Genomic DNA, 261,552 nt, shown 5'->3' with positions numbered 1-261,552 from the left:
GCTCCTTCACCTTTTGTGCTAACGTGTGCTGAGGGAAGGCTATGCTCTTAAGATGGGTGCAAATGTGATCCAGTAGTGACCGTAATAGTCTAAAATAAAGGGAATGGCCAATCAAGGCTCTATAAAATATTTATACTTACTATCTGCAATAGAACAAAATAAAGACGATGAACAGGAGTGATGGACAAGTACAAACCACAAAAGGATAAGTTTTGGGTGAAGGAAGGTGCTGATGTGTAACGCTTCAGCGATTTAAGTTGGTGGGTGATGGTCATTGCAGTGGTGATGTTGGGTGTCGATGTGCCAGTCGGTGCGGTGGCCGTTCGAGGGCTAGCCGGGTTGAGCTGTGGTTGTATCCCCCCCTGCCCTCCCCTGGTCAAAGTCAGCATGTGACTCACCAGTGAATCTGATCGGGTTCCGATTCAGGCCTAACAGGTCACTGACTCAATTAGGGCACGATGCAGCATCAAGCTGGTTCAAAGTACAAGCAATAGTTTGGTTCGGTGGAGGAGTGCAAAAGTCAGTGCCTGCGTATTCGCTCACCTTCACTGTCCTACCGGTTTGGTGAGGCCGAACAGGGTGCTACTGCTGGTCTGGCCCTACGGCTGCTGTCAGGACCACTTGCGGGGGTGTGGGGAGGGAGGGCATAGAGAACAGGATGGTTCCATTCAGGGTCTGCTCTCCTAGCTTTAGGAGGTTCTGGTGCAGGGTAGCAGGTCCTGGCCCACAGCAAAGTTCACTCCCAATGTACCCTGGGAGTTGATGCAGATCTCTCCACTCCCTTGGACCGCTCCTTTACTGCTTGCTTTGGAAAGTGCAATGTTCCAAATTAAGACCAGTGTGTTCTCGGATGCTTCAGAGTGAATCTTCGTGTCTTGTGAGGGTCTGAAGAAGGGTTGGGAGACCCCTTCTTTTAAAAACCCGAGTCCCAAAGTGACTGACTTAATGAGCCCAACCCTGCTTTTGAACGGAGTGGACTTTGCCCTTCTGATGTCCCACCCAAAAGTGCTTCGCTCCAGAGGAAGTGGAGGGGACATGAAAAAGAAAAGTGAGACAGAGAAACAAAATGGTGGAGGTCTCCTTTCACTGACCAGAGCACTCCTGCCTGCTTTCTTCGTGTATCTTCTCACTAAGAACCAAGGCAGATGCAGCACCCTGGTGCGTGGCTACACCTTTGGAGTGGGTGTGCTCCTTTGATGCCTGGGCCCAGGCCAGCTGCCTGCTGTGTGGCTGTTTCTGCAGAGGGTGTTACCTGCCTTCAAAAAAAGATCAAGGAAAGGGCCCAGTCTTCCAGGTTCCTGACCTGCAATTTGGCAGTTTGCACCCTGCTGCCCAGAACACACGTCACTTTTTACAGCAGAGCTGACACCTAGGAGTAGACAAATGTGTGATAATGATTGGGATGGCAATGATCATTAGTACCATGCCTAAATTCGGGTGTAGCTTTATTTGAGAGTTTACCCTGCCACCATCATGGGTTAATTATGAGCATCGTAATTGTCGTACAGGGATATATTAAATGCTGCCTGTGCACTGTAGAGACTTGATGGTTGCCTATGGCTGCTGAGTGGGCATCTTGTGACCTTTGAACCTTCTTTATGCCAGGAGTAGAGCAAGTGATGTGAATCAGTCTACTGATGCAGCAGGGAACAAGTACATGCTTTTGTTATGAAATGGACACCAAGGGGAATCGGTTAGCAGATTACCCTTTTGGAGATGGAATTACCTGCATAATGTTATGGTTCTATGTGAAAATGTCCCCACGAAAAGGTGGTCGGCAAAAAGCAGTTTTTCAATGCAAGCAATCAAGTGTGAAAATGTTGCAAATAAGTAATAAGGTTGCCAAAAAAAGCTATTTTTAAATGCACAAAACTACAAGGCTGTAACCCTAAATATGACCAACACCTCCCCAATCGCCCTCCTTCCATTCCTAAACCTTCCCTTAACTCTAAATACAACCCTTATTCTACCCTGAACACTTACACACCGCTAACCCTTCAGTGTGTTAAAGCATTTTACTCAATCCAAAATATTTTCACTATTTATTTTCTATCTTCAACCCAATCACCAGCTCACCACCCTCTCCAACCTCCCTATTCCTTCCTTTAACACGTGCCCAAACCATTACTCACATAGATGTTTGGCTTGCTTGTCGTATCTAGACCAGTATCTACAACCACTAGTGGTCAACATGAAATCTTATGTGCGCAATTCCAAACATGCTCAATGCATTAAAGAACGAAAAGATTGAATCTAAAATGCCAAATGCATGCTTAGAGTGCATTGCCGAATGCACGTTTAGAGTGCATTCAGCATAGTAGATCAGATATTTTTCCCATAATACTGAACAGGGGAGCAGTGGTTGGGAGGTGGGGGAGGGGGTGACCCTGCTCCCCCAGTTCGGCATTATAGGCTGCAAGCATGTCCCTCACTTAAGTTAAAGGCAGTGCAGGGGACAAACGGGCAAAATCCCAAAAGACCAAATTATAAAATATGGGCAAGTGGGCTTCGTGGTTTTGTAATTTGATCTTTTGGGATACTTTTTTTTTTTAAATATACATCCGCTCAACACTATAGAATGGAAACCAACCTATTATCTAGCGAGTTTTGATATTAAAGCTCTTTATACTTCTATTGACCAAACTTTCAACATTAGAGCTGTTGAAGCTTTTTTACAATGAATAACATGTTCACGTTTGATGGAGAAAACTCATCAAACTAAAGGAGTGGCGTTGGGGGGGGCGCATGCTATGCACCTGCTTTGGCTAATGTGTTTATGGTACAATTTGAGCTAACGCATGTCTTTATCTGAGAACCAATTTGTACGGTACATTGTGGATTGGATGTTATAGAGATAATATTCTGTTTGAGATGGCCGAGACACTGAATTCACACAAACCATTCATGACCATACATTTGGACTAGAAACGAATGAACATGGGATGACAATTTTGGATGTGAGCATGTATTTTAAGGATAATCAAATCCTCAATAGTACATTCTGTAAGACCATGGAAGTGAATTCAACTCTGTAATCTGTCGGGGGTCAGAAATCGGAGCCAGACACCAGGTTGTCACGTTTTCCCAAAGAAAATGGAATGGAAAAGGAGTTTCCCAGCCTACAAACCAAAAACCAAGGATCTGTCTGTCAGGATGTCAACAAGTGAAAAACTCCTTTTAGCCAAAACATGCAATCCTGACCATCCCACTATAAACACAGAATGTGCAAAGGAAAATATCTTAAACTGGCCAAAAATGTTTAACAACTTAAGTAATGATCATTCCAACAATTTTTCTCCAAGGTGGAAGCCCTTGGTTCCAGAGGGTGGATCCCTTGCCCTGGATTCTTGATTCGAAGAATAGTCCCTTTTACAAACTGTTCCCTGGTGTCTTGTTTGGATTCACAATATTCATGTTTAGGCGACCAAGTCTTTAACATCAATTTTTCCTTTAACATTTCTTGGGGGTTGCAAATTTCCTGGTTTTCTCTCCTGCCAGCTTCCTGTATGCGATGCCAACTGCCTGGTGTACTCGCCTTCCCGGTCTTCACTTGGGAGTTTCACTTGCCTGCTATAATCCTCTGTCAGGACTTTAATAAATATTTCACTTGCCTGGCGTTTTGCTTGCCAGGATTTATCATGTGCTTTTCAATATTCCAGGATCCAGGAATGGCTCTTGAGGTTATCTATGAGGTTGGGGTTTGGGGTTTCCCCTTTTGCTTTTTGATATTCCCCCTTTTGCTTTTTGATATTCGAATAGTCCTTTTGTTGTATTCGTATTGTATGTTGGTTCGGTCGCCGGAATGCCCCGGGGTCCACACAGGCTTTGGGTAGACTTGCTGGCTTTCTCTGGTTGGGTTTGTGCTTCCGCTTTCCTCTCTGGAGGGTATAGACTTTATTCTGCACTCCCTGCAGCTCTGCAATTGCACATCTGTTGCAGCATCTGGAATGGAGAACGCCAACTTCTTGACTTGCAGAGCGCCCAGGACCTTCCTCGCAGCTCCCAACGTCTCCATGGCACCACTGTCTCTGCATCTCTTCTGTGGCGGCCTCCTTTGCTTTTCCACACTGGGATGTGATGTTCGTGAGCCCTTGTATAGAAGCCAACATCCTTGCCTGCATTACCTCTGCAATTAGTGCGCTCGCTGTGTTTAAATGTCCTGTGCACCGGTGCTTAGGGAAAACTAGACCACACATTAGATTTCAGGGAAAACTAGACCACACATTAGATTTCAGGCTCTTGGTACACTGTTCAAACTCCTGCATCCTCCTAGTCTCGGTACTTGGGGAATTCTGGTAGTTGAAGTTCATAGATGTTGAACACATAGAATTTAGATAGTTATTTTCACTGATGTTACAGAAAGCAACTTTAGAGGACAGAGCTCTTATATTGGAGCAGTGTGCTTTAATGTCATGGTTGGGCATTTGGTCTTAAAAATATGAAGATGAGGGATATTTACTTCTCCTATTGTTACTTGGTGGGAGTCTTTTGCATCCTGACCACTTGACTTTGTGTGTTCCTGCTCCCCCTGACAGCAGCACTGCGAGCGTGCTGCTCTTGCTGCGAGTCCCGTTCCCTGGAGGGGGCGGAGCCTAGTGTGCACACGTGACGGATCACGTGACTGGAAGCAAGCACAAATTGCCGGCAGAACCGCCCTTGCGGCGCTGTTATTGTTACTTGGTGGGAGTCTTTTGCATCCTGACCACTTGACTTTGTGTGTTCCTGCTCCCCCTGACAGCAGCACTGCGAGAGTGCTGCTCTTGCTGCGAGTCCCGTTCCCTGGAGGGGGCGGAGCCTAGTGTGCACACGTGATGGATCACGTGACTGGAAGCAAGCACAAATTGCCGGCAGAACCGCCCGTGCGGCGCTGTTATTGTTACTTGGTGGGAATCTTTTGCATCCTGACCACTTGACTTTGTGTGTTCCTGCTCCCCCTGACAGCAGCACTGCGAGCGTGCTGCTCTTGCTGCGAGTCCTGTTCCCTGGAGGGGGCGGAGCCTAGTGTGCACACGTGACGGATCACGTGACTGGAAGCAAGCACAAATTGCCGGCAGAACCGCCCGTGCGGCGCTGTTATTGTTACTTGGTGGGAATCTTTTGCATCCTGACCACTTGACTTTGTGTGTTCCTGCTCCCCCTGACAGCAGCACTGCGAGCGTGCTGCTCTTGCTGCGAGTCCTGTTCCCTGGAGGGGGCGGAGCCTAGTGTGCACACGTGACGGATCACGTGACTGGAAGCAAGCACAAATTGCCGGCAGAACCGCCCTTGCGGCGTTAAGCCCTGGAGGCAGCAAGGGCTGGTGCTGTTTGGCTGTTCGGCGTGGTCGGCTGTTGGCCGTGATATTTTACCGTCAGTGGACAAGTATTTGCCACCTGTTGTCCCCATTCGGATCATCCACGCTTTAACTTCCTTTAAGAGCATTAAATTCATCTATCAATTTAGCCGGTCTTTGGGGAGGAGAGACGGACTAAGGCTGCTCCTTAAGCCATCGGGCGTTCCCTAGACGGCGAAGAATCTTATATGTAAATTCTGACCAAGCAAATAATTAAGGTTCTGTTTGGCGTATTTGCAAGAATCCAACTCCACTCTCCATTTTTAAACTGTTTATCCTACTCTTGGCCTATCTCTTTTAAGCAGCACTTATTTACCCTGTTTTAACATCTACCTGTTTAATCATAATTCTTATGTAACTGTATTTTTATTCTGTGATAGTATTACTATAAGGTGACATGCGTACCTTAAGAAGTACAATGTCGAATGGCCCAATTTTGGTTCAGGAAAATGCCGAAACCCACAAGCGAAAACAAATGGGCAGTACGCCCCAGAGGCATCACCCTGCGAGTGCCTCGAACCTCAATAGGCATACATCTCCAGCTGATATAAAACGTTTCTTCTTTGAGTCTAAACCCTTATCCTGTGACTTCACTGGTAAACCGATTGACCCTTGTTTTAAGTTCACTACGAACGCCCAAGGCTCGAATGTAAAAAACTCTTTGTGAGTTTCTGATAACACTCTTATTAAAGAGGGTGTAATCCCTCTTTTAAAAGAGCTTCACCCTATGCCTGTAATATGTGAAGCATCTGGATCCCCAGGGTCCAACACCAATTTCCAGAGAAACCAATAGCCTCAAACACTATGTCAGAACTCCTTAGGTCCCGCCGGGGGGGAGTCCATTATCACATGATTGCCATGTTCCCCCGCCACTCCCCCTGATGAAAAGCTGCGCTGGTTCATCGGATCCTCAGCCTGCAGTAATTGAGTTAAGCTCGAACTCTTCCTTTTTGGAAGGGGATGATTGTCGGAATTCATTAGAGCTACCTGAAGTCTCTTTCATATATTCAGACATAGCACATAGTTTGGTCGCTTCATTTGCTGCTCCCACTCCCAGACGTATTCCTGACATTTTGGTCAGACCATCTGATGACCCTATTTTGCCTTCAGTCATTTCCCCGTCCATTTTGATTGAGACCACGTTGCATGCCATGAATTTGGCCATTTCTTCTCTTTTTTAGGTGTTTGAAACGCTCGACCGAAAACTGCAGGCACACGATAAACAGATTGAGAAATTATTACATTGGCAAGCAACGCTTAAACATAGTATTGAACAGAATATCCGGAAAAAAACAAAATCGAACCCGGACAAATCACTGATTTTTGATAAATCGCCTACCGATCCTATTACACAATCACAAGCTATAAAGTTTAAGACTTTACCTGCCTTCCCGAATGTAATTCACGACGATTTTTCACTGCCCCAAAACATTGAAAAACCAAAAGACAAAACTTTGCCGGACACTATAGTTCCTGGAGACAAACAAGTGTTTAACATATTCTCACTTAATGGATCTAAGCCACCCGAAATAATACCTAAACCAAAAAAGAACTTGGTTTGTAAAAAAACAAAAAATGGTAAAGACATAACAAAAACGACAACCTCAGCAACTAAAGCCTTCATTAAAGCCCTATCCTTGCCTAGGAAGCACACCACCATGGCTGCGGAAGCAGTACAAAAAAAATATAGCGCCTTGGCTAATGCTAAGAAAGCTAGTAACCAGCTTACGACATGCCTGGCCCAGATAGTAGCTTATGATCCATTAGACGCGCTGGTTGAGGCTGCTGAATATGATAGGGCGGTGAATACACAAGCTTCATCTCCCTTAGTACCCCAATGTGCGGCGGTACAAGTAAAAGAGGGTGCTACCCTTGCAGCTTTATCACCTTGTTCTCCCGAGAGGATCTCAGATAAGAATGTTGAAGCCAGACGGAACGAAATCAGAAAGGAGATCGACTACTATATGACTAAACAAAGACCCTTGAATGCCCAAGTAGAGCTGCTGAAGGATCCTAATATTCGAGAGATACCCCATATAACAGTCCATACAGAAAAGAATCACGTGGCACAGTCACTCATTACGCCCTCGATCCCTGAGCTTTCTTCTTTAAAGAAAATGTCTGCTCCCCTTAAAATTCCTATTAATTTTGCTAATACATCCACCACCAAACAACCCACATTTGGTGTATCTGAAATGCCAATACAACAAGTAATTAAAACCGCAGTGGAAGAATATATGACCAACTTGAACAAAAATGCTACATTACATACGAAGTTAGAGGCTGACCAGCACATTACGCATTCACAATTAACTGATTTGAGCCGTTATCCGGCTGGCCCTGTTGCAAGGTTTGATATACATCCTCAACAACAAAACCACTCACTTGGTACAAGCTGGCTGCACTCTAATAGGTTTCCGTCTTTACCATCAAAAAACTCGAAAATATCACCCAAACAATCGCTATATCCATTGATTATTCGATGCAGAGATATACCTTATGCGAAGTATGATTTAAATCGCACTAGTATACTTGCAATACTAGCTGAAATTCCTGCGTTAGACGATCTGCAATCCTCCGATATTGATTTGGTGGAATTTATCTTCGATAACGATCTCTCTGTTGCACGGTTCTGGGTGTCTTCACGAGTTGTGTTAAACACTTTGTGGCTTGCTAAACGAGAAATATATGAATTAGGGTTCGAGCTTCTCACTGCTGTGACAAATCAAGTTCCTATTTCTGCGGTGCAAAACCCATCAACGCAGACATGTTTCTAATCAGAGACAGGGCTTATGTGCTCAGTCGATTAATCAAAATTATCATCCAAGGCCTCAATCTGTATCAAAGCAGTCGTAACTTACTTTGCAAAATCCTCTACCATTTCTGTCTATGATAAGCTGGAACACTGGAGGCCACGGGCACTTATTGAGGAATGGTTCCAATGAGTTATCGCAGCATGATATTATTTTATTTCAAGAAACTTGGCTCACGGAGCGGCCGGTGTGGGATAACTTTGAAATAGTTTTTAACGCTGCAATACCATCTGTGAAAGGCCGGCCCATGTCCGGTCTCCTTGTGGCCTTAAACAAGTCCTCAGAAGTTGTTCTAGAACACCAGTCTGCGCCAAATCGATATACTCAATTGATAATTATCACAATAAAAGAACAAAAATATGCGATAGTAAATATATATTGGAATCCAGCTGCAATGTCCACCAAAACATTTCTTAAAGATCTGGAAGAGTTATGGTTAGAGATTATTAAACTCCCTATATACCCGCATGTTATCCTGGCGGGTGACTTCAATTTGCACTGTCTGGATGCTCCCCATAATCGCATGGATAGCAGACTAGTCTCCTGGAACACCTTTATTGAATCAAAAAACTTGGTTATGTTAAATGGTTCATTCCCGGCCGATAGCCCTCCACAGCACACATGGAAAAGAGGTCACTCTAGTGCCATTATTGATTTCATTTATGTTAATTGTGAATTATTCTCTGATATTAAGTTGTTTTGTGTGATCTCTACTGAGGACAGTGACCATAACATATTGAATGTGAAATGGCACTGTATGGCTTTACAGGGAAAAGAGGAGATATATAATACATACCACCCCTTATTAGTAAACAAAGGTATGAATAGATTACACTGGACTGAATACAATTTGGCGAAATTCGCCAGGGTATTTGAACAAACAATTGTGTATGAGAAGACATTAGGTACCAACAAGTCATTAGAGTATAGTGACTTATTACACACATTTGGTACAACAAACAAGGTGAAGACAAAGTACTCTCCCTTGCATTCTTTTGACAGGGAAGTACAGCGACAAAAGTCCTGGTTTAGAAGGGAAAAAAAGGTAGTTTTGTCTTTGCCTACCCAAGTGAAATGGCAAGCCCTTAAATCATTGAAAACAAAACATAAAAATTGGATGAAGGCCCATCGATCTATTCTTTACCAAACTGATGGAGAACGTATGCTCCAAAAGATGGGATCAAAAAACTCTGCGCAAATATGGGCTCTAATTAATAAGACTAACCCTAATACGCAGATTTCATTACAAATCAATGATGTAGCAGAGGCTCAATGGGTCGAACATTACACAAATCTGTATGCCTGTCCTGAGAATACAATTTCACCACTTAGTCAGTGTGATCCAGGAGTTTTTACTTTGCAATTCTCAGTAGCAGACATCTTATTCTATATTACTAAATCTAGTAGATCGCGTGCCCCTGGTCCAGATGGGATATCTAATTACATGATGAAGCAAGATCCGAACCTATGGGCAAAGATTTTATATCAACTCTACACCACAATCATGCATACTCAACAATTGCCTAAATCATGGTCTCTCTCTATTATTGTCCCAGTGTTCAAGAAGGGTAATAGACAAGACCCCTCAAATTATAGACCGATTGCCCTTCTTGATACACCGGGCAAGATCTTTGCCCGGTTGATTCTCAGAGACTTGCGGGCATGGATAGAAACCTCTGGTTATGCCGATGTATTCCAAACCGGATTTGTTGCAGGAAAAGGCACGGCAATAAATATTACAGCAATCAATGCGATTAAAGCTAAGTGTGAATGCCTTAATCAGCCCTTGTTTTTAGCTTTCGCAGATTTTAAAGAGGCCTTTGATTCAATCGATAGATATCTGCTAATTAGTAAATTGATTAAAATGGGCTGCCCCGGTTCACTAATTAAACTGATTGCGCTTCTCCATACAAATACTGCAATTCAGATAAAAACTGCTTTAGCTGGGCATCTAACTACTAAAATTCCGACAGCAAGAGGTCTGAAACAGGGCTGTATTCTGGCGGCCACTATTTTTAACCTGTTTATACTGGACATGGGCAAGAATTTTATTGATATCAACTCAGATGCTCCAAAACTTGGGTTTCATCAAATTGCATGGTTATTATATGTGGATGATCTTATTTTAATCTCTAAAATGCCGTCTGGTCTACAGCGGCTGATACAAGGTCTTTCACTGTATGTTCAAAGAAATCATATGGCTATTAATTTAAGCAAAACACAGATCATGCAATGTCATAATAAAAAATGTCGCCCCCTAAAATCGTCCATCTGGACTTTCCAGGAAGAGCTCATTTCTATCACCCCACAATACAAATATTTAGGAGTGATTATTAACAATCTGAAGTGTGATATTCCCTATGTGCAGGATATAAAACAAAAACTGCAAATATTAACATGCCAAGCTAAAGTCCTTTTGCATAAATTTGGTAAATTTACATGTTTTCAGATACTTTTATACTATGCCCAAAAAGTTCTACCAATAATAACATACGGCTCTGAAACTAAATTACCAAGGGACCGTGTGTTTTGGGATCGATTCGAGGGAAAATTTTGGCGAGCAGTGCTTAAGTTACCGAATTCAACTCCAGGTCCTTTGATACGATATGAGTTAGGAGCTCTTTCAATGTTTGTGTTTTACGCATGGAAATTGTGTTCGTTAATGAGGAAATTTTTGCTGTGTATAAATTGTTCAGATCTATCTTATATATTGGCTATATACATGCTGAAATCCACACATTTTTTTCCCAATAAGTGGAGAAATTTTGTTACCAATCTTTTAGTAGAAGCCGACATTACTATTGAACTGCTTTTAACCAATCCCAATCGTGCCCAGAGAAAACTATATCAGCATGACTGGATTTGCACTTTAGAGTTTTGCTCGCAGTATAAAGATTACAGTGGTCTGCCTTTCGGTACGAAAAGAATGAGAGCTGCAGCCTCTTATTTACTCAAATTTCCCTTGCCCCATTTTAGAAACAACTATCTCCGATTTAGACTCTTTATGGCCCACTAGAGAAATTTTATCTCGAAGAGGACAAATAACAAAACAAGAAAATATTTGTCGGTTTTGTCAATTACCAGAGTGCGAGGAAACTTTAAAACACTTGATAGTAGGTTGCTTCTCATTAAAGGATTTACGCTGTACATTTTTTTAAAAAACTGTATGAAAATTATAACTGCTTAACTAAAGATGTACTTTGGTTTAGAATATTCTCCTCACCCCTCCAAGCTGTTTGTATAGCTACTGTCCAATTTTTGTTAGCACTAAATCTTGAGAACTGAATGTATAGCCTAAACTTCCCCTAAATAGATGATATGTGTTATGTAACTAATGTCCCCTTCATAGGTAGATTACTTGGGGTTTTAACGATGTGGTAATTTGAACCTATTTTGGATTGATTTTTTTAGATAACTCAGATGTATATATATGAATTGTGATTTTATCACCTTTTGCTGTTGTTGTGAAATAATGAAATGCTGAAGTAGTGGGTTTGTAGGTTTTTGCTCAGTACTGATTTTGAGCTTGATGTTGTTTTAAAATTTCATTTTGATGTCCAATGTGATTAATTTTGTTATATATTAAATTGAAAGGTTGATTATCAACCAATTAATTAATAAATAAAAATACTTCTCCTACCAGTGGGAACACATATTCCTCATGGAAAAGGGTCTTGGGTATCAGAGGTTATTACTCATGGGAAAGTGGGAGATACAGCGTCTCATCCAGTGAAGCCATCACATCTCCTCGTTAGCGGTCTCCTCCCATGAGATCCTCCTTCATGACTGCTCTCAGCGTCTGGATCAGATGGTGCCAGCACTTCCCCAGGCATGGGGAATCAGTGGATTCATCACACATTTCCTTTGGGGGCGATAAGGGCCAGACTTAACTACACAGATGATGTTGTTTTTTAACAGGAGTTGGATGTGATTAAAAACAAATTTAAAGTGAGGGGCTATGATGACACGTGTCAACAGGCTGTACAGAAATTACATAACAAATCAAGAGATGAGTTATTACTGAATAAGAAGAACAGGAAATCTCAAAATTAGTCCCCCTCTAATTTGTGAGATTCATTACACAATATAGTAATGGTAGTCCACTCCATAAAATGTTGTATAAGCATTTGCATCTTTTATTTATGGATGATACTTTGAAAGTCTTAAGGAGAAAACCACACACCTTGTTTATAACTAGGCACCAACCATAAGGAACCGTTATTTGCAGCGCCTTAAACCACCGGACAACTGGCTGACTGTTGCATGTAAAATTAATGGGTTCCATAAATGTGGATTTGCTTGATGTGCACATTTGCTTATGATACTGGTTAGATATCTATATCCACACTTTCTTGAATTGTTGCAGGTAATAGGTTGTATACATCATTGTGTGCTTATGTCAAAAATGGTATGTTGGTAGTACAGTCTGTGAATTAAGGGAGCATATGAAGTCCATTAGAGAGCTCCATTTGCACAACACTGGATCAAGATGCATAGGTTGGACGAAAAGGAGCAACTGACGTTTTTAGCGATTGATAAAGTTAAACCGCCAGTCAGAGGTGGTGACAGAATGATTTGCAGGGACGGGAAGACGAGCAGATTTGCAAGTTAAGAGTAACTGTTCATGGACTCAACACTGATATGGGATTGGCAATGTTTCTATAAAGACCTTGTGCATACAATCTCTTACATAGATATGTCATTGATATGAAAACATTGCATGGGCACACAGGGGAACAAAAAAACATAATTCACCTAAGATTGGTAGTATTAATTAACAAACATTCTTGTCGTCTATCTGAGCATTGCACACCTTGATTAAAGCAGCTATGGTGGACAGAAGAATTACGGGCATTATCAACAGGCAATTCTGAGATGTACCTAGCATGTGATGCAGGCCTTTATTTGATGAATACACTACAAACTAATTTTAAGTCTTTAACATTGAGAATAGCAATCATGTTGAGGTCATGTTAATAGGTGCAGAGGATCGGCCTTTATCATTTATTCAAATCGAATAGATGTACTTTTTATGTAAATCATAAGACCTGTTGAATGGCAGTGCCATTATTGGTAGTTAATCCAGTGGGGAGCAATGGGACCATGGAAGCTGTGTAATATTCCTGCTTTGTATTAAAACCAAGGGTTAGTTATTTTTTACAGTTCGTCATGAGCATTCCTTAATTTCTTTTCGCATTGGTTAGGTTCGATCATTACGAGCTCAGGTTTATGGGATGGGCTCCGTAGAGAGTTTTTACTCCAGAGGTCCTTCATGAGATGTGTTATGGTGTGATGACATCATTGGGGGACCTATATAATGTGGAACTATATGGCATCACCACAGGGACACCAACATTTGTACTGAATTTGGTGCAAAGATTTATCCTGAATGTAGTGTTTTTTTTCTCTAAATTTCTGACTTGTTAATGAAACCGTTTACCCAGCCATTGCAACACTACTGAGGGAATGGAGTGGCAACAATTATTATCTGTCTGCTCATTTTAGGTTGGTTAATGGAAGCAATGGGCTATTGAAGCATCTACTCTTTCTACAGGGACGCTCCGTGTCATGTTGCACTGATCAATCATTGGAGGTGCTTAATACATATTCTAGGGTGTTGGACAGCTATCGATTAGTCATAGCCTGGTATTGTACTTAAGATGGTTCCCTAAGAGAAATCTTTTGTTACAGGTTTCATTTGGCATGGATGAATAGATGTATTTTATATAATTTAGAAACAGATATTGGATGATTTCTTCAGAGGAAAGCTCCACTTCACCAGAGTATCTTTGGTCTACCTATCCAGTTATTTAACATTTCCGTATTATGTTCTGAAGTGATTGTCCGTCCAAATTTGTTTACAGGGTACTAATGATTTAAAAAAATAAATATTTTTGTTCTTTGCATTACATCTTTTATTTAATCTGATATGATTTATCGTATACCACTGTATTTTCTCCAAATGTTCTCTTGACTTACATTCTCTCTACTCTTCTGATTTACTGTCAGGGGTGATTGTATTTAATGAGAGCACAGTCATTTGAAAGAGAATAACTACATATTTGCCTTGATAAAGCCCAAGTTAGTGTGAAACTGATGGCAATACAGCCTGTTTTTTACTAACACACTTGGAGTGATTATTATGTACATTGTAGTATGAGCCTTACAAACTTGTAAGGAATTATTTGTGTATAGAAGATAATTGATTAAACAAAATGAGCGAGAGCACACTTTTTGACCTGTATGGAGTTATTCAGAATAGATGTGTATTAATTTGGGAGAAATCTTTTTTTTGTGTTTCAACATTACTCTATTAGATCTAGCCTTACCCCTACCAGTAACACCGTCACTTAATCTACCCTAATGACTAACCAAACCCCAACTTCTTTACTCTAACCCCTATCCTTACATCTTCTTTAATAAAGAAAACGTCATGCTTTAAACAAAATCAAACCATACAACTATGTCTACATTCAACCAGGGGTGCCGCGTACTGAGCCACCCCCCAGGCCCCGGACCCGAGAGAGGAGACTCAGTATGGATGGCCCTTTGTTCCATCCATACCGTGTCTCTCTCTAGTGGCCTCGGTAAAAAACGATGTTTAAAAATTGAGGGACGGATGCAAAGCAAGAGGCTCTTGTTTTGCACCTGTCCCTCCAATTTCAAAAAATCGTTTTGGTTTGGGTATACTTCTGTCTGTGCACCCGGGTGCACGGGTGTAGCGGTACTCCCAACCCAAAAACGATTTTTAGAAATGGAGGCACAGATGCAAAGCAAGTCTGTCCCTCAATTTCTAAAAATCATTTTGGGTTGGATGTATTTGTACAACTCTGCGCCCCTCTTGGCAAGAGGGGTGCACAGATGTAGAAGTACACCCAACCCAAAACGATTTTTGGAAATGGAGGCACAGATGCAAAGTAAGTCTGTCCCTCCATTTCTAAAAATCTTTTTGAGTTCGATGTATTTGTACATCTGTGTGCCCCTCTTGTATTGCATCTGTGGAGGGAGGTGGCAGTGAGAGGGCAAATGAGACTGTTTGCATGTCTCTGAGTGTGTACGTGATGAGGATGAATGCTATGCTATGGGCGGGGAACGGAGGCGTTGAGGAAGGTAGCTCTCCTGAATTCTAAGGAAGGTAACAGCGTGGGAGAGGGTGAGAGTGTGGGGTGAGGTGGGATCACCTTCTTGGTGGGGTTTAGTGGGGTGAGAGGACAGTAGAATGTGATAATTCGGCATTTTGAAGACCACACATCGGCTGAAATAAAACGGTCTTTTTTGTATTTGTTGTTCAAAATGCAGAATTATCACGTAGAACCCAGTATGGACCTTGCCATGCTGTTGACCTTGTTCAGTGTAATAGCATTCAATGGGACAGTACTTGCAGGGCCTAATGGTGCAGAGCTAATGGGCTTCTATATTTTTAAAGAGACAGTGACAGCATTTCTCAGCAGGGCTGTGTAATCTATTTTCTACTAGAGCTGCCATATTTGAAATGGGGGCAATGCTGGTGCACCTCAGTTAGCTCGCTAAACATTGCTTCTATAATTGTAATACTATGCTTGTGTTGAGGCAATGCTAGTTCATCTTAGTGGGGCTGCTATACTTTTGATGGGACAACATGAACACTTTTCAGTTGAGCTGCTTCACTCTTATTAACAAGGCCCCAGCACTTTTCAGCAGATGTATTTATTTTTATTGGTTATTTATATTACGCGTAAGAACACCCAGAGGTTTATAAGCGCCGACCGAGGGATCGAACCTGTGTTGCGCGGACCGAGGGATCGAACCTGTGTTGCGCGGACCGAGGGATCGAACCTGTGTTGCTCCATGTCTTCTTGCTTCCAAGGTGAGCATGTTGCCCCTGAGCTATCCTCCCGAGACTCTGAAGTACATTTAATGATACGTAGCCAGAACTATTGAGCAAGTCTAACATCATCTTCATCGTCAGAATAACTCAACAGTGTTGTGGGTGTTCAAGAGCTAATATATTTAAAGGGATGGAATGCAGCAGTACTAATTAATAACCCAAAGTGCTTAAGCATAGTTAATGTGAAAATGCTACACTTCTCACTGTTGGGACAGTACTGCCACTTCTCACAGAGATTTCTACAACTTTTATGGGGCAGCACCGAACTAGCCTACTGGACAGCTTCACTTCTAATGGCACTTCTCAATAGGACTGCTATACTTCAATGACCAACACTATCCTACAGGGAATTGCATACGCTTGATGCCACCGAACCAGCACTTCCACCCACCAAAGCTGCTTTATTTTTAATGGCACAGTGCGTGCACGTCTCAGCCACTCTGCTTTACATTTAAACAAACTGAATTGTCATTTCTCAGCAGGACTGCAACACTATACCATTGTGTTCTGTATGTTGATTGCTTCTTCACCACCAGTGTGGGTTCATGGCGCTCTCCCAGTGTCTTAAATAGTAGATCTGGCTGCATTCAATTGGCAACAGGTATGTCCCGAGCTGCCTGCTGTCCATAAGCTGCCGCTCAGGATGTTGGAAGCCATGATGGTGCAAGGGATAGAAGGCTCGAGCCTGTAGGATAGCGGAATCAGCAGGGCCTTAAAACCTGCTCACTCATTCTTCAGTGAGGGGCTGTGGGGCAAAATGAGCCTGACAGGGGGTTGTTACCCCTTTATCTCTCCTGAATCTCAGGCACAAGTTATCACACAAACACACAATGAATGAATATGGTATGGATCTATAGATCGAGAAAACTGGAGTGAGAATTCAGAGTTTTAACAGAAATATAATTGTCTTGCCAGGTGGGAGACTAACTCCATTAATATACATGGGGTCACTGAGATGACCAAGAGTGAAACTGTATGTTCAGTTGTGAGATTACCTGTAACAGGTATACTATGCTCCAAGGAGTGAGGTGCCCACTCAATATATCACACTGTTAAAGGTGTGAGACCCATCCTGAATGCTTGCCCAAAGAGCATTGGCAAGAGTTTCACACTGAAGAAGTGAGCATGTGATCCGGGGTATGCAGCCCACTCACACGCATGGGATTCCCATGCACCCACTTGCGAGATTTGCAGCAAATTAGTGAGATTGTGCTCCAAGGTAGGAGGCACACGCACAGTCTTTTCTCTGAGGTTTGACACACTCACAGGCTGGGATGGCATTTCGTTCTCCCATCCCAGTTGTGTTGCTCTGCCTTTTGAGGGCTACTACAACCTGCATGATTATAGAGGGGTGGAGTAGGGGCAGTGTTGGCCTACTGGAATGCAACTGGAAGGCTTAAATCTCCTTCTTACTTGACTTTAGTATATGCAGTACATGCTAGCCAATGTTTCCACTGTACTGCGCCCCCCACACCCTCCTCGCACCAAGTTGGCGACTATGTGCAAATGCGGTCATATAACTGCTGGCAATGTCATTTCCTATATTTGGGCACCCCTGGAAAATTCTTAAGTCGTCTCCCCTGCATTCAGATTAAAAAAACAGGAAAACGTTTTTGGCATTGCTCACCAGGGGGCAGCCCCACCCCCCTGCCTAATGGCCATATGAACTACACAGAATACAAAAATAAAATCTTCTTTCACCCTTTAAGATACAAGCACCTTTTCAAACATACAAAATACTTCCTTCAAATATGCAAGCAAAGCAAGTGTCATGGAGACTCGTTCTCCTGTAAGCAGAAGAACCCACCAGTCCGCTATAGAAAGCGTAGTGAATTGTGACGGGAACCTTCCCATTCACCTACTTTGTTCGCCAGACAAATTAGAGTTAGGTGGTACAGAGTTTCTTTGGGAGCGTGGCAAAGTCTGCATTCAAAGTTTCTCAATTGCTTATTTTTTTTTCCTTCCTTCCGTTGTTTCTCTTGTTGGCAAGAGATTCATGCAGAATCTCATGAACTGGCATCTGATTGGTCGGCTAGGAACTCTTTTGAGATATTTAGGCAGTGTCCCTCTTAAACTGCACTCGAAGTTAGGATGACCGTAAAGATTCTTTGTAGTCTTATTTTTACAAGTATCTATCCAGTATTGATTGTAAACCTTGCGCTTCACCTTTCTTGGCGAGTATTTCAGGTATTCCTCCAATGAGCCCAAATGATGGGAGTATTGCCACGCAAATTAGTTTCCAGTCGTATAGAGCAGATTCCATCGTCCATCAAAGTGCATTATTCAAAACATGAAAGCCCCCTTCTTGTTTGCCCAGTAAGCATTTACAAAAGAAGGCCAGGGTTTTCCACATCGTGATGGCATGTAAGGACACGAGTCCCAGTTCTCGTCTTATTATTTGAATAGGTAGACCCTGAGGCAGGAAGAGTAACCCTCTCCAGAAAATGCCCTCCAATTTGGGCCAGACGAAAGTGGGTAGTGTAAATGAGGCCTCTGCTCAATATGTGAGATATAGGGCAACTTTTAGACGGTAAACCTCAATCTGCTTCAATGAGAAATTACAATATTTGACTGATGGAAGACGAGCATGTGCGGCCAAATTGCGGGTTTTACCTCTGAGGATGACCTCCCTTTGGGCATCAGCTGCACTATTGTTGATGTTCATTACCAGGTACGAAATAGATGAAACTTCACTTCATTTTTCTCCCTTCAGAAACCAAACGGGACAATGCGTGGTTTTATTGTAGGCCTGTTTTCCCTCCCAGGGTCCATATTCTTGATTTTGACTCATTAATCTTCAGCCCGTTTTCCTCGACGTATGCCTCCAGTGCATTCAATTGTCTTTGGAGACCGACCTTTGTTTGATCTAGCAGTATAAGGTTGTATGCATATAGCAGGCGACTAGATGGTACACCTGCTATCTGCAGAGGAAAACATCCGATAGCCTGAAAGGCATTTTCCATGTCTGAGATGGATAGGTTGAACGTTGCAGGCGCTAAGGGGCAGCACTGCCTTAGCCCTTTTGAAATGTTACTAGGCATAGACAGGGAGCCTCTTCTGTCAAGTCTGACCTGCAAAGTGGTGTTTGAATGGTGGGCCATCAATGCTCCCCCTATGTCCTCAGGACAACCCCATCTTTTTAATTTATCCCAAAATTGGTGTTGTTCAATGATGTCAAATGCCTGGGCCAAGTCTATTAACGCAAGATAAATCTTGCCTGTCGATTTCCATTTTATTGTTGATTTAAGGAGATTAATCGGAAAGAGGTTAAGGGTGGTCCCTATTCCCTTAACAAAGCCCACCTGCCACTTATCATACCGGCCCGTCTTCCTGCTCCACAATGTAATGGCCTTCAGTAGTAGGGCTCCAAATATCTTGCCAGACACATACAATAGGCCTGTAATTTGCAGGATCTGACCTATCGGCCTTCTTCAATATGGGTAATACAATGGAGGAGCACCAAGAGAACTGAATCGCCCCTGTCCTCTTAATCTCATCAAAGTGGGTGTGCAAGATATAAGACCATTTTTCAGCATCTTTCTTCAGTTTGATGTTAGTTATTCCGTCCGGGCCTGCCACCTTGGAATTAAGTATTCTATTGCCTCCCTGTCCGTTGGGAATAGCCAGCCTCCTTTCAACTTTCCTTGATTAAAAGTTCTGTCTTTGTCTGATATAAAGGGATCGCTGAAGTGTTTTATCCAAACGCCCTCTGGGACAGCATTAGTAATAACCGAGGCCTGCGGAACAGTTAGATTATTGAACAGTCTCCACATTTCTGATGTATTCTTTGCTGAGACTATGTTCAGCATTAGCTCCGCATCCTGTTGGTACATTAGCCACTTATGTCCTTTCAGCCCATTTTTGTGCTGCTGGGTTAACTTTTTTGCAGCCAATGTATTACTAGTATCTTTGGTTAAGCACTCTTATTTGCTTTTTCAATTATTTCTCCTTAAGGAGCACTGCCATGTCAAAGGTGTGTAGCTTTGTAAAAGTGGGGTAAGGACCGTTCGTCTTCCCTTCTAAAAATGTTAACTGAGATTTTGACTGCCCATTGTTTCAGGGCTCTTGTTGACTGGTTCTGGGCATGGGCTTAGATATTTGGTGCCTGTTGCGCCCTGGATTCACAGTGAGGTTAGGTTGTGTCTTTGTTGGCTCTGTCCTCCTCCATCCTTTAAAAGTGACACATGCTATGCCATGATCACTAGCTGTTTACATCCTCACTCGCATAGAGGTCATGCTAAACGGCATGTTCTCGGAGGCAATGATGTAATGCAGGTGTGTTTTCTTTCTTTTTTTTTTTTTTTGGTCCTTCCCTCTCCTCCAAGTACAGGACACGGGAATATCCCCCTTCGTCTGGCCAGTGGCCATGTAAATGTTCCTGTCCTCCAGGTCGCCCCTCCAGGTCATGGCCCTGATTTCTTGGGGCGTAGAAGAATTGAAACAATCTGATCTGAGCTTAGCTTTGGCATTGAAACACTGTATATTTAAGTCGCCGCATATTAAAATATCCAAACTTGTATAGGTCCCCATTGCCTCTTCATTTAAATTAAAGACCGAGCTTGAAAATCCCTCCGCTGCCAGAGAAACAATATTCCAGTATAGATTTAATATAAGAAGGGGTCGCTCGAGCCTTCCTTCAATTGCCCCTGTAATAAGTAAGAAGGCTTGAATCGGGGGGATGGGCACTTTTCCATGATGACTCTTGTTGCTAAGGTATTGTTCAATGCCATAAGAAGACCCACCGTGGTGCGACCAGAGGATCCCTTTGTGGCTGGGTTTATGTGAACAGTAATATCCTCTATTAGTGGTTTGTCTATATGCCATGCCTCCTGCCGACACACAATGTCATGATTTTCAAAATTCAGTTCACACACATTGAATCGGTGGGTAAAGCATCTTGTGTCCCAGGAGACTACTGAGATATCGTTAACAGGTTCTTCCCATGAAATGTCACTAGTTCCAAGTGGTGGCTATGCTGATCGATCTTCATCTGCCAATGCTCCTGCAAGCCAGGCCCAGGCGAGGTCTTAAGTGCCTCTCCTTGAGTTGTCCCTGCCATGTAGTGTATGCCTTGCAAGCCGAGTGTTATCCACTGTAATTTGAAAGTTGCCTTTCTGGGCCCACTGGGCGTGGTTCCTCTGAACTCCATGGATCGGGAATTTATGGGCAACCAACGTCAAATGAGCAGAGTTGTGCTTGTTCACTCTTTTCCCATCCATGATCTTCATGGCTGTTTGTTGGATTTAGGTGAATCGTCCAACACATCATAATTTGACTGGGCAAATCCCAGAGGCAATAATGTCCTTCCCTCTTGCATTAAGAGTTTTTCGTTCTGTAGTGTAGATCCAGGATGACTGTGTCGAGTCTTTCCTCCAATCAAGTGGAAATCTGAGGCTTTTAGGCCCTTTAAAGAGTGTACGCAGTGCAACAGGTGTAATGTATCTGCCCTATTTAGGATTAGTTCATCATACTCGGATGCTGCTTATATTTTTTTTAAAAGCAGTCATCAATGCAAAAAAGTCATTTTACGAGGCATGCATTCATGATGGCCAATATGATACAAAGGACATTTTCACAATCTTGAAAGCTGGAAAACCCAGCATCTACATACCAAGCTAAAATAGACAAAAATCAAGCCTGATGTGCATCTATCCAACATGCCATGATAGACAAGACTACTAAAGTAAAAGAAGAAATCGAAAAAAGAAAACAGAAACTGACACCATGAAAGTCATAGAGTGGGCCAGAACCACCAACTACAAACGTCCTGGACTTCAAATTTAAGAATATATCAGAGGATGAACTCAGGATCGTGCTTGCTAAACTAAAACCATCATCTTGTGAAGGAGAGTAATTTCCAGCTGTTTCATATAAAGCGTGCTCGGAGTTGCTCATTGGCTCCCTTACAAAAATTAATACCTCATTTAGAGAGGGAGTATTTCCCAGTAGGATTAAAGGATCATGTATCACCGCTCTCCTAAAGAGAGCTATGCTTTGTTTAGTACATGCTCGCATCAGTTCTATACATATAGTAGCATACATGAATTATACATTTTCTACATTTACAAGTATATTTTGTATGGAAGCTGTACATTGACTCCGAGTGTTTGTTTTAAGAGCATGTTGCATAACAGCATGTGGCAGAAGTGTGTGTGTGGACTGAATGTTGTGTGTGTTGTAAGGCATCAGAATGTTTGGTATAATGTCATAAAATACACATGTGCTATGTGCTTCCTACATGTATGAAAACTTATATTGAAGTCGAAGTCTGGTTTGACTTTGTGAGTTTTTAATATGTGCAAGAGGTGATTACAATTTGTGCATGTATACAATTTGCATCTCCTGCAAACTGACGTCAGTCCTGACTTTCATGTGAGTTTTCAGATGTATCCTAGTGTAAATGCACCTGTAGCATGTATATAAAATGTGCATTAATTCTGCTCATGTTTAGCTCCTATACATGTGAAAGCTCACTATAAAGTGAGCTTTAACTTTGTGAGGTTTCAATGCTTACAAGGAGCATATCAGTTTTACAGTTCCTACTTGTAGACTGTCTACATCTCCTGAAAACTCATCAGTCATTCCTGACTTTTCATATGTATGGGAGTGTACATGCATGTAATGTACATGTCCTATATGCCTCCTATACATATGGAAAAGTCATGTTTGACCTTGCAAGTTTACAATATTTATAGGAGGCGTATGAGTTTTGCAGTTAGTGCATGTATGCAATTTACATCTCCTGAAAACTGACATCAATGTCAACCCTGACTAATGAACGTATACAGTAAGATGCATATTCATTCTGTGCATGCTTCATGTATAGATGAATCCTAGATTGATAATATCTCGAAATTGAACAATCTTTTTTTTCTTAAGTGCATCAATTTCTGATGAAATCTAGGTGCATAGCAACAATTATGAGAATCCAATCTGCCAATATTGAGAGTTGAGCTGAACAAAAAAAATTGCATGCCAAGAATTCTGGCATTTTCCATGCAGAGGTGGTTTACTCTTATTACTGTAGAATTCGCCATTCAAGCCTTCAAAAGATATTTTCAGGAACCCAATAGATAATTTGTCTTAACTATGCCAAGTGTTAGTGCAATGGCATAACATGAATATGCTCTGTACTCTGAGTTACAGTGGAGTCTGAGCCAAAAGCTTCATGTCCCTTAGAGTTTTGAAGGTGACCATTTTGCTTTTGGCTTGATAAATACTGGTGCGCCATTCAGACTATACACGAGATTCTGAGGCTTCAAACATTGTGGCCGTTACTTTGTTGCCTCTGTTGCTACCTTTTGCTAGTGGTATTTTAATTTAGATTTAATGGTGTTGCATTGGTGTGTGAAAGACTGAGACTAAGAGATCCCCCACTCCATTTGTTTTTAAGGAGATGTGTATTTTCCACACACCTTCTTGCTGCGCAACACTTATGTATGAAGAAAGTTCGAAAATCACATGTGTTTGTAATCCAATTAGTTTTGTTTATTGGCCCTTTCTGATTACACGTGTTTTGGCGTTTTGCGTATATGCATGTTTGTAGAGATGCTGAGATAGTACTGGGGTAAATCCCATCTGCTGAAAATGTTTGTTTCTTGCAGCTCACCTCGTGTATAATGGACCGTTTGGTCCATTACACACATTGGATGGCCAAGCACATACCTCGAAACCGCCAAAGTGACAGCTGTTCTAACTACAATGTAGACACAACACCTAAGGACTATCCCATTTTATCATGGCATAATGTGTAAACCTGTTCATGAGACTCTGTCCAAGAAATGAGACCATCATTCTTAGTCAGTTCAACGTTAGTTATAAAACAAACTCTGCTGCATTCTAATCGAGACTACAATGCACCAGACAAACAGCTTGCCCAGTGTGCAAAATAGCAGAAGATGGCATACTGCCATGGATTCACTCTGGATGCCCCCTTGACAAAGCATCTCATTAGACTTATGCCCTGGAACATACAGTAATTGTCATGGACATTTGCAATCTCTGATGTCCAGCACCACCCGTATGATACTATGTGAGCCAATTGCTGCAGATCAATCAAAATACCTTTTTTATTTGACAAATGTGTCATTAGGCACACAATTCTAAAACATATATTTAATTATTACAGCATACAATCCAGCTAAAACTGCCATGCAAAAAAATCATAGTAAAACATTTGAGCCCAAAATTCATCTGTGTAATTGGTAAAAATATGCCATATAATGACTGTAATTTAGTAACATATGGGTATGTTCTCAAATCAGTTGCTAGCTTCAACATATCTTTCTCCTAAGCCATGATGAAAACACGTATTCGGCAACAGCAAATCAGTTTTTCTCCTACATAAAGTCACAGTGTCTGCTGTAGACCTTATGTCATTGTGGAGGACTCTGACCCTTAAATACATATTACGATGGTGCATATACATGGTTCAACTACTGGCCGATTGATTGAATAGTAAGGGCCTCATTACGAGTCCGGCGGTAACCGAGCTGGAAAAACCGGCAGGTTACCGCCGGACTCGTATTACCATTCCGCCTCTGTGATTCCCGGAATCACTGGGGCATTACAACCCCGGTGACCCGGTAATTCCGGAGGTGGAATTCTGTTAATCCCCATTCCCATGGAGTCCAATAGGTCTCCATGGGAATGTGGAAGTGGAAACACCCGCACCATGCTGTAATGGTGCCAGTGTTTCCATGTCCGCCTGCAGGCGGGTGGTGTTAAACATGCCAGGTCAGACCTGGCGGGAATGACACCTCCCGCCTGCAGGACTGTTAATCACCTGCTCTGGAAAGAACGGTGGTGGCGGATTTACCACCACTGTTGTTTCCGGACCGGCTGACTTGTAATGAGGCCCTAAATCTTAATTTGGTATAATGGGAACGCAGTTCTCTTTGCTTCATATTATCTAGATAAGATTTGAGCTTGTTAGACGAATGCAAGTTCAATATTTTAGGCTCTTCCATTTTAATCACCACTTCCACAGCACGGTTGTTCTAATATTTTGGTTTGAGTGTTCCCAAAGAGCCCGAGTTGATTTGTCTGGGAAATCCCAGAATTCCCGTCATTCAGTTAATGTGAAAGTTCTTTTAACACAATGAAACCATGGAAGTGCTGGGCTTCCCTTCTGGTTAATCACATCAAGAGCTGAATACCTGAATATAGTCAGATCTGGTATACACCATAATCTCAGCCAAAAAGCTGAAGGTTTAGAAGCCACCAATTAGCTGAGATATTGGAGCCCCAGATTTTCATGTACCAGTAAGGTAAAGGTAGTACGAGGAAGACTCAATATTAACTTTAGAAACTTGTTTCCAATCGTGCACAACATTTTACAATTGCTATATCCCCAAGTCTCCGCCCCATGCAAAAAAGCCTGTCTGGTGTGTAACTTGCAAGCGTCTAATGCCGGGCGTATGGTACATTTCCATGATTGTGTGCAAAATGTTCAATGGCTCCTGATTGTCTTGCCAAAACTAGGCTTCATTTCTCTATCTGCAATTCCCGTTAACCTGCATACCCCACCAATAGTAAATGTAGCTGTCTTCAAACTAAATGCAAAATGATGATGTTCTGTGTGTGGCAAGTGGAATGAATTCCCTCATAGGCATATTTACAACAAGACCAACTAGGCCTAGGCCCAGGGCGGCAGATTGGCAGATGAGCAGCATTTTATTGTAGTTTATTTTCAATTTACTGGTTGTCATTTTTTAAATCTAAGGCCAATTCCATTTCTCCTAGACTGGCTGATCCACAACACTGTGAATCATTTTCCTCTGACAGCTAAAGTCTTTGATGGCCAAACCTGTATATATGCTTGATATTTACAAAAGCTTTTGTTAGGGTGAGTTTTGTTTATATAAAAAAAATGTAAAAAAAGAACTGCGTACCAAACTCGGTGTGCTTTAGGTACTTTGTGATTCAGCCAAAACCTCATTGGTTTTATTGGTGCCACTTCACATTGGGCCTCATTCCGAGTACGGCGCTAACCAATGGCGCTATTAACGCCTTGGTTGACGCCCTACCCGGACCGGCAGCGCCTTGGTGGATGACGGAATTACCGCCCCATTCCAAGGTGGGCGGTAATTCCCCAAGGCTCTTCCCCATTCCCAAATGAGCCCCCATAGGGCTCAATCGGAATGGGGAAGATGCAAATAACGGTGACCGTTCATTACGGTCACCGTTATTGGCTTGGAGGCCCCTTTGCGCCCTCGACTTTAACACCTGCTCAAAGCAGGCGTTAAGGGCGAGGGCGCAAAGGGAACTCGGAGTATGGCGGTAAGGGATTACCGCCACCGGTCTCGTTACCGGTGGCCGCTATCCCTTACCGCCATACTCGGAATGAGGCCCATTGTCTTTGGAGTTATTTCTAATCAATACACACATACACTGTGTTAAGTAATCCCTTTTATATTCAAAAAGACAACATGCATTTTTTAAACTGAAGGTTTTCTTTGGAAACCTAAAAATTAAAAATGATGCATCATTTTACAATATTCAACGCGTGCCTATGCTTAAGTGAAGCATGGAGTTCCCACAGGTGGCACTAAAGTGATGTTCAGAAGCAATAACTCATTTCCCTCACAAGCACCTTTCAGACGTCAGTGGCCGCCCAAAATATGCAAGCATAGAGAAGCTAAAATGGTGAATAGTAAAACTGGATGCGCAAGCGCATCAGGATAACTGTGAAAGGATACGCTGAAGCCATGGAAGGGGAGAACGAAAAATGTGTGCCAAAGGTACACACTGTTTCACAGCTGTGAAGGTGTCCCGTAAAGATACCCGTTCAGCCATCTTTACAGTTGATGCTCCGCGCTAAGCAGGCAAATGCCATCCAAGCAGGGTTTATCATGTGTCTTTGAGATCCTACTGCACACTCAGTACTACCAGGAGAACACGTATGTCACACAATGCATAACTGTGACGTTTATAAGTAATCTTTACATTAATTATATTTTAAATACAAGGTAGGACTTTTATTGTGAAACAGTGCTTCAAACAACAGCAGGACATCTACATCTATACCCACAAATCTCAAAATCTTCTTATCTATTGCACAGTCCAACAAACTCTACACAGTTAAACATTTTAAATTACCATAAATGCAAGCTGACAAGACCAATAACCTAAACCATACCCACAAAGGTAACATTGTGCTGGAATGCCCGATCAATTGCTCCATTTTACTTCTGAAGTGTTGGGTATTTTGAACAACTACACAAACAGCAATGATGGGAACTGTATATACCACTTCATTTGTTAGAAAAGGTGCCTGTGTTGTGCAGCTACGAGGAATGCTGTTTCTTCCCACACATGAATGTTCAGGTTCGCCCTTATCCATTACTCCACTGAGAATGCACAGCCAAAGATTCCAAGAACCTGGTCCAACTGTCTTTATTCTACTGGGGCGTTCATGCTCAGGCACTTCACTTGTGATTTTGCTGTATGGTAATGACTTTCCAGCCCAAGGGATTGGAGGTACATCGGCTGCAGCAGGTAACTTGCCTTATTTCCATGTTGCCCACTGCTAACTCCAGAGATGTAACCATGAGAAGGGGGTTGTTATTTTTATAAGATGTACCTGTACCATTTGCATATATTTCATAAGTAAACTTTACTATTTGACAAGACCCGATGTAGAAATGTAGTTATGTTGCATTAATATCAGTCTAGGTGCTGCTCATACAGTGACAGCAGGCAATTTGTGAGAGAAACCAGATATAAGCATTGAAACTGAAATATCTCTTTCTAACCTTCTCTCACTTGTACCCAGTTGGCAGACAGCTTATGTTCTCATCACTTCCTCTAAAAGATTGTTTTCGGACTTAACAGAAAGTAGACAATTAGCTGTAAAAATGAACTCTAGTGCCCTCAACTGTAGGACACACTGCATTCTCCAAATCTTGGGCAGCAGAGATCTGAAAACACTCTTTCAACTACCATAACATAGACTATGACAAGCTAGAATTAGTAGAGAGGAAGCAGTCATTTTCTAATCCATGCAACCTTAAAAACATCCTTATAAAGTTATGGAGCCAAAATGGGGGTGAAAGGTGTAGTTTGGACAACGCAGTTTGTTGAAGGGTGGTATCTCGTGAGTCTGGCAGAGTTGGAGGTGCAGAGTCTGGCAGAGTTGGGGTAAAGTTGGGGAGGGGCGCATGCCCTTATTTGGGCCTTGGGCAGCAGAAAGCCTAAATACGCCACTGTTGTCTATCCACAGACAATGTAACAGAGATGCTTTCTTCATATAGTAAAGTGATGGACAAATTCAGACAAATTAATTACTAAACTGATTAACTTGTCTGTCCAGCGCATCAGCAATATCTTTTATAAGTGGTCACTCTGTGCAGACACCTATCCTTGGCTTTTGACTTTCCTATGGTGCTCTCGGTGCAGGATGCTCCTATGCCCCACTAATGGCAATGGTGACTACAGCACTGATGGCAGCCATGTACGAGTCTGCGTTTACTTGAGTGTTGGTGATCTGGCATGCCCCTGAGTGTTGGTGCACCCCATGCTGGCCGCATACCAGAAGAAAAAGGGGAAGTGCCCACCTTATCAAGGCCCTGCATATGTTTTCTGAGCTCTCCACCTGTGAAAACGCAGCAAAGCCTGCATCATACTGGTACACATACAGCTGGAACTGTGGCTGCCTGCAGAACACATCCAAGACGCTACCATGCGCCATCAGTGTTACCCGTTATTACAATAGTAGGTCAATTTCAGCAATGTGAAGGCCTGACTAGTGCAAGCATGCAGAGCTATGACCTCATTGTCCTACCTGAATCTGGATAATTCTCACAGAAGCGGCGGCATAGCTCAAACTGTTTGTAACAAAATAAAGATACCAAAACACCACATCCTAATTATAGAGAGTCTGGCAGAATAAGTGCTAGTGCTCAGAAGTACGTCCCAGGGCTCAGCCCTGGCAAACACCCCCAGAAATTAAGCACTCCCCCTTGTCGTGCATAGGTTTGAAAGAAAAATAAGAGCACAACGCCACTCTCTCCACAGTGAGAACATAAATCTAAATTGCACGACCCATGTAGGGAGGTTTAGTCATACCAACCATGCGACCCTTGCCATGTATTTTACCACCTTATGCCATTGACCCTGATTAAAACTAGCAAGGCAAGGGGAGACCGGTGGACAGGTGAGCCAGAAGTTTATTTCTTAGTTTTGCATTTTAGGGATAAAGACCAGCAAACCACTTTTTACATTTCATACAAAAGGAGCTTTGTCAAGGCACATTATCTGTTGTCTTGCAGTTTATTCACTGACTGTCCTTTCCAAGATGGTGAGTAGACATACACTCGTAGAGGGAGGCCAGGCGGATCGGGTTTTTGTGTTTTCCCTCCAAAATGTATTTTGAACTTTTCTTTGTGCCACAGAACAAGAATGGTAGTAGCAATGCCCAAAACCGAGATCGAATCTTCTGCATGCCCAGCTGTCTTCTAATTTGGCTATTGTGAGTGCTATTCAAAATAAAGGTTGATCTCTTAATTACCACAAAAAACAACCATAATTAGAAGCAAGACTCTTCCATGTGACCAACAGTCAAAGCTGCCTCCCTCACCTCTTCATTCCTCAGTTGACTCTTCTCCAATAGACTACATACTTGTTCACAAAAGTTATAGTTCTTCTGCCACCCTTTGTCCTTAATTTCCTGGTAACTAAAGGAAAGTTTAAACCTGATGCACCAGCTCCCTATCTAGCTGAAGCCCTGTCCTCTGTTGATTAGCCGTACAGTTATCTAAATATCACCTCCCTGTAATCACTGCAAGACTTCACCTTAACATCTAAAAATATGCTACTACCTTCCTACCTACTCAACAAAAACTCTTCTGTCCATCTTTGTACTCCTTCTTGACTTTTGCTCAATTTGTTTCTAAATCGGCATGTTAACAAAATGTGTAACTTTGTTACATGCACGCTGCACAATTTCCCCCTTTCCTCTAATTTCTATGCAATGATATAATTGATTCTTGTCTTTAAATCTATTCATTGTTGTAGTCGCCCCTTACTCTATCTTGGTCACTTGCAACTACCCTGACCTTACCGTTCATGCCTGTGCTTTACAGAGTCTGCTTTCCACCACTATGCCCCATCCTGCTTGTTTACTCAGCCTCGTCAGCTGGAGCTTGCTTTCCCATGAGACAAATATTGCCACTTGTAATGCATTCAAATGATCTCTTCTACGCCATTGCCTCTCCCTTGAGGAGTCACTAACCTTCCTCAGCAAATAGTCCCACTCCATTGATCTCCACTTTTCCCTGTTGTGCTTCCTGTGATTTCAGCTGCTTTTTAAATATCGGATTACCTTTATGTACTGTGAAAAGTTGACGGTCTGCGCTGTTCCCCAGTCTGTGTTGCAACCATGATCCTCCTTCCACCAGGAGGACCAGTACCAGCTCATATCACGAAGTCCATAGAGCAAGCATCCTGCGAAGGAATTGCTACCATCCCTGTTTTATTTTTGTGTAGAGCAATTCTGTGTGGAGGTCTAAATGTTTGTTATTAAATATTCACGTTAAATGACTGGCCTTAAAAAAATAACAAACTTGTTGAGGTTATTCCTTGCATTTATGGCTACTGTTTGTTTGGGAGTTCACCAATGATCTGGCCATGACATGCCCCAGAGCACGTATGTTACTGAAACTGGTGTACGCATGTGTGTTTATTCTGCATGCATGAAGACACATGTTTAATGACTGTGAGACACCCATTGACAAACCAAAATGTAGTGCCTCAAGTCTCTATAATTGCCCCCATGATGGAGCGATAGTCATAAAAGGGGTGCTACGTGCCTATGATGTGGTTGTTTCATGATCGATAGAATAGAGCTGTAGAAGTGCACCTCTCAAGATCTGACTGGGGGGGGGGGAATATGAGCACATTAAACCGGTAATAAAATATGCAAAATACTGTGGTGAATTTCAATCTAATATTGGAATTGAGCTTCTAAAAGCAGATAGTTATGTTCTTTGTAAGCCTACTTCGTAGCTATGCAAGCTCAATAACTGAGTGATTTCTCTCACAGAAAGTTCAAGTACAGGTACTATGACAGCCTTCAAAAGCATCAGTGTCTACAATTAAAATTTGGAAGTATCCAGGAAGAAAACTGCCTGGAAGATTATACTAGTCTGCTAAAAATCCTCCATTACATTGTTTTTGAATCACGATATCGATTTGATTTTGGACACTGACCTAAAATGATGGAAGGGCTGCTGGTAAGGTAGTTTTGTGGATGGGGAGCATTTTGGCAGGGTGGGAAAAGGCTGATTTTTGAGGGTTTGTAACTTGGAGATCGTGTAGTTTCCTTTTCTTTTTCAAGAGTTTTTCCAAGATCTTGATTAGTTTTGAGTGGCAAAGAAACTAAAACTATAATATATTGAGATGTTTCAATGAGTGATTACTAGTTGGAGGAAGATGAGTGTTTTTTAAAAAGTATCAAGCAACCCGTGTTTATAGTCAATGAAAAGAACCTTATTTAAAGTGCAATTAAGTTGCGCAGATTTAAGGCAACAAAACCCTGAAAATTCAGCCGACGTGGGAGGTTATGACCAGCTTAACTGGTTGCCCTCCTATTTATGTCCCCCCATAATGCTATTGTCCTCCATAATGCCATTTTGTATGTCATTGTGAATCCCTTCTCTTAGAAATAAATATGTATGTGTTCATGGGCTATGCAACAGGAACGCGTGACTTAACCTAAATGTTATATCGCATCATTAATACAAAAATAAAATTTTAGATTCATCCAACTCTTGATCCCTCTTTAGTTCAACTCATAAACAATTGGTACAGCTTAATAATTCAGGTCAACAAACATGGCTCTTTTTTATGGCAACGCATTTCGGATACATTCTATAGACCATCTTCATGGCTTGTCCTTCTCTGTTCTTTTATTAACTTGAGGTCTCCTCAGTGTACCTCTTAGGCTCCACAAAAATCACCCTTGGAGTGCACCCGGCTCCTCTGTCAAGTTTCACTGGATACTGTCAGGGTTTCACTCCACCACAAGGAGATTTTGACCTCTGACAACTTTTTAAAGATAAATAATTTTTCGTACAGCTGGGAAGCAGACCGGAATACCCTACCTCACTCTTTCTAGTCCCAGATCAACCCTACCTCACCTTATGCTTCCTTGTCTCTGTCCGCCAATACTCGCACCTCATCATAGTCGCTCTGTACCTCACCTCGGCGCTTCCCACACGGTTCTTTGTGAAAATGTAACCAGCAAAAAGTAGTTTAAAAAAAAATAGTCATTCAATACTATGCAGTGTGGAAATTTTGCCAGTAATAAGGTTGCCATAAAAGCTATTTTTAGATACACAAAAGTACAAGGCTGTAACCCTAACCATGAACCAAACCTTTAATAAATCCTCCACAATCGCCCTAACTCCGTTTCTTAGGCTTCCCCTAATTCTAATTACTACCCTGAACGCTTACATTTTATTTGCATGTTACTCAATACAAAATCAATGGCAAATGTGCAGTGGACCTAATTCCAACCTCATCACCAGCTTGCCACAAATGACATCGCTTTTACCCTAACCGAAACCCTTGCTCTAATCCTAGCTTTACCCTAACTGCAACTCTTAACACTTACCCTAATGCTTTGCTCAAATTACTTGGTCTATCCTAACCCTTATCCTGTGCCAATATCACCCGCCCTCCCCAATTTCCCTGCCCCTTTCTTTATTAGCCCTAACCTTAGCATAATCCCTAACCTAACACTTACCCTGACACTGTATCTACCCTAACGACTAACCAAACAGGACATCACCAGCTCTGAAGTAGCCACTCTGGCCCTAACTCTTACTGTAATTCGAACCAAAATCTTTATTCTAACTTTTATCACCATCCTTACCTTTAACATAATTGTAACCCTAAACCAGAGGATCACATGCCCACAACCCTCTCCCTAACCCTTGAAATTACCCTCGTAGCAATACATTTTTGGCTATTTTTCAGCTGCGTATTTCGACTACATTTTGCTTAGCAACATTTTCACTGCAGAGTTATTGGGTTCTAAGTAATTTTACCAAAGACTTTCTTACTTTTTTTATTCATATTCAAGGCCTTTTATTTATTTTTTATTTGGGGGGCTCAGCCCGCTTTTTCCTCATGTTCTTATCACCCCAACCCCCCCCAACATGCTTTAATCCTTTACACCCCCATATATATTAATTTTTTTTAATTGATTTTTTTGTTTGTTAAAAATGCCTTGAAAAAACATCCTTGGTCAAATCACTGGATACCAGTTATTTTCACCACAACTTTTACACTGACACATTTTTGCTGACAACATTTTTACTAAATACCTCCTACACTACTCTCACTTCCCACTTTCTTTTCACAGTACCCCACTAACACCAAAGCCCTCATCGCAGTCCTCTGGTACCCCACCTCGCTCCTCTTCCTTACAGTTCTGTACTACAATGTCCCTCATCAAAGTCCTCCAGTTGCCCACCTCACTCTTCCTCCTCAGCCCCCACCTCACTCTTCATCAGTCACCCACTACCCCACCTCACTCTTCCTCATCACAGTCCACATTACCCCACCTCACTCTTCCTCATCAGTCCTCGACTACCCCACCTTAACCTTCGACAGTCCCTCACTACCCCACCTCACTCTTCCTCATCATTATCCCACCTCACTCTTCCGTGTTGGTCACCCACTACTCACACCACTGTGCTCTAACACCTTGAAGTGTCTCTTGTCCTAGATGGAATTACCAATAAAGATCTCAGACCAAATAACCGGACAGACTCAAAGAATATGGCAAAGCACTGCTTTATTCTCAATTTAATAAAGCAGGTTCAACTGGCAGACATCGAACTGATGCTTGCACACTTGCACATGAACTTGATTACACAGAGGTCTTATACTGCAATATGCGTCCTCTATGACATCCTACGTGGCTAACTATAAAACCTATTAGTCAGAGGGATTGGTTGGGGGAACATGTCTACTTATAGAATACATAGGGGTTAGTACACCATTGGCTGTCTCTTATCTGTGAGGCACACCGTGAACTACCTCTAAATACGGTCTATGCAACATTGTTTAGCAGATTGCCTCATAGACCCACTGATCGGTTGGCATTCTCACCCAAACTTGGACTTTTGTCTTGGCTAGCAGCACGTAAGCGAAACAAAACCCAGGTACGTGAATCATATCAGATTACTCCCCACTTTCCCAAGTCCATCACATCAGTTTGGCCATGAGCCAAAGTTTCCTGTCTGAAGTTGACCTTGTAGCCTGCTCTCTGTTCTGCGGCATTAAGGGGAGTATAAGCACATCACTATCTTCAACTGAGGCTTAATGAATAGTCCTTGTTTTTAAGTCATATGTGAAGAGAACACACATGTGTCAATTTCAGCCTGTTTTTTTACTGCTATTTGACTTAATTATACTGTCATTGCTCTTCTTGGCCTCTATAGACTTGCTCACTCTACTTTGTATAGACGTTATGCACTTTTAATTGTCCAATACTTGGCTCTTGTGGATGTTTTCTTCTTTAATCTATGAGAAATGTGTCTCATCCATGGCTTATGCGTCTGCCTCCCTTCGTGCTTTGCAGCTATTCCTTAAAAATAGCATCCTTGATCCTAAGCCAACATAGACTCCTTTTTGATTTGCACACAAAGCTGTTCTTCCACTGTCCCCTGATTCTGCAACCCTGATCTGTTTCAGAGGAAGCTGAATTGAATGTTAACACACACCAGTGTCCATTTTCCAATTATGGCCGTCATAGCCACGTTATATATTCCTGTATAGCAAGCTTCTATGTATCTTGCGTTACTGCGTATTTAGACTTATTGTTCAGCAAGTTACTTTGTCTTCTTTTGCATTAATGATTACTTTATCAATTTGTGCATGTTTCTCTTATCACTTCAGTTACATCATTACTCTTCAGTATTTTCATATTAGTATGTCCTCATATAGCTTCTTTATGACATCACTCTGCCCACATCAGATTTCACTCACCACTACATGATCTCCGATGGTGCATGCTGACATCCTTCCACACAACATCCTTTCTCACTTTTAGTGATAGGGTACATTCAATACGGTTGTCTGAGTGCATATAGTTTCTTGTACACTTGATGTGGTATAGGCATAACACATGGAGTCCCATATAAGGCCTTTATTCTGCTGTTCCAGTATGATGGCAGTGAGGGGGCGGGAGTTAGGGAAAATGCATCCAACTGCTCCTCTACACAACACTCTTCCTCACCAGTCCCACAATTCCCCACTACCATCACATCCCTTGTCATAGTCCCTGACTACCCCAACACACTCTTCCTAGTCAGTCCCCTACCTTACTCTTCATCATGATCCCCCACCTCACTCTTCCTCGTCCCAGTCCCCACTACCATTACCTCCCTTGTTGTTGTCCCTCCCTACCCCACCTCACTCTTCCTCATCGTCCCCCAATACCCTACTCATCACATCCCCACTACCTTTCATGTCAGTCCTCTAGTACTACCTCACTCTTCCTCCTCAGTTTCCTACTAACCCCACCTCACTCTTCCTTGTCAGTCCACCCACTACCTACCCTTCCTTGTCACAGTCCCCCCACTTCCTCATCTGTCCCCCCACTAACTCGCCTCACTTTTCCTTGTCACAGTTCCCACTACCTCAGTCCTCCAGTAACTTACCTCACTTTGTCCTCACAGTTTCCTACTAATCACACATCCTTCTCCTGAGAGTCACCAGTGTTTACACAGATACATTTATATAAACAACAAATCTGAACGTGCTCCAACACTCGCTGCTCAAAACCTCTGCTTCTCAATAACCTCAACCCAGGTTTTGGTCGGCGCTGACAATGACCTAAAATAGGGAATAACTTTATCTTCACTTGAACTTTACACAACTTATTCTTGTCGCTCTTCGACACCTTTTTAAATCAGACACATAGACGGACAGACTAGTCGACTCTTTTACATTTAAACCATGGTACTTCTTTTCATCATCTCGCCCCTAAAATACTCAGGAGAAGAGTTAAACTCTATTCAAACATACACCTGTTTATGTGCTGCCTAGTTTACCCCGACTGGGGTGTGAGGCAAGTTCTTCTGAAACTCCTTCAGATAGGAATCCCGGGCCTTATCTTTTAAAACGCTCTTCGTTTACACTTCTAATCAGCCCTGTTAATTTTCTAACTACCCCGTTGCTTTTCTAAACTACCACAATCCCATCCCCACGGTTTGCCATCCCCCTTAGTCTGCTCACCATTCCCTCGTTTTGCTTGAGGCCATCAGTTGGCGCTGTAATTTCGAGGAAGTGGGTGTTCATTGAAGGCCTATTGTCCTATACTAGGAATATACCGGTTGACACCTGGAATGTGGCCCAGTTGTTGGTGAGACTCGATTGTCCATAAAGTTGTTTGGGAGATACAGGTACCAGGAGATACCATTCATTATATCTTGTTGTGGAACAACCACAGACTCTTCCAGTGGGTTGGTGAACATCTTTTGATGTCAGTCAGCAAAGCACACACAGGACAATGGCAACCCAATGACAGAACAATACTCGGTGCAGCAGCCCCCGCCGCCTCCAAGCACTGGGCTTTTACACAGGAAAGCACACATGCATTTCAGTGGAAAGGGAGGCACAGACCTAACAAGACATAAATAAACAATGTTTCTGGTAAATGAACAGCGTCTCGGCATACAAGTCTTAGGCATAGGCTGCGTTCTCATGCTCAGGAAAACATAATCAAGATGCAGGTGAACAGTGATACATTTCTAGTTTTGCTGGACAAACTGCTTCTACAGTTCACACATGGTTTGGGGCATGCACGCCTGCTTACTATATGACAACTTCCATCTGCTAAAGCCACCTGGTCTAGGAAAGTGCCACTCTAAAATTCAGGACTGAAATCTCTGCACAGGCTCCCAGTGGCTACGAGGATTAAGTTTAAAACCCCCTGCATAGTCCCCAAGGCCTTCTGGGTCCTGGGGCCTCAATACCTTAAACTCTCTCTCCCTAAATATTTTCCCTCTCGAGCTCCCCGCCCATCCACCTCCAACTCCCTCGGAGTCAGTCGCTTCTCTAAGCAACGAGTTGGTGGTAGATCTTTCTTCGGCTGGGGTCTCCCTCTGGAATAGCCTCCCTGCTTCCCTTAAACTTGAGGAGGACCATCTCCGGTTCCGGAAGCACTCAAAACCTTTCTCTTTGCTTCTCCTTTTTCTCCTCCTCTCCTCCTGGGTGTTACCGGAACTGCACCGGCTACCTGGACACCTTGTGATCTCTGACCCAGTTCCCTCCCCCACCAGCGTCGCACACCTGCACTGCCCACCTGGCAACCCCCGCACTTGGGGACTATTTCTGTATCCCTACAGTCCCCCTACCAGCCCTTGACACCTGATGTCTGCACTTACCCATGCACTTGCCACATGATAGCCGTTACTTTTACTTGTTATTATCTATTCCCCTGTACTGTCCCTACCCATTCCCACGCACTTGCGGGACCTGTATGACACCTGGCCTAGTAGGATCGTTATCTGTCCTCCTTTGTTCCCCTCCCTTGCCTCGTCACGCCTTGAAACACTTGTGTATAGGCGCGTATAAATGCCATATCATATCATAACTGGCTATGATTACGTGTAGAAAGATGCTGCAAACGGTATGCAGTGATTTTAAGGAAATAAAAATAAAGAAAAACACTTATGGAAACATATACTGAATTTTTGAAAATACATATTTTGGGGCTGGGGTAAGGGGTTTAAATGGGTGGGGAGGGGTTGGTGTGGAATTATAAATGGATGGAAAAGAGGGCAGACCCCCCAAATAAAAAAAATGGGTATGTTTTTGAGTAAAAATGTTTAGTTAAAAAGTTTTTGTTACTTTTTATTTCAGTAAAATCACATTTAATCGCTGAAAACAAAACCTTTCAAAGAAACATTCATCTTATGATAGAAACTATTTAGTGGTGAGAGTAATGCTGTTTCAACCAGTCTCTAAACCCAGACAATGAAGAATGACTAATCAGCTGGCCCAGACAGCTGCCCTCTCTTAAGCCGGTCTGAACCCCACTACAAACACCCTGAGGCTTGATGCATCTAGCCCCTATAGCCGGTATCATGCCGAGCTCGGCGGACCCGGTAATTGCCCATTTTCGGGTGCCGGAATCAAGGGCGTCCCGATCCCCATTCTGCCCCATAGGGCTGAAAGGGGATGGGGACGTTGGATGCACCGGCACATTCAGAGTTGTGCTGGTGCATCTGACGTGCTCTGCTCGCGGGTGCCATTACACCCGTCAGGAAAAACCTGGCAGATGACACGGCACCCGCGAGCTGAGCACGTAGTATGGCGGTCCGGGACCTACGCTACCGGCATGCTTACCGGTACCGTAGTTCCCAGACCGCCATGGTTGTAATGAGGCCCATTGTGTAACTAAAGAAAACACCTAAATAACGAGCTGGGATTCTTTATAAAAAAGTGGAAATCACGTTTGCAACTTATAAAGGCTATGTTTTCTCCAAGACGTCTGTAGTTCTCTTTGTCATCTTGGCCACAGAATGGATGGAAGTTAGTTTAGTTGTAAACTGTGGGCAGCTGCTCATGGCATCTTTACCATTCCATGTCTAAAGGACCATATAAGTGAGGAAATATTACCAAAATAGCTTTCTTTTCCCTTTGGAGGATACATGAAAACAGTTGGTAGGAGTGAGGAGGTGAAAGATGGATCGCATTTTTTGGTCTGCGTATTTATTGCCTCTAACCGGTTCAGTAACAAGTAAACAGACCAGATGTTTAATTAAGAATATCTTTTTATGCAATATTTTTAGCTCATTATATACGTACTGATAGTTACAGGTTTCTATCATAAAGCATGACAACTGCTACCATTGTATACACATGTTTTAATAGCAAGGCATTTATTTCCACCAAAATTACCTTTATTGATACTGAATGGAACACTGATAAGAATAATGGCTTTCTGTTAAACTGTGCAAAGAACCTCCAGGTATATAATGCAATGCGGAAGTTAACTGGAGACAACACAAGAATACTTCTATTGGATCTGTCTATGGGTCCGGTCAGTAGTCCTCCATTTCTTCCAGACAATCCTGCATACCCAAATGATAACCGCCTGGAGATGTGGTAAGGTTTGTCCCGCCACTGGACTGTGTTGCACTGTTTACCCGACTAACTGCCATCTTTTTCACAAAAGGAAGGCTTTGTTTTACGAAATGGTTACTTGGCTCTTCAACGATTTCAGAGTCCAAATCCTCCCACTGAAGATCATTGCTTAACTCTTTGATGTTATAAAAATAGTCCATGCTGCCCACCGCGTCAGAAATCTCTGGGACACTGTAATCTGGAGAGAGTAATTCATCTGGCAGATTAAGCAGACTGATATCGCTCAGGGACTCTTTGCATGGCGAGGAGCTAGCTCTGATGGTCATGTCAAAGTCCTCTAGTTGGAGTCTATGTTTACTGTTTTTATACTGAGCTCGTTCCCTACACTGCTCACCTGCAAGTGGATCAAAATCTGTGTTTCCTGGAATGCAGTCAAACATCTTCATTGCATCCTCCAGCAGAACTTCCTCTGGCAAACCACGGGAAGTCGGTGCTTCAGTCGCTTCTTCTTGAAGACCTATTTGGCCCTTTTGGGGATCACTAGGGTGCATGCTCTCACGCAACACAGTTGCCCTATTGGGTGCGTCCTTTTCAGTTCCATTGCTTATATTCATGACTTCAGGATTAACAATGAGGTTGTCCACCTGACCAGTGTCTAGCGGACCAGTTTCCTTGTCAAGATAGCCGTTGTACCCCTGGGACTCTTGATGGCCTTTGCTGAAACGGGACAGATGAAGCTGGTTTTCAGGAGAAAACCTTTCAGTAAGGCAGTTGTATCCACAAGTTGGATGGCCATTTCCATCTCGATTTAAGCCAGGGATAGTGACAGCAAGTTGAGGTAGTGTGACTTTCTTTTGCTGTGTTAAGCCTTCCTTCTGACGGTTCTGGACTTTAACCTGAGTGGCTTCTCCGAGGGGACCAGTGTCATTGCCTTGTTCAGTTATATTAATGGTTTCGTCCTTGTTGTAGAGGGAATGCCCATGCTGGGTATTCTTTAGGGTTTGTTGATAATGTGCGTATTGGGTTGACTGGGCAGAATCCTTGGCATATCTGTGATTGCCTGGCAGGTTGGTGTTCAGTACATTTTGTATTCTTGGCACTTCAAGAAGCTTGTAAACTGATGGATGAGGAAACTCGTTTGCAATCCATTCTATATGATATATTCTTGGATCGAAAAAACAACCACATGGAGCCATTTGAAGACCTTGAAGAGAGAAAAATGCCTTATTACAGCAGATGCAACCACACATTTGCTCATCATCTTCTGATATCTTTCCTCTTCTTTGATTCTTTATAATGTTATGCTCACTCACCTCCCCCCTTTTAATATACTTATCTATCTTATCTTGTTCCTTTTTCCAGTCCTCTCTCCTCGCTCATTATTTCCCCACTGCTATTTTCTGCATTACAACTGGGCTAATAATTCTCATTTGATCCTGGCTCCCTGGTTTTTCTTCTAATTCTGTCTATATGCATATATCTGAGGTTACCAGAAGAAGATTACTCATATAATGACAATAATTTTCCATTGAATTGCAGGTTTGTATGAAGGCTTGTAAGGATATTTGGCGTGTTACAGCACAGAGTACAGCACTACTGCACAGGTAGCAACCAGCACAGAGTACAGCACTACTGCACAGGTAGCAATTTTTTTTTTTGATGCAGCACCAAATGCCTATGGTGCATTGCTATATGTGTTACCAGATTAACAAGGAAAGACAGGCTATTCAGTCAAAAACGATTTTAACATATAAGATGCAAATCTATTTTTACAGTTAAAAGCACACGTGCACATTCAAAAATGCACACTATTTTTCACCTGAAATGCCTATGGTGCGAGAGACACATTTGAAAATTAATAACTAACATTACTTATAACTAACCTGACTAATGAAACTGAGGTTAACATAATCCACTAATAAAAATGTGTCTCCACTGCAGAATTAGGCCTATTCTGAAAGTGAACTTTTAAACGCACATCCATTTTTTTTTCTTTTCGTTTTCTCTGCTGCCCTGTCCACATAACTACAGGAAGCAAAAGGGCCCGAAAGAACAGGAAATCAGTTGGTTACAAAGTATTACTATAAAAATGAGCCATTGTGTAGAGAAGGAGGAGATGGCATGATTGATTCTGATTGGAGCAGCGTCATAGCAAGTATCATGCTAGAGGGAGTGATCAGAGTTTTGCTGGGGGGAGTTTGAGGCAGAGAAAGACAGTCAAGATTTGGCAGAGCTGGGAGAAGGACCTTTTTCCTGGCTGGAGCATTCCTATCTGCAAAATTTGAGAATTCCAGGAAATGACCCCGGTTTGAGAAGGAAAGGCGCTCCTTTTCACTGGGGTTAATCTTCAAGGGAGCCACATTCAGAAAGAGAACAGCTGAAGAAAACTCGGCTGAACATATAAGGTAATTACATAAGTGTGGGAGCTGAGCGTGTAAGAGAATATTCAGTCAGAGTAGGAAAGGAGATTCCGGTGCCTTAATCACATGTTAATGTTGCAAATTGTGTTCTGTTCTCCGCCACTCTTTTTCGGTGTATCACAGACAATGCTGTTACTGTGCTATTTTATTTATTGCTGTAAAGAGTGAGATCGTGTTTAAATGCAACTTTTATAATACAGAAACATATTTGAAAGCAGACGGGTGGTGTATTTTATATTTACCAATACAGTGCTGATGATGAGGGGAGATTTTTAAACAATGCAATTGTCATTTTAAGACAGATGTGTGCATGATCATATTCAGTATGGACAGTTGAGAGTGATTGTTTGTAGCATAGCTCGTTGGAGGTACATGAGCCAACGGGAAGAGGGACTCTCTGAACATAGTTCCCTACCATATATAAGGTAGTGAAAATTACCACATATAGCTCTCTGTCGTAAATAAGTCAGTGAGATCGCCCATGGTGGCACACTAACACTGAAAATGTGGTATTCCTAAAATGTAGGTCTGAGGTCTCTCTAGTGATTACACGAAAAATATAAGCAAAGATAAGGGATTCTGGACATTGGGGCCACAAATAAAACAAGGGAATTATGCTCACCAAAATACCACCAACCACGCATACCAAATATGCATGTCTGGGTGCTGAAATAATGCATGTCCACTGTATTATTGTTGCACATGGCCCAATCTGAATACAAGGAGTGATTATTGCTAAGTTATTTTTCGGTGGTAATAAAATACCGTCAGGCCCCAAATCTCCACAAAATACCCTACATATTTATGGTGCGTTGCAGGCCGGGAAAGTGATCATAGAGTACCTACTGGGCGTGGCAAGCGTGTCTCACACTGCCATTTGCACATTAAAGGGAACCCATTTTATAATAGCAGTGTGCCACTAAAAACGAATTTCAGAATGTCACAAAGGGAAACCACATTCTCAGATCTAGTGCAATATTTAGAGGCAAAGTTGTTTGCACATGGGAATTGGTCGTCAAATAGCACGTTAGAATGGAGTAACCGCATTCAGGGTGAGGTGCAGAAAGAAAAACTAGACAATATTTTTTGCAGAAGGCAGCATAATTCAGGTCTGCCTTACAAGATTATTGAATGCAGCCGATAAAAGTGCAGAGAAAGACTGTTTAATACGGCTATGCGGCAAAATATGGTTTATTTTAAACAAGTCCCTGCGAATGCAAGAGAATGATACTCAGCTAATTAACAGGTTAAAGACTGAATTAGATGGGGCAAGTAAAAATCAGGAAATGTTGAGAGCAGAATTGGATGTATGCCAAAAAGACATGCAATTAAAATGCAGAGACTTTGATACTCAGTTATCCAAAAGCAAGAAACAATTTGAAGATAGTGAGCAAGAATTGGCACACTTAAAAGCCTTAGTGGATCACATTAGACGGGATAAAGATGAGGTTGTTTCAGAGATGCAGATTTTACAAAAAGAACATTGTGAAAAAGAAGGTGATCTCCAGAGTGCAGAACAAGAAATGATTAAAATGATTCAAGAAAGAGACAAGACAAATAAAGAGTTCAATGAATGCCAAAGGCAAATGTGCGACATGCAGGAGGTGATTGATAAGATGAATGGTGAAAACAACTATTTGCAAGATGAAGCCAACAGACTACTTAAAAAGTGTAAGGACTTAGAACAGCAAATGTGCATTCCCAGGTCCCAGGAGAGGCGGCAGGGTACCACATTCAATGGAGTGGAGGTGAATTCTAGCTCTGCCCAAAGAGCTAGTGCTCCAGTGACTGGGCCGGTGACTGAACTTGGTTGCAGCGCCCTTGGGGGATTTGATACTCCCATTGGGGGCAGCCACCAATCTCATACACCTGAAAACAGGAGTGAATCACAAAATAGTGCAATTCCATGCATTGCAACAAGTAGCCCCATAAAAATAATGAAATCCATTAAAGCCCTGATCAAACCATTTAAAAAGGGAGGTGAATGCTGCATTGAGGATCACTTAGAAGCGGTGCATGATATTTTTAAAGCACTCCAGATACCTAAGGAACAGTACAGACAATATTTTCATTTAACTTTAGATGCCCCGACGGCCAGCATCATAAGGGGATTAAATGAACAGCAGAATATGACATGGCTGGAGTTTGAAAAAGAAATTAGGCGTCATTTTTCTCCTTTTCAGTCATTGCAGGAGGCAAAGAAAGTCGCGTACACAATTACTGCTGGACCTAATACATCTCCTCGCCAATTTTTACAAGACTTAAAAAGAGCATTTTCTCGCTTTGATGTATCTTTTGACTCAAATTCCAATGAGTTTAAAACTGCATACTTTTATGGGCTACAGAAAGACATCATATCCCAATTGGTCCGTGAATTTGACCGTGACAAGTCCCTTGAATGGATTGTACATCAAAGCACAAAACTATATGAGGTACTCTATTGTCAGGGTAGAGAAAGTGATAAAATGAAAGATACTAGACCTAAATCTAAAGAACCCTCAGCCACAGTAATGGAAATCAGGTCAGCCAAAATGTCCCTTGAGTCTGCTCAAAGCCAAGGTAAAAATAATGTGACACCTGAACAAAGGGGTAATCAACAAAGATCACCATTTCCTGGACCAATGTTCCAATCACATGATCCTAGTAATAGAGAGAGCTACATCAGCCCTAGGTATTTAGGGGACAGACCCCGGGTAGGATACCGGCCTGATATGGCAGGTATGAACAATAACCAGAGACAAAATCAAGATCAAAGAAATGATGGTCCCTACCAGTCATTGGGGACACAGAGCAGATTTGATCCCAGCACCATGATATATGGTAATCAGGATAGGCCCCGATATGTGGATCGATTTACTGATAATGGAAATCAACCTAGGGGCCAGTACCCACAATCTGAGAGACAGGACATGAGGCCAAACGTGAACTACAATCCACGCCAGTACAATGATTCCCCACCAGGGGACTATAATCAAAGGATGGGTGCAACCCGCTCCCCTCCACAAATGAATCAAGAGTTCAGAAACCATCCCAACCGACATCAATCACCTGAGAGGTATCAGAATAGATCCAATCAGGGGGAAAACAACCAATATCGACCTAGGCCACAGAAAGAGGATCCTAGAGAGATGGAAAGGTTCCAGTGCCTTGAGGCCCAAGTGAAAATGTTAGCTGAGCAAATAGGAAAGCTCTATACAGCGCAAAAACAACCTTCCAAAGAGGGGGCTGATGGCCATAGCAATGACCGGGGGGCTTCCGAGAAGTGACTAAGTACTCATGATAACTGCAGTGCCAAAATGACAGATTGCTCTGATATAATTTTGCATAACGACTCTGAGATGCCTAATGGATTAAAAATGAAAGTACCAGTAAATGAAATTGTGACAGAAAGTGCAAATATTTCTAAAAAAGAGGTACGGTTTAACTTAGAGCTAAATAAAACAGTAAAGATTTGCACAAATGAAAAAGAAACATCAGGAATTCCAAAAGAACAAAGGGACAGATTTAAGAAAAATGACTCATGCATGGGGAATACCAGTGAACAGGGAGTAAGTGGGGATGCTATAGCTCCTTCCCTGGGCAAGCAAAACGATGACCCAACACAGACAGAAAAAGGAAATACTCAAAAGGAGGATACAAGTCAATCACCTGAAGAATTCTTTGAGCCACATATTTTTGAAGAGGCTGAAAGGGCTGGTATCACACTAAATGATCACAAATGCACAGAATTAAAAAATGACAAATTGCTGAATGATGTTGTTACACATGTTCAGTTGGAGGATTGTAATGTGGTCTCTGATGTTACCCAGATGGATGGGCGAACAGTGGCCACACTCCAAAAAACCTCTGATCATGGAGAATTGAATAAAATCTCTCGCGCAGAAATGGGTAAAAAGGAGGGAAAAATGTCTTTCCATTTACCAATGTGTTTAGCCAAAAGTGAAAAAGATCTGAGAAAGGTGAGCCCTGAACTCAGTAAGAATTCACACTTTTTATGTGTATTAGAGGAAGTTGAGGACAGATATTATGCACCCATCACTGTAGAAGAAAAATGCCACACCTTTGCTATGATTGACACTGGCGCACAGGCCACAATTATGTCCAAGGAGCTAGTAAAGAGTATCAATGAAGGGAGACCCCCACAGAGTCAGATCACAGTGAAGGAAAATCAAGGCCCAGTGCATAACTTTAATGGGGAGGAGGTGCCCATCATAGGTGTAACTGAGGTTGACATAAAAATAGGAAAGCACAGAATGAAACAAGAGTTATTGATCACATCTATTTGTGAAATTCCATTTCTGATGGGGACAGATTGCCTGAAAAGATTGTCTCCTCTCATAGATGGGGTGAATGGAGTGCTGTGGTCCTTAACCAAAAAACCATTGAGGCCTAAGAAACTAAAATCACAAAACAGCAATATAAATGAATGTCACACCGTTGCCAAAACAAATGATGCTGTGGAGGTATATCTCCAGAATAGCTGCATACCTAGTGTCACTGTTATATTAATGTGTCAAGACAAAATGCAGAGCGACAATGAAAAACTACCTGTACAAATATACTTGGACCCAAGGAAAGATTGGCAGACTGCCATAGATGAGCACACATTACGTTTTTATTTAAAAGAGAAAACGTGCAAACAGAATATTGTTCCTAAAACAGATTCAGAAAAACACATTACCACTCTGGCAGAAATACACATGGAAGAGGAGCAACCATGGGTTCATGTTGGTATAAATGACTATTTTAAAACAATAAAAGCCACTTTAGCGCTTGGACATGAAAGGAGCTTCATTAATGAGAAATTGTTGCAAAAAATAATGGAGAGGGAAGAAATCCCGAAATTTAGGATTAAAAACCAATATGTTTCTGGGTTGGACAGTCCAGACTTTGAAAACCGAATTGCAGGCAGATGCATGCTTAAAATTAGCATTGGGCAGAAAAAAATTTACCATAATGTATGGATAGTGAGTGGAGCACAAAATGAATTTTACATGGGAAATGACATCATGCACAGAATGTGTATGGTGTTAGATTTCCTTAATCAAAAAATATGGTCACGCCTAGGTGGTCCGGCACCTGAATTTGAAGACAAAAGAAGGGCTTATCATTGTGCACAACTGGTTCCTTATGCAATCGAATTACAAATGAGGAAAGATACTATTATTCCTGCATTTACAAAACAGTTTGCAATAACACTGAAATGCAAAAATGGACAGCAGATGAAAGGCTCTGATGCATTTGTATGCCTGAATGAATCCATAAAACAGCAAGGCCTGTATTATGAATACATTCCATTGGTAGACATTGGTGAAGGATCTGTAAAAATCATGGTAAATAATAAAGGTTGTCAGGATATTCATTTAGAGGAAAACTCCCCATTAGGAATGGCCATACAAAAATCACATTATACGGCAGATTTAAATAACATGGTGATTGGGAATATTCCTGAAAAATATGTAGATGCCAAGGGCGAGTTGCCAGAACACCTGGACTCTCAGCTCAAAGGAATATTTAAAATTCATTCTGTGTATCCTTATGATTCAAATGAGACAGTGTGCTGCCATCAAGAGGATTGCATAATATTTAATTTAAATGAAAATGAAACAGAAAATCAGCCCATTGAAGTGGAAGCTGATATGCCAAAATATTTAAAAGTGGCAGCTTTACAAAAAGACACAGCCACACAGTTAGAGGAAAGCGCCGAGATTCCCTTACCAGAAGATTTTCCAGAATTTTCCAAAATGGTAGAAGAGCAGATCTCCTTAGCGGATGCATGTGAAAGCAATGAAGAGAGGGACAATCTGAGGGAGATATTTATGGAGTTTAAGGATGTATTTGCAAAAGATGCTTATGATTGTGGTTTAACTGATTTACATGTGGCCACACTACCAGAAGGGTGTAGCAGAAACCCAGTGTTTGTACGCCAGTATAGACTACCGCTGGCATGTTTAGAATCATTGGCAGAGATTATTAAAAATTTGGAATCGCGGGGAATCATCAGGCCCATTCATAGCACATCCAATACACCTATTTTAGGTGTGTTAAAGCCAAATGGTCAATGGCGGCTGTGTGCAGACTTGAGAGAGTTAAATAAAAGAGTACCAATATCTAGATGGCCACTGCCATTCATTGATCAGGGCCTAGCTCAGGTACATGGTTCAAATGTATTTACCACATTAGATCTCACCTCTGGATATTGGTGCGTGCCATTGGCAGAGGAGATACAACATTTATTTTCCTTTACATTTGACAGGACTCAATATGCCTGGCTTAGAGCTCCGTTCGGGTACATCAATAGTGGGAGTGAATTTGGCATATTTTTGAGAAAGGCCATGCCGGATGCAGCGGAAAGAGGAACAATAGTTTATGTGGACGATGTCCTGATAAAAAATGAAAGCCTGAAAAGCCATTTTGATGAAATAAGACATGTACTTGGCCAATTGCAGAAAGCAGGCGCCAAAGTATCTTTGCAAAAAGCACAATGGTGCAAGAAAAAAGTGAACTTTCTAGGGCATGAAGTGACTGAACATGGGATAAATCCACAAAAGAAGAAAATAGAGGCCATACAAAGATTAAAAGATCCTAAAAATGTGAAAGGAGTAAAAAGTTTATTAGGGATGACAGGCTATAACAGAAAGTTCATTGAACATTATGCAGAAATCACTCAACCATTGACTAAACTGCTTAAACTGAATACTCCCTGGAAGTGGGAAAAAGGGCAGTCTGATGCAGTGGCTAAATTAAAGGAATGTCTTGTAAAGGCACCATGTTTAGCATACCCCATAAAGGACAGGGATTTCTTTATAGAAATAGGTTTTTCTGAACATTGTATGTCAGCAGTGTTATCACAAAAACACGATTTGAATCACAAAACCATTGCATATGCAAGTAAGGCATTTTCCCAAGTTGAAATGAAATTTAATGGATGTGAAAAGGCCCTATTAACCACTGTGTGGGAGCTACAACATTTCCGCCCCATTGTTCAGGGAGAAAAGGTAATTATTGAAACAAATCATCAACCTTTGCAATTTTTAGAGAGTAAAAGAATTAGATCAGGTAATCTAGCGCAATCCAGAATCACTTCATGGACGCTAGCATTACAAGGTTTTCCCGTAGAAGTGAGATATGGACAAAATAAAAAGAACCCAATTGCTCAAGGGTTAGCTGACTTACATGACTGTGCAGCTGAACAAATACCAAATGAAATGGAAGTAGAAACTAGTTTGCAGGAATTTGAACAATCACCACACAAAGCTTTTGATGAAAAAACATGCAAGGATTTGCCAACTGTATATGTGGATGGTTGTGCTTTTCACATTGAAAATGACAGTAATAAACAGTTAGTGGCAGGAATAGGAAATGTCTGGTTGAAATGTGAAGGTGTCCCCAGTATAGATATGAGGATTGGAGATAGGAGCAGTCAGGTGGCGGAATTGGCAGCCATTTATAAAGCAATTGCTACTGCAGTTGATAAAAAGTTCAGTGAAATTGTCCTGGTGACTGATTCTGACTATGCACGGAATAGCTTTGTGGAGTATTTGCCTGGTAGGAAAGCAAGAGGCATGGTTACATATAACAAAAAGCCACTTAAGCATGTTAAAATGATAAGCCATAGACAAATTGGTGTCAGAAAATAAGCTAACAATGTACTGGAGAAAAATTCGTGGGCATTTATAAACACCAGGAGAGGATAAGGAGGGAAATGATAAGGCAGACCACCTGGCTAAGATTGGGGCTGTGATGGGAGAATTGCTACCTATTGATTATTTAATAGATCAACCGGTGGTGCAGTGGAGTCATGACACGCCAGACCAAGATTTGATTGAGGCACAAAAGAATGATCAAATTTTGGGAATCTATTATAATCATTTGATAGATCCCGAACAAAATCCTTTAACAGAAAATGATTGTATGGGAAAAGAAGAGTTGAGGGTGCTATTAAAGAACAAAACACGAATTAGATTACAGGATGGACTCATGATTAGAGAGTCCATAACAGGACAAATACAGTGGGTAGTACCCCTTTCATTCAGAGGACTAATGCTACACCATGCACATGATGCCATAACCGCAGGCCATAGAGGTTCACAAAAAACATTAGAAATACTAAAAGATTATGCTTACTGGCCACATATGTCCCAAGATGTGGAATTATATACTAGAGGATGTCTAGTATGCGCCCAATTTAAACCTGCTTCACCAATGCATAGAGCACCATTGATGAAAAGAGGCCTAACTCTCCCATGGTCAGATTTGCAAATAGACTATGTAGGTCCTTTAAAAAGGTCGCGCAGGGGACACCGTTATATTTTGAGTGTGGTATGTTTGATGTCGAAGTGGATTGAATGCATTCCTGCACCAGATTGTAGTGCGCAAACAGCAGCCACATTGCTGGTGAACCATGTGTTCTCAAGGTTTGGGTTGCCACAAAGAATTGAGTCAGACAGAGGAAGTCATTTCACAAGTACTCTAATGAGTAAGGTATGGCAAATACTAGGTGTGAAAAGGAAACTACATATCGCATATCGGGCGGCGTCTTCAGGTACAGTTGAAAGAAGCAATAGGTCTGTTGTGGATATTTTAAAGAAATTTGTGGCAGAAGCAGGTTCCAGCTGGGATTTACGTTTACCGTTGGTTTTGATGACAATCAGGTCGACTCCTGCCAAAGCAACAGGTGTTAGCCCCCATGAGGTCTTGACAGGTAGGAAAATGGTGTTACCACAACACCTACTATACAGAACACATGAGCAAACCCTTGTGAGTGCATCCACAGTTCATGAATATATTGATGAACTGAGGAGGCATTTGCAACATGCATTTGCTTTTGTGCAGAGAAATCTGGGAAGAGCTGCTGACAGTGAAAAATCTTATTATGATAAAAAGACATCAGTAAAGGAATACAGTGTAGGGGATCAGGTGTACAAGTTTCATTTTGGAAAAAGTAAACAGAAAAATTCTAAATTTCTAGCAGCCTGGCAGGGGCCATTTCGAATTATAGATAAGGTCTCTCCTGTGGTTTATAACATTTTGAAAAATGAAGGTGAGACGGCGATAGAGCAGTTTGTCCATGTAAATCAAATCAAACCATGCCATCCCAGACATGAGATCAGGCAGCTTGAGCATGTAGAAACAGATAAAGTCCCTTGAACACAAAAAGAGAAAATAAATGGGTACAATCAGGAGGCAGTGACAAAGGAGTAAAAAAGTTGATTGTTATGATGGCACATAAACACTGTAGTATATGTAAAATATAAAATATAATAAATAAATAAATAAATAAATAAATGCACATATAACGGAAGCTCATGGTTGGTGTGCAGAGAGAAAATTTATTAAATATTGAATGCTGTTTATGTGTGCTTGTTTTCTTTTAACTTGTGTTTAATTTCAGAAAAAAAAAAACGAAATATTTTTACCAAGCATGTTTTATTTTTGGCAAAAGGGTGAAGTTAGTATTGTGCTATGTACTTAATTTGTTTATTTTCTATTTGATTTAGAAAATTAACATTATTTGGTCGGAGGTTCCGGGATCAGAGGCCACGGGAGACGATAGAGTCCTGAGTCCCCTGGATGAAGACCAAAAGATGCCTGCCTCCAGGTGGAGGTGAAGACAAGATAACCAGAATGCTAAAAAAGATGACTCCTATGGATCTAAGATTGCCAAGATGAAAGTGTACTCGAATGAACCAAATAACATCGCTGGTCGGGACATATCAGAGGCAGACAAGAGTCCTGACATATGGAGTTCCACGTATTTATTATTTTAATTATTTATTTTAATTTGTTATATTAATTATTTGTTTTGGTTAGTTGTTTTATTTCATTGTTTTTAATTGACTTGTAAAATCTAAACTTAGAGTAATGCCACTTCCACTGAGAAGGCAAATGTAGAACATTTTGTAAACTAATGAACTCAGATGAATACTGTATTGATTGCAACTTTTTCATTGATGCACATGAATATTCATTTTGTTGGATTGCTATATTGTGAAAAGAAGAAAAAGAACAAATTGTTTTTAGGAATTGGCTTGGATCGTAGCCAAATTCTAAAAACAAAATGAGTGTATGTAAGGATATTTGGCGTGTTACAGCACAGAGTACAGCACTACTGCACAGGTAGCAACCAGCACAGAGTACAGCACTACTGCACAGGTAGCAATTTTTTTTTTTGATGCAGCACCAAATGCCTATGGTGCATTGCTATATGTGTTACCAGATTAACAAGGAAAGACAGGCTATTCAGTCAAAAACGATTTTAACATATAAGATGCAAATCTATTTTTACAGTTAAAAGCACACGTGCACATTCAAAAATGCACACTATTTTTCACCTGAAATGCCTATGGTGCGAGAGACACATTTGAAAATTAATAACTAACATTACTTATAACTAACCTGACTAATGAAACTGAGGTTAACATAATCCACTAATAAAAATGTGTCTCCACTGCAGAATTAGGCCTATTCTGAAAGTGAACTTTTAAACGCACATCCATTTTTTTTTCTTTTCGTTTTCTCTGCTGCCCTGTCCACATAACTACAGGAAGCAAAAGGGCCCGAAAGAACAGGAAATCAGTTGGTTACAAAGTATTACTAAAAAAATGAGCCATTGTGTAGAGAAGGAGAGGATGGCATGATTGATTCTGATTGGAGCAGCGTCATAGCAAGTATCATGCTAGAGGGAGTGATCAGAGTTTTGCTGGGGGGAGTTTGAGGCAGAGAAAGACAGTCAAGATTTGGCAGAGCTGGGAGAAGGACCTTTTTCCTGGCTGGAGCATTCCTATCTGCAAAAGCTGAGAATTCCAGGAAATGACCCCGGTTTGAGAAGGAAAGGCGCTCCTTTTCACTGGGGTTAATCTTCAAGGGAGCCACATTCAGAAAGAGAACAGCTGAAGAAAACTCGGCTGAACATATAAGGTAATTACATAAGTGTGGGAGCTGAGCGTGTACGAGAATAATCAGTCAGAGTAGGAAAGGAGATTCCGGTGCCTTAATCACATGTTAATGTTGCAAATTGTGTTCTGTTCTCCGCCACTCTTTTTCAGTGTATCACAGACAATGCTGTTACTGTGCTATTTTATTTATTTCTGTAAAGAGTGAGATCGTGTTTAAATGCAACTTTTATAATACAGAAAAATATTTGAAAGCAGACGGGTGGTGTATTTTATATTTACCAATACAGTGCTGATGATGAGGGGAGATTTTTAAACAATGCAATTGTCATTTTAAGACAGATGTGTGCATGATCATATTCAGTATGGACAGTTGAGAGTGATTGTTTGTAGCATAGCTCGTTGGAGGTACATGAGCCAACGGGAAGAGGGACTCTCTGAACATAGTTCCCTACCGTATATAAGGTAGTGGAAATTACCACAAAATTACCACATATAGCTCTCTGTCGTAAATAAGTCAGTGAGATCGCCCATGGTGGCACACTAACACTAACACTGAAAATGTGGTATTCCTAAAATGTAGGTCTGAGGTCTCTCTAGTGATTACACGAAAAATATAAGCAAAGATAAGGGATTCTGGACATTGGGGCCACAAATAAAACAAGGGAATTATGCTCACCAAAATACCACCAACCACGCATACCAACCACGCATACCAAATATGCATGTCTGGGTGCTGAAATAATGCATGTCCACTGTATTATTGTTGCACATGGCCCAATCTGAATACAAGGAGTGATTATTGCTAAGTTATTTTTCGGCGGTAATAAAATACCGTCAGGCCCCAAATCTCCACAAAATACCCTACAGGCTTCAAGGGTGTAGCTATTTAATGGTGACATAGGACTGGCTGCATGACAGGGAAGTGAAAGATAACTGTGAAGAGAGTGTGAGAAGAAGAGTAAAGGCAAGAGACTGTGTTGTAAGTGTAGTTCTGTAAACAGATTCCTTGACAGAGGGGTGGTCAATTAAGTATTTCATCATATTAAAATCCAAGCACATAATGACAGTAAAACTGCCATTGTGTCGGTCAAAACATAATGACAACGGTCCCTGCAGAGGGATTCGCTCCTGCATTTAGGGATGTATGAGGCACAGATGAAAGGATTTGGCCATCATAATGTATTGATGACAGACTGACTAGTTGCGGGGGGGTGGTGGAGGTGGAGTGTGCTATCAAGAGCTACAATATGCAGAAATAGTGGAACATCTTGGTGGAAGGTAGAACCCCGTAACCAGGGGAGAACTAGTGCTTCCTGAACAAATTATGACAGGAATATTATGGTGAGGTAAAGGATGAGAAATGTTAGCTGTAGTTTGTCTCTGAGTCAAGGTGTTCCTTAACAGGTGTTCCCCCGGGGAGTAGAGAGGTATGTAATCCCAGAGGCATCAAATGTGGCAACTGACGGAGATCCTTGATTATCCCCTCCCCTCAACTGGTGATGAGCAAAGGAGATCAATAGGCAGGATTGCCCCACAGATGGGCCACTTGTCAAGACTCTTACTTTTATAGAAACCCTGGGTCTCGTTCAAGGTTCCAGGTGAAATATAAGGAGAATTAGTTATTGGAAGCCTTGTTAAACTTAGGCTTCTACTGCCTTGCTTGGAGGGAGTACTAATACAATGTTGGGCTACATTCTGAGATTATAATTCCACAATTTGTAGGGTCAATTTAATTTGAGTACTAAAGATATCATTATGAAGGTGAAAGGGTTCATGTTAAGTGTAGGACGTTTGCCACAGCTCTGCATCTCAGCCTCCAGGAGGCACTTTCGGGAGACCAGCTGGGTCTTGTCAATGGTTCACAAATCAGATCCATGATCCCATTCTGCCTCCTGCTTTCACAAACTCACTTTCCCAGAAGAAGGAAGGCGTACAAGCATGTCTCCAGGCAGTGCAATTACCAAAATGCTGTGGCATGAAATCCTGAAAAACAGGCACTCTTACCCAGAACGAATCTTTAACTACGATGTGTATGTACCCTGATTTCAAGAATAATCAGAACATGTTTCACAGGTATACATTTCCTACAATACAATTTAGGTATACATCCCAAAGCTCTGTCAACATCTGTTCTTTGTTTGCAAAGAAAACACGGAAATGAGGGGGTGGAGGCCCCCTCATTTCCGTAGGATCCTTCTTCTTTTGATTAAGTCACAGCCAATTTCGTTGCATCCATAGTTGGACTGTTCTTGAGATGGTGGCTTTTACCAGTATACTAGTTTTCTATGTGCACAAAAAGGCTCAGAACAACTTTTAGACAGTTCCACTTACTTCGGAGACCACGCTAAGGCAAATGAGTAAGAGAAAGTGATCCACCGTGTTTAATTCTAAAGATAGGTCTATTACTGTCTGTGTCAAAGACTTTTCTTCATCTTTGTCCACTCGTAGCTCTTATCTGATAGTTAATGGAGTTGGCTAGGTATCAAGTCAGACTTCACATCTCATAGTGGGTAATTTACTTCTAGGTGCAGAGAAATGCGGATGATGATGATCCTGTCAATCAGATCTTTTGTATGAGGCAATAACCCTGCCAATGTCCCCTACTGCACTCCAGAGAAATGCGGATGATGATGATCCTGTCAATCAGATCTTTTGTATGAGGCAATAACCCTGCCGATGTCCCCTACTGCACTCCAGAGAAATGCGGATGATGATGATCCTGTCTATAAGGTCTTTTGTATGAGGCAATAACCCTGCCGATGTCCCCTACTGCACTCCAGAGAAATGTGGATGATGATGATCCTGTCAATCAGATCTTTTGTATGAGGCAATAACCCTGCCGATGTCCCCTACTGCACTCCATGTGATTTTGAAGGGGAGTGTTTGGCATAGGGTCTGCAATGGGCTTGGTGCCGTGGTAGGTGGGGCCTCCGCTGAGATGGTGGATCGAAGGGCTTAATTACTGTTGCAGGAGAATGCCTGCAACACAAATTAAATTCTCATGGAGATTTTTGGATGCAGCAGAAGAGGGTTGGGCCATCTTTGTATTCACCAGTTCTCCATAGAGCTTTGGAAAGTTGATTTGAGGAAAATCCCCCAGTCATTTACAATAGGATAGTTTTGCAAGGATGTAATTTTACTTCTATATGTGCTTGTATTAGTAAATAATATGTACAAAGTGGAACAATGAATGTTTTTCTACTTAGTGAGAATTTGGATATATGGTTAAATGTTATGAAATATAGCTCAGTCTGTATCATATATAATCAGTACACAAAAGGGATTGAAAACCTTCCAGATAGACAATTATTAATGGTGATACTTCAGTATAGTTCTACATCCACTTTCAAAACTGCTCTTCAAAAATGTAACTTTGAGAATACCTGTGATGGCAATTAAGTCAGAGGTGGCGTATAATGTCTGTAATTTGGTGCATTCTCTCTGCCCCAACTTCCCAAAGTTTCTCTACTGTCTATGCCTGTTTTAAATTCAATATGTGTGACCTCAATGGGTGAAATGTACTGATAGTATTATATTAGAATTATAGCCCAGCTGCTGATGGCTAACCAATGTCCCACATACACTCTCTTTTTTAGCCTTAGTCTTTGGACCAAGCATATAACTGTGACATAACAGTGTGATGTTTCCTCAACAATAATTCTGCTGTTTAATTATTTCAAACTAAAAAATGCTTACAAATATCTGATCTGAATAGTAACTTTACAAAAACTAACAAAATAAAACAATCAGACTTTAGACAGGCACACAGATTCTGCTCTTTATGCCAGTAAGTGAACCGCACACCGCCTGGCAGATGGGTCTTTCCTCTATGGTCATTATAGGAAAGCAAAAGTGAGCACGAAATGCCAAATCAGAAGAAAGGAGAGTCAGACAATGTATGGGAAGGAGTGTCAGAAAATGTTGGGGTGAACAAGAGCACAATGTGGAAGGAAGGGGTGTATGATGGTCAGATAATGATACAAACCAGGAACATGAAGAGTGCATGAGGGGTGTGAAGATATGATGTAGGGCAGTGGGGGAGTGGGTAGAGGAAAAGGGAAGGGGTCTTTACATGGGGATGGATGGAAATTAGCAAAAAGGAGGGCAGAAATGTGTCATTGAAGAAATCAAGAACAGTGAGAAAAGTGGTTGAAGAAGTGGTGATAAAAAAGGAAACTGAGGAGCCTGTGATGTGGCTCGGTGTGATGTGGGTCTCCTCCAACATTTAAAAGAAAAAGGTACAGAAAAAAGGACAGTAAAAAGTAAACTCCTTGCCCAAATAAAACAACATCCAAAAGTGCAATTGTTCAACTGAAATATTTTTTTGAACCAAACCAATGAAAAAAGAAAATTATATTAATGAAAAGTAATCAGTACATTATCACATATAACCCAGGGAAGTCCATCCACATGACACACGTCTTAGAACTGTACTTATATCTGAAGAACAACATATTTTACACTAGAGAAACTCATAAAGAAATGGGCAGTGTATGTTTGCTGTCCATCAGTAGATAATGATGCCTTTCTTGTTTCTGCAAATTCTAAAGGATAAACATTGAGTATTGCAATAACGAGTTGTAATTTTAATGAAGTGGTTGAAATGCACTCTGCTCAATTAGATACATACTATACCTGCTGGCGGTACCTTGAATCCTCTTTTCTCGTGGCTCTGTTTGAGAGATTCATTTGGTTGTCCTGAAAAGAGTTAAAATATCATGTAAGTAACACTTTTTGTTTAGACTTCGACTGCTGGCGGTATCATCTGTCCCAAAGCTGTGGCAACAATAGTACTTTTGTTGTAAACATTGGCATACAACAATGTCTGAATTGAATTATTTTAGTGATGCAAATAAAGCTGTCGTTTTATTAAAATGGGAAATATTTTTCTAAGGCCTAAAGACTTGCTTTCAGATCAAAACAACTCCCCTTGCTTTTTGATGTAGACCCTTTGACCTTTTTTTCTCTCTCAGTGGCATGGTACTTACCTTGTACAGCCTCTTCCTATCTCCAAAATGATGTGCACTGTTTGCCTCCTACTACACAGGACATTTTCCTTACCTTTAATCAAGGCGCAGTGCTAGGGGGATAGACCAAGACAAGACAGTAGAGGATCCAGTTTTCTTTCCTTAACGAGGCACTTATCTCTTTCAGACCAGAAGGGACCACCACCTGGCAAGAAGAGTATCTCAGGAAATCAACTCCTTAAAGTCTGTGATAATTGAGGAACTGATTAGCCTGTACCAAGTAAGCTAAAGCTGTAATTTCACTTGGATATTGGAAGGGTACTCTTGCAGGGAAAATACATTTATATATATTTGTTTGTTCAATAACAGTTTAAGTGTGGATAGAGTCATCTTTAGCTCTCTCTCAGAGTTCTTGTATCAGTATGGAGAAAGGCCCTTGTTTCAATCTTCTACTCTGTGATGCATATTGAGGTCATCATAATTAACGCTCTGTTGTAGTGTCAGCCATTTTGTAGAAACTAGTACAAATCTGTAAACTGAGGACAGAGCTTTTGAATGTTGATATGAAGAGATTTTTGTTTCCATGCTGCGTTTATACTTTGATGTTTTTCCACTGTTGTGCTGCACAACATTGTGGTTAAGTAAAATTAGGCTCCCAATCCATAACAATCATCTGCTCCTAGATGGACAGAGTGAATTTCATTGGGCCCTTACATCTTAAATTAAGCACAATTTTCACAAGCACCATGCTGGAATTATAGGACATTCCTGAAATGGAGTTGCTTCTTGTTTATGTGTTTGTGTGTTTTTGTTTGACGTGTCTTTTCTTTATGTCTGACATTTGTGAAATGGAGCATGTATGGACACAATATAGTAAATTAACCACTGAATTATATAATACATCTTTTATTTCAATTTAGCTTAGAGCTGTAAGATGTGATATAGCAATATATTATAACGAATGAATCACTGTATTACATTAAGGATTTAATTTTCGCTAACAGATTATTATTTTTGCAAGAATGATGGTGTAATTAAAGTGTACATAACATATGCTTCATGGGCCAGATGTGGAACTTACAGGCTTAATATACGGTGCTCCAACGCCCTGCAGTTTGAGTGTGGTCTGCTTCTAACCTCTAAACTTTAGAGAGCAAACAAAGCAAGACAGGAATTAACAGGTTGCCCCATCTTCATTCTCATTCATATACCATCAAACCAAAAGATGCTAAATGTTTCCATCAATGTGGGCAGTTCTTTGATTGTACCATTTAAAAAACAATAACAGTCCATGATTATGACATTATGGAATGCCAACAACTTCCCTACTGTGATGAACCCAATGGAGTTATCACAGTTTCCCTGGCAGTGACCTCCTCCCATGCGGACAGGGAACGGCAGCCGCTACCTGATCCTGACCCTGCGGGTGGCTATATGAGGGAGGATCACATGGGAGCAGGCAACTACCGGGGAGATGTTATGACTTTATTGGATGAAACACAGTATTCCCCACTTTCACATGAGAGGACCCTATAATAAAGAAGTTGTTAATGGCCTATTGTCATTCTGGTACATGGACAGGTGTGGTCGAACGGAAAAGGCCTTAGGGACATGAGGAGAAACACCACCTGTGATCAAGAAGGGCTGTGGAGATGCTGTGAACTGTGCAGGAACTTCTGGATGTCGAGCCGCTTGAAGAGACCGCATTCTCCAGTCTGGGCTGCAAATGAAAGCTGACATGTGAACGCAAGGCTGCGGAGGATGCTGGAAGAACGTCGACAGACTCCAAAGTGGAAAGCGGGTGAAGGAACCACACACTGCCGAGGTGCAAGCAGAATCAGAGACGCAGGAAGGAACCAGTGACTCTGCCCAAAGCAGCTGGTGACCCCAGGGTGTTCCCACAAGTGTGTCAACAAATGTTTGAATGGTGCGAAATTGCTGATGCAGAAAATACCCAAAGTTTGTTTAAATGTAGTCAAGACAAAGTACAAATTCAACACCCAATCAAGTACAGATGCATGAGATTACAGTGTGCAGAAAAAGTATGAGCAAATGTTGCCATAGTCAGATATACCAAACACCTCACCGTATATGCTATTGTGGTATAGCTAAAGAACTGTGAAATGCATACAAAGTCCTGCCAGGTGAGCATACCAGTCAGCTGAAATTGTCTAAAGATTCCTGGCATGGGAGTATACAATGTGTTACTATAAGAGAAGTCCTGACAGACAAGTACACCAGGCAGTTGAAATTGTATAAAGATTCCTGGCAGGCGAGTATAACAGGTGATTTGCAATAAGAACTTTGTGAGTCCAGTGATGACACAAAGGAACTGTTAGCTAAAGATACACTTTTGCCATCCTATTTAAGAATCCAGGGGAAGGGGACCAGCCTCTGGATCCAAGGGTCTTTAACTTGGAGCACATTTTCATTGGAGTCATTCTTATACTTTTTGTTTTAAACACTTTTGGCAACATCAAGTTTGTTTGTTGTTTTGTTTGTAGTGTGAGGGTAAGGATAGGATATAGAAGGACGGCTTTTCAGTTACTCACTTCCTGACACAGACAGATCCTTAGTTTTGATTTCTAGGTTGGGAAATTCCTCTTTATAATAGGGCCAGAGAGGCATTTTCCCAACCCATTTTTATTTAATAAATGTTTTTAAACAAAAATATGACTACTTTGTGCCCGGCCTTCAGATCTAATAACTCACACTACACAGAAAAATCATTAAAAATAAGTAGAAATTGCTTTTGATGTTGTAGATGTGAATCTGCATGTCTTAGGGTTTACATGGAATTATGTGTTGGGTAAGTTTATCTGCAATGTACTGCATTCTTCATTCACCAAAAATATAAGCTGTCCATAGTTGACTTAGACAAGAGAACGGTACTTGCCAAATTCAAAGCACATTTTTTTGGTATTGAATGAAAAAGCATGTCATGACAGGTGTTACTGTAAGCTGTTATCAAATATGGTGTGTAGTTATTGACTGTAGCAAGTAGCACCAAATGTATAAATGCTTTATGAGCACAGGGTCTTCTTTTTTGTTTATGAGGGGCTTGTGGATGAGGACGGATACATAATAATATACAATTCCACAGCAGCTACCCCACTCTTACACACAATCGCGGGGACAGTTATGGTGAATTCAATATGGTTCTACCACACCTTACTCGGCAAAGCCATAGGATCAGTTTCAATTTTTAAAACATTTTTTTTTATAAAGCAGGATAAAAACACTGATACAAAAAATACAAAATTCTGGCACTGTATCAAAACATGATAATTTGATTGTGGTCTTCTATCAACTGCCTCCAACAATTTTGAAACAGTCAACAGTTTGTTAGCAGTACACGTGAATAAACTATTCGCAATATCAATTAGAAAATAGCAATCTGTAGTGGGTTTCAACACAGGGTTGTGTTTCCGGAGGAACAAGGGGACCATAGTTAGGTAAACCTATTCCTTGTTCAACGCACCCTTGACTCGGTCTTCAGGACACAGAATGATATTGATGGATGGGATTGACATAGACTTCTCCCAACGCGTGTTGGTGGAAACAAAAGGCACTACATTGAAAAAATGTAAACCAAAACTATTTAAACTGACCTGTATTAGAACCATTTTACAAGCTGAACCACACTGTATGCCACTCATTTTCTAATTGATATTGCGAATAATTCTCTCACGTGTGCTACTAACAAACACCTACATCATAACTCTTTCAAAATTGTTTGAGGCAGTTGATATGACAATTTGACTGTGGTGTTCTGTACTTTTTTGTTTTGATACAATGCCAGAATTTTGTATTTTCTTCCTATTTTTAGTGTTTTTATCTCGCTTTATAAAAAAATGTGTTAAAAATTGTGCATACACAAGAAACAATATAGCAACTGGAATAGCATCTAAGGTGACATCAAGTATAGGGAAGATAAGCATGTAGTTGATTAAGAAGCGGGCGCTTACCCAATTACAGTTTCTGCAGGTTTACTGCTATGCCAGAGTTTTAGAAGGAGGGGGGTCACAGTCCATAGTCCTCCTGGCTCCGACAAGCTCGGTACAGGGCCTTTAACTGTGGGCCTACGACGAGGGCCGGCTTCCACCTGCCGGCGAATGCCATTTGGTTCTTGTTGGTGACAACACAACTGGTTGCTTAGCAACCATGTACACAATTGATGCGAGGGGAGAGGGGCACACTAGGTGTGGCGGTCATCTTACTCGGGTAAAGAAATCATGCAATAAATGCAAAACAAAGGTTGTACCTTCACGTAGAATGTGCTTCACGTGGTAGGTAGGGCACACCGTGAAAGAATATGCTGCTTTAGGCACGGAATGCCTCATGGTGCAGGGTGATGCCTTAGAGGTCCCACAAGGATCGAAGGTGGCTTCAGTGCTTCTGTGCACACAGTGATGTCTATCTCAGCCTGAGCTGCTCCTGCGGCATCGAGGGAGTTGGGGCTCCTGCCCTGCAATGGATATCTTGGTGAGGATATATCAGGGGCAGGCACATGTTGCAAGAGATGGAGTGACAAACCTGATCCTCCTCCTCCCACCTTCTTCTTGCCAGTCCTGTGTTGTTACCTTCCTGGATTCTTATATTCTCGCCCGCTGTCTTCTCCTGTCTGCTCATTCTGCCTTGTATTGCTTACGGACCATCATTTCTTGGATTCTCCGACCCGCCTATTCTCGCCTACAGCTTCCCGGACTTCCACCACTTGATTTTCGAAGACACCACTCTTTTGTTGCCTGTGCTCCATACCTTATGCTGAACACAAGGACACACCAATAAACTATACAGGCCAGCAGTAAATTATGCCATAATTACTGCTTCATCTCTTGTCAGTCATTTACATCTCTATCTATAGCATTTGAGATATGAATGAGGCAGAGAGGGGGTCCCAGGACCACATCCAACGGCCAGAGTATCCCAGAGGGACTGAGGGTGGCAGAGCTGTGGGTCTTGATCAGAAGAGCCAGGCAGCAGAGCTGGAGTTAGGGTCACTCTTCTGCTACCCACTACTACTTTATTATTGTCTAACGTAATTAACACTGATATAGAAATCATATACATATAAAACTTCACATTTAATTTTTACTGTACAACCTGAGTATGGACTGGTATTCAACCATCGAGATCAGGCACAGACACAAAAAGGTAGCTCTCTATCCAATTGAAACACCCTTCACTGAACCGCAGCTGAAAAGAAACAAGAATAGGTGTGTGTGGGAGCGAGGGGCCAGCCCCTCTCATCCTTCACTTCTCAGTACAAGACTCAGACCAAGTGCCTCCAGTAGTGTGTTCGCCCCTTGCCCTTATGCAATGTTAACTTTGGGTTACATTCGCGTAGATGGAACAACTGAGCAGGACACAGGGCATCTATTTGTGTACCCCCTTTCGACTCCATCTTGGTGACCAGGTCTCACTGCGATAGTACGAAACGCTTCTCTCCCTTTCCTCGCAGCACCCAGACGCAGGCCACATGGCCCCAACCTCGTTCCCACTCTGACTGGAAAACTCTGCGGCTCCATTCTCACGATGAAGCCGGCAGTATTTGCAACAACTAATAAATGGATCACATCAGTCTTCCTCTGAGATCACTGTCCTGCATGTGAACCAGCATGAACTAAGCACATAGCTCGTTCATGTCCAAAAACGTGTCCTTGCCCCCGCACCCTCGCCGATGGAATCTTACTGCCATTCTGACCCTGTGTCCCTGCAAGATATTCCTTTCATGTGCCAGACCGCTGACCATGCTACGAGGCCCACCCAACGGACCCCCAACTAACATTAGACCCCTGTTGTAGTATATCGTGCCTAATACTAACAAATGCCACATACCTGAGATTCTTGTGAGACTGACCCCACAGTTCAATGAGAGTATTATAGTGGTCAAGGCCCTTAAACCTGTGACCTGTATAACCCAAATGTTATAGATGATATAGAGACCTGTGTGGTTTGTATAGTGACATGATAAACTACTGAGAGTCTTTTGATCAACCATTATTTAGTGCATGCATTATTTAGAATGTATTCATTGGCTTAGATAGTGAACACCCTGCTTCACGGCGACCTGACCTTCACCCATTCGGAGCACAGATATCTGACGTCCATCCTCCCGCCAACCAAGCAACCATCCAGGAGGAAGAGATGATGCCCACACCTAAGACACCACCCTGACTGACCAATCCGGGTCCAACGTAGTATCATATGTTAGACGCATCATTGTACCTATATAAATGTACTGTAACATTAATTATGCAAAGCGCTCTCAGAGATCTAGATAAACTTTTCCTTGAACTCTCGCAGCCTGCTCTCTTTTGACTTGTTCCCTGTCCGGGGAGTGTCTGTTTTATTTTCTTGCACGTATAAAACAGGGAGGGCACAAACAGGTGGTAGAAACACAATCACAGACCAACCAAAAAACAGAACACCTTATAGGCAACATATTGTGATCAAGTCCCCTTCCCGGCTCTGGGGACTGCCAGAAGGGAAGCTCAGATGTCCATGTGCCACATTGAGCCAGTGGATATTTGGCCAAGGAACATATGGGAAGGATCCCCAGTCATCTTACCCGAGCCCCTTGCACATGCACATTTCCTTACCACAGGCCAGCACCTCCCTGCCTATCTGGTCCATTAGGGTAAACTAGCCCTTAAGTCCTATACCCTTGTAACAACCTGCAAGCTATTTAATGGGATCTGCCTTGAGAAAGCCCATAGTTAGCGCTAGGCAGACCCAAATATCCAATACTGATTAAATGCTTTCTCCTTAAGAGAAAATATGTATCTATAACTGACAAAGGTATACATTCCTACTGTCGCCAGTCCACCTGGGCAGTGCTGGATTATCCATTAGGCCAAGTAGGCACCGGACTATGGACCCCACTCCTTTTAGGGGCCCCTGGAAGGCAGAGAGCTTTATGCGCTGCTCCATTACGCAACAGCCTACGCTTCATTAGCATTCTTATAATTTGTGAGGGTGGGGCCTGAAATTTCAACTGTCAAGGGGCCTCTACAGGATTTAATCTGGCACCGCACCTGGCACCAAAAAGTAGGATTGAAGTGCTGAAGGAGCTGTAACCAACACGGTAGTTCAGTCGATACAAAGTTTAAAGCCCATGACTTTCTAAATCTGGGTAAACTGACCCAGAAAGCAATGTTTCAACTTCATTGTTCACTGGTAGTTGTATCTCTGGTGGGGGTAACAACTTTTCTCGCCCATTGTTACAAGTAATGTAAAGATGTTACAAAGCTTACCCTGGGGATTAGATGCCTACAATTCACATGTAAGGCACGCCACAGCTGTCAGCTCAGTGTGGACAGTGTCAGAGTTGGTCGTAGAAGGAAACCTTAAATCCAATATTGCAGACAAGTCAGATGTAGATTTGGTCAAAACCCCTTAACCTTAGTCAGCCCTCCATGGGCTCAAAGAAAGTAGCCAATTTCAGCCCTTACTCAATTACAACTCACAGGTGCAGACCCACAAACACCCAGGGCAGGAGGGAACACAGTAAAGGTGACGCTAACTCCAGTTAATGAGTGTGAGTTATTTGGGCAGTTTGTGGCTAGAGGAGTTTGGAGTGTGATACGACTGTGGAGGAGGGGAGACTGTTGCAGGTGTGAGAGGAGGAAGGAAGATGTGGTGAGAGTCTAGAGGAGGTGGCAACATCCAAAGGAGATTTGGAAAACCTGAAGGAGCTGGTTGTTAACAATAATACTCCGGAGACAGTGGGTAAGTAATAAGGCCCTTTATTAGATAAGAGGGTCATTGGCAGCGACTTCGCATCTCGCCATCACAGCAACAGTCAACCTCAGAACTTAGAACATCTGCATACTCCACCCTCACTCCAGAGGTTCTAAGTTCTATGAATGCTGGTCAACGAGTTGTGACAGAATGATACAGAAATGTTTGTTGCATACAGTATATGCATATTGCACACTCCTGACACCTCCCTTCCTTCCACCAAACACACCCCGCATTCCCACTCCTGATAACTGCCATCCTGTCTTTGCTCCAAACACCTCCACCTTTGACTATGACCAGCACCCTCAAGTCCTTGACAACTTCAATCTCCTTGGAAAATCTTGACTCAAATTCAATTTGATAACATCGCCTGGTCGTTCACTGACATTTCTACAACAATTTCTCTCATCAAATCTCACCTAGCCTTCTCCCCATTTACACACATCATTTCTCGAACCCTGGCCACATCAACACCCTCACATCTTGATCTCCCCATCCAACCAAACACAAATGCAAATTGGGCTTCCTGCCCCTCAACAAATGAAATGGTGGCACCCCTGTCACTCTGTGTGGAGCCTACATTGAAAGGTGCTTTCCATGACCACCCTAATCCAATCCCCACCAGTGTGTTAATCTGCATTTTTCTATGGTTAAATTAGCGTGGGCTAATCAATTCAACCATTCATCCAGCAATTCATTCATCCATTTAGTATAAACTATGTTTAGCACTATAGTTTGTTTTGATCTAGATCGATATTTGCTGAGAACCAAGAAGAATTATGTACACTTGTTATTTTGTATAGCACATTCTAGTTTCAAAGCGCTATATATGTTTGTGTGCCAATGTGAAAATGTTCACACAGCTGATCAGAGCGAATAGATGTTATTTAGAAGAGAGTGGGCCTCATTACGACCGAGGCGCTAATGGGTTAACGGCGCCGTAAAAGGCTGCGGCGCCGTTAACCTATTAGCACCTAATTACGAGGTCCCTTTGCGGGACCCAACCTTAATGGCTGGTGTAGACCAGCCGTTAAAGTAGGGATCCGCAAAGGGACCTTGGTGCTAATTACGGTGCCGCAATTTGCGCCTTCCCCATTCCCATTGAGCCCTATGGGGCAAAAATGGGAATGGGGAAGGGCCATGGAGGAAGGGGGAATTACTGCCCCGCCAACCTTGTAATGGGGTGGTAATTTCCCCTTTCTCCATGGCGGAGTCGGTAACTTACCGGCATGGACCATGCTGCTAATAGCACCATGGTCTTCCTCCAGGGTCGTAATGAGGCGTCGTAATGAGGCCCAGTGTCTTTTGGCAGACACTCTTGGCAGACTGTCAGCTATTCTCAGCACAGAGAAACAACCTTGGTTGTGGGACAGAGATAGCATGAATGGTTTCATTCCTGCAGTTAGACTGTCTTGTGCGAAAAGACTGGAATGTTAGCGATATGCTTGCTGTTCTTAGAATAGAATATAGAAGAACACGTCACTGTGTCCCAGTACAGTACACGATTATGCTATGTTGAAATGATGTATGCACGGATGAAGCCATAGAATGCTGGTTGCCATAAATGCTTTCTACACATGTAATTGTAAAATGCGTCATCGCTACAATGCTATTCTGTATAACAGTAGATTGCTGTTCTGTTCAGGGGAGAGGGGGTGCTGGCTCAGAGCTAGGGAGCTGGCTGAGTAGCTGGGAGGGGTGGCTTTGCTAAAGTACTCATTGCTAGAGAGTGCTGATTGCTTGTTTGTGATTAGTGACTATTGCCATGCATAAATAAACATGCATTCTTATTCTACATTTCTGTGTCTGATGCTGTCTTCTTTTTTGTTTCCTCTGTATAGTATTTTAGGTCTTACAAGTGGCCACAACAATTCTTATGATATCCATACGTGTGGGATTAGATATTCCTACACATCCATTCCCTTGTGGATGATACAAGGCTGTCGTCACCTGATCAATTCCATACTTCTCCAAGAATGCTTTAAATTCTCTTGACACCAACTGCAGACCATTATCCAACAGACACTTGCCAAAATAAAGTTCCAGAAACCTGATAATGCTACTAGAATGCACATCCTTCAAGACACATACCATTTAGATAGCATTTCCATGACCACCAATAAGTACGTACCTCTAGCTCCCTCAATGTTGAATGGACCAAACAAATCCAGTGCTATCTCATCCCACTAGACCTTGGGAGACTCACACACCTACATGGCCAGTTTACACACCTGAAGTCCTTTGTCACCTTCCATACATTCTGTACAATCCTTCACCATACTCTCCACCTGATTGCTCACACCGGGCCATCAAGAATCAGCCCTTATTAACGCTTTGGTCCTTGCCAGACCCAAATGTCCTATATGTCCCAACTTCTTAACATCATTTCTCATCTCCACGGCAACCACTAACCTATGGTCCCTGCACAAATAACCACCACACGCACACACCTCAACCCTTACTCGCCTGCCATCCCTAACCTTCTCATCACCACAGGTGCTGGAATTCATCTGTAGTAACTCCAACATAGATTGATAAATCTCATCTCTTGAACTCGCTTCATCCTATTCCACCTACATTCTGTTCTCCTGAACTTGAAAAATGCCTACAATTTCCTCTTCAATATCGGGCTCCACTTCCCCCACAAGGGGGTATGCCACAGCTGACCTAGACAATGCATTAGCTATAACATTGTTCCTCCCTTGAACATGTTCAACCTGAAACTGCAAGCACTGTAAACTGCTCACCCATTTCATAATTCTCCTTGACGCGCCTTCCAATCCACCTCTATTGAAAATACTAACAAGAGGTTTATGACCTGTCCTTAACTTAAATTCATGCCCCCACACATACATTCTGAATCTGTTGATTGCCCACACACAAGCCAACGCCTCCCTTTCTACCACTGAACATCTCCTTTCAGTATCCTTGAGTACTGTCGAGGCAAACGCAATAGTCAGCAGTTCTCCATCATTCTCTTGTATAAGTACTGCCCCAAGCCTGCAATCACTTGCATTAGTGTAGATCACTGTCTTCCACCCTTCCACAAAACCAACCAACAATGGCGCCTGCTACCTTTTGTGAAATATTTGTAAGGAACTTAGGGTTGGTCACCCTAAGTTACCTGGGGGCAACCAGACGTGGTCTCCCTGCTCACTGTACTCAGAGAGGCACAGCTTCACCTCACTGATGAGGCCCAACAAGGCTGAAATACGTGTATGGGGTTGCTGTCGGTACTCTTGTTCAGAGAGGAATTGCCATTGCATTTCGGTGCTGGACTGCCCCTGTGGGCAGGACAAAGACTGATATGCAAATGGATATTTCCCATCTGTGAAACGTACAGTGAGCAAAAAGCGTGTGCTGCAAACTCTCATTTTAGAACAGGTTATCATGCCATATTCTCTCTGGAGAGGAGTCCCTGCTACCTTTTGTGAAATGATGCCTGAACTATACAACATTTGACACACACATCATTCCAAACAACACCACATTTATTTTGTAAGCCTCCTCATACTGTTAGTCTTGGCCGGAAGCCCTTCAACAAACTTGCTGTAGAATTCTATCAACCCTAAGAGCAACACCACATCACTCTTACTTTTGGGTTCAAGCATTATTTTATTCGCCTCCACAGTGTCATGCTTTGGTTTGACATTGTGCCCTGTAATCTCGTGGCCAAGATATGTAACTTTGTCAACTTTGAAAGTACATTCCTCCATGGTTATTGTCAAGCCCACTTCCTTCAAAATCTCAAGCACCCTTTTAACCGATCATCATGCTCCTCCATTGATGCACTAAATACCAACACATCATCTTGATAGAATAACAATCCCATTTTATTCCCCAACAACTCATGTACGACATTTTTAAATACACTTGCCTCTGAAACAAGCACAAACAGCATTCTTTCTCCACCTAAATAATCTAATGGGCATTATAAATGTCGTCAAATCCATTAAATCCTCGTGAAGCTCAATTTGATGGTATGCTGCTCTCAAGTATAGAATAGAGAATGCTTGTGCACCAGCCTCTCCTGCTAATAAGTCATCTATTCTGGGAAGTAGACATTTTCAGCCACCACATTACCATTCAAGTTTCTGAGGTCAATACAAAGTCTTAAAGTGCCCTTGGGCTTCTTTGCAATGACAATTGGGCTGACCCATTCGGAGGTCCCAACTTTTTCAATGATCCCTTCCTTCTCCATCCATTTAATCACCACCTCCACTTTTTTTTGCGCAATACCATGGGTACCATCTTCACTTTTTCTGACACTTTTACCGCTCCATGCTTGAGTCTTGTGCGATGAACAAAGCCACTGAGACAGCCCAGTTTCTTTTTAAAACCCCCAGTAAACCAAGACGACACATCCAGACCATTGTATTTCTTCTAATTTTCATGAACTGTCAAAACATGTTTCGGGTGACAGGGATCCAACTTTATGGCCAATTCTGCTTTGTCACCCTATGAAATGATTTAGCGGGGAACTAGCCTTTTGTATCAATGGGGACATCTCCATAAGCATTTACTTTGATCTCCGGCTCCTCTAGAAAGCAGCACTTGAATTAATCTTTCTACACCTGTACACTTACAAGAGTGTAGTCTGCCTCACTATCAATAAACATGGGTATTTTCTCCCCATTTACGGAAACCAACGCATACAGTTTCTTCCTCTTTACTTTTCCTGACACTGCTTGGACAGAATGGATGATTTCTCTTCCCAGATGCCCTCTCCAAACACACTCACAGCAAATAATGTGCACCGGTATGCACTCCTTGTCATTAGACAAGTGAATGGCACTACCAAATCAATAGCATCGCCTGGCCAGCAGATTAATCGCTTCCACTTAAGGTGGACCCCATGGACGTCCAGTGTACTTGGAAACTCGGTCTATCTAACCACCTCCTTCGAAATCATCATTCCCTTTTTGGTCACCTTTCTTTCCATAACCAGCCCATTATTTTTGAGTTGCCTTGTTCATTTTGTTAACTATTCTATCCTCCACTCCTGTCTTGTGACCATCGCCACTTTTCTCTGAGTGCAACTCCTTGATACACAATTCGGTGTGTTCAATGTTCTTTGTAATTTCAATCGCCCTATCAAGAGTTGGATCATGCTCTCTCCACATCTCTTCCTTGATCTTGTCATTGATGCACTTGATCATTAGCTGATCCGAATGTGTTAATCTTGACATGGTTAAAACGGCACCTCTCGGCCAAACCCCGCAAGACAGAAACGCATTTTCCAATGGATTCATGATATTTTTCTCTTCCTGGTGGCAAAATGAGAATGCGCAAGAATTTTGTTTTCTTGCTTCTAATAGTGTTTGTCAAGCTTGTCTATGCTCCTCTCAAATTGACTCACATCACCAAGACCCACCGGCTCTGGTACTTTTTTCAGTAATTCTTGGTCTGCAGACCTCAGGCAGTGGAATCGTAAAGCTTCCTTCCTGTCATTCGAGTAGTTAGTGCCAAACACAGCCAGGCCATATTTTGTGAAACCGTCCCTCCAATCTGCCCATCGTACTTTGGGCTCATCAGGTGATGGCAAGAAAAATATTGGCCCAGGAACATTGGCCAGGCGTTAAAATAGGCTCAAGAAAAAAATAAAAACAGGAAAAACAGGTTGTGTCACTCAGCTATCCAGCATGAGAACCAACGTGGCAGTGCAGAAGTATTTGATAAATCCAAATAATCACAGTGTAACCCACTTAAGCATCCACCAGAAGTACTGGGACAAGGAGGGGAGCAGAAATACAGGACACAGATCTGTTCCGAAAGTACCAGGATGAGAATTATGCCAGATGAGTAATGCCGAGCAACGCCGCGTCTATCAGGGGACACGATCACTTCATGTTAATTAACACTCCCTGGTGCCTTCCTCTAAGCACTCTGGAACACATCACAACCTGAACTCACTGAAAAGATGCCTGCAATGAGACCCAGCTGACCTCCCATGCTCACAGTCCTTGGGCACTTCCACAGGCCCAGCAGCCGCCAAAAACAAGTGGCAGAGGTCACCCGCCCACCGATGCACAAAAGTTACATCCACTTGGACATGGACCTGGGCTTCCAAGAAGATGCTCTTCTCCAACATGGGGAACATCGATAAGCCTCCAAACAGCTGGAGGTTGCTGTCCCCAAACAACTTGTCCCCAGTTGTTAAGAATAATCCTTAAGAGGCAGTGGGTAAGTAATAGGACCCTTTAGTAGATAAGAGGGTTATGGTCAGTGACCTCACAGCTCACCATCACCAGCAACAGTCAACCTCAGAACCTGGAACCTCTGCACACTCCACCCTCACTCCAGAGGTTCTAGGTTCTATGAATGCGGGTCATTGAGCTGTGACAGCATGCTACAGAAATGTATTGTGCACACAGTATATGTATAATGCACACTCCTAACAGTGGTCATACTAGGAGAAAGTTGTAATAGTCTAGAGAACAAGGAAACTTCAGAAGGAGGTGGAGAAAATCTGGAGGAGGTCATAGTAAGAAGAGGTGGAAAGGATTGTGAGGAGGTTGCAAAGATATGAAACAAATGGTCTTACTAGGATGAGTTGATTTGAATCCAGTGGAGTTGGTAAAATCAGGGATATTGAAGACCTAATAGAGAGAGCGATAAGGGTCTTGAAGTGGCAACTTCAGGTGGAGGTGGTGAACCCAAGAAAGAGGTTGTACTAATTGGAGGAGGTGCTCACAAATACATTAAGAGAAGTAGTAATAGTAATAGTTTGTCATTTATATAGCACCTTTATCCCATTAGCATGGCATCAACATGCTTGTGGTGGGAATGCCCTCGCAGGAACAAAGTCAAAGGTAAGGGAAAATACTCAGAAGGTTTAGAATGACTGTTTGCATTTGGCCAAGGTAGGGAGTTAGGTGAGCTGGCTGAGCTCCAGTAAGCTACTGAAGAAGGAAGATCGGAAAATATGCCCCCCCCCGTCCCAGAAGACCCTGCAACCGGAAGAATCACCAAAGACAATATGGCCGCTGATTGTATGAGCTCACACCAATCCCCACTGCTCCCACGATAGACAAATACCACAAGAAATACCCTCTTAGCAGACCCTACAACCCAGGAGCAGTGCGGACACTACCCAAAGTGGTTGAAGATGCACAAGAGGGAACTGAAGACAGCTACATGAACCGAATTGACTAAAAGAGCTGAGAAGCCATGCCGTCGTTAGAGACACCACAATGACATAGCAGTGTCAGACATGAAGCACACATGCCATCCACACATTCGGGACACTCACACACCCAACTACACGAAGAACACATGCATACAGTTCTATGAGCTAGAGGACAGTGACATGTGCATACTGTCTGCACGTTTATTATTTTGCTATTTAGCTTGCCGCAGCAACACAGAAACGCAAGAAGCAAGAAGATCATGTGTGAATGCTTACAGATGCTTACATGCAAAGAACCCTAAGGAATGGCAGGAGCACTTTAGGGACCTGACCTAGCCATACCACACTAAACTATTGATACTATGGGAAGGTGCATACAGTAGAAGCCAGACCATGGCTTAAGAAATCTTAGTAGGCAATAACCGTCTTAGAAACCTGAAGCCGCACAGAGTGCTGTGCAAGCAGAACTACTGTGCCTGAAACGACGCCGCTGCCAAGGCCCCATTGTTGAAAGGGACATTCTTCACCCTGAACTAAAGTAACACCAACTTGGCAGGAACACAAAATTATCTCTAATGCAGAATGATTTGGAGCTCCACAGCTCACAAACGCGGTCTCCAAACATATGACCCGGCTGAGCTGATGAGGAGCCAAGATTTGGTGGCTGAAAAGAGCAACCGTCTCACGGACCGGACAATGGTTGCAACAAAGTCATTACACTCAAGTTACAATTGTACGATGAGAACATAGCACTCTCACAGCAATGATGGTCTACACATTGTTATGCCGTAGATACATAGTTGCATATCACTGACACATAGTCGCACATAATCCTGTGATCAGGTGCTTCCCGAGCTGGGAATTGATTTTGTACCAGGCCTGGGGCTCACAGTTTAGCCAATCACAATTCACAACCCTAGTGGCGGGTCGCTGGGGTCACTGACCAATTATTAGGTCTGCATACTGTAACACTTAATAAGTAGCAGTTTTTGGGGATAGTCCAGGCCTGAGACCTGACATCGCCTTGTCCAATCCACTAACCTCTATTTGGGTTCCATAGCCAACCCGGAATGAAGTTAGGTTTCTGGGGAAGGGCACAGAGTGTGACGAAGGTATGATGCAATTCGTCATCAAAACTGGCCTGCGAGCCAGAATTTGATGAGATGCGCCTGGATTCGCCTCCATGCATTTGATCTCTGCGGTTTGTTGGTTGTAATAAACCCCAGTTGAACTTGCTACTTGTCTGGACCTTACGTTCTTTTGGGTTGGGAAGGAGTGGGGCCTTCCATGAGTTCGGCATCCGCAAACTCCTAGCAAATCACTCTGCATGCCTGGGAGTTCCATCCTAACACTACACATGAAGGTCAGGCATATGAATGGGAGCTGAGTTGGTCAGGAGAGTGCACAAGTGCAAGTGACTAGTTATGTGTTGTGCTTTGTGTTTTAATCTGGTGTATGGAGGTGAATCATTATGTGTCCAGCTAGACCGCATTGTTTGCTGTAGGTCATCGCTGCTTTCTGATGCAAAGGTGTTGTGCTTTGTGTTTTAGTCTGGTGTATAGAGGCAAATCATTATGTTTCCAGCTAGAACTAATTGTTTGTCATAGGTCGTCGCTGTGTTCTGATGCATACTGGCGGGTAGCCGTCCCTGCGGCAGGTGTCCACCTAATTGGTGCGTGAATACGTACCTTGAGGCTCAGGAAGAGCTTTGTCTTTGATGTAGCTGTGTGATCAGATCATCTGTATAATAGACAGGCTACCCTCATAAAGTCTAAGTGCATATATCTTCAATGTGAAACGGACAGTCTAACATCATAAATCTTCTAGGTGTAATAACAAGGAAAAGTGCAGTACACAGGCTATCCTAAAATATATACTAAGCGCAAAAGACAGGCTATACTAGTTCACTTCAAGACAGGCAATACTAATACATCCTCTAAGCGCAATAGACAGGCTACTCTCAGAAATCTTCTAAGTGCAATACCAAGGCTAACCACACATATTTTCTATGTGCAATACATTGGCTAACTCATAATCTTCTAAGTGCAATAGACAGGCTGCCATCATATATCTTCTAAGCAAAAAGACAGGCTATGTCTATGAATCTTCTAGTGTAATGGACAGGCTATCCTTATATTGCAACACATTGCCCACCCCCAAAATCCATCCAATTGCACCACATTGCCCACCCCCAAAGGTTTACCAGAGTTCATACACACTCTGCCCCAAATGTTAGTTCCTGTGCGAGACACCAGCCTCCCCACGGCTTCTCTGAGCGAATAACCGTGGCCTATTTCTCAGTTGTTCTAGTGTCACATCATAGCTAAATCTCACACTAGTTCCAAGTGCCATACAAAGTCTACCCTCAGGATCATTTTGAGTTCAACATATTAGCTAACAATAGAGTGCACAGTGTAGTTCAACATTAGGTTATGCACAGGTAATAGTAATGAGGAGTGGCAGAGTTTACCAGAACACAGTAATGGCTGTGCTCCCTGCCTGTACCACCTCCAGTCATGTCCCAGTTCCGTGGGACGTCCCCACCAGTATGGAGGAAAGAAGACTTCGGACTAAGTACAGTTGTCACTACAGGGAGTAAAATGTTCATATTGTTACATGTGAGGACTTCTATTACTTAGCTATCTGTAAGTGTCTTTAACTGTACCTATCTATTAAACTTCTGATCTACTAAGTTCTCAGCCAATGCTAATCAGAGTTTCATAAGACCAAGTGTAAAAAACCCTTGCTTGTCGGCTGTGTTGCCCTCTCAGAACCCCCACATAATGGCTACATCAAAAACTCAGGACATCCTGTCCTCACTCTCCTCCTATCACCTCCCCCATCTATTCCCTGCTCTTCCTTTGGCCCTTCTGCAGCCACCCCTCCTCCCTCCTTCTCTGCCTTTCCCCTTTTTTCTGCTGACAAGGTTTCGAGACAAGTCCGATCTATGAAAGTCTCGTCAAAACAGGTCCACCCCTGTTGCCCCAAAACTATCAAGGACCACATTGACTCCTTGGCTCCTGCCCTGGCTGACTTCTGCAATCATTCCTTCGCCTCTGGAGTCTTCCCATCCCACCTCAAGCACTCCCTTGTGAACCCCCTTCTTAAGAAACCCTCTTACCAACCCCTCCAGCCCAGCTAACTATCGCCCAATCTCTATCACTCCCTTCCTGGGCAAGCTCCTGGAGAAACTGGCCATCTCTCAGCTTAATCTCTATGCTGAATCTGTTGGTAGTCTTCATGACCATCAGTCTGGCCTCAGAGCTGCCAGAAGCATGGAAACTGCTCTCCTGAACATCCGTGGCAACCTGCTCTCAAACCTTGACTCTAATACCCCTTGTGTTCTCATTTTACTCGATCTCTCTTCTGCCTTTGACACTGTCAACCACACCATCCTGCTCAACCGTCTCCGTGATATCCTGGGTATCACTGGTCAGGCTCTGGCGTGGCTGACCTCCTTCCTCTCCAATTGACCCTCCCAGGTCCAACTGGGGTCCTTCCTCTCTGACATCTTTTTCTCTACCTGTGGTGTCCCCCAGGGATCTAACCTCTCCCCCTGGCTGTTCAACCAGTATCTGCCATTCTTGCTCACTGCATCGCCGCTCTCTGTCCGAACTTTCAGTGCTATGCGGATGATACCCATCTCATTTTCAGGCTACCCTCGGCCTCGGCCTCCTCTTCCCCTTCCCTCATCTCTGACTGTCTTTCTGCTATCCATGAATGGTGTGCCAACAACCTCTGCCTTAATGCCAGTAAGACTGAGATTCTACTCATAGGCACACCCACTCCCTCCTTCCCTGCAGCTCTCTGGCCGGCCTCCCTTGGCCCTCTTCCTGCTCCTACCTGCAAGACAAAAAACCTTGGGGTCATCTTCGACTCCACACTCTCTTTCTCTCCTCACATATCTGACGTCTCTAAGAAGTCACACTACCAGCTACACCTCCTCAGAAGTATCCTTCCTTTCCTCTCCTTCCCCCAGAAGCTCACTGTCTCTAGAGCCCTGGTTCTCTCGAAGCTGGACTACTGTAACAGCCTCTATCTAAATCTTCCTGCATCTACTCCGCCCTTTGCAACTCATCCAGAACAGGACTGCAAGACTTGTCCTTGGCCTCAAGCCCAGGGACCGTATCTCTCCAGGACTGAAATCGCTACACTGGCTCCCAGTGGCTGCGAGGATTAAGTTCAAAACCCTCTGCATTGTCCACAAGGCCTTCTGGGGCCTTGGGCCAAAATACCTTCAACTCTCTCTTCCTAAGTATCTTCCTTCTCAAGCTCTTCGCTCATCCACCTCCAACTCCCTCAGGGTCAGCCGCTTCTCCAAGCAACGATTTGGGGGTAGATCTCTCTCCGCAGCAGGGGCCTCCCTCTGGAACAGCCTTCCTGCCTCCCTGAAACTTGAGGAGAACCATCTCCGGTTCCGGAAGCACCTCAAAACCTACCTCTTTGCCTCTGCTTTGTCTCCATCTCTCCCCTGCTAAAATCACTGAACCTGCACTGAATCTGCAACTGGGCCACTCACCGATCTCGGTCCTTGGCCCAGCCACTCTTCCCTGCACTGCCTACCTGCACTACGGGACTGTCTCTGTATCCTACAGCCCCTCCTCCCGGCACTTACCTTGCACTTGCCACCAGCTGGCCCTATTATTTATCTTGTATTCTACTAACCATGTACTGCACTTTCCCCTCTCCCCTTCCCCTTGCACTTTTCCCTTCCCCTCTACCGTTGCACTTGCGCGATCTGAATGACACCTGGCCTAGTAGGATCGTTGTCCGTCTCCCCTTGTCCCCCCCACTTGCCTCGTTTCCCTTCCCCTCTACCCTTGCGCGATCTGAATGACACCTGGCCTAGTAGGATTGTTGTCCGTCTCCCCTTGTTCCCCCCCTTGCCTCGTCGTGCCTTGAAACACTTGTGTATAGGCGTGTTACAAATGTCATATCATATCATATCAATGGTAGTTGTGAAAATCCTGCTCAAAACCCAGGATGCTGGCAAGAATAAGGGACAGCTCACCATGATTCTAGTAGAAATGTACTAGCTGCACTGGCAAAGGTTCCTCTAATGCTACAACGGTCAATGGTGTCAGTGTGGTTCCGACACTCTGTCATTCAGTTTATGCGAAACACTGGATCCTTTAAAAAAGTGATTTTCACAGTAAGATTATTTCATCCTGTTCCTACCTTTTGTTGCTTCGGTTCCTTCAGGATGAGTTTTCTCTAGGGCTATCTGTGTCCACTATTCAGTCAATGGGCATCAGTCAAGGTTTTCAGGGATCCCTGGGCAGGGGTGCCTGGCACCTCTGTTGGCGTCAAGAGTACTGAAAAACTGGTTTCCCACTGGAACCTTCAATTCACACTAAAGGCTCCACAATTGCCTCCCTTTGAGCCACTAGTTTTGGTTGACTTTAAATTCCATCGCTCATAATCCTCTTAGAAGCGTTCATTTCTGTATGCAAGATTTCAGAGCTGTGGCTCCTACTATGCAGATACCTTTGGCAGTTAAAGAAATCTTTTGTTACGTGCCTGGACTCCACTTTACCTCACTTTTGACTTGTCCTGTGTTTGCAGAAATTATGCTTCCTTTCCTCTCCAGAGTTGCTTTGAGGACTGTGAAAGCTTAATAGAGCTACGACGTAAACATCTTTTAGCGTATGATAACACCACGAATAACTGCAATCCTAGCGAAATTTGGACAAGATTATTAGAAGGGAATGACTTGAATTACATTTTTTATATGATGACATTTTATGCACTGATATTATCCATTTTAAAAGAACTATCGAATGGAATTTTGCTCTTTTAATAATGATATGTTTATTCTTACAGAACCTAATGAGATTTTTAGACTTTTAGACTTTCAATTGTTAATGCATTGAGATGAATTTTGACGTGTAAATATATGCAAAGCTTTTCTTGCTGTGAGCATATTATCAATAAATAAATAAATTATTCATCTTCACTTTCGTTCTGTTTTTTATTTACGGATCCTGGAGCATACTAATAATGCGGCGCTTCACCAAGATGGGGAGTGGATTGTGGACAAGAAGTTATTTTTTAGTGTTGTTTTTCCTTTACAGTTACACATTTGTGCTGTTTCTTGGTACATCTGTGGGAGAGACTACTTATTCTATTGAATACATACATATGTGGTGAGAGTATGATTTAAAGTCTGTGGTGTTTATGTTGGAATATGGATTTTACATTTCCTTATTAACATTTACATGTGTACACTTCAGTCGGGAGTGTACATTTTATTTTACTTTATTACATATGGACATGCATATGTGGATTAATGTACACATTTTATTTTATTTATTCTATTTCACTTTACATATAGACATTTTGAATATTGACGTTTATTCATTGAGAGATACTCAAATGTTTATTTTATTATTGTTTTCAAATGTTATTTTATGATGGTTTATGGGAAAGGAGGGTGGAGAATATTGAGATCCCCTAGAGAAGATTCATGATTATTGTGGCACATGCCTGTAAGTAAATTTGATTGTTATTCGGTTACAGCAGTCGGAAAGGGAAGGTATGTGAGATGCTATGCTATGGCAGTAATTTCAATGGAGGCAGCCAATAAAATGAGTGCATGTGGGAACAGCAAATTATTTAAACATGACAGCACCTTCAGTGGGGTCAGTATGGATAAAGGCAAATAGGGACTTAGTGCAGCAGATTAAAAATAATACACTGGCTGCATGAAGCAGTGAACTAGAATTTCCATGTTGTCAGCAAAATGGATGCAAAAGACAGCAGATTTAAGATGCACTGAGCACATATAAAAATAATTCATGTTATAGGTGAATTCGCCATCTGTGTGTAGTCTTGCATTGAAGAAACTAACCCAGATTAATCAACTAACCATTCCTATTAATGAATATCCCAGTAATTAATTAGTGCTCCTGTTAACATTTTTATTTATTTATTTGTTTATTTATTCATTCATTTGTTACACGCCCAGACCCTGGGGTATCACGGCGTGGTTACAGACATCTTGAAAAGTATTGGTATACACAGGCATTGGTTAATATAGGATACAAAAACATTGGTATTTACATATCAATTTAACAATACAATTGTCATGGTTTAGTTTGGTGCTGTCATAAATCACCAATGTATCAATTGAAAAGGATACAGTAACCAAAAAAGGATACAATTGGTAGGGCTCTTCCGGATCCTTTTTCACACGACTTGATTGTAGGTAGGTCAAATTAGACCTTCCAAATGATACAACTCTCTGACTGATGAAACAGGCAGGGAGATGGATCACTGGAAAGGGCGTGGGTATTGTATCGGAAGTACGCCTAGGATAGATAAAGTATCATAAGAAACTGTCCCAAACTCAAATCACTATGATAGCACAGTATTAGCATTAATTCAAAACACTGACCTTATGGCAAAAAACGGAAGTATTCAACGAAAGTCTCTTGAAGAAAACCAGGAGTTGAACCAACGACAAAGGAGGGGAAGATTAGTAAGGGAGACTTATCCCGAACGGCACGAGGCTCACGCTAGATACCGGGTTGGTGCACCACAGGATAGCGCCCAAAGTACTGTGCACATTCACCTTCCAATAGTTCATGAAATACTTCCTTTCCCACGAAGAACAAAAATTAGAAGTTCACCTGTTAACTGTCATAGGTACCAAAGGTTCAAAGTAGTTCAGAAAACCACATGCAGGATTGCACGCGACAGTGTACACGCAGCCAGGACAGCCGCGCTTGCAGACAGAGTCCGCGTGGAGATTTGGCAGGCGAACAGGATACACGCAGCCAAGGACAGCCGCGCTTGAAAACAGCGTCCGCGTGTGGAGATTTGGCACACGAACAGGATACACGCAGCCCAGGACAGCCGCGCTTGCAGACAGAGTCCGCGTGGAGATTTGGCAGGCGAACAGGATACACGCAGCCCAGGACAGCCGTGCTTGGAGACAGCGTCCGTGTGGAAATTTGGCACGCAAACAGGATACACGCAGCTCAGGACAGCCGCGCTTGAAGCCAGTGTTCGCGTGGAGATTTGACACGCGCACAGGATACAAGGCTCCAGGAATTAGCGTGTGGAGGAAATCACGCTCCAAAAGGCCAAGGAAGTTGCTGAAGGGAATGCGAGGATGCAGGTCCGGAGTTCAGCTACAAAACGCCAAAAATGAATTAATCAGAAGCAGCGATCGACGTTTCCACGCTGCCTAAGTACGTACTGCCGTGATACACGTGACAGAACTAAGTCACGTGAATTTAACGACGTGAAAAATGCAGAAGTCGTTTTACAGACAACGCATCGAACAACCTCCATTTCGAATAGAATGGTCTAGCGGTTCTATGGGCGTAACTCATTTTGTATGGAGAGGTTGTTCCCGGTCCAGAGATATGTCCAGCAGGCATCACAGTGCCACCCCCCAAAGGAGCAACCTCTCCCCTTTTTGAGTGGAATTGCCTTAATAAAGCAGGAGCATGAATGTTAGACAGAGGTTCCCAGGATCTATCCTCGGGACCATAGCCTTTCCAATCCACCAGATAATACGGCTTCCTAGACCGTAGCCTCATGTCCAGTATGTCCTGTACTTCATATTCGTCTGACCCTTTCACAGAAATAGCAACAGACCGAATAGGCAATCTAGTAGCATCAGAGCACAGGTTGATGAGTGACACTTGGAATACAGGATGCACTCGCCACCGTTGTGGCAATGCCAGACGGACAGCAGCCGGATGTATAATGTGGAGCACTTCATATGGCCCGATGTATTTAGGCATCAATTTCTTTTTACCGGGTATCCTCAAGTTTTTAGTGGACAGCCATACCTTCATACCTGCTTTGTAGACAGGTGCAGGGATTCTATGAGCATCGGCATAGGTCTTATCTCGTTTTTTAGCTTGCTCCAATTGCTGCCTAACTTTCGTCTGTAGACTCTTTAGATCTCTAATATTACGTCCTGCTGCAGGAGTATCCAAAGACAAACTGGAATCCAAAGGAATGGATCGGGGGTGTTGCCCATACAGAGCATAGAAAGGCGAAGTACCTATGGCATTATGGTAGGAATTATTATAGGCAAACTCTGCTGTCGGCAGGACATTGAGCCAATCTGACTGAAACTGCAGGCACAAACATCGCAGATATTGTTCCATAGTGCTATTGACTCTCTGTCTGTCGATCCGTTTGAGGGTGATAAGCACTCGACAACCTGTCATCAATTAGTAATGCTGAATTCAGTGCTCTCCAAAAACGTGACGCAAATTGTGAGCCCATGTCAGTGATTATCACTGAGGTAGGCCAAAAAACCGGAATATATGCCAGATGAATAAATCAGCCAGACCAGCAGCTGTTGGTAAACCAATACAGGGGATAAAAAGCGCCAATTTTGTAAAGTAGTCCACCACAACCCATATGGTTATCGGAGCCATTATTTCTTGGAAGTTCTACCACAAAATCCATTGATATCATGCCCATGGTTTTTTAGGAACAGGTATGGACTGGAGTAAACCCACTGGTTTGCCAGGAGTGTTCTTGCATTGACTGCATACAGAACATGTTGAAACATAATTTATAACATCTTGTGTTATAGACGGCCACCAACACCATCTTTCCAGCAACTCTAGAGTCTTCTTCTGTCCAGGATGCGCTGCAATCAAGGAATCATGACCCCAACTGAGGGCCTTGTTCCGAGTGGTACCAGTTGGTAGATAGAGTACTCCTTGTTTGAAAGGCAAACCATTGTACATATCAAGATTCAATTCCTGAATCAATTGTGGATTTAGTTTCACCCACTCCTGTAACTCGTTTTTTTAGGGAAGGTTGTGTAGAACAACTACATATCACGTGATCTGCCAACAACTTATTTTGCACTGATGGTTCTTCCTTCACCTCTTCACCAATGCGAGACAAAGCATCCGACTTGACATGTTGTCTGGCAGGGCGATAAGTAATCTGGAAATCGTGTTGAGCAAAAAAAACATGCCATCTGGCATGTCTAGCTGTAAGACATTTCATAGTTTTGAATGCCTGAAGATTTCTATGATTCCAGTACACCAGCACCTGATGTTTGGCCTCAAGAAGATGATGTCGCCATTCTCAGAAAGCATCCTTGATTGCAAGTAATTCACACTCAGTGACAGTATAGTTCTGTTCGTATGAGGTAAGCTTACGTGAGAAGAAAGTAACTGGATGCTCCTCCTTGGTTTCTGCACAAACTTGCGAAAGTACAGCTCCTGTAGTGACACTGGAAGCATCTGCTTCAACGATAAACTGACAATCCGGATCAGGATGTTGAAGTACAGATGCAGTGGTAAATGCTTCCTTTAACATCTCAAAAGATGCTTGGGCATTCTGGTTCCAACAGAATGGAACTTTGGAACTAGTTAAAGCTGTCAATGGGGCCACTGTTTTGGAGAAAGAACGAATAAATCTGCGATAAAAATTCACAAAACCTAGGAATGACTGTAATGACTTGACATTGTGTGGAACGGGCCAATTCAATATGGCCTTCACTTTGGAACGACTCATTCGAACACCTTGATTGGTAATGTCGTAACCCAGAAATTCCACTTCTTGTGTATGAAAGACACATTTCTCGGCTTTAACAAAAAGATTGTTCTCTCTCAGTCTTTGTAAAACAGCTAACACGTGTTTAACATGTTCTGGAAAAGACAATGAATATGTCAAAATGTCATCCAAGTAAATCACCACGAATTGGTCCATCATATCTCTGAAGATATCGTTCATGAAGAATTGAAATGTGGCGGGAGCGTTACAAAGACCAAAAGGCATCACTAAATATTCATAAAGGCCGTACCATGTCTTAAAAGCGGTCTTCCATTCGTCTCCTTCACGAATGCGAACCAGATTGTAAGCACCGCGCAAGTCCAATTTAGAGAAGTACTTGGAAGTTCCTAATTGATCTAACAGAACATTTATCAGTGGTAAAGGGTACTGATTCTTTATGGTGATGTCGTTAAGAGCCCTGTAATCAATGCAAGGCCTTAGATCTCCTTCTTTCTTCGGAACAAAGAATGAAGGAGAGGCAGCCGGCGATTGAGATGGCCGTATAAATCCCATATCAAGAGCTTTATCAATGTATTCTTTCAAGGCAACATCTTCTTTGGGAGTTAAAGAATAGACTCGACCAGTAGGGATTTTAGTTAAAGGAATTAGTTCAATTGGACAATCATACTGCCTATGTGGAGGCAGCTGTTCTGCCTGGCCTTTGTCAAACACATCAGCAAAATCTGTATATTCACTTGGTATATGTGTACCGCTCTGATGTACCACACTAATAGTGGCAATTCCCTCTATAGAGGCCAAAATATGTGATTTATTTGACACCTCCTGACTGGTAAAGCAATGTTCATTGCAAAAAACGGAAGGATATTGGATCAATCCCGTAACCCAGTCAATGGCGGGATTATGAAGAGTCAACCAAGCAAGTCCAAGTAATATTTAGTACTGAGGAGCTGCAATGACAACGAAGACTATTTCCTCCGAATGACCATTTAATAAAGTAATCTGAATAGGTACAGTCTCCTGAGTTACCATACCGGAAATCAAGACCGATCCATCCACAGTATTAACAGTTTCAGGTTTGTTCTGGTCTACAAGGGGTATAGAACATTTCTTGGCATATGTGATGTTGATGTAATTATTAGTGGTTCCAGAATCAACCATAGCCTTGGAAACCAATTCTTGATCATCAAAACGTAAAGTCATCTCAACAGCTATAGGTACGTGTGCTGGAAATGTAATGGAGTCCTATGTAACACTCGACACAGGGACTCCTGCGACTGTCGAGTTTTGGCGTTTCCCAAAGGCTTAACTGGTTTTTTAGGACATGCCGCCAGTAAATGCTCAGATGAACCGCAATACATACATAAATTGTTTTTTCTTCGGTTCTCTCTTTTTGCTCTAGACAACCGGCCTCTCACCGCACAAATTTGCATTGGTTCAGGATCATTAGAAGAAGCTGCCGGTGTCTCAGAACGAACCGGTGCATGCAGGAAAGGTTTTCTCTCTCCTTTGCGAGCATTTCTACGGGCATCAATTTGTAAAATAAAATCAAGAAATTCTGAGAAACCTGTAGGAACCACTGGGACCGTGGACAAGGCATCTTTGAGTTCTTCTGAGAGACCCTTGTAGAAAACAGCCGTCTTCTCGTCTTCAGGCCATTGGGTTACGGCTGTTAATTGGTTGAATCGGGCGATGTAAGCCAACAGAGGTTGACTGCCTTGTTGTAGATTCAGCAACTCCAGATCTGTGGCTTGAGTAGCGTAGCGCATATCAAAGACTTTGTGCATAGCAGCCAGAAGATCATCGCAATCGTACAACAATGGGCTATTTGATTCCAATAAAGGATTAGCCCAAGCAGCCGCTGTACCCCCCAAATGGGAAAGCACGAATGCTGCTTTAGTAGTTAGGTCAGGAAACGAATTAGGCCGGCAAAGGACATGAAGTCGGCACTGATTAACAAAAGTTCTATAGGTTTTAGGATCACCTGTGAACCTTTCCGGGGGAGCCAAGGGAAACTGTGTTGGCATAACCACTTTAAGAGTTTCTTGTGATAATGATGGTGCCATAGTCCCAGATCCAGATGCAGTGCCTACTGGAACCTGTGCTCCCTGAGGAGTGGCATGCATGGCATCTTGCATAACATCCATTCGATGCCGCAGCATGTCCTGTGCCGTAATCATTTAATTTCTCAAGTCAGTGATTAACTTAGTCAAAACAGTTAAAGGATCCGTACCCTCCATGGCTTCTGATTCTGTCATAAATCACCAATGTATCAATTGAAAAGGATATGGTAACCAAAAAAGGATACAATTGGTAGGGCTCTTCCGGATCCTTTTTCACACGACTTGATTGTAGGTAGGTCAAATTAGACCTTCCAAATGATACAACTCTCTGACTGATGAAACAGGCAGAGAGATGGATCACTGGAAAGGGTGTGGGTATTGTATCGGAAGTACGCCTAGGATAGATAAAGTATCATAAGAAACTGTCCCAAACTCAAATCACTATGATAGCACAGTATAAGTATTAATTCAAAACACTGACCTTATGGCAAAAAACTGAAGTATTCAATGAAAGTCTCTTGAAGAAAACCAGGAGTTGAACCAACGACAAAGGAGGGGAAGATTAGTAAGGGAGACTTATCCCGAACGGCACGAGGCTCACGCTAGATACCGGGTTGGTGCACCACAGGATAGCGTCCAAAGTACTGTGCACATTCACCTTCCAATAGTTCATGAAATACTTCCTTTCCCACGAAGAACAAAAATTAGAAGTTCACCTGTTAACTGTCACAGGTACCAAAGGTTCAAAGTAGTTCAGAAAACCACGTGCAGGATTGCACACGACAGCGTACACGCAGCCAGGACAGCCGCGCTTGGAGACAGCGTTTCCACGTGGAGATTTAGCACGCGAATAGGATACACGCAGCCCAGGACAGCCGCGCTTGAAAACAGCATCCGCGTGTGGAGATTTGGCACGTGAACAGGATACACGCATCCCAGGACAGCCGTGCTTGAAGACAACGTCCGCGTGAAGATTTGGCACACAAACAGGATACACGCAGCCCAGGACAGCCGCGCTTGGGGACAGCGTCTGCGTGGTGATTTGGCACGCGAACAGGATACACGCAGCTCAAGACAGCCGCGCTTGCAGACAGCGTCCGCGTGGAGATTTGGCACGCAAATAGGATACACGCAGCCCAGGACAGCCGCGCTTGGAGACAGCGTCCGCGTGGAGATTTGGCATGCGAACAGGATACAGGGCTCCAGGAATTAGGGTGTGGAGGAGATCACGCTCCAAAAGGCCAAAGAAGTTGCTGAAGGGAATGCGAGGACGCAGGTCCGGAGTTCAGCTACAAAGCGCCAAAAATGAATTAATCAGAAGCAGCGATTGACGTTTCCACGCTGCTTAAATACATACTGCCGTGATACACGTGATGGAACTAAGTCACGTGAATTTAACGACGTGAAAAATGCAGACGTCGTTTTCCGGGCAACGCATCGAACAACCTCCATTTCGAAGAGAATGGTCTAGCGGTTCTATGGGCGTAACTCATTTTGTATGGAGAGGTTGTTCCCGGTCCAGAGATATGTCCAGCAGGCATGACAGTTGCTGTCCTAGAATAGGTTGAACATCCATGTTTTCAGTTGTTTTTTGAACATGGGGAAAGAGGTCTCTTTTTTGATGTAGATGGGTAAGGGAGTTCCAGTGTTTGGGAGCTAGAACATAGAAACTGCTACCCTCGGCTTTGTTGTTGTTTTACCGAGGTGTCATTAAGTTGTGTCTGTCATTGAATCATAAGGATCTGACATTCTCTTTTTTTGTAGGACATTGTTCAGGTAAAGTGGTGCTTTGTTGGTGATACATTTGTGCTTGATGCATAATGTTTTGAAGATTATTCTTGCTTTGATGGGCAGCCAGTGGGCATCCTTCCTAGCCTTGGATATATGGTCACATTTTTTTTTTATCCCTAGTGCTGCTCTTAAAGCTTTATTTTGCAAAAGCTGTAGTTTATTAAGGTTGGTGGAGGAAATCCCTGCATGAAGTACATTACAGTAGTCCAATCTAGACAAAACCAGATCTCTGGCCAGGGTGAGGTAATTGGCCGGGGTCAGGAATTGTTGACTTGACGCTATGAGATTTGATGTGTATGCTGTGGATGAGGCAGGTATACTGATGTGTTTGTTCATTGTAAGGTTGGCGTCTATGTATACTCCAAGTGCTTTCACCTGTTTGAGGACCGGGATCATGGTGCCGTCAATATTGATGGAAGAGTAATCTGAGTGGAGGTTTGCTATTTTGTTTGGGGTTCCAACGATGAAGACTTCTGTCTTTTCATCGTTGAGACAAAGTCTGTTGAGCGCCATCCAGTTTTGTATGATAGAGTACATTTTGTTGATGGTCAGGGAGTCTTGGTTGTAGTCTCCTGTGATGGGAATGAGGATCTGGGTGTCATCTGCAAAGTTAGTGCAGATGACACCCATATCGTCCAGGGCGGAGAAGAGGAGTTTAGTGTAGGCGTTGTATAGTGTGGGAGAAAGGCATGATCCTTGGGGGACTCCTATGGGAACTGGTATAGGGTCAGCAGCTTCCCTGCCTATTGCCACTCTAGAGGTCCGTTCAGAAAGGAAGGATGTAACCCACTTGGTGGCATCATTTGAGAAATTGAAATCATTGGATAGGGAGGTACATAGTTTATCATGATCTGTTATCATCACTTCCCCCACCAGTCCGTGGAGCAGGAGCTCTACCGAGCAGCGGGATCATAGGATGAAGTCATCTCGACCAGCCCTCATATTGTGGTAAGCGTAGCAGGCGCTGTGCAAGAAATAGCTAATTGCACTGCGTGAGCCTCCGCTTTATTCCACATAAGCATCACAGAGTTTTGGTCAGTAAAATTCCTTATCCCGGCACTATCTGGATGATAGTGGCCATTTTGTGTTCGCCTTCTCCATTGAACACCACGAGGGCCCCAGCTCACTCTAAAATGGCTGCCCGCCATTGAAGCCCGACTTCCTTTCACACAACCAGCCCCAGCCGACCTCTCTGAGTGCTGATTGGCTGCTGTGCCACTTTTCTTGCCCAATCGAGCGCCGGCAGGCGAAGCCGACCCACCATCAGCAAGGCCCATGGGAAACAAGGCCAGCGCCTGTCTGAAGCCTGTCTTGACCGTATCTGCCGTCTGCCAGTCCCCCTGGTTTGCGCGCACCAGCTGCTTCTAAAGGTAACCTTTCTATCCTTGATCAGCTGCCGTACCCTACCGCGTGAACTCGATGCCGCACAAGTGTCAAGACACTTACTCGCCTATCATGATTGTTAATGCCCGAACTGTCTATATACAACTTGATGTAAAACTTGTATAAAGAAGGCTGTCTGACCTGTAGATGCGTAAGTCTTAAAGCAATCCCTTCCTGTCCTGCAATGTTGTCTCTGCCTCTTCCTGCCAGTGTAAATGTGAACTAGCCAACAGCTGGAAAGTTGTTTCAAGTTTGTTTAAAAATGTTGTATCTCACTGCCACTGCAATTCCATTCCAGCGCACAGAAGGAAATCTGTTGCTAGCTTGCCTTAAAAATTGTTTTAACTCATTTCCATGGCAATCCCGCCCTAGACTATTGTAGCAAAGTTGCTTCTAGTTGTTTTAAAATTGTTGTCTTTCTTTGCCATCGCAAAACACACTGTTTAACACTTGCCTTACGGCCTATGCATACCTGCTATGCTCCCTTATTGCGCCTGCCTCTGACTAATGTGCGTGATTCTTGAGGTAGACTGCCCTCCTCCTGCATTGCCCAAACCTGCTGCGCACATATTCTGATCTGCTCCACATGTTTGCCACATTGCTCTTCTGCTTGATAATACTCGATGCGCAATGCCTGTTTGATGCGCCACACTTTTGAATGGTGTCCTGTGTATTCTGCACTGCTCCCTACTTGACCTGCCCACACTTAATGCAAGCGTAGTGTTCTAGCATAACCTAACCTACTCTGCCTCACTATTGATTGGTGCCCCATGTATGTTGATTTGCTCTCTGCCTGATTTGCCCACACTTGTTGCAAGCCTGGTACTTTTGCTTTGCCTTTTGTACCTCTGCTATGAATGTGCCCACTCAATCACTCAGTACTGCCTAGACTGCCGCATTGTTACAACTGCACCCTGTGACCTATCTGAGACCCTTTTGGTCGCCTGCCACTGCACCCTATGACCTATCTGAGACCCTTTGGTCGCCGGCTACTGCATCCTGTGACTTATTTAGACCCTTTGGTCGCTCGCTACTGCACCTTGTGGCCTATTTAGACCCTCTTGGTTACCTGCCACTGCATCCTGTGACTCATCTAGACTCTTTGGTCGCTGGCCACTGCATCCTGTGACCTATCTGAGACCCTCTTGGTCGCTCGCCACTGCACCCTGTGACCTATCTGAGACCCTCTCGGTCGCTTGCCACTGCATCCTGTGACCTATCTGAGACCCTTTTGGTTGCTCGCCATTGCATCCTGTTACTTATTTAGACCCTTTGGTCGCTTGCCTTGCACGTTGCTAACTACTCTAAGTCATGCATTTTAGTTCATATTGCGAATTTTGATCCTAGGTTAACCCATCTGCACTCTGCACACTTAGATTTTACTACTACTAGGCACCAGGCCACTACAGGCAAACCTACCAACAAACACCGTTATGACATCTCCCATGTCTGACACACCTATATGCTACTTAGCTATACTCTCTACACGTTCTGCCTTAGCCATCATGGTAGCCCCCCACCCAGTGGTCGAAGTGTATGAAAAGAAGTAGTAGAACTATGTTCCCTGCTGGCCTGACCCTGCTCCCCACAAACCCCATTGCCACAACCCCACCCACATACAATACACGCCCCCAAACACTTCCACCTGTTGTTTAAGGGAACGTTCAGTGCAGTGCACTGAAAGTGAAGGTTTCAACTTCTTCCTAAACTGTTATTTTAAAACGAAACCGTTCCGCAACGGTTTCTTTTTAAAATAAAAGTATAGGAGCTGTAAAAGGTAATTAAAAAAATTAGAGGAGCACCGCTCCCAACCGTTCCCACTCCCTTCGACCACTGCCCCCACCACATTCTGCCCACAGAAAGGGAACCAACCAGAAAGATGTACACACTGCTACCACTCCAACAGTCTGCCCCTTTACTCGGATCCAACTGAATCAGGCTTGTCCTTCCAGACTAAGGAACTCTAGACTAGGCACTAGACTACCCAAAGAACCTGCTCCCTTCACCCAGACCCAACAGAATCAGGCTTGTCCTACCGGACTAAGGAACCTTAGACTAGGCACTAGGCTACCCAAACAGCCTGCTCCCTTTACCCAGACACAACTGAATCAGGCTTGTCCTTCCAGACTAAGGAACTCTAGACTAGGCACTAGACTACCCAAACAACCTGCTCCCTTCACCCAGACCCAACAGAATCAGGCTTGTCCTACCGGACTAAGGAACCTTAGACTAGGCACTAGACTTCCCAAACCACCAAGTGCACACTCACCTCTCAGCCACCCTAAGAAGGAGCTCATACACACCAGGCGAAACACGCACAAAAGGAAACCTAGCTGCAGTCAAATACCCTGTACCAAATCCTCTGAAACTTTGCCCAACAAGGTCCACATTAGCAATAATACTAAAATAACACAAAACCTCAAGGGAGGTCTCATCAACGCTAGATCTCTAATAGCCCACGCCTCTGAAATTGCTGACATCATCACCTGTAACCAGCTCGATTTCCTAGCAGTTAGTGAAACATGGCTACACAAAGCTGCTGGCCCTGCCCTTATGATAGCCATACCCCCAAACTTTACCATCTTCAGAAAAGATAGGGAAACTTCCAAAGGTGGAGGCATAGCTCTTATCTGCAGAGCCAACCTTGCCATTAAAGAAATAGACAGCATCACTATGCCGTCAGCAGAACTACTCTCCCTAAAACTAGAAATCTCTGCCTCATGTACTATCACGGTACACCTTATCTACAGACCCCCTGGTCCACTAGGCACCTTTGAAGAAGACTTAACCACCCTCTTAAACACTAATGCCAAACCAGGAACACAAATCATTCTAATAGGCGATTTTAACTTAGGCTATAAGGACCCAAAAGACTCCAGTGCCTCCACCATAGCCAACACTATTGTGGAAGCAGGCCTCACTATTCAGAATAACGGCCCCACGCACTCTAAAGGCCGTACATTGGACCGGGTCGCAGATATGAACTGCACTTCCCTCATAACGGCAATTGAACCTTGCAGTTGGACTGATCACTATCTGATTTCATTGACCATTTCAGACCTTCCCCAACCTAAATCTACTAAACCTCATGCTCGTCCTCCCCTCACCCGCTGCAAAAAAAAATCACACTCTCGAATCTTCTCCCCCTGATCCAACCTATCACTAATCACTCTAGCCTGATCTCTAACCCTTATGATCTGGCTGACCTGTCAAATAACACCATCAACTCGGCGATTGACGCCATTGCACCGCTGAAACTCACCAAATCTGAACCTATTGCCCATCTTAACACCTGGTTCACTCCCATGCTAAAAGCCCTACGCAAAGAGAAACAAGACGCAGAATCCTGCTGGAGAAAAAACCCTTCTCCCCATAATAAAAACCTCCTCACTGCCCTTACTAACAGCTACAAAAACAAATCATTCAGGCAAAAAAAGGGACCTTTAATGACAGAATCAAAAAAGCGAATTCAAATACCAGGGAAATCTTCTCCATCCTGAGAGAATTAGAATCCCCAATTGCACCCATAGACTCTTGTACCAAAGACAAAGCCTGGTTCACAAACAGCCAAAATGCACTATGCAACAAAATCACAATGTTACAAGTCAAAATATTAGCCAAAAAATCTGCCCTCCACAACATTGCCCTGTCCATGCAAGAAACCATCCTCCAGGAACTTGCCGCCCAAACTAAACCCCCTAACCAATTTAGCTTTAGAGCCATCTCTATTGTGGAAACTAAGAACATCATCATGTCTTTGAAACCGTCTGGATGCCTTGGCGACACCTGTCCAGCCCCAATTATAAAAGAGGCTGCACATGAACTAGCCCCCTTCATCTCATCATTTATCAACTCATCATTCAAATCATGCTCTGTGCCAACCAACCTTAAAGATGCCTGGATATTACCTCTCCTAAAAAAAGTAAACCTGGACCCCAATGTCCTAACAAACTATAGGCCCGTAACAACTGTCCCGTTCCTCCTCAAAATCTTAGATAAAGCTGCATATCTACAGATCCAATCTTATCTGGAGATCAACAAACTACTAGGGACAAGATAATCAGGATTTAGACCGAGACATGGAACCGAAACGGCTCTCCTTGATCTTAAAATCCAACTAGACGAGCGCAAAGATAGAGGAGACATCTCTATTCTCCTACTCCTAGACCTATCAGCTGCCTTCGACCTGGTAGACCACAAGGTACTCTGTAATCACCTCAAATTGGCGGCCAACGTCTCCACAAAAGCCACAGCGTGGATAAATTCATTCTTAGACCAGAGAACCATAAGAGTCTTCTCACCTTCATCTGCAGCGGATCCAGTCCCCATCACCTGTGGAGTCCCTCAAGGGTCATGTGTTTCCCCCACTTTGTACAATATTTTTACAAAGCTCTCTTTGATATATTGGACAAACTAGGGGTCCCATATACCAACTACGCCGATGACACCCAGATTCCTATCCCAATCCAGGGTGCCTATGAAAAGGAGATCAGCCTCATAAATAAAATCTACCAAATCATCCAAACCTGGATGGCCACACATGGCCTATGTCTAACAATGACAAGACCGAGCTCTTAATCATCGGGTCTACCAGTAAACTGAACAAATTACCCCATATGTACAATTCCATCACGATTGATGGCATCAAAATCAAGGTAGCCAAGGAAGTTAAAACCTTAGGATTCTAATTAGACTTAGCTGTCACCTTCGACAAGCAAGTAAATGCTACAGCCTCAGCAACCAGTTACTCCTGCAAACTTATCCACGCCTGCAAACCATACCTATCCACAGATAGCTGTACCACCATAGCGTGAGCCCTCATCTTCTCCAAATTAGACTTCTGCAATGCACTGTACCTAGGCACCCGTAAACATAACATCAACAAACTCCAAACCTTGCAGAACAATGCCCTTAGAACAGCCCTAGGAATTCCCAAAGGGCAACACATATCTGTCCATAGAAGAGCCGTCAACTGGCTAGCCATCAATGACCGTATCAAATTCAATACTCTGAACATTACACACAATTGTCTGAACAACAAAGCACCTGCATACCTCATAGAAAAATTCACAAAGCACACCTCTGAACGACCCATCAGAAAGGCCCTCTCAAACAGCATCAAAATCCCCAACTTTAAACTGAAAAGAACTGGCGGATCCAGCTTCCCAGTTCTAGCAGCTCATCTCTGGAACTCTATCCCAGATGCACTCAGAGCCACCCCTTCCTTCCATGTGTTCAAAGCTAAAGTCAAACCCTGGCTTAAATCCAACGACTGCTAAAATGTCTCGAATGCACTAAGTACTCTGTACATTTATTGTAAAATACTTGAAACTGTAACATATCCCACATGTAAGTCATCCGACATTGTAACATAAGAAATGCTTTATATATGATCCTGTAACATAAGAAATGTAACTTATTTATGTACCTGTAACTTAAGATTTGTATTCTTTGCAAGTGCCCAGTTGCTTAACGGCCAGGTGCGCTCTATAAATAAATAAACAATACAATACAATACATGGTCCAATGCTGCCGAGAGATCTAACAGCAATAGAATGCAGAGTTTCCCTGAATCTCTAATGGTGTCCATGTGGTTTTTGAAATCTAGAAGAGCTGTTTCAGTGCTATGGTTAGGCCTGAACCCTGATTGTCTAGTTCCCAGGAGTTTATTCTGTTCGAGATGGGATTGAATTTGCATATAGGCTATTTTGTTTGAGTTTCAGGAGGAAGGGGACTGTTGTTATTGGGCGGTAGTTTGTGGGACCTGTGGGGTCTAGTGAGGGCTTTTTTAAGAGTGGGGTGACCCAGGCTTCTTTTATACTTGCTGGAGCTATGTTAGTATTGAAAGAGGCATTGACAAAGTTGGTGATGGTGGGAACTGGATAGGGAGCACATTCTTTCACTAGTTTAGCTGGGACACTGTCTCCTTTGCAATTTGAGGCTTTCAATTTAGATAGGGAGTTGAGCACTATTTCTTGGGTGACTGGAGCAAAATGGAATGGGGTATTAGGTGAGGAGGTGATGGGTGGAGGTATGGGTGTATTCTTTACTGCTAATGATTGTCTTTTAATAGAGATTTTGTTTTGCAGCATCATGATTTTGGCTGAGAGTGTGTCATGGATGATGGTACACCATTCTTTGCTGCCGTTAGTTGGCATTGTGGTGGGTATGGGATTTTCTAATTCCCTGAGTATGGGAATAGCTCTTTAGAGTCTGAGTTGCTTTATATGTTTTGTTGGCATTCTTAAAGGCTATAGCGGAGTTCGGGGTAGGGTGTTTGATGTAAGCATGTTCAAGGGTACATTTGGTTCTTCTTAGTGAAATTAGTTCTTAGTCAAACCAGAATTGGTTCTTTTTGTCTGTGCAATGTGTTTTAGATGAGATGGGTGCTACTTCATCGATGGAGAGTTTGAGGCATTTGTGATAGTAGTCAGCAATGATACTTGGGTCATTGCCATTAGTTGGTATAGTTTCAAGGTTTTCATTGAGGGTTGGTGCAAATTTCTCTACTGTGAGTTTATGGGAGTTTCTGGATTCGAGAGGGTTGCTTCGGTCTATGCTAAGATCGGTATTAAGTGATAGGATCCAGTCCAGGGTTCTACCTTTGACATGTGTTGGATCATTTACATGCTGAATGAAATTCATGCCCTAGAGTGCTGAGTGTAGATTAGCAGCTTTGGGGTCTAGGTCATCATTGAATCCTAGATTCAAGTCTCCAAGAAGGATACGAAATGCGAGCAGGCCAAGATGGAAAATTCTGCTTTTCGTTTTGTGGAAGTAAACATGCAAGCAAAATGAATGAGCTGTCTTTTCCATTCAGAGAAGCTATTGTTTGTGCAGGAAATAAAGTGGAAACTTACTGGAGCACAGAGGACGTCAAGAAAAGAAAAAGGGCAGGCTGAGTTTTTATTGACAGGGCCCTGCCATAAATACACCATGCAGAAAGGGTGTTGGCTGGCTGTCTGGAAAAGAGGGAGACAGGGCAAAGGGAAGTGCTGAGCTGACCCAGCTTTGGATGCTGCTGGGACTCCGAGGCTGACCATCGGGGGCGCGAAAAGGAGTGCAGAGTTTGCAACACTCCTTTGCTGATAACCCACAACAGAGACAGAGGGGGCTTTCCTGATAAAGCACAGACGTTTCACCGTTTAGGGTGAGTAGCTGTAAATTGAGGAGAGGGCGGAGAGAGAGAATTATCTTTGCGGTCAGATATACAGATATGGATCATTAGTTTCAAATGAATCATTGTTTTGTTTTATTTTGCACACTGTGATTGAACCGAGAATGAAAAAAAGCTTGTGCCTTGCATGTTTGTGACTCTTCTCTTAGAAAGCACATTTTGAATATTGTTGTGTTCCAAGTTTTGGTAGGACAAAAAGTATGTTCTCACAGTATATGAGCCGGTTTATGTATTTTCTACAAAGGTGCTGATTGTGATTGTGTAACATATGTATTGCAACATCTATTTTAAAATGATACATGCATAAAGAAAATAATCACACAAAGAAAACAGAAGCAGTGGGATTGTTTTATTGTGCCTCTGGTAATTATTCTCTAGATGTGGGAAAGTAATTAGGAAGTGCTTCAGAGCATATGCCACAGTGGTAAAATATTTACAGCCAGGGATAGAGTGAAAAAAAATAACATGAAATTAGAGAACCATAAATGCAAGCTACCTGGAAACCTGTGTGTGTGTGAGTGTGTTCAGCTATGAATGCTGGGAGCTGAACAGAACAGTTCACTACTGTATGCTGATGTCGTATATAAGTCATCAGCCCAACATATGGTAATATTTTGTCCTCACTAAATGTGTAAGGTTCAGTCATCTATGCTTACAGACAACTCTAAAACAGAATACAAATACAAAAGACGAGATTTTGTCTCATCATATAGGGCAGTACTATAAATATGCTCACCACTCTTATACCACCATACTAAATGACTACTAATTTACCATGATACTAAAATACCACCCAAGTTAGGTAATAGCTCTATGACAAAAATCCTGACCACCTGGGAACAGGGTTAGAATGTCCCTAATGTGCAACAATTATTCAATAGTATATCCGTGGGTCAAGGCTCTGATGGTGTAGTGGTGGGTAGCTGTTCCCATGTGAATCAGGAAGAGACAACCATGGCAGAATAATAAAGTTCTGCTGGTCCTCTCAAATGTTTCAATCATATATTTCTGTGTTGTGGGAATTGGGGGTGGATTGTGATGTCACATTATTGTAATTGATGGCGGTGTGGTAAAGTTCATGGACCCAATTATCAAGTGCAACATAGGGTGTTCTATATGGGTCCAAAGTAAGAGGACCAATCATTTCTGTATGGGGAGATTTTTGCTATGTTGCATGATTGCAAATGCTAATTATTTTGCTTTCTATGCACGTTTTCATTTTGTGGGCGGTTTTTGACAGAGCCTTTTCATGCAGTTCTGTCCATGTTCTGTTTGAATTTGCTGTCCCAGCTGCATCTGGGGCCCTGAGTAAAATTGTATTACTTCTTGCACCAGCGAACACTCCTTTTTTAACAACTTTTGTACATTTTTGGTGAGTTCTATGAGGCTACCCCTGACATATCTTTGGCGGTCCCAGCGAAATATCTTTGCCGTTTGCCAGAGACGTGAAGAATTCTAGCCGTGCTCTCGGAGGAGTGTGGGGCAGCATCCGTTGCCCAGTATAAAGAGCTCAAGAGTCGTCCTTGTACACCACTTCCAAAAAGTCCACCTGGTCTGGCGCTGCCTTCACTTCGACAGAAAGTGCAGGCCTTTCAAGCGAGACTTCAAGGTCAAAAGAAGTGGACAATCCATGAGTGTACCTGTGATTGAAAGCGCTAGAGGCGGGAGGGACTCTTTTATGGTTTATACGACACACCCTCATTAGTGGTGAAGAGGGCGATTGACTGTGCTAGTATTATATATTAGGTCTGCCTTTCCAATAGGGAACAAGTAGACGGTGGCACATCTGCACTAGAGCAGAGGGATGGGTAGTAAGTGGCGTCATTTCTTTTTCTAAGGGAAGAGTTTATTTGGGTTTATGCACGCACGTGTTTGTTAGTAGCAGCAGTTCTAATTTTTGTGTTGCAAAAAGTGATTGTAGTGTTTGTTTTATGTGGCTGTGGAAGGGACGGAAGACCCAGAGCCAAATTAATGTGTAAATAGCGCTAAGCTGCATAGTGCAAGTTGCCGATACAGTTGAGGAAGGAGAAGAGTGACAACCTTTTCTAATGCACTAATAATGGGCTTCATTGATAAGACGGTGGGCCTGTGGAGATATCTATATGAATACGATCTAACATGTCGGGCCTGTGGAGAAGGCCACTTTGTGCAAGTATTGAGTGAGAGATGTGAAAGGGCGGGGCCTTTGGAGAAGGCTGGAACGAGTGAAAATAGGATGATAAGTATCTTAAATAGAAAGGAGTTGGGCGGAGAATATGTCATCAAGTTGGTTAGATGTTCCGTTCAACCATATGTGTCAGACGTTGCACCCATACCACAATGAAATAGCAAAGTACCATTTTTAGTGGGCGAACAACACGGTGGGCAAGTCCTACAAAGTGTGGCCCGGAGAGGGAACGTTCAGTAAAGACATCATAGAAAGTATTTAATAATACTTAGCCACTACATGCAAAGGAGCAAAACTCAAACAGAGACAGTACATTTTGGGGCTTTGGAAATGATATGAAGAGTGAGAGAGAAAGAAACAGAGAAAGGGAAGGAGGAAGAGGAGCAGGGAAGTGCATCAAAACCACCATATACGATATACCCGTTATTAAAACCAGCCGCAGGGTATACAAATCCTAAACGAGCATCTCGAGACAAGGAAGGAACACATAAAAAGAAAGATGAGGGTGACATGGGCATTTCCAATAAGGACGAGAAAGGGAAGAAGAAATACTAAGTGCGTGCAGCAACCACTTGACAGCGTGTTGAAGGAGACAGAAAAAGGTATGGAAAGGGACATAGAAGAGAAAGGAAAGGATCATGAGAAGAGAGAAAATGAGCAGGGGTGGAGAGCGGGACACATAAAGTTTAAAATAGACAAGTGGGGACAGGACTCTGTATTTGAATTTTATTGTATTTTATATAGCGCTTTAATCCAAAGCGCTGCACATATTTAAAAGCAAAACATGGTACAAAATGGTGATAGGTAGTACATATCTGACATCAAATCAAATCTGGTAACAATCAGAGGCAATGAAGAAGATGAGTTTTCAGAGAGAGATGAAAGAGAGAATAAACAGTGATAGAACGGAGAGTTGGAGAGTGTTCCAATGTAAGGGGGCAAGAAGCTGAAAAGATCGGAAACGGGACTGGGCACCTGGGGGACAGGGAACGTTCAGCCAAAACAGACAAGAAGAGCGGAGAGGACGAGAAGGAGTGTAGAAATATATGAGTGCAGCTAGATAGTCAGGTGCTAGCCCATAAAGAGATTTCAAGACTAAGCAAACAAACTAAAATTTTAGTTGGGAGTGAAAGGGTAGCCAGCCAAGCGAGGCAAGTGATGAGGAAATAGAGTCACAATAGGAGAGAAGACAGAGTAGACGAAACAGAAGAATTATAAATTGATTTTAAAGGAGCAAGACAAGAGCTAGGGAGACCAAAGAGAGTGGTGGAACAGTAGAATAGTCAAGAGAAAATTAGAGAGGAAATAAGAATTTTGGTGGCTTGAAAAGTGAGGAAAGATGAGCTTTATGAATATTATAGAGATGGAAACAACAGGAACGAGAGGTGATATAAATCTGGTGGGCAAAAGAAAGATCAGAGTCAAGATAAAGACCAAGATTGCAAGCAGTAGGAGAAATAGAGAGACTAGAAGGAGAAAAGAAAAGAAGAGGAGGCGGGGGAGCGGGGTAAGAGCGATAGCAGGGAAGAATAAAACCTCTGTCTTCCCTGCATTTAGAATGAGGAAGTGAGAGGCCATCCACGTTTTAATAGCAGAAAGACAGGCTGTGAGAGTGTGGTGGGTTTTGGGAGTAAAGGAAGAAAAGGACAGGAAAAGTGTGTATCATCGGCATAGAAATGGTAGGAAAGACCAAAAGAAGCAATTATTGCAGCAAGTTGAGAAGTGTATAGTGAGAATAGGAATTGACCCAGGACCGACCCTTGGGGAACTCCATACTCGAGAGGGAAAGGAGAGGCGGTCTTGCCTCCCAGGAGATGGAAACATTTCTGTTAGACAGATAGGAGGAGAATCAGGAAAGAACAAAACCCCTGAGACCAAAGGAAGAGAGAGATTACAAAAGCAAAGAGTGATCCACAGTGTTGAAAGCAGCCAATAGGTTGAGAAGAATGAGAAAAGACGTGTGTTTAGAATAGTGAGCACACATATCAGAGCAGTCTCAGAAGAGTGAAGTGGGCAAAAACCAGACTGAAAGCGAGGAATAAGAGATAGATCATGTAACGCTTACCTTGTCCCCACAGTGGCGTAAATGGTCCAGAACTATGGTGATCAGACAACACTGGTTAAATAGGATTTTCCCCTGTAATAAGGGAGAGAGAAAATAGGAGGGGGAAACTGGGATCAATATAATGTGATAAATCTGCTATAGCTCTCCCCTCTTCCCACCCTGACTGGCTCCCCTATAGTTCCTAAGGCCCACTCTCTCCTCACCTGTGTTTTGTTGTTAGGGAGCTTTCCGTCCTGCTTTTCAAGCAAGGGTTCGTTGATGGTTAGGCTCAGAAGATACTCATGCTGTAAAACGGGAAGAGCCTCTGAAGGTAAGTGTTTTAATTCTTGGCGGGGTCTTTGCTCTTTAGTCAGATAAGCACTGAAGTCTCTGAGCGAAACAAGGTTCTGAGGTTGGAGAGATCTCTCTTGATGATTTAACAACTCTCTCTTTCTTTTGCAGGTTTTCTAAAGAAAGACGTTTCACTTGAAGAGCTTGGGCGTCATCGAAGAAAAAACATGAAGTCTTCTCTTGAGGTAAATAGGCACGCGTAGTTAGGGATAAAAGCGTGGCCCAGCGTACCTTTGGTATTCAGCCATGGGTGTTCTCTTGGGTAAGTATGCACGTGTAGTTTGGTAAAAGGGCACAGCAAAGCGTGCCTTTGTTACCCAGCTTTGGGTTTTCTCTTGAGGTAAGTATGCATGCGTAGTTCGGTAAAGGTGCGTGGCACAGTGTGCCTTCGTTATTAAGCTATGGCTCTTTTCTGTGAGGCAAGGCATTGGAATGCTTGCAAAATGCTTGTCGAGATTCAGGTACGTATGTGCGTATGATTATTTTCATTCACTACTAAGTCTTTAATGTTCTTTCATTAACCATGCTACCTTTGTAGGTTTTCGGAGGTCGGAAGAAGACTAAGGTCTGTGGATTTTCTGTTAACTATTTGAGTTCATAACATGACTTTTTTCTATTATTCTACAGGTCTGTGAGCTGAGCGCAGGTACCGTTACACCGCTGTCAACAGAACTAACGCGAAGTGCGTGTTACTGTGGGGGCAGGGCTTTTATAGTCCTCTATGCCCAACAACTAGTTCTCAATGACTACTTAGAAAGAGCAGTGCAGGGTGGCCATCTTAAGGGGACTGGTACACCATTGGATCTCTATGGGAGCCCATTGTCACCTTGGTTCTGGGGAATGTGAGAATGCCATGCTAAAACCCATCTAGCCCCTACAGATCTGTACCAACATTCCTTCCTGGCCTAGACACCAGAACCTAACCGAGAAACCCTGGAAGTGATCATGACAGATCAGTAACAAATGATGAGATGTGACAATATACAAGACCCTCCAAGAGCTTAGAAAGGTAGGGTAGAGGGGAAATAGGACGGAAATTTGAGACAATGAGAGGATTAACCGTAGGATTTTTTAGAATAGGAATGATAGTTGCATGTTTGAAGGCTGTGGGAAAAACAGAGGTGCAAAGGCAAGTGTTAAAGAAAGCGACAAGATATGGTATATGATGAGGGTAGACCTTAGGAATATGAACAGACGGAATTGGGTCAGTGGGAGTTGCTGTAGGATGAGCTTTGGCTAACAGGAGTAGTACATCAGAAATAGAGAGAGGAGCAAAGCTAGAAATGAAGACAGAAGGAATAGGTGGGGATGAGGGCACGGCATTTGGGGATAAAGTTTACAATGTCTTGACGAAGAGAGTGAACTTTATAAGAGAAAAAGTGAGCAAGATCTGATGCAGATAGAGTAGAGTTAATGGAGGGATCAGGAGAAGGAGGGGAAAGGAGCCGTGTTAGAGTTTGAAAAAGATGCCTAGGATGGGAAGATTGAGTGTGGATAAGATCTGAGAAGTAGGTGCGTTTAGCGGAGATTAGACAGTTATCGTAGAGGGTGTGATGGGAGAAATAGGCAGAATGATTAGCTGAAGATTTTGTTTTGATCAAGCGCCTTTCCAATCGGCAGAGAAGACGTCGCATAGCATGGAGATGAGAGGAGGGCCAGGGTTGGGAAGGTTTACGGGTAGGCTGCCTCTTCCGCACTGAGAGAAGAGAAGTTCAAAGAAGAAGGAAGAATAGTGGTACAGGTGTCAGAAAAGAGCGCAGTGGAACTGACATGGCAGACGAAGGGCACACCATATCGGACTGGGAAGATAGCTGTTATTTATTTATTATACATTTTAGTTCATAGAACTTTTTTTGTATATCTATTTACAATTCACAAATAATTCACAGATAAAACATTATATACTTCAACATTTGAACATACCAAAATTTATCACATATCAAATATAAACCTTAATGCACGCATATAATTCATACCTACTAGAAATACAAATGACCTTACTACCAATTCAAATACCACAATACATCACATTCATCTACAAAACAGAATAAAATAAGGTAAAGTAAAATTAAATAAAATTGCGATTAAAATTAATCTTCCTTTTTACTCCACACATTCAGACAATCAATCAAACAGTTTACATATCATAATGCCTCAAATTCTTCTAAATAGTAGAATACAATTTCATCAACAATAGACTTCAAGAGGTTTTCCCTTTTGTTTCAGATGTCATTATGCTTTTACTCAAAATATTTCTTAATATTTTACCACATTTGGTACAAGGCAATATGTATTGATGTAGAATTTGTATTTAAACAATTGACAAAGAAGTGTTAATTTAGAATTGTCTCATAATTGTGTACCAGATGGCCGAAGCATAACATATATAGGCGGCCTAATTTCGGGCATTCGATGAAGATGTGTTTCAACGTTTCTACATTACTGGGGTTTTTACAAATCCAACAGACTCGACTTTCCTGACTAAGATTCAATCGACCACCCGTTGATGAACGCATCAGGAGTTGATTGATCCTTGTCAGGAGTCATAGTCGTCTTATTTTGGGATCAGGGCAAATCAAGAGATATAGCTGGAGGTGGACCACTTTTGATACCTGGGCATACTGATGCAACGTTTCCAGATGGGTGTAATTACATAACCAGTCCCACTAGGTTAATTTCCTCAAGAACACTTTAGTTTTATATAACTGCTTCCACGTGAGAAATCTGGTTGGCAGTTTATTTTTGTGAATAACTTGTTTATTGTTTCACGATATTTATAATTTTTCGTAATCTCAGCTAAGATGTACCCCGCCACTCGGGCCATCAAGGAGTCCTTGGTCGTAATATGAGTGCGGATATATAATTCCACTCTGAGTTTCAGCACCATTGCTTTGAGGGATAGTAATCCCAACTCTAAACATAGGTATTCTATGAGGGTACTTTGTGGTTAACTTAACATATTGCGCCAAAAAAAGCACTCAACTCGATTTAACCATGCCCATTTGTGTAACTCTAGGCCTTCTAGCTCATATAAAATGGTGGGAGAAAACCATTGTTTGTATAACGTTAGCGTCCCACTCAGTGAGAACCCTGCATTCCCTTTAGAGAAGCGGCTTATCAGATAGGTCAATTGTCTTGCCTTTGAGATCTTAATAGTTATGATATTTTCATAGCTACCATTCTCCATCAGGTTTAGACCCAGATACGTGTAGTCATGAATATTTGAATCTGTCCATTACTAAGGTCAATACACACTGTTTTTATTTTTTTATGGGTTGCTAGCATCACCTTTATTTTATTAAGATTTATTTGTAGCTCATTTTCCAATAGTGTTCTTTATTCCTGTTACCGTATGACTCAGAAGCACCAGGTCATCTGCATATAAAATTGCCGTAATATGATCATGGGCAATCTTGGGGGACCAAATACCCAGTGCTTCTAGACGACGGATGAGATCAGCAAGATATAAGTTAAAAAAAGGGGGGCCAACATGCACCTCTGTTTTATGCCTCCTTTTATGCCGATCTCACCCGAGAGATGGTTACCGTTGCCCAATCTAATCCTGGCAGTGGTTTTGTTATGTAAACCTATAATGATTACGAGCAACCAATCGGGGCATCCCACTCTTGCATTTTTACCCAAAGACATTGACTAATTGAAACGCGGATTTAAAATCCATGTATGCTAAGTACAGAGAGGGGCTAGGTTTATTGTTAACAAGGTTAATTAAATAGTCCACCACTCTCAAATTTAAATTAGTACCGCCCCCTACCCGGAAACTGGTTTGCAATGGGCGAGGGAGCTCATTTTCATCAATCTATGCTTGTAAGTGTTTTAGCACACAGGTGGCAAACACCTTGCCAGTAGTGTCCAATAAAAACAATAAATGGTAATTTTCTGGGCTCAACCTGTCTCCAGCTTTATGGTCTGGTATCAGAATAGAGCAATTCCAGGACTGGGGAATCTTTTTCTGGTGGCAAACTTTAACATACAGATCACAAAGCAAGGTAGCCCACTTTAGTGGGTCAGCCTTCAACACTACTACCGCCAACCCATATGGACCATGAGCCTTCAAGTTCTTTGCCTTTTTGATTATTTCCCTGATGCAATCCTGGTTAAAGTGTAAAGGCCAGGGGTCATCCTCAGCCGTCAGACTTTTATTCTCTTTATGGCTCACCTGCATTTTAGATTCAATAAACGTTCACTAGGTGGCTTCGGGGATGGGATTTATCATACGCTTTCCATCTTTTGGATCTTTGGCTAGCGCCAGGGTCCGACAAATAGTTGCCAATTTTTATTCAAACTCTGTACCTTATGCCCCTTTTTCCAATTGCAGTAAAGGTTTTTAATCTTTTGGATGTTAGTCGCAATAACCAATATGGGAAGTGCCAATCCTTTTATAGTTCAAATTTGCCTACGTAATTTGCATTTGCACCTCCATATTGAATTGTTTTGTTTTTGCCTCGCCTAGCGAGAACTTTGGCTTTCCCCAGATTGTCCCTGCTTTGCTAATTATTTCCTTAATCCATAATTCAATGCCGTCAGCGTCCAGATTACCCAGGAAATCATCCTCATCCACGATAGTTTTAGCCAATAATGTGTCTGCCCTTCTAATATTGCCTTCGGACCACCAAATTCTGTTACCTCTTTGCTTGAACTCAATGGCACCAGGACTGAAAACAATATGCTTCCCCCCCTTTCCTTGAATACATACTTCCAGTTTGCAGTGATCACTATATGTAGTGGGTACCGTACAGAATGATACTCTATGTTCAAGCAGGGGTCCATATCAGTAAGCCCCCTCAAGGTATTCCCATTGATGTCTTTGCAGCCATTGCCTGATAGATTGCATGCCCATCCAAGACAAAAGTCTTCCACATCCAGGTTTCTTTTAACATAAATATCTGAAAGTTAACTATTGATGCGAGAGATCTCCCCTTACGCCTGCCTAAATGAGAGGTTTCGAGAGGTCTAATTTCATTAGAACCCTCATCGGCTTGTTCAGCTGCTACCACCATTTCCTCCAATTCTTTTATACAGGTGTTTTCTTTCAATAGCCAGCTCGTTAGTGTTCTTTCGTTTTGTTGTTTGTGTTTTTTCCCTCCCATTTCTCTCTTTTAAAAACTTTTGGACCTTTGCTGCAAAGCAGATGCAGTGTCAACAGTAGAGTTCATTGGGCTGTAATTCATGGGGTTTGATCAGCCCTGTCACTCAATTTTGTAAAGTCTTTCTTCTGCGTCTATCCCGATGAGTGGAATAGTTAAGGGGGTATAGCTCTTCTTGATGGATTTCAACAATCATTTCCTCCTGGGATTCAATAGATGATCGGAAGCAGTAGCAGATTTCCTGTGGGCACCACTTTGGTCTCTTCAGAAAAGGTAGGAAGATTTGATTTTTCTAGTAACACACACAGCATGTTTCTGTGTTTTTCCACCTCTTCGTAAAAGCGACTGCAAAGTTTCAAAAGTACCTTCACTGCAAAATGTATCACATTGTTCTCAGCCGATTGATTTAAGCTAGTCTCATTTTATGGACTATTGGGATGACTGTTAACACCTAGCGACACTAGTCGCACCAATGGAGGTGTATCATTCATTACCATATTAGGTTTTCCTGACAAACATTGTGACAATAATGCACCGGTAAACCCTACCTGTCCTTCCACATCCAGCGCAATCCCTGCTGCTTGGGATCCAATAGATGCATTAATATTGGTGTCAGGTGCAACCACCCTTGTGGGTCTCATAGAATTGCTCACAAGTTAACATAAAGTCAATAATGAGTTGTTGTCAAATCCTTCAAAAAATGTTTGCCCCGCAGGTGAAACCAGCTTCTTAGCCACCTGTTTTTTTGTGAAAAAGGATGTAATTTATTTGGTTTTGCCATTATATCTAATTCCAAAATGGGTTTGCCAGTTATCCCATCCACTGTTGGAGCACGTCAGTAGCCATTGCTTTTTCCGTATGGTTTCTGTTTTCTAACATTGTAGTTCCTAGGTTTGGGCACCGCTTTGCCCGGCATGATGGTAGTGGAGCAGCTTGCCACCTGTTAACAGACCGGAATTAAGCCACTAGCGGATTTACAGGGAGATAGCAATGTTCGAGTGAGTTGGGCAAGTATGCACCAGCCATTACCTCTGTAAGAATCTCTGCTAACAGTACACAGTTCTACCCGTGGGCTCAAAGGGGGTGTCCCCTGCAGTCACCACACGGTTAACTAGTATGTACAACTAGAGTTCAGAGCAGCCGGTCGCACCTTCATGCACTGGGAAGTCTAGGCAGCACTGCAAGCTCAAAGGGGAATCTCCCCTGTAGTTGCCACATGGTTAAAACCAGTTAGAGAGCAAAAGAGCTAAAAGCTAAAATATGGCACACTGGTTGCAGGAGCAGTATCTTAGAGTACCGTCAACAGGCACACCAATCGCGCAAACCACTTACTTGTGTTTCAGCAGCTCGACGCACGGCCCACTTCCAGGACGCTGGCAAGGAGCTCCAGCAAGGGGAGGTCCTGCTTCTGCGCTGCCCGCCACATGAAACACAAAACTCGGTCACTCCACCACGCTCTGCTGTGACCGGAGTGTGTACGTGTTCAGCTCCTCCTCTTGCAAAGGAAATGGGAGATAGACTCTCCAACCAGCATACAGATTGCGGCTTTTCTCTCAACAAAACATTCGGTCACACCCTGCCATGCTCTGCTGTGGTCGGAGTGTGTAAACGTTTGACCCTAGCGGTTACAGCGATCATGGGAATGATGACATAGAGACATGCAGTCTGACAGACAAGAGAAGGGAAAGGAGACGAGATGAGAGTGAGGAGACGAAAGAGAAGAATCACTGGGTGACTAGGGAAATAGGCTCAGAAGGAGGAAAACATGAATAGTGGTAGTAAAAAGACCACAATGTGGTAATAAATGCAGAGCCCGCACACAAATGCCACTTTTACAGAAAGCAAGGGGCGGGGTCCATTACATAACGTGGCAGACAATGGACAGGGATAATCTAGTTTACAGATTACTTTTGTTGATGGCAGGGGCGAGCAAATGAATTTATGTTTTTGAGAAAGAGACAGCGGGAATATCATTGGCCATAGGAGATATAAAAGGTTTGTTTGCAGTATTGGTCAGAGAAAGAGAAGCAACAAAATATTTCAACAGGCCAGTTACTCCAAGGTGAAGTTAAGCTCGAATATACATGACGGAGCACCCTTTAACAATTATCGAGCATATGTTTGGAAGGCTCTGTCGGAGCTCTATCCAGACACGTCAGACATGGGTTATATACTGGCTCGCAAAATGAAGCCTGATAAGGACCATGCAGAATACATACGATTCATAAAGGAAATGTTGACGCAGAAAAATAAGCATCATGGGATGAAAAAATACCTTTGTTCTACCATATCCTAGCAAGGGGGCTCTCCGCGGATGTACAGGTCTCTTTAGAAAAGATAGTGGGAATTAAGGGAAAAGGGTGGCCTGAGATACAGGTGACAATTGTGCACTTTTGCAAGAAAAACCAGGAGAAGGATAAGGAGACAGTGAACAATGCTATCAGAGCAGAAAACAAATTGGCTCAGAATAAACTGGCGAAAATACACAAAAAGGAAGCAGTACTCACAGGGCCAGTGGTGGCTCGTCAGCATTCATAAACGTGCAGCAGCCCGGGGTTATGGGACAGTATCAGACAGGAGAGGATACTATACACGTGGAAGGGGAATGGGATACAGGGGAATGACTCCATGTTTCGGAGTACAATGTTATGCATGTGGGAATTTTGGGCATGTCATATGAATATGGCCATTAGTTGCACAGGAAGGGCAAGAACAGCAGACATACAAGCAGCAGACACCTCAGCAGGTGCAGGTCATGCAACAACAACAACAGACAAACATGCAGCAGACTACACAGCAAGTGCAGTTAATATCACAGCAGAAGCAAGTGGAGATGCAGCCCTCACAAATACAAGGCATTATTACCCAAGGACAAGTGCAGGTACAAAAGGGGGAAAAGGTGGGAACTCAAGGTACAGTGAGTGTACTTTAGGCACCAATGACACAGATACCCAAAGGGGTGACACTATTGGGGCAGAACCCTATACCCCAATATACTGGCATGACAATGTTCGGTGGTAACCCATTTGCGTTATCTGCAAATACTTTTTCCCAATAGGGATGCCCACGGGGAGTGCGAGTGTGTCCTGTTCTAGCAGTAACTGAAGACCCAGAGGAGGAACCGGAGGGAAGCAGTTCAGATAGGACAGAGGGGATTTTCCTTTCTTATAGATATTGGGGCAACTGGCGCATGCATCAAGGAAGAAAGATTTCCATTATCTAACAAAGGTTTCAAAGGTTTCAACACACAAGGCTTTTCTGGGACAATTTTTAAATTTCCTCTGACAAAAGATTTACCTTTGATGATAGAGACTCAGCGCATTGTAACACCATTGCTGTATTAAAAAGGCATTCCCATCAATATTCTGTGGAGAGACTTACTCAGGCAAATTGAATGCCACAATCTAATTTTCAGAAAAAGGAATGGTGTGCTCCACACCGGGAATGTGCCCAGCCCGGGTGGCAGTACCATGCACACAGTGCAATGATAGAGTTACCCAGACACATGGAAGTGTTTGTATCTGGGGTGCACCTGTCGCTGGGATGGTTGCCAGGGATTGAGAGTAAGGTGTTCCAGCTGTCCAATGAGTTTTTGTTCAGGCCTCAGTGTTCCTCCACAGTTAGTGCAGGCACACACACTCTATTGTACTTGGAGGAAGCAGTAGTATGGAAAGACATGATTGTACTGGTTGCTACTGATGAGAAAAACATGGAATGGCGATGAATATTATGTATTGATCCTACACTAACATTGACGGGAGAAAGTGACAGAGTTATTTGTAACAAAGGAGAACGAGAAAGGAAGGTGTTCCAGTTCATATAAGAGAAAGCAGTGCTCCAAATGATCCAGATAACAAAACAGAAAGCACACTATTTACAGAAAGAGTTGGGAAAAGTGCCAAAGAGCTTGTGGACAACAGAACCCATTGATGTAGGAATACTTAAAGGGGCAGTACACATCAAGTTCAAAGAAGGAGCACTATTGCCACGAGTAAAACAATACCACCTATCACAAGAGGTAGATGAGGGCATATATGAGACATTCTGGGGGGTCATTACCCGATTCGCGGTAATGGAAAAATTATGCCGGTAAGGGAATACTAGCACTGCATACCGCTGCGGCCTATTACGAGTCAACAACCTGGTATCAGCGCCACCGCAAAGACTGTGCACCCCTGTACCAGCATGCGCGCGGGCATACGGCCCTTCGGGCCAGCAGTACCGGGATGGCGCTAACAGGAGGATATCACAAGTCATGCGGACATGCAAATACTGGCATCATGAAGGCGGTAATAAGGGATACCGGGATGCTGGCATCACCAGCATCGCGAATCACCCGCTAACAGCAATGTGCAGTCTTCCCAACTGCCACAGGTGCACAAAATCAGCGCAGGTTGAGGTAATGGAGTCTGGCCCAGCACAAAAGGAGCACACCCACACACCACACCCCTTTCCACAGCAAAATGATTCCACTTGGGGCTGGAGGACATGCTTGCATTACTACAGCAGCAACAACAACAACAGGCACCATAGAGGAGATGCAGGAGGAGAAGGACGTTGAGACAGGCCCAGCAAGCCCCACCAGTGCAGCCAGTGGTACCACACAGGCAGCCCCAAATACCTTGCATCAAAGCCAGTCCATTTAACCTAACCCCTGAGCAGATCCACACCCTGTACCGCCTGGACCGGGACACCATCACCACCATTGTGGACATCATACACAATGACATTGTCAGCCTGATGGAAATCCGCACCGCCATCCACCCTCTACTGAAGGTAGTGTCTGTACTCCACTTCCTGGCCACAGGCACCTACTAGTACACAGTGGGGCACATGCATGGAATATCACAACCCTTATTTTCACGAATGCTGAACCAAGTGCTGGATGCCCTCCTGAAGCACTCGAGTGACTACATATCCCTACCACGGACTGGCCAAGAGATCTTTGACATGAAAGTTGGCTTCCATGCACTGGCAGGCATGCCAAATTGTATTGGTGCCCTTGACTGCACCCATGTTGAATTGGTGGTCCCGCATGCCATGGCAGCGGTGTACCGCAATCGTAAGCCATATCACTCCATCAATGTACAGATGGAATGTGACTCCAGCAAGATCATCACACATTGTTGTGCCCGATTTCCCGGATCAACTCATGACTCGATGGTCCCGCGGAACTCCACACTACATGGAGCGACATGTAGGTCGATGTGCTTGGCTACTTGGTAAGATGCATGACAGGTACATGGCAGTGTAATGGAGGAAGAGATGCACACACCACGCTGGTGTCATTGTTATGGTGACTGCACAACGTCCATACTGCAAAACACTGTACCTCAAAGCATCCCAAACTGAACATGACAACCAAAGGTACATGGCAGTGTAATGGAGGAAGAGATGCACACACCACGCTGGTTTCATTGTTATGGTGACTGCACAACGTCCATACTGCAAAACACTGTACCTCAAAGCATCCCAAACTGAACATGACAACCAAACCCCATAGTAATGAAGGAAGCTGCACACCAATGACAATATGCCTGACTTTTGTGTGGGAGTGGGGCAAGTAGGCCCCTCCATCCCTTCTTTCCTTTAGTACAAACTTGGACCATGTGCCTCCAATGGTGGGGAGTGCTCCCGTTGCCATTATGTGATGCCAGCATCAGTTGGCACTTGCGTAGATGGGGCCGTTGTGTAGGACACAGGGCATCCATTTTGTGCCCCCTTGACTCCATATTTGTAACTAAGCCTCACTGCGATAATACGAAAAGGCTTCTCACCCCTTTGCAGCGCCGCGCACACAGCGCACATGGCCCCCACCTTTTCTCTCACTGTGTCTGGAAAACTCTGCAGCCCCATTCTCACGCTCAAGCCGGAGGTAATTGCAGCAGAGAACAAATGTAACATCTCACTCTTCCTCTGCGATCACTGCCCTGCATGTGAACCGACTTGAGCCAGGCTCTGTATCTCATCCATCTCCACAAATCTGTCCATGCCCCCTCACCCTCGCTACTGGAAAATTACTGCCAGTGTAACCCTGTGTCCCTGCAAGGTATTCTTTTGATGAACCAGATATGCGACCTCGCCATTGTGCCCACCTAGCGGGCCCCCAACTAACATTAGACCTCTGTGCAGTATATTGTCTCTTACTATTAACAAATGCCAACGTGCCTTAGATTCTTTACGAGTCCAGACCCTCGCTACAATCAATGTTATCATGATGGTCAAAACCTTTAACCTGATGCTCCATATAAGCCTCAGTTATTAATAATGTAAATACATGAATGAAGTTTATAGGTTTGCAAGGATTTGTTCAAACGAGTTGCAATGAGCATTATTTAGTGCATGCTTCACAAAGATGTATTATGTTAGCTTAGTTAGTGGACTCCCCGCTTCACAGCAACCTGACCTTCACCCCTCCTGGATGCTGACAGCCGGACCACGTGATGTTCACCCTCCCGCCAAAGGAGCAACAAATCCAGATTAAACAGTACCTCTACAGCTATATAGTGCTATAATGACTGTCCAATCCTGCGCTGACTTAGTACCCTATGTTGATTGCGTCATCTGTGACGATTTTTCTCTTTATAATGTGATGTAATTGAAACACTGGCTAGAGTGCTCTCGGGCAGCAGAATTCTTTGGTTGCCAATTCTATAAAAAAATTTTACATTTTTGAACTCTCGCAACCTGTTCTCTTAGCCTCATTCCCCGTCTGGGGTGTGTCTCATTTATTCTTATTGCAAGTTTAAGATGGGGGAGGGCTCTTACATTTGGTGACCCCCCGCGACGTGATTTGGGACAGGTGCCTCGAGGCCCGTGCCGTGCAGCAAGATCCGGGACGCCCCCTAGCAAAACCATCGCCTCTGTGGTCGAGCCGCCTGTGCGCACAACAAGAAGGGGCCAAGCGTTCCCGGTTAACGAATACCCAACTGTAAAAGCTGCTCGCCAAGGTGGGCCACTGCTTGGTTGGGGTGTGGACCAGATTGTGGATAGACCGTGAACGGTGACTCTCGGAACACCCGACTGAACATGTGAGTACCGGTTGCGAAAGTTCACAACAGGTAAGGGAAGGGTTAAGGAAGAAGGGGAACAGGTGACAGTGGGCAAAAAGAAAGTTAGGGTCTGTGTGAATGATACTGAGGCTTTTCTGATCTATCCTTTATATGGCCATTATGTTTTGTGGAGATAAAGACGTAAGAGAAGAGTGAGGAAGCCTAGCCCGAACGGGGTAGAAGGCTTCGCCGCATAGCATTGTCTCGTCCAGTGTAGATAAATAAGTGAAGATAAAGAGAAAATAGTAGGCGTCTCGTATATGTAGTAGACTCGGAGTAGTAATTTAGAATATTCTTTTTCCATGTAAAGAATATACTTGGTAAGGTAGTGAGGGGAAGTAAGAGGTGGGGAGTGCATGAGAAAACTATAGCAGGTGGTAACAAACTAAAGTAAGGGAAAAAAGGGGAGTAAAAGCGTGCAGGTAGTACATGTTACATGTTATATGTTTTTACATTTTATATTTCAACGTGTGTCAAGGTGTTACATGTTGATCTGTTAGTAACTATGTGAATATGAGTTGAAAAAGATAATTAAGGTTGATTAAGAAAATTGAAAATGCAATGTATACGGAAATGTTTTAAGTAATCGTAAATGACGAATGTCCATAATTGAAATAATTTATGGTCTCAGTAAGTAGTGAAAAGGGGAAAGGTTGTTAAAAAAGTGTTGGCACCAAAAGGTAAGAAGAAGGTTGCAAAAGGCATTGAAGTGAGAAGAGTGTCAACCAAGTGCATGTGTGTCTACACGCAGGAGAGTGTATTGTCATGGGGGAACACCATTAGTGCACATCTGCCAACATCTCCATTGTATAGTGAGAAGATACAGAAGTACCATGACCAATGGGTGACAGAGATAAAGGGGGATAGCATAACACCCATATGGCCAGTGGGAGGTTCTTTCGATAAAAGGGTGCTGGTTCTGGTATCCACACATTTGTTTGCAAGATAAAAGAGAAAGCAGTTACAGACAGGAGGGAAGTATTAGATTTGTGGCGGATGTTTGAGGAGATAACGCCCGCAGGTGAGGTAAGTTCAGACAAAACAGTTGAGAAAGAGAAAGCGTCAGCGGAGGTAGATGGGACAGCAAGAGGAGAATGTACAACAACCACAAATGAGAGTGATACTACTAAAATGTACCCGTTGATGACAAGGCCTGCAGTAGGATATAGCGATCCCCAGTATGTGCCCACGTGCACTACCCCGACCACCCCAGCAGAGGCAGCAGCCACTGCCCCACCCCGTATGACAGAGGGGGGCTTTACGGCCCCACTAGCGCCCGACCAGTGAATCTAGCACGATTCACTGTGGACTTAGACAGACAGCTCGCACACGCGCAGATGGAAATAACACGATTGAGAGCGTTATGTGACAGGTGCCAGATGTTGCCGGGGGGGAAAAGTGCCACCATTGGCAGGGGCATCCCTTACGGCCCCACCAAGTGTCACGGGAGAATCAGCGCCAGCGACGCCAGCACCATCACAATCAGCGCCATCACAATCGGCACCAATACCAAAAGGGCAAGAGCAGGAGTGGCAATCGGGAGAGTTCCTGTTCCATTTAAATGGTAAGCTAGTGAGAATAATACGCCCAACAACCTGAGATAGCCAGCGTGGGGAAGGACAAGAAGAAGAAAGGGAACAAGATGAAGAAGTAGAACAGGTGTGGAGCGATCTCGATGAATATGAAGAAGGGGTAGCGGCGGTGGGATCCCCACTGCCATTCCATTTCGATGGCCTAGATGAAAGGGCGCCACCAAGATGGCAGGGCAGGTTAAGACAGCGAGTGGGAAACATGCTGGTGAGTAAGACAAAGAAGACAAAATGCAAATGCCGTTAATACACAAAGGGGCAGGAAGGCCACACTACATCCTGTGGGCCCAAATGGACAAGAACAATTTGTTGAAGCTTCTCCCTCCACTTTCGGGCGGGGCAGGGAAATGGATACACACATTCGAAAAGAACACAGCAGGAGTCCCGTTAGCAATAGGGGACGTGAAAAGTTTGTTGGTGTCTGCTGTTGGTGATCAAGCAGACGCAGTGTGGCTGAAGGCGGGGTACCCGAGAGAGACCATGAGTTGTGACCGCCATGACGGATCACCATTTAATAACGTTAGAGCACAAGTATGGAATGCATTGCGGCAAACGTTTCCAGACATTCCAGATTTACACTTAGTGATGCAGTGCATGATGGGAGAGGAGGAGGAGCCTACGCAATTCATCCTCTGGGTGCAAGACCTGTGGAGAAGTGAAAAAGGTACGGCGTGGGATCAATCCACCGCCCTGTTTTATTTCATAATTAAAAAGGGGCTTCCGAAGGAGGTACAGAAAGCCTTGGATAAAATAGCTGGGATAGAAGCCAAGGGATGGCCTGAGATCCAAAGCATAATTGTACACCATTGTAGGAGGATCAAAGAAAGAGAAAAGGAGATAGCGTAGAAAAGGTTGGCAGACGAAGCAAAAGTAGTACAGAATAAGTTAGTGAAGGTCGCAGCGCTGAACGCAACCAAATCAACTGATAGAAGCAGTGAACGGGGTGACAGAGCAGGAAATGCACCAGTCAGAATGGCCGCAACATGGGCTGCAGGAGGACAAGAACAGTGGGACGGAGAAGAACAATACGGAGGACCCCAATGGCAAGGGAGACCAACAAGAGGACGAGGTGGGTACAGGGGGCCAAGAGGGGGATTTGGAGGAATGGGAAACAGAGGATTCGGTGGGCCCGGGGTGGGAGGAGGGCCACAAGGGTCATGTTGGAATTGTGGGAGATGGGGGCACTATTCAAGAGATTGTAGAATGCGACTCGGGGCTTACATTCAAGGACAGCCCCTCCTGGGAAATGAACAGCAATACGGACACCCACACCCAGGTAGCCCCTACGGGTTACCTATGGGAGGGGGTGGGCAAATGATCAATATTATAATGAGCCCCAAATGCAGCAAAGACAGCCACCCCTGCAGCAGCAGCCACAACAGAGGGGAGCGCAACAGCCTATGGCCAGACAAAATAAAGTAGGGAACGCAAACAATATCATTTTTGCAACATCAGCTAATGGTGCACCGGCAACTTTTCGCTGCACAGCGGTGGTAGGAGATAACGTTTTCTCGGTGCCTGAAACTGAGACTTATGCAGATTAGGACAGCCCACAGAGAGCACTTGCGTGTCCAGTCCTATCCACCTCCCTACGTGCAGAAGAGGTACCACTAGTGGGAGCAGAGATAGGAAACATGCAGTTTATCTTTATGGTAGACTCAGGAGCGGAAAAATCATGTCTCATGGAAGGGCGGCTTCCGCTCTTGGGAAGAAATTTGGAAACGCAGGGGTTCTCTGGGGCTGTTTTAAAAGTTCCTTCCACAAAAGATCTTCACATAACAGTGGGGGGAAAAACCGTGCACGCACCCTTACTGTATCAAACAATGTGCTGGGAAGAGATTTGTTGAGTAAGTTAAATATGACTATTTCTTTTACCGAGCAGGGAATAGTGTGTTCAACCCCGGGAGTATGACCCGTACAAGCAATGTTAATGATCAGTACTATGACAAACAAAGTTGCAGTAAGAAGGGTGCCCATTGACATGGACATGTTAATTTACAGCATCAGAGTGTTAGCTCGAGTGGTGCCAGAAATAAGAAGGAAGGAATAGAGGGTGCCCTCAGATTTTATCTTTCCTCCAGTTGTAAATACATACGTTGTGCCAGGAACCATTTTGTCTATTGATCTAGAGGGGGTTCAGGTCTCAAGCAAACGTATTGCGGTGATAGGACTGGACTGGACACACATGGATGCGAATGGAGAACATTACTATGTATAGACCCAAACATAATGTTGCGTGATTTAACTGATGAAGAGCTTTTCACTGACAATGGAGTGATGGGGAAATAATAATGGAAATAAGTATACCATGCAACCTCATGATCCAATACAGGGAGATACACAACCTACTCATGGCCAGTGTCAATGTGCCACCCACAATATTTGAGGAAGATATGGAAAGAGTATTGCCAGAGATTTGGACAACTGGCCCCCATGATGTAGGGTTATTACATGAAGTAACACCCATTAAGATAAAATTGAAGTCAAGTGCCAAACCCCCAAGGGTTAGCAGTACCCACTATCAAAAGAAGCAGAGGAAGGGATCAGAGAAACAACAAGTGCCCTATTAAAACAAGGAATAATAGTCCCATCCAACTCCCCATGTAATACAGCAATTTTTCCGATCAAAAAAGCAAAGGGAGGGGAGTGGAGAATGATACAAGACCTCCGCCCACTCAATGACGTCATTCAGAAAGAGTTTCCATTAGTGCCTAACCCGGCATCAATACTGTGCAGCATACCCAAAGAGGCCACATGTCTTACGGTGGTAGACCTGAAAAACGCTTTCTTTACAATGGCACTTGACCCAAGCTCTCAGTACCTCACGACGTTCACACTAGGGGGGAACAGATACAAACATTGCAGATTACCGCAGGGATATTGTGAAAGCCCTAGCATTTTTAATAGGATCTTATACGAAGATCTTGGAAATATTGATGTAGAGAGCACGATAATACAGTATGTTGATGATTTGCTCATCTGCAGCAAAAGCAAAGAACAGTGTGGAGAAGACTCTGTAACACTGTTGAATTTGCTAGCTACAAAAGGATATAAGGTAGATAAAGAAAAATTGCAATACTGCTTAGCCGAGGTTCTGTAACTAGGGAAACTAATATCCAAAGATGGCAAAAGAATACTTCCTGACGGAGCAGCTGTCATACGCACATGATAATACCGAAAACAGTAAAAGACATGGCAAAATTTCTCGGCATTTGTAATTACTGCCGCGCCAGGATACTTGATTATGTGGCATACACGTGCCGACTGCTGCAAGCACTAAAAGAGTCACAAAAGAATAATGCCCCGATAAAATGGATACATGACATGATGAAGCAGTACTTCAAGTTACAAGACCTGATCCCACATGCACCGGTTCTCACGGACCCAGATTATGACAGAGAATTTTACCTATTTTCACACTACAACGGCACACTGATGACTGCAGTATTGACACAGAAAACGTCACTAGGCCACAAGCATTTGGCCTACTACAGCAGAATGCTGGATGCGGTAATGCAAGGCCACTTCACATGCGAACAAGCTCTCGCTGCAGCGGCCTTCGTCATTGAAAAAAGCGCCACAATTGTAATGGGTTGCTCAGTGACCCTGTACGCAGAGCATTCACTCTTTGCGATTTTAGAAAGATCCAAATCAACATTGACAACAGAGGGCAACAGTTTACGAAATAATAATATCCAGCCCAAATGTGCATGTGGTCGGATGTAAAACAGTAAATCCAGCCACGTTAATTACAGAACCATGCACTGTAGAAGACAGGCAGGAACATGGTTGTGCCACATATGAGGGAGAGGAAGATGATCTCCCTAAAGCAAGTGAGAATGCATTGCAGGAAGGGGAAATATACTTCATAGATGGGTCAGCATCCATAGATACTGAAACAGGGGAAAAACATGTGGGGATGGCAGTGGTAAGAATGGAAGAAGATAACTATGAGACGATTGCCCAGAAACGCCTCCCTTCTCATTACTCCGCGCAAGCAGCGGAACTGGTGGCATTAATTGAAGTGCTGCACACAGCAAAAGGATGTGCAGTAACCATATATTTGGATTCAGCATATGTCACAACAACAGTACATTCAGGATTATTGAGATGGCGACGAAGAGGGTTTCGAAGGGCAGGTGGGTCGCCAGTTCAACATGCTGCATTACTAAATTAATTAATAGAAGCGCTAGCAGAACCATCAGTAGTGGTGGTGTTGAAATGCCAAGCCCATACTAACACCACAGATGCAATCTCATTGGGAAATGCGGCAGCAGACTCAGCAGCGAAAGATGCCTCGTATTTCAATGTGCCCCCAACAATTGAATGAATTGTCAAAACACCCACCGCACAGCCATTGGAAGAAGGGTATAGCAATACACCAATAACACAAATAATAGAGTTGCAGAGGAGAGCACCAATAAAAGAGTAAGAGATATGGACCAAACCAGGGTGCAAGCAATCTCCAACAGATCTGATCTGGAGACAGGAAGTGACTGAGAAGGTAGTAATCCCAGTAGAACTATTGGAAGTAGCATTCCAGCAGCTGCATTTCCCGGCCCATGTAGCAAAACAACATATCGCAACAGACATACAAGAACACTAGTTTGTTCCCAACCTGCAGGAACATCTATCAAAATTCACGATAGAGTGCACCAGATGCCAATACAGTTCAGGGATGACCCTAAGAACATTGCGAGGAATGTTACTGCGTCCTATGGGGCCCTTCAGAGAGCTCCATATTGATTATGCGGACATGGGGGAAAGATGTAATGGGGCAAGGTATTTGATTGTGGTGGTATGCCCCTTCTCAAGGTGGGTGGAGGCAGGACCATGTCCTCACCCGGATGCGAAATGTGCTGCAAAGTTTTTGGTGCAGGAAGTTTTCTTAAGGTGGGGAATTTGCGATGTAATAAGATCAAACAACGGCACACATTTTGTGAATGACCTCTTCAAGGAAGAGACATCGCTCCTAGGGGTTAAGCACAAACTGGGCCTCATTACGAGTCCGGCGGTAACCTGCCGGTTTTTCCACCTCAGTTACCACCGGACTCGTATTATCATTCCCGGAATTACCGGGGCATTACAACCCCGGTGACCCGGGAATTCGGGTAAATCCCCATTCCCATTGAGTCCCATTGGGACCATGGAATCACCGGCACCATCTTGTGATGGTGCCAGTGTTTCCACGTCTGCCTGCAGGCGAGTGGTGGTAAACCCGCCAGGTCAGACCTGGCGGGAATGACATCTCCGCCTGCAGGACTCGAGATCACCCGGTATGGAAACAACAGTGGCAGCAGGTTTACCGCCACCGTTATTTCCATACCGGGTGACTCCTAATGAGGCCAGCTGTGTTCTATTTATCCCCCAATGGCTAACGGGGTAGTGGAAAAGATCAACAGCCTGCTCAAAAGTAAATTGTCAAAGTTGTGCAACACACTCAAGAAAAACTGGGTGTATTGCCTGCCCCTAGCACTGTTCCAACTCCGAACGCAGGCAAGCAAAGAACGCCATTTAAACCCCCATGAAATTGTGATGGGCAGGCGTATTCATATGCCACTTTCCCCAATAAGAAAAGCATCAGATCCGCACTGGGCTGCCACAGTGCTGGGGGAAGAATTCAAGGAATACCTTACCCAGTTGACACGCGCAGTACATAGCATAGTGCGACAAATTGGACCACCCTTTACTGAGAATACTGCGACAGACACTGTAATGCCAGCCCCAGATAGTCAGGCGACAATGTATATGTGAGGAGTTCTGTTCGGCGGTGGAACTCGCAGAGATTTCATGGACCTTATGAGGTCATTTATTGCACACCCACAGCCGTAAAAATCAAGGGACTGAAATATTGGGTGCATCTCTCAGATGTGAGAAAGGCACGCGATAGTGCACTCCCTCAGTGTGTGCAAATAAGCAACACTGAAATAGTCAGTGAAGTGGAAAGGTAATTGCAAAAAGAGTAAAACAAACAATGAATATGAATGTGCTTGCATGAATCTCTCTCTCTCTCTCTCTCTCTCTCTCTCTCTCTCTCTCTCTCTCTCTCTCTCTCTTTCTCTCGCTTTCTCCCTTTTGTTCCTTCTATCGCTCATATGTCCTCTTTACAACATTCCTTATAGTATCTTGTCCTGCACTCACCATCAGATTAAATAAAAGGTAAAATTAATTGTGTACATAGAGAAATGATGCCAGTAGCTCAGAATAAGCAAAATGTACAATGAGTAGAAAAGTGTTATATTGAAAGATTTATAGCAATACGTAAGAGACTAATAAGGAGAATATCGCAAACAGAAATGAACTATGTAATATAAATAATTGACGTATGCTTGTCGCTTAACCATTTTATATCACCCCTCCAGGTAACACAATGGCCAAAAGGAGCGTGCTCACAGACAATGGGCCTCATTACGAGTAGCGCGGTAAAAATGGGGTCATTACCGGCATGGAGGTACGAGCGGGTCTATGCTTGTATGACGCCGCTAATAGCGGATGATTACGAACCCCCCGGAAATGGCCATACCGGCATGCCGCTAAAGGCCCTCCAACCCCCTGATAGCGCCATCACGGGACCCGCCGATACCGCCTCTGCCTAGGAGGAACCCCTTAATACCGACCCGGTAATAACAACATGCTAATACTGGGCTCGTAATACCAGACCCGGAAGTAACGTCATCGCGTCTGAAAGGGAAATGGGCTGGCGTCCATCTTTAAAAACACAATCCATTGCAATCCTCCCAAACCAGCAGTTGTTTACAGGAGAGACCAGTGGCAATCCATACACCATGTCGAAGGCAACCTGGAAAAGTACCCCCCGCCTGCGCAAAAAGCGCTTTTCTGATGCAGAATTGAACATGCTGGCAGACACCCTTGCCACACATGCTGATGTGATAAATGAGCAGAACCTGAAGCGTGAGGTGCAGCAGCGCAAGAAGGAGATCTGGCAGGAGGTAGCCCGCAAGGTCTCTGCTGTTGGAACAACCCCACAGACAGTGAAGGATTGCAAGAAGAGGGGGGATGACCTCCGCCTCAGGGTCCATAATATCCTGTCAAGCAACAGGAGAGAGGCCATGGCTACAGGCGGGGGTCTCCACTCTCCTGCCAAACTGACCACCTGGGAGGAGACGGCAAGCATGTTCATCAATATGGAATCAATCGAGGGATTTGGGGAGATGGAGACGGGTGCGGCAACATCTGCAGATGGAGGTGAGTGACCCTGCAGATCCCTGTAGGGGAAAGAATGACGTCGCTCAAGTGATGTGGAAGAGAGCCTAGGCAAGGCAATGCAAGGCATGTCCCAACACACACATCAACATATACTTGTCCAGATGGAGGGCCAAACCCTGCCACACTGAAATGCATGCTGTGTGCCAATCCCATTACCAACACACAGCCAACAGACATGGACCGTGCCCATGTAACCATCACACAAACCGCAATGCAACAGCATGCTACTGCCATGCAGCAAATGCCAAAATGCCCCCTTCATACTGCCCTGTGTGACACAACTGTAAGATATGAATGAATGATAAATGAAGTACTCCACAGCACCCTATAATGCATCTAGCATGTAACACCATCATTGATGCTCTGCATCTCTTCTACCCCCCCAGGCACCGATGGAGAAGATGGCAGCCAGGATCCCACCACAAGGGCATCCACGTCCCGGCCAATGACAATGGCCAGTGACAACACCACCTCCGGGGCAGCCTCGCAGCCCACTCCGACACCCAGTGCGTCTGACACCATGGACACTGGGCTGCCTAAACCCACACCAGTGGAAGGCGAGGCCATCGAACCAAACACCAACACTGATGAAGCAGTGGAGGAGCATGTTCACCAGGAAGGACAGACCACATGGCATGTCCACATTCCCCAAGTCCTGTGCGCACCCCCCACCCCACATTCAGCCCTCACTCACCTGCAGCTGTGCGGATCCCTGTCTGCATGATTCCGACCTGAGCGGCATCCACGAGGACAGCACTGCCATTGCAGCCCCCATCACAGCACCCTCGTCCACTGCTGCTCCCACCATCAGCCTTGAGGCACGGCTGACGAGGGTGGGGACCAGACAGGAGTCTATGTTGGACCTGCTCCGGCAATATATTGCGGATGGGGAGGACACCAGGCGTGGGATAGCCCAGGCCATAGCAGGGACCAAAGCCGCCATAGCCACCAACACAGCCGCCATAGCTGCCAACACACCCGCCGTCAACACCTCGGCTTTGTTGATGAGAGACTGTCTGGGGGCCATCACGCAGGTCCTCACATCCATCCTGCTGCACATGCAGCAGCCACAACCTGCACCAGGCGTGCAAATGAGCACAGCATCCTCCCCTTCCACCACACCCGCTTCCTCTGCCCCCGCTTCCTCTGAACCCTCCAGCCTTGTCCGTCAAACACAGCGGAGTGCAAGGCACACTGAAATGGCACCCCCAGACAGAAAGAAGTCCCGCAAATAGTGTGGGAGAACTATGGGAGTGGGTAAAATGGTGTTGGCGGTGATTGGGAATATTAGGGGTAGTAATTTGGGGTGTTTTGGGAGTTCACTGGGGGGTTTTGGGAGTTCACTGGGGGGTTTTGGGAGTTCACTGGGGGTTTGGGGGTGGTGGGGTTGCACGTTCTTCAGTTGATATAAATACATCCGTTGTCTTAAAAAAATTCAATGGCTGGACATTCATCTTTTCGTGTATCAATTTAATGTATGACGGTGTACAGTGGCCAACTCCCCAAATTCCCTGTGTGCATGTCCACATGGACACAGTGTAAATGTGTCACTGACACATATCTATCAAGGTCCCTGTGTGTCAGAAGTATTCGCGAATCAGTGATTGGCATACTGCACGGCCATCCTGTGCATCACGTACTGGCAGGGGTGCTGCTTCTTCTCCATCTTCATCCTCATCATCCTCACCCGGTGCATGCATGTCAATGTCAGGTGGCAGTGGTACATTTCTCCGGACGCACATGTTGTGCAGCATGACACAGGCCATGGTTATCTTTGCCACCTTCTCAGGGCCATAAAGGAGTGCTCCACCAGACCTGCTTAGGCAGCGGAACCGCGCCTTCAACAGGCCAAAGATCTGCTCAATCACAACACGGGTACGGGTATGTACCCAATTGTACTCCTCTTCATGGATGTTCCGCAGGTCCCGCACAGGGGTAAATAGCCACGGCTTCAAGGGATATCCTCCAACACCTGCAAGAGAATACAGATAGGCCTAAGTGAGTCACTCTGAGCTGCCACCTTCAGGATACACAATCATGTGGACCTGCACATGTCCCTGTACTTATGCACCAATATTGTTTGGATGCATTCGATACTGCAATATGGTGAGGTAGTCTGGATGGCGTTGAATAGATGATGCAGGGTGAAATCATGCATGCTGAGGCGGATCTACTGTAGTTGTACGACAATGTTTTACCTCCCATTTTTGCTATGTATACTACACTGTGCATGGTCACACTAGCCACATTGGCACAGTTGCGATCCTGTTTAGTCATGCATTGCTCATCATACACATGGTGGCCAGGTTGTGCGTCTTACATGTGGTGATTTATATACGTTAATGGTCAGATGTGTGCCAATGATGTGTCATGTTGGGGTTGGGAGGTCCAGGTCAGGAGTCATTAGCTCTGTGCGCATTCTCCACTCACTGTCCATTCCCACCCAGGTGGAGTATGCACCCCCCCATCCCAACCAGGTGGAGTATGCACCCTCCCCCCCTTTCCACCCAGGTGGAGTATGCATCCCCTCCATTCCCGCCCAGTTGGAGTATGCATCCCCCCCTTCTGACCCAGGTGGAGTATGCACCCCCTATTCCCACCCAGGTGGAGTATGCATCCCCCCTTCCCACCCAGATGAAGTATGCATCCCCCCCATTCCCACCCAGGTGGAGTATGCACCCCAACACATCACTACCCCGATGCACTGCCATGGGCCAGTGTGGCAATTCACCAAGCATCCAGGCACGCGGTCCAGCATGTTGCTCCATATGATGGGGTAGAGTGGAGTTACGCAGCACCATGGCCTCATGTGTTGATCCGGGAAATCGGGCGCAGCAATGTGTGATGATCTTGCTGGAGTCACATACCATCTGCACATTGATGGTTTGGTATAGCTTGCGATTCCGGTACACCGCTTCTACGGCATGGGGGACTACCAATTCTACATGGGTGCAGTCCAGGGCACCAACACAATTGGGCATGCCTGCCAGTGCATGTAAGCCTATTTTGGTGTCTGCTATCTCCTGGGCAGTCCGTGGTAGGGATATGTGGGTGCTAGCGTGCTTCAGGAGGGCATCCAGCACTTGGGTCAGCATGCGTGAAAATAGTGGTTGTGAAATGCCATGCAGCTGGCCCACTGTGTGCTGGTAGGTGCCTGTGCCCAGCAAGTGGAGTACAGACACCACCTTTAGTAGCAGGGGGATGGCAGTGCGTATTTCTATGAGGCTGGCAATGTCATTGCCGATCATGTCCACTATGGTGGTGATGGTGTCCCGGTCCAACTGGTACAGGGTGTGGATCTGGTCAGGGGTTAGATTGAATGGGCTGGGTCTGATGCAAGGGATTGGTGGCTGCCTATGAGGTACTACTGGCTGCACCGGTGGTAATTGCTGGGCCTGTCTTACCCTCATTCTCCTCCTGCGTCTCCTCTGTGCTGCCTGTTGTTGCTGCTTTAGTTGTTGTTGTAGTTGCTGTAGTTGTAGCAGTATAGGCATGTCCTCCAGCGCCATGATTGCAACAGCTAGTGGTAGCATTTTGGTGTAGGAATGGGTGTGGCATGTGGATGTACTCCTTTTATACTGGCCCAGACTCCATTGAGTCCACCTGTGGTGATTGTGTGCACCTGTGGCAGTTGGCTTAATTGCTGATTGCTGGTTATGGGTGGTCTGCTATGCCTGTATGGCCACCATCGTGCAGGCCCTGATTACCGCCTTCGGGATGCCGGTACATGCATGCCCGCGTGGGTTGTGATGTCCTCCTATTACCGGCATGCCGGTATTTACTCCCCAAAGGGGAGCGTGTACGCGCCCATGCCGGTATGATGGGGCATGGTAGGGCGGTGCCGGTATTGGCGGGTTGTCGGGTCGGAATGCCCCGGACCTGTTAACGATGCCGCTATTACCATTCCGCCTTCCTTTTTTCATTACCTCCATTCTCGTAATGAGGCCCAATGGCTTAATGTTAGTTAGCGATAGGATTGCCAATAGAGCCAATAGATACAGTAATGTTGAGTGTGCTTTAAAGTATTCTGCTGTCTTGTTGCCTGTAATGTTATTCTTCATGGCCTGGTACTACACCATCCTTTGTGTTGTCCATGATATGAATAAGGGAGGGAGCGGGGCACAGCTAATACGAGAAGGGTCGGTACTAATATGGACAGGGGTAAAAACAAGTGGAAAGAAAACTTCTGCTAATGATTACGATACTAATGCAACCTACAATATGATGCACTTTAATGACACAGCAACATCCCACCTCCTTCCGATGGTTGCTAAAAACTCGTATAATGACAATGAAACTAATGAGTATGATGGTGACTATTTTTGGCCAAATTAACTTAATCAAATGAATGTTCATGCACAAACAACCAGAGCCACTACCTCACTTTATATTGCTGCTACTCATGAATCACCAGAACCGCTAGCAGAACACACAGTGAATAATGTTAATGACACAGCATGGGCTGGGGTGTTCCCAATACACTACCGAAAGGTTAGAAGTTATGGCAAAGGGGGAAAAAACGGGGGCGGGTGGAAAAAGATATGACATCGACCATGGCCCGGGATTAGACGAAATAGAAGACCCCTGCCACCCCGACGTGTCAAATAAATGGTACTCAGACATGAGTACCACAGCAAAACAAGTCACAAATGAGAGCTGCTATGTCTGCTCACTCATACCGCACGCATCAGGGATGCCCAAAATACTGGTGCCACAAGAGGTACCCTTGTCAGACGCCCAATGTTTAATTCATCTCGTATTGTGTAGGATTCGGAGCACCTTCCAGGCACACACAGTTACAATAGAGATGCTGCAGAATGAGAGAACATGCACAAGCAGATGCCAAGGAGTAATTTGCACCAAGGAACCATTCTTTGTTATAAAAGGAACAAGATTTGTAGAAAACAAATGGCATGACGAAAGAATCGAATGCAAAGCTGAGGCACTCAGAGGACTCACTGAAGAGAACTTTCAATGGGTAAAAGAAACGTGTGCCCCTGTGTAACGCTCACCTGGTTCCCACGGGGGCGCTGGTCTAGTCTGGATTGCTGTGGCCTCTTCTAGCGTGATGCGCAGGACCCGGAACACCGATTGGACAGGACCTCCAAATCGTGCTTGCCTGGCCAGTAGGAATATCCTTCTGCAGATGAGAAAGGGGATTAACAGTCTGCAGAATAGTGTGCTAGCTCCCCCCTTTCCCCCTTCGTTCCTCTCTAACTTCCTCCAAACCCCGGTTTAAGCTCACCTTATGGTTTGGAAGGATGAACTCTCCATCCTGCTTCTGGTGCAGGGGCGCACGTTCGTCCAGTTACTTCACTGGTTTTCAGAATGGCGCTGGCAAAATCCACTTGACTTTCCTGAGCGATGCGCCGTAAGTATGAAAGTTCAAAGTTCAAGTGAGGCCCCCTTTATGTTGTCTTTCTAACCTGTGATCTGTCCTTTATTTCAGGTGCAGAATGAAGGCGATGCGTCGAGGGGTTAAACTGCCGAGGTGAGTAGTGATGAGGGCGATCCCTCTAAATGTCCTTATCATTCCCCAGAAATGTCTCTTGTCCTTTCATCATAGGGGCCGGGGTACGGTACCTGCGAACGGGGCGGCGCCGACCCGAAATGTGGAAGAAAAGCCGGTCAGTATTATGGCTGTTAATCAGGCTTTCCTTCTGTGTTGCTTCTGCTCACCTTTTGTTTCTTCCTCTCTCCCCTAGGTGCAGAGATGTGGCGTCCGATGCTGACAGCCGCGATGGAGCCGGGAGATGTCTCGAGGACAGGTGAGTGAAGCGTGGCGCTGCAGCGAGCAACGCAATGCTTTTAAATGGAAGTCTTTCTTCAGGGATGCTGGCGAGAAGATTCCGGATGCAGGTAAGAAGTTTGAAATAGTCCTTGGTTTTCACCTTTCTCTTCTCTTCCTTCCTTGCAGGTCTTCCAGGTTTGAGGCGGGCGTGGCTGGAGTCCAGGAGCAGGAGCAGACACAGTGAGCGTTAAGCTGCAGGAAGCAGAACAACGCGAAGCATGAGCTGCTGTCTGGGCGTGGCTTAAATAGCCTCCAAAGAAGTCCCAGGTATGTATCCTTCCCCAACTAGGTATGTATCCTTCCCTGGCCACGCCCGTGTGAGAAAATAGTCCCTATGAAAAAATAGTCCCTTTCAGGTCTCAGGGAGGCCTGAAGCGTGCAGCATGGTCTGCATCAGGTAAGTGCACAAAACACCTCCCTTTATAAGCCTGGCGCCTATGGCGCCAGGACTGATGTCCAACATGAGCCTGGCGCCAAAGGCGCCATGACTGAGTCCAAAGAGCCCCTATAAGGGGCCGCTGGGCTTTTACCCGAGGGCATGATGCCTGCTTCCGGGGGTGCTGGGCCTGGCCTGGTGCTCCGGGGGTAGGCATCATGACAGCACTCCCCCTCAAGGCCCCTCCCAAGGTCGTTCCTTCTGGAGGTTTCAGTTTGTTTGGGAAATTCCGATGGAACCTTTTTACCTGCCGAGGTGCATGTACGTGATCACTAGGTTCCCAAGACCTTTCTTGAGGCCCGTACCCTTTCCAATCAATTAGATAGAAAAGTTTTGATTTTGAGATCTTAGAATCCAAAATGTTCTTCACCTCGAATTCAGGCTCCCCATCTATCTGAATCGGTTCTGGTGGCTTTGTTAATCTGATTCCCGGGTGCACTGGTTTCAAAAGTGACACATGAAAAACAGGGTGAATCCGCATGTTAGCTGGTAGATCGAGCTTGACTGCCACTGGGTTGATTATAGCTTTGATCAAGTAAGGGCCTAAATACCTTGGATTAAAAGTTCGAGGCCCCTTGAGTGATAGGTGTTTGGTAGCCAACCATACTTGATCCCCTATTTGGTATGGAGGCGCCTCTCTTCGATGCAGATCCGCATTCTTTTTGTATTTCCCTTTCGCATGTTGCAAATGTGCAGATGCATCCTTGAAGGCTTGAGTAATCGTAGAATGCAAATGGTCCACTGCGGGCATTTCAAGGCTCAGAGGTGAGTCCAAGTCTGAAGTACGAGGGTGATGTCCATATAGGGTATAAAAGGGGCTCTGACCAGTTCCAGAGTATATCGAGCTATTGTATGCATATTCAGCCATCCATAAAATGTCCTTCCAATTACCCTCCGATTGGTGCAACATACATCGTAGATATTGTTCAAGGGTCTGGTTCGTTCTCTCCGTCTGACCATCGGTCTGTGGGTGGTGGCTGGTCGAGAGTCTTACGTTGATTTGTGCCAGTTGACAACACTTTTTCCAAAAATGAAAAATAAACTGGCTTCCCCGATCGGAGACTAGTATGGACGGGAATCCATGAAAACGGATGATATTTTCGAGGAATTCCTTGGCAAGAACAAAGGCTGAAGGTAATCCTTTCAACGGAATAAAGTGGGCCATTTTGGAAAATAAATCCACTACGACCAGAATAGTATTGTAACCATTACAAGAGGGCAGGTCCGTGATAAAATCTAGTGACAGGGTGTGCCAAGGTGCTGGTGGAATGTCTAAGGGCTGAAGAAGACCGGCGGGTCTTGTCTTTTGACCTTTGTTTTGGGCACAAACTCCACAGGACATCACGAAAGATTTAATATCCTTTCGCCAGGAAAGCCACCAGAATTGTCGGTTAACCTTTTCCTCTGTTTTGGCAATGCCAGGATGTCCTTCCATCAGGGTATCATGGTGATGGGAAATAACCAGTTCTTGCAATTCCTTTTCTGGCAAAAATAAGCGTCCTTGGAAGTAAGGTAAGCCATCCTTGACTGAAAAGTTAGACCCCCTTTTGATCCAATCCTGCAAGGCTGAAGAGTCCAGGAATTGTTTCACTCGTGCTTCAATGTCTTCAAGGGTTTGTAAAGTGGTTATCCCCAAAATTCTTTGTTCGGGAATTATCGGCACAGGTTCTGAGTTTGTGTCTATTTCTTCCATTCCAATTCGGGAACGAGCGTCCGCCTTACCATTCTTATAGCCGGGGCGGTAGGTGATTACAAAATCGAACTCAGCAAAGAACAAAGCCCATCGGAGCTGTCGTGACGATTGAGCCTTGGCAGTTTTTAAATATTGTAAATTTCGGTGATCAGTGATCACGGTGATGGTATGCCGGGCGCCGAGGAGATAATGCCGCCAAGCCTTAAAGGCGGACTTAATGGCTAATAGTTCCTTATCGGTGATCGCATAATTTATCTCCGGCGGCGAGAACTTTCTGGACCAAAATGCTACGGGGTGCAGTTGGTTGGTTTCAGGGTCCCTCTGAGACAGGACAGCTCCCATGGCTAAGCTGGACGCGTCTGTTTCGACTATATATGGGAGATCGGGACGCGGGTGCTTCAAAATAGGTGCGGACGTGAACTTAGCTTTCAACTCCTGAAAGGCCTGTTTGGCTTCCTCGGTCCATTCAAAACGTTTATTTTTTCGCAAGAGTGCAGTGATGGGTTGCACCACACGTGAAAACTCCGGGATAAACCTGCGATAAAAGTTGGCAAAACCAAGCATGCTTTGGACACCTTTCACCGAACTAGGTGATGGCCATTTGAGGATGGCATCCACTTTCCGTGAATCCATTCGGACCCCTTTAGGTGTCAGGATGAATCCGAGAAACTCAACCTCGGTGGTATGGAAAACACATTTTTCCAGCTTTTCAAACAGTTTGTGCTGGCGCAGTTTCTCTAGGACGGCCCTGACATGCTTTCTGTGATCAGATTCCGAAGAGGAGTACACAAGAATGTCATCGATATACACGACAACACAGACATCGATGAGTTCCCGAAGGACATCGTTCATGAAGAATTGGAAGGCTGCAGGCGCGTTGCACAACCCGAAAGGCATTACCTGGTATTCGAATAGTCCATATTTTGTACGGATGGCCGTTTTCCATTCGTCGCCTTCTTTTACTCGTACCAGATGATAAGCCCACCGGAGATCTAACTTGGTGTATACCAAGCGTCCTTCACCTGGTCAAGGAGTTCAGGGATCAGAGGCAGAGGGTAACGATTTTTAACAGTTATCTGGTTCAATGTGCGGTAATCGATACAAGTTCTAAGGTCGCCTTCTTTTTTAGGCACGAAGAACAAAGCTGAGGATGCCGGGGACTTTGACGGGCGAATAAAACCATTGGCGAGGTATTGATCTAAATATTGTCTCAAATGCAGATTCTCTGGTTCAGTAAGGGCGTAAATCCTGCTACAAGGGGGTTGTGCACCGGGCACCAGATCGATTTGTCAATCGTACGATCTGTGGGGAGGTAACGTGTTGGCCTGTTCCTTTTGGAAGACGTCCTGAAAGTCTTGGTACTCTGGAGGTAGTTGCACGGGGACAGAGGTTACTGATGCTAGATTAATCTTTGGATTTTCTGGGTAGCAGGTTTGTGCACAATCCGGGAAGGCTATTCTCTTCGCTCGCCAATCAATTCAAGGATTATGTGTCTCTAACTAAGGGATTCTGAGAATAAGCTGAAACTGTGGAGCCTTGATTACATCAAACACAACTGCCTCCCGATGGCCATCCGGACCTACAAGTGTCACCTCAGCTGTGGAATGTGTTACCGGTCCAGAGGCAATTTCGTTCCATCTACTGTGGTGATGACATCTTTGTTGGTTTTAGGATGCAGAGGGAGGTTTATCCTAGAGACCACTTCTCGATCCACATAGTTTCCTATAGCCCCGCTATCGATGTATGCCTTCATAGCATGCAACCGTTTAGGCTGTTCCGGATCTACGAGGACCATTGGCACAATCAAATGCGAGGTCTGAGAGTTAGTTTTCAAGCTCGGCAAGCGGACCCCTACGCTTGCCGGGCGTGGTCGTTTCCCAATACAGAGTTTCCATGGATTTTATCAGCGGCTCCTACCACCTTCTTGGGCGGCTTAACTGGGCAATCTCGTAGAAAGTGTCCAGAGGACCCACAATAAAGGCATAATTGCATCTGTCGTCTTCTTTCCCGTTCTTTTTGAGTTAGGGGTCCTTTAACCCCTCCGATTTGCATAGGCTCTGAGCCATCAGCCCCCTTGGGGTTAGCGTGGGTCTTGGCCAACACCCGGGTTTCAAACTTGGACCTATCTGCTTTTCTGTTTTGCAGCCTGTGATCCAATTGGACCACTAAGTCTATATATTCATTGCATTCTTGGGGCGGATTTACAACTTGTGCCAGGACATCTTTAAGTTCTCCGCGTAGACCTCGATAGAATAACGTGATTCTTTTATCCTCTGGCCAACCAGTTTCCACAATTAGTCTATTGAAGGTTGCAATGTAGGATAGAAGGTCTTGATTGCCCTGTCGCAGAGATAGAAGTTTGTCATCCAGAGCCTGTCCCTGGGAGTGTCGAGCAAATAACCTTTCCATGCTTGTTTGAAATCCTTGAAAATCACGAAGAATCAGGTCATCTTGAGTTAGCAGTGGGACTGAGCAATCGGCAGCACAGCCGCTGAGATATGACAACACAAAGGCTACCTTGGTCTGATCATTAGGGAAGGCCCCAGGTCTGCATAGGAAGTGCAAACGACACTGATTCATGAATACGGCGAATCGTTTGGGGTCCCCAGCAAAGCGTTCAGGTGGGGCCAGCGGCATGTTTCCAGGTAGATTAATCTGCACCGGGTTACTGGAAACCACAGGAGCGGGGTTCCCCCTGGAACCGGGTAAAGAAGTTTGTCCAGCTTGACCTTGCAAAAGCTGTCTAGCCAGGTCATCAGCTCTATCCTTTATTACAATCACTTCCCTCCTGAGGGCACTAGTCTCTTGACGAGCGGCGTGTACTTCGGCCCCTAATTCCCCCAGTAATTGGGCCAACTGGTCAGTTTCGGAAGTTTCCATAGCGCCTGGGTGGGAATTTGTAGGAAGGCTTCGCGTTCTGTAACGCTCACCTGGTTCCCACGGGGGCGCTGGTCTAGTCTGGATTGCTGTGGCCTCTTCTAGCGTGATGCGCAGGACCCGGAACACCGATTGGACAGGACCTCCAAATCGTGCTTGCCTGGCCCGTAGGAATATCCTTCTGCAGATGAGAAAGGGGATTAACAGTCTGCAGAATAGTGTGCTAGCTCCCCCCTCCCCCCTTCGTTCCTCTCTAACTTCCTCCAAACCCCGGTTTAAGCTCACCTTATGGTTTGGAAGGATGAACTCTCCATCCTGCTTCTGGTGCAGGGGCGCACGTTCGTCCAGTTACTTCACTGGTTTTCAGAATGGCGCTGGCAAAATCCACTTGACTTTCCTGAGCGATGCGCCGTAAGTATGAAAGTTCAAAGTTCAAGTGAGGCCCCCTTTATGTTGTCTTTCTAACCTGTGATCTGTCCTTTATTTCAGGTGCAGAATGAAGACGATGCGTCGAGGGGTTAAACTGCCGAGGTGAGTAGTGATGAGGGCGATCCCTCTAAATGTCCTTATCATTCCCCAGAAATGTCTCTTGTCCTTTCCCCATAGGGGCCGGGGTACGGTACCTGCGAACGGGGCGGCGCCGACCCGAAATGTGGAAGAAAAGCCGGTAAGTATTATGGCTGTTAATCAGGCTTTCCTTCTGTGTTCCTTCTGCTCACCTTTTGTTTCTTCCTCTCTCCCCTAGGTGCAGAGATGTGGCGTCCGATGCTGATAGCCGCGATGGAGCTGGGAGATGTCTCGAGGACAGGTGAGTGAAGCGTGGCGCTGCAGCGAGCAACGCAATGCTTTTAAATGGAAGTCTTTCTTCAGGGATGCTGGCGAGAAGATTCCGGATGCAGGTAAGAAGTTTGAAATAGTCCTTGGTTTTCACCTTTCTCTTCTCTTCCTTCCTTGCAGGTCTTCCAGGTTCGAGGCGGGCGTGGCTGGAGTCCAGGAGCAGGAGCAGACAAGGTGAGCGTTAAGCTGCAGGAAGCAGAACAACGCGAAGCATGAGCTGCTGTCTGGGCGTGGCTTAAATAGCCTCCACAGAAGTCCCAGGTATGTATCCTTCCCCAACTAGGTATGTATCCTTCCCTGGCCACGCCCGAGTGAGAAAATAGTTCCTATGAAAAAATAGTCCCTTTCAGGTCTCAGGGAGGCCTGAAGCGTGCAGCATGGTCTGCATCAGGTAAGTGCACAAAACACCTCCCTTTATGAGCCTGGCGCCTATGGCGCCAGGATCCATGTCCAACATGAGCCTGGTGCCAAAGGCGCCAGGACTGAGTCCAAAGAGCCCCTATAAGGGGCCGCTGGGCTTTTACCCGAGGGCATGATGCCTGCTTCCGGGGGAGCTGGGCCCGGCCTGGTGCTCCGGGGGTAGGCATCATGACACCCTGTCTGGTCCCAGCACATTGCCAAACTAACGTGGATCACTGCACTAGAAAAGCCAATCAAGACGCAAACAGAAATACCACATGAACTATGCTTTCACAGAGAAGGAAAAGTGCCCTTGGGTGCCAACAAGCAATGCAATAAGATAATAATAATTCTAGACATGAAGAAAGGCACCGGGGCCCTCATGAATATGTATTGGATCTGTGGCAAAAAAGCATACCTGCATCTCCCGGCATCATGGAAAGGCACTTGCGCCCTAGCCACCCTACATTCGGCTCTGATGGTAATACCAGAAAGCCATATCCAAGGAGGAAAGTGAGAATCGGCTGGCATATCGACAGCAAGTGAATCGGCTGGCATACTGACAGCAGGAGAATCAGCTGGCATATTGGCAGCAGGGCAATCGGCTGACACATCGGCAGCGCCCCAACCAGTGGTAACAGAGCCCCCAGCATATGAACTGTTGTCAGAAAATGACTTAAAAGACAAACTCTCTCGCAAAAAGAGATCATCCAATTACATCTCCTCTGAATCATCTGCACTTCTTGCAGAGATCCCTCCGAAGTATAAACTCTTCAACTCCGCAGAGACATTCTTTGCTTCACTCCTAACGCCAGGACTCCAGGCCCAAACTAATGCCAAGTGGTTACAAATAGTCCGCTGGGAGCTGATCCAACTTGCCAACGACACCGAAGAAGGGTTCAATGTCATAAAAGTGGAACTCTGCGCTTTGCGCCTAATGACAATGCAGAACCGGTACGTCCTAGATCTCCTCACGGCGTTGGACGGCAGTGTTTGCCGAAAAATTGGGAGTGCATGTTGCACATTTGTGCCCTCTGAAGATGCAGATAATGGAACGCTTTCCCATGTGATCTCAGCAGTACATAGCCTGGGAGAAAGGATGTCGAAAGAAGGAGGACTAGAACCAAGCACTTGGTTTGACAACATGTTCAGCTGGATACCGTCCTGGTTCAACACTATGATGAAAATGTTTGTTCCTATCATCGTCTTCATAATGCAAAACCTATGCCTAATTCAACTATGATGATGGTAACGATGGCCGACAGGCAACGGTAACAACTATGGTAGATGCACAAAGGCAAACTGGGGAACCTAACCCACCAAAATATCGCATGACAGCAGTATACCACCAGAATGGGGACAGGGTTGACAATCTATATCACACCACCATAAAGGAACCACAAGAGCGGCAATGGTACAATGAAGTGTGGGTGGACCTGGATGGGGATGGAGGGATATATATGACATGCACCCCTGATGAATATGCAAGGAAAGGGCACAGTGTGAAGAGCGTATATAGGGCATAGATGCCCATAAAAGGTACACCAGCCTGGGATGAAGCAATAGCTGAAGCTGAGTATTATCGAAGAGAGAACAAAAGAACTAATAGTTTGTTACCTTAGATGTAATGAAAGGAGGGAATGTGTGGGAGTGAGGGGCCAGTAGGCCGCCCGTCCCTCCTTTCCTTTAGTACAAACTTGGCCCATGAGCCTGCAATGGTGGGGAGTACCCCCGTTGCCCTCATCTGATGCCAGCATCAGTTGGCACATGCGTAGATGGGGCCATTGCGTAGGAGACAGGGCATTCATTTTGTGCTCCCTTGACTCCATCTTGGTAACTAGGCCTCACTGTGATAATACGAAAAGGCTTCTCTCCCCTTTGCAGCTACGTGCACACAGCGCACATGGCCCCCACCTTTTCTCTCACTGTGTCTGGAAAACCCTGCAGCCCCATTCTCACGCTCAAGCCGGGGGTAAATGCAATAAAGAACAAATGTAACATCTCACTCTTCCTCTGAGATCACTGCCCTGCATGCGAACTGGCTTGAGCCAGGCTGTGTAGCTCACCCATCTCCACAAATCTGTCCATGCCCCCTCACCCTCGCTATTGGAAAATTACTGCCAGTGTAACCCTCTGTCCCTGCAAGGTATTCTCTTAATGTACCAGATATGCAACCTCACCATGGAGCCCACCTAGCAGGCCCCCAACTAACATTAGACCTCTGTGCAGTATATTGTCTCTCACTACTAACAAAAGTCAACGTGCCTTAGATTCTTTACGAGTCCAGACCCTCGCTTCAATCAATGTTATCATCATGGTCAAACCCCTTAACCTGATGCTCCATATAAGCCTCAGTTATTAATGATGTAAATACATGAATGAAGTTTATAGGTTTGCAATGATTTGTTCAAATGAGTTGCAATGATCATTATTTAGTGCATGCTTCACAAAGATGTATTATGTTAGCTTAGTTAGTGGACACCACGCTTCACAGAAACTTGACCTTCACCTCCCCTGGACACTGACAGCCGGACCACTTGATGTTCACCCTCCCCCAAAGGAGCAACCAATCCAGATGAAACAGTGCCTCTACAGCTATATAGTGCTATAATGACTGTCCAATCCTGCGCTGACTTAGTACTCTATGTTGATTGCATCATCTGTGACGATTTTTCTCTTTATAATGTGATGTAATTGAAACAATGGCCAGACCGCTCTCTGGCAGCAGAGTTCTTCGGATGCCAATTTTATAAAACATTTTTGAACTCTTGCAACCTGTTCTCTTAGCCTCAATCCCCGTCTGGGGTGTGTCTCATTTATTCTTGTTGCATGTTTAAGACGGGGAGGGCTCTTACATTTTCAACCAGCCCACATCCCACAACACGTCCACTGCACATAATCAGACCTCACCCTCTGTGACATAATCCAGCACCATGCTGTGAGTGTGTACAATGAAAATGTCTGCAGCAAAACACAACACAGGACAAGCATCCATGAGTATGCACAAATCAATCCCACCAAGGGAATCCACTGCTTGTCACTGGACCACCACCACAGTAGCGCTGCATGTCACCATGGGAATAATAATCGCTGAATGAGAAATCATGCTGAGACTTGTGCCAATGCTACTAGTAATAAAATCAAACTAATCACTACACATCACATTATGATACCAAACACAGCGGTATGCATCCACAGTGCATGAACACCAGCAAGTGATTGGACACCCTGTATCATCTGGACGACGCAACCCACACCATTAGACCATGGGACAGCACACATTGTGGCAAGGTAAGATGTGTGCATACATCCATTGACATGTGCATCTGAACAACGAATATCTGCAGGCATGTGTGATAAGTACAGGTGTTTTACAGGAATTGACTTACACATACCTGATTTTGAACCCATGCAGGTTAACATCTCCTCCCCCTCCCCTCCCCCTCCAACTCCCCCACATATGGCATGCAATGTCATGCCACTCAAGTCTGCATAAGTCTGCACATGCAGGCTGACCCTGGTACTAATGTCCTGTGTCTGACTCTGGGGGCGGCATGTTGGGGTGCCGTATGGTGCACACAGACCTGAGCAGGGGGCTTGTCTGTGTGGAGCTTGACAATGACCCCGTGGGCGCATGCTCTACTGGTGGGGCAGGACGCTGAGCCTCCAAGGCATCCGCAATCCTGGCAAGGACCTGCCTCACTGCCGACAGCTCCTCACAGATCTTTAAGGTGCTCGACTCTACGGCCCCTTTCATGGCCGCAGTGTTCTCTCAGGCCTCCTTCCTCATCACATCACCATCAGAGACATATTGTTTAACCAGCCCAGTAAGCTCCTACTGCCGTGCCTCCGTTTGTGCCATCCTGAACTCCCTGTCCCGGCCCCCTATGGAGGTGGATGGTGGGTCAGGCAAGGGGCCCAATTCAGATGGGTCCTGTGTGGGGCTCCAGGCTACTGGTTCTGCCTCTCCTCCAGAATGGACGTGCAAGGTGCCATCAGGTGTGCTAATTGGTGTGTACTGGAGTGTTTGGGCGGGGCTGGGTATGCCACCTACTTCCATGGAGCGGTTGTCCTCCTCAGGGACACATACCTCGCCTTGGGATTGTTCATCGTCGCCTCTCTGTGGCGCTGTGGCAGCTGCCTCCCCTACTGAGCTGTTAGCTGCAGATAGGGTCCCATCTGCCACTGGCTCGACTGCAGTGGATTCCACAGGTGTTGGCACTGTTGGTGTAGTGGCTGTCCTTTGACGCCCCTGTTCCTTGCCATCCTGTGTTGCATTTGCCCTCAGTGGCTGATGTGCCTTGCCTGTGCCTTTGGACGTGGAAGGCCTGTTAGTGTCTTCCCTGGACCTGGCCCTCTTCGATGGAGTGGTGGCCTGTGCTGAAGAGTCCTCTGCATCGCCGTCGGTATCATGGCCTGTGGGGGACCGAAAGAGGGACAGCATCAGTGATGGTTGTACATGCATCATGCATACAATGGTATTAGTGCAGTTGTACACATTTGATGACTTGCTGTCTTACAGTTGTGGCATACAGGTTGCTTGCCATATGGTCAGGTTATTCAGGCATATGTTAGGTTCACACATGTGTGAGGTGGTGTATGCTGTGCGACATGCCTTTGTATTGAGGACTGCGTGCAGTGTGACACATGCTGTTTCCCTGTTTGTGGTGTGTGTCTCAGGTACGGCATTGGCATGCTGCATGCATGTGAATGTGACAGTGCTGGGGACAACATCTGGGCAGGGATGTGTCAATGTGTGTGTGATGGCCCATGCATTGCCTCATGGCACGGTCACATTGGTGGACCATCATCATACTTTGCTTTACAGTGTTTTCTTTGTACACTCACCTCCATCTGCCAATGACGACGCTCCACGTTCCATACCTCCGACTCCTTCTAGGGACTCCATTCCAATGGTGCTGGCGCAGGTTTCTTCCCAGCGGGTGAGTTTAATGGGTGAGTTGGACCCACCGCCAGTAGCCAGATCCTGGCTATGATTAGCAGACAAGATATTGCGCACTCGGAGGCGCAGGTCATCCCAGCATTTTTTAACGTCCTTTACAGTGAGGGGGTGGTGCCAACTGCACTGACTTTCTGGGCCACTAGCTCCCATACCTCTTTCTTCTTGAGCTGTGCAGCTCTCTTGAGGTCTGAGGCAAAGACCACATCTGCATTATCTGCCAGAGTGTCGGCCAGCATGTTGATTTCATCCTCGGAGAACCGCTCCATCCGCTGCTGGGATGCCCCTTTCTTTATGGCCTTTGGCATGGTGCTGATGGTGTAGATGCTAATTTGACTGGTGGTGTGAGGCTCGAGATCCTGTATCTCGAGGATGGCAATGGATTATGTTTTTCAAGCTGGCCGCCGTGCCATTTCCCGTTCTGGCACGATGACGTTACTTCCGGCTCCGGTATAGCAGGCCCCGTAATGCCAGACCCGTTATTTAGGGGTGGGTGGAGGCGGAAGAGGTGTCAGCGCTTTCCATGATGCTGCTAAGGGATGTTTTTGGGTCTTTTGCGGAATGCCGGTAATGTCGATACCGGCATGCTGCTACGCGCGTGCCCACATACGCGTAATTGGCCGCTTTTAGTGCTGTCATTGCTACCCGGACCCGGTATTGCCTCCATGCCGGTAAAAACTGATTTTTACTGCGATTCTCGTGATGACCCCCATTGCATGCCCTATAGCAGCAAGGCATAATACAGGTGAGTTCATCACCTTGAAACACTGCTATCTATCTGATTAAGAAAGCAAAGGGAGGGGTGTGGCGTATTATACAGGATTTACACCCTCTGAATGACATTATTGAGGCAGAATATCCATTGGTTCCAAATCCTGCAACAATTTTTTGCAGCGTTACTGCAGAGGAACACTTTTTTTTTTACAGTAGTTGATTCAAAGAATTCATTTTACTCCATTCTACTAAACCCAGATTCCAGGTATTTCACCACCTTTACGCATCACAGAACTCAGTTTGAACATACTAGAATGCCTCAGGGTTACTGCAAAGGGCCGAGCATCTTCAAAAGAGTGATACTAATGGAATTGAGTAACTTACAAGTTGCGAGCACAGCGGTACAATATGTTGGCGACTTGTTAATGTGCAGCACAACAGAACACGAGTATAGACAGGACTCAGGGACACTATTGGCATTGCTAGCTGACACAGGATACAAGGCGGAAAGGGAGAAATTGCAATAATGTAAAAAAAAAGTGGTGTACTTGGGTCAGATTGTGCCATCAGACTGGAGAAAAATAACATCAAAAAAGAGTAGAGGCCATATACAAGACTCCATGACCAAAAACTGTCAAAGAGATGCAGCAATATTTGGGCTTGTGCAACTATTGCAGATCGTGGGTCTTTGATTACTCCACATACACCAGGCCATTTTTGCAAGCACTAAAGGAAGCACAGAAAAACAAAACACACATAAAATGGACAGCTGAAATGGGCGGAAACGTTGAGCTAAACACGAGTTAGTACACGCAACAGTGTTAGCAACTCCCAATTACAAAGAAATGTTTCACCTGTTTTCACATTCAGATGGAAAAGTAATGACAGCAGTACTGATGCAGAAAAGGGACAGGGACACACACCACTTGCATTTTACAGTGGGTCACTGGATGCAGTTCTGCAAGGACATTTCCCTTGTGAGCAGGCACTTGCTGCTGCATTCACAATTGAGAAGGCTTCCACAACAACCATGGAGTGTCCAGTAGTTTTGTACATGGAACTTGCATTGTTTGCCGTACTGGAGAAAACAAAATCAACACTGCCAACTCAGAGGTCTTCAGGGTATGAGTTAATACTAACCAACCCAGCGATAGAAGTGGTGAGGTGCAGTACAATAAACCCAGCAGCGTTCAATGCAGAAAAAGGTAGAAGAAGGAGATTATGTGCATGATTGTGTTGCATGCATGGACAGGAGCGAAGGTCATCCCCAAGTAAGAAAGAATAGATCAAAAAGAGTGATGGCACTCCCGTTCAGCATGCAGCATTACTGAGTGAATTACTAGAGATGTTACCGCTCCAAGTAGAATTAGCATTAACAAAGTACAAAGCCCATTTAGGAAAGCAAGAATGTATCTCCTAGGAAACGAAAAGGGCAGAAAAAGCAGCAAAAATGCCAGAGTGATCACATGTGCTGTACTACTGGCAAGGAGAAAAAATACACTTAATAGCAGTAGTAAAATACGCAAAGAGAAAGATGCATAGCCAGAAAGTTTCAATGCAATCCCAATATTGCAGATACTTGAGTTGCAGGGAGAAGCATCAGATGCAGAAAAAGAGCTGTGAAAAAAGAGAGGATGTTCTCTGTCCCCAACTGATTTGGTTTGGTGACATGAAAGCACAGAAATTGTTACAATTGGCATTGGAACAACTTCACTATCCTTCCCACGTATCGAAAGAGCATGTGGCTGCAGGGATAAGTGAAGAGTGGTTTTTGCCAAATCTGTATGAGTACGTTTCTGAATATCTAAGTAACTGCATGGTCTGTCTGAAGTTTCTGCCAGGTCACACATTGAGATTTTTGATATAGGGAACATTGCCGCAACCAGAAGGCCCCTTTCGGCACTTGCATATCGATTACGTTGATATGCAAGAGAGATGTACTTCTTACAAGTACATGCCTGTAGTGGTGTGTCCATTCTCATGTTGGCTTCAGGCAGGTCCCTGTGCCCACAATGATGCCCAGTCTGCGGCTACATTTCTGGTGAGGAAAAGGTGTTCCTGAGATGGGGATTCCAGTTTAAATTCACTCCGATAATGGGCAGCACTTTGCCAATTATTTAATAAAGGAAATTACAATTCTCCTGGGGAAAAAGCATAAAGTATGCACGGTTTATCATCCTCAAGCCAACGGTTTGGTAGAGAAGATGAATGGACTGCTGAAAATGCGATTGGCTAAGCTTATACAAATGTTGAAAAATCGTGGATGTGCTGCTTGCCACTTGCTTTGTTTGTGCTAAGAAACACGCCTGGGTGAGATCACCACCTGACTCCTCATGAGATTGTTACAGGTCACCAATGTATGCTGTAGCGTACAATCTCTGATGCTCACTCTACCTCTGCTATTCTGGGGGGGATTTAATCTGTACCTCAATGAACTTAACAAGTCCCTTAAATATATCTCGTTGCAGGGGAGGCCTAAAAACTAATCTGGACGATGAGGTGATCTAAACAGACATTCTCACCAGCAACACCTCTTTTTCCGGGTGACCGCATCCTTGTTCAGACCCACTTCCGGAAGTGGAAAGAGAAGCATTTCACTGGTCTTCATACCATCATCTATTTAACACCAACAGCTGTAACACTAGAGGGGTGGCGCGGATGGGTCCACATCACTGATGTTCGCAAAGGCAAGATCACCGTCTCCCAAAGCACAACATAATGGGGAGTATAACAGAGTTCTCTTTTCATTTTCTAACAGCCCTTAGAATTTATAAAAAGCAAGCAAAAGAGGGAGCTGAAGAAGGAATGCAAAAAGAAAAATGGGTGTCAAAACCGGCAACTTCAGTTTCCCTCCTTTCCAACTCCTCCTCACCTGAATCTCCAGCGGAGTCTTCTTGAGTTTCCGTATTCTTCTTCCTTCTGGTCTTTCTGGACTCCTCACTCTTCATTTAATGTAAATACGAACGTGACTCCCCGGAGACCACTGTGACCAGATGAGGACCAAATCCCAGGAGCCTCCCAGGAGTCAGCCCCCAAATCCAGGAAAAAAGCCGAAAGGCTAAAAAAAACCTGTATGATGATCTTGCTTCCTTGTAGAGGTGAAGGGTCAAACGAATCAGACCAAATCTTCAGAGTAGTATTACTTCTGGTTTCAAAATGTCCATTTGGTGAGTCCTTCCACGAATGCTGCAACAATAAGGTACAGACTGCGGGGGTTGTTAAAGAAAACAATGAGAAAAAAGTCCAATGTTCGTTTCCACCAGTGCGAGACCCCGAAGGATAGGAGGCACTCAAACAGCAGGTAAGAAGCCGGAAGGGTACGATCCACAAGGATGACTTAGGAAGCAAGAACCGGATGGGAGAGGAATGCCAAGAACGGTGAACCTAAAACCCAGTCTGTCCGGGGGCTCGTCAGATATGTAATAGCAAGGAAAGCTGAAGATAATAGAACAGTACGAAAATGAAAGTAAAGAAAAAGAAAGAAATGAAGACAAGGTAATAGGTAAGCAAACAATAAAAACGATAAGAGAATAGAAACAGAGACTGAGGAGTACAAGAGTTACAGGGAAAAACAAACCTCAATGAAGAAAGTTACCCATAAGTAGTCAAACCGCGGTGATAAGTAAGTCGAAGGAGAAAAATAGAACAATAGGCTGGAGAAGCATTTAGAACGAAGCAAAAGGGCTCAGTAACAGCGCTAGGAAGAAAACAAAAGTACTTTGATGCAACGCATCGGGGCACCGGTGTGTCATACGTAAATACGTGCTGGTGGCCATCTTGAATGAGGCATAGACCGCCAAAAGGGTTTCCTAGCCACCATGTTAAGTGTGCTTCCACCTGTACCAGACCTTCCAGGGCTGGTGCATTACAATGGGAAAGAGAAATATGATGATTGGGGAAGGCTTTCACCACGGCATTAAGGAAGAGTATAATTCATTAACAGGCAATATATGGTATGATGAAATAATGCGAGTGGGAAGAGAGAGAGTAAATGGCACATAGTATGTGTGCTCTCTCATTATATAGTTTTTTATTTATTGTTTTATTTGTATCGCGCCGGTCCCCCTCAGGCATCAGGGCGCCACATGAAGACACATCAGGCAACAAGTAGACTAACATGGAGATGGGACAATATATCCACAGGTAGTTGCTGTGTTCTATGAGGAGGCATGATGCCTAATGCACCTGTCTCTCTGTAGAACTCGAAGTTTATTCCAGGGGAAAAAAGGAACAGTTCACTGGGTGGATGAAGGGGAAAATATATACAAATACAACTACATAAAATTAACGTGAATGCTTCAAAATCAGGAAACCAAGCATACAGTAATGGAGTATGTCACTGAAGGCCCTAACAAGGGGGAATTACAAATGAGGGATCATAAAAGATTGCAATGCACAATTTAAGAAGGGCAAAGTGTCCCCTGGTGTCACATGAAGCCACTGATGAGAACAGAAGGATCAGTTTGGTATGGGGACAAATGGGATGGGGCAATAATGAAATGTTGTTTTGAAAGAGATTGGTGGGCTTTGAGCAAAATGTGGTAGCCAAAGTTAATGACAACTGTCGAGCAACTTGGTGAAAGTATGTTCATGCTTTAATGTAGTTACATGACAAATATCAACCAGTTGACATAAGGAGCTTGAAATGATTACCTTTGTGTTTCAGGTCAAGTGGGTAAATTTTCCTGGGGACTAATTTGGGATGCGCCAATGTGATGGTGAATGCAGCGCTGATGCAGGGAACAGAAGCAGTAATGGATATTTGATGGGCTTGCAGATCCAAAGCATTGTTTTTTTTATTATTTTTTATTAATAACTTTAACAACAAACAATCAACATAGAAACAAACTAAATAGTGAACATCATACAAAGTTCGAAGCACCATGTGCATTATCATGAGACGTCCACCATCTCCCGATTACCCTCCTCCCTAACTCGAGCCTACTCCGCTTCACCACCCTCTATTGTTTCGTCTGAGAACACTCTTTCCTCCATACTCCCCGAGGAATCATGTCCATCCAGACAGGCCTGCGTGGACCCTGACAATGTGGCCACTAAGTGCCTCCAGGCCATCAATGTTTCTGCCTTTTCATCCCCTCCTCTGCTGACCGCTTCGCTCCATACCACCGTTTCTGCTTCTGCCCATTTCTGAAGGTCGTGCCACCAAACTTCTACTTTTGGTCTGTTGTTTGCTTGCCATCCCATGGCAATTCTGCGATTGGCAAATATGTCAGTGCGGATCCAAAGCATATGCCCAGCTTCCACCTAACTGGAGTGGAGTTTGTGCCTTTGTCACATTGGACAGACCTGCACTTGTGTTGCCCCAAAATAGCGCTGCCGTGAAGATTGCACTGCAGGGAAAGATGGTGCAACAAAATGAGCAGCAAAAAATAAAAAGGAGAAAACGGTAAAACAATGATTTCTCAAGGAAAGGTGTGGGGAACGGGGCAGCTATCCCAGATGAGTAACAACTATTTTCCATGGCTGGCACTTTCTTCACTTCCTTGTTGTTTCCAGGAGTACAAGCTGCAGCAAATTCAAAATGGCTGCAGCTAACTCGATGTGAGTTATTGCAGGTGGCTAATTGAACAGCAAAAGGTTTAAACATGATTAAAAAGAGATGAAGGCCTTGCAGCCAGCAAAGAAGGTGACTGTGCACAATTTGGCACAAGCTGCTGCACTGCGATAGCTGACGGTGATGCCTCAAATGGAACTTTTAGTGCAAATATACAAAAGATACAGACACTCCAGGGTAAGATGACGAGAGAGGTCAATGGAGTGCAAGCAAAAGGCTGGCTGGACAGAACATTCCCATGGGTACCCACCTGGCTTTCCAGATTGTTTTGAGTGGCTGTCCCCATGCTAGTGCTCATCCTCATCACCTTCTGCATTTTTAAGAACATTTTAAAAGTGTATTTTAAACAAACTAAAAGGACATTTGATTATCCTTGAGTGTTGACAAAAATAGTTTTTAAATCAAGAGTAGGAAGAAAATAATGGGGAAAATGAGGGGGAGGATCCTGGAGAGGGCTCTTTCTCATATCTGTGGTGAAATTAAATTCTTAATAAAAACAAATCCATAAATAGAGGAGCACAGTTAAGTATAGTCAAACTTAGTAATAGAAGGAAATAAAATGCTGTAACTAGGCCTTAAAAGCGTGCGTTTTTAAAAAAATGTGTGCTAGCATTTTATGCGTGGCAAGAGCCACCATAGCTGGTGGTTTTGTGCAGAGTCTGCAATCCCAGGCCTGTGCTGTCGGAAGAACGCAGTGGTTGTTATTTGTTGAGGTCATAGATTAGAGCTCACAGGTTTCGACAACGAATATGTAATACATGACCATTTTATAATTCAAAATCATTTATGAAATACAATTTTCTAATGGATACAAAAAGAACCACAGCGGTTTCAAATTGCCCCATAGGACATCTTCCAAGGGAAATGGGCAAGACTGTTCCTGATAAGCAACAATTGTATGGTAGTATGTCCCTGGTTGAAGGCTCTGATGGTGTCATGGTGGAGGGCCATTCTCATGGGAATCAGGATGAGGCGACCAAGGCAGTTGAATAAAGTTCCACTGGTCATCTCAAATGTTTTAATGACTTAACTTTGTGTTGTGGGAATTGGGGTGGATTGTGAAGTCACAGTGTATAATTGAGGGAGTTGTGGGAAGGTACGTGGACCCAATGGTCAATTGCAATGTTTGTTTTTCTATAAGGGTTCAAAGTTGCGAGGTCCAATCCCTTCTGCATGGGGGAGATTATTTAATGTTGCACAATCTCAAATGCTAATTACTTTATTGTGCATAAAAATTCTTTGTTTAGGGGCGTTTCTTTGACAGCGCCTTTTCATGCAGTTCTGTTCCATGATCTATTTGTATTTGCTGCCCCAGCTGCGTCTGGAGCCCTGAATAAAACTGTGTTACTTCTGCACTGGTGTACATTCCTTTTTTGACTACTTTTGTAATTTTTTGGTGAGTTCTACGAGGCGAACCCCAATACGTGATCATCATGCGCTAATACCATCAGGAAGTTATTTTGGTTGTCAGTTGAAAATCTTCTTCACTCGTAATCCCAATTCCTAAAAATAAACTTGAAAATACTTACCATTATACAGCAGCACCCTCTCCTATTAAGTGCCCAAATGTTCAATCATGTACCAATGTCATAAATACTTTGGATTTTTCTAATCATGTGTGGGAGGTGCACAGTTTTTGCGCAGAAATGAATTGTACCATGAATGTGTAAATTATGAATTCTTATAAGTGTTATTTCCAGTATTGCAGATCATTTTTAGATGCTCTCCTACTGTGACATCATTGCGATTTAGGTGAGTGCATCCTACACAGTCTCAATTTAATGATGTCAGTGGGCCCTGTATTCGATAACCCAAATGTAATACATATCTGGGAAAGATAGATCGTCACTGGTCAAATATTTGAATTATGTTTTTCATTCCTTTCTATTCTCTAAGCACAATGTTTGTGAGCTGAGAGCATTTTAATATCAGTATCAATTCCAACATTCGCTATATTACACCTTATGCCAGAAAGTGGGCACCATTGATAAATCACCATTGATAAATCACCTCAGTCATGAATGTATCTGTCTGTTAACTAATCTTTGTAACTTGCTTACAGACATAACTATCTCTCTCTCGCATACCCTCTAGACTGCCTCTCACCACCCATCCACATGCCAGTTCAACATGGGTGGTTAGCAGGGATTTGGCCTCCCATGCATAGCTTTGCACTGGCCGTTATGCGCACACGCATGCTAGCACTTCTCAATTTCCCAATCCTGGACCTCGGTCCCCCAAGGGCATTCAACCTACAGCACGTTGGGACCATACCAATGGTGAAAGGCGCTATGCAAATGATAAAATACAATTCAGTGAACTGAGATTCTCAAACTGAAGATTGCTTGCTTGTAACTTGTGACTTTTTAATAAAACACAATCACACAATACAACAGCCTCTTCAAGGTCTAATAAAGGACGGGATTTCACTTCAGAATCAAGAGAAAAGCAGGAATGGTGGACATGCAGATTTTCATTCACCTTTTAACAAAAGCTCAGAATGATGGTATAATCTCAAGGCGGTAACTCTTTAAGCGCAATTTGCAAGAAAAGGAAATCACATCTCGAAGACATTCAGAGACCACATAAGATTTATGCAGTTGGGGACACTTCAGTATAATAAGTTCACATGATTTTAGAGTAATCAACCTTCATGGTGCGTAATGCAAAACATTGTCAATGATTTTGTTCCAAATATAATTGATTGGTCAATGCTGCTTTGTCATGACTGATTCATATTTAATTCTTTTATTTTGCCTTTCATCTGCTGGAGCAAACACCTGGACTTTTTGGGTGCCATTTTCTCGCTTTTCTCTTCTTTAATCATCATTTCATCCTTACAGAAAAGGGGATGCTCCTTTTAAATACTGGTCGACAGATGCTATGCTCAGACTAACTACCAAGGGCCACTGTAACACTGGAATGACCACAACCCTGCTCCAAAGTCAGGCTCAGGAACCTCAAACCCCTTTTGCCCAAAATTCGAATTTCTTTTTTAGCAGCTGAGGTCTCCTTTTAACAGAATATTTGTATCATATGACTTAGCGATGGAATTGCTAATAAGATCCTTTATTGTGAATCCCATCGCACTGAAGGCTCGCTCCAGTTTTCACTACTTCATTCAGGAAAAAATATCCAGGTGGCAGTTTGATATTCAAAAGTCCCTTAACTAAACACATCTGAACACAAACTGATAACAAATAAAGATCCTTCACCAGAAGACTAACGTGATAGTAATGCCTGGCCTTACCTAATAGAAGATGGTTTTCTGGAAGCACAAATGTTTGAATTTGCTGATTAAGATGTTGCATTTTTCATGCTATCTGAAGTCTGTCATGGCTAGACCAAGCTAGACCAAAGTCGTCCTGATTATTTGCTTATCAGTGCTCACATGGGCGCCTTCATCAAAACCTTTTCCAGGAGAACTTTCAATTGGTTCTGTTTCTGATGGTAACTGTGCAAGGAATTCTAAAGAACAAAGGACATTCTACAAGTTCCTCTAAAGATTCTAAAGGAAGCAGAAGCTGGGTCTGGCAGTGTGAGTTTGTACTTCATCGTTGACCACAGGGAGCAAGGTGTAATGGGACTAAATCTAAGACGGGTCACAGATACTTTACCATTAATGATCAATGTGAAAAGCGTTGGGCAAAGGCACACACTTAGCTAAAAAGAGACCCCTATGTGGTGCCACAAAATAGGATTGTTCCTGCAGTGGCATCTTTTGAGAATGTTACTGGTCTTTAACAATGTTGCACATTAAGAATTGCATAGAGGAAACCAAAGCCTGGAGAAAAAATAAATAAAGTTGTTAAACAGTGGCACAGACTAGCTCGGAAAATGGTTACCTAGATCTTATGTTATTGCTCTTTATTTCATGTATTGACTAAACCTCAGACCGTGCCACAAGTTGGAGATGGGGGTACAATGAAAGAGAAGATTAGTCCAGCATGCAGTTTATGGGCTTGGTGGTTCTTCTTTGGACTCCACCAAGAGGAGGGTCTCCAGCAGGCTGGAAAACACAGAATCAAAAATTAGTCAAGGCAGAGGCGAATGAGGATTCAGGAAAGGCATCCTCACTTACAAATGATTAAAGGAAACAATAGGACACAGAGCAAAGATCATACTTTAAGACGCATGATTAATACTTCAGAATGCAACTAATAAATTGGTAAATTTATGATCATGCGTCTGTACTCTGGATGTCAGTATGAAGTTCAAAAGCTGAAGGATGGTGGGAGGTATGCGCCCTTAAAAAAACATCCTCAATATCCATATACAAAAGCATCTGAATTGCAGTCTGCAGAACCATCTTAAATCATTTGATAGCAGCCCCAGCAGCTCTGCATTCATGTTGGACAACTGGCACCTGAAGTGAGAGTCTGGAAAGAAGCCTACAAGATACTCCTTTGATGCATTTTATGGCAGGGCCAGCTTGTAAACTGGACACCATGTTCCTTGCATGACTGTTGAGCTCTTACCGTCATTCCTTTGATTACACTCTGTGTGGCAAATGCTTTTTAAGGCTGTGCTTCAGGAGGCGCAGCATCAACTGCATGTCTCTGAGACCAACATACTCTCACCCAACCTTGCAGCTACCTTGCAAATAGTGTACGATCTTACACACAAGGTATATCTCCTCTCACTGAGTTCTTGATAAGGTAGTACCAGATAAAGCCTTTGTATGCCGTTCTTCCATAGTGTCCTTGATGAAGGCTATTTTTTATTTGGGGACTTGTCTAACATGTGCAATGTCCCCTGTATTTGGTTGTTTACCTAGACTTCATTTTACGTTGGAGCAGGTGATGTTTTTCTTAACAGAGAGATCTTTGTGCATGGTGTGAGGGGTCAGTAATGCAATGCGGACAACTGCTTGTGCTATTCTCCAGCATTGGATCTTTCATGGATTCACATGCTTAGAATATTCCCCGTCGTCAGACTGGGAACCCTCGGTACACATATATATAGTCATTTCCAATAGGAAAAACTTCTGCCCTATCCCCGTCTGCGTCCTCTACGGGGCCGCCCACGTACGCCCCGTTGGACGTGATGGTATATAAGCCCCGCCCCCGCGGGTCCCTTCAGATTTCAACCGTCTCCAAAGATAGTGGGATCTCCTCGTGTATTTTCTTCAAATACTTATCGATTGTTTCTAACTCCCGCGAGTTGGTCTGTCTGGTCCGCTTCCAACTCCTACGAGTTTTGTTAGTTAATCTGGCAATAATGTCGGGTAAGCCTCTTTTCCGCCCGTGTGCCACGTGCGGTCTAAAGAAGGTTTATGAAGGGGATGGCCACCTTGACTGCATCTACTGCCTTCACCCCCACCACTCGGCGGACCAATGTGATATCTGCAAGGGTTTTTCCCAAAAAACCCTGAAGGACCGGAATCGGCGACTGGTCTCGTGGCTGAACGACGGCGCTGGAGCGTACCCTCAATCGGAGGTAGGATCGGTGCGCAGTATCGCCTCAGCGAAAACATCAGAAGCCTCCCGACGCTCACATCCGTCGGAACCTCCGGCCAAAAAATCACGGCCTACGGGGAAGGACGTGCCTCGAAGTCATTCCTCTAAGGCCTCATCGAAAGAATCGACGAAGAAATCATCTTCCTCTTCTTCTTCGTCGAAGAAAGACAAGGACAGGCCAAAATCCTCCTCGAGCGATCAGAAAAGATCAGCTACGAGTAGAGAGGCGGATAAACACAGGGAGAGCTCCGCGAAGGCGGGACCGCCTAAGCCACCTGCAGGCCTTCCGTCGACGACGACGATGGCGACGATCCAAGTGCCCAGTCCGTCACAGTCCCCCGCCTTTCAAACGGGCTCATCGTCGACGACGATTCCCTCGTCGACGGAGTTCCAGGCCTGGAGGCCAGAAACGTTCGACATGGGGCTACCCGACACACTGCTACAAGAACAGCCAGTTTCGATCGCCTCCAAAGAGGACGACGGCTTCAGAATAGTGAGCCCGGAAGACCTGGGGCTACGGCCCAGATTTCCTTCTGGTGCAACCTGCTCTCAAGTTTTCACCCAGCCTCCAAACGCCCAGGCTACTCTCTCCATGGAGGTACTTTCCTCCTTGCACTCGCTCTTGAAGTCCCTGGACGAAAGGCTCCCGCCTGCTCCGACGACTCCCCTCGTCGACGAGCCCGGACCTTCACACCGCCCGACTAGATCGGTCGTGGGCCCAACTGCTCCAACAGTCCAGGAAGAAGGTGAGCTCTCGGACTCCCTCTCTGAACAGGGGTCAGCTTCTAATATCTCCCTCTCGCCGTCGAGAGACCCGTCATGGGTTTCGGATGTGGAGGTGGATCCTCCGAAAAGTCCCATTCACCCATCTCCACCGGACGACATAGGGGCCTTCCATTCCATGATGGAAAAAGCCTGCAAGGAGTTCGGTTTGACCCAACAAGAAGAAAAGAAGGACTGCTTCCTCTTTGACCACATGGGCAAGAATAGGCGTTCCGTTTTTTCGATACCGATACTGGACCACGTATGGAAAGAGGGCGTCCAAACCATGCGGCATCCATTCTCGGAACCTGCGGTCAAAGGCCGCGTAGAGAAGAAATTTAAAGTTCCAGATTCGACGCCAAAATGCCTCTCTGCGCAACCCACGCCTGACTCGGTGGTATCGGCGGCGGCGACGAGAAAGGCAAAGGCCCAGCATAAGTGCTCTACCCCGCCGGACTCCGAAGCTAGACGCCAAGACGCTTTCGGTAAGAAGATCCTGTCAGTGGGAGCGTCAACAGTGAAAGCAGCGAACTCCCTGGCAATCATGGCCAGGTATGACAGGGAGATGTGGCACAGACTGGCACCCATTTTGGACCACCTCCCCGAAGAACACAGAAAATCAGCTATGTCCCTGGTTCGTGAAGGAGAAGAAGCCTCGAACCATGCTATCAATATAGCGGTGGACCTGGCAGACTCGGGGTTCAAACAAATTAACAATGAGTGGTTCTACGACGCCAGGCCTGGCTCAAATGCACCAACTTTAGACCCGAGGTGCAATATAAGGTCGTCGACATGCCTTTCGAAGGTGACCACCTGTTTGGCGAAAAGGTGGATGAGGCCTTGAAAGGAATGAAAGAGGACTCTGAGACTGCGCGCTCGCTGGGCTCCCTCCAAAGCGGTAAGCCCTTTCGTTCCTTTCGCCCCTTTAGAGGAGCTACGGGAAACGCACGATTTGCGGGATCCAGGGATAGAGCATTCGGGAGGTCTTCATATCCGTCCCAAGGTTATAGACGCGCCTCACAGTCCTCGACCCGACGCAGAAATTTCCAGGCCTCTAAGAGACGTCCCACTTACTCGTCGTCGACGGGAAAACAAAAAGATCAACAATGACGTTCTAGGAGGGAGAGTGTCAAGTTGCGTCGAGGAATGGGAGTCTATTACGACAGATCGGTGGGTTCTGGACACGGTGAGACTGGGACATTCCCTAAGATTCAAATCCAGACCTCCAAAACGTCCACCGATATGCCTGTCTCAACCACACCTAAGCGTCTTGCGTCGAGAGGTTGCGCTCATGCTAAAAAAAGGCGCCATCGAATTAGTACCTGCCTCACAGAGAGGCTTAGGGGTTTACTCACGCTGCTTCGTAGTAAAGAAACCAAACGGGAAGTGGCGCCCCATCCTCGACCTACGGGACCTCAACAAAACCCTGCTGAGTCAAAAGTTCAAGATGCTTACTCTACAGGAGGTAATCAGATCGGTCCAAAAGAACGATTTCCTAGCGTCTCTGGACCTCCAAGATGCGTATTTTCACATTCCGGTGCGCACTCACCACAGGAGGTTCCTGAGGTTCCTAGTCGGCCAAACACACTACCAATTTACTGTGCTCCCTTTCGGCCTGAAGTCCTCCCCAAGAACCTTTACAAAGTGCCTAGCACCCGTAGCAGCCTGGCTGCGGAAGGAAGGGCATCACGTTTACCCGTACCTCGACGACTGGCTCGTGAGGGGATCCTCCCCAGCGTCGACCAACGACAGCCTATTGACCACCTTGCGACTGCTACAGCGTCTGGGATTTGCAGTGAACTACGAAAAGTCTTCACTAAAGCCCTCGAAGAGCTTGAAGTTCCTAGGTGCTCAATTCGACACCCACACGGGACTAGTGAAACCATCCCGGGAAAGGTTGTTGAAAATCAAACACCTGACAAGCCAACTTCGTTTACAGAGAAGGTTGTCAGCAAGAAAATATGCGGCTCTCCTCGGCTCCATGGCATCGTGCATCCACCTAGTCGCGAACTGCCGGTTGTTCATGAGACCTCTACAGGAGTTCCTATCAGACAGATGGAAGCAGGCCACAGGCCGCTGGTCGGACAAGATAATAGTCGACGACGAACGAGTTATCAAAGCCATCCGATGGTGGAAGGTGGCGCGCAACCTGGACAGAGGGGTCCCCTTGCAGGAGCCGGAATTTCAGAACACCATCATTACAGATGCCTCTCTGTCGGGCTGGGGAGCACACATGTCACGTCACCAAACCCAAGGCAGGTGGTCGTCGACCGAATCTCGCCTACATATCAACGTCCTGGAGCTAAGAGCGGTGAGATGGGCCCTGAAATCTTTCCTCCCACACATCAAGGGGTCAAAAGTAAGAGTGCTCACGGACAATACGACAGCTATGTTCTACCTGATAAAACAGGGTGGCACCAGATCCAGGACCCTCTCGAAGGAAGCTCAAAAGATCTGGCACTGGGCTTTAAAACACCACATCTCCCTAGTAGCATACCACCTACCGGGAGCGAAGAACTTACAGGCGGATTCCCTGAGCAGGATGATGTCACAAATACACGAGTGGGAGCTGGACTCCACTCAACTCGGGGAAATTTTCGAAAGATGGGGGACCCCGTCGATCGATCTCTTCGCCACGGAAAGAAACCGAAAATGTGCTCAGTTCGCGAGCAGATGGCCCCAAACAGACTCCCTGGGGGAAGCGTTCTCGTTTCCGTGGACAGGCAAGTTCCTCTACGTCTTCCCTCCATTTCCTCTCATACGGAGGACGATCCAGGGGATCCACAGGTACAATTGCCGGGTCATCCTAGTGGCCCCGCGCTGGCCGAGGCAACCATGGCTCTCAGACCTCCTTCATCTGTCGCTGGATCAGCCGATACCATTCAGGAAAGTACCGAACCTCCTGTCCAGGGACGAGGGGACCGTGTGGCACCACAATCCGGACAGCCTGAACTTAACTGCATGGCTCCTGACTTCTCGGAGCTGATTGCCGAAGGATTCTGCAGGCGGCCAGAGCCCCGTCCACTAACAAATCATATGCAAGCAAATGGAAAAGGTTTTGTATATGGTGTCAAACACAACAAAATATACAACCTTTGGAAGTAACTCCGGAGCAAATCCTCCCGTATCTTCTTCATCTTGCGGAAAGCGGACTGTCATCATCGTCAATCAAAGTACACCTGGCGGCTGTTTCAAGATTTACCAGAAGAAGACAGTCCCCTCCACTATTCAGTGACAGGCTAGTGAAGCATTTCATGAAGGGTCTGTTTAGAACCTTCCCTCCGGAAAAACGGTTCCCACTGTCGTGGAGTCTGAACACGGTTCTAGCTGCCTTAATGAAGCCTCCCTTTGAGCCAATGTCCTCTTCATCTCTACAATTTCTATCTTGGAAACTCGCGTTCCTAGTTGCCATCACTTCGGCTAGAAGAATGTCGGAACTACAGGCACTGGTCATAGACCCTCCATATCTGAGGTTCTTTAAGGACAAAGTTATTTTATCAACTAACCCTTCATTCATCCCAAAAGTACCGTCGGTCTATCATAAGCACTCGACCCTGGTACTCCCTACTTTCTTTGCATCTCCTTCGTCGACGGCGGAGAAGGCTCTTCACACTCTGGATGTCAAAAGGGCACTAAAATTTTACCTACAAAAAACGCAAGATATCAGAACCACCAGACAGCTATTCGTCGCCTACGGCCCCTCGGCTAGGGGTAAGGCTATCTCCAAACAAGGTCTGGCTCGCTGGGTCTCCTCGGCGATTACCCTGTGTCATTCCAAGGCCGGGAGACCTCTACTACATCGTCCCAGAGCCCATTCCACGAGATCGACATCTTCCTCCGTGGCTCTATGGGCAGGAATTCCGCTGACGGACATCTGCCAAGCGGCGGCATGGTCTGTTCCGCACACGTTTACTCGCCACTACTGCCTGGAAAAAGCAGCACGCGGATGAGGTACAAATGGGAAGGGCAGTGCTTCGCCACCTTTTTCAATGAGGTAAGCCAAAGTTTCAAGTAAAGGGCTGCCTATTATTATTATTATTTGGCCTCAACTGGTTTTTCTGAGTGTATACATGGAGGTGCATAGTTTATTGACCTAAACATAAGTGGTTGGATAGATATGTGCGCAAGGGGTGCATACTGAGTCATATGACATAGCATTGTATGGCGAAAATCCGTTTCGTATCAGTATATTAAGTTGTTGCTTACATACATGGTGTAAACGGTAGTGTTTGGGGGTGTCTCTACGACTGTAAGTTACATTGCACTCTCACCTCCTTCTTGATGTTACTGCTTTACAATCTATTCTAAGCATGTGAATCCATGAAAGATCCAATGCTGGAGAAGGGAGTAGTTTCTTACCTGTAACTCCATTTCTCCAGCATTGGTATCTTTCATGGATTCACATGCGCCCTCCGGCCTCCCCGGACTGCAATGTGGAAGATTGGTATGCAAGCAAGTTTTTCCCCCGTTATCTTGGAGGGGTCGAAATCTGAAGGGACCCGCGGGGGCGGGGCTTATATACCATCACGTCCAACGGGGCGTACGTGGGCGGCCCCGTAGAGGACGCAGACGGGGATAGGGCAGAAGTTTTTCCTATTGGAAATGACTATATATATGTGTACCGAGGGTTCCCAGTCTGACGACGGGGAATATTCTAAGCATGTGAATCCATGAAAGATACCAATGCTGGAGAAATGGAGTTACAGGTAAGAAACTACTCCCTTCTCAAGATTAGAGATGTTGTTAAAGGAAAGGTTTGCAAATAAACCCTTGCGTGCCCTACTCTATCAGGAAATTCCCTACCTATTCTATAGGCTAAGGAAACAGCTCCTCACATAGGTAAACTGGCCCTCACACTAAACAACAAAACATTCAAAGGATACATAAAAACACCATAAAATGACAAACAAGAATTGAACAATATCTGGATGACCTTCACCTATCCTGGAAGAATCCCTTCCCCAGGATTTTTAAAAGTCATGTTCCCGAATGTTCAAAGGAAAAGAAAAGTCTTGAACCAATTCTTGTCAGTTCCAAAGTAAAACTAAAAAGTTAATCAAACAAAAATCCACTATTAACAATTGCCTTGTTTATGTTGAAAAGACCTCCTTCCAATTCCAGCTAAGAAAATAGCACCAACGGTAATCATGGATCTCTTCTTTCCATGATTATTTGCCACAGTTAAAAAAGAAAGTATAGAATTTCTTCTTTTACAACTTTACAATTGGTTAGGCCCTCTACAGTACATTTGGTATGTTAGGCTGCTTCTCTTTGGGTTGCTGTTTCACTCTTAACAACTATCCTTCTACCAGTGTTACCATGAGAACAGTCACTTTTCTCCCACAGTATACCCCTACTCCAAACCACTTGAATGTGACATCCAGTGACAGTATTATACACCACCACCACAGTTCAGGTACTTCTACTCGAATTTTATATTTTAGAATTGTTAGGCATATAACAACAAGGCACTTTGACCTCTACAGGTTGGAAAGGCACTCTTCCTTACTGTGCTCCAAGAAATGGGCAGCCTCTATGGCTCTTCCATCTGTCTTACTGCCATAAATATAACCTTCCTCTGCCCAAGACTGACTTCCTCTCAGCTTCAGCAGTCTTCAGCATTACAGGTTATTCCCTTAATCTGCTTTACAAGAACCCTGCCCCAGCTTCACCTACACCTTCTTGATTCCAGGAACAACCCCTCTTACAGCTTCAGGTAACAATGCCACACTTGTATCAGGGGCCACTTCACCTTTAACAACTTTACAAATTAGGTGGATGGGTTTAAACAGTACTTGGTTCACTATGGAAAAGGTTTGTCTCTTGGCTTGTGCAATGCTTGTTCTACTTGTCAATATAACAACTTCTGGGATAAAGATGGATTGTTTAGGATATTACAAGGTTTAGGGCCTCATTACACGGTAGGCGGTAACCATGGCACTATTAGCGGCATGGTTGCCGCCGGTACCATACTGAGTCCACCATGGTGAACGGCGGAATTACCGCCACATTCCAAGGTGTGTGGGGGGTAATTCCCCATTCACCATGGCACTTCCCCATTCCCATTTGAGCCCCCATAGGGGTCAATGGGATTGTGGAAGGCAGCAATTACGGTACTGCAAATTGCGGTACCGTAATTGCCTCCAAGGTCCCTTTGCGGGCCCGTTCCTTAACGGCTGGTAAAACCAGCTGTTGGGGTTGGGTCCCGCAAAGGGACCTCGTAATAAGGCGGTGAGGGTTTACCGGTACCGGTACCCTTACCGTTAAGGGTAAACCCTTACCGCATTCCGTGTAATGAGGCCCTTAGTCTTGAAAGGGAAAATATAATTAGGCACAGACAACCACTCTTTGAGATGGATCATTAAACTTAAAGGGTTGCAAGTTTTTGTATTCCTGTAATATCTTGGCGAGAATTTCATACATCTCTCGGGAAACACAGTGTGCAATCCGTGAACTTCCTTTGATGCTGTTTTCAGTTGTAACTCTTGTGAAAAGTCAACATTAGCGTTCAAAGCGGTTATAACAAGCGTTCCCTTTTCAATCATGGATACGCGACCACTCCATCAACAGTGAAAATGTTCAACAATGAATGTAATGTTCTTTAGTTCTTACGTGAGCGCTACGGCTTACACGATTAGTGCGCGTGCTACATTTCCATTGTTATAATGGGTCTTCAAACAAAAACTTGCTTTTAAGAATATGAAAGTTACTTTGAAAGCTGGTTACAGTTACCGACAAGTCCTGCTGAGTGAAATTAGTTGGATGAGTTTAAACAGTACGTGTTTCACTATGAAGGGTTTGCCTCTTGGCTTGGGTAATGCTTGGTCTCCTCATTAATATAACAACTTCTGTGATAAAGAATGATTGTTCATGATAATAAAAGGTTCAGTCTTCAAAGGGAAAACATAATTATGGACACGCGACCACTCTTTAAGATAGATATTAAACTTTAAAGGGTTGAAAGTTTTTTGTATTTCTGTAATATCATGGAGAGAATTCCAGACTTCTCTTGGGAAACACAAATGGCCACACCCGACCTTTGTTTGATGCTGTATTTACTTGTAACTCTTGTGAAAAGTCAACATTAGCTTTTGGAATGGTTTTAACAAGCATTCCCTTTTCAATTAAGGACACATAACTATTCCAACAATAGTGAAAATGCTCAACAATGGATGTAATGTTCTTTACGTCTTTCGCGAGCACTACAGCTTTCACAATTAGTGCACATGCTACATTTCCATTGTTAGAATGGGTCTTCAAACAACAAACAGTTGAGTGAACCTGAGCACTGAGCTTTACTCACCGGCTCCAGGAACACTGCGGTCGCGGGCTGCTTCACTATCCCCGACTTCCTCAACTTCTATTACTGCTTTGGGTTCACTTGGGACCCACATCCTTCTGCAGCATGGTATCTCCGGTCTGGCTCCTTTTCTTCCCAGTCCCTCGACTTGCCTTCTGCTTCTGGCCATGGGCTTCTCCAGCACGGTCACAGCTCTGCAATCACAGCAACTCAGCGCACATGGGGAAAACTTTGCTCTCGGCACATCTTCCTTGTTGCAGCCACTACTATACAGGGTTTGAGTACACAGGGCCCTCTCAGAACTTGCAGGTGAAATCTGCTATCTCCACATTGTGGGGTCCCTTCTGTGCTCCCACTTCCTCGTGAATTGCCAGCTCTGTGCTTCTCCTCTGCTACTATTACTGCCAGCCCTCCAACTCCTCCTCCTTCTTCCTCTCCTTTTCTGCTGGGGCCTTCTATGAAGTTTGGCAATTGGCTTCAGGTGTGAGCCATCAACATCAATTGCCTGACTTCTAAAATGGTTATTAGGCTTAATTGCCTGACTACTACATATACTACTACTACTACTACTACTACTACATGTACATGCTTCTTTAGTCCTCTTCATTGTCTCAGATCAGTCCCACTAGGATTCTAGGACATGTAGTTTGTTTAATCAAAGTGAGATTTTTCTACTTCTTGATGGTTTTTAAGGGTGTATTTAATTGCCATAGTAATTTTAACAGAGGCTATGATGTTTAATTTGTCTAGAGGAAGGTGGCTTAGAGATGACAACATATCCACCGTCATTTTTAGTGTTCCCTTGGAATTGAGGTGGGTATTTCATTTTAGAAACCAAAAAGAGTCTTTCTTTTGGTATATTATGCTTTGTTGTTATAACCTTAGGTTTCACCACCTTAGGTATAATAGGAGGTTGAGAGACATGTAAATGGCAATAAGACATAACCTCTTCTGCAATATGGTTAAGAGACTCCCTGTCAGAGGAAGAATACTGTCTCGTACCACAGAATCTCCTCTCCACCCACATGATCCTCCCACAGTACACCACCCCCAGGGTTAGGATCAAGAAGTGTCTGCCTTCTCCTGGCCACTTGGCAGGAGGCTTTAGGTAGGGTTTCAGTGAGGGATCTGCAGGATTCTTCACAGTGGTCTCATATCGGTGTGAGCTGATCTTGCAAGCGCTAAAGTAGAATCCCCCAAGAAACATCAGAGCTTTTTATTTAGCCCATGGACAAAACCGTGAATATCAGTGATCTTTTTTAGCATCAGCGCTCCTTCTAAGCTTCTGGCAAAAGGCCTCTTGTGTGAGGCATTATCGACAATGTTCCTGTAGCAGTCATACAGATATGGTGATTGGTCAGTATTCCCTGAACGCAGGAATGATATTTAAATATTCCCCAAAATAAAAAGAAATATCAGGGCTTCATTTATAAGCTAAAACGGGGCAAAAAAAGTAGTTAACTTAAAAAGAGCACAATGAAAGCAAGGATAAATTAATCACATAACAACTTTAATCATTGAAACAATAATTATATAATTACTATCCATGGTCTCACTTGTCAGGGGTAGACAGGATCGGAGCCAACTATCCATCCTTCACAGACTTTTATTCCAGCTCCAAATTGACTGTTCCTTAAGAATGATAGTACACTGTTACCAACAGTTCATTGTTATTAATGGTGCAACCAAATAAATAATGTCCAAAATAGTGACACATTGTGACAGTGGATACAGCATCAAAATGGTACACACACGACACGGGTAATTTTCAGTTAAAATGAGATTTCCACTGAGAAGAACACTTTTGTTTCCGCAATTGAGTTTAAAGGGAAAGAGTTAAACATCGAGAACATAGCATTTACTCATCCCTCACGAAATTATTATAATACTTTTTTTTAAATAAGCCAAAGTAATTTAATTCATTTGCATGCATGCTGAGCACTCAAGCTTGGAAATCCATACAGATTGTGTACAAAAGAAGTGCAGTAATCAGTGAATTGATCATAACAGCCCACCTATGAAGGCTAGAAGGCTGTCTGATCGTTGGAGGTTGAAGAAAGGCAAACCCGCATGAGTGGGGGAAATGTGCAGATTAAAGTATCCAACCTTCTTTTTGGGGATTTATTGTTTTTTCCCCCCCTCACACCTACTACTTTTTATAAATGTCATTGATGCTTGTCTTGTCCTTCATGTAGTCCTCTATTTTGGGAGGTTTGCATTGCATCCATCTTTGTGCTATGCACCTTCTTGCTAAGAATGAGGTCAGCCTAGTTAATCGTGTTGTGTATATTTTAATCTCTGCATCAAATCCCAGTAACAACCTGTCATTGATATCTGTATTTACTGTTCTAGCATCACATCCATTTCCTCTATAACCTCCATTTTGAACATTGATCTGACTTGCATGGGTTGTACTTATCAATCATATATGGTGTGTAGTTTAGCTTGTCTATTAATTTGTAATGTGCAAGTGTCAATTTGGCACTAATGGATATGTTCTTAGTTAGGCTGCAGATGTTTTACCATTGGTCTTCTGTAACTGTCTGTGGCAGATCCTGGTTCCACCTAGCCAGCGCTGTATGTTTTTCTGCTCTTATTTATCTTTGCATGTGAATGTACATTGTGGATATCAAGCCACTTATTGAATGGTCTCCCACAATTTTGCCTGCTGTATTGCATTTATCCGGGGCTTTTGTAAAATTGCTCCATTTCCCTTTAATAGCCAATCTGACTCTGTAATTGGTGAGTATGTATGTCTTATTATTCCCTTCCAGGTTTGAAAAGTGTACAAAATTGGCCTTCTACAATATGTTTATTCCTAGGCCTATCCATAATCTTTCTACATATGGATCATTCATAAAAGGAATTTCAGGATTTCGCCAGCGCTCAAGAGTTAATGGCAGCAATATTTTCAACTTCAGTGTGCCGGCTTTCCTATGTAATGCCCAGCCTGTGAGTCTTGATGGGTTTATTCCATTGTGGGGTGTTTTGGTAAAACCTGTTAGTGTTACATTTACTGGGGTTTTTCCGCTAAAATGTTGTTCAACCTTAACATTTGGTGTTGCATCCCTTTTATGAAACCAAGGTTTTGCCTTGCTGCCTGTGCTGCCTCTATTAAATGGGAGCATTAAATAGTTCCTGCTTACCCTGGCCCAGCATCCTCCTCATATTAGTTTGCTAAGTAAGCTTGTGAGCAAGTTAAAAAAGTGTTTGTTTTTGATAAATGGATTTGCCTGCCTGAAAAAGGTATAACTTGGCGAAAATGATCATCTTATTATCGCTACTTTCCTCATTAAAGAGAGAGATAATTTAAACTTATTTTCATCAAATTTGTTCAAGCGCTGTCTTGTAGTTGCAGTCATGAAGTCCTTCTTCTGTTGTTACAATGTACATTCCTAAATATTTGGCCGTGTTTGGAGACCAGTGCAATTTTCCTGTCTCTGGCTCTTTGGGCCAGAGGGAGAAAATCTGTGTATAAATATATTAAGGAATGATTTCCCCCCATCAAAGCCCCACTTTTGGTGTGGGTCGGCTACAGCAGCGTAGCCAGTGGTTCCATTGCACATGCAAATAATGTTGGCGATAGCGGGCATATTTGCTTGGTACATTTAGTGTGTTTTGGTAATTACCAGAGTTATTGGGGATGTGCACAGAATTTGCACCAAGTGAACAAAGGACTTTGGTATTGCCAATTTTAGCAGTATTTCCAGATTAAGTGCATTTGACTGAGTCAAAGGCCTTTCTGGCATCCGATAATGCCAGAAGTACATCCTGTGTGGGGGATAGGGCAGATAAAGTAGTGAATAATCTACACAATGTGTTGTTCTGCCTGGAACAAATTGGTATTGGTCTGGGTGCATTAGCTTAGGGGTATGTTGGAGAAGCCTGTTTGTCATTATTTGAGCCAGTATTTTGTAATCTGTGTTTAATTGTGTTAGGGGTCAGTATGACTTGCACTCTTCTGGTGGCATTCCTGGCTTCAGTAGGACTATAAGATTAACAGTCATCATTGATTTTGGTAGTTGACCTTTATACTCAGACGGGAGTGTATCGGATGCTGGTGATATGCCATTTTGCATGGTCTTAATAACTTCCTGTATTTCCTCAAGTGTTAGTGGTGTCATGAAACTATCTACATGTTCTAGCTGAATTGTTGGTAGTGCAATCTGTGTCAGGTATTCATATAAATGCCTTTCTGCATAATGTGCTGTAGTAGTCCTGCTCCTCAACTCTGGCTGACCAATTACAGAAAATCCCAATTATTGGTATAAATCTTGGTACAAGTGCACCACCACTTGTACTGCCATTTATACCAATCTGCTGTACTTGGCAAATGATCACCAACATATTGCAGTGATTTGTGTAGCAGGGAAAGTGATTGCAATCTATGAAACTTCTCTCTTAAAGAATATTTGGATGCAAATTGCTCAGTATTCCGTGGGCTAGTCAAAATGAAAATGGCCCACTCGCCCACTGTGTGTGTGTGTGAGAGGAGGTCTGAGCGATGCTGAATGCGTGAGTGGCTGGATGATGTCACATGGAAGGTTATGCACAGGACATAAATGAATGGTCCAGCAGCAACAGTCAGACCTGGAGCTGCTGAGGAGTAGGTGTTCGGGTGAATGTCCCCTTCAACTTACCTTAACCAAATACCTGTAACTTAAGACTTGAACCAGGAGACCTGGATTGGTGGCAGTAGTAAGAAATATGTATTGATTGCAGTCTTCATTTGTAAAAAAATAAGTTCCAGGGCCCAAAGAAAGTGAGCTCACTAATGTCAGTGCCGGCGGCCCAGCTCAGTGTCAATCTCGCTGAACTTTATGTTGCTTTGTAGTTATGATTTGTATAGTGATGACATGCGCTCTTGAAATAGCGTCATAGTGCTGATTCATTACTGAAAGAGAAGATTGGTTGTGCCTTTAATGTGTGTCATGGCCCCCCAGTGCCTGTGGTACAGCACATCACTGATATGTTGCTGTATGCCAAAGGTACACATGCGCCAGCATTGACACAGAACTCGGATAAGCGGCTTCACAGAATCTACAACTGCTGGAGCAGTGATGAAAGCTACACGCCTGGTGCAATGAGCAGAATGCACATACCAAAGCATAGATGGGGGATGCAGATTAGAGGTCCCATTTCTTTTAGTAGTGGTGCCATGAGTGTGCCAAGAAACAAATGTTGATGCGCTATATGCCAGATCTACCTATTACTATACATGAAGTAGTGCTATTGCCAATGAAACCATGAGTGCAGATTTTTTGAAGTATTACACAGAGAACTAAATTACTCTGAGGAGCTGACCATTTTTAAATATTAGGGACTGGGCCTGGCAATTTTTACAGGTTAGGCCAGAGATGGAAGCGTAGTATAAATCATTTGTACGCCATACCACTAGTTATTTTAATTTATACATAGTGTATATTTATTTCAAAGGCTCAAGAAACGCATCCCTGACAGTTTGTCTTTCTACTGAGCCATATATAGAATCTCTAAGGCCGGACATTCAAGCACTGCCCATTTCCCAAGTCACAGCTAGACAGACACACACAGGGCAGCGTCCCTGGCTATGCTACAGGTCGTTAAGGTGCTCAGGTTGAAAACACATTTCAGTGGCTGTGGCAGAGCCTTTCATATGCACGATGAAACATTTCCAACTCAAAGAGAGCTCACAAAACACCAGTTACCATGCAAATCTACTTAAAGTGAGCAACACAAAGTACCCATTTGAAGATTTATTTATATCCATGATGTCTACTATCCTGATATGCAAAACAATAAAGTGGCTTCAAGTCACCATCATGAATAACGATGTGCTGGAATTTTGTGACAAAGAATCTGCATATGTTATCTAGCTTTGCCTATTACACAACTTGTTTTATTCCAAGTCTTACATTAAAATCACTGACAGTACCTTGGGGTTAACTAGATTTTTCAGATTTTCATTATCTTGCATTCTGGGACTTATAGTTTACCATTGGAATTCAGGATGTGAAAATTAAAGCCACAATGATATTCTTTTGGGTTAACAACATGCGGCTATAATGGATTTACATGTTGCCATGTGGCGTTATTATGAAATGTGTGTTTCTTTTGTAATTAAACTCTCGATATTATTACTGTAAACCTTGAAATCCAACTATTGGCGCCAAAGCTTATTCTCCTCAGTGCCCCCCCCCCCACCCAACCCACTCGACAACCTCCCGGCCAGAGTCCATCCCACTCCCTCCTTTTTGGATGCAGCAGCCAGCAGGGTTTGCTTGCAGGTCGCCACTACCACTAGGAGTGGTCACTAGTTTCTTTTTTCCTACTTCCATGGGGGCTCACGGACAGTGAGTTTGAACGAGTTGCAGCAACTCATTCAATCTCACTGTGTGACGTGTGTGGATGTGTGTTGCCTTGCCTAGCTGCGACTGGGCTCATACAGTGGCCTGTGGCTGTTAATTTAACTTTACAGTTAACCAATGTTATGCTAGTCTCTCTGGTGCTCTCCTTCCTTTTTTCTCTCTTCCCCACTGGCACCAGTCCAGGTCGACTCAGTGATCCGACTCAAAAGAGTAGAGGAGCAGAGGATTACTGGTCCTGTCGAGGCCTGACTGCCTGGACCCAAAAAAAAGGATGTTTCATTAATTTACTGCTGATCCCTGCACGTGCGCACCAGCCAGGGTGTGTCTCTACACTACATACTGGGTCTGCGCACGCTGGCTGGCACACACGACAGTCACGGTGCCCACGTGGGCACACGGATGACCTATCACCCCTGATGGCAGCCCGGCTTCCAGGGAAAGGAGGAAAGCGGGGTGGGCCAAAGTACTTGAAAGCGGGTTGGGTCATCTCCAGGAGCAGGAGTACCCAACCGACCCGACAAGCATTTATGCTCATTTCTAGCCCAGCAGCAATGAAATGCTCATTGCTGTCACCGCAGCCAGGCCCGGCAAAAGAATGCATTTGTTTTGCTACTAGTTCTCCTAGTAGCAAATAAAATACATTATATGCCGGATTCGGCTGCAGTGATGGCAATGAGCATTTCATTGCTTCCTGGCCCATGCTGTGCCGCACAGCCACTGCTCCAGTAGCGGCTGCAGGGGCCGGAGGAGTGCCATGGACCTGCCCGGTGGCCTAGCTTCTCCCTGGGCTCCAGCTGCTGGTGGTCTGTTGTGCACATCATGGAGTGCTCAGGCCAGCTCAGCTGGTGGAGTTGGTGCACTGTGTGGCCATCGCTGCGTGGGCAACCGCCTCATTGTTGCCAGCATTTTTTGAGACTTTTTTTTGTTGAAGATCTGTCTGTTCCCACTGCTGGGAGCAGCCAGATCTCCCCAAAAAAAGTGCCGGTCCCCAAAAAAGCATGCCAGTGTTGGCCACCGGCACAAATTAAGCACTGATTGCAGACAATTACCACTGAAATACTAGTTTAAGGGCACTGAATAAATCAGTACAAACAAAATAATAGCATGCAATGAAACAACAGATCTGCACCTATAAATATTAAAATAAAATAATACAGTACAAAATATTAAATCAAACAGCCTTTCTAAACAATAAACCAATACTTTTCAGATGGATTCCAATGAGAAAGAAAAACTGAAGTTACTCAGCGCGCAAGCACTCAACTGAGCACATGACCTGATTGGTAGACGTAAGAGATTCCGGGGATGACAGGCCCAGATTTTTAAAAACTTGCCTCCAAAACATGTTTGTTGAAATCTAGGCTCCTTTAAGCTTAGCTAATGAGCCTGATTGTAATTTCCAACTACGGAAGAACCATTAAGCAGCAACATTTTCCAAAATAAAACAAGGACGTGATAATTAATTGAGTCATCCATTTTCAACCACCCAATTGCCGATAAAGCTTTGGTGACATGATTTTACTTTCTAAGAAGGTAAACAGCTTGTGTATCACGATTCTGTGCTGTTCGCAAGTTTTGTAAAGATTTGTTTGGAAGGCCCCATTAGGCTGACCTTCTATTACGTAGCCTGGAAAATACAACTGCTTGAATTAGTCAAATACCACACTGATGAATGATGGTGACGACCTTGTCGAGAACGAAAAGGAAATCGCACTATAAAAGATAGCACCCATGTTTCTAACTGAATCCACCGTTGTTAGAGATGGACCAAGGTCAGCTGGCTAGGGAATAAGAATAGCTTTTCCCTCAAGAATCATAAACAGGGAACAGAGCCTCTGATTTATCACCATTTAAACTGAGCCAATTGTCGCTTCCAACACCGAACCACAAATAGACATTTAGTAAAGTAACATTATTGACATTTCCAGAACTATCACGCAGATTGACCAAAATGTGGGTATCATCAGCATAAGGTTGACACTGCAGTGCACAGCCAGGAAGTATCTGCCAGCATTCTATCCAGTGTTTAGAGTGAGGGAGAAGGAGGCTGTGAGGAGCTGCTCTGCCACTTGCCTACTGCCTCCTGAGAGAAAGCAGGCCCTGAGTGTGGAGGAGCCACACAGATAGAAAAGGGTCAAAGGACAGCCTTGAATGGAACTGCCTCCATACCAGGCTTACAGCAGAATTTGCAAGCCCTGCGGCACCTATTTGAAAGGCCTCCTATGGATGTGGTCAGGGAAACAGTTCTTATGGAGATGGAGGTGTGAATTGGTTTTGTAAGTGCTCACATTTTATTGGGCCCAGTCTCTTCTCACTGTAGTCTCTAGCTGTGAGTTTTCTTCTCGCCTTGGGTCTGAATAGTCAGCCTTACCTCCTTTCTTCTCAACCCAGAACTTGGAACATTACATTGTGGGACTTGTGGTCTCTGACGCAGGCTTGTGAAGGGGAATAGATCCTCCACCTCTCTGGAAATATGCAGGTAAAAATGGCATTTCGGGCATGTGTCCGCCATCCTGTCCAAAAGTCAGAAGAATTGTTCATTGATGCAGCCAGGCTACCCTTATTATAGGCAGGTACATTAGAAAACAGTTGACACTGCACACATTTATTTAGGAAAACACAAAACATAATGGAATGCTTACATTGCGCACAACATACAAAATATGGAACTCACCTCCCTCTGACATAAGAAATATCACCCATGCTCAATAGACATTAGAAAAATATATCAGCATTAGGCCCATAGCAAAAGCAAAAGGATCCATTCCTTTCAAAATGAATGCCACATCCTGTGTTATAAATGGCTAGGCCCCAAAGCCCGATCAAGACTTAGAAGTGTTGAGCAAACAGAAATATAGTACATGCGCAAAAGGGGAGAGCATTGGGCAGAAGCCAATATGCAGTGATTTAGCAGTTTAAATAGCAGAATAAATTGTTTTTAATGGTGTTGCTTGCAGATTAAGCTGGCATAAATTCAGAGAAAAGATTTAAAAAAAGATAGTCTATGGGCCTCAGGTGTGGACAATGACCGCAAACCTAATCGCTTAACTGGCTAGTTCTTCACCACCTGACAAACAAGATAACAAGATTAACTTGATAAAAGTATTGCAAACACTTTGTTTCAATCATGATATACCACGATTTGCCTCCTCAGATGAGGAAAATGATAGGGTTCATTTGGGGAATGAGGTGAGAGAAGTCCCCACAGCAAGTTCTGTTCCTAGTTGGCCATGGTCAATAACCCTTTTGGAAGAAGTGCCGTTTTAATAAAAACAGGGAACTAGTCCCAAAAAGGAATTAATATTAGTAAAGAATAAGTTATCTTCTGTGCATAATACCTTACCACAGTGTAATACATACGGGGTAATTAAAAACAGTTTTCTGTAACTAGTGGGCCGAGCAGGGCACAACTCTATCCCCATAAAGGCATATAACAACCTGTGATTTGTAGTGAAATTCACTTGCCACCCAGGCTGCCCTCGCTTGTGGAGAAAGTAACTCGGATAATTGATGCACATGTTATAAGGAACTCCCCTCAAAAAGGAAGTTCATCGCTACTAACCACTCTATAGGGAGGAGTACTCACTCAAGATCATGGAATGGTCCAGAGAGGACATTTTCGCCTAGGACTGGTGGTCATTTTAGCCAAATGTATGGACCCAAAACAGCTCTGAGTACTAATACTGTGAACTTTGGCAAATATTTTGCTTAAATTATCAATGTCCTGGGGTTACCCAGAGGAGCCATTGAACATGTTGATTCATTAAAGAATAAGTGGTGGAGGAATAGCACAGCTATTCTGTTATCTGAGAGGATATACTATCTTATAACAGACATAGATCCCCTATTAGTAGCCGGCGAGGGCGCAATCAGAATGAAAGAGCCATTCTGATTGGCCCTCGCCGAGTCAATACCAAGCTGGGAATCCCTCCGTCGGGATTCCACTGCCTTTGTCCCCGGCGGGGGGGCGTGGCAGCCCCTCAGCCAATGAGGAGGCGCGAAGCAGGGCCATCCCTCGCTTCGCTCTGAGCCTATAACTATGGCCCCGGGGCATTACCTGAGTCGGTAATGCCCCCGCTGCGAGGGGCATACTGCTTAAATGTCACCACTAATGTTAACTACATTCACCTAGTAATGATCAGCGGGTTTATTGCTGCGGGAATTCTGTCTATAGAATACAGAATGTATCCTCCCACAGGCTGTGTCATCAAACTAAGAGCCAGACCCTGCAATCAATGGATAGCTCAGCATTGAATAACTGCTGGTCGTAGTCTATAGGTTCTCGGGCATGAAATGACACTCTCCCTAATCCTCACACCAATGCCATCATTAGACTTGCACCTAGTAGAGCTAACGTGGACCACATTGGGAACAATGATTAGATGCGTAGATGCTTCTCTTAATGCGGTGGTACAAACTATTGAAATCAAATGTAATGACTTACAGAAATTGGTAACAGAGTTTCCAGGTAATGATGAGTTTTTGCTTTTTAATCTATAAAATAAACCGACACCTGATTAAATCTTGTATTGATAAATGGAAAGTTAGTGGTTGAACTGAGTCACGCATTATTGTCCTTCGTGATCTGAATGTACAGTTTGGACCCTCTTATAAATGGACAGGTGCTTGGAGGATGAAGATCTGGCCTGGGATATCATGAATCTAGTGGCCAAACTACCTTGACGGTAAAATAGGTATGCAATAGATATAGCATGAATTGGGCTACTCTTGGGCTTAGAGCTTGCAATGACAGAGCCTCAGGTAATAGATCAGCCACTGAAACATATTTCAATGGCAATTGTTCTATCAACATTGATTATATTCTGCTGGGTCTTGAAAGCGGTAAAATAATGAAAGATTTAACAGTCATATCTAGGGAAGACAGTGACTGTCGGCCCCTTAAGGTTACACTTGGTAATCCTGCATAATTACAAGTGGCAAAGAGAGACTACCCTATTACAGTACCAATTAGAGCCGAAAGGCACTCACAAATAGCCATCAGATAGGATATTATTAATAAGGGAGATACAATCACTAAAATGTTAAATGTACCAGGACATTTTACAAACACTAGAGTTTGTACTCCTCAACCCTCAATCTGTGGCAGGTGTTGGCCTACAGGCATGTGAAGAAATCATGATGAAGTGTGTAATGATCCAGTTATCTTTTGCCCAATTTCACTATTAGATGCTGCAGGAAAGATCTTTGATGTTGTACTCCTAGAAGACCTAGCAAATTGGATAGAAAATAATAAACAAATCAGTCACTCGGTGGCAGGGTTCCAGACAGGGTCAGCACAACTCACCAGGTATTCAAGCTACATCTTTTGGTCCAGAAAACGTTGTTTTTAAGAGCCAAGAACCTATACATGGCATTTGTGGATCTCCAGAGAGTGTTCTATAAAGTCCCCCATGAAGAAACTATGGACAAGATTGATTAGACGTGGTATTCCGCATTCCCTTATTTCTTGTGATCAATTCATTAAACTCACAAATGAGGTTGTTGTAAAATGGGGACTGGGTGGGCATACAACAGTCATGTTGAAGGTTGAAAAAGTTGTTAAACAGGGTTGTATGCTGGCGCTGACCCTTTTCGACCTTTATATCATTGGTGCTGGTGAGGCTCTGTTGACTGTTGCGACTGACACCCCCATCATCAGGCAGGGACGGATTCACTTGGGCTAAAAAACAAATGGAAGCCTTTGGTACCTTTTGTGATAGCATGGACTCGACAGTCAACAAATCTGAAACAAAAACTATGATATTTAAGCCCCCGACAAGAAAGCGTATTGACTTCAGTTTACAAATTGAAGGTAGCATGATTGGCCAAGTTTGCATATTTGATTACTTGGGGAGCAGACTAACAGATAGAGATAGATGGTCCAAGCAGGTGGATAAGTCAAACATAGTTTTGAGTAGGTATAGTGCAGCTACTATCAAATTTATGAGAGATCCTGAAGGAGGTGCTTCAGCCTTCCCTTAGTATTTACAAATGACAAGCATGCCAATCCACCATTGTAGGGTTAAAACACTAGAGGTGGAAATTAATGTATACATACACGCTGAATGTTTCAAAGAGCACACACACACAATCCCTTTACACAAAGAGAAGGGACCGAGTTACATCATCCGTGAGATCTCTATAAAACCTATTTAATACTGTGTTTGTTTGTGTAGTACACGCTCCTTCTCTAAATAAAGGGAAGCTGTGCAAGATGTGATGAGGCAAGAGGGTGGCCAATGCTTGCCTTGATGCAACAGAAACAAGATACCTGCAACTGGCTCCTGAGTCCTGACAACCAAATGTACCAGCCAGCTCTCTGAATGACTGGTGATATTATGCACAGTAATGATACCGTAAGAAATCATGTTCATTCTGGCTTTGTCAGTATATGCCAGTATCACATTGTACAAACACTCTCTTGTTGACTTTGCTCTTAATGCCAGTCCTGGACCTAGTCCTGTTGGCTTTCCCATTCAAAATGCCATGCCAAAATAAGAAAATATATACAAATTGGCTGCACCAAAATGACAGTCTAGCCAAGTAATAACAAATATCATTCTTCGTTTTTCATAGCTGCCCAGTGAAAGAATGTCATGCGACAGTAAGAAAGGGCTAGACTGGCTGCCCGAAAATGTCAGTCTATCTAAGAAATAACAGATACCATCCTTGGTTTATCATAGAGGACTAGTAGAAAATGTCATGCCACTGTACGAAATGACTAGACTGGCTGCATCAAAATGTCAGTCTGGCCACTAATAACACATATCATGACTGCTTTATCATGGATTCCCATTAAAATTACATTTTAGCACACCCTCTGGCCCTCCACATGTCCCGTCTCACCACAAAATATGCTTCTCAGCCCAGCAATAAACACAAGCAAGCACACATTCACACACGATTTACTCGCTCATTTACAAGTGCACCCATTCAACATACAGTCACAGACATGCACACCTAGGCACCCATACAGTATACACTCACTCATTCTAACACATTACATAATAGACATATACCTCTTATACGTCCCCTCTCCCTAGAACCATCATCCCCAACCCCCTAAACAGTTCCTCAGCCCAGCATTAAACCCAAGCACATGCATTCACACACCATTGACTCACTCATTTACATGTTCACCCATTCACCATACACAACCAGCCACCCATACATCATATACTCACTCATTTTCACACCTTACATAATAAACATATGCCCCCACGTGTCCCCTCTCCCTCGCAGCCCCTTCTTCAACCCCCAAAATCAGTTCCTCGACCCAGCATTAAGCACAAGCATGCACACAGTCACGCATCATTCAGTTGCAGATTTACACAAGCACCCATTCACCATACAATCACAGACATGCACACCCAGGCACCCATACAGTAAACACTCACATTACATAATAGACATATACCCCTCACACGTCACCTCTCCCTAGAACCACCCTCCCCAACCCCCAAAATCAGGTCCTCAGCCCAGCATTAAACACAAGCAAATTCACATTTGCACACCATTCACTTACTTATTTACATATGCACCCATTCACCATACACTCATACATATGCACACCCAGCCACCCAATCCACTCATACATCATACACTCACTCATTCACACACCTTATATAATATATATATATATATATATACACACACACACACACTTGCAAGCACGCACGCAGAGATATTTACAAAAAAGTGTACCTATCTTTGAATCCATCGCTCCGAGATACTCCTCTACAGGCAGGCCTCCAGCTCTGTGCTCCACACAGCAGGAACCTGGTTCATGTTATGAGCAGAGCAGGGGAGCCGGAGGACTCCATCCATGTCCTGGGATTAAGGGGGTCCACTCTGACTTCAAAACATATAATTAATTTTTGAAGTCACTGTGACTTCGAAAATAAATTATTTCCATAACGGAAATCATTTATTTCCGAAGTTAGAGTGACTTCAAAAATAAATTATTTCCTTTTGAAGTCCAAGAGGTCCCTTCCCTAGGACATGGGGAAGTACCACCCCCACCCACCCCGTTTTATTAAAAGGTCTTGGACCCCCTCTACTGAGCCCCTCTACTGAGATTGAATATGGCCAATTAGCCTGTTTTATGGGAAGGTACCCACTTGGGAGGGCCTACCACCATGTTTTAGCTCACTGTAATTTTCACAGAAATAACCATTTGCATATCAGTCAACAGCAACCCCAAAAAGGCTGAAACACGTATCTGGGTTTGCTGATGGTACACTTGTTCAGAGGAGAATTGCCTAGCATTTCGGTGCTGGACTGTCCTTGTGGGTGGGAGCAGACAGTTATGCAAATGGTAACTTCCCCTCTGTGAAGGGTACAGTAAGATAATGCGTGGTTGTAGACCCTCCTTAAAGAAATTCTTTAGAGCAGAGTATTTGACACATGTTCATTCATAGTAGAGGGGCTCCCACACCCTTGTTTAATTTGTAAAAGGTGGGGTTTGACCCTAAGTAACCCAGGGTAATCCACACGCGGACCCCTTGCTCACTGTGCCTTAGAGAGGCTCAGCTTCACCTCAATGAGGCGGCCAACCAGGCTGAAACACGTGACTGGGGTTGCTGTTGGTACTCTTGTTCAGAGGAGAATTGCTTAGCATTTCGGTGCTGGACTGCCCTGGAGGATGGAACCAGACTGATATGCAACTGGATATCACCTCTGTGAAAGGTACAGTGAGCTAAAACATGGTTATTGACCCCCTTGAGTGGACGAAATTCCATAGAACATGGCATTTGATCTGTGTTTGTTCTCAGTAGAGGGGCTCTCACACTCTTGATATACCCATTTTTTATTGCTTTGTCCCTTGTACAATAGAATGGATATACATTACTTAAAGCCAAGATTTAATGAAACCAGTGTGTGTAACAACATTATTGCTGTAAAGGCTTGTAAAAGAATGGATGATACTGTATTTGTACATGCTGTGACAAATGTTATCTTTCATGTCTGGATTTTAAGGAATATGTACTTTACATTTTTACATTATATTTCATTGTTCACAGTGCCCTCGATCGACGAGAGCCTCCGTGGGATTTCCTAGCCATGCATTCTGCTATAATACATCCGAATCGGTATTTAATGCATCTCATTGGTTTTACAATATATCTTAAGTGTGTTATATTTCTTGTTGCTTACATCAGTCATATTATACCTTGTGCATTTGTTGCGATATTGTTTGAAGACTTGAACTGTAATGTGCACTTGTATGGATGTCGCCGAAATAGAGAACACGTTGATTGATTCAAGAAAAAACGCTGTTTCAGATTTATCTATCTGCTTGAAGGCTGGCTGGGTCTGATTGTTAGGGCCATCATAGCCAGTCAACCAGCAAGTCAATAGCAGAGCTGGCCCGGGGGAGCGTGGGGCATAGGGCCTCATTCCGAGATTGGAGGTAGTCATGGCGCTATTTGGCCATGACTGCCTCCAATGATGGGTCCGGCACCGGTGTTGTTCAATGGGGACTTACCGGTGCAGTCCAACCCTGGCGGGACCAGTAAGTCCCCATTGAACAAACCATTCCCATTGAGCCTCCATAGGGCTCAATGGGAATGGGGAGGGCGCTAATAACGGGCTCGCGAATGGCAAGCCTGTTATTAGCGCCCTCGTCCCTTAGCGTGACCCGTAAGGGAGGTGTGGTCAGACCACATGTTCCTTATGGTTCCCTCCAAGGGACCTCAGAATAGGGCCGTAGGGAATTACCGGCACCGGTCTCCTTACCGGTGCCCGGTATCCCTTACCGCCCTACTCGTAATGACCCTCATAGTCTTTTCCACAGTGTCGACTGCTCATTGCAGCCTGGCTGCTTTTCCAACACCAAGGCCACCATTGCTTGATTGCTTCTTGTTCAGCAATAGAATGTAAAACCTGATCAGAGAGCATGTAAGTGCAGTCATGATGCGGTAAGTGAAGATTTCGAAAAACAGCTATGGGATGTAATGGAAACTGGACATTTGGTGCAAAATGGACTTAATGGAATGAGCAATGACATGCTACGGCAATTTATTGGAAACTGAGCATGGTGTGACAAGTGGGATAACGAAAGCCAGAAAGTATCTGCTAAGAAGACAAAAAGCATTACCTCCACGTCCACTATTCCTCGTCCCAGTACTAACCTCATGAGACCCCTGCCTCTGACACAGGACCTTCTTCTTTTTCTTTTATTTCCTATAACTCCTCCCCTTAACCTATGGCATCCAGTTTAATTTTTCCTGCCTCTGGCAGGTTGGACTGTTCCCGGTGCAGGGCTCTGGAAAGCTACAGTTACTGGCCCCCTGGTGGGTCTGTGTGGCAGGGCGTGCTCCCAGGCCCCCTGCAGGGCTTGGGTCCCGGTTGAGCAGGAAGCCTCTCCTGGTTTTTTGCCTGGCCCTAAGCCGGTGTGGAGGCATCAATGCCCGGGTCCTGCAGGGCCCGGGGCTGCGGTAAGGAGATGGGGTGCTGGACCCATGTATGCCTCGGGTGGGGCTGAGTGGGGAGTATTGGCATGCCCTTTCCATTCCAGTAGTCCCCGCGGGACTATGCGTTCTGTTTGTTGCGGCATTACGGCTGTTTGGTGACCCTTACAGGGGTGGGGTCTCCTCCTCCCGATGGAGGGGGAGTTTTTCGTGTTCATGTTTCTCTGTGTCTTGAGGGGAATGCTCAATCTAACGGCCCGTTCCCATGGGGATGTATTGTTTGTTTCCCCTGTTGGTGGGATTTTCTATTGGCCTGCAGTTAATGTGTATGGGAGTGGGGGGATCCCGATAGCTCAACAGGTGGCACGTGGGTCCTCCAGCAACAACATGCAGGGTTCAGGCCACCTCTCAGGCATGTGAAATTGAAATGGCTAATTGAGGTGCAAGTCACTATTTTAAACTCAGCTAGTGGCGTGCATATCTGTTGTTACTGCACACCATGGGTGAGCGCTCTGCTGCACTAGGGCACCTTACCCTGTCCTTTCCTTTCATATGAAAACGTCACGGCACGTGCTGTTGTCTCCGGAACGCTGCAGGACCCGGTGTACTACAGGTGGTGTTTGAGCCTTCCGAGGGCGGGTTGGCCCCTCCTCTGGGGGGAGTTTGTTGTTGTACTCTCCGTTGGGCCTGGAGTTGTATCACGGCAGTGACGGCCCATTGCCGATGTTTGTTCTCTCCTGGAGTTTAATGGACGTACATGTGTTGCTGGCATTCCTGTTTTTGCCGTGTTTGTGCTGCTTGCGCATGGGGCCAACCAACTGCTCCTTGCCCTTTTTTTCCTCTTTCTCATCTTCCTCCTTTCCTGAGCTTCATAAAAGGTGGATGAAAATGTCAGCTATATCTTCCTTGTCTGGGATGAACATGAAAAGGAAAGGGGGGTTGAAGTGGTCAAAGTGAGCAGGGACGGTCGGACTCTGGTTTTCCACTACTTGGTTTTTTACTGTTCGCAGCTCCTCTACCTTTTGCAACCACTTTTCACCATTCTGGACCTTTTTTTGTTTACTTAAAGCACACTTCTCCTCCTTTCCCACTAACACTTCTCCTCCTTTTCCCACTGGATGTCTGTTACAGCTAATCTTCTCTCTGTTTTCAACTCGATTGGCTGTCAACCGGCATGACTGCAGCCCTGGAATGCTGTGTTACACCTTGCTCCCTTCCTTACTACTGTGTCCCCCTGCGGAGTCACAGTTCCACTCCTTTTTGTTGGTACTTTACTATCAATGATGTTCTCGTTAGTCTGGTGGGTCGCTCCTCTGGGTCAGCTGAGGAGGCGGCTGTCTTGGACCCGGTGGACCGTGGGGTGGTTTGCAGCTGGAAGTGGGTTCCTGCTGGTGCACATCTGGCCCTCGGGCGAATATCTATGGCTCCTACACTGCGAAGGATGTGCTGAGTGGTTTAAGGAGGTTAAAGGTGGCCATTGACGGTGGCTCTAACTGTGCCCCACTGCTGGCTGATCTGCTCCGGCAGGTTGCCCTTTTGTCCGATCTGGCATTTGATCGAGGGCATGGCTTGTCCTTGGCCATGGTGCTGGTGTGACCGCCCAGATCCATGTGCGTCTGCGGGATTGGATAATGGAGTGCTCTCGGTGGGCGTCTGCCCTTTAGCTTCCTTTTTACGGTTCCCAACTTTTTGGTGATTTGCTTGTGGTGTTTTTCCGATATGGGCCCAGTGGTGCTAGAATTCTTGGGCTCTGGACACTGTCCAAAGGGGTTCTCAGGTGAGCTTCCTGTCTCCCTCTGTCCTGGTTTGTATGGTTTGTGCTGCTGTTCCCCGCTCGCTGCCGAAGTAGTTGTCGATGGCAACGGCTCTGACCGAGTTACTTTTGATGACGGATTTTCATGCCCATTCCTTTTCCGCAAGGGTTTTTTTTTTTTTACTCGTGGGTGTTTCTGGTCCCCGAACCTTTGGCTGGTTTCGCTCCTTTGAGGCTCTGTACTGCTTCGTCTGGGAGGAACGCTTCAAGGTGGGTCCTTTGCAGGACATTCCCCTGAGGTTGTGCACGGTGTCTGCTTGGTTTCCCTGGGCCTTTGGGTTGCCTGTTACCAGGTGGCTCTTTGCCCCTGCCAGATGTAGTTCTTCCGCTTTGCAGTGGGATGTCGGCATTCAGTTCTGAGTGCTCCCGTTCGGGTTGCGCTCATCCCCAAGGGTATTCCCCGGGCTGGTGGCTCCCCTGGTGGTGCATCTTAGCCTGATGGGCCTTCAGTTTTCCCTACATGAACGCCTGGTAGGTCGAGGTGGCCCTCAGGGACGATCCTGATTCGTTTCCGGGTGGTTTTCCGGGCATTGTGGGACTGGGGTTTTCTGGTGTACTGGCGTTTTCTGGTGTCCTCTTGTGGAGCCCTCTCGGGATTTGGTTTTTGTCAGGGCTCAAATTTACTCCTGGATGGGGTCGTTTTCTCTGTCCTAGGGGAGGGTCCAGCGCCTGCTGTCTGTTCTGGGTAGAGTTCTCAGGAGGCGGTGTGTCATGGTTCACCTGTTGATCATGCTTCAGGGGCCCATGGCATCTAACATCTTTCTGGTTCCTTGGGCTCATCTTTATGTGCATCCTCTGGTGTCTTACCTACTCTCCCACTGGCTCCTGGCTTCTCGGGCTTACGCAGCCTTGATCCCAGTGTCTCGGGCTCTGTGGGTCTCCTTACTGTGGTGGTTGTGGGTTTCGTATCTCCAGGCGGGGCTGTCCCTGGTCCGTCCTCCTTTCACCCTTCTTTCTCAAGGCACCAGCAGAAGGGGGTTGGGGGGGGCACGGTGGGCATCCTCTCAGCCCAGGGGTTGAGGGCTGTGGAGGAGGGCCGTTGTTTGTCCTCTTGGAGAGATTGTGTGCCATTCTCCGGGGCCTGTTGTACTTCGGGGTTTTTTCGGGTGTGGAAGTTGCTTCGGGCTCTCTCTTCTTCCTGTCCTTGTACTTATAGGGGCCTTCCCCCTTGGGATCTCCTTTTGTTCTTGAGGTTCCTCCGGTGGCGCCTTTGGCACCCCTTCTGATTTGTTAAGCTCCTTACTCTACTGACTGTTTTCCTGATCGCTTTCATGTCTGCCTGTAGGATGGGGAGGGGTTTGGGGCTCTGTTGTGTCGCCTCCCCCCTTTTTCTTGCGGGTTCTCCCGGACTTGGTGATTTTGCGGTGTGCTCCGAGGTTCCTGCCTAGGGTTGTGTCTCATTTTCAAACCTTTCAGGATCCGATTGTCCCTGCGTTTTGGGCCCCACATTCGCAGGGAGGGGTTGTTTGGCCTGCCATTGATGTGCGGTAGGCGGTTTCGTTTTTTGTTGGTGTATTTGGCTGCTCTTATTGGGCGGTCTGATAGTCGCTTGGTTGCTTTTGGCTGCTCTGCTGCAGATTGGAAGGCCTCTGTGGTTTTTCATTTGTCGGTGGCTCTGTGTTGTTGTCACTTTGGCTTCTGTGGTTTTTTGCTGGCCGGCCTGTGCCTGCCCATGCAGGGTTGCTTTACCAGTGGTTTGGCTGCTTACTGGCCGGATGTTAGGAGATTTTCTCTGCAGGAGGTTTGTGGGGCAACCACCTGGCCGGATCAGAGCACTTTCATCAACTTCTTTAGGTTGACTGTCTCCGACTCTGGGGATGGTTCCTTCGGGGTTGGGGTTTTGTCTGTTGGGATGTGAGTTTGGAGTTCTTAATGGTGTGAGTTTTTGTTCTGAACTTTTCTGGCTTTGCGTCTCATTGGGACCTCTCCCCGTTGCTTCTATGGTATGCCTCATGAGGTAAGTACTGGGACGGGGAAGAGTGGACGTGGAGGTAATGCTCTGTTTACTTACTGGTAATCTTCATTACTTCTAGTCCTACTGTTCCTCGTCACAGTACTGACGCCATCCTCTCCCTCCTTGCGGGGAAGGTCCCATGCTCCGGCTTGGATATGTTAAACTGGATGCTACGGGTTAAGGGGAGGAGTTATAGGAAATCAAAGAAATATAAGAAAGTCCTGTGTCGGAGCGGCCTCATGAGGTAAGCACTGTGACGAGGAAGAGTAGGACTAGGAGCAACGAGGATTACCGGTAAGTAATCAGAGCAATTTGCTAACTAGGCATGATGTCTAAACGAGTTTTTTGGAAACGGGCAATTATAGTGACTTAATACACTATATTAAGATGGCAGCCTTGCACTAAAATACTCCATCAAATAAATTTTAGATTCCTTGCAGGTGATGGAAAAAGAAAGTGCTCGATTGATGTAACTTGTCACAAAACCTAAAACTAGACGGAATATGTAAACTCGGCCTTTGGATTAGAAAGAGTACAATGGCGTTGGGTGTCTGTCGAATTTATTTAACGTTTTAACCCAGGGCCTAGTTTCGCTACCTAACGGTACCTACAGTATTCTCCCATGGTGATTATACTCAAAATGCGGTGTTAAAACAAGGTTTTACATGTAAACTAGTCTCGGGTGCTGCAACAGCTAAAGTAACATAAAAGCTAGGGTTATGTATGAATAGAAGATATAAATATGTGTGTGCTGTTCCAATTAAAGGTACCTGCTCCGTCAAATAATGCATTTTCCCCTGGACCAAAACATTGGTGACACTTTGTCCACATGCTAATGCTATGTTATCATTACTCTTTCTCTGAATAATATCATCACGTTTTCATATAGCGCTTCGTGTTGCACTCCTCGATAATACAACGGCTTATTATTACACAATAAAATGGTACACATAACGTTATACTTTTAAAAGACAGTGGGTCTGAATGTGAAACAATGTGCCTCGCCGTGTACTAGGCCACCCAATGTATGCCAGGAACAGTGGCGCATTGTAGGGTACCCTTAATGGACAGCCAGTATCTGGCATTAAGTGCTACATACTATTGGGTTTTATGAATAATACTGTTGGCATGCGCTGGTGGGTGAAACGATTGTGATGTCACTTTTTTATCGTACGTGTCCCTACTACTGGCCTGATCACAGTCCTCATTTAAATTTAACGGTCCTCCTTAATTCATAATAGTTTTTTGCCTGCAATGGTGCAATGAGAAGCCTTTTCGGAGGAAGATAGCAGTAACGGGCCTCAACCAGCGGGCGGCAGCAGAGATCAACTGCTTCTCAATAATGGCCCTGTTTAACAACAATTTCTGTGCCTTTTACGTATATTTGAGAACCAAGCAAGGGCAAGAAAGAAGGTAGAAGAATAAATATTCAAAAATCTCTGAAACACTCATTACACACAACCTGATGGCTTTTGACTTTCTATATTCAGGAATCCCACAGCAGTTCTCCGGGTGAATAGCTTTACTCCATGAAAGTGTAACCCCCGGCAGAATGAGCCCTGCCAGTTACATTGTTAGAGAAATAAACACCAGTACACAGGAGTTTGTTTTAATAACATCTCTATTAACTGTCTACGTGCTTGAAATTGGACTTTCCTGGGGTACCAAGTTCCTCACCATTGGGGACACATGGAACCTTGGGAGTGAGATACAATGTACGGGTCTCCCCTGCCAGTAAGCAGGGACATATGGTAAGGGGTTGGTGTCACTATTCCCTTTCTCTCTGCTTGTGTAACTTTTTGGTTTGCTCATCTGAATGGTTGGTGGCAGTGGTTGTGTCCTTCCAACTTTTGTGTAATTTTTAGTTGTAGGCTGTACTAGCAGACACGGTAATGCGCAGAAGGGTCCCCATTGATCAAAAATGATGACAGTTTTCTTTTATATTACTGAATGCCAATCTGAACAAAAGTATTGATACTATGGCCGCTGAGAAACACAATGATGGTTACTCCACTACTGAAGAAACAAACTGACGATCGAGAGGTCTTGAGTAACTATTGCCGCATAGCAAAGATGTTTTTCTATGGCTAAATTAGTTGAAAAGACTGTCTAAAAACAAGTACTAGAAGCTACGAATGAGCCCATTTACTAATTCCTTACCAAGAAGGTTTCTCTGGCCCCTCCATATTACAGAAACAGGGGTTATTGCTATGCATGATGAAATCAGAAACTGTTGGAGGACGACCCCCTCATTTTTTTGCATCTGCCACCAGCTTTCAACACCGACGATCCTCACATATTTATTAAGTTATCACCTGCAACTGATACCGAATGCAACAATTTGGCAACTGGTCTGACGGATATTGATTGATAGATGATAGTTAACAAATTAAACTTGAAAGCAGGTAAGACAGAAATGATTCATGGCCGAGAGAAACCTGGCCTGTAAATTTAGGGACCTGACCGATCCCAGTTACACAGGTAAGGAATCCTGGACTTCCCACAGATTCAACATTAACATAATGTTAATGTTAAAGGATATTTGTACAGTGCACTATCACCACCAGAGTGGTCCCCTGGTGCACTGGTGTATCTGAAAAGGAAAAGGGGGTGGGGGGTGAAGTTAGTGGGAACGAGCAGGATAAGTGCAAGAAAGCAGTGATGTGCTGTTGGCAGCTTCAGTTCGGTTAACACCGTTCGCTGAGCTTGGGGGTGCTTTACCGGTTGGTAGCCGTTATGTGCTGTTGTGCAAAGCTATGTGTGGTTTGTTTTGTTGTTGCGGTGCAGTGAAGTTTGTGCAGTTTGTTGTGCTTTAGGGTTATGGTTGTGTTTGGTTACAGTTTGAGAGGAGTATGCAGAGGGGTGAGATTGTTAGTGTGTTGGGTATATGCCTTGGTATTTAGAGGTGATATGTGCTAAATTCACGGTGTGGATCGAGAATATCTCTGCATTTCTTCCTAGATCCGGCACTGGCTAATATTCACAATCCTGTCTATATATGACGCACGCCAATATTCACTTATCATATCCAGATGTGGCACCAACCTACCTTCAAAACCTGTCTAGATAAGAATCAGGCTATCGTTCACAATTCTATCTAAATATGGCATTGTTAATATTCCCAATGTAGTCTAGATGTGACAATGGCTAATATTGGATATTCTACCTAGATGTGGCACATAAAGACTACATACAAAACAGGCCCTAAAAGCAGACTACTCCCATCTGAGGCAGCTGTGATGCATTTTCCCTTATTTAACCCTACTGCTGATGTTCTCCAGACATAACTTTTCTAACATTATTTATCTCGGTTTACAAGAAATTCTAAAAAAGCAGAAAGGGCGAAAGGCTTTTTTCCACTATCTCCATTCTCCCGTGGAAAAAGTTATCATTGTATTTAATCACCATCACTTTTGAAAACGTCTAAAAACATATCTTTTCACCACTGATAAAAATTGTCTTCACTTTTATTTTTCATCCTGATAACTATATGCTTGTACTTTAGCGCTGAGAGACCCTACCAGGTGGTCATTCACTCTACTAAAAACTCTTTTATGTAACATAACGTACCCCTGGTGGGGCTTCACCCAAATTGAGTGCAGGTGGGTGGTTTTCCTTCTGATTATAAGCTTGGCAGTAGTGGTAAAACACCCGGTAATTGACGTTACAGGGTGTTTTAGCACTTTGCCAAATTATGAGTTTCGTTGCCGAAACTCATTTTACTGGCTGGTTTTGTGTGGCAGATTTCACTGCCACAATCAAGACCAGTACCACATGCAATAATTACAGAGTGCAGGATTCCCACTTGTGGCAATTACAGGATCCCCCATGGAGTCCTATGAGACTCCAAAATGACAGTATGGTCTGCATGACTCGTAATCATGCAGGCAATTATCACATGCAGTAATGGTAAACAAGTTTGGAGTTATTACTGTATGTTACATCTCCAAACTCCTCATCAGGCCTTGCGTCTTCAATAAAATCTGATCTTTAACGCAGAGCCAGTGAAGGGATCTCTGTTTAGCGGAGATGCAGTCTTGTTTCCTAAGGCCTGGGACAAGCCTTACAGCAGCATTCTGAATGACTTTCAGTTTACTGATAGAATACTCTGAGAGTCATGGAAACATTGATTTACAGAAGTCTAGTCGTAAATTAACCATGGCTCCCGCCACCCCTGTCTGATCCTTCTTTGTGAGAAATTGAATAATCTGTTTAAGAATTAGCACATGGAAGAGACCAGCGTTTCTGGTTTGATGAAAAAGGAGAAGAAGAGACATACTGAAGCCAATGAGGAACCCTGGATTCCTATTCGTAGCTGGATGAGCTGATATAGCGACACCTGCCAGAATGCTCTGATGAGCCTGGTGACTGTAATTGCAGAGCCGTGACCTTGCTGAACCCAAGACCCATAGCAGAAAGCAAGCCAAGGGACAGTGGAGTGAAGGAGACTCCCAATTGGCGAGGCCAGACCTGAGACACCGTGCTGCAGGGATGTATGGGTCCCACGTGTGACCATCTTAGCCTGATGGGCCTTCAGTTTTCCCTACATGAACGCCTGGTAGGTCGAGGTGGCCCTCAGGGACGATCCTGAATAGTTTCTGGGTGGTTTTCCGGGCATTGTGGGACTGGGGTTTTCTGGTGTACTGACGTTTACCTCTTGTGGAGCCCTCTCGGGATTTGGTTTTTGTCAGGGCTCAAATTTACTCCTGGATGGGGTCGTTTTTTCTGTCCTGGGGGAGGGTCCAGCGCCTGCTGTCTGTTCTGGGCAGGGTTCTCAGGAGGCGGAGTGTCATGGTTCACCTGTTGATCATGCTTCAGGGGCCCATGGCATCTAACATCTTTCTGGTTCCTTGGGCTCATCTTTATGTGCATCCTCTGGTGTCTTACCTACTCTCCCACTGGCTCCTGGCTTCTCGGGCTTACGCAGCCTTGATCCCAGTGTCTCGGGCTCTAAGGGTCTCCTTACTGTGGTGGTTGTGGGTTTCGTATCTCCAGGCGGGGCTGTCCCTGGTCCGTCCTCCTTTCACCCTTCTTTCTCAAGGCACCAGCAGAAGGGGGTGGAGGGGGGCACGGTGGGCATCCTCTCAGCCCAGGGGTTGAGGGCTGTGGAGGAGGGCCGTTGTTTGTCCTCTTGGAGAGATTGTGTGCCATTCTCCGGGGCCTGTTGTACTTCGGGGTTTTTTCGGGTGTGGAAGTTGCTTCGGGCTCTCTCTTCTTCCTGTCCTTGTACTTATAGGGGCCTTCCCCCTTGGGATCTCCTTTTGTTCTTGAGGTTCCTTCGGTGGCGCCTTTGGCACCCCTTCTGATTTGTTCAGCTCCTTACTCTACTGACTGTTTTCCTGATCGCTTTCATGTCTGCCTGTAGGATGGGGAGGGGTTTGGGGCTCTGTTGTGTTGCCTCCCCCCTTTTTATTGCGGGTTCTCCCGGACTTGGTGATTTTGCGGTGTGCTCCGAGGTTCCTGCCTAGGGTTGTGTCTCAGTTTCAAACCTTTCAGGATCCGATTGTCCCTGCGGGGTGGGTGGTTTGGCCTGCCATTGATGTGCGGTAGGCGGTTTTGTTTTTTGTTTGTGTTTTTGGCTGCTCATATTGGGCGGTCTGATAGTCGCTTGGTTGCTTTTGGCTGCTCTGGTGCAGATTGGAAGGCCTCTGTGGTTTTTCATTTGTCGGTGGCTCTGTGTTGTTGTCACTTTGGCTTCTGTGGTTTTTTGCCGGCCTGTGCCTGCCCATGCAGGGTTGCTTTACCAGTGGTTTGGCTGCTTACTGGCCGGATGCTAGGAGGTTTTCTCTGCAGGAGGCTTGTGGGGCGACCACCTGGCTGGATCAGAGCACTTTCATCACCCTCTTTAGGTTGACTGTCTCCGACTCTGGGGATGGTTCCTTCGGGGTTGGGGTTTTGTCTGTTGGGATGTGAGTTTGGAGTTCTTAATGGTGTGAGTTTTTGTTCAGAACTTTTCTGGCTTTGCGTCTCATTGGGACCTCTCCCCGTTGCTTCTATGGTATGCCTCATGAGGTAAGTACTGGGACGGGGAAAAGTGGACGTGGAGGTAATGCTCTGTTTACTTACTGGTAATCTTCATTACTTCTAGTCCTACTGTTCCTCGTCACAGTACTGACGCCATCCTCTCCCTCCTTGCGGGGAAGGTCCCATGCTCCGGCTTGGATATGTTAAACTGGATGCTATGGGTTAAGGGGAGGAGTTATAGGAAATCAAAGAAATATAAGAAAGTCCTGTGTCGGAGGGGCCTCATGAGGTAAGCACGGTGACGAGGAAGAGTAGGACTAGGAGCAACGAGGATTACCGGTAAGTAATCAGAGCAATTTGCTAACTAGGCATGATGTCTAAACGAGTTTTTTGGAAACGGGCAATTATAGTGACTTAATACACATAATCTAGATTATTGCTCTGTTTCACACCAGATGGCAGCCTTGCAGTAAAATACTCCATCAAATAAATGTTAGATTCCTTGCAGGTGATGGAAAAAGAAAGTGCTCGATTGATGTAACTTGTCACAAAACCTAAAACTAGACGGAATATGTAAACTCGGCCTTTGGATTAGAAAGAGTACAATGGCGTTGGGTGTCTGTCGAATTTATTTAACGTTTTAACCCAGGGCCTAGTTTCGCTACCTAACGGTACCTACAGTATTCTCCCATGGTGATTATACTCAAAATGCGGTGTTAAAACAAGGTTTTACATGTAAACTAGTCTCGGGTGCTGCAACAGCTAAAGTAACATAAAAGCTAGGGTTATGTATGAATAGAAGATATAAATATGTGTGTGCTGTTCCAATTAAAGGTACCTGCTCCGTCAAATAATGCATTTTCCCCTGGACCAAAACATTGGTGACACTTTGTCCACATGCTAATGCTATGTTATCATTACTCTTTCTCTGAATAATATCATCACGTTTTCATATAGCGCTTCGTGCTGCACTCCTCGATAATACAACGGCTTATTATTACACAATAAAATGGTACACATAACGTTATATTTTTAAAAGACAGTGGGTCTGAATGTGAAGCAATGTGCCTCGCCGTGTACTAGGCCACCTAATGTATGCCAGGAACAGTGGCGCATTGTAGGGTACGCTTAATGGACAGCCAGTATCTGGCATTAAGTGCTACATACTATTGGGTTTTATGAATAATACTGTGGGCTGACATGCGCTGGTGGGTGAAACGATTGTGATGTCACTTTTTTTTATCGTACGTGTCCCTACTACTGGCCTGATCACAGTCCTCATTTAAATTTAACGGTCCTCCTTAATTCATAATAGTTTTTTGCCTGCAATGGTGCAATGAGAAGCCTTTTCGGAGGAAGATAGCAGTAACGGGCCTCAACCAGCGGGCGGCAGCAGAGATCAACTGCTTCTCAATAATGGCCATGTTTAACAACCATTTATGTGCCTTTTACGTATATTTGAGAACCAAGCAAGGGCAAGAAAGAAGGTAGAAGAATAAATATTCAAAAATCTCTGAAACACTCATTACACACAACCTGATGGCTTTTGACTTTCTATATTCAGGAATCCCACAGCAGTTCTCCGGGTGAATAGCTTTACTCCATGAAAGTGTAACCCCCGGCAGAATGAGCCCTGCCAGTTACATTGTTAGAGAAATAAACACCAGTACACAGGAGTTTGTTTTAATAACATCTCTATTAACTGTCTACGTGCTTGAAATTGGACTTACCTGGGGTACCAAGTTCCTCACCATTGGGGACACATGGAACCTTGGGAGTGAGATACAATGGACGGGTCTCCCCTGCCAGTAAGCAGGGACATATGGTAAGGGGTTGGTGTCACTATTCCCTTTCTCTCTGCTAGTGTAACTTTTTGGTTTGCTCATCTGAATGGTTGGTGGCAGTGGTTGTGTCCTTCCAACTTTTGTGTAATTTTTACTTGTAGGCTGTACTAGCAGACACGGTAATGCGCAGAAGGGTCCATATTGATCAAAAATGATGACAGTTTTCTTTTATATTACTGAATGCCAATCTGAACAAAAGTATTGATACTATGGCCGCTGAGAAACACAATGATGGTTACTCCACTACTGAAGAAACGAACTGACGATCCAGAGGTCTTGAGTAACTATTGCCGCATAGCAAAGATGTTTTTTTTTAGGGCTAAATTAGTTGAAAAGACTGTCTAAAAACAAGTACTAGAAGCTACGAATGAGCCCATTTACTAATTCCTTACTAAGAAGGTTTCTCTGGCCCCTCCATATTACAGAAACAGGGGTTATTGCTATGCATGATGAAATCAGAAACTGTTGGAGGACGACCCCCTCATTTTTTTGCATCTGCCACCAGCTTTCAACACCGACGATCCTCACATATTTATTAAGTTATCACCTGCAACTGATACCGAATGCAACAATTTGGCAACTGGTCTGACGGATATTGATTGATAGATGATAGTTAACAAATTAAACTTGAATGCAGGTAAGACAGAAATGATTCATGGCCGAGAGAAACCTGGCCTGTAACTTTAGGGACCTGACCGATCCCAGTTACACATGTAAGGAATCCTGGACTTCCCACAGATTCAACATTAACATAATGTTAATGTTAAAGGATATTTGTACAGTGCACTATCACCACCAGAGTGGTCCCCTGGTGCACTGGTGTATCTGAAAAGGAAAAGGGGGTGGGGGGTGAAGTTAGTGGGAACGAGCGGGATAAGTGCAAGAAAGCAGTGATGTGCTGTTGGCAGCTTCAGTTCGGTTAACACCGTTCGCTGAGCTTGGGGGTGCTTTACCGGTTGGTAGCCGCTATGTGCTGTTGTGCAAAGCTATGTGTGGTTTGTTTTGTTGTTGCGGTGCAGTGAAGTTTGTGCAGTTTGTTGTGCTTTAGGGTTATGGTTGTGTTTGGTTACAGTTTGAGAGGAGTATGCAGAGGGGTGAGATTGTTAGTGTGTTGGGTATATGCCTTGGTATTTAGAGGTGATATGTGCTAAATTTCTGGGTGTGGATCGAGAATATCTCTGCATTTCTTCCTAGATCCGGCACTGGCTAATATTCACAATCCTGTCTATATATGACGCACGCCAATATTCACTTATCATATCCAGATGTGGCACCGACCTACCTTCAAAACCTGTCTAGATACGAATCAGGCTATCGTTCACAATTCTATCTAAATATGGCATTGTTAATATTCCCAATGTAGTCTAGATGTGACAATGGCTAATATTCGATATTCTACCTAGATGTGGCACATAAAGACTACATACAAAACAGGCCCTAAAAGCAGACTACTCCCATCTGAGGCAGCTGTGATGCATTTTCCCTTATTTAACCCTACTGCTGATGTTCTCCAGACATAACTTTTCTAACATTATTTATCTCGGTTTACAAGAAATTCTAAAAAAGCAGAAAGGGCGAAAGGCTTTTTTCCACTATCTCCATTCTCCCGTGGAAAAAGTTATCATTGTATTTAATCACCATCACTTTTGAAAACGTCTAAAAACATATCTTTTCACCACTGATAAAAATTGTCTTCACTTTTATTTTTCATCCTGATAACTATATGCTTGTACTTTAGCGCTGAGAGACCCTACCAGGTGGTCATTCACTCTACTAAAAACTCTTTTATGTAACATAACGTACCCCTGGTGGGGCTTCACCCAAATTGAGTGCAGGTGGGTGGTTTTCCTTCTGATTATAAGCTTGGCAGTAGTGGTAAAACACCCGGTAATTGACGTTACAGGGTGTTTTAGCACTCTGCCAAATTATGAGTTTCGTTGCCGAAACTCATTTTACTGGCTGGTTTTGTGTGGCAGATTTCACTGCCACAATCAAGACCAGTACCACATGCAATAATTACAGAGTGCAGGATTCCCACTTGTGGCAATTACAGGATCCCCCATGGAGTCCTATGAGACTCCAAAATGACAGTATGGTCTACATGACTCGTAATCATGCAGGCAATTATCACATTCAGTAATGGTAAACAAGTTTGGAGTTATTACTGTATGTTACATCTCCAAACTCCTCATCAGGCCTTGCGTCTTCAATAAAATCTGATCTTTAACGCAGAGCCAGTGAAGGGATCTCTGTTTAGCGGAGATGCAGTCTTGTTTCCTAATGCCTGGGACAAGCCTTACAGCAGCATTCTGAATGACTTTCAGTTTACTGATAGAATACTCTGAGAGTCATGGAAACATTGATTTACAGAAGTCTAGTCGTAAATTAACCATGGCTCCCGCCACCCCTGTCTGATCCTTCTTTGTGAGAAATTGAATAATCTGTTTAAGAATTAGCACATGGAAGAGACCAGCGTTTCTGGTTTGATGAAAAAGGAGAAGAAGAGACATACTGAAGCCAATGAGGAACCCTCGATTCCTATTCGTAGCTGGATGAGCTGATATAGCGACTCCTGCCAGAATGCTCTGATGAGCCTGGTGACTGTAATTGCAGAGCCGTGACCTTGCTGAACCCAAGACCCATAGCAGAAAGCAAGCCAAGGGACAGTGGAGTGAAGGAGACTCCCAAATGGCGAGGCCAGACCTGAGACACCGTGCTGCAGGGATGTATGGGTCCCACGTGTGACCAAAGCTGTAGTAGAAGTGGAAGAAGTCGAGAAGGTGAAGCATCTTGCAAACACAGTGTTCCTGGAGCCAGTGAGTGAAGCTTGGCATTCAGGTTCATTCCGAAAACCTTGCCGGTAACTGTTACCAGCTCTAAAGTAACTTTCGTAGGAGTAGAAGCGAGTATAAACTGTTTGTCATGGGGAAAAGTACTTCTAACAATGGAAACGTATCACTCGCACTAATAATGTATGCCGTAGTGTTCGCGTAAGAGGAAAAGTATCTAATTTTCCATTGTTGAACTATTACTGTTGCCGGAGTGGTGACGTGTCCCTAGTTAAAGAGGGAACACCTGCTAAAACATTCTGAAAATCCTAACGTTGACTTTCACTATTGTTACAAGCAGCCCTCCAGATAAGGGGTGTATTGGGCCTTTTTACGCATTTAATTCTTGCCATTACACCACATTTCATTTTTAAATGCGTACCGTTTACGCAGGATTGTCACTGTAATTCTTTATTTTAAAAAGTCCTCTTTCTGCCAGTAGATGGCACTGCAGTATGAACCATTAGTATATGCACACGCAAGCTTCGTTAGAAGATTCTGCAGTGCCAATCGCGAAATTCCTTTCGACTTGGTGGGCTGTGTAGAAATGACCAGCATTTTCTAAAGGTAGGTTACTAGCCCTAATGTAGGTTACTCTGCCCTGGTAGTACCAACCCCCTTTTATTTTGGACTTGACAGCATTTGTCAAAAAATACATGGTGATCTGAACTTGAAGACTACCAACAACCATAATTATCTATAATCAGCTCACTCAAACCTTTTTTTTATTTTAACCAGTAGTGGCAAGATAATCTACCGGGTCCGTGGCCCATTCACTACCCAATTGAAATAGCACATTTTTAAAAATAAACTTCTATGCCAGCAGACTGAAAGATATCGCATGCCGCAGCACTTAGATCTTCTACTGTCCTGTACAGGACACCCTGCAGGGCCAACAGTCACATGTGTGCTGATCCTCTGCCATTTATTGACATTTTTAAACCTGTTTTTTAGAGCGATTTCAGAACGTCAATTTGTAGTAGCCGGCAGTGGTCTGAAAACAGGTGTGTGGATGCAAGGGTGTGTAAGAAAAGCATAGGTAATAAAAAGCAAGTGTGCAAGCGTGCCCGGATGTGCAGATGTGAGGCTATGTGAGACCTAGCACAAGTGTGATAATGAGCAAATGAGCAAGGCTGTATGAGTGTGCAGGCTTGTAAGTGCAAGGATGGTGTAAGTGTGAGCAAAGGATGTGAAAGTGCAAGGATACATGCAAGTGAAGGTGCAACAGGGAGCAGGGATGATCGCTGGTGTGGAGGACAGCGGGCGAAAGGGGGCGATGGCTGCAAGGGTGGAACTGAAGATTGAATCAAATTGTTGTGCAGAATGGGCAGTAGCCTGCACCTAGGACAGGAGATTATGGGAGGTGAAACCACCATGGCAGCAAATGTCTGAGTGGTGCCTTAAGAGCGGCTTAGGGAAGGGGGCAGCATACATGGTCTTACTGCGGCAAATAACGGCAGTACTGGGCTCACACAGCACGTTTTCTTATAGTAAGTAGAATGTGCAGCCCATATGCAGATCATCCAGCAGAAGTGTTCACACAGTGGGATGGGCGAGGTTGGTGGTACATGCAATGTCCTTTCAATAGGGTGTCCTTTATAGTGTCAGTAATGGCGTAATTGGGCTCAGGCAGCACTGGTGTTCCTGCATTGGGAAATACTGGCCTTATTTGACTGGCAATGGCATCTTCAGTGTTCTTACATTGCATAATGTACTGTGCAAATATTTATACCAAGTTCGAAAACTGGCCAAAATGTGCTCCAGAAGAAGTCTGAGTTCAGTGGACAGCCAGACACCCGGGGCCATGGAGGTAACAGGAGATGCCTGGACTCCCTGTATCTTTTGCATCTACAATTTATCTTGTGGCCTAGGAATCTTGATTAGAGCATGGAGATGGCTTTCAATGGCGTACCCCCACCCATGTTTTTCCTGCCAGAAGTTGGCGAGCCATCAATTCCTTGGAAGAAGTGGATCAAATCTTTTAAGCACTATGCGGGTGTAGTGTGTGGTCAAAATTGCAGTGTGGAAAAGAGGAAATCAATATTGTTGCACTGCCTTATCCCAGCCGGGCAAGAAAAATTTGAAGATCTGCCAGAATTACCTCCTGATGAAGATGATGACTTAAATGAATATAAGCGTGTTGTGAGGAAGATGAGCAAACATTATGAGAAGAAATTGAGTACAATATTGGAACATTAAAAATGTGGGAAGAGAGTACAAGAAGAGGGGGAGAGTGTAGAGCAATACATAACCGAATTGAGAAAATTAGCCAAAACTTGTAACTTCAATGCACAATTAGACGAGAGACTGAGGGATGAGTTCATGCTCGAACGCAGAAGCAGTAAAGTGAGGGAAAGACTGTGGTCTGAGGATGACCCTTCTTTAGATGCTGTGTTGCGCGTAGCTAAAGAATTGGAACACACAGAGAAATGTGTCAGAGAATTGGAAAACAGAGTTCAAACTGTTGAAATTAAGCATGAAACTCCAAAGATCAATACAACCATGGTTAATGCCAACAAAAATAATGAATGTATAGCTTTAGTAACAGAAACAACGAATAGGCGTAATACACCCGGGAGACGTCGTAGACCACCATGGAAGGAAAACAGGAGAAGTGGAATGCCTTCCAGGACACAAACTATAAACTCAAGGAGGAGAAGTCCACGGAAATCAAGAGACAGTCCAAAGAGGAGAAACACAGGCAGATGTTTCAGGTGCGATGGTACAAATCATTGGGCAGATAACCCAGAATGTGCTGCTCTTAAGATTATCTGTCGAAAATGCAAAGGAAAAGGACATTATGCCAGGTGTTGTAGAGTTCAAAATACGTCAACGAATTGGATAGGAAATGAGGATTACAGTGCGAAGACGGAGAATAATGTGTTTTTATTATTACGGATGAATAAAATGAGGAAGAAATAGAAAGTCCCAAAGCCACAGTATGTGTTGATGCCGTTGACATGCATATGATGATAGACTCTGGTGCTAAATACACCCTTGTACCACAAAATTTATGGAACAGAAGCAAGCATGAATACTTACATGAGTCAGATATAAAACCCAGAGCCTATGGGGGAGTCAAAATAGATATCATTGGGTTGTTCTGGGGCACATTGAAATTCAAGGACAGGAAGACAAATGGCAAAATATATATTACAAAAGCAGAAAGGACACCTTTATTGAGCTGGACTTATCAAAGTAAACTCAAAGTTAAATTAGATGCAAGTGCCAGTGAATCTGTACTCTCAGTTCAGAGTACTCCGGTTAAATCTGAGGAGTCTAAGCAAAACGCTGGGGTTGATGAGACAATGAACGGTGTGTTCAGGGATGAGATTGGATGCCTGCGTGGCTATGCACATGAAATTAAAATGAAACCAGGGTTTATCCCTGTCGCACAAAAAATGCGTACAATTCCACTATCTATGAGAGAAGAGGTGAGGAAAGAAATCAAAACCCTAGAAAATCAGGGCATCATATAAAGTATAGATGCCAGTGAGTGGGTCTCACCATTAGTTGTTTTAAGGAAGAAATCTGGAAAGTTGAGAATATGTGTGGACATGCGGGAACTCAATAATTGTGTTGTTCCTGACAGACACCCTCTTCCTAATATCCAAGAGATTGTGTCCACCATAGGTCCGTCGAGATATTTTTTCCACCCTTGATTTAACCTCAGCATACCATCAAGTCAAACTACACAAAAATTTGAGGAAAATGACAGCTTTTATCACACCTGATGGTTTATAGCAATATAAAAGATTACCTTTTGGATTGATATCCGCTGCCTCTGTGTTTCAAAAAATTATGTATTGGCTTTTTGAAGGAGATCAGGGAATCATTTTCTTCCAAGACGACATTTTAGTACATGCCATTGATCAGAAAATACATGATGAGAGACTTCAATATGTATGCAAGAAGTTATATGATGCTGGTATGACCCTGAGTAGAGACAAATGTAAGATCAACCATCATGAAATTGACTATCTGGGGCACACAATATCAGCTGAAGGGATACGACCTAAAAAGGAATTAGCTGATGCTATAAGGAATATGCCGAGACCTAAATCTAAGGAGGAAGTACGTACCTTTATAGGGACGGCAGAATACTATTCAAAGTTCGTAAGAGATTTTGCCATTCACACTATACCACTCCGTGAACTATTGAAGAGTAAGGTGTTTGAATGGAATATTGAGTGTGAAGAAGAATTTGAATCAATCAAATCCGCTCCTTGAAGAACTTCAGAAGTGGCAAGAAAACTATAATCACCACAGATGCCAGCAATTTAGGTCTCAGAGCTGTTGTCACTAAAGAATATGACGGAAAAGAAGTACTGATTGCTTTTACATCTAGACTTTTGAAGGGGGGGGAAGTCATATGCAGCCATAGAGAAAGAAACATTGGCAATCAAGTGGGCAGTGGAGAAGTATAGGAGTTTCATCTCGGGTGTAGAAGTAGAGTTTCACACTGATCACAAACCTCTAATTCTTGTTATCATGACTAAGGGATTCGACAAAGTGTCTAATCATATAAAGAGATGGGTAGTACTCTTACAAGAATACAATTGCACGGTGCGATATCTACCAGGTGTAAGGAATCACCCTGCTGACTGCTTATCACATTTCACCAACATCTCTGAGACTGATGATGACAAGGAAACTGATTCAGAAGTTGCCCTGAATATAGATACTTTGTCTATTTCAAGGGAAGAATGGGAAGAAGCAGAGAGACAAGATAATATGATGATACTATTGAAACAAGTAATTGAGAGTCAAAACTCTTTGAGGAAAATGAAATTTGAGGAACTTAACCTTATGGATTATTGGAGTGCTGCTGAAGAATTGAATGTAGAAAATGGCAGAATCAGGAGGGGTGACAGGATTATTCCACCAAAGGATTTATGTCAAAGAATGATCGAACTGGGCCATCAAGGAATAGTCAAGACTAAACAGAGAATATGCGACGATTATTGATGGCCAGGATGTGATCTACAGATAGAGAGATTCATCCAAGACTGTATCCTTTGTTATGAGAGTGATAAAATGTGCATGAGTGCGAAGTATCCTACGGTGGTGACGAACATTACAGGGAAGGTTTGGGATGATCTGGGGATGGACATACTAGGCTCCATTCATAGTGATGGTAAACAACAATTTTGTCTGGTAATAATTGATCTTTTAACCAGATGGGTGGAAGTTTTGATTAAGCCGTGAATGACTGCAAAAATAGTTGTTGATTTTTTGTCGGATGTTTGTGCAAGGGAAGGTTTTCCAAAAAGCATCATGACCGATAACGGTGTTCAATTTCGTTTTTGTGTGGAAAATTCCATTGTACACATAGGAGCGCCATATATCACCCGCAGACGAATGGAGTAGTTGAGCACCAGGTGCTCAAGGATGCCATTCGCTGGGCGTGGGCGAATGGGTTGAGATGGGCAGAAGCAGTTAAACAGAAAATCATTGCCCATCGTTTCACACCACACTGCACAACGGGATTGTCTCAATTTGAGTTAAGTAGGGGACGCAAGGCTAATACGAAATTGACCCCATCCTGGTTGGAGAGACCGACAGTTGTACAAAAAGATTTTGGAGATGTGTGTGAAAACATTAGGAGCACGCAATTGAAGAACACACTAGTTCATAACACATCCTTAGTGGGTGGGAAAGGAGAAACTTCTCCAACTGTGGGGGAGTTAGTAAGGATCAAACTCCCTCCTGTCTTAAGGGAGGGACCGTGCAAGTGGTCAAAACCTATAGCAGTGGTTGAGGTTTTTAAACATGCTGTGAGAGTTGAAGACGGGAGAATCTGGAACATGGAGAGGGTGCATGTGATGAATTCACATAGTGCAAGTGTTTCGGGTGAATTTGTCATAAAAAGGGAGAGAAAGGCAGGTAATGGTGGAGATGCTAGTGAGAGTGGAAGATGTGTCAAAGAAGTAGTGAAAGGAAGTGGTGAGAATCCAAGAGTGTATGAAAAATATATCAAAGAAGTAGAGAAAGCAAAAGAGGCTTCAATAATTTCCTTGCCAAAATCTAAAGCAGGTTTTCTTCACAAGTTAACCAGAGGAAGAATCATTCGCAGTCCTGGGCATATGAAATATTTTGTGTAAGTCAACAAAATGATTGAGGAGTGTCGGCATAACATCAGGGGCAGCGGAAGGCTAAGGAAGGGAGATGTGTAATATACGTGCTTTCCCTTTCTAATGCACGAGACCTAGCTTGTGGCTACCTCAGTCACTGCATTCTGTATCCGCGACTGCAGCATGGGTGGAATGCAAACGCGAATCAAACGACAATGATGTGTAAGAGCTGTCAGCTGTGGGGCCTCATCTATCATCCAACTCCCTTATTGTTATATTCATAATTAATAATAATAATAAAGTAGTTCTATAAATATAGCGTACTGCCGTTACTTCCTTGTTTACATTACACATGCGCACAGTGTAAAGGTGCAATTTACACATGCAAATGACACAAATTTGCTTTTAAAATGCTAACAGCACATCTCTGAAAATGCTGAAAGTAGATGTGCCTTTAACATGTGCACAGAGTACGTGGCATACTCGTTAGTACGTGTCAAGAGGAGATGTGTAGCCAGCATGTTCAGGGAGGCTATATGCCATTATCAAGTGGAGCGATGTGCTGTTACTATGTGCCCAGACGGGATGTGCCGTTTGCATGTGGAGTGAAGGGCTCTGCACAAGCCAGACAACTTTGATCTACAATGCTTTTGGTCTATGGGTCGGATTTTACATATGCATTGGGTGTATGTGTTTGATAAGTTTGACTCTCTTGCAGAGGAGAAAACTCATTTTTACTCTCTTGAAATTGCATTTACTCTCTAATTTGAAAAATCATGCGTAAAATACTCCCACCTCAAAATCTTATCTGGAGCACTGGTTACAAGTACATGCGGCATCAAAGAAAGGTTGCGTGTAGCCATTTGTGCTTCCCAACAGGAGTTGGAAAGCATTTCTGTGATATTACATGGGAATACAATCACTTGCAGTCTTTTAAGGTTAAAGATCTACCTTAAAGAGTGGGTGAGTGTATCTAATTCTGTTTTTCCTTTGAAGACTGAACCTTATAGTATTTAGAACAATTATTCTTTAACCACGGAAGTTGTTGTGCTAACGAGAAGAACAAACCATACCCAAGCTAAGAGGCAAACCCTTTCTGTAGTGAAGCAAGTCCTGTTTAGATCTATCCACCTGATCTGAAAAGTTGTTAAAGGTCCAGTCTCTTCTGATAGAGGTTTGACATTGTTACCCGAAGTTGGGATTGTGGCAATACAGCTTCAGGGTAGCTACTGGAACCAAGAAGGTGTGAATAAATGTGGGGAAGGGAGCTGGGTGCTTGTTAAGAAGATTGAGCAAATACTCTGTAATGCTGAGACTGCTTGAGTTGAGAGAAAGTCAGTCAGGCAGAGTCAGATTATACTTGTGGCAATAATGCAGGCAGAAGAGGCTACACGGCTGCCCTTTTCTTGGAGCATAGGAAAGAAGAATGCCTTGCCTACCTGTAGAGGTTGAATTGTCTTGTCTTCATATGTCTATAAATCCTGAAGTATAAATTTGAATCAGAAATACCTGAACTGTGGTTGCGTATAACACTGTCAGTGGATGTTATATTGAAGTTGGTTGATTTTATGGCATACTGTGGAGCAAATGAGTCTGTTCGCACAGAAACAGTAGTAGAAAAGTGGTTGTCAAGAGGAAAGCAACAACCCAAAAAGAAGCATCCTGACAATTATACCAAATACACTGCAGAGGTCAACACCACTTGTAAAGTTGTAGAAGGAGAAGCTGTGAATCTATTATTTGAACTGTGGCAAGACAATCTTGGAAGAGGATATCCAGGATTACCATAGGTGCTTTTTTCTTGACTGGAATTGGAAGGGAATCTTTTTAATTGAAAGCTGAATAACTGTTTCCAGTGGATTTTTGTTTGTGAACTTGTGTTTGCACTTCGAACTTACAAGAACTGGTTTAAGACTTTTCTTTACTTTGTAACCTGTTGAAGAACTGATAAGAACTGCTTCAAGACTTTCCTTTTCCTTTTGAATATTTGGGAAGTTGACATTGGACAAACCTGGGGAAAGGAGTTGCCCAGGAGGGTGAGGGTCATCCAAAATACTGGTTATTTGTTGCTCACTCTTTAATGTTGTTTGTAAGTCCCTTTGAATGCTTTGTTGTTTAGTTTGAGGGTCAGTTTGCTTATGTTAGGGGTCATTCCCTTAGTTTTTAGACTAGGTAGGGAATTCCCCGATAGAGTAGGACTAGCAAGGATTATTTGAAACATTTTTCTTTAATAAAATATTAAATTTTGAGAAGAACACAAGCAGTTGTCTGCCTCGCATTACTGACCCCTCACATACAGCCCCTTATTCCAAAACATTGTGTACTTGGGGCAAGACCACTGCAAATGGTGCATAGTACCCGAATTGGTGCATCCTCTCTAACAAGTGGAGGAAAGAGCAGGTTTCATTTTATGTAATCTACTCGGGATAGATACCATCTATTGGGAAATAAAATCCCCACTATTGGTGGTACATCGCGAGGGTATGATATGATATGGTATGGCATTTATAACGCGCCCATACACAAGTGTTTCAAGGCGCGACAAGGCAAGGGAGGGGGAACAAAGGGAAGACAGAGACAACATTCTTACTAGGCCAGGTGTCATTGAGATTGTGCAAGTGAGGGGGAGAGGGTTGGGGAAAAGTGCGAGGGGACAGGGAGGGGGCAGTGCAGTACATGGGATCAAACAATAAAAGAAGTGGGGCCAGCTGGTGGCAGTGCAAGGATAAGTGCGGACAGCAGGTGTCTAAAGTGCTGGCAGAGGGACTGTAGGGTTACAGATACAGACCCAAGTGCAAGGGTTGCCAGAGGGGCTGTGCAGCTGGTGGGGAGGGGACCTGGGCTTGAGATCAGAGGGTAGCCAGGTGACCAGTGCAGTTTCAGTTTCGGCCAGGAATTCAGCAGGGGAGAGGAAGAGAGAAGGCAGAAGCAAAGAGGAAAGTCTTGAGGTGCTTCCAGAACCAGAGATGGTTTTCCTCAAGTTTCAGAGAGGCAGGGAGGCTGTTCCAGAAGGAGGCCGCATCCGAAGAAAGAGATCTACCACCAACTCGTTGCTTGGAGAAGCGACTACCCTGAGGGAGTTGAAGGCGGAGGAACGAAGAGCTCGAGTAGGAAGATATTTCCGAAGAGATCGTTGGAGGTATTGAGGTGCCAGGCCCCAGAAGGCCTTGTGGACAATGCAGAAGGTCTTGAACTTAATCCTCGCAGGCAAAGGGAGCCAGTGCAGAGATTTCAGTGCTGGAGAGATACGATCCCTGGGCTTGAGTGCAAGGACAAGACTTGCAGTCCTGTTCTGGGTGAGTTGCAGAGCGCAGAGAGTAGAAGCAGGTACATTTAGAAAGAGGCTGTTGCAGTAGTCCAGCCTAGAGAGAACAAGAGCTCTGGAGACAGTGAGGTTCTGGGGGGAGGAGAGGAAAGGGAGAATACCTCTGAGGAGGTGCAGTTGCTAGTGTGACTTCTTATAGAAATCGAGATGTGAGGAGAAAAGGAGAGTGCAGAGTTGAAGATGAGCCCAAGGTTCTTAGCCTCAAAGGTGGGAGCAGGAAGAGGGCCAAGGGAGGCGGGCCAGAGAGTGACAGGAAAGGAGGGAGAAGGTGTGCAATGAGGAGAATCTCCGTCTTACTGGCATTAAGGCAAAGATCATTGGCGGCACACCACTCCTGGATAGCAGACAGACAGTCAGAGATGAGAGAAGGAGAAGAGGTGGCAGAAGGGATCCTGAAAACAAGTGTCATCCGCTAAGCACTGAAAGTTGGGGCAGAAAGCGGCAATGCAGTGCGCAAGAGGTGCCAGGTATTGGTCGAACAGCCAGGGAGAGAGGTCAGACTACTGGGGAAAAACACATGTAGAGAGAAAGACATAGGAGAGGAAGGACCCTAGTTGGAAAGGGAGAGTCTAACGGAGGGGAAAGAGGTCAGCCAGGCCAGGGACTGATCAGTGATATCCGGGTTATCACGGAGCCAGTTGAGCAGGATGCCATGGTTGACTGTGTCAAAGGCAGAATAGAGATTGAGTAGGATGAGGACAGGGGGGTATTAGAACTGAGGTTGGAGAGCAGGTCTTCACAGATGTTCAGGAGAGCAGTTTCCATGCTTCTGGCTGCTATGAAGCCAAACTGTTGGTCATGGAGACAACCAACAGATTCGGTATGAAGATTAAACTGGGAGATGGCCAGCTTTTCCAGTAGCTTTCCCAGAAAAGGAGTGATGGAGATCAGGTGATAGTTAGCCAGGCAGGATGGGTCAGCAGAGGGTTTATTGAAAAGGGTGTGCACAAGAGAGTGCTTCAGGGGTGAGGGGAAGGCTCCTGTGGCGAAGGAGTGGTTGCAGAGGTCGGCCAGGGCAGGAGCAAGGGTGTCAATGTGGTCCATGATGGTTTTGGAAGAACAGGGGAGAACCCGTTTTGATGAGACTTTCATAGATTAGACTTGTCTAGAAACCTTGTCGGGGAGAACAGAGGAAAGGCAGAGAAGGGGGGAGGAGAGGTGGCCACAGGGGGGCTACGGGAAGATCAGAGACTAGAGGGAGGAGGGTGAGAGGACAAGAGAGAGGACAGGATGGCCTCAATTTTAGAGATGAAATGAGAAGCCAGGGCCATGCAGAGGGCCTGGGAGGGGACAGATGAGGTAGAGACTGCAGCAGGATTTGCCAGCTGATTGCAGATTGTCAAGAGTTCAGCCGAGTTGTTGGATGCCGCAGAGATGCAGGCTTGCATGCGGGATCTCTTCTTGGTGCAGAAAGAGAGTTGGTATTACCTTTGGATCAGGCGGCAGGCCAGTTTGTCAGAGGATACACAGGAAGCACACCATTTCCTCTGAGCCACCCTGCACTTGTGTTTAAGGGTGACGAGGTCTGGGTTGTACCAGGAGTTGCACTTGGCTTTGGGCTTTAAGCAGATCCTCATGACAGGGGCAAAAACATCAAGAGTATCAGAGATAGCAGAATGGTGCATGGAAAGGGCTGTGTCAGGATGTGAGTTAGCCAGAGGAGGAGGAGGATGGGGTGAGAAAGTGGTGGCAAAAGCCTCAATACATGCTTCATAGGTCGGATAACCGAGAAGATAGGAGGCAGTGCTGGAGTTGGCTTGGCCTGGGTGGTAGAGAGGGTGAGATGAGAGGAAAGGAGAAAGTGATCACTCCAGGAGAGAAGAGTGGTGAGAGGGATAGAGAGGAGAAGGTCTGAGGAGATCAGAACATACAGAGTGTGCCCTGCAGAGTTAGTCGGGCCAGAGGGGAGTATAGAAAGAGAGAGTCGCAGAGGTCGGTAAAGATTCAGAGGAAGGACAGGAAGCATCCAGGTGGATGTTTAAGTCTCCAAGAAGGAGGAGTTGAGTGGTCGAGGCCAGGAAGGAGAAGAAGACCGCCCACTCAGAGAGGAATGAGAAGATATGACCAGGTGGCAGATAGATGGTAGCCACTGTAAGAGAGTGGCCGGGAGAGACAAAGCCTGCAGCAAGGCATCCAGGTCTAAATCTGGCCGTAGGCTTTATCATTCAAGAAGCCTCGCAGATCTTCCTCCCATTTGGCCATATACAGCAGTTTCTTTGCCTGGTCAACCCTTTCTAGTAGCTTATATACGGTGGAGAGCTTACCAGTCATTTGCCCCACGTGTAGCGTAAGTTCAAGGGCATTAAGAGGTATGTTACCCCTGATCTGGATCCTAGGGTTTATCACCCAATGCCTGAGCAGTATATATTGGAACGTATTGCTTTCCCTCAAATAAAATTTCCTTTTTGAGTCTAGGAAAGACAGTAGCCCTCATTACGAACTCGGCGATAGCCATGCCTCTATTGGCGGCATGGCTGCCGCCGAAATCGCATACGGGTCCGGGTTCACAGAATGAGGAATTACCGGGCCATTCCGAGTTCAGAAGGCCCGGTAATGCCTCCCTCCAAGGACCCGGACCCGGTCCTTCCCCATTCCCATTTCAGCCCCCATAGGGAGGAATGGGAGAGGGAGCAAACAACGGGCCATTATGAGTTGGCCCTTTGTTTGCTCTCTCTTCCCCTCGCGGGACCCGGTAAGCACGACCAGGCGTTACCAGGTCCCGCGAGGAGACCACGTAATGAGGCGGTACGGGGTTAACGGTGCCGGCACCTTTTATGGCGCCGTTAACCCCTTACCGCCACCGTCGTAATGAGGCCCAGTGGTCCCCCCCCGGTAGAGTTGTTGCAGCATCTCCGCTTCCCCAGCTTCCCAGATCGAGAATCTCCCTTTCATGATACCTGGCTGAAACTCCGGCTTATGAAAAATCAGGGAAAGTGTGTCACCGCCTCATTGCACAGTTCCAGTAGTGCACTGTATTCCAGGTGTACTGCAGCAAAGTGGGAATTTTCTTTAGCGCTGCAGCACCTACGGACAAGAGCTGAGGCAAAAGTAGGTTTGAGGAAGCCTGTTCTATTGTAGCCCACTTTGCCAAAGGCTCTGAGAGCCTCCATTTAAAAACTGCTGAAATGTGTGCCGCTAAATTATATCTATATAGATCTGGGACAACCATATCTCCTTGTTTTGAACTGCGTAGCAGGACATTCCTCAAAATTCTAGTCTTCTTCCCTCCGCACAAAGAAAAACAACTTATTCTGTAATGTTTACTATGTAAACTCAGGGATCCTCACTGGAAGGGACATACAGTAATACAGGAACCAGACTAATATTTAGCTCAGGGATTCTCCCAAACAAAGAGATCTCACGTGTACCCCACCTTTTCAGATCCACGTTCAACTGGGCGATCAGAGGGTTAATAGTAACCTGACACAAGTCCTCAGGTGTAGCTGATACTTTAATCCCCAGGTAGTCGATAGCCCCATTCATCCAATAAATCTAGAACATTTTATGTCATTGCTAGAGATCTCCAGCAGCCAATGAAACATTGATCCCATTAGATTGGGCACAATTGATGGTAAAGCCTGAGGCCAATTGGTATTGCTGCAGTTCTTCCAACAATACCCCTAGTGATGTTGGTACCTCTGTCAAAGTGATAGGTATCACCAGAGTAAGCCTTCTGTTGACTGTAATCCTAGTGTTCAGTGAGTTATAGTTAGCTAATGCCATTTTTGTGAATATTGGGCCAAAATTAAGAAATCTGAAAAGCTGTTCAATGTATTTCCAGTTGACCCTGTTGAAGGCTCTATGAATGTCTAGGTACAGAAGTCCTAGTTCAAGGCTTTGCTGCACACCTATTTCCATGAGATTTAGGGTACGCCTAATGTTAACATGAGCTGACCTATTCGTTATGAAGCCCGTTTGTTCATCTTCTATTAAAGACGGGAGGCCTCCAGTCATGCTTGTAGGCAAAATGTTAGTGCCATCAATGTTCATGATGGAAATTGGTCTATATAAGTTCTGCAGTTAGAGGGTTACTTCGCAACCTTCAATAGCAGTGCTGTGATTGATTCCCCATAGTTGAACTGATAGCCGGAGATCGGGAATTACTGATACAGACTAATCAGGTGTAGAATCAGTTGCTTTTGGTAGCTGGAGTTTTTTCTTTCAGGGTTTTATTTGGCTTCTTGTACCTCCAAAGTTGTTATTGGAGCTTTCAATTCTAGCCTAGCTGTATCAGATACTTTTGGGAGTTTTACTTTTCTATATACCACTGCTGTGCACCCAGGTCTAGAGGGCTCCTCTGACATTAGGGATGCAACATATTTCCAAACAATCTCTATCTTCCCCTCTTCCTCAAATGTGATTCTCCCTTCTGCATCCTGAACCCATATGATATTGTTCTGAATTCTCAACTGTGCCAATTTGGATGGCAATAATCGGTTGGGCTTATTCCCTTTAGCGTAATATAATTGCCTCGTTTTTAGAATCGTGCGGCTGTTCTCCCTGCCATATGTGTTTCCATGCTAGCTCTGGCTACTGTCAGGGTTCTACAAGCCCGCTGGGTACCGTAGCTCCTAAATGCATTTTCTTTAGTGTGAACCTTGCTCTTCAATTCTGCCTTATTCTGGCTCGCTCTTTTATGTGTGTGGCCGTTTTACAAATGATTTACCCTTAACCACTGCTTTCATGGCATCCCAAAGCACACCCAGTGATATTTTCTCCTGCAGATTGTCCTGGAAATAATTGGTGATCACATCCTCTATCTCTTGACAGACTATTGAAACTAAGAGCACTGGGTTGCATAATCTCCAGGCAGGTCGAGGGGCTCTGAGTGCTTGAGATAGAATCAGGGATAGCAGTACTGGATAATAATTAGAGAGAGATCTCTCATCACAATATGGGACTCTGGGAGGCACGCTACAAAGGGCCCGAGATCAGCAGTAAATCTATTCTAGCAAGTCCCTGGTGTGCGAGTGAGAAGTGAGTGTACTCCCTGGCGTCCTCATGTAACACCCTCCAAATGTCAATGACTCCCAGCTCCCTCAGTATTCCTATGTATGCTGTAGCATTTTTGTAATACCCTCTGGAGGGGGGTAGTGTTTTATCCATATCAGGGTTAAGAACTAATTTGAACCGCCCCCCCCACCCCTGCCCCCCATGATGATGTACCCTTCTATGAACGCCTGGAAATGCGGGATTGTTGAAGTTATATATGCATCCAGTTTTTCATTAGGCACATATAGAGAAATCAATATGACAGTTTTCTCGAGGAAACAACCCTTCACACATATGTACCTCCCTTGGGAATCCTGCAAGGCTGCCAGTTTATGAAGTTCCTTTAGTCCTCATCTTCTCCCCTGCAGTGGAATTAAATTGTTAAGACTAATACCTGAAGGTAAAACTTTGAACATTTTGTAGGTCAAATTTGTCTGCTGCAAAAACACCACAGAAGCCTTCATGTATTGAAGATGCACCTCTATACTCTTCCTCTTCATGGGAGAGAGTAACCACTTAAAGTTCCATGTTCAGACCTGAAGCGATTCCACGCCTGCCCCTTCCAAGGCACTCACTTCGGTTTCACTCCCCGTGTTGGCGTGGGTGTGAAGCTTATATTGTCTTTAGTCTGGATCTTAGGACACCTTGGGGGTCATTACGAGTTTGGAGGTAGCCATGGCGCTATTAGAGCCATGGCTGCCTCCAAACCCAGGTCCGGGTCCGGTCCGGTTGAACGGGGACTTACCGGGACATTCCGACGTGTGCAGACCCTGTAAGTCCCCATTCAACCAGCCATTCCCCATTCCCATTTGAGCCCCTATAGGGCTCAATGGGAATGGGGAAGGCGCTAAGTAAAGGCCCGTAAATAGCGGGCCCGTTATTAGCGCCCTGGTCCCTTAGTAGGACCCACAAAGGACGTGTGGTCAGACCACACAATCTTTGCGGGTCCCGCTAAGGGTACTCGGAATTGGGTGGTAAGGGTTTACCAGCAACGGGTTCCTTACCAGTGACCGTTAACCCTTACCGCCCACCTCGGAATGAGGCCCCTTGAGTCTTTTAACACTATGGGGGTCATTACGAGTTTGGAGGCAGCCATGGTGCTATTAGCATCATGGCTGCCTCCAAACCCGGGTCCGGTGCTCTGAATGGGGACTTACCGGGTCATCCAACCTTGGAGGACCCGGTAAGTCCCCATTCATAAAACCATTCCCCATTCCCATTTGAGCCCCCATAGGGCTCAATGGGAATGGGGAAGGAGCTAATAACGGGCCTGCAAATTGCGGGCCCGTTATTAGCTCCAAGGTCCCTTAACGGGTACCGCTAAGAACGGCTGGTCACCACCATATTCCGAGGTCCCGGTAAGGGACCTCGGAATATGGTGGTAGGGGGTTTAACGCCACCGGCATCCTTACTGGTGCCATTAACCCCCTACCGCCATACTCGTAATGACGCCCTATGACTTGATGCTTTTCAACAATAATAACTTGTGTAACCCTATCCCAACCCTTTAACACAAAAGAAAAAACAGACAACATGGATCCCAGTCTAGAAGCTAGAGGAGCTGTGAGGCAACTCCATTGCAGCGGGGACCTCCTAGTGCAGAGATCTTCAGCATGTTAGTCCGGGAACAATTTTGAAACCCACAGGAGCTCCGATAATTTGCATAATTTCCTCCCACCAAGGCTACTGGGCCTAGAAGACTTAGCAGCTTTAGTCCAGCCTGATCCGCGTGAGGAATCCCTCACCTTCTCTCATTTCCTACCCTGGCATGAGAACTCGGGGACATTAGCCACTGAAGCTTTACGCTGTAGGGAATGTCTATCTGTTCAGCCTTCAGCCATTCGGTTACTACTTTCAAGGCCTTTTTTCTCAAGGTTCACTGAAGAAAGGTCCTGAAACAAAGCTACCTTTGCATTTCAAAAGAGGATCTCAGTGGGATTCCTTGCTTCAAGCATGATTCACTCATTTATCACTGTACCCTGGTGATAAAATCCAGAGTTTGGTTGATGCGCAGTTGAGCCCTTGGTCGAGTGCGGTGGGTACGATCCAGTTCAATGGGAGCATCATCATGCATCATCAATAATGATCTGAAGAGGTCTGGACATAACCCTGCAGCTCTTCGCTGGGAACATGTGCTGGAATCCCACAAAGGCGGATGCTATTGCACCTGGAATGATTCACTGTGTCTTCTTAGGCCGATTCCAGTTCCACTCAAAGTTTTCTAGCATCTCCAAGTGGTGTCACCACTACCCCAATTCATAGGGCCTCATTACACGGACGGCGGTAAGGGTTAACGGTCACCGTTAATGGTACCGGTGACCGTTAACCCTTACCGCCTTACTACGAGGTCCCTTTGCGGGTTGGAGACTTTAATGCCTGCTTTTTGCAGGCGTTAAAAACCAACCCGCAAAGGGACCAGGGAGCTAATTACGGTACCGCAACTTGCGGTGCCGTAATTAGCACCTTCCCCATTCCCATTATGCCCTATGGGGCAAAAATGGGAATGGGGAAGGGCAATGGGGGAAGGGGGAATTACCGCCCCACCAACCTTGGAATAGGGCGGTAATTCCCCTTTCCTCCAAGGCGGTGCCGGTATTTTACCGGCATGGACCAAGGTGCTAATAGCACCTTGGTCCACCGCCGTCCGTGTAATGAGGCCCATAATCTTTCTCAAAGATGTTGGTTTCTACTTCCTCCAAGCGCTTTTCAGATTCATCCAATATTTTATCTAGGGTGGATAATTTGCGATTCAGGTCAGCCATACTGTTATGAAACTCTCTTCATTTCTGCTAGTAAATCTTGACGGTCAATATTTGTCACTTGCTGCAGCGTACCACACAAGCCCTAATCTTTAGAGTGTATCATGGCTTAGTCCTCTTGGGCTTCGCTTGAAGTAAGACGGCAATATCTGTGGAGTCTGCACCTTTAGGGATTGTGGCGATTCTGTGCCTCTGGAGCCCACAGAACCAAAGTCTAGGGCTACAAGAGACCCTCGAGAAGATTAACACAGGCTATATCGAAATGTACAAGAGGAGCAACCAGCCCATGACCTGACGCTCTGCCCCGTTAGGTGGAAAAGGTTAATATCTTCTATGTCACTAGCGTGAGTGTAGCTCTGAAATGGTTTATCTTAATATTCACAGCTTCTAATAAACAGGCCACTCTGTCTTCCCGTCAAAACATCCAAGACTCACACACTTCAAAAGGGCTCCTCGTTCTCCCACTTCCTAGCCTTCCATCTGCAGATGCCGATCAGGGTGAGCCGACCACCTCCTCGTGGCTTCAGCTGCCTGTTTCCTCCAGTAGAGCTGCCTTGTATGTAGAAAGGTGATCCCAGTAGCTGATTTCACTGGAACCTCCTCGCATCAGCCCACGGCTTGCCATGCTGCATATCCAGTAAGCCCCCAAGGCCGTTATTCACCATAGCCTCTGGCATTAAGTGCCAGTCAGGCTAGATCACTCTGCTTGCATACCTGGGAATGCGGGCGCAGGAACGCACTGCCATATAGGACTTTCCACTGGGGGGCCTCTGACAGTAGATGATTGCAGGAACCAGATCGTCGCAATCAATGCCGGACCCTTCATACTCTACTTGGAGGCCCTCAAATGCCAGTTCTTATTCATCCGATCCATCATTTCCATCCTAGGCACGCAAGCATGGAAGGACTGCATGGCACCCCTGAATCGCAGGAGCAAGGACAAAGCTTGGGGGTGGTGCCTGTTGCCGTTAGCGCAGCATGCTAGTCCATCATGATGGGCCACCCTGCCAGCACAGAGAACCTTCCAGCGGCAAGGGAGCCGAGCCACTCGGCCAAACTATCCGGCACCCGCTCATCCGAAGGAGCCCCCAAAAAACACTTAAGGACTGCTGCATACTAGTCAGAAGCCTGGCCTGCACTCATAGGTCAGGACAGAGCCATTGTGTCCTGTGGCTGACCTAGCCACGCCCCCCTAGATTGTTTTTAATAACAGTAACTGGGCCCCCAGATGGTCGGGCCAAAAACCCTGTTATGCAGGCTGAAAGGCAGTAACGAAACCGTCTAAATAAGGGCACGTTGTAAGCCAGGTTTCCTGTATAAGGATAATTCTGTGAGCCCTAAGTGCGCTCCCAAGTTCTTGATTAGAGAAGAGATGAGCAGGGCCATGGGCGTTACAAAGTTGACTCCAAGACTTATTAGAATTTCGCTCATCGGAATTCAGAACTGCTGAGACCCCCGACCAATCTGATGCTTCAGAACTAAGTGACTTCTCTGAGATAGCAAAAGATACTGCTCTCATGTTTTGGCCTTCTCCCCAAAACCTATTGTTATATCTTCACACTGAAGAGAAAGCACAGCACCAGTATTGAGTTTTGCCCTTGTCAACCCTATGTTTGGAGCTTTGTAGGGGATTATATCATAATCCAATTGCCTGAAGGAGTTAATATCCTTTAAGATTCCATCATATACCATTTTGGACAGAATATCGAGCTTGACTCTATCCGCTTGAGAGTAATCTTTAAATTCCACCACATCAATATCTCTAGATGAAATAGACCTAAGATTGGAAATTTAAAAAAACAACGATATGTCCTTTAACAAATGTTTCAGAAGAAGTATTGGAGGTCTCTGTGATTCAGACTTAACGGACCCTCTAATTGCACTGGTAGGGCAACGGATTTCCGAATTACAAGTTTGGTTTGGTGGACGATGTTGAGAGCTGATGTCCCTGGTACCCTTAATTATGCTAAACACTGTACAGTGGGAGTTGTCCTTCATACTCAATGTGCAATCAAGATCCTTATTTGTTAATGCTCGAACAACCATTGATTGGTTAGAAAAAGGGGGAGTACATACAGAAGCGGTCAAGTTCATAGTTTGACATCATGCAGTAGTTCTTAACTAAATACAGGAGATGACTTCCTCCTCTGCTGATAAGGTCCTAGGCTCATCGGTTCCTGTAGCCAGTCGAAGCTTGGAATCGACATTTAGGGGTTTCCTCTTTCTTTTATATTTTTGCTTGTTTTTTGTTGGAAAAGGAACCGAGGTGGATGAGGCGGTCTTCATAGATGTATCAATCGATGTGACATTTCTTAAACATTTCCGAGATGATCTCCTATTTCCTATTGCCTCCTTTAGTTTTCAAATGTGTACTCTTCTTTTTTAGGGGCAGATGGTAGTTATAGGATCCGGGGCAAACGATTGACCTGAGGTGATAACGATGACTTGATCTTTGCACCCCTCAGTCATTCTTAGTTGGTCCATGGAAACTACTATATTGGCCATCTCTGTCGCCCTTGTGTTCAAACAGGTCCATTCACTATAAGCTAGATCTGTCATTGTTTTTCCGAAATCCTTATGATGTTAACTTTGCAGATTGAAAAGAGACTGCAGATCATTCCCTGGATTCAGCCCATCCACTCTCTTTTTAATAGCCTTTAATTTTACAGTGTGAGCTTCACTTCAGTATCAATGTTATCATATAATTTGACAAAGGGGGATAATACATAGTTTAAGGCTGATAACGTTCTTTGACTTGCTTCCCCCTTAGAGTTTTGAATAAGGGATGATAAATAATCCTTTTGATTACCCACAAACGACGAAGGGGTTGATGAGGGTGCTGTAGATGAACTATCAAAGTCCATGAAAACTGGTGGAGTATTAAGAAACAAATCAGCCTTTGTCAGTGAGATCTGCTCACTTGCAGCATTCTCAAAAGACATAGAGGCATTCAGTAATTGAGTTTTATACAAGGATTCCTTATAACTCACAGGGGGCATATCATCATTTTTACCTAAACTGCTGTGAGATCTGAAAAGACATGTTATTTTAGATTTTTTTTTTTTTTTTACTTTTGGGGAAGAGTGTCCAGCCGTTGGAATCAATTGCCTCGATGGAAGGCAGGTATCGATCGGCTATTCAGGCAGGGGAAGATCCCTTTACCAAGTCAATCCATGAGGTTTCCACACTCATAATTCCTTTGGGTGATTTGCTTCGCAAAAAGTGCATATGTAAGAATAAAAGAGCACTGACCTGCCTGCATCCACCTTATGTTCAACTGCAGTGCAACTGTATCCTTTCACACTCTGCTACAAGCGCTTCGCACTGTGGGTTAGGCGTTCATGAGACCGTGTGTCACTGGGAGTGGCCTCTGTGCTGAAACAATGACTCCAATGAAATAAGCCCAATGTAGTGCAACTGCACTCTTCAGCACTCCGCTACAAGCGCCCCGTGGTGTGGGTTAGTTTTTCACGGACCGTGTGTGACTGGAAGTCACTGGAAAGTTTGATTTGATTTGATTCGACTGTTCTTGAAATATGCAGGTGTCCTGGCAGGTGCAAAAACGACTAAGGCTGCAAAGGTAGGAAGAAAGAAGAAAGCAATTCTGTTCTCAAACATGTGCCCTGTAATAATATGTATTCTGCTTGGACATCCCAATCCTTGTTGAAGGGTGTTTGTGCAGTATAGGAAAGTCAGAATGATCATCTTTCTCTGGTGAGATGGAAAGGAATGAGTGTACTGTTCGAGAGCTGGTATGAAGCAAAGATGAGGGCAGGGAAAGGACTCCCTTCAGAAGGATTTTCTTATAGTCGAGATGACTCTTGCTAGGGTGAAGCTATTTAGATGTCAGCTGATGGCACGTCTTCCCATTCTCAGGCGTGTGTCTCACAGAGCATTCTTGGTAGTCACCTGGCTGGGGCAAAGCATGCATCCATGTGGAACGGCTCTTTAACTATTTCTTGCCAAAGCATTTTCCCTGCCTTCAGAGAGGTTTCAAACTTGTGGCTGTGCTGTGAGTGCCTCACATTTTCCCGCCGGAGGGTATGTGTTATTTCCCCTGGGACGACTGATTAGACTTTATTTTAGGTCTGTGCTTCTCAATACCTCCTGTTGAATGAAATCACATTTCTTTGTCCATTTTCATGACTCTGTCTTTCATTTACTGTAGTGTGAGTCTAATGTGTTGCAATCTTTTCCCAATAAGGCTGTGGTCTCTTTAGGTTACTGCTCTTTATTTATTTATTTCGGATTTGCGAGGCAGCATCTGCCATTACAGTCACATCGTGGTACCTTCATGGTAAGGGAAGGGTGAACAGACAGTTGATCTTTCGTAGGCCATGGGAACATTTAGAACAGCAAATGCAGCGGAGGGGCGGGGCGGGGGAGTGAGGGGCGAAGAAGTAAAAGTGCAAAGGTATTCATGTGCGTAGTGCAGAAATTCAGTGAAGCAAATAAGGGTTCGAGCCCGACAGATCCAGGAGGGTGAGAGGGAGTCAGCAGAAGGAAAGTAAGTGCAAGGAAACCAAATATCTCAACACAGGGGGCCATGGCAGCAGGTTACAGTGGAAAGAGGTCATCAGATAAAGGATCAGATAAGAGTTGTTCCTTAAAGACAAGTGACTTCAGTCTTTTCTGAAGTGTTGATGAGTTTTCTTCCTCCTAAAGGCCACGGGAGGTAATTCTCGAGGGAGATCCCTGTAACTTCTGTGCTTTTCCCTCCACACTTATCACGAGTCTGGCGGTAACCCTTAAATGTGGCGGTAGCGCTATTAACGCCGCATTTAAGAGTCCGCCAGATCATGGCTCTGGCGGATTTCCCCCCAGCTCAGATCTGGGGGGAAATCCGTGGCAAATTTGCCGATTTTCAGTGCGATTACCGCCAGTGGATTTCCCGCCGGCGGTAATAGCGCAAATTTTCCCCATTGGGCCCAATGGGGAATGGGCAATAACCCTTCCGCCAAACCCGTGATCCAGCACTAATAGCGCCGGAGGGTTTGGCGTTAGGGCTATTAGCCCCGGCGCTAATAGCGCCGGCGTTACCGCCCAACTTGTGATGAGGCTCATGAAACAATAAGTCATACATGTTTTTTATTATGAAAGATCTGAGCAGCATTGGTCTACACTAGATCTTGAATTTCTGCTTCTGGAAGACGGGGCCACACAGGCCCAGAAGGCTGTGTGGATGATACTCAGAACTTTGAACTTGATGTGAACAGCAGCCCCGAGGCTCTGGGGAGAGATCAAGGACAGTGTACTTTTCTTTCTGGGTGTTAGGAGCGTGGCCTTGTTCTGCATGACATGGGGCTGATGGACCAGCCTTTAGGCAGCCCGAAGAGCGAGCTGTTGCAGTAACCAAGTCTTGAGATCACCGTGGATGTTGCGACATGCACGCTCTGTGAGAGATTCAAAAAGGGGGGACCTGTCTGGGGCATGAAGCTGGAAATAGTAATCTTAATGATCTCCTGAACCTATGGTGAAATGACAGCAGACGGTCGAAGACCACTTTCAAGTTTTTGGAAGAGTGGGGCAGAATTGAAGGGGAGGAGAAAAGGCAATTGGGAGGGATACAGAGGCAAAAAGATTGTTTCAGTTTTAGACACGGTTAGAAAGAGGCAGCTGTCAATCATCCAATCCTGTATCTGTAGGAGGTGTGAAAAGGTGCAGTGAAGGGATAACTGATAGTGAAAGCAATCTGCCTGTCTTCAGTGTATGTTGCAAAGGAGGCAGAGAAGGGAGTGATGCGGACATTAAGTGGTTTAGGGTATACATTAAACAGCAATGGTGAAAGAATGTAGATTGCTCCTTGAAATCGATTTTGTTACTAACTATCACGGTTTTCTAGTGTCCCTTAATCTCATTATGTAATTTATTTTGGCCAAGTGTTGATGGAGACCAGAGAGGGAGGGTCTCTTCTTCCGTCTTCAGTACAGCAGAGCATGTTGGGTAGCAGCTGAACAAAAAGTCGGAAGTGGAATAATAAAAGCCAGAGGAGGGGTGTAGCCTACTAGGCGACAAGCAGCTAGTGTGCTACTGTGAGGAGAGGCCTTGGTGGATGGAAGTCACATGGTGATGGGGTGGCATTATCTGGAAGAGTGCAGGGGATTCAGGTGTAGTGGAGAGTTGCAGAGTCTATAGGAGCACGCCCAGAAGGCGTAATTGGATAGGGTGGCCAAGGCAGCATATGGAAGGAAGTCAAGGCTGAGCAGCATGGACTGAGATGCAGTCTCATAGATGGGGAGACCTGGGTGAAGGTAGGGGGACCACTAGGGTTTAGGAGGAGTTATAGCTTGTCTGAAGGAACCAGGGTGGAACAGTGAAGACTGGCAAGCATTTAGAGTTTCTAGTATGAGGGAGATACCATCAGATTGGACATCTAGATAAGTTAGAGATAAAAAGAGGGTGGGCAGAATATGGTGGAGCTTCAGCCCAAGATGTAGCTTCAGGTTTCCTTATGTTATGAAAGGGGATAGGCTTCCTCTGAGGCCATCATAGGGACAGAGCCTGTGATGGAGGTGTGACAGACCAGGACACCTTTTTGCAGTGAATGTATTATTGAATTGACCTCCACTGATCAGGTTCATTTGTGCTTCAGTGTTCCCAGAAAGGTAATGCTTGGGGTATGCTGAAAGCTCCCCTCTGTGCTGTAATTAACTGCCCTGCTGGATTGTGAGGACTGAGGTTTGGATGGCTTAAAGTGACGAGAGGATCAGACCAATAGCTTGGCCTGGAGATACGTCCTCACAGACTCTTCTATTGGCGATTTTGCCAATTTGGTCACAGGAGAGGTCCAAAGAAGAAAACACTGCGTCTGCATTGGTAGTAATACGGGATGCCCAATGTGATGTATTTGAGTGCCAGAATTCCTTTAAACTCAACCACATGGCATTGGAAATGTATACAGGCATCTTGAAAAAGTGAAAGGAATTTAGGTCTTATGAAGTATCTTTCCCAATTAGTGATATTTCAGAGGTGTGTCAACTCTGCCGGTAAACTGATAAGGCAGGCGTCCTTTACAATATTTCTAGTCAAAATCCAACTGACAACACCCTCCCCACCACCAAAGAGAAGTTTCAATTTACAAATGATTCTGCATTGCTTTAAATCATGTTTGTTTAGCTGACCCCTCTCCTTGGCTTCGTTAAGAGCATCTCGACATCTCTTTTTTCATCTAGGATGTGGTATGTTCTAACCCACTTCTGCTCTGCTATGGTGCAGCACTGTGTTATGAGGGTGCCAGAAATAACAAAATGGCCGCGAAACCCTTGTCCGCACCAAAACCTCTGAAAATCGCGCTTTGCAAAGCACAAAAAGATGGCTGCCCAATCTGCCACGCATGTTGTCAGTGGTGGAACAGAGATCTCACTCCTGGAATATGTCACTGGGCTTCACAACAAGTAAACATGGAGTACAGAAGGAAAACACAGTGTTGCTAAAATAAAAACCCAAAATCTTGCTTTAAATCCCTTTTTTCTTGGGTGCTGAAACTGCAGAATGCCGGTACAAAACACCCTCAAACATCCAAAATTCTTTCTGGGTGTACAATTCACTTAGTTTAAGAAATCATTGTGAATTTTCAAGGTCCTGAAAAGCTGAAAGCATAAAGGGATTTCCACAGCAAAAGTGGCCTGCCTGTGGATCTGTCAAAAATCTCTGGGTGCAGTACCCTGGGCCGCCTCAATGACAGCTGTCAGGAGTCTGCCTGATTAAACTTTAAACATGGATAAACTGAAATCAAATGTTTGCAATCTAAGAGGCCTGTTACTGAGGGTAACCTATGTTGTAATTGTTTTTTTATCCCATAGTTTAAAATCTTGAATAAGTATTCTAGCTGCTATTTTGAAATCACAAGTTTGTTTTAAGCTAAGGAAAAATGCAACAGAATTAACAATTACATCAAGCCTGGCTAAAAGCTACCAAACTGGAATATCAGGTTTCTCCACGGAAGGATGGCCTTTCCCCCTACCAGGAAATCACATCCAAGCGGTAATTATAGGGTTTGGAAAGAACTTGGTCTACAGAGGCAAAAGGGGATAATGAACAGCTGCTACTAAGGAAATGCGGGGTGTGAGGACCATCGTAAATGGCCTCTGCCAAGAGCAAACAGGGAGGAGACTGCTTCTGAACAGCAGGGAGACAAAAAGAGGCGGAGACAAACAACCATCTGTGGCTGAAGCTTCACAAAGAACATTTTCTTAAAAGACTTATCACTTGCCAGTGAAAATTGTACAAAATATAAAAATAACAGATTTGTGAATCTAAATGTTGGCTGCATGTTTCAAGAGGCGGTAACTTCGTGTGACATTTTCTGGAAAGAAATGGCAGAAAATGTGATTTTACACAAAATATATTTTCGCTAGAAGCATGAAACTTTACACACTTATGCCCATGTTAAACGCGCACACTTGTCGAAATTTTCTTATAAATTGGACATTGTGTTCTTGATGAAAAGGGCAAAATTCTGTGAAAAGCCGAGACAAGATCACACAGCTACAGGGTTTTGAGGGATAGCTGCTATATAAAATATGTAATCTGTATATGTGATTGTTATAGAGGTTGCACATGTGTAAATATGTATGGTGCCAAATGAAGGTTTTGTGTTCAAGGGGCAAGGGGTAGATTCTTAGCTTCATAAAATCACACCATAAAGGTGACACACTGTTGCTCTCCTCCTATCAAGGCAGAGAAGAGACTCTGACCCAATCACCTGTCAAAGGGGTGAGCTTAGGCTATACCAGTCCACACCCCCTATATCTTAGCATAGAGACAGCTCACCACTCAAAAAGACAGACAGATTCACTCACTATCCCGATGCTGGCGGAGAACCCTGCTGCTGAACTCTACCTCTTCCTTGCTCCAGACTCCAGAAACTTGGCAAAGCAGAAACCCATTGCATAGCTAAACCATTTTCAGCTAGGCCTCAAATTTCAAAACCAGAACCCCACAAACCTAAGGGAAAGCATCAAAATACAGCCGGGCTGCGCTGTACTGCTTGCCTGCTGAAAGAATTATCATCAGAACCAAGAAGGTCTGATCCAATCCAGTCCTGTGCCGTGCTGTGACTAGAGTGCATTGCAGATCCAGTCCAGTCCTGTGCCGTGCTGTGACCAGAGTGCCTTGCTTATTGCAGATCCAATCCGATGTGCCCAGCCGTCTGTCCTAGAACCAGATCCTATCACCTGACCAGAATTGACGGTTCCATTTAAAAACATATCCAGTGAGTATCTATAGAAAGAATTGCGTTACTGGCATATGTATTTTGCATAATCTATATCCCTATCTTCACCCCATCCTATCTTATATTCAGAACCGTATTGTTAGGAGTACGTTTGAATTGTCTGAACTCTCTATTCAAGCCTCCTATCTTCCTCTGTACTAGTATTGCTAAAACTATCTTTGCGCTGATCTTTTCTCATCTGAAGAAGGCGAGTTTCCTCTGCAGGCAGTCATTCTGATCAAGTGGCTGTGTTCCTGTGGGGCATTCGTTTTGTTCATAGTCATCCTCTAGTGTAAGAAATCCTTTTGTCATTTTAAAAGTGCATTCCTGTTTCCTATTCTTGCGCCTATCTCGAAAAAACGACCTCCACTAAAACGTCCATAACTTCCTCAGTTTTTGTGCTCAAAACAAAATTTCAACTTCTGCTTGTAGCTAACATGCACAGCTTTAAATCGCATAAAAACCGCATCCCAAATCCCTACAGTTTTCTCGTTATCGCGATTATCACGCAGTGAAAAGTTTGTCGTGAATTTCGTTTTTGGGAAATTCTGACACGTGTAAAACAGCTTTTGATTGCTTCCAACTCGAATTTTAAGATTTCAAATTGTTTCTTGGTATTAAATAATTGCTTGTGTTTGTGTGCAACTATCCAAAGCGGCTCCCATAAGAATTTATAACAATTTCAGCAATTTAGATCATATTTAGTGTTTCTGCCCAATCCATTGTCAAGATAACTTTAAAAGCCATTCAGACAGCTTGACAGTCCGTTCTGTTTTCTCTTGTGTTTGAAAGGGGGAAAGTGTGATTGATATTTTGCTTGAATTCTGCCATTCCTGAATACCTGCTCTCTCCTCCTATCTCTTTACGTTGCCTATTTGGGGGGTTGAGGGGTGTGCAGGAGGAAGCTTTTAACCACAGTGCTATCTGATCTGAACACACACACACAAAAGTATTATTTCTGTGCTGATTTGTTTTGCTCACTATTACTCCTTGTGTATTAAAGAGATTATTCTGTGTAACATCACCCCATTGGTGATTACTGTGTACCCATTAAAACATAGTGTGATTAAATTGTAAATACATAAAAAAATATTTTAACTTGAAATACTGAACCAGCCTGATTCCTGGTTCAGTATGACCGGGGAGGATGGGTTCCAGGAGAGGGGCGTGAAATGAGTGGTATATCGTTAAGAATAAAGAACTTTTAGACAAAAATAAATAAGGATTTCACTTGTGCACTACATGCTAGGCATTGACTTGGGTGTGTGCCGGATTGAAATCACTTACAAGGGTTAGTCTCTTCAAGATTGATCTGAATCAGGCATAGAAGCATTTGGACATGTTTTCGGATTAGCATTTATGTTATAGTATGTTAATTGAAATCTATTGGCAGGTAACACATTGGGGACTAATGCACTATTTATGTAACAATACTAGATGTACAAATGCATATCATAGTTAGATGTTGGTGCATCGAGTGTCTACCAAAAAAGCACCGCACCTGAGGGCATCATTACAAGTTTGCCAGTCCGGTAAGAAAGGTGCTGGTAAGCTACTGCCACCATTTTTACCAAACCGACAAACTACGAGTTCTGCTCGTGGGTACCTTTCCGGCCGCCAGGTCTGACCTGGCGGGAGGACCGGCACCGGCGAGCAGGCCTCGACGGATGCACCGGCCCCATTCATGAATGGTGTCGGAGCATCCGGCCTCCCCATTCCAATTGAGTCCAATGGGACTCAAATGGGAATGGGAAGTTATAATTACCAGCACCCGGCAATGGGGTTTTACCGGGTCCATCGGGCTGTAATGCCCCGGGAAGTCCCCATTGCCGGGTGCCAGTAAATTCATGACTCAGACGACATACCGGCACGGCTACCGCCAGGGTTCTAATAATCCCCTATGTATGTTTCATGAATTATTATATATCATGCAGTGTATTCATTGTGCAACAGTTTTACAGCAAACCTTACATAAATTAGTAAATAGTTCAATAACAATTACAATCTGGTAAATTAAGAAAGTACAGAAATATCAGTTAAAATGAAAAAAGAATTCTTAAAAATATAATTACTGCTAAAATTAAGGATATTTGGTTAACATTTAAAATTCTAGTCCAAAGGTCAGTAGATTTTTTAAAAATAGTTATCATGTGAAAAATGCGTAAACTGCAATGATCTCAGCATATTTAGGGGGTAATTCATGGAATAAATGTGCGCCGAAATCAGTGGCGCAAGCTGGTGCAAGCGTGAAAAAGCCAGCGCACGTGTGCGAATTGCACGCGTGCGATTCATGGAAGGCCCTACGCGTGTATTTTCCGGGATGTGCGTCAAATCCATGTGTGGCGCACACCAGCGCACCGCGAAAGTGCACAACTTCAGCGCATACATCAAAAAGGGGGCGGAACAAGGGGCAGAACACGTGGAATGGGGAACAACGCTTGAAAATAAGGGCATAACTGGGAAAATACTGCTGGGAAGTACATGGAACGCCCACACGCACATGAACTACATGTATTCATGGAATAGAATAGGGAAAACCCGCGAACGCCAAAACACACGCACACGCACAATTACGTCTGCCACACGAAAGCAGGCGGAAGCACCTTCGCGCAGCATAAAAGTGCGTGCAAACAACAAACAAGCATATACAGCTACGATGAATGTCCCGTTCCTCGCAGCAGTGATCGTGGGACACCGCAGGAGGAGCAGAACAGCCAGCCCCCACATATTTTTGCCCAGGACCAGCCTTTTTGGGATGCCTGATGACCAGGTCTATGGTAGGTATAGGTTTCCACCTCATATCATCCTAGAGCTGGTCACTGAGTGGGAGGATGAACTCACATCACCCACCCTGTGATCCCAAGCATTGAGCCCCTTGGAGAAGGTGCTCAATGTCCTGCATTTTGTGGCCACTGGGTCATTTCAGCTGACAACTGCCATAGTGGGGGGTGTCTCACAGGCCACGCATTCATGCTGCCTACACCAGGTGTTGGCAATCATCACTGCGTGGCCCTCAGTCCGCAGGCACATTTACAGGCCCAGAACACCTGCAGAAAGGCAGGCCATGGTCCTGGACCTGTACAGGGTGGCACACTTCCCCAAAGTGCACGGTGCCACAGATTGCACCCATGTGGCCCTACGTCCATCTAGGGCCACTGATCACATCTATCGAAACCGCAAGCACTGGCATTCCATCAATGTGCAGATGGTATGCGATGCCAAGGGAATCATCACCTCTGTCTATGCAAACTATCCCGGGTCCACCCATGATAGTTTCATATTCAGAATGTCTGCCCTGAGCCGGGTCCTGGAAGCTGGGAAGCATGGCTACACATGGCTCCTAGGTGAGTACAAATGCCTTTGCACAAGCATATATGTCACACACAGACAAATACACAAGCCCAACTAATGACAACTAGTATCACCTTACCAGAGGACAGTGCCTACCCTCTGAGCACCTACACGATGACGCCCATACGGAACCCCACCACACCACCCCAGGTAAGATACAACGCTGCCCAAATTGCAACCAGGGCCATAGTGGAGCGCACATTCGGAGTGCTCAGTTCACGCTTCCGCTCCCTTGACCCCTCTGGTGCACAATGCAGAGGGTCTGAAGTAACATCCTTGCATCCACTGGTAGCCAATGAAGGGGTCACACAGCTGGAAAGATAGGATCCCAGGGCTTGAGGCCAAGGACAAGTCCTGTAGTCCTGTAATTGATTAGTGGTGGAGGGTGGAGGGTGGAGGCAGGTCGAATATTGAAAGAGACTGTCACAGTGCCCCAACTTTCAGTAAACCAGAGCGTGACAGACTGTGAGCATGTAGGAGAATGTTAGGAAAGGCACAGTACCCTTGAGGAGGCAGAGCAAGAATTTAATCCATTCCAAGATACGTCACAAATGTATGTGTAAAAGGGATGTGTTGAGTCAAAGGTGACCCTGAGGTTCTTGGATTTGCAGGTGGAGGCAGGAGGAGGGCCAAGTGGGGCTGGCCAGAGATTGATAGCAAAGGATGGCAAAGGTGCATTGATGAGGAGGATGCCAGTCTTGCTGGCATTCAGACAGAGACCGTTGGTAGTACACCAAAAGCAAATGGCAATGAGGCTATCAGAAATAAGGGAGGGACAAGAGGTGGCCAAGGTCAGCCAGGAAATGAGTTGGTTGTCATCGGCATAGCACCGGAACTTGTATAAAAAAATGATAATGCAGTAGTCAAGAGCTGCCACTTGCTCTCCATAAATTGGGGCCGAGAGGTCAGACCCCTGGTGAACAACACAGGTGGTGAGGGAGATTGAAGATAGGAAAGAGCCTACTTGTAGCTGTGCGGGTCACACATGCCAAACACATATGTCATTGAGTTACACGCATCAATACTCACCAGATGATGCATCATAATCCATCCTCTCTCCCACTCTACGGATTTGTTCGTCCGGGATGAACTCTGAAGCGATCTCCTCATGCTGAGTGAGTTCATCCTGCTCTGGTGGTGGCCCACCACCAGTCACCAGAGACATGGTGTAATTGGAGGCACGCTTTTGCTTAGCACTGCGTCTGAGGTCATTCCATCGCTTGTAGCAGTCCTGAGCTGTGCGCACCTGGAATCCCATGGATGTCACACCATCCGCAACATGCTGCCAGTGGACCCAACGCTGGTGATGCATTGTATGGCACTGTGGGCCCAGAAGCATATCACGCTGGTGTTCCGACACGTAGTCCACAAGGAGGTCCAGTTCCTGATTGCAGAAAGGCTTCTTCCTTGACGTGCCAGAGGCCGGAGCCGTGTCTGGGGTCCCAGCCTCTTGTGCAGGAGCACGCTTCCTCCTTTTGGACAGTGGTACTGACCCTGAGGGGGCAATGTGGCCCTCATCAGTGGGGGCAGCGGTGCTGGTGGACTGGACCAAGGCAGTGGGTGTTGGTATGAGGACAGAAGGTCTGGCTTGGGTATGAGTCACTGCCCGGGTAGTGTTGGCTGCATCTGCACATGCAGTTACCACCACTCGGCTGCTTGGGGCAGCAGATGTCATAACTGCCCCAGATATGTGTGCCATAGTCACAGCCACAGTGGACACACATGAGCCCACCCTCCGGACAAGATGGAAATCGTCCTGGGAGTCATTGTCACACAACGCAACATGCGCTGCCTGACCCAGAGCCTGGGTGGAGGTGTCCACAGCTGCACCTGCAGCTACCACCACCGGTGGGCCCGTGACAGCAGATGTAAATTGCTGTTGGGTGATATGGGTGCCAGGTTGTGATGCAACAGCTGCATCACCAGGAACCACAGGGGGTGTTGGCATGTCTGCACCAGCACGTGGCTGGGCATCCCGTCCCAGAGGGGCACTCCTGCCTCTTCCACCCCTGTAGCCACCCTGGACTCCCTGTCCTCCCTGGTCTCCGCACCCACATGCCCGACCACGTCCAGCCCTGGGAGGACGCCCAGATTTGCCTCCTTTAGCCTTTGGTTGCCTCCCAACCATGGCACTGATGGAAAATGGGCTATGGGAGGTTCATTCAACAATTGTCCTTGGCAATTGGCTAGAAGGGGGCAGGGTACATGTTGGAATAGGTACCCTAGTGCCCCTGCAAGGCTGTCTGCGACCCCTGGGGAGAAATGACGGGCCACGCAACGCTCAGGCACCCCCAAAAAGAAAAGAAAAAAATCAAAAAATTGAAAAAAATAAAATAATTTAAGCACAGGAATTTGAAAAAAAGACCATTTGTGCACGCGACCCCGGTAGCCCACGTGCGTGAATATTACCTCCAGCAGTATGGTGTGGCACCCAGGAACACAAAAAACACATAAGCGTGGAACACGCGGGCTACTATGACCTCTAAATGGTACGCATGCACAGGGGGAACCACAGTGGGAAAAAAGCGTACGCGACTCACCGTCTGCTTTGTGGAAAAAAAAACACACGTGATTGTGCATGTAGGCAACACCCCACCAAAAGAAGAGGTACGGACTTCAGATGCTGTGAAGTAATCGCGTGTGATTCCAGCAGAGTAAACACATGCGTCGGTCTCCACGAACAGCACGTACAGTATTTTGATGGCCCACGCTCACCTTTAACCTGTGCTGAAAGCAACACCCGTGCACTTAACGTCACATACGCACTTACGCGCTAAGGCCCTTTCCTCGAATTACATGCATTCACACGCAGACGTGATTTTTTTGCACGTGCGGATGCACCCGTGCTGAGGGAAAGGTCAGTGCGTATCAGGTCACATACGTGCTTACAAGCTAAGGGCCTTTCCTCGAATTACACACTGACGTGCTGTTTTTTCACATGCCAAATCACTCTGTATCAAGCTGGCCATGCAACATCTCACGGAAGACCATGCTCCTCCCACGTGCCATCTGCTGCTGCCTGCCTGCTTTCTGGCCACGTGCCCTGCCATTTGGTGCCTGCACGTCAGCCATCTGCAGGGGTCCAGTTGCTGTGACCACCCCTGCTGGAACAGAAGACTCCCGACTGAAGTTCCATCACTTCACAGCCCAGCACCAGGTCCCAGTTGCCCAGCCACGCCTGCCTTGGGGGTTGCCATGTCGGGGGAAACAACATCAGACACCTCTGGCAACCACCAGCCAGAGAGGCAGAGGGCTACCAGTTTTAGTGCTGCAGAAGTTGGTATCCTGGTGGAGCAAGTCCTGGTGCATTAGGATGCCCTCTTCGGAAGACCAAGCACCGACAATGAAGGACGGAAGAGGATCTGGAAGGACATCGTGGCTACCATCAACGTGGAGGGGGTGGCAGCCCGCAACATAGCACACGTCCAGAATCGCTGGGAGGACTTCAGGTCCAGGACCTTCTGCAAGGCCCGGCGCCTCTTGGAGGCAGCGGATGCAAAGGGGTGCCGGGTCCGCCTTATTGACAACCAGATGACAGTCCTGGAATGTATATGCCCAGCGCTCCACCTCCAGGTCCTTGAAAGGCAGACCCATCTGGAGTCGAGCGGTAAGTGTCCATGCGTACTGATTGGACGCAGTGCATGTTGAGGTGTGCCAGGAGTGTGCAGCTTGGACATATGTCTGGAAAGGCCCATGTATGGCTGTGTATGTGCAGGGACATGAGCCTGCTGCATGTGAGTCCAGTCATGTATGATGCACATCAACGGTGTATGTGTTAAAATGCATGGTGCTCGAATACATGTTGGGATGCACACATGTTAGCATTTCTGTGTATGTACTGTGGCATGGTTGTGGTGTGACACTTGGATGCTACTTCCACCTTCATGTACGTGCATGGCATACATGTGCATGTGTGTGTTTGACATGTGTCCGAATGTGATATGCCATGGAGGCATGTGACACAGACATGTAGGAACCCAATTGGCAGATGTGGCATAGTTGCCGATGATTACACTGTGACAGGTGGTGGAGATGTACAGATGCATGTATGTCTGGTGGCCTGTGTGCATGTGTTCGGCACTCCCCATGTTGCTTGTGATGTCAGGCTAACCTTCGGATGTTCATGATGTTGTATGTGTATGGATGCTGCTGCCTGCTGCAACATTCCTGTTAATTTGTGCATGTGTGTGGGTTCAAATGATATGTGTATTGGGGAGTGTGATGCCATCTGTGAAGTTTGACACTGCCACTCATGTGCAAATGTCATGTGTGTATCAGACCATTCTAAGTGCCCTGATGCCTGTGTTCTGTCTCTCCCTGTCTGCAGCGTCAACTGATGAAGAGGGCAGAGATGGTGCTGTGGAGCACAGCGGCAGGGATCCCACCACCAGCCGGAGACGCAAGGCCCAGCTCCCCTCCCAGGGTGTCATCTCTTTGGCGAGTGTCGAGTCTGGTGCCGCGTCTGTGTCCGCAGCTGCCGAGGAAAGGTCCAAGAGGCAGAGGTCAGAGGTGGACCGGGGGCTACAGAGGTGGATGGCACAGAGTCAGCCAGGTTGGTGGGGGATTTGGTTGAGGAGGAGGCCGTAGAAGGCCCACGCACAGGGCCTGGAGGGGGGGATTCCACTGGTGCTAATGGTGCAGTCCAGGGGCAGGTCCAGGAGGCAGCACAGGCCGCCGCGGAGGTGCCTGTGTGTAATCCTGTCCCCGATCCTGTGACTGCATCATCCCGCACCAGCAGGGATGCCTTCGTTCAGACCCGTTCCCAGGGAGGGGATGCGTGAACAACAACTGGCCTTCCTCTCCCTGCAGACATGGCAATCCATGACCGGGTTGAGCCTGTCCTAGCTGTTGCGTCAACGTGGTATTCGGGGTGACATGCTGACTTCTCATGAGGAGAATGCATGTCATTTCGAATACCTCGTTGACCACGTCCATCTACTAGGACGGGTCACCAGCACTTGGTTCCTACGTGTGCTGGATCTTCTACCGACCCCCAATACGCCAGTCGTCCTCTGTGCCATCTACCTGCCCAGTAATCACCTGGGCACCCTGTGGAGCTGCCCCTTAGCCAATGGCCAGGCTGGTGGGGGACACATCCCTGCCACAGTCGGGAGTCAGAGGTCCAGCAGGGGTGGCCACTCCAGCAGGAGGAGGACGTGCAGGCATCGACCAGCAGGGCACATGCACGTCAGAAGCAGGCTCAAGGTGGGAGCGATGATGGCTCGGGGCCATCAACACAGGGGCAGGAATCGGCCGGAGGGCAGGAGGACCCTGGATTGGGAGTGTCTTCCGTGTGGCAGCGGTTGGCCCAGCATGTAGATGCAGAGCGGTGGCGGGCGGAGGAGACACGGCTCACTATGGTCAGGGCGGAGAACTCCATGGGCAGGGCGTTGAGGCGGGCTGAGTACCTCGAGGCAACCCGCAGGGAGTTGGAACAGGCCATGACTGCATCCCTGCGAGACTTCGAGGCCAGGGAAGAGGCCCGCTTCCGGGACGTTGAAAAGGAGTTTGATGATGCCCTGGCCCGGAACATCAAACAGTGAGCCGTAGAACATGCCCACCGCCTTTGTACATAGTTCATTAGTGTTAGGTTTCCTTTGTTTTTTCTTTTATTTTGGAGTTCATGTACATTGCTCCACTTTGTGTATATAGTTTTTTCTCCATAGGACTATTTTGTAAGTTTCCTTTTGTTTGTGGATAATGGACCATTTGGACTTCCATTGTATATAGTTGCAGACTTGTACATACTTTCTTTTTCAATATTCCCATGGATCAATGGTTTTCTTTTATTTGGATTATGTTTTTCTTATTGGCATTGGTAATGGACCACTTTTTTATTCAACATGACGTATTTTTTTTTCTTCATTGGAATAACATTTTTTTTGGTAATATCTGTCATTGTACATTGATTTTCAAGTTTAATTTCCTCTACGTTAGTCCATTATGTTTTTAATAAATGTTTTCTTACTTCAAGATTGGTGTTGTGTTCTATCATTGGTTTTGTGCATGTCTCAATGAACATTGCCTCAGTCATGTGCTGCCACTATGTGGCTTCGTTGTGCATTCCTGCATGGGCATGGTGGTTTATTTAAGACTGTCATGGCATGGGTAATTTGGGAGTGGGTTCTGTGGATGGTTGCATGCTTGTACTGGGGGGCAACGGGGATTAGGGTTGCTATTAGGGACATGGGTCTGTTTTGTTAGGACATGTGGTTCGGTGGGCCATGTGTCGGGGCCTGCTGGCAGGTGCCTGCCAATGCTGGGTGGGGGACATGAGTCTGGTCCTGCTGGCAGGTGCCCGTCACTGCTGGGTGGGTGGGGGACATGTGTTGGTGCTCCCGAGTGCCTGGTGCCATCTGGGCTGCCCGCGGGGCATGCCCAGGGGTGTAGGGTAGTCCCCTGTGTTGTGGACCGCCTGTGGGGCATGGGGAGGGTGGATGGGCTGCCTGTGCGTATTCCAAGGGTGCGCATGGACTTTTACAGGCGTTTTCACTAGTGCGGGCAGGGTATGTGTATTCCGAGGGGTGCGCAGGGAGTTTTACACGCGTTTTCACAAGTGCGGGTGGGGTACGTGTATTCCGAGGGGTGCGCGTGGAATTTTACACGCGTTTTCGCTTGTGCGAGCAGGGTACGTTTATACCGAGGGGTGCGCGGGGAGTTTTATACGTGTTTTCGCTAGTGCAGGCAGGGTACATGTATTCCGAGGGGTGCGCGTGGAGTTTTACATGCATTTTCGCTAGTGCAGGCGGAGTATGTGTATTTTGGGGGTGCGCAGGGAGTTTTACATGCGTTTTCGAAAGCGCAAGCAGGGTACGTGTATTCTGGGGGTGCGCATAGACTTTTACATGCGTTTTCGATAGCGTGAGCAAGGTACGTGTATTTCGGGGGTGCGCGTGGACTTTTACACATGTTTTTGCTGGCGTGAGCACGGTACGTGTATTCCGAGGGGTACGTAGGGAATTTTACATGCGTTTTTGCTGGCACGAGCAAGGTACATGTATTCCGAGGGGTGCAGGGTGAATTTTACACACATTTTCGCTGGCGCAAGCAAGGTACGTGTATTCCGAGGGGTGCGCAGGGAATTTTACATGCGTTTTTCGCTGGCGCGAGCAAGGTACATGTATTCCGAGGGGTGCGTGGGGAATTTTACATGCGTTTTTGCTGATGCGAGCAAAGTATGTGTATTCCAATGGGTGCGCAGGGAATTGAACATGTGTTTTCGCTGGCGCGAGCAAGGTACTTGTATTCCGAAGGGGTGCACAGGGAATTTTCCACACATTTTCTTGGTTGGGGGGGGGCTGTATGCTGGTCCACTGGCCTTTGCGCCATGTAGGGGATTTGTGCGATATTTTTGGCACACCGGCGGGGTTAGGGGGCGTTACTGGTACTGATGCAGGGTCGCTGCGCCGCTCTGCGCCACGGCTGATTATGGATGTTAAAATCCATGAATACGCTGGGCGCTAAAATGGGTTTTGGGGCACGCGGCTGGCGCAGACTGTCGCACACGCACTCTGTGCGCCAGCCGCGTGCGCCACCTGTGCGCTAAATTCTATGAATTACCCCCTTAGTTTTGTGCAATCAATTATTAAGTGCTCAATTGTCTTTTGCAGTTCTATCATTGCAAAGTCTAGACAATCTTCCATTTCTGGGAATTCGAAGTCTTGCACCTACCACTTCGTGAGTTGAAAACAGGTTAAATCCGAACCCTGTATACTGGTTTTGCCGAATCGAATTGGGACATTTTTTAATGTTGATTGCAAAAGAGTTGGCTGCGTTGAAAATGACTGTAGGTCCCTATTTTTTGCTTAGTGGTTTTCAGATAATAATATTCGGGTGCATTTATTCATTTACATTGAAAACAAGAAATGAAACAAGCTTCCCTTCCCAAGGGATACATTGAACGCCTAAATATCTAAATAGTCCCCGGATGAGAAAGTGCATTATTAGATAGCCATCCCGGTAGGTTGATGCGACCAGTAAATCTCCACAATGTAATTTCAAAATGCTAGAGCAGCCAATTAGTTCAATCGCAATTTATAAGAGCTAGTGCGGCCAACAGGTGTGTCACACTAAAACAGACTCCCAATATACTGCCTTCAAAGTGTGGTTCTTCAGGGCCGGGTAAGTTTAAATACTTAGTGTACAATAAATAAAACCAAGTCCTTGAGTCCTATTCTCAAATAGCTTGAGGTTAGCCAGATGAAAAGAACTTCCAAAGAATTACCACATGCAAATCGTGTTGGAAATCTAAGCTGGGTTCACTCATCTGAATTATGGCACTTGTGGCTCAGTCAAACAGCGGTATGCGTACCACATGTCACTATTAACAGCCAGATTCCCTTGCATCTAGTTATGGGAGGAGACGGTAGTATGTAGACAGCATGTGAAATGGCTTCAAGAGATTAGGTTTACATGAAACACGTGTTGGCTCAGTGGTCGAAGTGGGTGGGAACGCTGCTCCTCTACTTTTTTTTAATTAAGTTTAAGTTTTACCGTTCCTATACTTTTATTTTTAAAAAGAAACCGTTCCAGAATTGTTTCATTTTAGAATAAACGTGTAGGAAGAAGTTGAAACTTGCACTTCAGTGCAGTGCACTGAACGTTCCCTTATACAGCAGATGTGTTTGAGGGTTTGTATTGTGTGTGGGAGGGGGCGTGGTGATGAGGTTTGTGGAGAGTGGGGCCTGAGTCGAACTTGTGCATAAAATTGTCATTCTTTTGTGAGACTGTTTGAATAGTACGCAAGGGGGAGTGTCTTGATAAAATGTGATGCAAATTGTGCCTTTTAAAGAATATTTATCCAGCCACACTGGTCAAAACTACTAGACACATAGTGAAGTAACTCATCAAACTGGCCCATATTGGCCAAAAAAGTGGCTCACTTCGACCAAAAAAACTGGCCCACACCAGTAGTTTGTGCTTTTGGTTTGGCCTATAGGCCAGTCCGAGCCTGAGCGGGGCCAGATAAGTAGGGAACATAGTTCAACTATGTCTTTTCATACACTTCAATCATGTGTTGTCTGCACTAGCGCTGTAAACTGTTATTCAAGTACTGCCTGCTCTAGCGTCTCCAGATTGCTCTGTTGAGATTTGCTGGATGCTTCATCCTACTACCAGGCTTGTTATCTAATGAGATGTTTTCCCATTTGCTGACTGTTTGGATTATTAGGACTGTGATCAAGGGATTCAATGTATCCCTTGGGTAGGGAAACTTGTTTTACTTATTTTCTGAGCCTTTTACCATAAACTGTAGGAATACACCTAAAGTTTATTACCTGAAAATAAAAAGCATAATATATATACATTTTGAAAAAAAACATTTATAGAGTTAGTGTCTTGTTATTTACCAGCGCATTGAGTACTCTGTATCTTTATGTTATGTTATTAAGATTTTATACTCACCACTTAAGTGGTTTTAAGGCGCCTGTACCTTGTCTGAGAAATTGGAGCATGGTCCCCGACCCCCAAGTAACCAGACCATAGCCTTTTCAGGAAGAAGAAAGACAATGGGCAAAGTGAGCGGGACAGAGATGCGCAATAGGAAAGGAATGCACAAAAAAAGCAAATTGGTAAGACACAAGGAAGCTGAGGTAGAAGGAATGTTTAATCAGGGATGCATGTGGAATGGGAGGTAGTGGATGAAACCAAATGCTGATCTACAAAGAGGACTGGGAACAATCACTTTCCAGTGATAGCACTTTCGAGTACAATGGAGGACATACTAGAATTAGTGAAAGCATGGCTGTGTGTTGGCCCAGAGATGGGCTTGCGATGCCATTGATGTGTGAAGATCCAATTTCTAAGGCCATCTGCAAAGCCCAGAGGTGGATTGTGGGCCTGTCAAGCAAACTGTCAGGAGCGGCACAGTTACACACTATCAGGGAGAGAGTGTGCTGGGGGCAATCCTTTAGTTTTCCATGGGACAAATACCTATACATATTGGGATAGCCCACAGAGAATTCTTGCGTGCCCAGTACTGTCTGTCACTTCCGACCCAGAAGGTGGGAGTGGAGACAGGCGACAAACGTTTTATTTTTATGGTGGACACAGGCACCACCAAATCATGCATTAAGGAGGGATGTTTTCCTTTATCAGTGAGATTATGGACATGTAGGGCTTCTCTGGGGCAGTGCAATAGGTTCCTTTTACAGAAGAATCAACCATCAAAGTGGGGGGTAGAGCAGTACAAGCTCCCTTGTTGTTTTCGGAAACTTCTTCTGTCAACTTGCTGGTTCCAGACATAAGCTGAACATGACTATCTTATTTACTGAAAGGGGTGGTGTGTTCAACACCAGGGATGTGCCACATAAAAGCCATGGTAATTATTCATGCCCTAAGGGGTGAGTTGGCAGCCCGATGAGTTCCTATACAGCCAGATTTTTGTATTTACGGAGTGACAGTGCTGTTGAATGCAATTTCCTCCGATTTTATATTTAGGCCTGCGTTGCCCCAGAAACACGTTGCAGGGACGATTGTCATGTTAAACATTGAAGGCGTGTTAGTGTTGAAAACAGGAATTGTTTTGATAGTCAGGCAGCAATGGTCAGGTAGCAGTGGTAGACCCTGAGGGTGCGCAGTGGCGCACAGTGTTATGTGTTGACTCGACAATGTCATTAAAGGAATTGCCCTACTCTGATTTGTTTAGAACAAGAATGATGAAGGGGAAATAGTATTAGCCATATGTGTTGCCTGTGAAATATTGATCCAATATCGGCAGGTCCCATGTCGCATGTTTAAGGCAGAAAGTGTCCCTTCATTTACCTGAAGAAGACTTGGCACAGGTTTCAGATGTTTTATGGGCAACTAATCCCCATAATGTAGGTCTCCTGCATAGTGTTGCCCAAATACATATCACGCTCAAACCAGGTGCAGTATTCCCCCAAGTGAAGCAGTATTCACTGTCAAAGGAGGCGGAAGAGGGAATACATGACTCCATTAAGGCACTTTTACACCACGGGATCATTGTACCTTATAATTCACCCTGCAATAAGGCAATATACCCTATTAAAAAAACAAAAATCCAGTTGGAGAATGATTCAGGATTTGTGCTCTTTGAATGACACAGTACAGGCAGAATTTCTAGTTGCCCTGAACCTCATGACAATACTATGCAACATACTCACAACAGCCACCCACTTTACTGTTATGGACTTGAAGAACGTGTTCTTTTCAGTGCCTTTGCATCCAGATTCTCAGTACCTCACAGCATTAACCCATGGCGGGAGGAGATTCCATCATACAAGGTTGCCCGAGAGATATTGTGAATCCTCCAGTATTTTTAATAGGCTTCTACATGTAGACCTTGGGAATATACAGGTACCTAGTATCATTATCCATTATGTGAATGATTTGTTAGTATGCAGTACAAGCTAGTGTCAGTGCAGAACTGATTCCATTAACCGTTTACAATATTTGGCTGACAACGGGTACAAGGTGGACAGAGACAAATGACAGTATTGCTAACAGGAAGTTTTATACCTAGGTCAGCTAATTTCTGTCCACTCAACTCTCTCTTCCTAAATATCTTCCTTCTTGAGCTCTTCGCTCATCCGCCTCCAATTCCCTCAGGGTCAGTTGCTTCTCCAAGGATGAGTTGGTGGTAGATCTCTTTCTTCGGCTGAGGCCTCACTCTGGAATAGCCTCCCTGCCTCCCTAAAACTTGAGGAGAACCATCTCTTGTTCCGGAAGCACCTCAAAACCTTCCTCTATGCTTCTGCTTTCTCTCCTCCTCTCCCCTGCTGAACTCCTGGCTGCAACTGCACTGGTTACCTGGCCACACTTTGATCTCGGGCCCAGGAGCCCTTCCTCCACCAGTTGTACACTGGCACAGCCTCCCTGGCAACCCCCACACTTCGGGACTGTTTTCTGTATCCCTACAGTCCCCCACCAGCACTTGACACCAGATGTCTGCACTTACCCTTGCACTTGCCAACAGCTGACTGTACTTCTCTTATTATTTATTCTATTTATCCCATGTACTGCACTGTCTCCATCCCCTCCGACCCTGCACTTATCCCCTTCCAACTTCCCCTGCACTTGCGCGATCTGAATGAAACTTGGACTAGTTGGATCGTTGTCTCTGTCTTCCCTCTGTCCCCCCCTTTGCTATGTCCAACTTTGATACACTTGTGTATAGGCGTGTTATAAATGCCATATCATATATCATATCATATCATATCATATCATATCACAGGAAGACGATAACACCTGAATGTTTGGCTGCTGTGCGCAGTACATCCCAGTCTATGACAGTAAAAGACATGTTTCTGGGGCTATGTAATTACTGCAGGGCTTGAAGTTTTTACTACACCGCTTACACGGGACCATTGCTGCAGGCGCTCAAAGAGGCACAAAAGGCAAAATGTACCATCATATGGACAGAGTACATACTCACTAGCTTTAATGAGCTAAAAGAAGTGATTGGCAGAGCCCCAGTGTTAGCTATGCCTGACTACACTTCTACCTTTTTTTCACACTCTCACAGGCAAATTATGACAGCTGTATAGACACAAAATAGCACCATGAGCCATAATCCCATAGCCTATTATAGCTGTATTCTGTATTCCGTCTGCAGGGCCAGTTTTCATGTGAACAAGCACTCGCTGCTGCTACATTTGCCATAGAGAATTCTGCAATGATCACCATGGGATGATCAGTGACTCGGAATGTGCAGAATGCAGTCTTTGCTATTCTAGAAAGATCCAAATCCACCTTGACTACGCAGCGGGCATTCGCATATGAGATAATATTGTTTCGCCCCAATATTCACATAGTATGATGCAAAACAGTGAAGCCTGCAACCTTCCTGACTGAACCTATTATTGAAGACAACAACGTGCATGACTGTGCCACTTATGAAGGACCAGACACAGACTCCCCAATGGCACTTGACTCTGCTTTGGAGGAGGGAGAGGTGTTTTTTATTGATGCGTCGGCAATAATTGACCAAGAGACAGGAAGAAGGCATACAGATGCAGCTGTGCTTCACCAAGTAGATGGAGAGTATGAGATAATAGCACAGAAAAGGTTGCCCATGCATTATTTGGCCCAGGCAGCTGAACTGATTGCATTAATAGAGACCCTGGAATCATTGCCGATTCGGCGTACGTGACTACTACAGTGCATTCCAGGTAGGCTCAGTGGGAGAGGAGGTGTGGAAACAGAAAAATAATATGAGGCCGGGAAGCCCATAAAGAAACACACCAACACAGGTTACAAAGAACATACAAGTGCTTTATTTAAAAGCTACAACAGTTACCAAAGTCAATTGACAAACGGATAGCTATTCGGCTCTCAGAGTAACGTAACAAACTTCAACAAAGGTTCGATGCATTAGTGAGAGAGACTGTACATTGGAATACTTGGGCTTTTTATACTCTTTATCCAGCCCTTGGCCAATCCCCTCGCGGGTTAACCATTCTAGGGATCGGGTTTATGGGTTCCTTGCCAGGTCAATCCTATAAAATATGCATTTTGATTAGTTTTGCTGATATAGTTGTACATTTACACATAGGTCAGCAATAGGACAAGGGGCCTCATTCCGAGTACGGCGCTAACCAATGGCGCTATTAACGCCTTGGTTGACGCCGTACCCGGACCGGCAGCGCCTTGGTGGTTGGCGGAATTACCGCCCCATTCCAAGGTTGGCGGGGCGGTAATTCCCCAATCCCCATTTACCCTTCCCCATTCCCATTCTTGCCCCATAGGGCATAATGGGAGTGGGGAAGGCGTCAATTACGCCACCGTAAATTACGGTGGCGTAATTAACATCAAGGTCCCTTAGCGCCATGGTATTTAACGCCTGCTAAAAGCAGGTGTTAAAAGCACCATGGCGCTAAGGGAACTCGGAGTATGGCGGTAAGGGATTACCGCCACCGCTCTCGTTAGCGGTGGCCGCTATCCCTTACCGCCATACTCGGAATGAGGCCCAAGGTCTCAGTTCGCGACCCCGACAAGTGGCCTGCAGGCATATTAATTATTCGTGCGTACGGAGGTCACAACGGCCAGAATCTTACTCAGAATGTCATTCGGCCTCCATTTTGATGTTCAGGGTGACTTCCACATTACAAGAGAACCTAAAATGGCGGCTTAATCCAAGATGGCGACTTACATTACTTTCTCTAAGGTCAAAACCTTGCCGTGGAGTTTGTTCGCATATGATGTTTTAGACAACTTGGCGTAGGTCAATACACATACAATTGCTGCGATAGGAGGCATAATATTGTTTTGATTCCGACAAACCCTCCTTTTGGCCTATGCCAAGTCCTAATATCACTTCTAATACTTTCGTAAATAACTCCATGCTTTGTGGTCTATACATCCTGAATCATTATCTGTAATAACTATAGCCATTAGGTCGTTCATCAGAACCTCTTGTAACACAAACTCTTTAGATGCTGTATCTGGGGCGTACATTTTGTGCCCTACTCACCGCTTGAGCACGACACCCCCCCTAGCATTGCACATATAGTAGGTAGACATTGGAAACAGCAACAAAGGAATAGCAGGATTCCCAAAATAACCAAGATAACAGAAAGCACCTTCCAAACCCAGGATCATAGAGAATCCCAGAACCAGGCGCTAATATTCCAATCTCCCACAGGAACATGCACCGCGGAACTAAGGATGTGCAAGTTCTGTATTGCTTTAAAAATTGTCGGTGAGGAGTCTGGTACGAAAACACAGCAAGTGGACCCCACTAATTTGCATACTCCACCACGTGCTGCCAGAATGACATCTAATGCCATCCGATTTTGGAGTGCTACCAATCTTTTTGTTCTAGTGTCATATTGTAGAGTATATCCGTGGTCCGGTTGATGGTTCTCTCCAGTACTCTTGCTAGTCCCCTAATATTTTCAGAGTTTGCTATCTGTCCCCAAAATGGCACAACTGATTTCACTATATCGCCTAGGGGTATCCCCATCCTCGTCCCGCCGTGGGCGAGCCTTAGAAACTTCCAATGTACTAGCTACAAATACCCCAGGTAACAGGATTCCTAAATAACAGGTTCCCTGCCAATCCTTGGGCAACCAGGGAAATGCTGAACTACCACAAACGAAATAAACAGGCCCCCCTACATACAGAGGCCTGTTCTCCCCAGTCAAATTTACAATGTTCACACAACCTTCAAAATCTCCCATTGGCCGAGTGCCATTTCTTTGTACACAAAAGGGGACTGAATCAGGGCTATGATTAATAGAGTAGGAAGGGGGCACAGCGTCCTTATTGCCTATCGGAGCCATTTTAAAGGAAATTAGAGTTTGGAAAGGAAGAGATAGTTTATCAGATGGCCTAATAGAAGCAACATTAGGTCTACTTCTATTTGCAAAAAGCGAGCATCCCAGGGGAGTCAATTCACGTTTCTCAAAATCATTTAAATTAGTTCCATCAATGTTCCCTGAGACGCTATCATTCCAACGGCCAAAGAATAGTGCTCTAAGAGAAGCATAGCAAGCAGTTGTTAAAGGTAAAGGGTGAATATACCATCCTACCCCCTTGTTCTCATGTTGCGGTAAATGGGTGCAAATCCAGCAATTAAAAAATGGCATGCGTTGCATTCATTACTATCATTAAAGTGTTATTATGATACTTTCGTCTATGCTGTGAGTCTCTAGGGGACAAGGTGTGGAGGTGTACAGAGGGAGTCAAAACAGTAGGTACAATCTCAATTGGCAGTAGAGGTTTTAGAGGGTAAATTTCTTCGAAGTACCAAAAGTACCAAAGTCCCACAGCAGTAATTACACAAATTCCAATTATTATTAACACAACACAGCAATACGTTTTCGGGGCCCAGGCACATTGTTCGTTGTCCGAGTTGGTCACCCCCTTATTTACAAGTCCAATGCGGGGAGCAGCGGTGGAGGTGGCAGGCATCATAGTTTCTCAATCGACGACCCCAATGTTCGTTGCTGGCGACACTACGGTCGCGCGACTTCTTAGTCCTTCCCAACGCTAGCCAGCAGAATCCCTTTTTTCCCTTTTGTTCGAAAGGAACTTTCTTTACAAGAGAAAACTTTCAATCATTTCTTCTTTCCAAATGCACGGAAAAGACCCGTGCCGTAGTTCTATTTTCTTCGTCGAAGGTTGTACCTGGTGGTACCCAGAACTGTTTGATCCGGAAACAAGGCGACGTCACTTCCTGAGGGAAGCGACGTATCGGAGGCGACGGAAGCCGCAGAACTTGAAACAATGTTTTCCGGAAGTGACTTTTCCAAAGAGTGCAGAGACGAAATGGACTGTTCCCCAAGCTCCACAGGCTCAGAGAAATTCTCCGACACACTCACAGTGCTGTTTGCTACTCCAGGATCAGAGATTGTAGCATCAGCGAGGGGTTCTGCTTCTTCTGTAACGTGTGGCGTCGGGTGAGGAAGTTTCTTGACATGCGTCGCGTGGATACAATGTTTTTTTCCAGCCACCCGCACTGCTGTCTGAGTGACCAACAGCACCTGGTAGGGTCCCCTCCAGCGAGGAGCGAGACAGAAAGACCTTTCGTAGGCCTTCACTAGGACCTAACTTCCAGGCTGAATATCGTGTCCTGGGCCCGTAAACCGTACAGGTAAAGCTGATTGGACCTGATGATAAATGAAATACAGATTTTTAGTCAACTGGTTGCAGTAGTCTACAAGCAATACATTGTCAACCTCCATCAATGTTTTAGGCCTCGGAAGACCCCAAATATTAGCAGGTCTCCCCATCACTACCTCAAAGGGGGAGAGCCCAGTCTTAGTTTGAGGTATGGTTCGCATGGCTAACAAAACAATTGGTAAGGCATCTGGCCATTTTAGTTTGGTGTCGGCACATTTTTTTGCAAGTTTATTCTTCAGAATGCCGTTATGTCTCTCTACCGACCCAGCACTTTGAGGATGTCTAGCCGAGTGAAATCGTTTTTCAATGTGTAACGCTGTGCATATCTGCAAAATTACTGCTGCAACAAAATGGGGACCATTGTCCGACCAAATTACCCTTGGAAGCCCAAATCGTGGAAATAATTCTTTTACCATAGTCTTTGCAGTGGTCATGGCAGTAGCATCTTTGACGGGGAAAGCCTCGACCCATTTACTAAAAGCACAAATAATCACAAGAACATATTTTAGATTGCTACACCGTTCCATCTCGATAAAATCAAAGTGGATGACCTCTAAGGGAACAGAAGGGGGCCCAAAGCTTCCCCTTGGAGTTACTGTCCCCTTCCCCACATTGTGCTGTAAGCAAATCATACAATTCTGAACATGGCGCTGTGCAATCTTCGAAATGTTATCATTCACCCATACTTGTTCTAACATTTTCGTGATCTGCTGAGAACACACATGCGTAGGACCGTGTGCCATCGTAACCATTGCCAGCACATATGAATCAGGGAGCAACCATTTTCCTTATGTTGTATCCACCCAACACCCATCATCATCCTGTTTCACCATTCCTTCAGCCCACCTTTTAGACTCTTCTATTGTGGCATCAGTTTGAATATCTCGCACAGACCCAATACCCTCATCCATTACATAGGCATCTTTTGTTTCCCTTAGAGCATACATGTCTGCGCTAAGGGCTGTGGCCGTTTGCCTGGCTATCTGGTCAGCAAAAGCGTTCCCTTTTCCCACATCATCTATGACCTTACGATGTGCTGCACATTTCATGATCACTAACTGCCTAGGGAGTGAGAGTGCCGAGAGCAATTGCACTATCAGGGGACCCTGCTGAATCTTGGTCCCATGTGAGGTTAGGAACCCTCTTTCCGACCAGAGCCTCCCGAAGTTGTGAGCCACCCCAAAGGCATACTGGCTATCAGTATATACGTTTACTATACGCCCTTCGGAGAGTTCACAAGCTCGGGTCAACGCTATAATCTCTGCGGCCTGCGCGGAGTTATGCGGAATTCTCTTAGTTTCAACAACCGTATTCAACATAGTAACTGCGTAAGCAGCTGTAGATGTACCATCTGGAAGTTTGAAGCAGGAGCCATCACAAAACAGCTCCCCTTCTGCATTGTCCAAAGGAGTATCTATAAGGTCTATCCTGCCCTTCGTTTCCTGTTCAGTGGTATACAGGCAGTCATGTAATTCCTCGTCACCGCAAACAGTATTTTGCGGGAAAGGTAGAAGTTCAGCCGGATTAAGAACACAACACCTCTTAATTTGAATGTGAGGGGCTAACAGAATTAATTCATACCTTGTCAGCCGTGCAGAGGTGAGGTGTTGCGTTTGAGTCTTATTCAATAGGACATCTACAGGGTGAGGTACCATCAAAATTAAATCATGGCCTGGAACCATTCCCTCACTCTGTGATACGGACGCGGCAGCAGCAGCGACAGCTCGCAAACATCTCGGCAAAGCGCATGCGACAGGATCAAGGGCGGAGGAGTAGTAGCCGCACGGCCTATTCTTCCCTCCATGTTCCTGCGTTAACACAGCCAAAGCACATCCATCACATTCATGCACAAACAACACAAAGGCCTTTTCATAATTTGGAGTACCCAGAACCGGTGCAGAGCATAACGTGGTTTTGAGAAGCTCAAATGATCGTTGATGTTCCGATTTCCATGGCAGTGGCATAGAAATGCCCGTCTTCGTCAAAGCCAAAATCGGTTTTATCACTAGTGAAAAGTTCGGGATCCACAACCTACAATAAGAAGCCATACCTATTAAGGCTCTGACTTCCTTCTGCGTATTTGGAACAGACATGCCAGAAATGTGTTTTATTCTTTCATGTGTCAATCTTCTCCCCTCCTTCGACAGGAGGTAACCTAAATAGGCGACCTCCTGGCAACAATATTGAAATTTCTTGAGCGAAGCTTTATGACCGTTTTCGGCCAGATGAATAAGTAACAATACAGTGCTTCTTTACAAGCACTTTAAGAATCTGCAGCCAAAAGCAAATCATCGACATACTGAAGTAGTGTACAAGTAGGTGGCAATTCAAGGGTGTCAAGCTGCTCTTTCAAAGCTTTACTATAAATGCTTGGACTTTCAGTATACCCTTGAGGTGCCCGAGTAAATGTGAATGAACTTCCCCCCAAGGTGAACGCAAACAGATATCTACTCTCCTTGTGTATAGGAATACTAAAGAAAGCATTCTTTAGGTCCACAACACTAAAATACGTAACTGTAGCAGGGATCATTGTTAGTATCGTTGTTACATCAGGCACAATTGGAAATTGCGGGGCGACAACTTTGTTAATAGCACGAAGATCAATTATAAAACAGTATGGGATTGCATTGTCGCCTTTCTTGTATACAGGTAAAATCAGGCTGTTACATAAACTACCTGCAATCTCCTCAATCACCCCTCGGTGCACAAAATCGGAGACAATGCACTTCAAAGCACGCTTGCTCTCAACTGACATTTTATACTGTGGAATGTGTGGTAATTTAACTCCATGTTTCAAAACTATTTTAACGGGCTCAATCTGTAGTACCCCGACATCATTGTCGTCAACCGCCCATAAACATTCCGGGACAACACTAAACTCAGGAGGCAATGGTCGAGTCAGAAACTGGGAACTGGGAAGTTGCTGTGGTGAAACCGTCAGTCGTACTCCATCAGAGGAACAATGAATTACTGCATTCAGTTTCTTTAACAAATTTAACCCCAGCAAATTCTCTCCACAGTTCGAAGTCCGAAGGAAAGGGCAATGGTCCGTAAAGGGACCCAAAGAAACAGACACCAGCGAAGAAACCGGACAGACAATTGGTATACCAGAAAACCCTACAGAAACATTTGTTTGCCCTGACAGTGGAATGTTTGGAACCCGGGAATGATCAATGGAGCACTTCTGTGCTCCAGTGTCTATCAAAAACTGATGTTTCCTATTCCCCACTAACAATTCAACGTAGGGACCTTTCTGATTAACGGGAATAGGTGAGGGTTCCAAACCCTGTTTCGGGCAGTCCTAACGGAATAAAATGTTATTGGAAGGAAGTTCTTCAGAAAGGTAGGCAGCAGAAGGGTGATCAAATATGTTTCTTGCGTCCACACTCGAAGTCTGATTTTCCTGTGAAAAAGGTTGCTGAGGATCTTGTGAAAACTGACCTCTATCAGGGCCCCCTGCTCCAGGGCGACCTCTAGGTCGTCTACCCATACTCCCAAATGCATTGTTTGACCTTTGTCGAAGGACGGGGCACTGTGCTCGCCAATGACCTTTCTGGCGGCAATAGGCACATTGATTAATATTCACAGAACCCAAAGGAGCGTTTCCTTTTGGGACATACTGACCTCTGGTCTGTGACGTACCTCCTCTGGGATTTCTAACAATTTGTTGTAAGAATACTTTAGTCTTCAAATCTCCTTTCCTCTTCTCTATTTTCTCTTTTTTATTATTCACATGGTTCTCATAATACTGAGCCATGTGCAAAACTTCAGATTGGGACTTCGCCTGCCAAGCGCTCTCAGAGGACATAATCTGTGACTGGATGTCAGGCAACAACCCACGTACAAATTTGTCCACAAACAACCTTTTCCCGGACTCTGTTCCCAAGTCCTGACCACTGAAATCAGAGAATACCTGTTCGAATCTATTAAAGAACTCGGTGGCACCTTCAGTTTTTCCTTGAACACAGGCCGTAAGCTTGTCCCAAATAATTCTTTCCTCAGGAATTATGGTTTTCAATTTTGCAACAATTCTATCAGGCAAAGTAAGTATTACCTGAGGTGGTTTTTCACCAGCTGGTCTTTCCCCATCAAACCTAATCATGTTAGCCCACGTATCTCCTAACCCTGGCACATCGTCTATTGTTCGAACCTGCTTCCATAAATCTACGGGCAGGAGTACAGGGAATAGCAAGTCAATGTCACTTAAGGTGAACACAGAGGACTGCAAAACGGATTCTATCTCTTTGTAAAACCCTGTTGGGTTTTTTCTGATATCGGGAATTGATTGTCTAATAGTGTTCACTTCCTGTCGTGAAAACGGGACGTGAATAAATTGCGATACATAGTGTGCAGGGATGTTCACAGCGGGTGCACCAGTCCCAGCGTTAGCGGGAATCTCGACCTTTGGGACAAATGTCGGAGGAACCTCTCTCATAGGCAACTGAGATGTAGGTAACTCTGACCGCTTACTAAGCAATAGAGCCAGGTCGAGCGCTACGGCAGCTGAAGAAGTGTCGGGCGAAAAAGCCCTCTTACAAATACCCAATAATTCTATAGGACAACTAACCTTCTTCCTTACACATTCATCTTGTAGGTACTGTACCATTACCTGAATCACCTTCTTTTGCATTTCTACTGTATACTGACTATATGTGTCATATACTTCATCTGGCGGTACCGATGAATGCGAGATCCATCGAATCGCATCTTTGGTACAAATTCGTACTTCCTCAGGTGCCGATCTACGACACGGAAGGAACTGTTTCTGTACATACATACTGTCGTCTTCATCATCCTCATCTCGTGATTTCTCAAAGTCCCTCCTATACTCAAACATTCTTTCAACATGACCATGTACTTTCTCCTCTGTGTCCCTCCAAAGTGCTAAAGCATTCAGATCCATCACCCCTTGTGGGTGATCCGAATTTTGTAATCTACCCCACATCACACATAAATGAGTCCCCAAACCTTCGATAAAAACATTTTTCTCTGGAAAATTGTTCAAATTTGATAATGTGGAAAAAACGTTAACTTGATCACCTTTCTCCATACAGTGCTTAGCCCATGCAAATAATTCTCGTTTCCTGTCTGCGGAAACAGTATTACGAGTGACAATCTTTGACCCCGCACCCTGATCGACTTCAGTCAATACAGAACCACCCGGGAGCGGAGGTGCGGGCAAATTCAATGGGGGTGCAAGGATCGGCGTAGGAGAAAGGGGTGGCGCGATAGGTGGAGGAACAACAACTAGAGGAATGGGAACAATAGGTTGCACAGGGGGAAGGGAACAGGAATAACAGCAGGACAATCTTTGACCCCGCAACCTGATCAACTTCAGTCAATACAGAACCACTCAGGAGCGGAGGTGCAGGCAAATTCAATAAGGGTGCAACTATCGGCGCAGGAGGAAGGGGTAGTGCGATAGGTGGAGGAACAACAACTAGAGGAATAGGAACAATAGGTTGTACAGGGGGAACAGGAATAACAGCAGGAACAACAGCAGGAATGGGCAGAACACCCGGGAGAGGATCATACAGAGGTGGCACAGAGGCACCAGGCCTGCGTTCGTTTAACAATTTTTCAATAAATTCTTCAGAAACATGGAAATCTTTAGAGGGATACATTTTCTGGATACCTAGTGAGAAAGCCCTATCCATATTTTTGACTGACTCCGAATGTTTTTCTTTATCATATAACAACGCTTTTTCGGCATTTGTTTTATGACGGCGTGCATGTTTATCCCTCCTTTAAGCTGCTGCAACGCTTCTTTTTTCCCATTCTGCAAAACATCAAATGCTGCAGGTCTGGCCTTCTTTTTTAGCAAGACCGATTCTAGGTATTCAATATGGGGATCTCAAAGCTACCATTGATTGGCCACTGAAATTCGGAGGCATGTCTGGTTTGTCTGTGCCAAATATCATTAAATACTATACTTCCAATGCCATACTTACAGTACATAGTACATGCCGGCGACCCCTCCTGTGGTGCCGGACGGCTAAATTCCAAAGATTGTCGATCGCCGCGGAACAGAGCCCTAAAGCAGCTAGACAATTTCCCAGGCATTTCACAAAAAATTGGTGTTACCTGGTCAATAATTGTGTCTGCAGATACAATACGCCAAATTCAAATTGTCAGGGTTAAATTACGAGCCGGGTCACGACTGCACCTGACCAAACCTAAGGAGGACCGTACGGTTTACCAAAGAACTTACCTAACAAATTTTACCTTGTGTTTGGTGGTTTCGACAAATCTGCCCGCCTCAAAAAATGGACCCTCGTCAAGATGCCGTGTCAGACCACACGACTATCGTCCAAGGATCGGATCGTGCAGCGCTGCCGAGGTATCGCGTCTCGTTCGGTCGGGCCCGCAGTATCACACAGTCCGAGCCCGGTTCGATGGTCTGCGTCAACCTTCAATGATCCGGCATCAATCTTGAGGGTCCCTATTCGGGCGCCAACTGTGGAAACAGAAAAGTAATATGAGGCCGGGAAGCCCAAAAAAGAAACACACCAACACAGGTTACAAAGAACATAGAAGTGCTTTATTTAAAAGCTACAACAGTTACCAAAGTCAATTGACAAACGGATAGCTATTCGGCTCTCAGAGTAACGTAACGAACTTCAACAAAGGTTCGATGCATTAGTGAGAGAGGCCGTACATTGGAATACTTGGGCTTTTTATACTCTTTATCCAGCCGTTGGCCAACCCCCTCGCGGGTTAACCATTCTAGGGATCGGGCTTATGGGTTCCTTGCCAGGTCAATCCTATAATATATGCATTTTGATTAGTTTCGCTGATATAGTTGTACATTTACACATAGGTCAGCAATAGGACAAGGTCTCAGTTCGCGACCCCGACAAGTGGCCTGCAGGCATATTAATTATTTGTGCGTACGGAGGTCACAACGGCCAGAATCTTACTCAGAATGTCATTCGGCCTCCATTTTGATGTTCAGGGTGACTTCCACATTACAAGAGAACCTAAAATTGCGGCTTAATCCAAGATGGCGACTTACATTACTTTCTCTAAGGTCAAAACCTTGCCGCGGAGTTTGTTCGCATATGATGTTTTAGACAACTTGGCGTAGGCCAATACACATACAATTGCTGCGATAGGAGGTATAATATTGTTTCGATTCCGACAGAGGGGGGTCTCTAGAAAGTGTTTAGAAAGAGTCTCTAGAAACTCATTCAATTTTCTGAAGGTTTCTAAACATATTCCACTGATTGTGAAGTCTTAAACATAACACAAGTTAGTAGGTGCAGTGCAGACACAGAGTGTGAACCATTCAGTGCAGTCAAGGCACTGTTGGCATTTTTGGCTAGTCTTTCTGCTGTGTCCGTGTTCCTGGAGGAGGAGCCTACTATCCCTCATATTCCCCAGTGTGCCGAGGAGCGGGCCACAGAGTGCAGACACAGAGCAGGAAGCAGTCAGTGGAGTCTGTGAAGGGAGGAAGGAGAGGTGACGTTCCTCACTTACTGTCAAAGGGGAGAAGAGCTGCAGAATCCAGAAACCCTTGTGACCATGTGACGAGTGGGTGCTGAGTGTCTCGTTTGGTCGTGTGCCTGGACGGTTCTGTAGTCGGGATCACTGATTTTTTCGTATGACTTTTTGTGCCAGTGCTTTCACATAACATCGGCCTCACTACAGCCTACATTGGTTGCTCTTGCCTGGAGGCAATTGAGCATGCAGCAACCTAATCACTGAGGCTCAACACGAAAATTCGAATTTGACTCAGCTGTTACCCAACTTGAGCGTGTCAGTGAGCGCGTCAAGGGGGTGCTGAGAGTATCATGTCTAGTTGTGTGGCGGGCGAGTGGTGAGAGGCTTCAACTGTTGAACATATCCTGGTCTTTTTGTAGAGTGTTGGTAAGGTAAGAGCATTCACCTTTTACCTTCTTTACTTGGATCAAGGCAATGACGCGCAAAGCGACACTGTGCAGCGCGGGGTCCATCACAAGCACAACATCTTGTGAAGTCAAACTAAACACGACTCGGCCAAAAAAACTAAAGATATTTTACCATCTCAAGCAGAAATCACAGCATTTTTTGGGTCTAAACCTGGGGCTCAGTCCCGACACTCATCAATAACATTGGACGAGGACAATGAGCAATTCCTCTCACAAGCCCTTTATAATAACAACTCATTGCTGAAATTAGTGGTAAACCTGAAAAGGGCTTCCATGGGTGGCGAACCATTATTACCTGAAACAAAAAACCTGCAAGACGTCATTGAAATCAACTGATCTGACACACCGGTTATGGCAGTCTTTGCATCACACTCAGACTCAGACAGTACAGAGGAGTCAGATAGCGAGAGTGTGATAACTAACTCTAACTTTAACAATATGTCTAGGAACAACCACGAAGGCTTAAAGGCTCATATTGCTGCATTGGAGACAAAGATAGATGGCCAAGCGGCAACATTGGCACTGGTAATGCATTAATTGCACTCTGACAAAGCTCTTACCCTGAAACTCCTTGAATCGCTCACATCCCTTATGAAAAACCTTGATAAGAAAGCTACAGTGAAGGCTATGCGGAGGGCACACATGCATCCCAACAGTCAGCCATGCTGCCCGCCGGAAAAGCTGACTGAAAAGAAAGATAATAAGGTAAAGAAATTAGCAACACTTCCAGGGAAGAACAGGGTAAAATCCTCTACGAGTTGGGACTTTGAGTAAGTGCACATTCCCCCCCAACTGAACTGAAAAATGCCTTTAAAAAAAGCGACAATTACAGGTTCCATATTTCCTGCCGGTATTGAAAGAACCAGAGGCTATACCAACAAAGCCTAAACAAAAAGATGCCCTAGGAGGTTAGAGCGACTGTGTATGCAGAGGTACATGGTTTCAAAAAAGCTCTAAAGACGGCACCATCCGCCAGGCTTATTCCTGTGAAAATCGGGGGCACAAGAGCGCACCCATAGCGCATAGCCCTTTCTTAAACAGATCTGCCCTTTTATCCATCTTTAAACAATTGCCATATTTGGAAGTCATACAGTCCACAGACATACTAAAAATAGAATTAACACTATGGAACAGTTACACAAATTGGGCATTAGTAGAGTTTGCTCCACCCCTCATGGTTGCTCTGTTGAAAACCCATTCAGAGATACTATTGCAGGCAGGATATACCCTGATTACATGTAAAAAAAATCAGAGGGCCAACGAATGCCTTAGAAAAACAAGTATCAGTAAGCGATAGATTAACCATTATGCAAACCTCAGAGAGAGCAGCCCCAAGAGCCTTACAATCGCAGGCATCGGTTACTGAATATTGGATGCCGCTGTGTCCCCACAATGGTGCCAATTGACAACCTGAATGCACACCAGTTTTGAGTTGGACATCTTGGAATACACAGGGATTTCGTTCTTTTTTGACACATCCCATGCGTCAAGGTTTATTGAAGTAAGCATGCATGTTTCTACTACAAGAGACCTGGTGCACTAGTCCCTTTCATATTGATGGCTACCAAATATTGCCTCCCCCTCAACAAAAGGGAGGGCAAGTGGCGGTCTGGCCATAGGGACAAAGGCACACCTGAGAGTAATGCCATTGGCAAATAAGAAGAAATCAGCTAATATCCGAATGGGAATATTGCAACTTCCTCCATTGTTATCAGTGTATGTATTGATCATCAACATCTATGACCCACCAGGAGGCGCCCAAACCATTGCGATACAGAATATATTAATAGGAGCCATATTGCACTGGTTTGAGAAAACACCCAATGGCCATGTGGTGCTAGCGGGCGACTTAAATAAGAGAGTTTGACATTTGATGGATGCTGTTTCTGCAGGGAGTCATAACTCTTGGTGGAAAATTATGGATTTTTACGACTTGAAGTTCTTAACATTGCCACCTACTTATGAACCCAAATTGCAATATACTTGGTCCAATGGTGTTGCAAAATCATTCATAGGCTATGTGATAGTTGACCCTGAGTTGGGCATTAAATGTAGCCCTGTTACGATTACTCATAACATGCTAAGTGATCACAGGGCATTGCGGTGTACCTCAAAGTTAAATAGCACGCCTAAGCTAATTGAGAGATGTGCTGAGTTAACTGCGGACTATGCGGGGCATAGGCTCCAATGGGATAACAGAGATATTAAACTGATAAATGGGATTTTAAATCAAAGCACCTTTGCTCTAGAGGCTGCGTTAGTAGCGGCTGAGTGGGACCTGGCAAAGATGGTAAAAGCTCTGATATCATCACTTAATAAAGTGAAGCGTAGTCATACAAGGAAACCTACACATGTAGCTTTAAACCTTTTGAATATGCTATAATAGAAAGAAAGAAACTACACCCATAGGAGTGAGAGGCAATAAGAACTAATGCCAACATAGAACTACAGCTAGAACAGAGACCCTTAACCAACTTGGCTACTAAGCTCAGAAATTGGCAAAAAATGCATAAGGCATCTCTAAGAGGTTGAAACTGGCAGACATTGTTTCAGTGGTTAAAAACACACAACACTGTAAGGTTTTGGCAGAATGACAATAACGTTTGCAAGTCCCTTTCACCGGTAGAAATTAACCCTATATAATAGACTATTTGGACATCATATATTCAGCAACTGTACTATGTCCCAGTGAAATTATCCTTGGAATCTGGCTTGGTTGGTTTTCCGAAGGAGGGGCAGGGAAACACAATTAAAGGGGGCTTAAATGCACCAGAGATAAGGCAGAGAAACCTAGAATGCTTAATAGTCAAATCTAAGCTTCGTGGGCACAAATTTGGTGTTCAATGACAATCCTACGTAGTGGGCAAGGGTATTAGAGATCCTTTTTACCCATGTTATTCATACAGGGAATGTTCCAGACAGTTGGCGGCAATCAATACTGGTCCTGTTCTTAAAACAGGGTGATAGACTGGAATTATCGAATTATGGCCTTCTGGCGATGATGGATGCCAGTCAGAAACTATTTGCAAATGAACTTTTTTGGAGCAGCTCATCACCTGGTTGGAAGCAAAGACCATCTTGAGTACCTTCCAAACGGGAGTTAGAAAGAAATACAATACCACAACTAATATAGCCGTGTTACAGTTTCTCACTGAGTTGAGAACAAATGGGAAAGACAGACTATATTGTTGTTACGTGGACTTTTCCAATGCCTTGACTTGGTATCAAGACCAAGGCTTTGGGCAAAACTTGAAAAATGGGGCATTGATCCAGGACTGCTTTACTACATACAATCATTGTACACAAATACAACAATTGCCATAAGCCTTAGTTCAGAGAGTCATCTCTCTGAATATACAGCCACAAATCAGGGTTTAAAACAGGGCTGTGTATTGGGCCCTATCTTGTACAATGTATATACAGAGGACATGGAACCTGCCCTTCTGTCTACACATAACTTTCCACCTAGGATAAATGGTACGAAAGTCATGAGCATGTCGAATGCTGATAACATTATACTCTTCGTTCGGAGACATATAGGCCTACAGCGAACCCTGGGTGCACTTTCTAACTAGGCAAAGGAAAATTAAATGTTCATAAATAAAACAAAGACCAAAATAATGTACTTTGGGGGGGGCACAGGGAGACGCTGGGAAATGTAAGTGGCGGATGGGAAATGTGGTTTTAGAGAGCGCACATTAAATACTGTATTTGGGTTACGGTGAGGCCATCCTCGTCACATTACAAGGACATCAAAAAAGGAAAAATTCGGACACGATGGGTGGCCATTAGAAATTACATTGAGCATTACAGCGGTAGCAATGTTAAGGGTTTTGTAGAAATGTATAAGATCAGTATAGCTCCCTCAATATTGTACTCATTAGAGGTTTTGCCTTCAGCGCATGTAATTTGGTTTGAAAAGCTGGAGACAAAAATGATGCACTCAATCATTAATTTGCCCAAAGGTGTGCCAGTGGAATCTTTGAGACTAGAGTATGGTCTTCAATCCCTGCTCTCAAAATGGCCGGTTAAAAAGGCACTGTTATTTGCGAAACTGATCAAGACGAGCCGCTGCTCGAAAGATTTTCTACAATTGGGAAAATCTGCATGTTAGTAGACAGAATCATTTCGTTATGGACCTACATACCCACCCTACTAAATATCTGGCTGAATTGGGTCTCCAATTGGAGATGTTCTAGAGTTTCCCAGATTACGAAAGAGTATTTAAGAGAAAGGCACGGGAATGGGACATAGCTTCTGGTGTTGACAAACTCCATGGCCTCAAGAGATAATGGGAATATTCATCCTATAGTTTTAGGGTCGGAAGGCCTCATAGCTACCTAACTAAATGGTCCAGTCCTGAGCTGAGGAGGTTTACAATGCAACTTCGATTAAATATTTTGCAGACCAAATGGTTCACCAGTCAATGGAGGAACAACTCAGCACTGGATGGGATGTGTAGGTGCTGTAACATTGAGGTCGAAACTAGTTGTCACATATTGACTGTATGTGGAGCGTTGTCAAGTCTTTATAGAAGAGGGTATGGAAAATTGTTTAGCTGCCTGGAAAACAAAAGTGGGGATCAATTTTGGGCCACATTGATGGGGGCCGAATTGGTTGTAATAAATGCTGTTGCTTTTTATATTTGGAAGAGAGCTACGAAGAACACATTAGAGGAATAACCCTAAGGAGGAAACCTTCTGATTGTATGATATTAAATATAGCCGGAAAAAAATATAAATACTGTAATTTCTTTTTAAGGACCATTTGCTTGGTCATTTTATGATGAATTGTATATATATGAATTGTATCGATATCATGTTGTTGTATTTGATATTAAATGTGCTTAAAAGTTTTTAAATTAAACTAACTTATAAAAACATAACACAATATGTGGCTGATTCACTAAGAAGTTATTGTTATTGACTCTGACTTACTCCTGGAAACAGGAGAATAAGTCAGAGATAAGTTAAAATTACTACCTCTTCTTTGTGACACACCCCCGTGAGTTTTCTTTCACATAATTCAAAATCATTTGACAAGTTTCGATGCTCCACTCTTCAGGCGATAAGAAAAGAAATATTCGGGTTTCATCATTACTTAACACTATGCAACATCCCTTTTTCATTAGTTGCTATGCCATGTTATGATCTGCTTGATATATGTGACCTCTGGATTGTTTATACCTCTCGGCAACGTGTCCATAGAGCTCACAATTGCTACTAGTGCTAACGTGCTCAAATTCTATGTTGCAGAAAACAATAGACCTACCAAGTAAGCCACCCACACATGGCAATTGATTGACATCAAACAATAGAACAATACATCTCTACAACTATCTTGAGTACCACAGGCTCGAACCATGCATCCTAGCACCACAAGCCCCTAAGGCTCATCTCCAAACACAAGTGTGTCTATGCTCTCAACAAAAAACACCCAGAAACTAACATCAGAGCTCTGGGTGCCCTCAGTCTCTGCACATAAATGCAACAGCAAAGCCATCTTGCATTTCCTCAACTGACCTCTATACTAACCCACCCCCGCTCTGCCATATCCCCCAGAGCGCCTGGGGACTATGCAAATGGAAGCAGAGGCGCATGTTCAGTAACATGACATGCATCTATCACTTTACACTATGAACATGCAATGATCCTAAACATATGAACCTCAATGGCAACACGAGCGCAAAATGACGCGTATCAAGAGAATGCTAACCAGGACCACTTCCAACTCCCGCCCCTCTTGAATGCCTGGGTGTGCCACTGGGCATCGCTACCCACTTTGCGTGTTTAATTCAAAATACATTGTGATGAAGGTATGTTGTATGGCTCTTCCTTGTTTGTGGTTGTGTCACTGCGACTATAAATTGTCATCATTGTCATCACCTTCTGGGTTGTCATCCGGCAGGGCCACGTTTCCTCTGGGCATAAATCGCCCTCTCCTGTTGGCAAATGCGGAAAGGCCCTCAGACCAGTGCATTAATACATGCTGGGCTATGTGGTGGTGTGAAATAACCAATGCGTACGACTGTTGGTGTCATGTCCGTGTGTGAGTGTGAGGGAATGAACAATCCTTTGTGTGCACTGAAGGCACATGCCCCTGCTTTCTTAGCTTTGTGTTAATTGGCAGTTCAACATGTATTGTACAGACACATGTGACGACATGCTGGGTATGTCTGTCTCTTGTCACACATGTAATTCAGTGAATCATGAGTTGCATTATTTCTTAACGAGAATCCAGGTTCTCAGATGGTAGATGCTGGCCATGATCTCTGGTCCAACTCTTCTGCTGTATCACTGCATCATGGCAAAAGTGTGGCAATCAGGCACAGCCTTCTCAGATGCATTAATTGTGTCTTGCAAAGTGATGCTGCATCTTTCTAATGCAAAATCTGCATTCTCTACCTTTCTGGGGTAGCAATTATGAAAGGGATACAGTGCACTCATCTGGACAACCAGCACTGTCTATGGAATCTGGCCTTCGCTCCATTTACAATGTCAGATCTTTCTGGAACTCTGATGTAAGCATTCACTTTATGTCAAGCAGCTCCCAGAGCCTGATGTGGGATGCAGGGCCAGCGCAAAGGTTCATGTTGCTCCACTCAAAGTGCCATTATGGTGCCCTCTCCCGCACGATGATGCCAGATTTGATGTTTTCATAGCCAGAATGGTACCCATGGTTGCCTTTCAGTTTGTGGTGTTCTAGGCAGCTGCTTGTAATTGCCTTATTGATTGTCTGCTGTGGGATGCGTGCAAAAGCAGGAAGAAACTGACCCTGTGTCCTTCCCTCTGTGTGCTGGAATAAGAAACATTCACACAAATGTAGGATGGGCTGCAGTTTGAGCATTGATGGTCTGCCTGCTCCGATAAATTACCCCAATTATGTTGCTGATAGCTGCCATGTCTAAGACTCTGATATTTGGTGGTCTGGCATTTAAGGGGGTCGAGTATCAGATAGCACAGTCTTGGGGTTTTACCCTCCTCCGCTGCCCCTGTGTGTGCGCCGTGCTGGTATCCTGGCTGGTACGCTGTGTGTAGATGGCTTGCTTCTGTACTACTCGCATGTTGCCTATGGCCAGGACGTTTCCCGTACTTGCCACATGTTGAAATAGGTCAGCTTTTACTTTGTGCATTTGCTGGGAGTGTATTTTGACAGCAAATTGACTTAGCATTTTCCGCAACCTTTCAGCAAGGCAGATTCCGTCATTGTTTTTGATAGTTTCGGAATTGTTGGTGATGATTCCCATTGGTGTCTCTGGCCCAACAATCGTTCACTCAGTTAAAATCCGTGGTATGCCTTACCAGTGAGAGCTTTTATAACGCTAACAATTTTCAACAGCTGTCTCCTCATAAGGGTACCTCAGTTAGTTTCTCTTATCTCAACTTGTTACTGGTATCTGCTTCTGCCACCAGAGTCTCTCTGCGGGCTCTTCGAAATTCCTTCCCTCCTACCGCGTCCATCACTCTTTCAGGCACCCGTCACCTTTGAAGCACGCGCGCGCACCTCCGGCACTCTGCACGCTGGGCGTGTCCTACTTCTGCTGTTGTGCAGCCAGAGGACCGCCGCCACGCACAAGCGCTGATTGGCCCTTATGTTGAAGGCCCGCTCTCCACGTACACTTTGCCCAAATGTGACCCCGGAGCGATCCGGATGCCATAGAACTCTTTCCGCAACTTTTTTTTACATAAACCAAATCAAAGAAAATGCGTATTCACACAGACTGTTTCCAGTAAACATACCAAGCATTTATTTCTAGGAGTCTGCTGACAACATGTAACATAGTTGTTTGATGTAACATAGTTGTCTGGTGTGTCGTGACTGCTTGAAGTGATACCTGCCAGGTAGTTCTTTCCACTAAAGTCATTTATTGTGTATTTAGTTCATCTTTAAAGTACAGGAATGACCGAAAGAATATCAGAGTCCATTCCATTGAACATGGCAGTGGAGCCACAAACATAGTACTTAGCAGGTGCGGAATGGCCTGGGCTTCCTTTGTGTGGTAACCTATTTTATTTTCAAATCTTCTCATAGGAAAAGGGTTGGACTTGCAGAAAATGTGTAATATGGGACAATTTTGAACATTATTTCCACGGCCCCTTTTGGTTCCCAGTCCAAACCTGGTACTTACATAAACTATTGCAAAATTATAACTGCAGGAATATATAATGACGGAATCCAGGAAGACGCTGAGCAAATCCACCTTCCCACTCACTACCTGCTGGACCATTGGCACATCCAAGCATTCATCAAAGATCGAGTAGGAGACTGTGTGCTGGCCTATTCTTGTGATCTTCACCCAAGAGCAGTATTGATTGCTTTCATGTTTGATGTTCTCGCCTGTGATTGCTCCTCCTTTGCTCTGTATCCCCCAGTTATTACCTCCCTGTTGATTGCTCGCAATTTATTGTTCTTTATTAATTGCCCCCCACCTCTCATTGATTGTTTTATCCTGAGAATGCTTCCTCACTGATTGCCCCTTCTGCCCCCCACATAATGGAATTACCAATTCATTGTATTTTCAATTGATGACTTTCTCCATTAACCCCTCCTCCCCCTTTTCACTGCTTCTGATTTATTGCTTCTTCTACTGGATGCCTTTGACTGCTCATCCTCCCACTCTTCCACTGCTCCCCCCATTTACAAGCCCCCCCTTCCATTGTCCTCCTCTTTAGATGCCCCTCTCTGATTGTTCCCCTCGGGTTGCTTCATGTGTGAATGGTTCCCACCTCTCCTGGCCCCACTGTGTTGTGAACCTCTCTAATGTATTCTCAACCCTGTCTTCTTCCGTTAAGTATTGGCTCCCTGTGACTGGCACTCATGAGCCAGCTTTCCAAATAAGCTCATAATCCTCTGCAGTCCTCCTTCCCCCCTGGAACTTGTGATAGCTGGCTCCTCTAAAAGGCCATTTGAAACTATTCCATGCAACTACCTCACCCAACTATCCACTATAATACACAGAAAAGGCCACCCTCACAGCAAACCCCATATACCTAGTCACTAAGACTTATTGTGTTTGGCCCACAGACTGGTAAGAGTCACTGATCTCCTCTATGTTTGCCCCCCAACCATCACCTGAGCTCAGAACTGTCCACTCCTTCCATGTTACCTCACCAGTAAAGTAACACAAGCACGTGCCCAGCCAAGTGGCACTCGGCCAAAGGGAGGGTCACCATCAACGTCTCTATCAAAGCAACTATGTTGGCCCAAGCTATAGCTTGCGGCCACCTCTCGTTTGCTGACCAATTCGCTAAAAAAATGTATCTACTCAGCCTACTTTTTCTCCCAATCATACTGGGATATAAAACTTCACCGCCCTCAACCCGCCTCAGCACAAGTAAGATGATTATCATTCCTTCAAAGGGCAAACAAACAAATACGCTCAAAGAGCTAGACAAAGCACTCACAAACCAAGCTACCCAAATCTCCAGAACAATCCCACTGGACTAGCAGTGAAATATCCTCCCATATCACCCAGCTTTGACCACCTGCAGAGAAGGCAGACTTTCAGACCAAACCTTAAAGTAAAGAGACACAGGCCATTGGGCTGATGAACACCTGACCAGCCAAAAAGAGTGTAAATATCCTCATTATTTTTGAGGATAAAAAACCCATGATTCTGGAAATCACAGAAACCTAGGTTGACCACCGTTACCCAGTCAGCCCGGACACCATCCTCTCACAAGTCTACAAAATCATTGTATGGAACACACCTAACAAACAAGGTGAGGTGATAGCCGTGGGGTTTTGCAGATGGATAGCTGTGCACCAAAATCCCCTCAACCACCTAAAAGTCCTTTGGCCCCGTGCACAATTAAACAACAGCACTACATTGTATATCCTACTGGTGGTGCCCCCCTCACAAAGACAGCCAAAGGCGATACTAAGGGTCTGCCAAAGTATGGACCCCCACTACTGTGAACGAACATGGCTCAAATAACCTGCTCTATGGGATGTTTCCCACTCAGGAGTGTCTACAATCATGTTTTAGCTTACTATACTGTCCACAAAGGAGAAATATTAACTTGCATATCAGTCTGGTTCCGAGCCACAAAGGTAGTCCAGCACCCAAATGCTAGGCAATTCTCTTCTGAACAAGAGTACCATCCGCAACCCCAGACACGTGTTTTAGCTCTGTTGGGCCTCACCAATTGGGTGAGGGTGAACCTCTCCAAGGCACATTGTTCTGTATAGCTTAGTAACTTGGGGTAAAACTCCAAGTTTTACAACATTTACAAACGTGTGGGAGTCTTATACAGAGAATTAATATAGATCAAATAACCTGTTCTATGGGTTCATCCCACTCATGGGGGTTTGCAACCACGTTTTAGCATACTATGCCCTCCAAAGAGAAGAAATATTAATGTGCATATAAGTATGCATATAAGCATATAAAACCCATTCCCAGTCACTACACTCATCAAATCATCTCATGCCTGTGCAAGAGAGACCCCAGCCTCCAACAGTCATCAAACCCGCATGCCTCATTTCATCATACAACCACTTCACTACCACTGCCACAGCACACCCATTAATAACCGAGCTGCACTCCTCACCAATGCCCTCGGCCTGCAATATATTCCAAAGATGTAGCACTCTCACAAGGTCACTTACCTCAGGCATAAGCAAGCAGCCAACTCAACCAAACCTGCATCACTCCTGCATACACAACATGGCGTGCACAGCTCGCTGTGCCCCCATACCAGCAAAACAGCACCTTTATTTTCTAATCCACACCCTCCTACAGTTTGCCACTCTCCACAGTTTTCTATCATAACCATTAATGAAAGATACTCTAGACTGATGCAACCACCAATGACGTGACCTGCATGCTGTCTGTACTAACACAACAGCCGGCCACACTAGCATCCCAAATCAATATGGTTTTCCCGAAATTGCGATTATCGCGCACTGAAAAGTTTGGCGCGAATTTCGTTTTGGAGAAATTCTGACACGTTTAAAACAGCTTTTGATTGCTTCCGACCTTAATTTTAAGATTTCACATTGTTTCTTAGTATCAAATCATTGCTAGTGTTTGTGTGCAACTATCCAAAGCGGCTCCCATAAGAATTTAAACATTTTCTGCAATTTAAGCCATATTTTGTGTTTTTATCCAATCCATTCTCAAGATAATTTTAAATCCATTCTGACCGCTTGCCAATCAATTCTGTTTTTCTCTTGTGTTGCTGGGGGAAATTGGGATTGATATTTTGTTTGAATTCTGCCATTCTTGAATACCTGCTTTCTCTCCTCTTATCTCTTTACATTGTCTATTGGGGGGTTGAGGGTTGTGCAGGGGGAACTGGTAACCACACTGCTATTTGATCTACACACACACAAAAGTATTATTTCTGTGCTGATTTGTTTTGCTCACTATTACTCCTTGCGTATTAAAGAGATTATTCTGTGTAACCTCACCCCATTGGTGATTATTGTATACCCATTAAAACATAGTGTGATTAATTTGTAAATACATAAATAAATATTTTAACTTTGCAAACCAGCCTGATTCCTGGTTCAGTGTGACCAGGGGGGAGGGAGGTTGCCGGTTCAGAATAAAAGAACATTTAGACACAAATAAATAAGGATTTCAGTTGTGCATTACACGCTAGGCGTTGACTTAGGTGTGTGCCGGATTGAAATCACTTACAGATTGAGTGCTCGTCACGAGATCCTGAATTAGACATACCACCTATGACAGTCTAACACAGCGTGCTAAATGATGGGGTACATACACCTTGTTGGGCTACCACACTGTGCTACACTGCAAAAACACCCTTCAATAGAAATACTCAAAGGAGTTTGGCCTGTTTTGCCAAGGTAAAAGTAACCCTGAGATAAGTCAGAAGGAAGTTAATATTTCCGGAATGGCGACCCCAGTGGAAATTAATATGGCAAAAGAACACCTACTGCACACATTGTTTGTCAGTGGTGAATGGATTGAGCAGGATGAGAATGTTTGGCTTCAGGAAATCAAACAACAAGCCACTGCCACAGTATTAGATTCATGGCAGGACCAGGGTCCATTACACCAAGCACTTAGTGAACTGTATATGGCCCCAAGGGCAAAAGAAGAGCAAATGTAAAATTGCCAAAATAGTGGCGTACCTGTACCTCCACATTGGAGTAATACAGGAAAAATATGCCGAAAACCTAGATCTGGAAAAAAGGCAAGTGCAAACCCTAGAGAAATCCCAAACTGATTTGGACTCTGCAGAGCAAAGGCTACAAAAGAGCCATGATTCAGAGAGAGAAACCAGACAGTACTTGACAAAAGTAAAAGAAGATCTGGATCTCCTGCAGCAAGAGAGGGTAGAGCAAGATACCAAATTACTGACACTGCAAAAAGAGTGTCAGGAAAGATTGGACTCTCTACAATAGAGCCAAGAAAAGCTGGAACAGCAATTAACCTTTAACAGAGATGCGCAGAACAGATGGTCACTTTAGAGAACCACATAGACAAATTAAAAGAGGAAAATAATAAATTATCAAAGACCTTGAATCCCAAACAGAATTTGATGAAGAGCGCCAGAAAGCTGGTGCATTCAAAAAACAAAGGGACGACCTGGTACTCTAATTCAGGAAAGGGACGCCTTAGGCCAGGAAGTCAACCACTTAAAAACCAAGGAGGAAGAAAATCACCTGGCCCTTCACGGACTGGGTGAACTCAAAGTGGACGATGAAAACCTGTTAGAGCACACCAGGAGGGTGGAAGATGCTCTAGCAAAGAATGATCAGGCTAGGAAGCATCAGATTCAGGACGCGAGCCTCCTGAAGCAAAAAATGGCCAAATACTCCCAAATCAGACAGGAAGAACAGAGAGACAATGAGGCTCTCTGTGAGAAAAATGACAGGCTCCATAGACAGGTAGCCATGCAGGAACAATTAATAGAGACCAGTAAGGCCTTAATAGAAGAACAGAAGGGTCAGATTCTTGTATGCCAACAGGGAGTAGGGGCTGAAAGAGATGAGGTCAGATGGGAGAGGGAAACCCCTGAGCATAACCTCAGGAACCCTGGCCCCAGAGACTTCAATTCCATGGACTCTACCACCCCCATGTCCACTGGCTCACATGAACCAAGGGCCATGGGGATGGTAGACTTCAACCCAAGGGGAAATATGGGGCTAATAGGTCAGCGCCTCCCAGAAATGGATAAGCGGGCATCTATGTACAGGTTCCCAAGTGCTAGGGCCATCTTCTCTGATCAGGGAGACTCCAGTGAGGGGAGAATCAGAGAAATTGATCCTCAGAAATGTAACTTACCCAGAGATCAGACAGTAAAATTTGGTGGGGAACTCAACAAGATTGGGCGCACTAAGAGCATACTAAAAACCTCTTCCCAGCTAGGACAGTGGGGGCGGGGGGTACTCAGCCAATCCTGGGAGCAAGGAAGAATCAGAAGACTCTTCTGAGTACCACAGGTCCCTAGAAACTAGACCCCCACATTCTGCCAGCCATTCCCAAGCTCCCAGAATCCGGGAGAGCCTAGAAGACCAGACAGCCACCTCTGGTAGCAGTGCCTCTGAGTCAGAAGATGAGTGGCCAAGGTGACAAGAACTAAAAAGGCTAACAAAGTTAAGAGGGCTTTACTCAAGGATCACCTGAAACAAATAAAAGCTATTAGGAGGGTCATCACGCCCTCCCACAAAAATGCAAAATATTCGGTTTGGGAGCACCTTGAATTATTTGAGCAGATGATGGAAACTTTCCATCTGAAGGACAGCCAATGCTGTATTCAATATGTAAAGTGGACATTTTCTCCTGAGTACTCCAGCTTCTTTGCCGGGCTGGAGTATCAGAACCATTCCAGATGGTCCACCTATAGGGCGGCCATCCTGAAACATTTTTCCGTTCATAGAAGCCCTCACGAGGCTCACAAGGCAGCCTACAACTTACAATGTGGGGAAGACCAGGCCCCACAAGAATTTGTTCAGGAATTGAAACGTGCCTTTGCGCAGACCACTAGAAGGGTGCGCACTGACAGTAAGGAATTTGTGAACACCTTCTTTCCTGCTCTCCCTAAGTATATTATGATCCAGCTAGTGGGGGATTTTCATGAGAAAAGATCACTAGACTGGGTCATTGAACAAGAAACGCGCATCTATGAAGTACAGAAGCCGTTGGAAAATAGAAATAGTAGCAAAAACCCCAAAACAACCAACACCCCTGCTGCTGCTAAGGTGGCGGAGGTGAAGGTTGCCCCCATTTTAGATCTGGAGATGGGGGGGCCTAAGAACCTTCCTGCGCAGAATCCAACCAACTCCTAACCCAGAAGGCCCTCGGGCCAATCCCAAACATGAAGCCAGGGAGGTAACCCCGCAAATGGAACCCCTAACTCCCCTGACTACATCAGCCCACGCTACAAGGGAAATAGACCCATCCTGGTCTATGTGTGAACTCCTCCAGCTCAAGGGTGGGGGGGTCCAACCAGACAGCAGGAACCCAGGAAACTTACCTCCTCATTTTTCCCAGGAGGGCAGTAATCCCCAAAATGCCGGACCAAACTTCTTTCCCCGTTACCCGCCAAACTTCAACCCCCAAAACAACCCATCCTTCTTCCCCACTTTCCTGAGCCCAGACAGCTCAATACAGGAGAGGGGAAGCCAAGGGTGAAGGGGTATCCACACTTTCCTAACCAGGGGTATTTTGCGAGAAGGGATAGTTAACCCATGGTAGACCTGAGGACCCCGTACCAGCCAGAGCGGGTGTCCCAACTAGAGCGCCAGGTCCAGAACATGGCACTGGATCTGGGTTGCATGCTGAGGGCACAACAGAACCCTCAGATTAGCATGGCGGCTCAGAACTCCTCGAATCCTGGGTCTGGTGCTCCAGAACAATGATGGGGGAAGAACCCCGATAACCCACCGGTTCCCAGGGAGGAGGCACAAGGGGAAGGGGGGGGGTAAAGCCTTAGAGGAAGCTTCCTTCCCCACTTGTGAAAAGCCCCTGGAAACCCAGGAACTGGAACCAAAATCTCCTGCCCCCGAAAGTCTGCAACCCAAGGAGCAGTGGGTGGGGAGGAGAAATAAAGAGCCTAAAAAGACCCATTTTGTGGAGGAGGTGCAAATCTTCCAGTTTGAAGGAGAGGGATCCTCAGAGGATCCTGAGAAAAGGATCTTCTCCTTCATGGATGGGGGAACTCCCCCCAAAGAAAAATGGGTCCTAAAGGATCCAAATCCAGACTGGGTAGATGTGGGGACCGAGTTAAAACCGCCCATCATCAGTACCCGGAATGACCAGCACGAAAATCCCCTGGTTCAAACCCATCCTGGTGACTGCCTCCAAAAAGAGGGGGTGCAGCCCAGAATCAGAACCAGGGGAGCCCAAGACTTTCCCCAGATCTAGCTGTCACCTTTTTCTTAAAGGTTCCCAAGTTCCCACATAAGTTCCTGCCCAAATCACCTCTCTATCAGAATCCAAAACAAAGAAACTAACCCACCAGTTGGCCAAGAATGTGCGTTATCTTTGCCCCCTTGAGCAAAAGGAGGGAAGATTTTATGCCCCGGTCCAAATACAGGGGTAATGTACAATTTTGGCACTGGTGGACACTGGATTCCAAGCTACCCTCTGTCAAAAATGGCCTTTGATCAACTCACTCCTCTTCCTGGACAACTTCAGAACATCGACGGGAAGGAAATTCCCGTTGAGGGGACTACGGATTTGGACATTAAAAATGGACGACACAAGGTGAAGCACCCGGTCATAGTTGTGACTCCAGAGGGCACACCTTTTTTACTAGTGAATGACATCCTGCGTAGGTTGTATCCCCTCATAGATTGTGTAAACAAGGTCCTCTGGACCCAGACTAGCCGACCAATAAAAGTAAAACAGAGTGTCAATGGTTGAACAAAAACCTGACCAAATAGAATTTCACTTCCAGAATAATCAAATCCCAGACGTGACAGTAATTGCAGTAGGACAACAAACTGGTGATGGGGAGTCCTCTCTATTTCTGAAAATCAACCTTCCTTACAGTCTAAGGTGGCATTCCTCACTGGAAAGAAACACTCTGAAATTCTATACAAATTCACAATCAGAAAATCCCATTCCTATAGTCCAAAAAGATGAGAAATCAGCTCAAAGCTTGGCTGATATTTAGAAAATTGGAGAGCAGTTGTCATCCCCATTCAGTTAAATGAGGGGGAGGACTCTGTTCTCGCCCGAGCATGTGTGAACAACGGTACGAGCTTCATCAGCGAGGCCATGTTCCGCAAACTCCCAAAAGATCCTGCCATTCCCACATTTAAACTGTTAGACAAATGGGAAATGGATCTGGAAACACCCACTTCCAAACATCTCCTGCCTAGCGGGTGTATGCTCAAAATTTCCATAGGAAACAAGAGCATAGTCCATAATTGTGGGTCATGCGAGATGTCCCTGCTGCATTTTATTTAGGCAGTGACATTCTCAATCGCTTTGCCATTAGTTTGGACCTAATAAACTTCAAAGCTTGGTCCCGATTAGTGGGTAATCCCATGGACTTTGATGACCCAGAGAAAGCATTTCGGTCAGCTCAACTGCTGCCATATGCAGTTGAAATTCAGCTTGGCAAGGAAGTCACCATCCCAGAACGGACCCGACAATTTTCATTGGAAGTAAAAATTAAAAGAGGACAGAAACTGAAAAACCATGATGCCTATGTCCACCTCAATGCTCATTTCCAACAGCAAGGGTTGGGGGTAAACCCAACACCACTAGTCAACATAGAACATGACAACATTCCAATACAGGTGGAAAACAGCGACCTAAAGAGTATTACTCTGGCCGCAGGCACCATTATTGGAATGGCGGTTGCTGACCGACATTTTTCCATAGATTTAGGTAATTAACTGTTAGGACCAATCCCCAAGGACTGTTTTGACAGTGATAGCGGCGATGACACAACACCAGACTGGATCTTCACCTGGCATGGGGGGAATTTCCTGGTGTACTCTTCCTGCCCTTATTGTAGGGAAGATGTGACCTGTGACTTCAGGAGGGATGAGGTGATCTTTCAAGTCCACAAGGACTGCCTTCCCCACCTGAAGCCATCAGTCCAAATCAGCATTTTGACCAGGGACCTCTCTACCCAGCTGGAGGAGGCCGCTGAGATAGCCAAACCGGAAGTCTTTACAGGCTTCAGGCAGATGGTTGAAGAGAGAGTCAACTAGCTGATGCCTGTGAGACTCTGGAGCAAAAGCAAAAATTGAAATAGGTTTTCTTAGATTTTCAAGATCTCTTTGCGGTGGACTCATATGACTGTGGTCACACCGACATCCGCACAACAATTCCCACGGTCCCTGGCATGACTCCAGTGTTTGTGAGGCAATATCGCTTGCCTCTCGCATCAATGGCGTCTCTTATTGAAGTAATTAAGAACCTTGAGTCCCGTGGGATAATTCGTCCAGTCCACAGCACCTTCAATAATCGGGTGCTGGGGATTTTGAAACCTAACGGCCAGTGGAGACTCTGTGCTGACCTAAGGGAGCTCAACAAATGGGTCCATACTTCCGATCGCCTCTTCTCTACATTGACCAAGGGCTGGGCCAGATCCATGGGTCACAGGTATTCACTGCCATTGACCGGACCAATGGGTACTGGACTGTACCTGTCTGTAGGGAGGACCAATACAAGCTGGCCTTTACCTTTAGGGGGCAGCAGTACACGTGGACCCGGATCCCTTCAGATACATGAACTCCGGCAATGAATTTAACATCTTTCTACGCAAGGCCATGCCCGATTTGGGTGAAAGGGGTAACCTGGCCTATGTAGATGATGTTCTAGTCAAAAGCTCAACTGTGGAGGAACACATAGCAGAGATCTGTTATGTCCTGACACAGTTGAGGGCTGCCGGAGCAAAACTCTCCTTTCAAAAGGCACAGTGGTGCAGAATGCGTGTCAATTTCTTGGGGCATGAGATAACTCCTCAGGGTCTCTGTCCCCAGGAAAAGAAAGTAGAAGCCCTCCAGAAAATAAAAGACCCCACAAGCCAGAGAAAACTGTCTCGAGGACGAAAGTCTGAAAATAAAGGACAACATGGAGGCATACCTTAATTCCCCACACAAAGTCTATGAAGAAGACCAGTGTGAGGGAATGCCCACTGTCAATGTGGATGGGTGCTCCTACCATGTCGACAACAATGGTGAAAAAGAACTGGTGGCCGGCGTAGGGAATGCACGGGTGTACAATGCCCCAGAACCCTCAGCTGGGTGCAAAATCGGTCCCCGAAGTAGTCAAGTGGCAGAGCTGATGGCTGTGCATTAAGCCATCCTCACTGCTGTCAAATACCAACTCCACGAAATGGTCATAATCACAGACTCAGATTATATACGGAATGAGTTTTTGGAACACCTGGTTAACTGGAAAACCAGAGGCATGCTATGGGCTAATAACAAACCATTGAAACATGGGAAATGAATACAAAATATTGATGATCTGGTCACCTCGAATGGGATGGCCATCTACTGGAAAAAGATCAAGGCTCATTCTAAAGTAGAGGGACCAGACAAAACTGGAAATGATTTAGCTGATCAGCTGGCCAAACCTGGAGCCATCCAAGCGGATCTACTTGAGATCGAGTCCCTGTTGGGGGAAATTCAGGTCACTGCCATCATTAGGTCCCAGACAAATGCTCACAAGGAACTCTCAACTGCACAATGGAGTAAGGAGACCCC

At 44.7% G+C, this 261,552-nt stretch overlaps 1 protein-coding gene across 2 annotated transcripts; it reads right to left on the bottom strand.

Annotated features, from left to right (window-relative positions):
- Positions 1–38,892: 38,892 nt before the first annotated feature.
- Positions 38,893–147,453, bottom strand: PRR22 (proline rich 22). Of its 2 annotated transcripts, none has more exons than XM_069641435.1 (3): positions 147,260–147,453; positions 57,072–57,134; positions 38,893–40,322 (listed from the first exon to the last, which is right to left on the bottom strand). In XM_069641435.1, exons 1-3 carry the CDS (start codon positions 147,318–147,320, stop codon positions 39,076–39,078), a joined length of 1,371 nt encoding a protein of 456 aa, XP_069497536.1. In that variant the 5' UTR covers positions 147,321–147,453; the 3' UTR covers positions 38,893–39,075. The 2 variants fall into 2 exon arrangements, with proteins under 2 accessions (XP_069497536.1, XP_069497617.1); XM_069641516.1 differs by having other exon boundaries at positions 57,067–57,134; positions 147,260–147,449.
- Between the last annotated feature and the right edge of the window lie 114,099 nt (positions 147,454–261,552).

Source organism: Ambystoma mexicanum, chromosome 1p (genome assembly GCF_040938575.1).
Source record: "Ambystoma mexicanum isolate Mex_15411 chromosome 1p, UKY_AmexF1_1, whole genome shotgun sequence".
NCBI classification, from domain to species: Eukaryota; Metazoa; Chordata; class Amphibia; order Caudata; family Ambystomatidae; genus Ambystoma; species Ambystoma mexicanum.
Note: the sequence above shows the minus strand (reverse complement) of the source record. Positions and strands in the feature narration are given on the sequence as shown.

Coding starts and splice junctions, on each gene's coding strand:
- PRR22 (XM_069641435.1), bottom strand. CDS start 147,320: ATGCAACATCTTAATCAGCAAATTCAAACATTTGTGCTTCCAGAAAAC. Junction 57,135..147,259: donor AGAAAACCATCTTCTATTAG/GTAAGGCCAGGC, acceptor AACTCTTTTCAG/GACAACCAAATGAATCTCTC. Junction 40,323..57,071: donor ATTCAAGGTACCGCCAGCAG/GTATAGTATGTA, acceptor TCTCTCTTCAAG/GTCTTCAAATGGCTCCATGT.